Genomic DNA, 288,358 nt, shown 5'->3' on the forward strand with positions numbered 1-288,358 from the left:
ATCTGCAAAAATCTCAACTTCGCCAAAATACGAGATTTGCATATATTTTCACCTGTAGCTCGAAATGAAGTTTGCCGAGTTTACGGCTCATTCGCCGCGTCCAGCCACATATAAACATTTATACTTTTGTACAAAAGTATCGGTAAAATATGTTAGTTTATTGTCACGATAATATCAGTTTGTTGTAATAAGGGGAAGGGGGTGGGGGGAGAATGCCGCATTGCGCATTGAATTATTAAATCTTCGCAAGCTTTGATACATTGTAGTAAATGTGTCAAATGAAATACACCAAGCAATGAGCGGTTTAGTTAAAGCGTTTGTTATCGGAACATTGGGATAATCCGCTTTCAATGGAACGAACAATGACCTCGACCGGATGTTTTGGTTTTCCCGGAAGTGTTATTACTCCTGCCAATCATATTTGCTGTACGTCACTCTTCAAGAGAGACATCGAACTTTAGCGAATGGAAGGATACATATCGTTATGGACATGGCATAGTGCCGAATACGCAAAATTGCTGTTCTGAGTAAACGGCGTTTAAAAATGTTGGTACCATTCCAATTTAGAACATTCGTGAGCACTCATTTGAAATGTATATCATTGAGGTGAATGTACACGAATTATTGGCAATACTTGCATGTTCTGAAACAATCGATATATCCCTCAAAACGCTATTCGGCGTTATGCTGTATCCATAATGTCTCTACCACTGTGCAGAGAGAAGTCGAATACGCATTCAACTACGTGTAAACGATAGCACGCATTCTTGATTTGGGGCTTTTGTGTAGAAATTACTGGTTGTCCTAAAGTTATGTAGACTTAACTTGCAATATAAGTTATAAATAGTCATCCCTGTAATATTTAGCAAAAACTGGAGAATTTTAAAGCAAAAATAACAATATTGGCATATATTTTGTGTATGATTTTCCAATTTCACGGGCGCGCACTCACATTATTAAACCACAGCAATATCATGTGGGGAATGTTTGTACTTATTTTAGTATCACTGGATAGAAGATACCTACAGCTATACATTAGTATCAAATATATTAGTATAGGACATGTAATATAGAAATGTCGGGGTTTCCCGCTATACAATACTATAGATCAACATGCTTTGTACAGCTAAGTATACGATTCGTCTCTCTGCCGAATTCATTTATCGCACTTCTCGTCCAAATCAAAATTTCAATAACTACGTCGATGAGTAAGATTTACCATTAATTTTTGGTGGAAATAAAAGATAACCTGAAACATAATCATAAGCATACAAGAACTCAACTTGCTCAAAAATCTCGATTCGTCACTCTACCGAATTCATAACGAATATGTGAATGTATTTGTCATGCACAAATCGTGGTTTTCTCGCGGCAACCACTTTTACATTATGCATTCACCTATCAACTTAAGGCCGCATATGTTTTTAATGGGTGCAAATACGCACCTCCCGACTAGAACACGATAGTTATGTTTAAACACATTTAAATTCCTTTATTAAATGGCGAAAAAGGGCAATTATATATTTGTTTTTGCTAATCTTAGGTTGTCGGTTTACCGAGATCTTCTCATCCTCCGACACATCAAGAAAATCATCAGATATCCCATGGAGCGAGGACAGCACATGACAGCAGGTACGACCATTATATGGGGCCTGGATATGACTCCCGACGTGAAAGATCGCATGACCCCCGACGTGGAAGATCTGAGGATGCCCGACGTGGGGGATCTAATGATCCCTATGTGTACTATATAAACAAGCATGGTGGAGGTAGGTATACTAGTTATTCGCCGTAGAAGTAGTAATGTAACCAACGGGGTAAATAAGTGTCACGGAGGTATAAGTGTGTTAATGTTATAGACCTGACGGGGAAGTCCTCTTTTGGTCTATACGCTAGGGCGCTCGCCTCTTAATACCAGGGTTGTGGGTTCGAGTCCCGGCAGGACTAGAAGTGGATCGAGGAGGCGCAGGATATTTCCGTGAGGGATTTGTGACATAAATGGTGGCAGCGGTGGGATCTGGTGTTTCTTAACACCAGGAGGATCCACCCATCGGAAAGGGTTAGGCGTTCACAAAAATGGCTGGCTGAGTATATGCCTTGTATCAAGGACGACCGGTCTGGCCGAGTATGCCTTGTATCAAGGACGACCAGTTTAAACAGTGGAAGTAAGCTCGCGCCTTATGAGGAGAGGAGCATGTCACGGAGGTATAAGGATGTTAGTGTTATAGACGTGACGGGGAAGTCCTCTTTTGGTCTATACGCTCTTAATCCCAGGGTCGTTGGTTCGACTCCCGGCAGGACCGGAAGTGGCTCGAGGAAGCGCAGGATATTTCCGTGAGGGGTTTGTGACATAAGGATAGAGCGCCCTGCTCGCTGAACCGATGAGTCGTCTGCTCAAGGGTGCTTGTTGCCGTTTCATTATAAATCAAACCCTGAATTGCCCGCTATGAAATAACGAAATAACACACAGTATTTGATATGAAAATATAGTACGTATACTTACAAGTAAGGCTGTCCAATTCAGAAACCAACGTTTGAGCGGGGAGAAGGTATGGTGCACTCTCTAGATATACCGTGTATACCGTGAACGAACCAAGTTCGATGACTTACGTCCTATAAACGAAAGTCCATGAATTAGGAAACTGACCTCTTCCTTTCCCCCCTGACTCTTTGACCAATGCTTTGACTAGTTTTTGAAAACGTAATCGAACTTTTTGACCCCCTCCCTAGTAACTAAAGGGATAAACAGGGGTCAAAGTTATACAACAGGGGTCAAATCCTACATAAGTGAAGTTAGTATGCCTTGAAACTAATACCCTAATGTATGAAATATTGTGATAAAATTTGTTAATGATCACAAGACTGTACCCTTGTCTTTCATACCACACATATATAAATGGTAAGTGTGGGTATGCTGTGAAAGGGTAAGTGAGGGTATTCCGTGAAACTATTAGTAACGGTTGCCTTTCCAGAGGTCTATACTTTGAATTTGTTTCTAAGCTCACCTGTAATGGATTTAAGCACTTTTGATTCCAAAGATAGTCGCCTGAGATATAATACTTGTTATGGTTTTATCTGAAAAATTTAGACAACTAAAAAACGGTTATTTAAAATGACATCAATAAAGGAAAGTACGACGACTGATCAAGTTTACAAACTGGTATTTATAACTTAGTAGATTGATAGAATAATGACGAAAATCAAACAATAGACCTTTTTCCCTCTTTCCCATCATGCACTATGCCAGGGGGGTATGAGTATCGCAAACTACATCATCTCCCCGTGGAAGTACAGAGTTAAGTTCATTACATTCTGGAATACGGACATTTCGGCTGGTGCCTTCATCACAAAAAAAGGAATCCCCGATAATCATGATAATGGCGCCGCGATCACTATAATTAAAGACAGAGATAAAAAGAATTTATCGCGTCTGATGTCACTGTCAATTACGATCCTTGATTGGTTTACACATGTTAATCAGCGCGTAAAAGGAAGACCGATCTATCTGGTGCTGATCAGAGAAAAGGAATAGCAGCAAATGGCGAAAAATTACGTACTTTTACAAGGCAAAACATGATGCAGTCATGTCTACAGTAGAATTCACCACGACCTTTGCAGGACTTAAACCCCATTAAAAGCTATTAAACCAAGATAACACTCATTGAAAACAGCTCAACTGATTAAATCAGATCTTCTCTGGTTGTGCACATGTGTCTGTTTTGAATGTGCGGTTTTGCAATACGCTGGTATTATAGTTTCAGTTGGGTAACCGATTATAAAGGAAACGCAAGGAAACAATGGTATGTGGACCTTTGTTCACGAAATGAGACAATGGTCTGCTTTTTGTTAACCAGCATTCTTGAAAATGAGCAACATAATGATTGTTGACTTAACGCGGTTTGGAAATAATTTCTTCATATTTTTTTGGTGTTATCTGTCGTTTACATATCCTTCCTAAAACACAAAAGTGCGACTATTTCCAAACACCCAAATTAGCTAAAATTTAGGACATGTTACAAAACTATATTTTCTAGAATTTCATAGAATACTTTAAATGTAGCTTATACCGTTTTTTTGTGGCATCCTTCAGAACTGAGCGGTCCGTTACCAATATTTTCGGTCAAATCTCCATTCAATTAACACGTGGAGTTGGCTAGCTATGAGCTAGCTATGCCTTGCCCTCACTCATATTTTACGAAAGTGTGACTATTTCTGAACATCTAACCTAGCTGTAATTTTAGGTCATGTTAGAGAAATATATTTGCTAGAAGTTTGGAGAATACTTTAAATATTGGCCGGTTATTTTTCACACAGTGATGTTAACTAGGCAAATCCCCATACTTATAACGTACGCTATTTGTAGAGGTCATGCGTCAATGGTGAGAGCACTGTGTATTGTGTATAGGAAAACGGACAGTAACTGCAGTATGAACCCGGGGGGGGCACTCACATAAATGGTCTGTACGCATGCGTGACAAAAAAAACAAGTAAAAGGGGGTGTTTTTTAAGGCAAGGCAAGTTACGCGCGTGACGCATTTAGGGTATAAAAAACACTGATTTTCAAGAATAAGGGTAGTTTTCTGAATCTGAACAACTTGTTTAGGGTACCTTTTTAAATTTTTGGTAAATTACGAGTCCAAAAAGTGCATTTTTTACTAGCCAAAAACTCATTAGGGGGTAAATTCTATATTCAATTATCTTATTAAGGGGTTAAATTTGCTAGTAGGGTAAAACTCGTTTAGGGGTTGTTTGAACAAAATTTGGTCACGCATGCGTACACTGTCATATTTGAGTGATCCCCCCGGGAGTATGAAGCAGCTTTTCTAGGCATTGTGGACATGGTGCCTTCGGTTATGAAAGTTTCCTACTATAAAGACCTAACTTTTGAGATGGTTTGCATGTCGAAAGGTGCAAAATTAACAATAAGGCTTCTAGACTATGCCATAGTCGAATTTTATTAAAAATATGTTATTATTATCCCAGCAAACACAAAACGTTTTCGACGTCATTCGCAAAAGGTTATAAAAGGTTGTCAGAAAACGTTTAAATGTCGGGTTATATAAAGGGTATATTAAGAGTATAAAACGTTTTCATAACCTTAAAAAGGTTTTATGATAATCTACTGCTCAGCAAACAAAAATGTTTTACAGAAAACGTTTAAATGTCGGGTTATATAAATGGTATAAAAACGTTTTAATAACATTCCAAAAACATTCTTGAAAACTTGATAAAAACTTTCTAAACAGAATGTTATTTTGGGTTGAAAAAATATTTTGCGAAAAATGTTTGCCCAAAATATTTGCAATAACGTTTTAGAAACGTTTTCATGACCTTTATATAACCCGACATTTAAATATTATTAAAAGGTTTTGAAAAAAACATTTTAAGAACATTTCTGTGTTTGCTGGGTTCAAATATTTCAACATAATGTTATTTAAGTATTGACACAATATTTGGCAAAAATGTTTGCAAAAATAGTTTACAATAACATTTTTGAAAACATTTCAAAATATTGTTGTAGTGTGTTTTCATACAAAACGTTTTAAAACGTTATCATGATCTTTATATAACCCGACATTTTAATGTTATTAAAACGTTTTTACCTAAACCAAAAGCCAAAATATAATTTATTTAAAACGTTTTAAAAACGTTTTTGTGTTTGCTGGGTAGTCATGAAGAACCCATTTCGTTGAACTCAAAATTATACTGATGTTTATTCAAATTAAAGTATTCAATAGTAAAATGGTCATAAAGAGTTAAAAATATCAGACGATTAGTGACAATAAAAGTAATTGAATGCAACATTATCTTGCATAATTATAACGGCTCACTTTAATACTGAACAATTCTGATTTTGGAATCTACCAGTTTATTGATAGCGAACCCCGAAAACTCGACTATGAACTTTGAATTGTAAGCAGAAATTTACCCCCTGGACTTTGCTCTCTAAAACACACTGTCAAGCATACTTGTTTATCAGTCCATTAACCACAAGTACGCGCTAGATGTTTGATGAGAGATTAACTTTCGCGTCAACACAAAAGCGCCGCAAATACCACAGACAGTTGTTTACGGTGTAGTTAATGGTAATGGCGCGGGCCCAGACGATTTAAACCATGGCGAGGTATGGGCGACCAATCACAAGGCAGATCCATTTAAAGATGCATTACATCATGGCCAATTTTAGTTAGGCCAGAAATTGGCCTAACTCTCCATAGAGCCACGTGTTAAAAATTTTAACCGCAAGGCAAAGTCAGTAGTCTACTTGGGAAGCTAACAAACAGAGGGAGTAGGGTGACTGATCAGATGTGAAAATCTATCAATTGTGCACACATTAATTAAATCAGAGTTTTAAGCTTAAATACAATATCCAGAGTATGCACAATGGGCAAGTGGACTACGGGTAGTCTATAAGGCGCCCGGTTATAAATCCGCGTTCAGCAAGTCATCATCACGACACTTGTAAACAAACCGTGCTCGAGTTTGATTGACAGATGACGTCAGACGCGATAAATTCTCTTTATCTTTGTCTTTCATTATAATACCTTTCGGGGGCAAAAAACAACATTTTTATGCCTTATGGACATGGTGTCATCACCCAAAAAGTTTCCTGCTATTGAAACCTAGCTTTGTATACATTTTATAGACCTAATGGTGATAAACTAATGACCGCCGTGATATTTTGTCGGCGTCCGTTTCACTTTTTTTTCGGAGATGAAAATAAAATGTAAACACAATCTCTTACACAGATGTTCTGCGTTGCTCCGTAACTGCATCACTCGTGTATTCAATAATTGCATAATTAGTAACATCGATGGCCTTTACGATAATCCGCATGTATGGAATCAGTATGCCCATATTAAGACAAAATAATTGCAAAGTTATGGCAAAGACCATCGGATGCACACGATCTATGCGGTTGATGAACTACGTCATACCCCCTGGAATAGTGCATTGTGGGATAGAGGGAAAAAGGTCAATAATCTGTGCTCGCGTCGGGGAGTCGACAGATAATGCTGGCATGAAAATTATGAAATATATGAAAATAGTGCTTAATTATTGCAAGTATTCAGACAATGTAATAAGTTGTGCGAGTTTTGAGATATTTCCCCAAAATATCAAGAGCTATCTCAAGAAGTCCAAGGACAAAGACGTGATGTGATTGGCTGCTGACCTGGGCAGTACAACATTTTTGGTCTGGTTGACAGGACGTCATATGCAAACTAGTCTTTTTAATTCGGTCTTCAATTATATCGATATTCCCTACGACAGAAAATATAAATATATAACAGAAACGGCCTGTTTAGATCACTGATTTTATTTCTTTGCTTGTTTTCTTCCAGTTACATGAGTCGACATCTTTTAATTTGTTCAACTTCTTTTTTTCCCTTCAAATTACAGCTACTTATTATCCAGGTATGGTAATCCAGTCCATCTAGGGAAATGGGCATATATCTGGACAACACTGCAACGGAAAGATTTGTGGGTTCAAACATCTTTACAAACCCTCCTAAACAACATATCAAAAAAGGAGAAAAATGAAATTTGGGAAATTTACTAATTTGCATCAAACCGTAATGGCCGCTTACAAAGGAGGCTTAAAGGCATTCCTACAATGCACTATGATTGGGAAATTTGATAAATATAACCTAATTTTAAAGGCAAAGTCCCCATTGCTACACACACAAAATGGTTATTTTAAAACTGCAGCCAACGAGCGAGCTAATAGTTGAGACTTATATAACTTATATTTGACTTTCTTACAGGAAACATTTATATTGTCCCACTGCATTAATTTTATTCATAAGTCTCAATGTTTTGAATGTTTAATAAAAGGATGAAAACACCAGATATTTGCACACAATCCCAATACAAGGTATGGTCCACAGTCCACATGTGTACAAAAGCCAGACATACAAAGGTCAGAAACCCCATTGGGTTATGGGAATGCCTTTAAACATCCTCTGGACCGCTTATGGAGGCACAAATTAAAAAGTTGGTTACATTAAGTGTTTTATTACCTGAGTAACAAGGTACAAAAGGTCGAAGCCCATTGAACTATTGTCCTTGACCTATTCTGCCATGTAACCCATGTGTCAACACACTTGATATATGGCAAATCGAAACGACTCCTCGAGCAGGTTAGAAGAGATACCGATTTTGAAAATACCCAATTTCTGGATTTTCTGCGTTGCAGTTGTCTTGTATACTGAAATACATTAACTCTCAAAAAGATCTAGTCGATATGACTAGACTCCAAGTAAAAATTTGTATCGCCCATAGAATAATCAACAAACATAAACACTAACTGGGAAAACCCAACCTACCTTGGTCTGCCACCGGACTAATTTTTAAAAGGTGGGTTAGTTACACAGTGAATTGTGTAGAATTATGAATGGCCAAGTGGTCCAAAAACGTGGAAGACAAACGTGTAAGGTTACACGTGTAAGGTTGCATCTGATACGCGTAAGATTACATCTTACACGTGTATGCATCTTACACGTGTAAGAATGAAGTTGGATTACAAACATCGACTAATAATATGTAAAGACGTTTTTAGATTTGTAACACCCGAATTTAGTGATGGACGATACGCGATATTATTGGCGGCGTACCGATGATAAGTATAGCTCGTCACCAACATCGTAAACGAGGCATTTTCTAAATTTGTATGAGTGCTACAATGTCCTGTATTGTATGCCGAAACTCTGTCAGGAATTGTTCCGATTGTTGGACCGTCATTGTAACAGCCCGATTTATCGCACTTTCTGGTTACTTTTTCTCAGCTATCTGGAGTCAGTTTGTATTCAATATCAATTAATTTAAAGAGGTGAAAGTAAAATGATCACGTTTGCGAAATCTACCTTCATACATATCGATATCATCATCAAGGCTGATATTATTTGACGCTCGTCGTATGTACTAGTCAAATTAGAATACCGTCTATCCCTAATAGGCAATTCTTAGACGTGTAAGAAATGCTATGGTGAGGATGAATACGCGTAAGATGATTGGTTATTTGGGGTTTAAATATGGGTTCTTGACATATGATTCGTCAATTTAAGCAACGCGCTAGAATCTAAGACGTATAAGATGCGATATTATACGTATAAGATGCACGTGTAAGATGCCATCTTACACGTGTAAAGTTACACGTATAATCTTACACGTTTTTTGGTCCATTTGGCCATTCATATAGAATTAAACACAGAATAAAATAATTCGAACGTATCATTGGTGAAGGCCACCATATCAATCAATCAAATCAAATCAATCAATCTTTATTTCATTCAAAATACAACAATACAATAACAGTAAAACAACACATTTGAATGAGGAGATGCTCAGAAGGCCAAAAAGGCCTGAACAAGCACCCCCTTAACCTTAGCCTAAGTTTCTTAATTTGTCTAATAAAATACAATTACATACATACAAACACCCCCCAACCTCTTTCATACATTCATGTAGAACGAACTAAGCAGGAAAAAAATGATGAATAAAGAACATGCAGAATATAAATTAGGATTTCATAACATTTGCTCACGTACGTATATCGCACAAGAAAGCTGACATTTTGTGAATATAGTATAAATGCTAAGAGATCAGTTAATTTTAATCGATTTTTTGTTTTAAAAGGAGAAAAATAAAAATAAGTAAATCCAAACTAAGAGGTATTAAGTGTACATTTCTATAAGGTTTGTTTTAATTTGGGATCTAAAGAGTTTTACTGATGTAGCCGTTTTGGCGCATCTGTCAATCGAATGCCATTTTCTTGGCCCGGCGGTTCTTATTGTTTTGTTAGCAAACTCTGTTTTTGTAAGACAGATCTTGTAATCTTCAGCGTTTCTTGTGTGATACCTGAGGTGATTCCTCTGCTCAACAAAATAACTATTGAAGGCCTTTGGTAACTGATTGGTATTATACTTGTACATAAAAGTGCTTAGTTCGAGATCATAACTATCATAAACATTAAGCAAATTGTAATTCTTGAAAATAGGGTCTGAGTAACTTCATAAGTGACTATTCGATATCATTCTAAGGGCTTTTTTTTGAAGTTTGAAAATCTTTTCCAAATATTTTGACAAGTATTTCCCCATGCTAAGATACCATAGTTTATGTAAGGAAGTATTAAAGTACAATATAGTGAATACATTATTCGCTCGGGGACAAAATGTTTCAGTTGGTTTATTACACCAACACCTCTAGATATATTCTTTGAGATGTTGGTAATATGAAATTTCCAAGTTAAATTCTCATCAATTGTCACTCCAAGAAATTTGGTCTTATTCAACCTTTCCAGGATTACATTATCTAATATAATATTTTTAGTAACATTGTACAATACGTGTGATGTTTTGTGATTTGTACCAAGCACCATATAATTAGTCTTGCTTGCATTCACTGATAGCTTATTAGCCTTAAACCAATTATTTACTTCTTTTAATTCATTGTTGATAAGATCGTATTTGGACACAATGTCCTTATGTGAATAAGTTATAGTAGTATCATCGGCAAACAAGACAAATTTTAGAATGGTGGAAGTATTTATGATATCATTAACATACAAAATGAACAATAATGGGCCTAGGATGGAGCCTTGAGGTACTCCACATATTATATCTTTATGTTCAGATTTACAAGAATTGTAATACACATACTGTTTTCTATTATGTAAGTAATCTTTAAACCATTTTAAAACGTTTCCTCTAAAACCATAATGTTCCAGTTTATGTAATAAAATACTATGGTCGATAGTGTCAAAGGCTTTTGACAAATCTAAGAAAATCCCAACAGTTGTCTCATTGTTTTCGACAGCATTACTAATTTTGTCAATAAATTCCAAGATAGCCATATAGGTAGAATGTTTAGATCTAAAGCCAAATTGCTTATCATTTAGAATTTCATATTTATCAATGTAATGTATGCATCTGTTGAACACAAGCCTTTCAAGTATTTTTGAAAAGCATGGCAGAACAGAAACTGGACGATAGTTTGAGAAAACTTCTGGATATAGTTTGGAGACCGAAGTGAAAGAGGTATGCGAATTTGAGCTTGTATGACGTACCAGGCAGTGATTACCACACAATGAAATGCAAGAACAATTACCAATTTCAATGTTAAATTGTGTGCACTGTCTTTTTTGGTCGCTCGGTCAAGGCCGATGACCGGTCCTTACTGGTTAGGATTTAACAAAACGATTATGTAACGTTACGTCTTTTGTTTGTTTTTTGGTGGCGGTGTAGTTTTGATTCGGTGGTGGCGTGGTTTTGCTTCGGTGGCGGGTTGGTTTGTTGAAATTTGGTGTATGAAGAATCATATGTTGGTCAATAGCTTTAGCTCTAGGTAATACCAAATATGGAGGTACCCAAAAATATTACGTGAACATGTACAGTACATCGTCTCTTGTTTAGTAGACCTCTGTGGGTCAGTGCTTCTTGTGCTCAAGTTTGATATAAAATTGGATCGGTTGAGCCCATATTTATTGGTGGAGCTATGAGATACGACCCATATATGGGGCCTGGATATGACCCCCGACGTGAAAGATCTCATGAAGCCCGACGTGTAAGATCTGAGGATGCCCGACGTGGGGGATCTAATGACCCCTATGTGTACTATATAAACAAACATGGTGGAGGTAGGTATACTAGTTATTCGCCGTAGAAGTAGTGATGTAACCAACGAGTGTCACGGAGGTATAAACGTGTTAGTGTTATAGACCTGACGGGGAAGTCCTCTTTTGCTCTATACGCTAGGGCGCTCGCCTCTTAATCCCAGGGTTGTGGGTTCGAGTCCCGGCAGGACTAGAAGTGGATCGAGGAGGCGCAGGATATTTCCGTGAGGGATTTGTGACATAAATGTTGGCAGCGGTGGGATCTGGTGTTTCGTAACACAAGGGGGATCCATCCATCGGAAAGGGTTAGGCGTTCACAAAAATGGCTGGCTGATTGGTGGAGCTATGAGTTTTAAAATATTGGACGCGAAACTCACAGCGAGACCAATATTGGATGTAAATCATCATTATTAGGTTTTGGATCCAATATTATCACACACTTGGATTCATAAAAACACAATAATGGTCAAAATCGGTGCAAGCGTCTGGCGCTAGTAGCATTTTAAAAGTGAGTTTGAATTGCGAGAAAATTCATTTTTGGGTGCAAATCGGGCTTCGAATTTTGTACAAAGGATCTCATAATGGGCTATTTCCTTTGAAATCCATACACCCCCTATGAAACACATAATCTTATTTCAAATGGTGTCACCCATTCAGGTAACCCCATTTGAAATTTACACTCTGTGTGAAGATTAAGATCACGTTTTCCATAAACGCGAAAATGAAAATTTACGAAAAACTGACAGCTAGATAAAACAATTCTGGGTGTTCAGAATTAAATTTTGTTTTTCACGGACAAATGTTCATTTTGGGAAATTTATTCAGCATTATCAAGTATTTTAATGTTCGTTATAAAATAGTCAGTCGGGGTGTGACAGTCTCCAGTATCAGTTTGTTTTTAATAAGCTCGACACACGACCAGCTAATTTTAGTCCCGGATTTTAATTCGCTAATGTACATTGTAACAGTTGTATCAATCTGTTTTGATAATACAAGAAAGGAAATAAAGCTGATATATTAAACAACGCCATGGTTGTATATTATATATATATTCTTTTAAAGACATCCAACCAAAGATTCTTTGAAATACGCTATTTGGAGTAGAAAATTGGAAGCCGATATCCTTCAATGTATATTCAATAATGGTTGATTAACCCTCGTCTACTGAAGGGGGTTGATCCAAACCACCCCATGTCGGACCATCCTTTGGACGCATTTCACCTTACCCAGGATAAGAATAATTCTTGACCCGAGAGGGTAGAATAATTTGTGTTTAAAATAGTGCTTTTGAGTTTAAACTTGGTATTTAATTAGAATTCGCAATTTAAACGCGGTAAAGCCGTGTACCAGGGGCGTAGCCAGCTTTCTTGGTCGAGGGGGGGGGCAAAATAAATTTTTTGGGACACAGACGAAAAAAATTGCAGTTGCATCATACAATACATAGAGACTGTATGTCTTCCAGCTTCCAGAAAAGGGCCTTATTGGGATGATGTGCGCGCGTAGCTCGAAAAAATGGTATTTTAGACTATTTTCGCCCATTATCCGGCTTAAAAAGGGCTTTATTGTTACAATGTGCGCGCGTAGCGCGAAAAAATTGTATTTTACACTATTTTGGCCCTGAATTTTGCTAGAAAAGGGCTCCTTGCCCTTTTCTTTTCCTTTGCCCTCCTGATTTTCTCTTTCATTTTTTGTCAGAGGGCACTTTTTTCCCATTTTTTTTTGTCAGGGCACTCTGCCCCTGCCCCCCCCCGCTGGCTACGCTACTGACGTGTACTGAATAAACACAGTGCTATTCGACTATTGGATGTTGGGCTGATATCTTGATTGTCTCGGTCCCAGCCGGTTTGTGTTCCTCCGTCACTAAACAAACCGTCTGGCGACAACATCGAGATGACAATCGCCGATTGGTTAATGAATTTCCAAATAAAACTGTTTTCAATTGGCTATACATCCTGGCCGGACGTGACTTGTGTAAGTGACACTAAAAATCATAGGCCCTCCACTATTTGTAGATACCGCAAGCGAAAAATGTACACTAGCTTTAGCAGCCACTGAGGCGCCGATGGTCTGATATCGCCTTTCATGTACGCGACTTGCAGCGCGTACTCACGTACATTGTGTGGATTTATGTAACCGCATATTTGTCCATCAACTGCTGCATGCGCTAAAGCCCAACGTTGATTGACAGCAAAATTTAACGCCAGTATTTCGGGAGTTGATGTTCGGCTAATCAGAAAAGACGTACTATGAGGTTGTCGCCAGACGGTTTGTTTAGTGACGAAGGAGCACAAATCGGCTGGGACCGAGACTAATATCTATTGTGGCTTCAACCGTCTCTTATATCAATAATTTAACTGAGGCAAATTGAAGTTTTGAAAGTGTTTAACGCATTTTACAATATAATATACGATGTCACGCAATCACTACAGAACGTCCTTCGGCGTTTTCGCTATTGACCTATTTAAAGTTTTAATTTCAATTATTTAACGAACACAATATTTAAAATTGATCGTTCTGAATAGTTCCATATTTTGTATTGTCGTAGTTGAATATATATGAGATACACGTTTTCTTCATTTGTGACACAAACACAAATGATTGCAGGATTAACAAGGATTGCAGGATTAACAATGGTATTAAGAAAATATATCACACAAAGACAAATTATAGTTTATACCCACACGCGACATAACTGTATAAGCTAGAAAATCGTATATATTCCCTGCTATTTGGTGCTTGGAAAGATGGGTCGATTTCCTGAAACGTGAAAGCACTCAACGGCTTAATTACTTCCCAGAGGCGTGGAAGAATATACACATTTGGTAATAACTACAGGATATAATGTACCAACATGACCAATGGCTCTGTTAGCGTGTAGATTCTTCAATGTTTTGTCATCAACGGGAGAACATAGTCCGCTTTTTGTATATTTCTAATGTGATTAAAACAGTTCTTGAGTGTCTGATCATTGTCTACATTATCATAACGATGGCTAGCTATTTTACATTTACATAATTTGACTTGGTCAATCAGTCGTCATCGATTTTTCGACGGATATATTTGAGATGCTTCTTGCTTCTTGCTTTTGAAGACAAGAAGCATGATCTTAGCTCTTAGTCAAACAGCAACATCAATACTCTTCGCATGCAGATATGAATTTAAACCCCCGGACACTGCTGGTCATCTTACAGCATTTCTGATTGGTTGATAACTTAAAATGCTCATTTCAATTGCCAATTATGACTAAGCTTTAAACTACTTATGGTCAACTTGCATTTCTGATGATCATTTTTATACCCTCCTTGATTGGTTCAAAAATGGACGCTATATTCATTTTGGCCAATCCGCAGGCAGTTCTCATAGGGTTAATGCATGTGGAAAAAACTTCTTGGAAAATACCGACGCCATCATTATCGATTTCATAATATTGTTTTTGCTGACAACTTGTACATTATACAATAAAATCTTTGGCTGCGAGAAGATCCAACGACCAAGATCGACGCAACTTGACATTAACATTCAACAAATATGCAGTACATATTTTATGCTTTCGGGTGGGCTCTTGTTGCAGCTTGTTCAATACCCCTAAATATACTTTGCCTTATCGTTCTAAAACGCGCCAAAAATATTGAATCGGTTACCAAAATATTTTTATATTCTCTCACAACTTCTGATCTGATTTACTGTTTATTTCGCGTAGTGCCTGCTATCTTTCAAACTGCTACAGGGTATGTTGTACTCGGTGTTACCTTTTGTACCATAGAGAGCTTTCTACACCAAATCAGTGTATACGCGTTGTATCCAATTTTACTTGCAGTGAATGTAGAACGATACATATGCATTACATATCCTTTGAAATATCGTCTAATTGTTACAAAACAGAAGGCTTTGTTTGTTGTAATGTGTGTATGGAGTATCAGCATTATTGCAAGTATCTATGCAGGATTTATTGTGAATTGGAGAGCAACATTTATAAAAGAAATATCGACCTGTTCGCTTGTGTTTTTAGAAGATTTTACCTTCACTTCGATATTACATCAGATTTTTTCATACTTGCAGATGCTAATAATGGTCATAATCATGGCTTTGTTTATACGAATATATACAAAAGCTAGAAAATATGCAAGGAAACCGTTCGCTCTTCAAGATCATGTAGCACGCCATGTAAGGAAAAATACCAAAGCAGCAATAACATTTTTTCTGATGGCTTTTACTTTTTTGCTCGCGAATTTACCTTGGGTCATCCTATCAATTTTGGCCGTATTTGAGAAAAAAGCTCCACATTTTGTCAATTTTCTCAGTGAAATTGCGTTTGGATTAGCGGGAATTGGAGACGTCATTGTGTATTTTTTCAGAAATAGGTCATTTAAAAGGACAACTAAAGACCTTTTAAAAGGACTGTCACAGGCGTGTAAAAACTCCAGTCCTTTATAAGGAAATACACCCGGCCATTGAAAAATTACTTTCGCTTGGAGGGAAACGAAAACAAAATGGCATGCCGATCTAATATTATATAAGCCATTCACATCTTGTTTATTTGTGACACAAATAAAAATGCCGAGCTCAATATGTTGTAAATATCGAGGGTTGAAGAATACAATGCTATTGAGGAAACGAAATTTTCCAATTTTCACCAAAAGATTCGAAACTAACATGCGCGAGAAATATGTATATAGACACACTGCTCTTTAGTCCTTAAAAGTGGAGCCGATTTCCGGAAACGTGAAAGCACTTAACTGCATTTTCTAGCGGTATGGCAGAATATTAACGGATTTTCATAACTACGGGTTATGTACCAATGACTCTGCTCAGCACGTAGATCCTTCATCATTGTGGTATCAAAGAGAGATAGTTACAGTTTTATGTCGGTATGTTTTGTGTACATATACAGCTTCAGAAATTCGTAGAGTAAGCCTAATATTGAGTATACGAGATTTAAGATTTTATTCGACAGAATATCACAACGATGGCCTTTTCACATATGTTCATATTTATATATACCATTTGACACCGATTTTACGACGAATTTATCAGTGGTGCGTCTTGCTTCTCATGGAAGCATAATCACATCTCTTGGTCAATCAATAATGTCAATAATAATTCGCATGCGGCCATGATCAGTTCGGTAGATTTTGTTGGAAAGACAGAACATCACAACATTACTATATAGTACGTGTCACTAGCCGACCGTACAATCTTCTGTATATCATATAATCAAATCTTTGAAGATTTTCCATCGAGAGGGATTCAACAGCCAAGATCAACTCAATTTGACTTCAACAGTGTAACAATATGCAGGACATATTTTATGCTTTCGGATGGGCCCTGGTTGCCGCTTGTTCCATACCGTTGAATATCCTCTGCCTTGTCGTTCTCAAACGCGCCAAAAATATCGAATCGGTAACAAAAATATTCTTATATTGTCTCACGACATCCGATCTCCTTTTCTGCTTATTTCGTGTAGTACCTGCTATCTTTCAAATTGCTACTGGGCGCGTTTTGCTCGGTGGTATTTTTTGTGCTATACAAATCTTTATTCAACAAATTAGCGTATTGGCATTGTATCCAATTTTGCTTGCAGTGAATGTAGAACGCTACATATGCATCACATATCCGTTAAAATACCGTCTAATCGTTACAAAAAGGAAAACAATGTTTGTTGTAATCTTTGTCTGGAGTATAAGCATAGCTGTAAGTATCTATGACGGACTTACTGGGAAATGGAAAGCAATACTTGAAAAAGAAATGTCTATCTGTTTGATCATGCTGCAATCGCTAGTACTTGAGATTTATGTATATTTGCAGATGCTAATAATGGTCATAATCATATGTTTGTTTATAAGCATATATACAAAAGCTAGAAAATATGCAAGACAATCGTTTGCCCTTCAAGATCATGTAGCACGCCATGTGAGGAAAAATACCAAAGCAGCAATAACATTTTTTCTGATGGCTTTTACGTTCTTGCTGGCGAATTTGCCTTGGGTCGTAATTGGAATTTTATACAAATTTGACATAGCAGCTCCAGATTTCGTTAATTTTGTGAGTGAAATTGCATTTGGATTGGCGGGAATTGGGGATGTCATTGTTTATTATTTTAGAAATAGATCGTTTAAAAAGACAACAAAGGACGTTTTAAATGGATTGTCAAGGGCGTGTAACAACCCTAGACCTTCCTAGGAGCAAAAGCCCGGTCATTGACGATTTGATGCCAATTGGAGGAGAAACGGGAACCAAAAGAAGCTGATTCAACATTGAATTGCATTAATCCTGACCTCATTTGCTGAGGAAGACGCCCTCACTGAATTTTTAAAATTCCTTTTTTTACACGATTAAATTGTACTTTATTAAACCAATATACCCTGCAAAAATCAAGACTCTAAGTGCTGTAGTTTTGTCAAAATCCGTGATTTTGAATTAAAGGCTGATTCAGCGCTTTATTATTACGATGGAATTATTAGTCGAACGCATACACGATGTTCATAACACACAGTACGTCACGGCGTGCGGGACGGTGATATACACAACAAAGGGTCGTACCACAACATGACCGAAGGAGTGGTACGTATTGGCGACATGTGCGCTGGTAGTAAATTCCAATTTTCTTTGCTTTGCCGTAGTTGTTCGGCTCAAAAATAAAAGGGATATATCTGGCAGTAAAAGCTAACATTTTATGGCAAAAAAATGCTAATCTATTTTGTATGAAAATGTTATAATATTGCTTTAATCCTGACCTGGTTTCTAGGAGGCACCCTGCCTATTTACAAACATTTTGTGCAGAATGTCCCGTTTATAGACAAACAGAATTCACCAGATATTTGCAATGGCGAAAACAAAATGCACACCAGTTTGTGCCCACCAGATCTGCTGCCAAAGCCATTTGTAATCAGAAGAGCTACACGCTCCAGCTTGTCTATGCCTTGCCATGCTCTCACAGTACTAGCTCCTAGACCCATATCTACTGGCAGGACCTCACACGGCATTTCACGTTTGGAATAGCCTACCAGATGGAGTAGTCGGGGGATATATCTGACAACGGCGTTCATCACAGAGCTCCACTGGCTTACTATCAAGAACAGAATAACATTCAAAATCCTTGTCATTGTTTTCAAGTGCCTAAATATCTTTGCTCCATCATACCTTGCCTGCAACTTGTCTCTGTACTCACCTGCACGAACTGGCTTACGATCTTCAACTGACACTACCAGACTCACTGAACAAACTTACACACCTCGCACTCTTCAATCTGCTGCCGACAGATCATTCGCATATGTTGCTCCTCGGTTGTGGAACACCTTACCACCTGCTCTGCGCTCTGTTGCATCACTTCAAATGTTTAAGAAAGGACTTAAAACACACCTTTTAACACAATGATTTTCTTTTGTTCCATATTATTTGCTTGCTTTTATTTTTGTTTTGTTATTTATTATATAGTGTATCATCACACACGCTGTGATATCTATGAAACAGCGTGTCATAAATAATTTGTACAGGGTGTCCCAGAATGATCTGTACCGGGAAAGATGGAATTTTTTAGGTATGAAGAGCATGTTGAATGGTCATATTGTTTTACATTTTAAGTTCTACATATATTTATCTTTCTCAGATTTTTAAGATTTTAAAAATTGGACATTTCTAGTAGAAGTTATAGAAGATTGTGTAAAAATGGTGAATTCTACGTTTTGACAACGCAACCTATTTTGAAAATCTGTAACATTACTAACCGTTCAGCACAAAGTTATTTGGAAAAAGTTATGCAGGTATTTTAGTTGTGCCCTGTTCATATTTCCACTAAATAGCCGATATCTATCTATTATTTATGACGTTACGAAGCAATCATTATATGGAATTAAGGATTTGTGGCCTAATCCCATTCTCTCTTTGGCGGTTGTTTTAAATATAGTTATTGTGGTGTGAGGTCCATGTCATTTGAAATGCTTGCAGAGATCGAACTGGTTGTGGTACAGAAAAGACGGCTCCTCAATTTACTGTACTGCAGCGTGGATTTCTTTCAAAAACTTGCTGCAAACCGGCAGCTATGTTGAGACGCAAAGAAGATTCATTAGACGATAGTGTATAACATAAAGAAGTTTGACGAGCATGGAACTGTCAGGAATCGGCAGAATGAAGCTTCAGGTGCTCGTAAGACTGTAAGAACTAGCGCGAACCTTGCAGCTGTCCGGCAAGCTTTAAGGCGCAACCCCAACAGTAGTTGTCATCGAAATGCTGTGCCAAACAACCCACGTTCTTCATTTAATCGTATTGTGCCATTTTTCAAAGGTATGCGAGCCGTTTTTCTTCGATTTTACATTATTGCATGCCACGCCAAAACAAATAAAGGTAGCGTGCTGAAATTAGCAGAATATGTAGGAGACATGTCCAACATTATAATGCAGGTATCAAAAATAGATACACTGTCCGTCTTCTATTTTTAGTTATTTTTGCAAACACGGTACAAATCATTCTGGGACACCCTGTATGTATGTATGTATGTAATCCTTCAAGAGAAGAGTGCATATTAAAGCATCTTATGGCTGGTGCTTTACTGTACCCCCTCACTCTTATTGTTCCTATGCTGATGCGAACCACTGATTGGCCCACGTGGTTGTCTTTTATAGTGCCTTTGTGTCTATATAAGTTCTTGACTTGGTTATTGTTCACTCTAGCATTAAAAAAAACCCCACTGTGGCCACAAACTGGGTTTGTAATAATGGTTTAATATAAAGTGTATTCAAACTGCCAATATAACCATGACTATGACGTGGAAAATGGCAAAAGTTTTAAGAAACTGTAACGTAATATCAAATGAAAGAAAAATATACAGACCATTCACCAAAGTCCAGCACCAGTTGTTAATGGTGGCCAATCGTTCCATGCTTCAACGCTTGTTGCCACGTATTTTGTCAAAATACAAGCTTGACTTTGTTTGTTTGATGGCATGAAAAATGTCATTTAAAAAAGAGTGAACATTGATGGCGCTATTTATCTAAAATATTGTTTTCATATTTACAAGGGGAAGACACTGGTATTAAAACTTTAGACAGAGAGTAACAAATAACAAGCAATTTTCTAAAACCTCTTTATCATGAAATGTAAGGAACAACTATTATTTGGCTAAATTAAATTAAATTAAAAATAAGAATATATAAATAGCGCCCTCAATTTGCGCACAAATTTACAGTTTACATTTTATAGAATACAAATTACAACAAAAAAGCAGAAAAAGATGATTAAGTTGATAAAGATACGAAAATCTATGTTAAAGATGCTAAAAAATATAACATGAGTATGTTAGTGTGATAGCTGTTGGTATTGTCCAGGTCTAAAACTAAACAGCATACTAAGCATGGGGACTTTGCCTGTTGGTAGCTGGTCTGTATATGTTTCGTCCATGGAAAGAAATATTATCCTTACCGCTGCTTTTACTCCCTCAACCTCTTTTAGTGTTCCCAACGTATGATCTCACCTCCTCCAAAGGTAGCTCTTTCCTGAAATATCGCCTCACAGTGGTTACGGTTGTTGCCTTTAGTGCATGACGTCCAAGCCTTAATACCTGGTGGACGTGGTGGTAGTTTGCTGGGGTATAAAGCGCATTTATAGATACAGGGTGTCCCAGAATGATTTATACCAGAAAAGATGGAATTTTTTAGATATGAACGGCATTTCTATTGGTCATATTGTTTTGCATTTTAAGTTTTACATATATTTAGCTTTCTCAGATTTTTTAGATTTTAAAAATTGGACGTTTCTAGTAGAAGTTAGAGAGGATTGCGTAAAAATTGTGAATTCAAAGCAACCTATTTTGAAACTCTGTAAAATTACTAACCGTTCAGCACAAAGTTATTTGGAAAATGGTATGCAGTATATTTGTTGTGTCATGTTCTTACTTCTACTAAATAGTGGATATCTATCGTTTATGTATGATGTTACGAAGCAATCCTTGTATGGAATAAAGGATTTGCTACGCTTGAGTCACTCTAAACTATTCTTTCTTTGGCGGCAGTTTTGAAGCCAATTATTGCGGTGTGTGAGTTTCTTCATTTGAAATGCCGGCAGAGATGGATTTTTCATAAAAGTATAGAGAAGGTTCGTCCTTAGTGTCACAGCATGCATTTATATCCACAGTATATTGGCAAACCTACAGCTATGTGACGAAGAAGATTAACATTTACTGCGGACGATGCTTGAGGAAGTTATATCCTCTGTAATAATGACATTTTTGGGTAAAAATTGGGGTAAAAATCACATAAAAAGTATGTTTTTTAACCTAAATATCGGATGTCATATTGAAATGTTTCACTTAATCCCATATGAAGAATTATTTTGCTTTGTAACCTCTACATCTGTGCCAAATTTAGTGTATTTCCTATAAAAGAATGTAAGATTTCTCCAATATATTGCACAGTGCGGCTGGACGATGGTGATAAAGGATCCATGTGTTATGATGCCTTTGCACTGTAAATTACACACATGCCGTTTTCGTCCATTTTCAGTAATAGCAATGTCACGCGAAAACGAATCAAGCTATTTCCATGAAAGTCACAGAATAAGTAGAAGACATGTGTGGCATTGTATTGCACTTATTAGATTAGATACACTGTTGACTATATATTTTTGATATTTTGTTCAAACACGGTATAAATCATTATGGGACACCTTGTATAACCGAAGTACACTGTACAAGCAGGTTGCACTCGTCCTGTGTATGTCTGCAATCATAGTATTGAATACAATACCGCTCTTTTCAAAGATACTAATCTTACAGGTGCGAGTGATTAGCATGATATGGTTCACTGCAGAGGTACCGCGTGAACGTAATAGTGCAGTGCGGTATAATCACAAATTGTTTTCACCTATTGCTATGGTAGTTAATCCGATTATTATGTCACTTCGCCGGCGAATTGGCTTGGAACAAAAATCTGGATTGAATTCGCGCATTAGTATTATATCCAGACTCCCGCTCTACCTATGGTAAAATTGGGGTATGAACATAGAACAATACCTGGAAACGGCACTAGAAATTAGCATGAGGCCGCATTCATATGTAAATAGCGTATTGTTATTTAAATTTGTGCCCAGACGTATTGAGGGCGACAGTCATGTTATCCAGACAGAGAATATCTTGATGCGCCAGGCATGTCAAATTGCTGAGTGAATGTGTATAAATCCGAGGATAAATCCCCTTTCTGTATAGGTAATAAGCTAGTATATTTCGTGTTCCAGTTTGTTATAACAAAAAAATAAGTATTATATTAAATATATTAAGTATATAAACTTTGAAATTGACGTGAATTTGCAGAGCTCCAAATCTAGCTAAATCGTGCAGTGTGAAATTATGCTGTGTGACCCCTCTGCGTGGTAGAATTATATTCATAAAACATTGAATTTAACATATAATATGGGCAGCCAACCACGATTTATCAGCATTTAAAAGATATATTAATTAACAAAGATAAATAATCAATAATACAAATGACAATTTAACTAGTAAACAAGTCTGAAATCTTAAAATGTTGCCACGTGATTTCCCGAACACATGATATGTCAACATGTGACCATTATTCAGATTTACCGGAAGTATTTGGAGTATGGTGCACGGCTTGCAGGCAACTGTGTATTTCTTTACCTCCGTATAAAATCAATAATTCATGCTGGGAGCCAAGTAACATTCTGTCTGCTTAGTGCAGATTGGTATTTTATTTTACTTGAGAGCATAATAGAAATACATAAAGACGAATAAGGCGCCATGATGGAAAGCTATGGAAGGTCAGGTCGGGTATCAAAGGTTATTGTAACTTCAAATACTACTTGTGTTTCACACCTTGCCTCTGTCACGTATTTCCTTCATATTATTGACCTCAAGTCCTAATTTTGACTTTGCTATTGCAAAATGTCATTTCATATCAAATTAGTAGACTTTCTTTGAAAAAAACATATCACTGGTGCCTGATGGGAATACCCGTCCGCCATTTCATTAAACTGGATCGTTTTCGCCTGGTTTGTGCCCAGATGTATTGGGGGCGCGCTATACTCTCATTGAACAGGCAAAGTTTGCAAAACTAACAACGTTGTTATTTGCCAATATCAATTAACATGATCCAAGGGGTCGAACATGAATTATTCATAACGGATCGATAACTGGCCTCACTTTCTAGCTAGTAAACCAGCGGAATTTTTCATACGTTTTGCGTTGCTAATAGAACAACCGTGAATTTAGTGTCACCCCCTTGGTATGAACCAAGAGAGTAGAGAGCCACACCGTATGTGTTTTCGCAACCCGGTATCGCAATCGGTTTCAGAAAGAGTAGGGCGTTAAACCCTGACCAATGCTCACCTGATATTCTAAGTATGAAGTACACTGTAATAGAATTGCCCGACCTCAACTTCTAGCCCACCAGTCAAATGGCGAGAACCACTTGGGTTTAGCAAAACTGCATTGCACCATGGGCTACACAAAAATGCATGATAGCAATTGAAATGGGCTTTTGGCAGGAAAATGTCAGCGAACTTTGTACCGGGTCAATTTTCAAACTTGCTTGTATTAAGGGATCTAGAATGAGCGTTTATGGCGTTTCGACAGTATTTTTGTGGGACATGAGAGCACCTCAGACGTATCGAATTGCATTCTGAATACGAAGCATGTCTTTCTGATATCAAATAATTTTCATTTTTGAAATTCACGATATAATACAAATTTTATGACAAATTATCAAAATTTGATATTTGTCAAATTTTTGATATATAACAGTCCTCGAAGTAAATTTTATAAATCTAATGATATATTCTTAAATATGTAGTTGGGAGGAAAAGCCGACGATCAATTGAAAATTTTGACCTTTTATATTGAAGATATGGATTTTTTCCCAAAAGACCTAATTTGTTTTGGTGTTTTGGGAAAAAATTCCATATCTTCAATACGAAAGGTCAAAATTTTCAATTGATCGTCGGCTTTTCATCCCACCTACATACATTTTAAATATAAATCATCAGATTTATAAATTTTACTTCGAGTACTGTTAAATATCAAAAATATCAATTTTAATGATTTGCCATAAAATGTGTATTACATTGCGAATTTCAAAAATCAAAATTATTTGATATCAGAAGGACATTCTTCGTATTCAGAATGCAATTCGATATGTCTGATGTGCTCTAATGTCCCACAATAAATACTGTCCAAACGTTCATACCCCACCCCTTAAAATCATACCATTGTATATATTTCTCTAGTCATAAGGATTCAAAAAATGTATAGTTTGACACATCTAGGAGGTACCATTCTTGAGTTGGTACCGAAAAGGTCGAGGGTCACAATTTTGGCTTCATGGTGGTCAAAACATCAAAATGCTCCGATTTTAACAAAAAGGTATCAAAATATCCGTTTTGATTCAAATCAAATAAAGATAAGATTGCTCAAACTAGGATGTTTCGTTACCAAGGTAATGCATCAAGATAGGTCAACAGGCCTCAATGGGACTTGAACTATTTTACTGGATGACCTGTTTCCACCAATAGCTACTCATGTTCAAATGTTCTCATGATATTTTGTGTACCCCATCTATCACCGGTAATAGTGCAGCGTTACCCCTCCCAATTAGCACCAACCCCCAACTGTGTGGCTAGGGCTCTTACACTATAGTGGTGTTTTTACAACTTTAGCATAGCCGTTGTTGACTATCGATTAAATTGGATAACAGATCAATGATCGGTATAGCATTGACAATGGTCCAGTGACCAGAAGAATGGATGATTGATTCACCAATTAAACAGTGCATAAGAATGGTGAAACCATTTTGCAATTGATCGGAAAATCACAGAAATTGGCACAATTATAGAAATTAGAGCCAAAATAAGTAATGTTATAAGAATTCGGACAGAGGATAGTTTGACCTATCTGTGACGTAAGGTTTTCGAGTTATAAGCAAAAAGGTCAAAGGTCATATTTTAGATCTTGAAAAACGGAGGACGTCCATCGGTAGTCGTCATTAAATCCCTGGGGTCACTCACACGTAAAGGTGGTACGGATATGTGCGTCGGCGTTCAAGGGTCCCCTTTTTGACCACACTTTAGTTCTTTAGCCTCACCTCGAGTAGAATGCCCACAATGGTAGCTTTTTAGCTCAAATTAGGAGTTTCTTAGCTTCGCGCTGCACACCCCTACGAAAATTAAATTGAGTGGCCCGAGCTTTAAATGGGTTCCAAGTGAGTTTATTGTTCGGTAGTTGATCACGTTATCCTGATAAACAATTCTTAATAAAGTTTTGAAATTTAAAAATATTCCAAATTATTTTTTCCGAGCAACTAACTTGACTACAAAAAAGATAACGCGATAATTTCAATTCAATTATAGCACACAGACAGTTTATTGGCATTCAAAAAATTGCAGCACAGTGGCTCATGCCATGCTTAAAGAACATACAATATATTTCTATTGTTCTACATATTATTAAAACCGCTCATAATTTATATTACTGTTTGTATAATTTGATTTAATGATTCTTAAGTTATTAATTGCACAAACACCCCTCAATATATTCATAGTTTACAATATGCTCATTAACAACATTTTTATACCCCTAATAGTGTTTTACTGTATCATTATATTTCCAGTTCTTTTAAAAAAGGATTATACTAACTGCGTTATAATTGTTTTGTTTTTCATTAATAACGACATCAAGTGTACGTTATGTTGCTGAAGCTTAAAATCTACGTATTTAAAACTACCGTGCAGCAAAAGAAAATGTAAGACATGAGCGACTACTTTACGTGTATAAAAGTGCGTATTATTATTCAAATTATTATTAAGTATTTTTAAAAACCCCGTTATATTCAAACCTTCTCTGAATTCTATTAGCATTGTAACATGGTTACAAATCACGTTTCCATCAATTAATCTAATGTTAAAATGCCATTTAATTGCCTTAAAACATGTTGAAATGGCGGGAACTGTTGTAGTAGGTTAAATTTTATCATATGCTTATGAAGATTTCCGTCTTTGCCTTTGGCGGTTGATCTTAAACGGACTTCACAATAAAATGTGTTCTTTTTTTAACACAGCATTATTTGCATAATGTGTTCATTGAAATATTTTACAACTCAAAGTGCGGTAAGCAACATAACAATAAGGGCAAATTTATAATAGTGATATTAAAGTTTCAAAATACAAAAAAACTGCAAAACTAATAGGCTCTCCTAACAACAAAGCACTATTCATAATAATATATAACTTCTTCAACAACCACATATCAAGTCAAATGTAATGTTAGCTTATTAGCATAAGAAGCTTTTTCATTTTTTTTTCTTCACGATTATTCTCTGTTAAGGCTGTGTACCAATTTAATAAAATGATACTAATATGCTTAAACGTTATTGCTTGTAATGTATATTGCCACATTTTCAATCAACTATAAATATAATTTACATTTTTTATAAATCAAAACACATAAATGTTATTAATATACAATATTTATGAAATATTACAAGCAAAATGGCTGCATGAATATATCAGGTGACCTATGATGTCACATGTTTACAGTCAGGACGCCCTCTGTTGTTCACATAAGGCAAAATAATACAGAATGTATATGGCACACCACATACTACTTTTTCAAACCCCAACTTGCAAAGTTGCAAAGGAAGTTCGATAACTTTTCTGATATTATTTGCTTTGAAACCAAAGTTAATGCAAAGTAATCAACTTCTTCCATGTAGACTACAGTGTGACCTTTGCCCTGCAGATTTAAAAAAAAATCTGAGACCAACAGAGGGCGTACAAAAATGTAAACCAATGCCAATGCATCTATAGTAATTATAAAACTAGCGGGAAAACCCACTGTCACATTATTTGGTTATTTGGCATGTTTGGACCATTTTTTTGGTTATGTTTCATATCCGCATCTCAAACTTACTCAAGGATAATATTGCTGTATTTATTTTCAAAAAAATCTGGGCCTGTTTCCATTTGTCCTTAAGTGAAGCTCAATAGGGATACGTCTTATCATTATCAATGATCTCTAATTTGATGTTCAAATGCGTCATGCATGAATGTGAAATAAGTTATAGATTGCAGATGACATAGCATAATATTGCGGGTTATAAGGTGTATTTACACGCTTGTATATAAATACGCCATTTCGCCAAATGTAAAAAAAGTTCAATTCGTCGATGAATGATATACATTTCATTCTTCTACTGAGACTTTGAGTGAGAAATTCGCTTGGCATTCTCCGTGACTGTTCTTTGCTTTGAAGGTATAATCCCCAGAGTCTGTTTCCAAAGCCATGGGAATCTCCATGTTGTATGTAGCACCATCTGCCGATATGTTGAATCGACCACCATCTTCTAATTGTCTGTCATCAAAGAGCCATTCAACTGAAGGGAACAAAGACACACGAAGGAATTAGCATGTGAATGGAACAGGAGTCCGATCATGGAGATTTACGATACATGCATCGCAAGTCTTAAATGCATCGTAAGTTACGCACCAATCTTCCATAGGATTAATATGCTAGTGTTATTATGGTTTTTTGACTTGAATTTACAGGATTTATGATGCGTTGCATGTGTAAGTGAAATAAGTACGTATAAAAGTACACGTATCATGTAATTATTGTTGATTGAAGTCTTCATCTCAATTCATTGTCATTTAATAGCGATTTTAACCTGTGAATCAAAAATTCGTTGATTTGGGCGCGAATTGTGAAATACTAAATTGGAGGCGTCAACTTTAAAATATACATATCGTTGTCATTCTTTAATTGTTCGGGTTAAAATCAACACGCGGTACCGGTAGCTGATACTAACACATAATTACATGTATGTTAATGAAATAGAAGTAGAAACGAAACATGCTTACCACTATCGGCAGGCTCAGCTAGACTACATGAGAAGGAAGCGGCTTGTCCTTCAGAAGTGTCCACTGATGATGGCTGTGTGCTTATCACGGGACCTTTGTAGGCTGATTCTGAATTAAAAAAAAAAACCCAACAGCATAGGCGATTAAATATTGGATACAAAATATTTAAAACTGTTCATTTGGACTTACTATTCACATCAATACTTAATATTCGTGTCTTTGCACATTCACAAACAGGAACAAATTTTATCGACAATAAGCCAAATCGGCATTAGAAGTTTGCAATGCATTGTGGGACAGTTTTTGCATTTTTAGGACACTTTGTCCTTTGACCTTTCATGAAAATTGTTTTTTGTACATACAAAATATAATCAAAAAAGTTTTACTTGAATAAAAACAAATCCAAAAAATATATTTATTATATAAATTAATTATCTAAATATTTTTAATTGTAACAATATTAGAATAATAAAAAAATAAATAATAATTAGAGTAATTTTCCCGAAATGTCAGAGGTCAAAGTGTCCTAAAAGTGCTCTCAAAAACCGGAAGTCACAATGGCGATTGGGCTTATTCAGGGCCATCCCATTCGGCCCGATGATGAGTCTCAGATGAGATGTCATAAATAGTAAGTTCAGATGAACAGTTTAAAAATTCTAATTTATCTATCTACCTGCATGATTCAGAATATTCACAAATAAAATCGGTTCTATTTGATCTATTTGTAGTAGAACAGCCGATTATTATATTTGAAGAGTAAAGATAAACATTGAAAAAAAAATCAAGGACAAGTCCAGCTATACAAAACTGGTAAATATTGTATTCTACTAAAAACAATCACAACAAAAGATGAGTTTAAGTTTCAAATTTTTGCTTTGACCACTCCTGGTATAAGACAAACCTCCAAGGGCAATTTGAGGCTTTAACATCTAAGGCCCTCTGCAAGTTGCAAGGACCCCAAATCCAATTCTAATTTGTTCATCTTACACGGGTCCGCACATTGTGACACTTTGTAAGATGGTATTCTCGCTATTCAACAGCAGGTTATGAAGATGGATTGATGTTGGTGACAACATTTCACAGGCTCGCAGGGTAGTGTATTCGGCGGGCCATCGGTGAACTTTTTCAAGCTTTTGGCCGAGGACCACCTTATGTCGAACACGGCCAAGAACCAAATCAGTCATGCGTGCCTTGTGATTGGACATCTTGCAACAGCCAATTTACAGTTCTCTTGCACTTGCCATCTATATCCTTATATTTATAATTAGCGAGGTATGATGACTGTTATAATGATAGACAGAGATAAAAAGAATTTACGCGTCTAATGTCACTGCCAATTACGATCCTTAATTGCTTTACACAGGTTAATAGCGCGTAAAAGGAAGGCCGATTTATCTGGTGCCGATCGGAGAAAAGGAATAGCAGCAAATGGCGAACAATTACGTACTTTTACAAGGCAAAAAGCAGCTTTTCTAGGCATTGTTAACATGGTGCCTTCGCGAAAGAAAGTTTGTTACTATAAAAACCTAACTTTTGAGATATTTGCATGTTTGGTGGTGCAAAATTAACAATAAGGCCCCCGGTTATACAGCCGCGTTCAGCAAGTCATCATCACGACACTTGTAAACAAACCGTGCACGAGTTTGATTGACAGATGACGTCAGACGCGATAAAATCCTTTTATCTCTGTCTTTCATTATAGGCTTATAAAGCCTTTACAGAAAATAAAGCAGCTATTATAAATACGCATTTATCTTCAGAACTATTCATCGTACTCGCAATAATTTAACATGGAAAGAACGATGGTTTATTTACGCGCATTTGATACCTCATTAAATTTGTCCTATTAAGTTTGTCCAATGTAGTTCATTATTATGTTTTGATGGATCCAAGTTGTGATAATATTGGATCCAAAATAATAATGATAAAATTGATGCTTTACGCTAATATTTATTGGTCTCGCTATGAGTTGTAAAATATTGACTCGACTACGTCTCGTCCAATATTTTAAAACTCATAGCTCGACCAATAAATATGGGCTCAACTGATCCAATTTTATATCAATATTAGCAAGACAGAAGTGGTATGAGAGAAAAATACCCAAATTTAGAAGTTGCATTTTACAACGATCCATGGTTATTATGCGTAAGCATTGTGGCATTTAAAACCCGCAAACTATCTTCGCGCTGAATTCAAATCAATAGAACTTACTGCAACATTTAAATTCAGGTATTTCTTCTTTAAAAACAGTACTGTATTGCTATTGAATGACATTGGGCGTATGAGGTATCACAATGCGCGTAAATAAATCATCGGTTTTTTATGTTAAATTATTCTGAAATGAGTAGTGTTGAAGCTACCGGCGTATTTAGAACGGCTGCGTTACTTTTTGTGAAGTCTTTACTATGAGACAGCCATTAAGCTAACTAAATAGACAATGCGGTAATATACATGCTTCGTGTAATGGTAACATACATGGTAAAAGTGATGAGGATGAAGGCAATTTCTATTTCTACAATGAAAGCTAGACTATATGGCATATTATACATGCATGTAAGAAAAATGGTAATTGACAATGGAGAATTGACGAAGTGGGTTGTATTGGGCGAAAACAATGAGAACGGAGACACGATGATGTCACAGCAAAATGATGATGAAAAATACTTTTTGGGAAAGCTGGGAAAGAGAAACTATAAACATGATTGACATGTATTGATTTCCGCAAACCCAAATTGCTATAAACCGTCCCTATAATTATATTGCTTTACTTGATTCGCCAAGCGCAAGTTAGCGATAATAGCAAAAACCGCCTTTTCACTGGAAATAAAATTCAATAATGTCGCACTCTTCAGTCAGTATAATATTAAAAGGACGGTTATATAAACAAATCAGGTTCGCCAGAACGAGGAAATCAAAGGGTTGTATACTTTGCTCGTCTTAAAATTGGAGAAAATAAATCGGTTTTTGTTGCTGCGCGCGTCAATAAAGTCCCCACCTACGTTCGCGTAATTTCATACAAGCGGGGAAGTCACCAAAGCGCAAATAGCGTAGGTGCTGCCCCCAACTGCGTGCAGTCCATTCTATAGATTATGTGCCAACCCACGATGTAATGAGCCAAGTATAAGCTGAACAAAGTATAGCATTGGAATGATGATATAGGTGAAACGGAAGGATTAAAATGAGAGAGGAGATAGATGAAGTCACAGCAAACATGGCGGTTCACATCATTGTCTTCAAACCTTCTTCAGGGATTTCGTTTTCTACTGGCTCCTCTGCTGGTGGCGCCTCTTCTTGTACTGCAAATTGAAATAATTTCTTTAGTTATTATTGTGACAAAGTAGACATGGAAATTAGTATTAGTTTAGTATTTCCAAAAGAATTATTTATTTTTAAGAAATTAATACAGTATTAATCATCTCTATTTTAAAGAACACATACGTTAAGTTCTTTAAGAAAGGCCATGCATGACAAAAAAGGTAGTGTCATACTGTAAAGAACACATGCGTTATATATTCCTTGCAACTAAAATAGATATCTCTTCTCAGCATACAACATGTTATAATACATGCAGTTTTATATTCAGGAGCACAATATATATTACTGTTAGGCATTATAAAATCTTTAACAGAAAATACATTCACACGTGCTCCTTGCGTACAAGAAAATACAACACATAGATAGACTAAATTGCTGAAGATGAAGTAAAATTAATAAACACCACGGGGGTAGACGAAATAAATTTCAGAATCAGACACCATATCAGATATGGACAGGACATACTTCTTCCGAATAAAAGCTTCTTATCAAAAGGGCCTCACACGAAGCATTTATGCAATATGACCGCAAATTCAAAAGAGTGCAGAAAAGGTAAGCTATTTATTCTCAAACTTGAGCGACCGTGAGGATATACTACCCAATCGCCATATCATTGAATTGCTTGCAGAAAAGTTATAATCTAAAGGAATATTTTGGTAAAAGCGAATAAATGAGACCCTACTCTAACAGTACGAACAAAAGATATCGAGATGAGGGAAATACCCTTGTACGATTATAAACTGGACCACATTCACAAAATTCTTTTGTTGGGTTCCAACTATTCGCCTGTACATGAACAAAAATTACACACAGGATTACTTCAATACTCTACTCTAAACCCATGTCAGTAACCAAGCAGTTGTCCAACTGACACAACGGCAAAATGCCCTGACATGGAACACCTTCCTGGACCACATTTACAGGCGAATAATTAAAACCCAGCAAAAGAAATCTGTTGGGCTGTGAATGTGGTCCAGGAAGGTGTTCCATGTCAGTGCATTTTGCTGTTGTGTCAGTTGGACAACTGCTTGGTTACTGACATGTGTTTAGAGTAGAGTATTGAAGTAATCCTGTGTTCCAAATATTTGCCTGTACATGAACAAAAATTACACACAGGATTACTTTAATACTCTACTCTAAGCACATGTCAGTAACCAAGCAGTTGTCCAACTGACACAACAGTAAAATGCACTGACACGGAACAGCTTCCGGGACCACATTCACAGGCGAATAATTAAAACCCAGCAAAAGAAATCTGTTGGGCTGTGAATGTGGTCCAGGAAGGTGTTCCATGTCAGTGCATTTTGCTGTTGTGTCAGTTGGACAACTGCTTGGTTACTGACATGTGTTTAGAGTAGATTATTGAAGTAATCCTGTGTGTAATTTTGGTTCATTTTTATAGACAGGATTTTAAGATATGACCTTGTGAAAAATTATAAGTTTCTTTTTGAGGCCAGTTTAGAATGAGAATAAACGAATGTAAATGGGCTCAAATTTTATCAAGATCAGTAGAAATGAGTACGAATTAAATGGAAAGCATCAATGTTGCAATGTTGACTGTTACGGGAACTCGTCAATAGGAGAATGCATATATGATGTGTGGTCTCAAGTAGGGAAAGTGTCCCGGAGTTACGCAGATGCTCATAGTGGTGGGGATGAAAGTTACTGCTCACCAGATGGTGGAATAAGAAACGGTCTCAAGCATAAAGGGAACGTGGCAGGTTGAAAAAGATAATACAAGTACACGTAGACACGGGAAGTTCACCCGGTCAAATCTGAACAGTTGGTTCAAGCTGCAAGCTGAAAGAATGCTATATATTTGTATGGCAAAAGATGGCAAAATGAAGAAAAGGAAGTAAATTCAACTGTCTTTGTAAAGCACTACATGAGTTGTTCAGATTGTTATCGTTGCATCAGTATAGAGGAGTTTAAAATGATCGTTAACAAACAACACGATAGGAACAAAGTAACTATCAAGATGAGAAGAAATGAGAAAAAAAAAGTAAAAGGGAAGAATCAATGTATGGAAGTCTGTTACGGGAACACGTTAATGGGGGAATGCATGTATGAGGCATGGTCAAGTAGTAAAAGTGTCATGGAGTTACAGCGATGCTCAAGGCCTCAGATAGATATGGATAAATAGGTGGGGATGAAAGTTACCACTCACTCAATGTATAGATGGCTGTTAGGGGAATACGTAAAGGATAATATGATGCATGGTCTCAACTAGTAAAAATATCACGGAGTTATGGAGATGCTCCATGTCTCAGACAGATATGGATAAATAGGTGTGGATGAAAGTTACCGCTTACCAGATAGTAGAATAAGAACCTGTCTGAAGCATAAAGGGAATGCGGCAGGTTGAAAAAGATTATACACGTACACGTAGACACGGGAAGTTCACCCGGTTAAAATCTGAACAGTTCGTGAACGTTAAGAAGGGTTAGAACGCATTATTATCATAGGGAAAAGGCAAGCTGAAAGAATGCTATATATTTGGGAAATCCAAGAAAGTTCAAACCTGGTTGTGCTTCAACATCGTCTGCTTCCGCAGGCTCTATTTCCTGAGGCTGTTGCTCTTCGTCAGGAATAATATCTTATGATGATGACAAAAGATATAGAAAAATGAAGAAAAGGAAGGAAACTCAATTTTCTTTGAAAGCACTGCATGAATGTTTCAGATTGTTATTGTTGCATCATAATAGAGGAGTTTAAGATGAGATCATCGTTAAAAACAACACGGCAGGAACAAAGTAATTCAAGATGAGAAGAAATGAGAAAAAAGTAAATGGAAAGTCTCAGTATATGGGCTGTTACGGGAATACGTCAAAAGGATTTATGTGGTTTCAAATAGTAAAACTATCAAGGAGTCACGGTGGTGTTCAAGGTCTCCGATGGATAACGAACAAGTGGGGAATATAGAAGAATATTACGTTACCACTTAGATTGTATAATTATATAGAAAACAATCTCAAGCATGAAGGTAGAAATATTTAAAGTATAGATAAGGGAAATGCAATCTGCAAGGATAATATATGGGGAAATCCACGATATTTCAAACCTGGTTCTGCTAGAGCTTCGTCTGCTTCCACATGCTCTTCATCCAGAGGATGTTGCTTTTCATCAGGAATAATATCTTATGTGACGGCATAAGACATTAGAGAAGAAGGGAAGAAAAAAGAAGGAAACCTAACTTTCTTTGAAAGATTCAGATTGTCATAATTCAGAAGGATGACATTAGTGGAGGAGTTTAAAATGAAATAATCTTTCTCAAACAACAAGGTTAATTAAGGCAAAATGAGAAAAAAGTAGAAGGAAAAGCCTCAAAGTCACGATAAATGATATCCGATCTCAGGTATTTAACGTATCACAGAGTTACCGACGTTTTCAAGATATCAGATGGGTATGGGTAGAGAAGATGTGGGGGATTATACATAAGCATCAATTATACAACTCATCAGGTTGTTGAATAAGAAAACTTCAAGCATGAAGGAAAGGTAAAGGTTGAAAGAAATAAAGATAATGGGTATAAATTGAGAACATTGAGAAAAGATGCACGGTCTCAAGTGTTAAAGCCTTAATGTACGATCTTTTTAAATTTTTAGATTTTTCTTCCAAAATGATAATATGCAATCATTATGAAAGTTCCCAATACATTCGGACATTCGAAAAACATTGGAAATTTGCAAAGAAACAACATCATAAACTTCACCTCTATCACTCGAAATATCTCGCACTATGTGGTTTAGGACGGCGAGTTCGACCTCAGAGTTAGTCTCCTTACGCAGCCAGTTTAGTAACGCTCCCTCCACATGTGGAGGAAGCGTAACCAAACTGGTTTCGTAGGAGACTACGATTTGCGAGTCATTCCGACATATTATCATAATCTAAAAATTATGATAATATGTCGGACCAACAGAAAATCATCCCGTTTTACTACAAATTGGGCGACTTTGGCAGTTTGCTCATAGATTTAAGCTGGAACATGTGTAAGTATTACAAATATGCCAAAAAAATCAGTTTTGAAAAAAATAAAGGTATATTCTGAAAAAAGATCGTACACGAAGGCTTTAATACGATCATGAAGTCACAGAGATGTTTAAGGTCTACACAGAAAAAGATAAACAAGTGGAGATGGAATGCTACCACTCACCAGATCGTAGAATACGGTATCAAGCATATAGGGAGAGTGGCATATTTGATAAGATACAAGTTATGGTTCAAAATATTCACGGGGGAAAGCTAATAACTGTAAACAGGCTCAAGAACACTGCATCATTACCATATGGGAAAATGCAAGCTGAAAAGAATGATATATGGGGGAAATCCACGATATTTCAAACCTGGTTCTGCTTCAGCATCATCTCCTTCCGCAGGTTCTTCGTGTTGCTGTTGCTCAGGAATAATATCTTATTTTGATGGTATAAGATAGTAGAGAAAAAGGAAGGAAATGTAACTTTTTTGGAAAAGGCTGCAGATTTAGATTGATATTAATCTGAAGGATGACATCAGTAGAGGAGTTTAAAATTGGAATCAAATTTGTCAAACTATAAGGCAGTAATTATGTAGTAAGAAGAAATGACAACAGGGTGAATGGAAAGCCTCAATATCATGATCGATGATATATGAACACGGCAACAAGAGAGATGCATAAAATGATGTCCGGTCTCAAAATCACGTAGCTACGGAGGTGTTCAAGAAGGATATTGATAGAGAGCAAGTGGGAATTATGAACATTAAGTTACCCTCACCAGATTCTTTAATGAGAAAACGGTCTCAAGCATGGGAGGATAAGGGATATTAATGGGTATAAATGCGGGCAATTAAATTATTATATGGTGTGTTGTAAAAAGTAGATGTATGGTCTAGAGTAGGTAAAAGTATCACGGAGTCACGGAGATGTTTTAGATTAACACAGGAAGAGATACACAAGTGGGGATGGAATGCTACCACTCTCCAGATTGTAGAATAATATAATGGTCTCAAGCATAAAGGAGAGTGATAGGTTGGAGAATATATATACAAGTTATGGCACAGAAGGTTCACCAGGTCGAAATCTGAAAAGTTGATAACGGTAGAAAGGCTCAAGGAAACTGCATCATTATAGGGAAAATGCAAGCTGAAAAGACCGATATATGGGGAATCCACGAGAGTTCAAACCTGGTTCTACTTCACCATTATCTGCTTCGACAGGTTCTTCTACAAGAGGCTGCTGCTCTTCGTCGGGAGTAACATCTTTTAATGGCAAACGATATAGAGAAAAGAAAGAAAAGTGAGAGAAGGAAGCTAAGTTTTCTTTCCAATCGTTGTATTTATCACGCAGTATAAGAATATTGAAAGCATCATTCTCAATCAAAATCGGGAAACATGGCAAGCCTTAATAAGGTCATGGAGTACTTCAACAGGAAAATGTACAAAAGATGTCCAGGTTCAGGGTAATAGAAGTGTCAAACGGGATTATCAAAGCCAGGTTCCAGATATATATTGATAACGAACAAGTGGTGATTATAGACGAACATTAATTTACCACTCACCAGATTCTTATGTATACAATGGTCTCAAACAAGGGGAAAGTGACATTTTGGAATAGATGTAATGCAGAATATTAATCGAGGGTATATTGTTAAGTAAAAAGGAGAGGTAACAGGTCAAAATATATCAAGGAAGCTCCAGGTTAAAAAAACCACACCAGTAGAATATGGGGTCAAAACCAAAAACCTTAGTTAGGCAGAAACCTTGTAAATGATTCTCAAGATGGTCACTGGATACATACAAGCTTATCATGGTTATGTCCCGTGACAATGCCAAATTCCACCTTACATACAAATGGGAGTATACGGTTCTCCATGTCAAAATCTGAACAGTTGATGGGGAAGACGGGCTTTAGAGGGGAGGAATATTATCATGGGACTCGAAATGCAATCCCAATAGATTGATATGAGGAAAATCACGAAACGTCAAACCTGGTTCTGCCTCGACAAGCAGGTGTTGCTCTTCATCGGGAATAATATCTTATTTTCAAAGAAAAATATATTACCCGTAGTTGTATTGCAAACAATATGCAGGCATACACGCGTATTTTATCATGCAATTTGAAGTTGATGCCTGGGATATTTATGCATCATTATCAAGTGATAAGACAAATCTTCAAGCAATACAACAAACTTTAGTCTTTCGTCTCTTATTAAACGAGGGTGCATGCTATAATAGGATAATATAAACACGAAGGTAGGCGGGTAAGAATGATGCATGTGCTTTTCCATTTAAGATCCACACTACCTCTGTGGAAGATTTTCGAAGGGGAGTATGAATTTCAAATGGAATGAACACATTAGGCAGCTCCATTTCAAACTCTCCCTCCCTCTGTGGAAGATTCAGATTGAATCTTTCTCAGAGGGTGTATGAAATTCAAGTGGAGCTGCCTGATGTGTTTATTGTGTTCCCTCTGTGGAAGATATTTCCAAAATCTTCCAGGGGTAGTGTGGATTTTAAATGGAATAGCCCATTATGGTGTCATATTAATCAAATTTACTATAATATGTATGAAAGAGAGTACTATATAATTATATATAATGTTGGGCGCAAACTTGAAAACGGGGAAATGAACTGGATGGATTATCAGTAAATTCCAAGATTCCGAGGTAAACTTCAAAATGCTATATATATATATGGACTCGACAAGGCCGCATACACAATGGGAGTACCATTCCCAAGCATTAACGAATCAAACACGATTCGAACCTTCAACCTCAGCGCTTTCATATACTTCTTCAGGTTCTGGTTCTGGTTCCGGTTCCGGCTCTGGTTCTGGTTCGGGTGATGGTTCGCGCACGGGCTCGGGTGATGGTGCGCGCTCTACTCTTTCTGTTACAAATAATACAACATCACAATGACAATGTACAATGTGGCCATTCAAACACAGCAAAACATATATTCATGTATGAATGCTTGTTGTTAAAGCGGAAGCAATTGAATTTAGAATCCTAAGCTTATGTTAGGTATCAGCCCTAGAAACCTTCTGATGTCACAGTGGCATATTAGTGTACTCTTTGAGAGGTCCCGCGGTTTATGTTAGGAATCAGCCCTAGAAACCTTCTGATGTCACAGTGGCATATTAGTGTACTCTTTGAGAGGTCCCGCGGTTTCTCATTCGGTACTTCGAGAACTAAAGAATTTGTCACATATCAGAATACAGTAGCATAATAGTAATGGGACGGGTTGTAGATATCGCGGGTTCGTCTGTATGAGCAAGCTACACCGAGCACTGCATATAAAATCACACCACTGCATGCATCCATAGTATATTTATTATAGCACTTCTTATTATTTATTATAACGCTACTATGGTACAAAACGGCAATATATATTATATTTTGATAAAAACAGCACGAGCAACAAAAACTAGCATTGCTAAAAGCCAAACTCCGCAGTTATTATCCATCATTATTATTATAAATATTTTATTTGATTACTTTCTGCCTTTCTATTATACAATATTAGATCTATATTTGTTTTTATGCTTAGTATTTCTATTATATTTCTATTTCTTCACAATACATGCTTCTAAATAGCTCAGAAGTTAGTTAACGAAACCAGAACGCGCAACAGAAGGGGTTTCTTGTGTCATGTCATTCAAATTTGGAAGTTTTAATTTGTCATTGTTTCTTAATGCTCTTTGAAGTGACAATAGGATTCAACATATAAAGTCCAGGTTTTGAAATATTTTCTCAAAATATCAAGAGCTATCTTAAGAACCACTGAACCAATACTACGCTTGTTTGTACCCATTTTAATCCATTTTGATTCCAAATATGGTTACGAACATTTAAAATTCTGAAATTTTTAATTAAAAAATGATGACTTTAACCATTCTAACATTAGTTTGAACTTTATCAGTGCAGGTTAAGTTGTTATGGTTAAAAATGTATGATACTGAATTTGATCAAAAATTAAAATTTTTGTTATTTCTTAATTGATATAAGTTGATGATTATAATAGATATTGGTAGATATTTATGAACAACACAGATTGTTGTGTGAATGAAATACAATGTTGCAAATCATGACAAAATTATTAGAAGCACGTATATGGTATATATAACATAGAAAGGCACCAAGACAACATTACAATAATATATGAGAGGGCATGGGTCAGGGGTCAGAGTTCAAAGCGAAACCCCTTATGATACACGTTCACGCACATATAAATTTATAGACTGTTTTCCAACTGTCACACAATGCACTATTCCAAAGAACTGTACTAAGTCAACCTCCGACATGGTTGCCTTAATTTCACTTTCTTTGATACGTTGGTTCCCTGCTTTTGTTTGGCTCATAATTTGAATTTCAAGTTAGTGTCATCTTCATGTTACAGGTGTAATGTGCACGGGAACAAGCGTATTTGTTGCACCCAGGTACGAAGTTGACGCGCTCTAGGAATAATGCACCATGGGATAGTTAGGAAATAGTCTAGACGAACACACCTTCCGCAGGGGGTGGTTCGGCGCTTTTCTCTTTGATCTCAGTCCTTGAATGCGCCTTGAATTTTCAAGGCAGCTTTCTCTGTTTCTGGGTCGTCAAGATCTATGTCTATTTCCTCTTCTTTTTGTTGCCTGGGTTCTAGTGATAAAGGGAGAAACAAGTTCCACGATGGATATTATTGAGTTTAAATATGGCGCCACGCGATCTAAACCAAAGATTGGTTAACTTCTAATATTCACAATAGATATTTCTATATTGCGATATAAGCTATTAAATGTGCATACTCCTTTTGATTATTTTGATTATTACACGTTTGTGTGTCTTAGAACCATAAGAGTTAAATGAAGTTTCAAAGTTGCACTTCTTGCACGTGTGACTTTATTGTCCAATCCCTCGCTGGTGATAAGCGATAGGCGTCTAATCAAATAAAATGGGCTGTTATTTCCTGCACGAACTACAATACGATCCGCTTGATTGGTCAAGAAAAATATCGCTCATCATAGGCCTACCAGCAATTAAACTATGACCAAATTTCACATGCACGCGTGACATTATGCAACGAAGGTCATTATGTCACTGAATACACCCCGCAGCTTGGTTGGATTATAGCTTTCATTTTGATATCTATTTACCAGCTGGCGCCGTGGCTTAGCGGTTAAAGCGCCTGTCTAGTAAACAGGAGATCCCTGGTTCGAATCCGGGCGGTGCCTTCATAATTTTTTGAAATTATTTTTATTTTAAATAAGCCACCGTGCGCGTAATAGGTAGAATTTGGTAAAAAAGTAACCAAAATACCAACTATGGTAAAATTAGGCTGAGATTAAGGACTGGAGGTCAATGTTGTCTCGTGGTTGAAGTAGGGCCTATGATTCTATTTAAATTATATAGACCTTTTGAAAGTTAAATTAAATTTTGTTAACAAATTATGGTGCTATGAACGTGTTTAAAGTGGGCGTCAACATATCAACAAATAGTCATTATTTAAATAATTTAAACAACACAATAAAATCTGTTAAAGAAATAGCGAGAAAGAGAGTATTAATTTCCAACATTACGAAGGAAAGGTTGCAACCCCATGTCATATAACTAACTTCATGAACTTATGGGATTTAAATAGTGCCATTATCACGCTTTACAAAAGGGTAACAATAAACAGATAATACAACTTGTCACCCAGTAATGCTCAAAATCTGAGTGTGATCAAAAAGCGCCGAAATCTGGACTTACAATTTTTTTTTTAGAATAATGAATTAAAATGTTGAGTAGGGTTGCAACCCCCTTATGAAATATGGGTGAAGCCTGATGTTATAAACAAAAGTGAAACACTGGACGAGTATAACGCTTCCCTAAAACTGAAACGGAGACAAAGATTATAATGAGATCAAGATATACATTGTAATCTGATACAAAATACAATGCAGCAGTAGTTATTATACTGTTGGAAAGAGACATTAATATGAGGAAGATGAATATGATTGTGTTATAGTTAGGAAAGAACATACGATTTCGTAGATGTATAGATATGATGATAAAAAGACATTTGCTGTTTTAAAGGAGGATTTCGTGATCCTAGCATCCTCTTTTTATGACATTTTTCAGTAGATATCCACGAAAAAAGCTTATTTCCAAAATTTCAGTTAATTCCGATTTTGCGTTTGCGAGTTATGCATGATTATGTGTATTACACTGCTCCATAGACAATGTGTTCTGGTGCACCAGAACGAAATTCAAATTTGGCGATATTTTTGCTAAACGAATTAATATGCAAGAAATATTTGGTACATAAACATTATGTAGCCAGAGGTATCCAGTGGTGTAAAAATCTCAACTTTTTGGGGAAAAGTGGGGGATGAGGCTGTGGATCACGAAATGCCCCTTTAAGTATAGCTCCCGGTAGATAGTTTACCGTGTTTTAAATCCAAATATTCTTTCGAACACCTACTGTAATAGAGGCCGTCAGCCTTTCGCCATCTTGTGGGTACAAGTGCTACGCGTGTTCATGCGTCGGACACTATGCGCAGGGCGCAGCTTGCCACGCAGCTGCTAGCTGTTATCACGCGTCATCACGCATGGAGATCGAACGACCATCGCAGCATGTACCCACAAGATGGCGGCATTATGACGTCACGCTGACGGCCTCTATTTGTCCAAAATGTATTAAAAGCAACTATCGCTATATGATTTAGCAAGTTGATCAATACCAGATGGGGTTTTTCATTTGAAATCAATACACCCAATACATCCCCTATGGAAATCTTAGCCTTGATCTTCCACACAGGGAGTGTGAATTTCAAATGTGATTACCAGAATGTTTGACCCCATTTGACATCTACACTCCCTGTGTGGGAGATAAAGGACATGTCTTCCAATGGGGATGTATGGATACCAATTGAATCAGGCCGTTACCACAATACGTCCATACGTGAATCACAAAGTACGAGGTACGATTTATGGCGATGTAGATTTACACCAAACACCGCCTCTACACTCCGTATATTGCCATATAATGGTTTATAGTTACCATGAGATAATAACAACGCTCAGTACAAATACAATAGTTGATTAAATGATAATTATAGAACTTTTGAACCTCATAACTGCTAAATTGTTGGCCTGAAGTTTGTAAAAGTATACATATTTAGAATGGCAAATATTTCACAAATCCAAATTTGGCCAGAAATGCTCAGATTTAAATAAAAATCCCCCACAAAACAGGTCTTTGACCAAAATGTTCTTATTTTTCTGAATTTTGATCAACTTCACCAAAATAGTTTAAATTTGGGCGAAAATGATGCTTTTTTTTATGACTTTTGAGCAAAATTAAGCAATTTTTTAAAACAATTTTTGGTAAAAATTTCTCAAAGCAGTTATGACGCCCAAAAGTTTCAATAATTCCAGGGTTAAGACCAACTTTTTATGGCCAAAACAACTGTTCGATTGTCCATTGATCCCCTCCAAGGGGCGAGGATGGTTGGTCGGATTCTTTATTTATTATTACAGTAATTAAAACATGTATGGACCGAATTAGCTTAATAAATTGCCCAAACAGGTATGAAGAAATTTAAGAAGAAAATTAGGGTTGGTAGCCTTTTGTACAGAAACACATTTTTCAGATGAGGACAATCAAACAATTTGTTTCACCTAACCAAGATTAGATCATTGTACATCAATGACAGATAAGCAACAGATAACCACGGTCATGTTTAATTATTATTTCATGTTACTTAGTTATTCCATTCTATTTAAAAGCCACATCAAATGAACGTTATTCTAATTTTTAATAAATCAGGATTTTCTAAAGTCGCTGCCATATATAAAATCGGAATGTTGTAACTGACGTCAGAATAGAACCCACTGTGATTGGTTGCTGACCCGCGCAGTACTATGTCAGACACAACATTCAGAGTTTAATTCTAGCTGCGATTATAAATAGTATTTTATGTGTATTTGTTATTATAGGCGAGATAATAAAGTCGGTTCATGTGTCAGTTTTACTACCCAAAATTGGTAAAAGTTGCGGTATATTTGCACACATTTTACTAACTTTGGAGACTAGAGTTCAATGACTGTGTTTTCTTACAATAAAGCAAATTTCAAAGTTTTTAAGCTATTTTCTTGAATTACCTGTAAATTGTATTTAATAATTTAGTAAATTGTAGCAGTAAGTGGGCGACCCGGGAAGCGGGGTTCACAAATCATGAGCGCGCAACACGCACACCTTCAAGCAATCGCAATGTAACGCGCTAGAAAGGCGCTCACTACGGGACCATTTCCCGGATGCGGATAGTTCTATATAATTTGGTTCACTTCAAGTTCGGTAGTGACGTCAATGCTTTTTCGCAGTTGCGCTGCAAGCGTGCCGACAATTCAATAGATACAATACAATTTAATTCAATAGATACAATGCCAAGTTCTGAAAGTCGAATTTATTTCCGTAAGTTTGATACGTATGGACACTTTGTGTATTCCAAAAAAAGAAACGAACTATTAAATAATTAAGATGGCCTGATATGTAAGAAAACACAAGACATTTTATCACTGCACGGTATCGTATTCCACACCCAGTAATGAAGCACCTTCAGATTCCTTTTGCTCTGCTTTTTGCTGTTGCTTCTTCGCCTTAAAATTTTTAAATCCGGCTTGAATTTTACGGGCAGCTATTTCCGTTTCCGGGTCATCAAGGTCAATATCTATATCGTCTGCTGTAGCATGCAATGAAAAAATGTCAACGATTATAAGAATAATTGTACCACCTGAATTTGTTTTAATAAATAAGTGATCCGAGTCTGTTTCGATCGTATTTGCATATTTATCCAGTACTAATAGACACTTGTTGTGCAGGTGATAGGATCACGTGATTTTTACAATGACATGTAGTCTTTACTTAAACATCTATTTCAGGATCCATTGTTTCCCTGGTAGTCATGGCGACAGGTGGACAAAATAACACCACTCTATTTATCATTAAATGCATCATTAAAAGTTGAATTGAACGCTGTAATTATTTTTAGGGAAAGTGATGATTGATTCTGAAATGATGACTTTTTATATGCCTACAGAAGCAAATGTTACCAATGTTATCAATTTTCAAAATACCTAACATTCACAGAAGCACCCCAAAAGGTGTGTACATATCTGTATACCATCAAACTCATCAAAATCCCAGAAAATGAAATTTGTGAAAACGTTCAGTCAATGATGTGTTTAAGGTAAAAGAAGAAACGAAACAGTAAAAGTATATTTACAAAGCGATATCAGATAAAATTAGGACTCGGCGACTTACTTCGTTCACTCCTTTCTTCCACCACATCTTCTTCTTCTGTTCTTCTTGACCGCCTACTGGTCCTACCACCTCCTGATGAGAAGACTTCATCACTATAACCTGATTTTTTTGTTGACGACCTTTGTGAGAGTTGAGCCCTTCTTTTAGCAGCGTCTTTAGCTAAAATATTAAAATATTAAACAAGGACAAGGAATAAAATTGAACGAATGAACTTTGTGCTGCAGTTTCATAACATGGAAAGGACAACCGGGGATGGATGGGCGGATGAAGGCCAGTTGTGGCGTACTGACCGAGAGGGCGGTGGGCGGGGAAAGTTGTTCCACTGGCTCATAATACCAGGACTGTGCTCTTAGTTTCAGTGTAACTGAGGTAATGAAAGATGGGGAGATTTTTTGTGGCTATTATAGGGTTGTGATAAATTCATAGGCAACTTCTAGTCTAACATCCTCACTGGGCGGGAAAAACCTATTATGTACTTTGGCCCTTGAACATGGATAAAGCCTTGTAGGTGTAGGCTTTATATTGAAGAAGTTGCTTGACTTGCTTCATCCATGTGCAAGGGCCAAAAGTACATGCAGGAAACACCTCATAATTTACTTTTGGCCCTTGAAAATGGATAGAGCCTTGTAGGTGTAGACTTTATATTGAATATTTTGCTTCATCCATGTTCAAGGGCAAAAAGTACATGGTTTTTCCCGCCCAGTGACGACATGCATCTTTTTAGAATATTCCTCCCACAGTGATCACAGCATGACTCGTGGTTATGTAACGATGATTGTGGCTCAGGGGTTGTGAAAAATTACAAGGAAATATTCAACTGAAGAGGTATCTTTCTCACGGTTGTTTGATGTGATCATTTATTACATTTTCTAGCAAAATATTACATAGGCCTAGACCTGGACAAAACCAACAACTATCACACGAATATGTATACATATTTCAAGCTCTTTTTAATATAAATTTTCTTTTCCAACTTATATACCCTTTTCTGCTTCTTTGCGGTATTGTTTATTCTAAAAACTGTTTTTTGTGTGCAAATTGAGGGCACTATTTACATATACTTTTAATTTAATTTAGCCAAATAATATAACTTATTCCTTTTTTTTTTAAATTTCGTTGCTATTTGTTACTCTTTTTCTGATGTTCTACTAACATTAAACCAGTGTCTACCCCTTGTAAAGATGAAAACAAGATTTAAGATAAAGATCGCCATCAGTGTTCACGTTTTCTTAAAAATTACGTAGTTTTACATGCTATCAAACAACCGTGTTCTTAGGACACTCCTTCCATACATGTAACAATGACCACACCGGCACCACAGAGATCGTCACTGATTGTGGTTGCAACTTACATTGGACTGTGATCCTAGCCTCAGTCTCCACAGTGCCTTCCTTATTCTCTGCTACGCATGTGTAGACACCAGCGTGCTCTAATTTGGCATTATCAATTTCTAAGACAGCTAGACGATAGTTGAATGTTTGCTTATAGTCAGCATGAACCTTTTCGATTTCTTTGCCGTTGTGTAACCATATGACCTTGATAAAAATTGAGAGTATTGAAATAATTTGACAAATGAAATTGTTATTAGGCATTGAAAGATTAACTGAACTTAGTCTGGAAGTTGTTAGATACAAACATTATCACTAACACTAAAATGCTTCAATTTAAATCGTTGCATATTATACACAATAATGATTAATTATGGCATAAACATATTTTTTCGTTCTACGTTTAAGCAAGATCAAATTTTGTCTATCAATACACATTATATACGACAAATATTGTATTAATAAATATGACAAAACACATTGATATTGTAGCATGAATTTAAAAAAATCATCCTAGCAATAATATTAAAATGCCTGCTTTTTCATACCTTCCATTGAAAGGGTTCAACTAGGCCTGTTTAGTATATTATAGTAACCAATAGTTTCTTTTTTCAGGCTTGACGTCAAACGGCAGTTCAGTAAGTCTCACAAAAATGCACCAAAATCTCTATGCATTATTGCATAGCGACTCCAAATAATTTTACCAGAGTACCAAAGCTGCTTTATTATTCTACTTACACACACAGCATTCAGATGTTGATCAAACTTTAAAGACGTTACATGTATTTGAAGACAACACATTGGTTATCATGACGATTCACTCAGCAGACGAGCAGACGACAGTTCAGACATTTAATCACCGTTCCCATCATGCACTATATCCATCGCCAATTCCAATGTCTACGCACATGGTTATTACGTATGTGATTGAATAAAAATGTACGCGGGCATTGAGAATAATGGCTAGTAAATAAAATCAGAATAGTGCATGACGGGAAGATGAAGAAATATCTAGAAATACCGCAGGATAGTCACGTGGTTAAAACTGCAAGCTACAGGTCTCTCAGTACAGTACCAGAGTTAGGTGAACCATGGTATAGTTTGAGAAGAGTTTGTTAGACACGCCAGACTGGGGTTTCACCGAATTAAGATCGGTATTTAGCCACACCACCTTTAGTTTGGTTCTGTAGCATTATCAGTGTCCGGAGGGGTACCGATGCATCTTTTTATCGTACCCTGAACACGTCCATAATGCTATATCGTAATTATTTTAGAAATTAACCGATAGCACTATCCAAGAATATGTTCGATACAATGTATCACATGAGCAGAGTTCGATAGAAAGAGTCATCGGTACATATCGGGAACCGATAGCGCCATAGGAACGAACTAAATGTAGTGCCGAAGTTGTTAATTGAAATCATTGAATGCTTTGACTTGTACGCATGCCTACAGATTGGGAACGTTGGTTTGTTGGCAAATCTCTTGTGTCAAATGCTTAATTGGTTAGTATTAATTTGTTGAAAGTTCAGTAACTTGAAATTAACATCTAATGGTAATACGGTATACAATGGGATACGTGATGATTTGAGTAATTTTCTTATCACGTTTAGAGGCATAAGAAGTTCAGAGGACATAGAGGCACACAGGGAAATGTGAATTTTAGAAAGGGATATTCATAAATTTTGCCAAAAAATATTGGAATTATCAATAAGCAATTTGTTTTACCAGTGGGAAGGGAGGAGGGGTTGGCTGGACACAGATGTCCCACCGTGGCCCGTCACTTATCATGTTAATGCTAACGTCAGGTTATAATTATACGGACGTTAACTGTTTCTGTGTCTTTAAAACTCGGATCTGCGCCAAAGCTTCGAAGATTGGTCAAGCCAACGTAGCTAGTAAAAAAATCATTGCAAGCTTATAAGAATGTGAAATAATCAATTTGATGGAAATGATTCGAGTAAAAAATAGTTTTCTAATCGATTCTATCACAGTCTAGACCAACAAGTACACAGTCAACTACAAGCCAAAGCATACAATTTAATGTATTATAATGGGAGTATCCGGGTATGTTTTTGACTCATATTGTTGTGTTTTTGCAAACTGCCGAATTTGAAAGCATCAATTGGTAATGCAAGTTACGTTCGCATGTGTTTACACATTTGGCACTCAGGAGGTGAATAACAACAGTGCATCTATTTATGCTGTCAGTGCCGTTTTATGTTAACCCATGAGAACTGTCTGCGGATTTGTCAAAAAGAAGTTTTCATTATCAATTGAACCAATCAGTAACATTGTTAGAATAATTTCACCACACAAAAAAATTGGGGTGAATTATTTGCAAAGCTCCATTCTGAATGGTGATTAAAGTGAAGATATCATGTAATTGACCAATCAGAGGCAATGTTAGATCGACAGGTAGTGCTTAGGAGGTACAATTCTGTTGTTGTTGCATTGATTCTTATTACATGTTTTTTTCCGCAGGATCGCGCTATGAAATTGAAATGCTGTTTTCAAGTTAAAGTCTAAGCTCTAAGCGATGAACAGAAATTAATCGCGTGACTATAATTTCATCGTGTAAAATATAACGCAGAGATATCCCAATAGATGATTACTTAATTCGGCATTGCAAAAAGAAACATACACTATCAAAACTGGGTAATTTGTTTATTACCAACACTGATCAACAACAAACGCCTGAAAATGTTGAGTTGTTAATAAACACTTTAAAAAAAAGTACGTTCCCCTTTGCATACACCTGGTGACGTGTGCCAAGACCCATTTTGTGGTCGAAATCAGGTCAAATGTAAAAGGGAACTTACTTTTTTTTGAAGTGTTTAGTTGAACCAATGTTGGATAAAGCATACCCAATGCTTCTACCGTGTTATAAACTAATGTTTTTGATAATTAGTTCACCAGTAAGGTACCTTTGGTTCTGGGTAACCGCTAGCTATACAGCTTAATCTAACATTGTCGTTCTCTTGCAGATCACGTGGACGAAGTCTAAAATCGAAGTTTGGTTTACACTCTGGCCTTGATACTGGCTCAAATTTCTTTTCTCTGATAAGGTAAGAAACATGTGACTTAGACTATTAATGTGGTTAGCTAATATTCGAATCTTGACCAGATGATAGATAATTATATCAAACAATCTGACACCAGGATTCCAAATATAAGGTGTGCAAAATCTACTATAAGGTGTTTGTTATAGCGCGTGGCACATTTGGTTATTAAAAGACATGTGTTTTTAATGATACTTGAATTTTCAAATATCTAAATTGAACTATGACTTTGAAATTTAACAACATTATGAATTTGAAATTTAACAACATTTTGTTGTGACAAAATTGGACACAACTTTGAGATTTATTTCTATTATTCCGATATTCAATGTCAAAAGTACTGCCTTAAAGTGATGGTTCGTAGAAGGTTCAAGTGTACAATATGTTGCTTACTTAATGAAAATTGAGAGAGAGAGAGAAGAATATTTTTGAAGTTCAGACTTACCTAACTTTTGGTTTGAGTGGTTGCTTAAGAGGATCGGCTGTCAGGGCAAAGTGGGAGAAAAGGAAAGAAGCAAACAAGTTATTTCAAAAATGACTTTTCATCTTAAAATGATACAAGAAATCACCTATAACATTAAAAAAAAATAAAAGCATTCCTGATCATACTGTAATACTATCAATCAAATGACGTCATCAGTGATGAATATGACGTCATCAGTGATTAATATCCCGATTGTAGACAAGATATCACAGCACACCATTTGCTGAAGACGCTAGTCAGACTAGTGAAAACGTTCCACGTGAGCGAAAAATAGTGTAATGTCGAAGTTAACTCTATTCATTCCTGATCAATTAATAACTAATTTTGAGCCATATGAGATAATTAGGGATATTCCACTGAAATGATTCTTAAAACAAACCTACCCAGTGTTTGCCCAGCAAAATAAGAACATTTTATAGAAAACATTTACAAACTGTATAAAACATTTAATTTACATCAAGAAAACATTTGTGAAAACTTTATGCAAAAGGTTCTAAAATTATTATTGTCATTGTTAACACTGCTAGTGCATGTAAGTGTTCACAAAACTTTTAACAAATACGTTTGCCGAAAATATTTTGTACAATTTTTTTAACATTTTTAAAATGCTGTTGTAGCATTATTTCATATCAAACGTTTAAAAATGTTTTCATGACGTTTATATAATTCGACATTTAAATATTTATCAAAATGTTCTGACCAAAATGTAAATGTGTTTATAGCACCTTTATTATGTGAAGAGCTTATTTCCAAACCGTGTTAAGTCCACAACCCCACGTGTCCTATTTACTTGTGAGATACAATCACAATTGCTTTGACAACTTTGGCATTAGCAACAATGAGTTGTACCATCAACAAGCTATTATTTACCATAACAATATGCAGACTATTGTTCTCATTTGGGAAACAAAGCCCTCACACATTATTGTTACTGTGCTTCCATCCACTGTTTGCTTTGTAATGGTGCATCCAACTGAAATTATAAAACCTAGCATCACAACACATTGCAATATCGCACAGGGAAATCAGAAACATGGGATAGTGGACTTAACACGGTTTGGAAATAAGCTCTTCATGTTTTAAAAACATGTTTGTGTTTGTTAGAGCGTCTTCAACAACAACTTGTCTCATGTTATCCAGCAATTGTGGTATTTATGCTGGCTCAACTTCCGTTTTTGTAAAAAATTACACTGCATTTTTACAACATCACTACTCACGTGTTACACTTAGATTTACAGTACATGAGATTTCGCCGAATGAGTTCTTAGCATGTACTACGTAGCTGCCTGCATCGTCCAGTGCTGTCTTTCCGATGCTTAATGTGTACGTTATATCGCTCTGTTTGGTCTTATGTTTTAGACTCGGCTTGATATCGTTCTGATTTCTTTGCCTATGCAAAAGATGATGATTATAATATATACAGAAAAAAAATAATGGGGAAAAATTAAAGAACAATTTGGATTAAAGAACAAACTGAAGTATAAAGGTTAACTTTAAAGGTTCTTTGCCTAAGCAAAAGATGATGATTATAATATATATTATACAGAAAAAAATTAATGGGGAAAAATTAAAGAACAGTTTGGATTAAAGAACAAACTGAAGTATAAAGGTTAACTTTTAAATGGGAAAAATGCTCAAAGAGGCAAATGTGTGCATAATGTCCGACGAAGCGGACATGATGCCCTAGTCATTATCGTAAAAATTATTTTTAAATCCCGCATTCCTTTTGACACATGGATAATGAATTGTTATCCATTCAGTAAATAATTATTATGGCCTGACATTAAAGGGGACATATTATGCTGTCAAAGGTAATATGAAAACAACTTTGACTAAGTTTGCTATAACCCGTTCCTATCTAAACACGTGAAAACATCGCCCTCTATTGATAAAATAATACTATACAATAAGTTGAATGCTATTTCGGTACTATGCTGAAATCGCAATCAATGTAGTCATTTGAAATCATTTTCTGCCACCAACCATGAAAAGCTTACCATGTTACTACTGGTTCAGTTACTGCAGCTACTTGACACTCGAACTTGGCATCCCTGTCTTCCATTACGAAGCCTTCCTTGGGTTTCTTGACAAACCTGGGCTTGCAATCACGACGGTCTGAAAGAGAAATACGTGATGTTGGTTGGATATCATACAAATCATATTTTAGGCATTTTCATTAGATTTAATTAATCCGAGACATAATTTAATCGGAACTCATTGTTATCAATCATGAATCTACTTTGAAATATACTTCATTAAAATTATGTCGTAACTGACGATGGATTTTTAACGTCGAAAAAACCCCACGCGTCTTGTTGGGAAATCCTAGTCAGATTTTGCTGCCAATGACAGGCGCATTACTCTGCTCAGTAGGAAGAGAGTAAAACCAGCATAAGAATAGTCCTTCTTACTTCTTAGCAGGTAATCAATTCTCTCTTAGTGTGAGCAAATTACTTTGAAAATATGATCTACCGTATATGACATACCACAATGATTTTGTCATAAAACTTAATTTTTAAGTTTAGAGTGAGCATGTAAGATCACCAAGAAATTGAATTTGTGTAAACATTTTAAAAGTCAAAGTCTCTGAATATCCCTGTAAAATACTGTAAGAAACACGTTATTCTTGATTTCTCTCGTAAACGACGACAAGTTTGTTTTTGAACAATGAGGAAGCGCGATTTTACTGTTTAGAAAGCCGGTTAGTCAAACATTAATAACTCGTCGCTCTGCGAGCAAGTATACATTCAGCTTAAAGGTCAAAGGTTACATAATTACCCATTCCCACATCTCTGTGGAAGTCTTTTTCTTGTGGCCTGTTCCTTCTATGTGCAGATGTGTCGCCAAGACGACCAATACCAAGTATATGATCTCCACACTGCGGAAATTAAAGACAAGGGCCACACATAAAAAAATGAGACAAGATGACAAACATTACAATCCTCATTGTAACTTCCGGTTTTTAAGAGCAGTTTTAGGACACTTTGACCTCTCACATGTCGGGAAATTTGCTGCAATTGTTATTCATTCATTTTATTAGTATAATAATGATATAATTTTACAATATTTTAAATAATTAATTTATGAAATAATGTTTTTTTTAACAATTTTTAATTGTTAATTAATATTATGTACGCACAAAACAATTTTTTTGATAGGTCAGAGGGCAAAGTGTCCCCAAACTGCAAAAAATGTCCCACAAAGCATTTCAAGTTTCAATGCCGATTTGGCTTTACAAACTTACCACACAATGCACGGTTTTAATGTTTTGTAATTCAAGTCACTAAATAACAGGTAGGAAAAGGAATCAAAGCAACATGTAACCCATTATAATATTGCCATTAGTTAGTCGGCAAGTTACCAAATGTTCAACAATACAGTTTTTAACTATTTTTATTATATTACAATTATCTTTATGTTTCCGTAAAAAAAAAACCCATCATTTTTGCTACAATAAAGATTTTACGTTGCTGCTACAAGCTAGCCAGGTGCAAGAAACAACTGTCTATGTTGGTTTGTTAGAATGCGATCGCGTTACAATTTGATCACAGGTGTCATAATTGCTTCTTGTGTCCTTCTGTCTATTACTGTAACACTACATTTTCCGAATTCCTTACCAGCCAGCCAGGTGCAAGGAACAACTTTCTGTGTAGGTCTGTTGGAATGCGGTTGCGTGAATATTTGCTGGGATCCTGAAAAATAAGAAAGAAATTAAAATCAAGAGCCGTTAGTGATTAATTAATTAATTTTGAAGCACGAAAACTACTTTAAAAAGGTTTATTTGGTCAAATTAATCATAAACCTGTAACGTCGTAATAGACTACTCGATCGTATTAAATGCTATGTTTGGATACTAAACTATGCATAAAATTGAATTGAATTTCAATGATATTGAAAGTGATTTAAGAGTAAATGTACTCGGTAACAATAGAAATGCCTTAATATCGATTGACATAGAAAAATTATGATTAGAAGAAAAGTTATTATAAATATTATCTTTTGTTTACCTGAAGCCATGGGTGATCCAATGCCTCATAGGCTGTCATTCTTGAACTGTAAAATAGAAATGTGCAAATGTTAAGCATTAAATTATTAAATGTGATGCGATCAAGCAAAATCAGTCGGAACTCGGACATATTGATTTTGAGATATAGCCAAACAAAGGAAATATTTCCTTTTGTTTCCTGTTGTTTTGGAAACTCTTTAATTGCTCATATCTTTGGAACTGGTTGTTTAATTTCAATGCGAATTTCTGCAAAATGCAGCTTTGTTAATGTGTTTTATTATCCGACTGATTTTGCTTGATCGCATCACAAATATTTACATAATGAAGGTATTGCTTATATCTTATGTCTTGCGGTATTGTTTATATTTTGTCTTGCAGCTATCATTTCATATAACACAAGCAATCTCAAAAGGTTGATGAATTCGACAACTTTGCAGTTTGAATTAGTCTCACACACATATGAAAGCAACAACAATTTACCAAACGATTTTTAGCTGTCTTTACTGTAGTTTAATCTAAACTGGCATTTAAAGGCTGTCAGAAGTTTTGGCGTTTTAGCACGGAAATGTACATTGTCATGACCATATTTGGAATCAGCATGAAATATGCATTAAAATGAGTTCCAACAAGCCTAGTTCAGAGGTTCTTGAGTTAACTCTTGATATTTTGAGAAAATATCTCAAAACGTTTTATGTTAAAACATATGGCTAGCAGGAAGAGCATTAAAACAATGCACTGAAATGAAACCGCACAGCATAAAATTAAGTCTTTTCATTTGCATTGTATGAACTTGAGCTCAATGATGGATCCTGTTATTCTGTACCTTATATGGTGGTCATTGTTCATAATAGTGTCAGTTATACATATTGGTAGATCCCAATATCTCAAACCTACAGTCAAAGTAATTGTCTCAATTTAAATTAATTCTAATCTTACGGATTAGACTGATGGAAATGGAGGATCATTAGTTTCTAATAGCTTCTAATAGGTTCTAATAAAGGACGAGGTCGATTTCATTACTCATTATTATGTGGAGCTTCATATTGCCCTTTCCAAGGGCGCTGTGTTTGCTTAAAAGGGCATTTCATGATCCACAGCCTCATCCCCCCACTTTTCTCAAAAAAAAGTTGAGATTTTTATATCACTGGAAACCTATGGCTACATAATGTTTATATACAAAAAATGTCTTGCAGATTATTTCGTTTAGCAAAGATATCGTGAAATTTGAATTTCGTTCTGATGCACCAGAACGAAATTACAACGCATTGTCTATGGAGCAGTGTAATACACATAATCATGCATAACTCGCAAACGCAAAATCGGAAACAACTGATATTTTGGGAATAAGCTTTTTTCGTGGATATCTACTGAAAAATGTCATAAAAAGAGGATGCTAGGATCACGAAATACTCCTTTAAAATATGCTTTCATTATAAGCAGTTAAAAATCACGTAGGTTTGTTGATACAAGTATACACATATAAATTATTAGACTTCTGTAAAACATAATTATGCTCCACGCGAATCCAGAATATGACGAGAAATAATAAATATTTAATTATTAAACCAATATCTTTGGTATAGATATACTCCAAATCTTGTTCAAGAAAAAGTGTATGTTATTCAAAATAATTAAAATGTTGGTAAGAATCAAAATGTAATGAAGGTGTTATTGGAAACTCACAAATTAATTTCCGTTAACCTCACGTCATTGTACGTGCTGGTTATTAATTAACTCTCTTCACGCGGGTGTCGACTGCAGACGACAAGTTTCAATTTTTTTAATTCAAAATTTCAGAAATGTAAATTTTATGACCATATTTGGAATCAGCATGAAAAATGCATTAAAATGAGTACAAACAAGCCTAGTATTGAATCAGTAGTTCTTAAGATAGCTCTTGATATTTTGAGAAAATATATCAAAACTTGAACTTTTTCCATTGAAGCGCATAGCTAGCACGCAGAGCATTATAACTACAAAACAATGATTGGAAATACATGAATTCTTTGGTGTGGAAGATGTGGCACAGATATTAAAAAAGCACACATGTATACTTTCAATCCTTTTCTATATTCAGATTTGAACGTACTCTTTGTCTTTAAGAAGCAGCCTTGAGATGAAGTCCTTGCCCTCATCTGAGATAGGTCTAAAGGCGTTCTTATCAAACTCCCAGGCAGCTCTTCTGATGTTATCTTCATCGTGATCAAACGGATGAATACCACTCAATCTGCAAGAAGTAAACAAACAATAATGTCATGAAGTGAAGGCGGTAATTAAGAAATTAATATTAACCCATTGTTATATGAGATGTTGATGTTATTCATATGCTACTATTTCACAGTATAAAGGTGATACGAGTCATATTAGAGCTATTTCGATAAAGATATGTTTATTTTTAAAATTCAGGCTTTGCCTATTTAACACAGAATTGAACTACTATATTCCAGAAGTAAACCATCAAGGGCATGCCGCTCTTAATGCGATATACAATGAAAAAGGTAAGGAACTGATTTTTGGCGGTAATAATATTTGATCACCACTTTGTTACTTAAAGCCATAATGTGTGATTTGCTTCACAGCGACGCCCTCAATTTTACTCGGATTTCTACTTTTTGCATAATTATAATGCCCAGTGGTATATTAAAATACCACGTAAAAGACTAAGCCTGAAGTGCTTTAATAACAGTAAAATTTTTTGTATTAAAACCGGGTCGACCCGGTTTTATTCAGAGTTCAACGATCGAGTACTAGCTAACATGTACCGTGTATGTTAGCTTGTATGTACACACGTCGAGCGCGATGCTCCGTGCAGTTACATATACAATACGATTGGCGAGCGTAGTACACGCATTGTAGGCGTTGGAATGAATCGCAATTTTCTTCATTATACCTCATTTGTTTGGCTCGAAATTAAAAGGGGATAATGTGATCAGTGAAAACAAACATTTAAATAAGAATCTATTCTTTATGCAAATTACACATTATTGCTTTAATAGACTTATTGCCCTATATCTCTGCTTTGGCGCATCAACAAAACATGACACTCACGCATACTGCAAGTAAATCAAAGTCGAGATTAAGAATACCTAGACAGACCTTTTCTACAATTTGCGCGACAATGTGGTGTTACCAAGTTCCCAAATCAATAATAAAAGTTACAACATGTGTTGATAACACAAAACATGTGTTGATAACACAACACTACTATTTATCCATGCTAAACCAGGAATTGGCAAAATAACTTTGCTATTGAAATTGAAATATGTCTGAACCACGTTTGCTGCCTACAAATGGGGCAGGGTTCATCAGTACAACGACTGTGACTACCCCTAACAGCTTCCCATTGCACCTGAGTGGGGTGAAGAAAGCGCCTTGCCCAAGGGCGCAACACGGTGGTGGGACGGGGACTCGAACCAACGCACGTCGAACAAGCTCTCAGATTATGAGCCCAAGGCCGAGCCACCGTGTCCATTTATTTGGTAAACCTACTCATTGTGAAAATTAAACTTCATGATTGTATTGTTACTTGAGACTTGTTTATTTGTCGATGAAATCTAAAGCAAATGTTGATTAATATAACAGAAACACTGAAAAATATCCAAACAAATATTATATTTACTGTTAAATACAATACACTTTGCACTGTGCATAATTTCCTTTCTAATACTACTTACAGCATATAGCATAGGACACCAACTGTCCACATATCTGTGTTGAAGCCTACATCACCACCACTAAGTACTTCCGGGGAAGAATAGTCTGTTGACCTATAGACGAGTTTTGTCCTCTCATCTGGGTCAAGTTTGGTGGCAAGACCCATATCAATGATCTTCAGTGTGTCACCTCTCTTTGTTTCGTAAAGTACTGATTGTGGCTGTGAAAGATAAATATCGAATTTGGTTAACCTCATTGGCAATGTAAAACGTTTTTAGTTATAGCAATTTCATAACAGAAGTAGCACACAAGTGATACACTATAAAAGAGGAAAATCTTTCACATTAAAACCAACAACAGGAACAAATTTCATGGCCGTCTATCACAACTGACTGTTAACATGTTATATCATGATGGGAACACACGAATGCCCCATCACTCTTATTTACTCAATTCTGAGTGTGTAGAGAAAATAGACATGTATTGTTGTATAACACGTTTTGCGGAATACCAAGGCATTTCTTTCTTAAAATAAGTACTTTTTTATGGGAATATCATCTTTAAAGTCCTATAACTCAAAAACATGTCTGGCGACTTGTTTCGGGATTTTTGGAGCTGGTCACATATTAGGTACTGCTGTCGTTTCTTTCTGCAAATTCTAATATCATAATAGACATTTATTTTAAGCTGCGTGTCGTTAAGTGTATTTACAGTACAGTAAATCAAAACAGTTTAGACAGCGAAAGTGCTAAGTAAATAACCACTTGATGGAGTACAAGTGCAATTTATTGAGGACGAGTGGGATGAAGTATAGTCGGAAACATTTGAATGACATTTGAATTGTTTATATAAAGTTCAATAACGTGGCTTCATAAAGGGTAGCTTTTAAGGACGGAATAGTTTCAGTTTACATTATACGTTCTATCGGATGCAGCCGGGACGCTCTGGGAGAGATACAAGTGCGATGTACAGAATGGTAAATATCTTAAGAACGAAAAACCCTAGCTTGGCTATGTTAACCAAATTTAAATTTTCCAGTAGGACCGTAAATGCCTACCGCGACCGATCAGGGCTCAAATTTGCCGTTGTCATACAGACACGGTGGGAAATGCACTTCTACCAATCGATGTTTAAATTTTGGTATGAATATTCTGAAATTGAAACTTTTAGCACGCTTCAAGCACAATTGGTCCATTTCAATCAGCCCAATATATGCTCCCCCTAGAATTTGTATGCTCTTCGGACACTGCTCTTCCTTTTAGTCCTTCTTGTGGTTTTGATCAGCTCATGTTACTTGTTTCGTATAGAATCTTTCTGAATCCAACCAACTCGATTATTAAAGAGCGAACTTGTGTATAATAGTTGTACCGTACTTTTGGTAACAGACTTATTATTTTGTACTGTGAGCACTACAGATACTCTTGATATATTATAGAATAATGTATGGTATGATTTACAGATTATTACTTAACAATAGGCCTATGCAGTTTGTTCGTTAATTTGATGCAATAATGCGGAATACTATTCCTTGAACGATTGATTGATACACAATGATCCCTTAAAGTCTTACGAGAATATACAGTGGATAGACACAAAAGATGTTAAGGCAGAAAAAAGGAAGCTGCGTTTCATTTTGAAGTAATTGTCAGACTTGTACCCGAGTCCAGCTTGTCCGAGTCCGAGCCGAGCCGAGTCCATTTGTATCCGAGTCCGAGCCAAGTCCGAGTCCTTTTGTGTCCGAGTCCGGACTCGAGTCCAAGTCCAGGGGTGCCGAGTCCGAGCCAAGTCCGAGTCCAACAAAAAATAAGACCCGAGTCCGGACTCGAGTCCGGACTCGGGGTGAGAGTCCATGCCCGGTGGTGGTGGTGGGGGGGGTTCATTCAACTTTAATGTGACAGGTATCTACCTATTGGCATTGCTTAGTTTGGATATAACAAAATGAAAAAGGGGTAATTGGGTATAAAATTTTGAAAGAAGGGGTCATTTGGTACAACATTTTGAAAAAATGGGTCATTATTTGCAAAAATGGAGCAAAATTTTATATTTTATTTCTTATTTGAAAAATGTACAATACAAATTTGCTGAAAAAGGTCAATTTTAAAGTTTACGCATAATTTTATGGCATTTTGATGATAAAATTGTAGAAATGTGATGAGAAGGTCACTCACTGCATCACACCACACACCACTCTACCAAACCCCACCCAACACTGTTGACTCAACCAACCAACCGTATACACTTTCGTCAAAAGCCATGTCCATGAACAGGTTACTCCTGAAGGTAAAAACTACATGTATCAGACCACCTAGTACCTGTATCAGACAGCAGGCATGTGGGGGTATTTTGTGTGTGTGTGCGTGTAGCACACTACATGTAAACTATTGTTATTTCACTCCGGAAAATTGATTTCAATTCGATTCAAATTCAATTCTTTCTACACCCGGAGTCTTGCTATTCAATTCCAATTCAATCCACCTTGCTTTAGAATTAATTCAATTCGATTCCAATTCAATTTTTCATTTTCAAAATCATTTCATTTCAATTCCAATCCAATGCAGTGAAATTAACAGCTAATCAATTTCAATTCAATTCTAAGCATTCATTTCAATTCCAATTCCAATACAGTTGCAGTTTGTGTTAATTGACCAAAGGCATACTGCAAAAAGTGTGTCTAGAGATTGAACACTTTTTTGTCCTCGATTTGTAAACACACGTAACATCTAAACGCAAATGTCAAACTTCAAAACATCAAGTGTTTAATCATAATATCTGAACACAAGGCATCAAATTACTAAAATGTTTAGCATTTAGACATGTTTAGAAATTGAGGCCAAGATGATGTCTAGAATGGTGTTTGATATCTAGACACTGTTTTTGTAGTGCATGTTTTAAATTTTACTACCAATTTTATAACACTTGAGTCAGCAACACAAAGTCAAAATCAAGTACACTACTTTTTTAGTACTTGTCACAAAAGCATTTCAACAGAAGATACTTTATTGTTATGTTTACTCACTTTTCACATTCAAACAATGCGAGTGATCCTTGACCTCTGGGTCCTATTTTATGAAACTTTGGAACTTCTTAGTTCTTTGGTGACTGACTTCCTAAATATCCTAATATTTGTCTTAACTTCTTGTCCACCATGCACATTATTTTCTAAACTTAAGATGTGCGGTCAAAGATGTCAAAAATCACGGTTTTGATACTAGATAGCCCCTACTTGTCTCCTGCTCCTCCTAAGATTTTACATCCAAAATCCATGTACTTTTGAAAAAGTGTGAAAAAAGCTGTCAAAGATATAAGCATTTTCTTTAATGGTTTTCTCACAATTTGTTCAAATGTACAATGACTTTTGAGCATAAAAATTGGGGCTTTATGATTGGTGCCAAAAGTTTGAGATCTTTGGCAATTGGGGGGTCTCATACTCACATTATTGATCATAATCAAGCAATTTAAAACATTGGAAATGTTAAGAATCAATTTGCATCATATTAGAAGATATTAGTGTCTTTATGAACATAGAACCTATAATTTTTCCACAAGACAAGAGAGACAGAAAGATTGAAAGAAGAACTCCAAAAAGTCTCAAAAAGTTTAACTATATCTGTGTATGAGAAATGATATCATATTTTTTTATATACTTCTAATTTTCTTCAATGTGTATTTTATGCTAGCATTTTTAAATGAAAGCTTTGCAGAATACTTAGTTGCAATATGTTTGGTAACACTTTATGTTTATGTTTTGTACCAGTTTATGGTGACCACTGTTTCTTTTATTTATTATGTTTAGGGAAAACAGTTTGTTTAAATGGAGCAGAACTTCACGTTCTATGTGATCTATTGATGCTAACTTTTTAATGTGTGTCTCTTGTGTGAATAGACCTGGAAGTGCATCAGAATTCAGAAAAGGGAATGGCACTTTTTACAGGTGGAATGATCTGGAATCACAGACATCTGCTTGTGAATTGAAATGCTGAATTGAAATCAAAGCTGAATTTCATTTCAATTCCACTTCATTCTTCATCACTCAACATGATTTCAATTCCAATCCAATTCAATTCATCATTGCTCACGATGATTTCAATTCCAATCCAATTCAATTCATGCCCAAGCCCACTCATTTCGATTCCAATTCAATTCCAATGCATTGAAATGAAAATTGCCCAAAATTCATTTCAATTCAATTCGATTTCAATGCATTGAATTAACATTAATGTAAACTCACAGTTAACTTAATTGCGGCTAGGGACAAGGCTGTAGGTATGCCAGGTGAATTCAAATTTGCCATCAAACTGCATCATTTTATATATCAAATTAAAGCCCTTGAGTAAAGAAAGTCAAAACTGAAAACCGTTTTGTCAAAGCACTTTCCGTAGCAAAGTTATCAAAGATTGACTTTCATCAAAAGATTCAGCTAACAAAACAGCATTTCGGTCATAGACATACCACCTAGACCTATGACTGCCCATCCCTTACCACAGCGGGAGATGAAGCCCAGTATCCAAGGTGATATTGACGGATTGACAGGGTAGGCGCGGAGATAATCGCGTACATTCTGCCGCTCTCGGTTGCGTGGTTACTGCGCCGTTATCGCCCGCGTCAAATGCAACATGTTCTGTAGACGCGAACATTATCTGCTTGCTTGCGTCCGGGTATGCGTCCTTGTTCAAGTCGTTGCTAAGCAGTGTCGGATTCACTACGCGAGTCAAAGTCACTGGTCTAGGTACTAGTTTGTCTGGGATTTCGGTGGTGTTTCTAGATCTTAGTGTCATGATGATAGCAGCTTTTCTATGTGGAACTGCTATCAAAATCCGGGTCAAAATCCCTCTAAAATTCCATGTGCGAGTGTCTCATCGCCATAAAAAAATGATATATTTGGGTCAAGTGAAGTATAGACAACATACTAGTATTTATGTAGGTTCCCTGCCTTGACCTACCTGTTCTTTTAAATTTCTATGTAAATATGTATTGTGTTCTAGGCGAATCATGACTAGCAGATAGGTTTGCCTGGCATACATATACGCTGTGTGCCCGGGGCTGTGTGCAGTATTACTGTTTTACATGTAAATGAATTGCAATATATTCAAATACAAATAGAAAATTAACATCATCATCATTATAATAATAATAATACTAACAGAAATTCACCTTTATAATTCTAAACATATTTTCAAATTGGCCCACACAAATGTCATGTGTACTCACTTACTGAGCACATGCAAACTATATAGCCCTACTGAGTGGGAGCTGAGATGTATGGTCCAGTGTGCATGTTTCTCTTTCAAGAGCTTAATGGATTGGAAAGTTCCATGAAAGAAGTCTTACATTGTAGGAATTTTTATATAGTCCAAATATTTAATAAAATTATGCATTTGATTAATTATCAATTATTTCATTTTAAATGATAACAAAAATATGATTCTGCTAAGTGACCGATAAATCTAAATAATTTGGTGGATATGTAGGAATAATAACAGGTCACAGATTTGACAGCCCCAATTAATTTGGAAAATGGCCAAATAAGTAAAGTCAACAAATTTGAGATCTATTTTAACATTTTTAGATAATCATTTCACAGTTTACATAGATTTGGACATTGGACTGGACTCGGACCGGACTCGCCTTCGAGTCCGAGTCCTTTTGTGTCCGAGTCCGAGCCGAGCCGAGTCTTTTTGTGTCCGAGTCCGAGCCAAGTCCGAGTCCAACAAAAAGTGGACTCGAGTCCGACTCGAGTCCGAGTCCGGACTCGAACGATACATCTCTGGTAATTGTACTGCATTTAGTTATTTTATTTGAAAAATCATGAACAATATTGCTAAAAACAGACAGAGGGATTACATTTTAGACGTTATCCTCCAGTGCCGCCTAAACTTACTATTTTCGTGATTGTGCCACTTTTATGAGCAAATGAAGAGATATTTTCATATAAATAAATCCTGAAAAAACACCACATTTCGCATTTTGGTTTCAGAATGTCTACAGAAAACAAACTTGTTTTTTAGCTTGATACTAGATGCTTGATACAAATGCTTCAAACTATAACGTGTCTCATCTCAAATTTGAAGTAACGCCATGTTATATTTCGCAGTGGTAGATTCGAATTGCGCACGATAACCTAAATCCGCGCGGCGTATAAACACGCGTAGAATGACGATTTGTCCTTACTACGCTAGCGACGCAACCACGTAAACACACTGATTCAAATATGCCACAATGAAATCTAACATGGTGTTACTCTCAGGTTCAGACGAGGCACACTATAGTCACAATGTTGTTTCTACCCGATATAATGTGGGGAAATTACATCTACCATCATTTGAAAATAACATTTAAATTTCTTTTCCTCTAATATTACCTGGAGTCTGAATTGAAAAAGGAAATTGAAGATATTGAATGATATGTTCGGATACAGATCAAAATATTCGGACAATATTAATGTAAAAATCACACTTAGAATTTTTCAAAAAGTTATCTAGCATATGGGTAGAGAACTCGCTTCTGGTGCATGAGATCACGGGTGCAATTCCATATGCAGAGAGTCTACACGTGTTTTGCAATCAGGTTTGAAAAGTGCAGGGTGATATACCACTGATTGTCCCAATCTTGGTGCTGTTTTGATATTCCCAATCTAAGTACAGACGATGTATGCACCATTGGCTTGGAGCCCTTATAGTCATGCCTGAGGCAGCAGATTGCTCAGGAAGTGAACTCAATCTGATATCCACCATACACAGCGGCGTTTTTGGTCTTGGTAAAAAGCGCTATATAAATAGATAACGTATAGAATTGCTTCGGGCAATGCCGCCAAGCAAAATATTGAAACGATTCACAAATTGAAAAAGACAGCCCCGAGAATAATCTCAAACCGAAGCATAGTCTATTATGCCAACCATCATTATTTCATGTTAATGAAAAATAGTAAATAAGGAAACCGGAAAAACGAAAAATGACATATTAAACTGTTGCGATTTGGTAGTTCACAGCATCTTGTGAATGGTAGTGAGCTTTGGCAAAAATAACATTGATTATTTCATAGCGAGTGTGTAGAAGAATTCAAATAATTATTCTTTTTGAGGTCCTGTGGTTCTTGAGTTATGTTGTAAACAGGGCTGAAACAACAAGACTTTTGTAAAACGTACATAACTCATTCACAACAATAAATCAAGCAAGTATTCAAAGTATATGATTTGTAGAATAAACTTCTGCTAAACATCAAGGTGTTATTTTTCAGTAATATATTGATTTAGATAATGAAAATCAATTTTCTGGCTGTTTCGACCAACAATACCTCGTCTACCCTTAAAAGGTGGTGCTGTTGAGTATGTTATTGTAAAGAATTGACGTAGCTTGCATACAGACAATTACAGTTGGTGTCGTTCCGTCATATTGAGTGCATCAGAGAAACTAAGAGGATTCACCAGACATGCTCCCGACTTTTGCCTAGGGACTTGTAATTCAACGCACAGAGTAGTATAGTTGAGAATTAAAAAGATACTATTGTATACATACATGTACAACGTTATACTTTTCGAGTACCGCATTACGAAAGGTCATGACTACAATTAATCAACATTGTAAACAAGAATCGTTAGCGTGGAGGGTGAAGATATTTGAACAGAACAAATCTAAAAGTGATACATTACGAGGAACAGGTTATTTTGATCTCATGGCAACAAATTGTACGAACTTGTACCACTGAGTTCATCTTTACTTATGATGTGTATGGTATGGATTGGATTCACCTGTCTCTTGGCATCTACGTTGTGAACCACTGCTGACGACAAGGAGACATTTGACTATAATATATAGCTCCGAGATAAGAGAACTGTGTTTTTGTGGGTATTGTAAATACTACATTTCGGATGAGATTGAATTCAGTATTTTCATATTCTACTAATGGAACACTGCACGACGGCACACATTTACTAAGGATTATGTATTGTGATTTCTATTTATTCGCTGATGTATGTTAGGCGTTTACTCATATACCAGGTGCCGTTTAAAGGGGCGATTATCTGTCTGGATTTGCAACTTAAATCTCTTCAACTGGCTTAAAAGAACGCTACCTGTGGTCATAACATACCTGGAAAGCTACCAAAACAATTTATTGTGAAAAAAAAAAGGATTTTCATAATTATGTTTGACATTGAAGTGATTCTCAAAACATCTATCTGGATATGTATAGCACTAGTGTCGCTACCATTGAATATAATTTGTTTAATTGTTCTACGCCGCACGAGACGGGTCGAAAATGTAACAAAAATTTTCCTGGTTTCTCTGACTGTTGCAGATATATTATTCTGTATTTTTCGAATTATCCCGGCAATCGGGATATCAGCTTTAAAATCGTGGCCATATGGAGATGCATTTTGTGTTATTCAAGGGGTTATTATACATCCATCTATGTTTGCAATGTTCTTATCACTATTAGCAGTCAACGTGGAGCGGTATATTGCCATTGCATATCCGCTTCGATATCCCGTAATTGTAAGCGAAAAAGGCGCTCGAATAACTGTCGTCTGCTTCTGGGCAGGAAGTGTTGCAATTTTGATGTTAACCTGGGTTGAATCACCTTGGCAACCATTTCCAGACAATGTTGCACAAGTATGTTTTCTTTGGAAATATTATTCCACTGTTTCTCTCCATTTACATATGTTTTACATATTTTATATACCGTTTGCAGTAACTATAGCCATATTTGTTTTATTTGCCATGATGCTTGTGATTGCACATAAACATTCCAAGAAAATTATAGCTATCCAAGCGCATGGAAATGGTCCAGGACACGGAAGACATCGTGATACACGTACAGCTACGACGTTTTTCTTGATGGCGATGTCTCAGGCTATTGCGAACCTCCCATGGCTGATTGTAATATGTATCGGTGATGTTCCTGAAGTTGTGATTTTTATTGCGGAGGTTTTGTTCGCTTCCTCAGGATGGTGGGACGTCGTTGTGTATTATGTAAGAAACAGAGCTTTCAGAGAGTCAGCTAAAAACTTTTCAAAAGGGTGTAAAACTTGTAACTTTTTGATATGTACATTTAAAGCGACATTCAGAGAATTGTCACTCCCATACGACACTGTTTCTCACACTTGTTTCAATTATCAATTTAATACACATGTGCATTATGTTTATTATGTAATAACGAGCCCCTACAATGTATCAGCTAGAAACTGTATTTTCACGTCAGGAGAGGCAAACATATTACCAACTTTAAAATAGAAACATCAGTCACGAAAAAAATACCGTAGAAATTGGTACTCGTCAACTGGTGGTGCAATAAATATAAATTAATTTTTTTAGAACCCGGATCTCAGATTTCTTCATATCCCAGCTTCATATTTCGTCGATATATCGAAAAAAAATGGTGTAAGTGTATTCTTCCGATTTATCAACCGTTTAAATCGATTTGTTTTGGTCATCAACGGATCGTTGTGGTATAATCACATTATGTTAAATTCTTTGTTATATTCATAGTGGTATTACGTGCGAAAAATGACTTTCTTTGCATTTTGGAATAAAAAAGGAATATTTTGTAACAAACGTCACGTCGACGCGCACATCGTTAGTGACCATCTTTATTTCACACGATGAACTAGCTCAGAGTAGTTTAGCTGAGGGCTAAAAAGCTATACGTTTATGTACAACGTGAAAATATTCGAGCACCTCATCACAAAAGGTCAAGACGGTGATTTGTCAATATTGTGAGCAAGAATCGTCAGCGTAAAGTTGTTTGAACAGAGCAAATCTAAGTGATACATTACAAGGAGAATGCTAGTTTGATCTCCTGGCAACCAATTGTATGAACTTGTACGACCGAGTTCCACTTTTCATATTGTATGTATGAATTTTACGTCATTGTTTGCATCTCCGTTGTGAACTACTGTTGACGACAAGAAGAAATTGAAATATAGGTAGGAGATAAGAGAATTATGTTTCAGTTTGCAAGGTAAATACTGCGCTTCAGATTTGACTTCAGCATTTGTAATATTTTACTATTAAAATGGAGTACAGTGTGACTGCTGCCGACAAGAAGACAAGACTTTGTTTACAATAATTTGGGGGAATTCCAAAATACAAGGGTGTTTCCCATCTCATGAAATACTTTCAGCTTGCAAACAAAGTTAAATAATTAAATTAAATCAAATTACTCAGGGCACATCACAATGGTCTTGACCAGTTAATGCCTGACATGCCATCAAAATCGAACTTCCGTTCCCAGAGATATGGATTATTGTAATGCCACAGCAACAATCAGACACAAAAGAAATATAAAACTTTCTACGTTTTGTTTGTGAATAGCAAACCATAATGCCTGTTTTATGTCACGCATATTTTTATACAAAAACGACATGCAGTGACGTGTATTGTCATAATTCGCCGATTTAAAAGTGAGATTGGACTTAATTGTATCGTTTTTGCTTTTGCTTTACTGCAAAGTTTTATTTGCAACTGTCTGCCATCATCATTTAATCATTCGCTTCAAGACTTGTAAGCTACAAGCGGAATCGATTATATTGTGGACTCTTTCTAACGCAAAAACTTTGAGCAGAAAATCTCGTTTATAGACAAAATGAATCGCACACAAAATTCATCAGATATTTGCAACGACGAAAACACCGTGGTTTTATTAGATCCTCAAGAAGCCGCTAACTGGGTCTGGAATGATGTGGACACGCTCATTATAACAGTGATTGTTCCTTTAGTATCGGCAGTTGGTATTATCGGAAATACCGCCTTCCTGCTCTCTATCTTTACAATAAAGCACATGCAAACAAGTCTAAACGCGTATCTGTGCAACTTGGCTGTTTCAGATGTGATGTTACTTCTAAGTGTAGTAGGATGGTCTTTATCGGTTTATACATCATCGCCCATTTCTCTTTCGACTTCGTTGCATTCTCACGGTGCTTGCATTGGGATGGTGTTATCAACTCATCCCTGGTACTTCGCGTCTCTTGGGTTTATTACGCTGATATCAATAGAACGGTTCTTTGCAGTTTGTTACCCGCTAAAGCATTTGACAATGAAAGGAGCTGCTCGCACTGCTAAGATTTCTACTACCGTATGGATCATGTCTGTTTTACTCTCGGCAACTTTTATCCCAAGGTACGTGCACCATGAAAAATGTCTTGTATGGCCGGAAGATGAAATGTTTAAACATTTGCCAACTCAGTTTCATATTTGCACTGCACTGAACGATCTCTCTACGTCAGTTAACTTGGTAGAAATAGGCAGTTTCGTAGTTTGCTTTATCGTCAATTTCGTGCTCTACACCTTAATAATTAAAGCTTTAAGTAGCCGGGCCGTTGCAAGACGGCCAGAACAAAAATTAGAAAATGACGTTGTTCGTAATCAAGTCGCAAGAACTTTAATAATCAATGGTGTTGTCTTCTTTCTTTGTCAAGTTCCTCTGCGGTTTACATCCATTGATTTCTTCTTAGATCATGTTTTCGGATTCAAAGACTTGTTAGACCGAAAACAATACGCAGTTACTCTAACCATTGGACGAGGATTTCTCCTTCTGAACTCTTGCATTAATCCGTTCTTATACATATTCATAAGTAGACACTACAGACGCGCGATCTATGACACTTTCAAGACCCTTTCAAGATCATTGTAAAATAGATGATAATATAGTGAATTGTGAAACGTGTTCAGTGTTTTATGGTTGCTCTTGCATCCCAAGTGGATTTTATCTTTGTCTCGCCAAAAATGACAGAATACAGATTAGAGGGGATGTATATCACTACAACCTATTGGTACATGGTTTAGTATATGGAGGAAACCTGAATGCAAAAGAGGCTGAAAGTAATATTTTGTTTTCGGCGAACCAAGCCTGAACACTCAACTTGCGTTTAAAAGTTGATAGTAATGACTCGTCTATATTTAAACAGTGTCTGTAGTAAACCAATGTAGTGAGGCTGTGAATATTTACATATTAAAATATCAGGCGAAGGTCATTTCCTAGTATAAACGTCATGATTGCACAATGATGACTTATAAGATAATGTACCGCATTTGGTTAGTTGGCAGATTGTTTATGTTATCATCTCAGTGATAGAAGGATAATCTCAAGGCAATTTAAAGTAAAAATGCACATCTTGTCCAAGGCAGAGGTAAAGTAAATCACTCCCAGGAAGTCATAATAAACATTAAAGCGGTGCGTCATCTCAAAGTGAGTAATATCCAATTGATTCAACTTAAACAATTCTTTGAATGAACTTTAGTGCCGCCATTAGATATGTTAGAAGACCACACCCAAGTGACAGGTGATGGACCGTACGCACACAAAAGAATAATCAATTTGTTTTGAGAATTTCCACACAACAAGGGAGTTTGAGGAACTTAATTCAATAAATATTGCAGCGACGGAAATAAAACTCCATCGAGGTAAACTTTTCTTCTACACTCACAAACTTAGAAGAAACTTGTTCAAAAAATGTTCACGCTTATTCTTTTCGTATTAGAAGTACAAGGAGATTACCCCAAGTGTTAAGACTACCTTTGCATACTTCCTGCCAGCACTGGTGGCAGCCACCTGTGCTGGAATCAATAAAATCAATGTTACTGATTGTTCCAAGTAGTGAATCCACCAATTCTTAGTGGTTGGGAGGGGGTGGAGCGGGGGGGGGGGGGAAATGTTTTCCCACTCACCTTAAGATCTAAGTGCATGTAGTTTCTGGTGTGAATGTGGTTGAGACCTTGCAAGACCTGTTTTGTGTATCTAGCAACCTCTTCCTCTGTAAGATGGTCTCGTTCACTTGCCCTCTGGAAGGCATCACCACCACTCATACTGAAAAAATATTTATGTAAATCATGACGTTCTTTCTCCATGTAACATTTGCACATAATTAGCTTTTTCAACAATTCATATGTGGATTATGTAGCTAGTCTACTTGTCTTACGCAACGCTATTAAAGATTTGCTAGTCATATGGGTCGCTAGTACCCTAACGCTAACACGTACCTTAATGCTAACTTTAAAACTAAAGAAAACATTTTTTTCGGACTAGCATATCTTATTTGTGGACTAGCGAACCTTAGTAAAGCGATCATTTCCCAAGTTTATAAATCCCTTGCTGGAATGATGACACGAAAGATTCACCAATCAAGTCATCTTGTAATCGTAAATATCTACGTGAACTTAACAATTTAATAAAAAAATGAGGCCCGAACATTTCCATACGTCTAGGGATAAGACCAATGGTCTCGTTCACTTTCCCTCATCCTCATCACCACCACTCATACTGATTTAAAAAACAAATGTAAATCGTGACATTTTTTTTTGTTCATGTAACATTTGTGCACAGAATTAGCCTTTTCAACAATTCATATATGAAGTATGTAGCTAGTCTACTAACTTGTCCTACGCAACACTATTACAAAGATTTGCTAGTCCTATGTGTTGCTAGTAGCCTAACGCTAACTAGTACCCTATAACGCTGACTTTCGGACGAAAGAAAACCTTTTTTCTGACTTATTTTCAGACTAGCGAGTCTTAGGAAAGCGATCATTCCCCAAGTTTATAATCCCTTACTGGAATGATGACACTAGCGTAATTTACACAAAAGATTCACCAATCAAGTCATCTTGAAATCGTAAATATCGACGTGAACTGTCCAACTTAATAAAAAATAACAGTCATGAGGCCCAAAAGTTTCCATAATTCCAGGGTTAAGACTAATCTTAATAATAAATATCGAAGCAGCATCGACGGTCGATACCTATATCGAACAAAATTGGCTGTGGAACTTTACTCGATTCGCCGAGCGTGATTAGCTACGTGGAATAAAGAGCTTTGTGCTACAACTTTGAAAACGTCTATTAAGTATAACAAAAGAAAGTGACGGTTTTTATTTTTCTGTGATTCGACAGTATAAAAGATCACATTGGATTCAGATGATTCACTATTTTCAATAAGAATGATAACTTACTAAGATCATTAAGCTTTTTTAACTCTTGCTTATAGTCAAGGGTCTCAAAAATAGAATAAAGGTACACTGATTTAAGTCATTAAAACAAATATCATAATGTACTCACAAGTCATATATAAGAACAAACTGATCCTTATCTGTTTCAGGGTGCTTAGTTTCGAAGGCATCGTACAATTGTGCTAGTCTTGGATGTTGTAGATGATTGTAGTTCTCGATTTCTCTCTTTACATGTTCCGCATCACCGGGTTCAATATCAATGAATTTAGCAGCAAAGTTTCTTCCTGTGGCACGCTCTTGTGCACGTACAATAACACCGTATGGCCCCCTGAAATGATACAATTATAGTTCAAATGTAATTATGATACATTCTGGTATTAATTTTAATAATACCTTCAAGATATCGTACACACAAAAATTATCGTGTTTATTGAAAAAAATCCTTTTATACAAATTAACCATGCACTAACAATTTTTCATTTTTTTTTGCAGTCAGAAAAAAACCCCCGTGATGTAGAATGTATCAATTTGACGCAATTCAATTTAATTTATGCAACAATATAAGTATTTGACAAGATTAATGACATATCGAGGTGATTATTAAAAAAAAATCGCAGCAAGGGTTCTTCCTGTGGCATGCTCAGTTTTTATTGATTACAATTATTTAATCTCTGGTAACTTATCTTTCTGTGTGTAACCTGTACAGAGGGTACAATATCTTTAGGCTTTGCCTTTATATATTTTCCTCCATCTATTTATACCATATTGTTTTGGTTTTTGTTAGCTATACGCTGGCGAATCGGATTAACTACCATAGCAATAGGTCAAAACAATTTTGAACATATCGCGCTGCACTACAAGCAGGTTAAACTAATCACCTGTGTATGTCTGCAATCATAGATTGAATACAATACTGTTCTTTTCAAAGATACTAATCTTACAGGTGCAAGTGATCAGCATGATATGGTTCAGTGCAGCGCGGTATATTCAAAAATTGTTTTGACCTATTGCTATGGTAGTTAACCCGATTATTACGTAACTTCGCCAGCGTATATTGATGGAAAATAAATAATATGATGCAACTTACCTGCCAAGCTCTTCTCCGAATATGTATCTGTCGTATGGTGATCTCTTGCTAAGTTTCACCTTTGTTGGGGTGAAGCCTTCTTCAACTGTAAAATAAAAACGTGAATAAATTTAATTTATGATCTAAACTTTGCATTGAATTCTCTCGCACACCTCCCCTACAATTGGTATGATATCTACACCGCAAAAAAGAACACATGGGATCTTAATCAGTAATCATAAGTACAGGGTGTCCCAAAAAAAAGAGGCCCCTGATTGCGCCCTCTTTTTCTCCTATTTTTGAAAAGTTGATTAAATATATTTTGGTATGTAAAGAAACCTTTAATCGTTAGCTTTTATAAACCAAAACAATTATTTCAATCGGCTCACAACTTTTGAAGATATGCCCTTTTGAATCAAAGTACCCGTTTTTCACTCTGTCCACGGATAGCAAACGGGGTGGTTGGGATGGCTCATGCTGTGGAATGGCCTGCACGATCACCAGACCTCACACCACTTGATTTTTTTCCTTTGTGGCAAAATCCAAGATCTTCGCAAACGTATTACTGAATGCAGTATCAAGCATCCAGCGCACAAGGATGGTACGCAACGCAATTGATGCAATGAGGACCAGGGCTGAAACCTGTATTCGCCAAGGAGGCAACCGGGTAGAGGGCAGAGCAGCACAGTAAACTCACTTCAGAAGAACCAAAGACAAACCAAACAGCCTTTTAGGGCTACCTTTTATCCTAAAAAGAGAAACGACTTATGTTGTAAATAAAAAAAGAAAGCAAGAAACAACAAAGTAAGAAAGTAAGAAACATAATAAAACAAAAAGACATAAATAACCAAGAAAAATAAGTAAATGTAAGTAAAGCAAAAGAAGTCCCATTCGGCATCCATTTTACCCATAAATTAATGACACTATTAACAAAATCCATTGCCCATAAACCTACAGGTAAAGCCCATTCAATAAATAAAGTTATTTTATAAAGTTCTCATTGAGGAATGTTTGATATTCATGCATGGTATGTGTACTAATCTTTGAAGTAGCCAAACCTTCTCCGTGGACAGAGTGAAAAACGGGTACATTTCTCTAAAAGAACATATCTTCAAAAGTGGTGAGCCAATTGATATAATTGTTTTGGTTTATTAAAGCTAACGACTCAAGGTTTCTTTACATACCAAAATATATTAGATCAACTCTTCAGAAATAGGAGAAAAAGAGGGCCCAATGTGGGGCCTCTTTTTATTGGGACACCCTGTACATATTTTGAAATGATTTTACAATATATGAGAAAATTGTTTGCAATTAATGATGCCACTTACCTATCTGGTCATAGTCATTAATCTTAGGCAGCTTGGGCCTCTTGGGACGCTCTACAAGAAAATAGAATAATCGTAATAGCAGTAAAAATAATAATAATAATAAGACTAATAATTAGAAAAATGAATAATTCAAATTAATAACATGTAAATGTATGCCAATTTGTTTTGCAAATCCGACTTCAGTAACATTTATTCTAACGAGATAATTCACTGAATATTATCTTTATGAAATATACATTAACAGTTTTCACCTTTTTTAGAACATAATTAAAAACATTCAATAGTGAAACAAGTTGGCATCAACCGATAATATAAGGGCAAATTGTTCCATGATATGCGACAGACAAAACTGCAAAGCTCTACCACGTATACGCGAAGGCACGGTAACGCTGGCGTGATTGTTAGACGGCAGAATCGAACAATCGGCCCTCCTGAATATGCGAGAATTCACATCATACAATGCACGGGGACTTTAACTGTTGATACATGGTCTGAGTTCTTACCATATTCCTCTTCGTCCTCTTCCCGGAACTTCTTTGGTTTCTTAGGTTCTGTATATATAAGAAATATAAAAACATTAGCTTACACAGACCCACGTTAGATTTGGTAGCTTTATGCAAATGCTTATAATTACGGTCAATATAATTGATTGCATTTTATAATAGAAAGAGCTATCCTTGCTTATCAGGGCACCGGTAGCCTATAGGATCCTTGTTTATTTTTGTATTAAAAACGACATCTCTTTACGATAGAAGTACCTTTCAGGGTATGAATGATTCTTCTACTGCATGTATTGGCCGCTTGTCGTCATTTCCTATTGTTCCGCCTAAATAATAATAAAATAAGGAGTATTCCGCATCTATGACAAAAAATCATACCTTGCATTTTGATTGTGTGTTTCACCTCCACCGGCTCGCTTGTCCCATATAAATTGTCTGCTTTTACTCTGAATGTATACTCTAGGTTGGGTGTCAGCATCATCACTGTAGCCTTATTGAGGCCAGTTGAGGATGCCCTAGTCCAGACGTCGCTGCCGTGTTCCTTCTTGTCTACAATGAAAGACGGGGAGCTGCCACCGTCATCGGTTGGCAGATTCCAGGTGAGTTCTACTGAATCGTAGGTGATGTCCTGAGCACGGAGATTGGTAACGGGCGCGGGTGCGTCTGGAAATACAAGTTAAAGACATCTTTAATTTCTTGCGGACGTTATAATTGAACCAATAATAATGGCAAATTGGCACATTCTGTTTGAGACCCCACTACATTCAGCCGTGAATAAAGTGATTGTTACAAATGTGACGTATTTGTAAAACAAAATAATTGACATGCAGCATGAAACGAACATGTCACAAATAATCTCAGATATAGATGCTTGGAAAAAGTTTCCAAACTTTGTTTGTTTAAAGTATGGATGATGACCGTTTATCTCATGTGTTGCTACTTTTCAGCTGTCTATTAACTTACCATTTACTGCTATTTTAATAACTGCAGCGTCAGACCCTAGCTCATTCTCCGCAGTGACTTTGTAAACCCCGGTATGATTTCTCTGTGCATTGTCAATAGTAAGCGTTGTATGCCTCTCTGTAGAATCCACGCCACTTGTGATCGGTGTACCCTCCCTAGCCCATGAGCATTCTGGTTTGGGAAAACCAGTGAAAGGCACTTTGATCTTGATTTGATCGTGTTTTGAATACTCAACCACGACATCCTTGAAGCGGGCAGGTAGTTTAATCTTAGGTGCACCTGTACGGATAATGGAATAAAGATAACATATTGATAAGTGATTGTTACCTATTACCTATATATGAGCCTTAGACTTAACAATCAATATGAATGATTTAAGGCCGCTGCATACTTTTGAGTGGATGTAGAATATTTAATGTAGTATATCGTCGGTATTTAATCTATTCCCATTATATTTTTACTTATCAGTCAGAATTAATAGGTAAATTTTCACGGGAAAATTTTCTGGACACGTGACACCCATGGGCGCAGACATATTAGCATTATGGAATGTGACCCCGAGCACAGCGGGTGTTCTTCCAATGTATTTGAATAGGAAGAATTCCTCATCTGATGCAAAATAAGTGACTTGTCGCAAGTTAATAATATTATGGTAAGAGTTTCCGTAGATAAATATTTTTTTCCGTAGATAGATATTTTTGAAATTACGCTTTGATGATATTGTGAAGAAATTAAGATCACATAATATTTAATAAATTTGCAATGCACTAATTTCTATCAAAATTGCGGTCAAAAATACTATTCCAATTCAAAATTACTAAGACTTGAATAGCGAGGTCACCACCGGGGGTCAGAGATCAGGCTCGAGGTTACACTCACATTGATACGCATTGGTCACGTGTCCAGAAAATTTTCCCGTGAAAATTTACCTATTAATCTTGACTGCTTATGTTTAGCTTCTAATGATTGTCTGATGGTGTAAAATCGATTATATTTCCACGATACATTGCATATAAAGTTAAACATTACAGTAAATAGAATGGAAATAGATTAAATGATGAAGACATGTTACATCGAATATCACATCTACGTCGAATACTCGGAGTCTTCATGGACCTTATCATTAATCATATTGTACACTCAGCCAAAAAAGAAACTTTTTTCATTTTTCAGATAATTTTTTTTACAAGGTCATATCTTAAAAATCCTGTCCATCAAAATTGATCAAAATTATACATAGGATTGCCTCAATACTTTACTCTAAACACATGTAAGTAACCAAGCAGTTGTCCAGTAAAATTCATTTATACGAAACAGCTTCCTGAACCACATTCACAGCCCAATAATTGGCGGGCACAAGAAATCTGTGAGAAACGTTGAACAGATGATAATTTACAAAACGGTGCTGCTTTCTGCTTTTCATGCACTTTTTAAAGAAACATATCTTGTTCCACACTAATCCACTTACTCTTTGGGAATTATCATCTGTGCAAGGACCTTGTTCACATTTTCACAGATTTCTTGTGCTGGGTGCCAATTATTGGATGGTCAATGTGGTCCAGGAAGCTGTTCCATGCATGTCAGTGCATATTTGCTGTTGTGTCAGTTAGACAACTGCTTGGTTACTGACATGTGTTTAGAATAGAGTATTGAAGTAATCCTGTGTGTAATGTTTGGTTCATTTTGATGGACAGGATTTTAAGATAGGACCTTGTGAACAATTATAAGTTTCTTTTATGTCTTAGTGTAGTTATCAGCACAAGCTCATTCACATTTTTTTTACAACACAAGCACGTGTTTTAAATATATACATGTATCCGTCGTGGTTTGTTCATAAGGAGCCCTTAAGATTGAAGTACTAAATTAGCTAAAATTTCAATTTAACCTACCGGTCCAATTATTAGCCTCTAACAACTATCTTGATTGGTTACAAAGAGGGCTATATCGATGGCTTTAGCCAATCAGAGATATGCTAAGAATAGTCAGTCTAGCTGAAGGGGGTTAAACTTATTACGAAGAGATCTAAAAGCTCAATCATTATTGGTTACTCAGATGATCATATCATGTTGTTAACCAATCAGGGACGATGTAGGAAAGTAAATAGTACCTATGGAGTTAAAAGTAAGCCTACAAGGAAACTTACATTTGATGGTAAGGTTGGCTCTTGTGACTTTCTTGCCTCCAGGGTTTTCGATTTCGCACGAATATTCATCTTGATCTGTGCCATAGAGGTTACTCATGGTAAGAGTAGTAAGCTCACCCTCCACCGTGATGAGGACTTTGTCACTATTGTATAGCTCTCTTGGACCCTTAAACCTGTCAAGAGACAGTGGTGTTAAAATGACATTGGTTATTGATTGATTATTATTGGTAATAATTCAAAGTCATTTGCTTAATTACAACATGAAAACTTCACGCCAAGCACTCGATTTTCATCATCTAAATCAATGTATTATTGAAAAATAACACTTTGATGTTCTGCAAAAAAAGTTCATTCTTCAAATCACATACTTTGAAAACTTGCTTGATTTATTGATGTGAATGAGTTATGTACGTTGTTGTTTCAGCCTTCTTGAAAACATAACTCAAGATCCACATGACCTACAAAAATACATCTGTGATATTTGAATTCTTCTACACACTCGCTATGAAGTGATCAATGCAATTTCTGCCAAAGCTCACTTCCATTCGCAAGATAATGTAAACTACCAAATCGCATGAAAAAGTGTAAAATAGTTGCTACCCTTAAACATCGTCCGATGAATACTACCGTCTATATCTAATAAAAATTAGCTGACACAATTGAATGTTAAGTTTCCTTTAATATCACATCACTGAATTTAAACCATGGAGACAATCGTTTTTTCGATTTCAGTTGTCTCATTTATAACATATTCCATGTCCCTTCAAAGACCCAAATATTGCTTTGAACCACAACCCCTGGTATTATCACAACTTCATTACTCTTTCAAACAATAAACAAAGTGTTCACATGATTTGTTTTCACCTTCTTTTCTTTTCTTTACTTTCAATTCTATTTTTCTTTTCAATCCATAAAATACCAGCATGGATCTAGGCGTCTAAGCCTAGCTTGAGCATTTTGATTGAATCTGGTCTCATCAGGACCCAAGCATGTTTCCACAGGGAGCAAAATACTTACCATCTAACATCTGGTTTTGGTTTACCACTAAATACACATTCAAATAAACATTTGCGGCCTTCTACAGCAACTTGGTCTTCCAGGGGTTGCTCGAATTTCGGTCGAATTACCTCTGCAATCAAAAGGAAATATTAGCAGCAATTAAATACAGTATGTTTAGCTTTTATTACCGATACGATTTAAAACCTTACGACACCTTTTGGTTTCAGGTTGAACAACACTCGCTTTTATATTCAAACATTAAAACCCAAACCAAAGATTTGAACATTGTTAAGGACAGAAAATCTCCGCTATCATTTTTGGCCAATGGTAAAGATTGTTCGATCCAATGCAACAATGCATTTTGTATTCCAGACGCAAGAGCGACAATATTTTGACCAATAACGAAATTCGTTCTTTCCAGTACAATAATAAACGACCCCGTTCATTGGTCAGTCACTTACCATTAGGATCTTTGACTGTGACAGAGTTGCTAGCCGATGATGGTGTACCTCGTCCTGCCTTGTTGACAGCGAATACTCTGAATTCATATTTCCTATCCTCAATCAAGCTAGGTACATTCCATCCCAATGTCATCACTGGATGCATGTTGCATTTGACCTAAAACAAACCATCAAATTTATAGTGATATATAGTACGCTACGCACAGGCACAAACCTGGATGTTGATCTCAAGCCACAGCACACTTTACAGGTTGTCGCTGGCCACTACGGCCCCACATCATTCCATAAACCATTAAACAACAAATCAGGGACTTTGCTGCTTCAAGAGCGCACACCCTAGACATTCCACAAATAACCATCGCAACCAGGATCAGCTCCCCGAGTTTCGTACGGGTAACAACGAGACAAATTAGCATACGGCCCCATAGCATTCCATAAATCTTTTAACAATGACTTAGTAATTTTTGCAGCTTGGGATACGCAAGCTTGACCTCGTTAAGCAATATCGACCACGTGCATCGTTTTGATTTGCAATTTTTGAAAATGCACCAACTTTCATATACTGGCAACAATCTTTGTCAATTTAGAGTATTTGGTAGGAAATTTGGTATCAAAGTGGAGCCAACAAGATTCTACACACGAAAATCAAATTGTCATAACAAGACCTGGTTTTGGTGGAGGAGAGGTTGGTTATATAACTGCGGACTTTCTTTATTTGAGGTGTTTATAATACAAATCCTTACAAATAAAACTCATACGTCATGAACACTGGAAGTTTTGTTCCAGAAAATAGAAAAGAGAGAGGGCATCGACCGAAATTGTCAATCAAGATGTCGATTGGTTTGGCATGTGTAAGAAACTAATCCTACATTAAACAGTGTCGGAGACAGCGAACTTTTCGGTTTATAAATTATATATGTACTTAAAAAAGCTATCAAAACGATAAGAAGGATATTGTCAGCGTCAGAAAGTATACTTAGTACGGTATAGGATAATCAGCCAATCAACGGCAGTGCATACAAATTGAAACGAGGCCTTACTAAATTTATTCGGATAAAAACGACACGATATCGACCACAGACCACTTGCAACAATATCTTTTATAATCCAGTCACAAGAGCGACAAGATTTTGACCTATGACGATGATTGTTCCTCCCAGTACAACAATAAACGATCCCGTTCATTGGTCAGTCACTTACCCATCTATCAGTGCCGGCTTCTGCTTTCTCAATATCATACCCAATGATTGGGCTTCCACCATCGTCTTCAGGACGGGTCCAAGCTAGACTTACGAAGCTCTTACCGACCTCTTCAACATCTGGTGTACCTGGTTTACCTGGTGGGTCTGCAGTAATACAATAATGTATATATATAATAGTAAATTCAATATTACGGTGTAAGCAATAGGATTTTCAAAATAGGGTATGACTATGTTATTATTGATTGTTAAATTTCGTTGGGGAATAGAGTTTTCTCGATTTCAATTGCCTCATTTATAACATGCCCCTAAAGAATTATGTTTTTAAATAAACCTCGTACACGTATATTTATGATATTCGGCCTGCAACAATTATATCTATAATATTCGGCCTGCATCAATTATAAATAAAGTTACTGCTACATTTTCCCGTGCATTTTACTATTTACTACCTCATCGTGTATACACATCATCAAATTTCTTACAATATAATATTAGGCCTGTTTATATCTTTAACTTAACAAAATGACAAAACAATTTACCATCATACTATTAAACAACAGATTAATTGAACAAATACGTTGTGAAGTCGTCAAGACTGCTCTTTTCAGAGCCATCGTTAATTCCTATTTAGTAACCATTCTTTGTAGACCACTTACCGTATGGGTTCTTAGCAATAACTGGTCCATCGCCTTCAAGCCAGTCACTCTGACCTACTTCATTTTCAGCTGCTACACGGAAGAGATAAGGACTTCCCTTCGTAAGACCCATTACGTTCATGGGTGAGCCTTTAACAAAGCTTCCAACTGTGGAATGAGTGAATTAAACGATTGGAAGTTTTAATATCACGCTGTACAATAAACATTTATGGAATTGACAAAATGTTCTCACACACTGCTATAGACGAAATGCATTCACATGGCTTGACCTTAATTTGTCACACATTTTAAATGGAGTCATCAATTCAGGTAAACCCATTTGAAATTCACACTCCCTGTGTAGAAGATTAAGATAATGTCTTCCATAGGGAGTGTAAAGATGTCAATTCCCAGCAAACACAAAACGTTTTCGACATCATTCGCAAAAGATTATAAAAGGTTGTCAGAAAACGTTTAAATGTCGGGTTATATAAAGGGTACATTAATGGTATAAAACATTTTCATAACATTAAAAAACATTTGTTGGTAATTTACTGCACAGCAAATACAAATGTTTTACAGAAAACATTTAAATGTCGGGTTATATAAATGGTATAAAAACGTTTTAATAACATTCCAAAAACATTTTTGAAATGTTATTTTGGGGTTGAAAAAATATTTTGCAAAAAATGTTTGCCCAAAATATTTACAATAACGTTTTTAAAATGTTTTCATGACCTTTATATAACCCGACATTTAAATGTTATTAAAACGTTTTGTAAAAAACATTTTAAGAACATTTCTGTGTTTGCTGAGTGCAAATATTTTAACATAATGTTATTTCAGTGTTGACAAAATATTTGGCCAAAAATGTTTGCAAAAATAGTTTACAATGACATTTCGAAAACATTTTAAAAATATTGTTGTACATGTAGTGTGTTTTTATACAAAACGTTTTCAAACGATTTCATGACCTTTATATAACCCGACATTTTAATGTTATTAAAATGTTTTTACCTAAACCAAAACCCAAAATATAACTTATTTAAAACGTTTTAAAACGTTTTTGTGTTTGCTGGGTTGGAATAGCTGAATGAAACAGTTTGCATGCTTTATATCACATTGAACAAATTAAAATGATTGTACTGAACAGAGCAATGTTTTACATATTCTTTACGATACATGTAACACAAATTTTGATATAAATTCAGTAACTCTAACTTCAATTTTATTCACTGGTGAATTGGTGACAGAGAAAATAACAATTTTATTTGTGTATCTTTTCATTGATTTACCTGTAGTCCAATCTTTGCCCTCTTCTTTCTTATGTACAACGTAGTTTTTGATGGGGCTGCCTCCATCGTGGGGTGGTGGTTTCCATGTTAGCGTCAGAGTATGATCTGTGATATCAGTGGCTTCCAGTGGACCCTTGCACGGAGCTGGTCGATCTAGAAACAACAATAGCGTAATACATTTTTTTGATAATTTTTGCTATACTAGCAAAAGACATCCCGCCGCAAAAGGACTAAGAAAATTCTGAAAAATATGTGAGGGTAGAATAGGCTGGAAATATTGACATTATTTGTTTCAATTATATTTCATGTTTTTATTGCAGCTCCATGTAAAGCGCATTCTTCAAAAATGAACTAAGTGAACATCAGAATCAGATCACTTACTTTAGCATCCTAATGACCCCGAACTAGAAAAAAGTAAATGTGTATTCAAATGCGTGTCCAACTAATACAGGGACGAGTCGGGTGGGGTAGTAAGATCATTATATCCTACCCATGTTGATATTGACTGTGTCAGCAATTAAACTTTTTTAATTATCACCATAACAAATAAAATTCTAGAAAAAAGCCCCAAAATATTTATAACCTATTTAAAAACCATTACTGAGAACTAGGTTTACATAAATGATACAGATATATTAGAGGATCTGTACAGCAACTTGGGATTTCCAAGGGCTGCTCGAATATCAGTCGTGACATTTTTTGGGCTTGCTGGTGTATAAATGACGAAATGCATCTTAAATAATAATTTGATTAGAATTTTGAAAATTAGGATTCATCTTTGATCAGGTCCATTTGGATTTGGGGTTGACAAGTACAGTATAAGGTTACTTATGAAGTCACTTTTCAGCTATAACTGTTGATGAAGCGTATTGAATGATTGCATTAACATGATACTATTTTGGGTTATAGTGACTTACCGAGAACAGTTACATTGAAGCTGGAGAAGTCGCCTCCTACATCGTTTTCAATGGCAATCTTAAAAGCACCGGCATCCTCGGGTTTAGTGTCCTTCACGTTCAATAAGACATAGTCGTCGAACACAGTTAATTTCACTCTGTCATTTTCTAAAGAAAAATGTTAAAATAGAAATTTGCATAATTAGCAATGACTAACATATAAAATGTAAGTATAAATATCAAGATGGTTCTTTTCATCGTAAGCTGAATATTTTACATTGTGCTCTCGTTTTTTTCAATCGAATCAATCACAATCAGTCACCGACTCGTCGTGAGTGGCGGTCGGGAAGTGACTACGGTACGAGCACGTGAAGGTACAATAGAGGCAAGACCTATTGCGCTAAGAAGGTTAAGGATAGTGACGAGGGCGGCGACAGCTAGACGTTTGAATGTGCATACCGCCGTGTCACTGCACATGAGCCTACCTGTTGTGTTGAAGCACCCAAGCTATCCCGAGCTTTCCAGCAGCATAAGGTCGAACCAAAGTTATACCGAATAGTAACATTATCCCATTATGGTTCGTTGTACTGGCTTGACCGGTTAACGGACTGGGGGGATAATTTACTATTCACAAGACTTGGCAGTTTGCTATAAGGGAACCGACGACTCGGACTAGTGCGAGCTAGTATAAAACCGATACGCGCCTTACATGGCTGCCACAGGGGCTACGTTGAAACACAAGTCTTCAAGAAGTCACTTCAGATTGACCAACCAGAGTGGGTCGGCTTATACAGCGACCAAAAGTTACCCAGTTCCTGTTCTTTTGAACAGATTTTTTGCAACCAGAGGGACAAGCTTTTAGCAATGACCCTGCTCCTACGAGAGCGAACCAAACGAACGAACAAAGCATTTTATCGTGTCATCTGACGATTGCCTTTTTAGCATGAAACTCAGTAACGACTATCTATTCTGGAAGGTCTGTTCTTTGAATTTTTATACGCTCTCCCTTCTTGGGATGAGCACTTTATTCAAAATATTATGCTCCTGTTTTTACAGTTGAGCACTTATTCTTTTAATTTGTAGATTTTAATTCACTATATATTCGTTTTGCAACCTAAGATGTGTTATGCTGTGATATGGAGAGAAATAAAGAATCATAATTACCATGGATTGGTTCTCCATTTTTGAGGCATTTTGCTGCAATATTTCCGGTTCCCTTGAATGGGATCTTGACTTTGAAAGGATTCGATGCTTCGACTGTGATGTCATTTGGAGAACGACTGATTTCAGGAGCCACTGTAGAAAATTTAGTACGGTATAGACAAATTGAGTAATTTAATATCGATCAAAAAATGACTCAGAAGTTGTTTAGATGACGATATAATGAATAAAAACACCGATTTAAGATGCATACTTTGTTTACGATAATTAAATATACAAGGAAAAAAGAAAAAAACTCCTTAATGAAAAACAAGTTACTTTAAGAACTCTAGAATATTAATTTTGGCTATGAAGGTCGATAGTTTAACAATGACTCATTAAGATGCAATGTCAACATGATCTTACATTCTACTTGTAGTTTCGCCCTGCATTTTTCTGTTCCGTGTTTATTGGACGCTTCGCATACATATTCCCCAGCGTCAGATTCACGAAGATCTTCAATGGTGAGAGACACGACGTCGTCATTTTTGCGCATGCGTTGCCTGTTGCTTGGGAAGATTTCTACTCCTGCTCTAAACCTATAAAAGGAAAATATGTGTTTATTTAACATTATATACAGATCAAAACACATGTACATTTCAAATTTTCAGCTTAAAGGGGCATTTCGTGATCCACAGCCTCATCCTCCCACTTTTCCCAAAAAAAGTTGAGATTTTTACACCACTGGATACCTCTGGTTACATAATGTTTATGTACCAAATATTTCTTGCAGATTAATTCGTTTAGCAAAAATATCGCCAAATTTGAATTTCGTTCTGGTGCACCAGAACGATGCACCAGAACGAAATTACAACACATTGTCTATGGAGCAGTGTAATACACATAATCATGCATAACTCGCAAACGCAAAATCGGAATCAACTGAAATTTTGGAAATAAGCTTTTTCGTGGATATCTACTGAAAAATGTCATAAAAAGAGGATGCTAGGATCACGAAATCCTCCTTTAAGTGGTAATCAACTTGATATCGCAAATTAAAGCCATGGCGTAAATACCGGGTGATGTGGGAGATAAATCCCCAATATTTTGATAAGGGGATAGTCCATACAATCATCTCCTAATGTTGACGTCTGTGTGGTGGGGTTCTGATCAAATTAACCTCATATTTGGCCATTTTAGCCAAAAAAGATCCCATTTTGCAACATATGGCAACATTTCTGTCACCAAGGTCGTTAAGTTAAGACAAATATCAATTAAATATAAAGCTTAAATACTTTTTTCTGTCACTGTTAATAATTTATTTTACCTTGTTTATTTCTGTTTTATTGCGCTTTTGGTGCCCCGATATAGATATACCGATTTCTCATAGAAAGAGAAATCTGTACTCGTCGGGGGCACCGTAGCGCAAAAAGACGAACATTTGGGTTAATATGTTCTTTTTACGATATTTTTATTAAGTTTTGCACTTCATAGATGTACTTTCTAAAAATTAAAAAGATTTTACACACATATTTTTGTGTAACGTTTTAAAAAAACAACGAAAAAAACCCAAAAAAACCCGACAACAAAAAAACAAAAACGGTGTTTGGGGTTTCAATTTTCACCCAAAATTGAGCATTTTGCCCAAATTTGACTTCACAGATGGATTCATCAAGTCTTTGCCATTCTAGATATGTATTATGTTTCCATAATTCCATGGTATTTTCACTTTTTAAATGAATATTTTGCTGTCGGTCCTTTTTTATGTTGTGATAACAAATGAATGAATATAGAAAGTTTCAAAAATTCTACCAACCTGTATCTCTATAATTATCTAAATAGACCATTTCAGACCATTTTACCGCGCATGGTGAACTGCGCAGTAGTAATGATGTCATCGGCGTGACGTATGCAGGGTTAACCCCCATGAGAACTACCTGCCCATTGGCCAAAATTAATATTGTGTCAAATTTTGAACCAATCAAGGAGGATTATTAATAAGATCAAGTTTGACCATAAATAGTTTAAAGCCTAGTCATAATTGGCAATTGAAATGAGCATTTCAAGTTATCAGCCAATCAAAAATGCTGTTAGATGACCAGTCGTGTCCAGGGGGTTAAATCGTAATACTTTGGGGGATTTTCGGAACTAGTCTATTTGTTTTATTCAGTTGTTTCCTTACCAACGGATTTCTGGTTCAGGGAATCCCGTCACTTCAGCTTCAAACTTGACCCCGTTACCTTGACCTTCTTTCTGGTTGCCGATTTTCCTCTCGAAGTAAGGTGCCTTTCCAACTGTCAAAAAGATAAAAGAGTAAAATGTTATTGGACAAAAAGAGCATTGTCAACATTCTAGAGGAATTAGAGTGTTGTAAGTCGGCATTACACCGTTGATGCCGGAGAATGGTTTCCTTTGCTTGTGCCTTTCTTTGTCAAAATATTCGCAGAGATCATTAAATAAAGGACTTTGTTGTAATATTTGTTTGATCTTCCATGCCAAAGGTGAAAACAAATAACATGACCTCGCTTCCTAGAAAGATTAAAGGTCAAACCACAATCACTTACTTTGTGCCGGCTTGGTAGAAATTGGTTGATCTGTGACACTTGGTTCACCCTCTCCGGCAGCGTTGACAGGAATGACCCGGAACTCGTAGTCCTTTCCGGGCTCAAGGTCAGGCACGGTGAAGTGTGTATCTTTTATTGGGTACGAGTTGGCCTTTTCCCAGTTTGGATTGCCCTTCTCTCGTTTCTCAACAGTGTATCCTATGAGAATGAATAAGTTTGGAACGATACATAATTATACGAGAACCAATTTGAAGCCATAATGTACGATTTCCGTCAAATTTTAATTTAGTTATTACCCAAAATGCTTACACTCTATAAACGGTTAATGTGGTTGTGAACAAATGATTGAACCGTTTGTTGCACTCTCTTGATGCTACGTACTTTGAATAAACCTGTGTACATACAGTGCTTATATGATATAATTACCATTTAGTGGCCATATGTGGCAAAATTAGGCTTTTGGTAAAGGGCTCATAATTGTTAGAAGATTTCTTTGCTCTTTATACAGATTACACCATGTATTTTCGGGACAACTATGTGTTAGTGCACTAACACATGGTTGTCCCGAAAGTATGCGTTTGTATTTTCGGGACAATTATGTGTTAGTGACAAAAAATAGCCAAGGAATTACTTTTACCAATTACGAGCCCTTTTTCAAAAGACATTTGACCCCTATGGTTGTTTTATTGAATTTATATTGTCATATAGGCACATGTTTATTCAAAGTACGTAGCATCAAGGCAGTGCAACAAACGGTTCAACCATTTGTTCACAACTACATTATCCGTTGCAAAATTGAGAGTGTAGATACTATTAGAAATAACTGCAGTGAAGGCGGTCTCTCCAATTTAAGCTTAAATAATACGGGAAAGCGAAAAAATACCATTGGTTATTTTGATTCTATGGCGGGCATAAAGTCATAATGATCAAAATTGATATGTTGGCTACAAACACAACAAATTTAGCTGATTCTATTTGAGAGTAAGTTGGGACATGTATACCAATAAATTAGGTTTAAAAAATTCATATTATAAGATCGTACATTATGGTTTTAATGGGCTTATACCCTTTGCCATGAAATAACAAAATACATTTGTATTTTTGGTATCAGTTGAACTTAAACCATTCACATCAGGAAGAAATGACCGAACTTAAACAGAGACACTGGACTAGTTTGGGACAACCAGATCATACCCAAGACTACCAAGAGGACGAGAAAAACACCTTTGACACCATATCTAAACGTGTGACGTCATCCAAAGTTGGCAAGCCATAAATCATTAGAGCCATAACATCCGGCTAAATACGCAGTTGGTAATGTGAAAGCGCTCTGTAAGCGATCAAATTTTAGTGGTGTTAAAGTTAAACAATCTTCTTATCCACATAAATATCAATTTTAAGTTTGTCGCCATCTTAGATAATTTAAATAAGTACTTAAAAGTACTTATTTAAATTATCTAAAATGGCGACAAAAATCATGTAGGCCCTATGTCTGTTTGGTCAGCATAGTTATTGATTATGTGCGTTTCGAAGTATTTTAGTATTCATAACAATAATTTTCACCCACCTTTAATCGGACTGCCACCATCATTCACGGGTTTCGTCCAGGCTAGGTCTACAGAAGTCTTTCCTACATCGGTTGCGTGTGGAGTGCCAGGCTTGTCCGAGGTGGCTGTATTAAAATAAACACCATTATGTTAGGTATTAGGTTAATACACCACTTTTGAAAATGGCGGAGAAAAAGATAGCTAAGCAGGTTAGTAGCATAAAGGGATCAATTGAAGAAAAACATCTATTGAAAGTAGAATAGAAAGAAAGAAAGAATACATCAAATTGAGAAAATAAAAAATGAGTTATAACATCAAAAGCTTTACGCGCGGCTATTTGTTTTAACATACGAATTCACAGGGTTTCGAGATATTCTAAAATATTGAGGGTTATCCGACCCAATACTAGGATTGAATGGACTTATTTTTATGTATTTTGCATTCCGAATATGGTAAAGGAGCATTTTTGACATATCCACATTACGTAGACAGTGCCTTCAAAATCAACGCAGAAAGACCAGTCAAAACCTCAAAATCACCGGTCATTATAGTCGTCATCTTCATCGTTCATCTGTTTTAACCAGTCAATAGCACAATAACATCAAGCCCGGCTCTCCACGATAAACATAGCAGAAACCGTCGGGTTATACAACATATAAGACAACATACACTATGTTAAGATATTTCTGCTTCGATTTTTAAGGCACTGCCAACGTAATGCGCGCGCAGAGGATTAAATAAGCAAGGTCATATTGGTTATTCGGACTTCATCACACTTTGTCACACTAATGAAGTTACATTTTTTACCTGTCTTGTCTGAAAACGAAGATAAAAAGAGAAAAGAAGAAAAAATAGAAATATAGCTTTTACTCTTTGGCCTTTTCTAATATTAAACTGTGTTATTCAAGTTTATATTGTTTAATATGTTTTGTACGAGTTTGGTTCTCTTCTGCATATTGGTAAGACGACTTGATTCTGGTTTCATTTTGGCAACATTGAGTGGGTGGAAAATATCATTGTATGTTCGATTAAAGATATCTCGTGAAAAGTTCTTATTTATAATATTTGGTATGTGCGTCCATATCTATAATATTTGGTATTTACGGCCACAATAAAAGGGCTGAAGCATACGTATTTATGAATTGTGGAATAATATTTATCAATAACCTATAATGTTGTGTCATGATGTTATAAGCAAATGACAATAATTAATTATTTTCTATTGGTTACTCACTAAATTGATCTTTAGGCTGTACTGATTCCGATGGTTTGCTTGGACGACTCCATCCTGCTGCATTCTTGGCGAGTACACGGAATTCATAGGTGTTCATTGGTTGCAGATTGCTTAAAGATAGCGTTGTGTCCTTTACCAAGAAATCATTGGCCTGAGGTATGAAAATAACAATATACATCTTAAGTCAAAATATCTTATGTACTATAGTGCTAATATCTAGCACTTGTCTCGAAGAGCAACGTTTAATGCAATAGATCTATATCAACATGCATTCTATTCCGTGACGGACTTTACTTTCTATAAAGACGGGCTGCCTGTAACGTAATAAATCTGAATATGTATTTTTAATATTCTGTTTAACTTTTACCAGGATAACTTCAACCCTGCCCTCTTTTGAAGGGGTACCTTTGAAGCGGCCGGTATCTCACAGCCATTAATACCATACATACATGATTCCTCATTGGCGATCTAGACTTAATGTATTAATAGTTTTTATATTAAATGGTGTCAAAAAAGCTAGCAAGATATTTGCAAACATTTTCAATTTAGGTAAAACATCAGATAACCTAAAGAATAACAGTAACATTAAAACCATATTATTATTGATCTGTAATATTTACATATTGGAGCAATTATTGGTGTCAATTGTAGTAAATTCTTACCGGGGCCCAATCAAAGTCCTCATCTCTCTTCTCAACATTGTATCCCAAGATTTTGCTTCCTCCGTCAAATTCTGGTGGTTCCCATGACAGACTGACATAACCCTTTTCAACATCCTTGACAACAGGTTTACCTGGTGCATCCGGGCGATCTGGAGGAAGAATGCAATTCGAATTAGACATTTAGTTATAATATCGCATCACTGATAACAAATGTGTTATTGACTTTAACACGTTACGAAATTGACCGCTTAAAATGCTAAATCGCATCAAGAAATGCAAATTTACATTTTACGTACTACCCAACAAACACGCAAAGTTTGACTGAAAATTTCAGGTTATATATAAAGGGTATAAAACGTTTAATACCAATTTAACAACATTTTAAAAACGTTAATGCATAAGTGTTGGCAAAATATTTTTTCAAAAATATGACCGTCTACCACGAAATGTATTAAGTCGGCATTGGTCATTTTTTCTCCCGTGTTTAGAAATTATGTATCATAAGCTTAACAATGATATATATCATTTGGCTTCAAACGATATTCAGAAGCGGAATTATGTTTTTGTTAAAATTTGCTTCTTCAGCAAAAGGGTACATTATTTCAGTGCTCAGTGCTACATTATTTCGCTACTCCACATTGCTGGTATTAAATATCAAATGGTCATTGGCGGTCCCTTCAATTTATCCCCGAGTCAACGAAGCTCAGGAATGTTCTATCATTGTTAATTGTTGGTTAGCCTATCACTTGAACAGGATTTAGCCAAAGCATATGCTATATATAAGATTATTATCCTCTTCGACAATATGACAATATGATTAATGATTGGTTTAAAATTTGTTTGACTGACACTAGCAAAATGAGAAACATGTAACACCAACTTAAGATACATATGAATACAACCTTGTAACTTAGAATACAACTTGCCGACTTTACGAGCGGTTTGTGGTGGACGTTCACAAACGTTTGCCCAAAATATTTTAGAATGACATAAAATAAAGTCTAATAAAATCAAGTGGCAATGGTTTTGAACGAAATGGCAATTGGACGGTATGGCTAGAATAAGTTAAACAATGTGGTTATTAGACACTACAGTGGTTAGTAGTAGTTAGTAGTAATGATCATTGGACCAAATAATATGAGACAAAGTGGATGTTAGACTAATTATACTGTTATTAGATTAAATGGTTATTACCCTTCCTGGAAATAGACCAAATGGTGTTAGACCATAATGATGATTAGACGATATGGTATTAGACAATTATTGGACCATATGACATTCGACAATTAGACCATATGGGAGTAAACAAAATATTATTCTGAATATTCAACTATTACACAATATTAACCACTTGCAGGGACAATGTTATACAAATTTAAGTTAAGAAATACCTACCATACGGGTTCTTTGCTTTAACAGGGAAAGACATGTCAAGTGGTTCACTAATGCCATATTCATTTTCCGCTCTGACACGGAAGTTATACATGGCCCCTTCATCCAAATCACCCACTTCATACTGCGGAGATCTGACAAAGCTGGAAACTTTGGACCAATTGGGTCGATGGTCTTCCTTCATTTCAACAATGTAATTGGTGACTTTGCTGCCCCCATCGTCCTTCGGTGGGTTCCATGACAACTTGCAGGAATCTGCCATGACGTCAGATGCCTCCAAAGGACCTTCGGGAGGTCCGGGCTTATCTGTTAAAATAGAAACGGTAAAATCAATCATCGGGGATGCTCAGCGAAATATGACTGTAAATGCCTCTATGCATGAACTCTCAGGTTTCAAACTTACCTGTAAAACCAAACCCTTAGATGTCTTCATGTGATGGTAGTTATTCTAAAGTTTAACGAATATCGTAAAAGTTATGATGCCTCTAAAAGAGCTGCGTACGGACACTTTTCACAGCCATTCGTGCAAGAATAGCTGTGTGGGTATTTATATATGTGACATGAGAACAAAAGAATTGTTTAACCCACCCAATGTTACAAGACGAAATTAACAAGAGCTGGCGGAAACTACTCACAGGACCTACGACCTTCCACGTGCTAGGCAGACGCCCTAAATACCATACTAAACCGTCGGGTATTCAGCACATGCGCAACACATAAGACAACAAACACTATATAACACAAGGTCAAATGATGACTACCTTTCAAAATATGTATGCTATTATAAAATCTTGACTCGCGGAAACACAAGTATGATGACCACTTACCAACGACCGTTACCCGGACGGTACACTTGTCTGAACCTTGAGGGTTGTTCAATGTGACGGTGTATCGACCAGTGTCTTCCCTCGCAGCATATGTATTCACCAATGTGAAGTAACCAGGTTGCTCCTGAAAGAACAAAGATAATATATTCAGTCCAAGATCAACGGTCAAGCGGAATTTTATTCTCCATATCTGAGCGACGAGCGGTTGGTATTTGACAATAAGCTAGCGCGCATTACGCAACAAAAAGCGCTCTACCTCATAGGCTAAAAACCAATCACTATCGCTCATTGACCCCGGTACATCTAATTCTAACTGTGCCACGTTTTTTCACTGGGAATCGAACTTGATACTTACTTCAACCTTTTGACGATCCCCTAATGGTACTGCTTGTCCACCTTGTTCATCTCGCGTGACAGCCACAGTGGGTACTGGACTGGCTTCGAACGGTATCTCTACTTTGTATTGTTCACCAGCAAGGACGGTAACCTCCTTATGACGAGAGTCCAGTGGAATCTTTGGTCTCACTGAAATAGTAAGCGTTTTCATCTGTTAATTTATATCAAATATATCACGAAATTTAGGGACCGTTCTAGCACATAATTTAGTCAAAACGTTGCAATAGTACCAAGTGTTTTAGTGGTAATACCACTTTTCACATATCACGGTTGTTTGATGGCATGTAAATGGAGTCATTTTTAAGAAAAGTTGAACAATGATGGCGCTATTTATCTTAAATCTTGTTTGCATTTTTACAAGTGGTAGACATTTGTGTATTGGTATTAGAAAATCATCAAAAGGAGTAACATATAGCATTGAAATTTTCAAACTACTTTTTATCACGAAATGAAAGGAATAACTCATATGATTGGGCTAAATAAGATTTAAAATATATGTAAATAGCACCCTCAATTTGAACACAAATATGCAGTTTATAGAATAACAATTACCACAAAAAGCTAGAAAAATGTGATTTAGAAACGAAAATCTATGTTGAAATATATGAAAATATAGGTGTCATATAGTTTATTAGTGTGATAGTTGTTGGTATTATTCAGGTCTAGAATTGAACATTATATAAATGTTTTGATAGAAAAATTAGTAAATGATCATATCAAACAACCATGATAAAGCTACATGGTAACTACCCTCAGTAAAAGATAACAGAAAAAACCCTCTTACTAGGTGGTGGTTGTGCCGTGATAGCCTCGGACGTTTCACTTGGTTTGCTTTCCCCTGCCGCATTGACGGCCTTAACTTGGAACTCATAGGCGTTGCCTTCAACCAACCTAGGCGCTACACATTGTGTTTCCCTGACAGGTGTGCGTGTAACCGGAATCCATTTTGATGTCCCCTCTTCACGTTTTTCTACGATGTAGCCTGTGATTGGACTACCGCCATCATCAGCTGGTGGACGCCAGCCAAGAGTGATGGCGTTACGGTCCGTTTCTTTAGCTTCGGGAGCTTCTGGTGCACTGGGAGCATCTATATGAGGACAGAGAGAATACACACAGAAAGTTAGCTATAAAGAAATAAGCATGGTAAGAATATAAAGTAAAAAAGAAATTGAACACCTGAATATAAAACACACCGAAGTCCAAATTGAGTTAAGCATGGAAAACTGTTGCTTATACATAGGCCTATCATATGTATAAAGGAACAACATAAATCCACCTTCTACATGCGTCTATTGAGCATGGGAAATCCAAAAACCACCAAGTCAAGGACTAGGGTGGTTTTTGCACACATATAGTGCCCTTGCAAACAGGGCTGATCTGCTAAATTAAGGTGATATCAATAGTGATGACAAAATAAATGGTAAAAAAACCGCGCAGAAATGAAGCTGAATGGGCATAGAACAAGAAAAAAGACTGAGAGCAAAGGGTAAAAAATGCACTAACCATGTGATTCAAAAAACCACACAAGCAAGGCATACAAAATGACCCCTCATGAATCTCCAAAATGCTAATCGTCATACCTAATACAGTTTAACCCACTCATTTACATGCAAAACTTGTCCTATTTACCAGGTAAATCTATCTGAAGGAATTAAAATGATACACAGTTTATTTAGTTTTCTCAAAATCACTTTCCATGGACTTGGGTGGGTTTTGTATTCATGTATTTAATTGTTAGTGTTTACAATGATATACGTATTTAATTGTTTGTACCTTTTCTATGAAATAACAAATTTAAAAAAAATTGCAGCACGAAAAAATGGAGAGGACGAAGTCGATATATTTTTGTTGGCATTGAATAAGCAATATACAACTTACCAAATGGATGTTTTGCAATGATTGGATCACTTGTGATTGGTTTACTGACACCATACGGATTTTGCGCCATGACCCTGAACTGATACTCCTCGCCTGGTCTGAGATTGCGCATTTTGAAATGTGTGTTGGGAACGAAGCTACTAACTGGCGTCCATCGTCCCGTCTCCCCATCCTTCTTTTCCACCACGTAGTTTTCAACTTCTTCTGGTGCATGTTTTGGTGGTTTCCAGGCTAGTGTACATGACTCTGGGGTGATATCTGATACCTTGAGAGGCCCTTGAGGTGTGTCTGGAGCATCTGTATGTTTGGGACAAAGGTAAATTACGTTGTAATATTATAACTTAGTAGACAAACGTGTACGCTGATTGTCGTAAAGAATGCGCTCACAACACAGTATTACTATAAACAACCTCTAAATTATATCACCATAAATAGTGCGATATCGATCGATCATTTCTTCAAGTGGGGAAATCTTCACCACTCAAGCATGGTAATTCTTTGACATTGCCTCATTTCAAATATATAGTTTTAGTTTTGGTTTTGGTTTTGGTCACGTGGTTTCCTATTGTCCTGCCCAACCACTTGAATCCTAAGCTATCGAGCTCATTGTTTCTACCTTTTGTTTAAAACCGAACATTTGTATCAGTCAGTTTCGGTTTTGGTTTCAGTTTCTTATAAGTGGTGTGGATCGTAAAATTATTTGATTTGAAGTTACCTACTCTAAGTATACAAAAGAAATGTTTAAATTTCGCAGTGCAATATTCACGAGGAGAGAAATCGAGCATGGTAATCTACATTGAAAGACGTGGTTTACAAAACCGAATAAGTCTAGGCTAATTCAAATGTGAAAAAATATAGACCATCGAAATATTTGCATTCGACATTACAAAAGGGGTCACTATTGTAATTGTATAGGTGCTGTAAACAAAATCGATTCATGTCCTTAATCCCATGTAGGCCTACCAGAATCGATGGAAGGCCATTATATGACCTCTAATAACCTAATGACTTTTACTGAAGCAATTTTTACTGCAAAAAGTAGAAGATAGAGGGAAAAGAGATTGTGTGGGGGTGTGTGTGTGTGTGTGTGTGGTGGGGGGGGGGTTGGAGGGCAAGGGGATATGGGCCGGGAGAGAGAAACAGATGAGAGAGAGCATTGGAAGTGAAAGAGAAGGGGAGGAGAGCTCGAGATGAAGATATCGAATGTAGGGGAGGAGGGGAAAGGGGTAATTTAGGGAAGAGGTGGTTATATAGGGAGGGAGCCCCTCTTAAAGAGGTATGGGTTGTGCTTCCTGGGATAATAAATTAATTCATAATCAAATCATCTCCATGCATCGTTTATGTTTCATACAAACAAACAAATCCCCCCATCCTTCAATATACGCGCATGTATATGATTTCTAGGCCTAGAACTCGTGAGTGTAATATGCCACCTACCTTCGACAGAGAGCATCAACTGTCGTCCGCGGGATAGATTTCCGATATCAATCATGATAATAATTATGTTAGCACAATAGGCTATTGTATACTTCTGGTTATATACCCTATATTGTGTCCTTCCAGCATAATAGTGTTATGATTGCAAACCAGATCAGCTCTACTTTTTAATCCCTTGATTTTTGGTTTCTGAACAATAGAGAAACCAAAACTATATATTTGAAATGAGGGAATGTGTATGGTAATAATAATATTTCTGAATGTGACTAACTCTTGGATACGGGTCTGATCCCTCGGTCTGACGCAATTGTGTTCATATTTACTTACCCAGTACTTTAACATTGCACTTGGCCTTGTCTTGACCCGATGGGTTCTTAAGAGTAACTGCATATTTGCCTCCATCTTGAATGGTTGCAGATGGCACTGTCAACGTGGTACATTCCGCAGTGTTTCGGATGTTCTCCTCCGGAACAGGCTCACCATTGAGTGTCCAGGTGATGTCAGGTTTCGGGAAGCCAGTGAAAGGAAGTTTGATTTCAATCTTTTCTCCTCCCTTGACCTTGATGTCTTTTAGATCGGAGATATTCAGAACGGGAGGCTCTGTAAAAAATAAAACCGAAACTTATAAACTAGTGTCGTATCTAAAGGGATATAGTGTCTGTATAATACGGTAAAGTTAGGGACTGGACCGCTGGAGTCATGGGCTTCGGATAATCTGCTGGTAAGACTCGGATGATATTCATTAAAGTTGGCGACCATACGATTCTGTTTAATAGGTTTGTTTCTGATTTAAAGCTGTACGATATCTATATACCAATATGCCCCACGAAATTATGATATTACCTCATAATTTTCTGGTTTTTATTTTACCCCATAATGGTAATGTAAACGAATATAGATGTAGCCCTTATGATATGACCAGAGATGTTTATTATAGCGACTAGGGTACAAACAAGTATACACGCCTTTATCACCACAAGTCCGAAGACTCCCGCTTCTATGTGATCGCGAAATATTTATTGACCGTTTCTAGTCGATCACTGGTAAATCTAGTATAGCTCAGAGGGGGGTAGGACATGCATGGTTTTGAAGATTACATCTTTATTGAGGACTTATAAAGGTTCAGAAGCTGAGCTACTATCACCCTCAGCAAAGTTGTCTTACCTGGCTTATCTTCGGCAGTGATGACTGGAGTTGGAGAGGTGAATTTTCCAGGTCCGGACTCGTTGACGGCAGCCACACGGAATTCATACTTTTCGCCAGGCTCAAGATCTGGTACCACTGCGTTGGTGTTCTTAGCGGGCACTTCTGCAGCCTGTGGGATAATTAATATTTCAAGCAAATCCATGCCATGGGTTTATTATCAAGCTATATGCAAGTAAAAATGTTTTCAGATACAATATAAAGTAAAACCCGATGTTTTATAGCAGGTTGCGAAGGTAATTTACTACCCCTTAGAATAATTTATTTTGATCTGAGCAGAGGAAGTGGTTAAAAAGTCTTGACGGTAACAAATGCCAAAGGGTGTTTTATAAATTATCAAAAATAATAATCCTGCCGTGTTTAAAAATTATAGAACATAATGAATGATATGGATATATAACGCATTTGTATGGATCTGTCAAAGGCTTTGGATACTATACAATTAATTTAAACCCCTGAATTAATGCCAATATCCCATAAGGTCTGTACCTATTGTTATATTTTCCATGAAAACCTTGTAGTTAGATGATGTATGCATCATATGTAGATATATCAAAGGCTTTTGACACTATAGATCGTAGTATACTGTTATTATGGTTTCCGTACGTCATCACATAAAAATGGTTTGCAAACTACCTACATGATAGGAAGCAATATGCATTGTATAATAATGCATTCTACGACAATGTAAAATGTAGTGTACCTCATGAATACATGTCTGATGTATGTTTTACATCAAATTTATTATCTTTTATTTGTTTGCTGACACACAACAGTGTTTTATTCTGACCGTAAATATGTTACACGACACAATGAATAATACACTACAAGTAATGTGTAACAAAGTGGGCACATGATTGATATATCAACGTTGAACCAACATTGAATCGAAGTCGCAATATTACCGGTTGAAATGATGTTGGGATTTAAACGTTTGCATTAACGTCAAATCAATGTGTGTCCGCGGCATTTCAACATGATATCGACCAAATGTCAACCTCATTTCGACCATTATTGATCAATTTCATGTTTTAAAAACGAGTCGGTTTGGGTTTGAAGATGGAGACTTTTTCAATACTTTCAAATAAGGTTTATACACCCTTACGTCAGTAGAATTTACATTAAATTGATATTAATTCATCAACCCGATTTCAACTATAGATTGAATGAGGTTGAATGAAAGTTGATATCGGCAAGTTCATAAGTCAAGGCGTTGTGCGAGTGCGCTTAATTACCTTCTCCCAGTCACCCTTATGTCCTGATGGTGACACTTTCCGTTTCTCTACAACGTAATCAGTGATTGGTGCACCTCCATCATCGATCGGCTTAGCCCAAGACAGTGCCACATTGTCTTTCTTCACTTTGTCGACTTTGCATCTTCCTGGAGCATCTGCTGGAACTGTGGGTATAGAAAGCAAGAACTATCATGACACTTTGCTTACTAGTAGTGCAAAGTTAATTAAACTTTGGTTCGCCTCAAATAGGTGCGATTTGAAAAGTTACAAACCCCATCTGAGATCATATGGCTACAGTTACTTAGTCTGAGTTGGAGTTGTTTTGCTCAGCTGCGTAGTTAACGTGTGTCAATGGGTAAGAGCCTGTACTGATTGGTATGGAAGAGAATTGTATTTGGTTTGATACCCATCAAATCGTTCCTTTCTACAGTAGTAGACGTTGGATATTTTCAAATCGCACCACTTTTCACAATATCGTAAAATTCTGGATAATTTGAAATGCTTTTTTACAGAAGGGAGTTATCAAACTACTGCTTACACTATTCTACACACATCTATATTAACTTCAAAGTTCTTATTTGTGTTAAGAATTATGACCGCTCAAGGAAGAATGGACTTCCTTTTCGTGCGGTGTATCGTAAAGAAAAAGACTGAGGTATTGGAATAGCCTCTGAACTGTATTGTGTGGTGGATGTTTGTTTTTGAACAAATATGACAAAATATTATTATATATATTTCTGTAATTTATGTAAAAATGGGAAGTTTATAGTTTGCTGTAACGTGTGTCCCAAATAAATCCTGCTTAATCTCAAATTTAGTCCATCCAAAATAGCCTAAATCGGTCAAACATGTCACATGTGACAAATTTGAAATGCACTACAGCATACGAACGCATATAATGTTATACCGTAGAACTTTACCTAATGGCCTGCGCTTGAATTGCGACAAGTATTCCCCTGTGAAAAACAAATTTCAGTTTCGTGATAACGACTTACGAATTGGATCTTTAGCGATAACAGCCTCTGATGCACGACTTGGTTTACCAGGGCCAGCCTCGTTCTCTGCCACGACACGGAACTGATACTCATTTCCTTCTTCGAGGTTCGGTACTTCATAACTGGTTCCTTTAACGGGATAGTTGTTGGCTTTGTTCCACTTTCCTGTAGCAGGATCCTTTACTTCCACAATGTAGCCGGTCACAGGACTTCCGCCATCATTTTCTGGTGGTTCCCAGGAGACCTTAGCGGAAGTCTTGTCTACTGCTTCAATTTTGGGGGTACCTGGCGAATCAGGCTCATCTGAAAAACGCAAAGATGCCTTAGTAAGCTTAAGGCTCTAGGAGTGTTTATTTGAAACTTGTAAGAATACATTAAAGGCGACGGATAAGCGCATGCAAGTATATTTTTCACGTGAAAAACTGAAAGAAGTTGTGGAACAAGTTTAAGTTACATTCACTTGCTCCAACAAAAATTGCAAAATGGACCCTTATTTGTATATTTTAGGTCACTTGCAGTGTATTATAAATTCTATGCCCAATACAAAAATGCATAAATCAGGCATTAATGATTATTTATTTATCCTTATAGCGCCACTAGTTAAAGACACTATCAGTGACTGGCATATCAAAAAGAATGAAAAATGAAAAATACTTACCGAAAGGCAATTTAGCAGTAACTTGCTTTCCTTCCAGCGGATCGCTAACGCCGTACTGATTCACCGCAGACACGCGGAATACATAATTATTACCCTCATGCAGATCCTGCACAGTGTAGCCACTAATAGGAGCCGCACTGGTGACCTTCGTCCAGTTATCACGGTTGGCATCACGCTTCTCTACGATGTACCCGGAGATGGTGCCGTTGCCGTCATCCTCTGGTGCTTTCCAGTTCAATTTGATGGATTCTCGGGTGGGCTCAGTGTATTCCAGTGGACCGACGGGTTGCGTTGGTCTGTCTGCAGAAACAATTGATTTGTGATTTATATTACTGCATTATCGTTGAAGATAAAAACATAGTATCAAGAGTCATAGTGTGATACGCACATCAATTCGCTGACCACCGTTGTCCGAGACACGCCATATAAAGCATGCATCATTCAGGGAGGCAACTCTATATAGGCGCATACCCCGGTCTGCCTTCTTCTATAATAACCGTCGTAGCCAGGATTAGGTTCCTCGAGCTGCCATACACGGATAACCAAGACAATACGCAGTTAGTTCCTTGCCCAGGGGAAATTTCAAGTTAACTTAATTTTTTTCATGAGAACAAACAGGGGCTCAACCTCGCATCGACACACACCAATTTCCTAGAATTAAACGCACGCACCGATTTCTTAGCATTTGGTATACTTATATTAACAATAACAGACTTAAATGTAAGCAGAAGCAGCGACGATACCGAAACACGTATGAGTAGCTATACCAGAAGAATTCAAGGTTATACAAGAACCAAAAATGGTTCCAAAACCATCGAAAAATTAATGTCCCCAAAAATGTGATACAGGACCATTTTAGAGATTCTTTAAGGGTTCTCCAAAATTAAAGAACCTTTTTAGAGGGTCAAGAGGGAGGGTTCTCCTGGGAGCTAGAACCTTTATTTCTTAGAGTGTAGTTGGCCGTATAGACAAACGAGTAAACAACAAACAAGCAACAAACAAACAAGTAAACAACTTACCTAGAACGATAACATTCAACGAGCAGTTGTCGGTTCCCTGGTTATTTTCCAACGTCACCTTATACGGTCCTGTATCACCCCTCTCTGCCTTCTTACAATCCAACACAGTCTTTTCTTCCTCAGTGGTGGGCTTCAGTCTTTCTGACGGACGGATTTCTTTGTTGTCCTTATACCAATAAGCCGTTGGTGGCGGGCTTCCTTTGAATGGTATAACGATATCAAATGGATCACCTGCGCGTACTTTGATGTCCTTAGGACCGAATCCGGCACCGAAATCGACCTTTGGTGGTTCTGTGTTAGAGGAAAGGAGCATTATTTCATGAACATGTAAGAATATTGAGATGAAAAATGGGGAAGTTTAAGAACAAGAACGTGTAGATGTTCATAATTTAAAAAACACGGCAACAAAAAAACAACATAAAACAAACAAACAAAACAAACAAAACAAAAAAAAAAAAACAAAAAAACATTGTTGTGCTCTACGTAGGCCTATTACTTATTAAATTAGACGACTTTTATTTTCCGATGTACGATAAGGTATACGAATTTGAATCAAATGCACAAAATCCAATTTAGCCTAAAACATGATTTTGCAAGTTTGACATGTCAAATCTCTAGAATTTCAAGCTGTTTAAGACATATCATATTAAATATCGCCCAACACTATTAAAAATGATGATTGAGCATATGTCACTCACCAAACATAGGTTTAGCGGTCATAAGATCAGATTCGTCACTAGGTTCACTAGGTCCGGCTCGGTTCTCAGCAATCACACGGAATTCGTACTGTTTGCCTTCATAAAGACCGGTCACTGTATGCTTGGTACCGATGATTGGTGACTTATTGCATTTCATCCACCTAAAATTTATTTTAAAAAAAATATCATAAATTTTAAAGATGTGAAATAAAGACCTTCCAAGCAACATTAACGAATTTATAATTATAAAATGAGACGAATAGCAGACACCCGCCACAAAAACATTACAATAGATTAGTCGCATAATAATACATGTTTGTACAGGCGCCTGTATTAGTAATATAGTTGCCCAAACTCGAAATACTGTTTTTGCGGAGGTTGTCTGCCATTCGCCTCTTTCGTAAAAAATACAAAACTATTTAGAGGCACATGTTTGTAGATAGTATTCCAACTGTGTTAGTAGCATTAATAATAGTGATCAGAGGATGATTTAAGCACTTCCCAGCAAGTCTTGCGGTTAGCACAGCTGTGTGAGTGAACATGACACCACTGCCCGCCCACTGCATACACACGTGCATGGTTAAATTTGAATTTGGACAGATATATTTACAATAAAAACACCTTCTAAAAGTTGGTCGATTTCACATTTTATGTTATCTACAGAAGGCGTGAATTATCCTTCATGCATACATCACTTTAGATCTGAAATCGACCAAGTAATAATGACACACGGTAATTCTAAAAGAACATCTTTTGCACAGAGTTCAATGGGATTTGAAAAGTAAAGTGGCAGTTGAAACACTAGTGATAACACTTTTACAGTGCATGATGGGGCTTCCTTAAATCATCCTCTGAATAGTGATATAAACGGATTGTAATTACTATGCACCATGTTCAAAAATGAACTTGACTGATGCAGTCGGCATTGTGCTTACAACTATCCCCCATTAGTCGGCTTGCATGCCGACGTTATGATAGTCTCCTCGGCAGCTGTTTGATTCCGTTCACTTTACCTAAACCGTAAAATTTAACGTGCAAGGCCGTTTCTGATTTAAAAAAAAATACGACAGGCAAAAGATGCATCCAGAACTTTGAGTTCGATACTAAAAATAGCACGAATAGATTTTATGGTACATAATCCCTCCACGTGACTATGGTCACGACTCATGAATATTAAGTAGCTATATAACGTATTGATATCATTGTTTCAAGTCGTGCTAGATGACAACCTTCAATTCAGCCAATTGGAGATGTTATCTTCGCAGTTTCTGTGGAGTGAACGGAATTAAAGCAGCGATAGAGGATACTTACATTATAACATCAATATCCTCAGATAATCTTTGTTATTTCCCCATACTGACGAGCAGAAGATAACTATATACGGTCTCTATGTAACACGTGAAATGTGGGCATTGACAGTGCCAGCGCTAAGTTGATAACGTCGCCCTCTAGGGACCGTTTATAGTAATCTGAAATTCGTCACTATGCAGTAATAACAACCATATGAAATCGTCCCAATTTAAGCATTTACCTATTCTGTCTTGGTTCTTTCTTTTCTATGGTGTAACCTGTAATCTTATCACCACCATCTGAAGCTGGTTCGGCCCATTCAAGCTCAGCACGATCGCGATCATAACTAACGATGTTAGGTTTGCCGGGTCTATCTGGCTCGTCTTTAAAAATAAAACAATCTTATTAGATAATGAACGAATTTTACGGAAAGGTGTGCGACCAAATTGTGGTCCGATTGTTACATACTGTGTTTTCTCTTTTAAAGGTGTATGACCAGATTGTGGTTCGATTGTTACATACTGCGTTTTCTCCTTTACATTTGTAATCCAAGTTTCACGAGCGATTACGGAGTTTAGAAGCAAAAATAATCAGTATCATGTGAATATACGTCTTAGATGGTATAACAACCAAACTATCAATGTTTTTGTTCAGACTATACCTAAACGAATGATGTAATGTGTTTCTTGTGATGATGATTGATTGCTTATTTGTTATTTTCTGTATTGTTGTCAATTTTGCCAAATAAATAATAAATAAATATGTTGTCAATCTGGTCACACACTTTTGAAGTTGACTTTCTTATTTTTACCTAGCCTTTGCTATCGGAAATTTTTACTTTCTTCACTTGCACATATCGATCCATCGGCCATAATACAGGGTGTACATAGATTCGGGGTCAATGGCTACTAAGGGGTCATTTCCGGAATATAACAAAATACCTTCAAAATGCTTCTTTTGCCAAAAATGTCATAGCACAATCATTTCTCTTGCACATATGCATCGACTACCCAGTGTATTTAGGGTGTTCATATAATTGGGCTCAAAGGTTATTAAGGGGTTATTTCCAGTTAAAATCTAAAATTTTTCAAAAATTCATAGGAGGTTCTGTAAAAGAACAATTAAAGGTTGATCAAAGGTCTTTGGAATCACTATTGGTTCTATAAGAAATCTTTTTGGGTTCTTAAACATATAAAGAACCCTTGGAGAACACTTTTTTCCTGAGGGTGCTCCCTGCTTTTTTAGAGTCTGGTGTTTAGATGTTCTACAAAAGAACTGTTACTAAATTACATGTCAAAGAGAGTTCGTTTTCTTTGATAATTCTGTTCCGAAGTAAAAGCCGACCACAAGTTTTTACTTGGAAAGTATTTCCTAACACTGTCTACTCTACCAAAGTAAAAAAGCATCATCTGCTGGTAGTTCACAGAGCAGACACGACGTTTTTACATAATGGAAGGGCAGAGGCACCTTACCGTGTGGGCACTTAGCTAAGGTAAGACCCGATTCCAATTCATCACCATAGCAATGACACAGAACACATACAATTGATCACAAAGGAACGAATCGTTATTCGGCAGTATGCAGACTTTATCACGACTTAACGATCGTCTCAATGTAAAACCTACCATATGGGTTCTTGGCCAAGACGAGACCTGATTCTAGTGGCTCACTACGATCACCATGGTTATTTTCAGCAATGACACGGAATATGTATTCCTTTCCTTTCTCTAGTTTCGTGACATTTGCGTGAGGAGCCGTGCAGAATCCTGTAACTTTCTGCCAATAATCGTCGTCTGCTTCTTTCTTCTCAACGATATAGTTGGTAATCTCGCTGCCACCGTTGTCAAGAGGTGGGTTCCATGACAACTTGCATCCTTCTTGAGTGACGTCTGATACGTCCATTGGCCCTTCCGGTGGACCTGGTTTGCCTGAGTAAGAATTGTTGTTTGATTAAAATATTTGTCTGGTAAATTTAGTGGCGTAACTCCTATGCGCTCTAGGGGGCCGCACCCCGGGCACCCGGGCTAAGGGGCACCCAGGTCTGGATATCCTTTCGACACGATAATACTTTCTTATAGGAAAGAGGTGGAAATCTTTACCCACTATGCCTAGAATTACTCTTAATTTGGGTGCCCCCTTCAGCACCAAATTTTCCTGCGCTTTGCGCGCATTTGACCATACATTGTCATATGAGACCGAAATTCAACTTGATTATACCAAATTAGAGGTATTTGTGCACATTTGTGCGAGCCCGCGCGCAATTATTTTAGGAAGAGGGGGTATTTTTGTATTCTTTCCCCCGGGCGCCACAAACAATAGCTACGTCACTGCAGTTACTGACGAATCTTCAAAGTTAAAGACATTGGAGAAGATGAATTTGATATGAAGTTCATTGAAACAAGAAATAAGTTTGATCTGAAACACTATTTGAAAGTTATTCGGTAGGTCATGGCTTTCAATTGATTTGCTCCATTCTGCACTATGTACACCCTTGGTCAGGGGCACCCGATCTATTTTCGCCCCGGGCACCCTGACCCAAAGTTACGCCACTCTGGCAAATCCGTTACAAAATGAATGCATTGTTAATTTTATATTAGGATTTTAATCAATAGATTCAATAATTGGGCAAATTCGTACATAAAGTGCCTTACCATGAGTATAACTTTAATTTGCTGTGAGCAATAACAACAATATTATATTCTTGTTTATTTAGACGTTTATTATTCGTTTTTTCCAACGATATTTTCATTTACAGTGGATTCCATACAGATCTTTAGTTGCCGTCACTAAAACATGTGTTTGCTTCATTTTGAATCGTACCCAAGTAGAATTAGATGTAACGGCAATTATTTGGAATGTGCTTCTGAAAAAATCATGGCTGAGTGTTTTTAAAAGTGACACCAAAATTCCTAAAAAAAGAGTGTGTCCGTGAAATCTGCCAGTAGTACATATCTTTGGAACCAAACAAATTTATTAGCTTTGTCATAATTATGATCTTCAGGTACATGTCTTCGCAATGTTTTATATATTCTTTCATCTCTAAGAATCTCAATAGTAGATATTTTGTGTCAAATGTTAATAAAATCATGACTTCATTTTAAAATTGTTGTTGCCCGAGATAATATACTCAGTGTCGTAAACAAAACAGCTTATTAAAAGGTTTCTCACTAATTATCTAAAAATAAAAATATTAACAAATAGAAATACACAAACCTTGAACATTGACGTTGCATTTCGCTTTGCAAACACCCGAATCGTTGGTTAACGTCAACTCATACTCTCCAGCATCACTTCTTTCAGCGATATTAATCTGTATTAAGGTGTTCTCGTCTTCATTAACCATGTGCACGTGATCTGATGCCTGCACTACCTCTCCGTTCTTCTTCCATTCTACAGCTGGTGCCGGGCTTCCATCGAAGAGAACATTAAGTACAATCTTATTGCCGGCCTTCACGGTGACGTCTCGAAGTTTTTCTCCCTTCAAGTATGGTTTAGCTGTATCAAGAAGTATTTATATTAGTTAATTTTCTTATTCAATCATACTTAATATTGTCTTTTATAATGTAATTAATATTATTATTGATGATATTGACTTTAAAAATTGTGATATGTAAGGGATTTATGGGACAGGATTGAAGTGAATTTGAACCAGAAATCTTCATGACGTGCTTCATGCCATTTCACAATTATTGATAAACCAAATTAAAGAAATTGTATCTTTTAGACTGGGCTATCAGAGAACACATATTAATCTCGAGTTTAAACACTTACATAATTTCATTTGTTTCATCTAGTAGGCTTATTTTGATTCAGCAAGAGTGTTAAACACTTTATTGATTCAGGTTCAAACTTACCAAATTTAGCCTTGACTAACTTTGGTTGCGACGCTTGACTTGGTTTTCCCTGACCACCCTTGTTAACCGCGCTAACTTTGAATTCATACTCTCGTCCCTCCACCAGTTTTGGTACCTGAAAAAAATATATAAGGCATCACGTTTAGTTTGTACCCGATACGCTATCGGTGCTCCGATAAGTATCGGTGGCTATTTCTATATCGTACCCCGAACAGTGCATAGTAATACCGTTTTTATTTAAATTAATAAAACACACGATAGTGTAGCACTATGCAAATGTTCATTATTATGCTCGATACAATTACATATCCATGGAACGATAAAAGGAGCCATCGATACTTATCCGGGCAGATAGCGATGTAAAAGAGTATCGTCTCGATATATATCAGACAGACATCAGACATGCAATGCATTGTCAAACTTTTACTATATTAAAACTACATAAAATCAGTTAAATTAAATTCCGACACATAAACGTTGGAAAATAATACAGTTATGATGCCTTCCGCTAGGAAAGCTTAAAATTTAAGCTGAACATAATAGATCGTTACATCGTACCCCTGTAACTCAATCGTGCTAGTTATACGAAGGTTGCCGGTTCGAATCCGACTAGGGTGTACTTTATTTCTTTCAACGTATATGAGCGCTGATGCCTCAGGGGAAAAATTGTTCATCCTATTAAACATAAGAACTAAGCATAATACTATCATGAGTTTCACCAGTCATTCACAAAGTAGATGTTTGGTGTGACTGTACCTCAGGATGGATAACGTGAAGGGTGACATTTCAAAACATTCCTGTCTGGCGGGTAGGCCTTATAACTTTTAGATAAGTGTATGTAATTTAATATCAGGTTGGTAATTTTATAGGGCTATTTGTAGTTCGGCTGGTAGGTTTATTTGTAGTCTGGCAGTACTTTTTTTAGAATTACTAGTCCAAATAAAACATCCAGTTTGGATATAAAAAAACCCTATACAAATCTAAGGTACAACATCTTTTTGGTCCTATAGCGCTATCGGGGCCCGAAGAGGTACCGATGGCACTTTTTATCGTACCCTGAACATTTGTACAGTTCATTCGTTTTTTATTTAATTGAAAAGAATAACACCATGCAAATGTTACGTATTACGCTTGATACAATGTATTACATCTCCAGGGAGCGATGTTAAGAGTCATCGGTACCTAACCGGGCACCGATAGTTCTCTAGGACCAAATTGAATGTGGTGCCTAATTATATGTGGTAGATAGGCCTATGTGTTTGACTAAATTTATTACTGCGATTCTTAATTATTACCTTGAAGCTGGTCCCCTTGACTGGCTTGTCGTTACATGTCACCCAGTTTCTGCTCTTCTTTTCTTTCTTTTCAATGATGTAACCATCGATTGGAGCACCGCCATCATCCTCTGGCTCTTCCCATTCAATGTCCACAAAATCGGTATCCCAGTCTGTAACTTCCGGGGTACCCGGTGCGCCTGGTTCACCTGGTGAACGGGAGAAAGGATTTTTAGAAATTATTTGTCGAATTATAAAACATTATAAAAGGTACACTAATATGAATGCTTTAATAAACATCACTATTACTAAGAGACCAGAACTAATGTCTGGTGACCAAATATTTGGAACAAAGGTTTGAAAGTGTTTTGACATGTCTGAAGAGTACTGAACAAATTTGGCTTGGGCTGTCCTCTTCAAAGTGTCGGAAATTTTGGTAGGGGGTCAATCAAGGTCAAACAGGGGTCAAAATTATTCCAGTTCATAAGGTAACAAAGGTCACAAGGAATGAGGATTGGGATACATACGAAAGCCACTATATCGATAATCCCTCTTTTTGAGTACCATTAAACGCTTGGTACGTGCTCGTCAACCAAGTTCCGTCCGACAGCATGTGGCCGTCTTTCATCGATGCTTCAACATGCAGGGCCTCTAGATACAACACATGTGCATAAATTGCGATTGATTCCGTGTGGGTCATATCGGATTATATCGGATCACAACACTGGAAGAGCTCAAACAAGAGGGTGAGAGTTCATAGGGGCAATGTCGGGACCCAGGACACATACTGGGACGATATGATATACTATATGTTCCACCACGACTATTTTGTTTATTCTAACATTTCTAGTAGACCCCTACATTTCGATTTAGACTTATTTTAATGTATAAAAAATTCAAAATATTAAGGTCACCAAGGTATGTGACCATGATTACATGACCACACAACAACTATAGACTTGACATTCAGTTTAAAATATATTTTTCACGAAGTGCCAAGATTAGTCTGAAAGGGGCCTGCATAAATTGGGGTGTGTCTGGAGATGGTGTCAAATAGTATTGTTATGTGCTAGAAAATGTGCTTCTCATGAGTTTACATGATGGTGTTTATAAAATAGTAAATTTGACTAAAATGGCAGATTGAAGGAGACTGAATTGGAGACGTGGGGGGGCAAAATCTGGTATTTGTTCAACATTGTTCAGTTATTATCTAATTTATTGGGATTTGAGGTGAAATACAAATCATGATGGAAGGTCTGGTGAGGTGTCAAATGTTTTCGTGACATTTTTTGTATTTCATATCTTATACCTGTCATACATTGCTTTTTCGTATTGTTGACAGCAAGTCCTAGTTTCGACAATAGTATTGCAACAAGTCATTTCCATTTCCGGATGGCGTGACCTTGCTAGATGGCGCTTTTACTCTCTTCATCCGGGACGATTCTATGTGCTGTGAACTCAATACCATGAATACAAAGGGCCGAGTACGAGTTTGATATGAATTACTAGTATTCAAAACCGATCGATACCTAGCATAACTCTGCAGATCGCGTTATTAATATAAAACATTTTAGTGTCATCCCCATGGTATTATACAACACGTAAATAATAGTATGGCGGATACAAAATGGCGTGTATGCCGGGAAGGACTGACCTATGTCAATTCAGGTCATATACAACTTTGAATCGTAGCGAGACTTTGATTCGCCCTTCCCGAATAGAGAATACAGTATGCGCTATATTTAACGGACAGTCTATGACTGTCTTTTATTGATATCATAATCGATTTATATATAACGGGCAGTCTATGGCTGTCTTTTGTTGATACCATAATCGATTCACTATAAACTAGTTGAATTATGGGGAACACGTTAAAAATGTCATGCTTTGTACGAGGTATTATAACACGTAAATATAGAGTTACCTAACCTTTCATCAGTGTAAACTAATACATTAGATTCAAACAATGTTGTTCAGATTTTGTGAATTATTGTCTTTTGTCACTGAATATATTCATCAGGTCTGAAGATATTAATTATTAAGATTCTTGCAAACACAAACAAAATTTACTCACATTTTAGCTCTGTATGTACAGCGACCATCTGCACAATACTGCATGATTTAGCATCTGAACTAGGATGGAGAAGTTTGCTTGCTAAAGCCTCGGAACTGGAAGGGAGGAGTTTGCTTGATGATGCTTTGGACCTAGTATAGAGAACATTGCTTGACGACGCGTCGGAACTAGAAGAGAGACTTTTGCTTGATGACGCGTCGGACCTAGTTGAGAAAAATTGGCTTGATGACGCTTCGGACCTAGTAGAGCGAACATTGCCTGATGATGCTTCGGACCTAGTAGAGAAAAATTGGCTTGATGACGCTTCGGACCTAGTAGAATGAACATTGCTTGATGACGATTCGGACCTAGCAGAGGTCACGATCGAAGAGGAAGAGATGTTGACATTCCGTGATGAAGTTGTATCTCTGTCTCCGAATACGCCAAATGAGGAATCCTCAGTCATAAAATCACGCTTTGAGAATGACAACATTTTGAAAGATTGGGCCTTACTCTCGGTGCATAATGTATTGGAGCTGCTACGGTTTGTACTCACAACAACATACTTCCAATTTCGTGACACAATTTACAGACGATTGGATGCTATGGGAAGCTCAGTATCCACGTTTGTAGTCCACCTCTACGTGGAATTTAAAGGCCATAGTATCCGCCCTACTAACGTGTAAGCCAAGACTGTGGAAGAGATACGTAGATGACATTCTGGAAATACTACAGGGATCAGACAGATCAAATCGACGACCTGACAGATTACTTCAATCAGAGTGACTCCACGGGGGAGTATTACATTTACTTTGGGACGCACCATTTAACTTCCAGGGAGAGGACTGTACGATCTTGACAAAACACCTCTCCCCCCTACACGAGCAAAAAATAAACACTTTCTCCACTATCAATAAAGAAACAATTCCCCCACCTAACTGTTTAGGCCATATACAATAATGCATGATAAATAAAACACCTCCGCCCACACACAAAACAGTTGGGCAATACCTAATGTAAAAAAACGCCCTCGGCGGTGCAAATTTTGTTGTCACCGTATCGCATCCCGCTGCGAAATTTAAACTGGCTCGACCGTAATTTCCAGCCCCCCTGAATGTCAAATGGTGCGTTCCGTGTAAAAAAAAGCATGATGGCACTTGCCCCGACAGCAACTTCCATCCCCACTGGAAGTCAAATGATGAATAAGAGCATGATGGCACAATACCATTTTTGGACACATTGATTTTACGCAAGCCAGATGGGTCAGTTCCTTGTGGTCTATACAGGTTGTCCCAAGCTCAACAATAACGAGTCATTTTAGTGGTAAAATGTTAGAGATATTTTAAAACTGCACTGGAAAGAATAATAATCAGGCTTTAATGAAAATTTAATTCCAATTTAATCGGTTGTCAAGAACAAAAGTTAAGCTTCATCCAACAAAAGGCTAAAAATAGAGCTGGGGAGATTTAACCAAAAACATTGTATTTTTGCCTTTCTGTTTTGGGTTGATAATTAGAAAAATCAGGCCAATATAAAAAAAATTGACTTTTTCGTTCTCCACCGTGTGTATGTATTTAGATTTCTTGACTAATTTCGTTAATTGTATAGATCGTGTATGAATAATTGACAATTTGCACCACTTTTAAGTAACGCATTTATTAGAGTGCAAAATAATAAGCAGGATGAATGCAGACGTCTCTCAAGTTGGTTTTTGACTCCCTTTGTTTACTGCATGCCGAAGCATAATCATATTTGTTTCAAAGCGATTGGAGTGAAATAAAGTTTATATTAAATCTTAATTTTATTATTTGAAATACCCCATATGTTTTACTAACATTATTCGCCACCCGGATGTTATGATCCTTGTGGGACAGCCTGTACAAGTGTCACTCACACTGACCAATACATGAACTGCAATTTCCACCATCCCAACCAGTACCACTAAAAGCCTGATTTGGATTGATTAGAATCCTGTGAATATACCGCCATAACTGACGATGAAGACAAGAAACATGAGGAGCATAAGATCAATGAGGCTCTCAGTCGTTTTGGACTTTTCAGCAAATACAGATATAAATGGACAAGAAACAGAAGCCTAATATGAATAATGGTGCAGACATCAAAATGGATGAAAAAGTGGTTATTCCATGTACGTAGAAAGTCTTGCAGGAAAATCCAATAGGATATCCAGAAAGCATGGTATAGCAATGGATATAAAGCCAAATACTTCCCTCTGTAAACACCTGGTCCACACAAAATAATAAGGTTGACTCCATTCACACAACGGATTAAGTATATGAGATCCTTCGCGCTAATTTCAACCAAAGAATATACAGGGTGTCCCAGAATGATCTATACCGGGAAAGATGGAATTTTTTAGGTATGAAGGGCATGTTGAATGGTCATATTGTTTTGCATTTTAAGTTCTACATATATATAGCTTTCTCAGATATTTTAGATTTTAAAAATTGGACGTTTCTAGTAAAAATGGTGAATTCGAAGTTTTGACAACGCAACCTATTTTGAAAATCTGTAACATTACAAACCGTTCAGCACAAAGTTATTTGGAAAAAGTTACGCAGGTATTTTAGTTGTGTCCTGTTCATATTTCCACTAAATAGCCGATATCTATCTATTATTTATGACGTTACGAAGCAATCATTATATGGAATTAAGGATTTGTGGCCTAATCCAATTCTCTCTTTGGCGGTAGTTTTAAATATAGTTATTGTGGTGTGAGGTCCATGTCATTCGAAATGCTTGCAGAGATCGAACTGGTTGTGGTACAGAAAAGACGGCTCCTCAATTTACTGTACAGCAGCGTGGATTTCTTTCAAAAACTTACTGGCAAACCGGCAGCTATGTTGAGACGCAAAGAAGATTCATTAGACGATAGTGTATAACGTAAAGAAGTTTGACGAGCACGGAACTGTCAGGAATCGGCAGAGTGAAGCTTCAGGTGCTCGTACGACTGTAAGAACTAGAGCGAACATTGCAGCTGTCCGGCAAGCTTTAAGGCGCAACCCCGACAGTAGTTGTCGTCGAAATGCTGTGCCAAACATCCCACGTTACATCCCACGTTTTTCATTTAATCGTATCGTGCCATTTTTCAAAGGTATGCGAGTCGTTTTTCATCGATTTTACATTATTGCATGCCACGCCAAAACAAATAAAGGTAGCGTGCTGAAATTAACAGAATAAGTAGGAGACATGTCCAACGTTATAATGCTGGCAGTCAAATAGATACATTGCCCGTCTTCTATTTTTAGTTATTTTTGCAAACACGGTACAAATCATTCTGGGACACCCTGTATGTCGGTGACACTGGAAGGAATTTGGAAACTCATCGTATGATACTATATACAAGGGTGCAAAAACAAAGTGAAATTACACACGTAAACACGTAAACCACGTAAACACTCGGAAACTAAACAATCAAAACCATAGCATAAAGAAGTACAACGAACCCAAGTAATATCTGTCAAACTACTTTGTATGCATATTTTCAGTTATAGGTTTAAAAGCTCTTCTATATTTTTTTTAGATTGCTAAAGATTGCTAAATCGGAGTACTGCTTGATGGAATCGTTAATCCGCTTCTTAGATAGAACCAGGCAAGCTTCAGGTTAGAACGTAGTTGCGATAACTACATCTACATCCTGAAACCAGTTATGGAAGGTGCAGTCTCAAAGCAGGTACCACTACTTTACCTTTTCACTACCTAAGTGTGGACTTAAAGAAAACTTTTGATTCTGTTGACCGTACAATAATGTTCACCTTTCTCCGTCATTATGGCATTCCATTAACTATCCTTGAAGCTATCAGAATTTTTGACGATGAGTCTCAAAGTGGTATCTCTGTGGATGGACAGATAACATAACGTAAAAGAGGTCGGAAACGCTTGCTGTATACAAATAACATAGCGAAGCTTATCTGCGAGGATGAGTCACTTTCACCTCGTTTGGCCATGTGCATGTCCAACCGCTGTCTTCCTCTCTAACCCTACCAGACTTTGTACTCTGTCAATCGTATTATGAATCGGGATTTTTAATCCTCATCCTGGAGATATCGTCGTATTTCACCAAAGATCTTCGCCGATATAAAATTTGCAGACGACATAGCTTTCTTGAGATATAAATCCAGGGAACTAGAATCCAACTTAGAGACCTTTATGGTGAAGCTGCCGAATCAATAATATTCATCCTGAAATACATAACTGGTGTCAACTTACCGTGTAATGAAGACATAATCCTGAATGGACTGACGGAGTTGTAATCAAACATGTTAAACTTTAGTGTGAACAATGAAAGTAATACGGTATAAGGAAGCGTATGCCACTGCCATGGGCAGCCTTCTAGAAACTGGAAGACACGCTGCGTTGCCAGTAAATTGAAGGTGCGAATCTGTATGAATTATACCATCGAATTATTGAGTATCTATTACATTAGTAGCTAGTAGCTTCCTTACAAAATGCATCCTTTTCATGAAACAATCAGATAGAGATCCTCAGGATGAACAACTTTATGTCCTTGAATTGGGTGAACGTAAAAGAGGTTGGAAATGCTTGCTGTATACAGAGAACATAGCGAATCTTATCTGCGAGGATGAGTTTCTTCCACCTCGTTTTGTCATGTTGTCCGTATCATGTCCAACCGCTGTCTTCCTCTCTAACCCTACCAGAACGACTTCACTGTTCACCTGGTTGTGGTTGTCCACCTATCAGATGGAAAGACTAAATGCAGCAAAACATGTGGATGCCGCTGCAGGATGCTGAAAATCAGGCCCAAAAAAGACTGAAAGGGGCTGTTGACTCAGAGGAGGTTGCTTTTTTAGACATTAGTTGTAGCAATGACTTTTCTGTTTCCTTTTCTGCAAGGTACTTTGAAATGCTGGTTTGTTGTTGTATTTGGTTGATGTAAATTTTGGTTTTGTTTGCAAGAATCATTTTTTATCACGATTTTTCATGAATCTTTCCCCGCCACAATCTTTAACATTTTAATCTAGGGAAGAAAAAAGGCACATTAATCGCGTTGACACTACAGGTAAAAATATTAGCTTCTAAGAACCATTGTGATTGGTTGGCCTATATCATATTGCACGGATTTGCACCTAGCAGAGATATGGTAAGAATGACCAGGGAATTCACCTTAAAAGTGCAAAGAGATATTAAAGCTCTATTTTGATTGGTTACTCAGATGATTATCATGTAAGTAACCAATCAGTAGACAGTGCACGATCTGAGGTTACTGTTCGAACCCAGGCTACTTTTTATACATTACAATGCTTAAACCCCGTAGTATGGCTCTCTATAACAATACGCGTACTGTACGGAATAAAGCGTAATATCAACACGTCCATCAATAGCCTCAGATCGAGCACGTTATGTAGACCAATCAGAGTAACTTACTGTATGGGTTCTTAGCAAGTGTTGGCTTCTCTGCTTCTAGGAATCGACTGACACCCATCTGGTTTTCGGCAGCCACTCGGAAAAGATATTCAACACCTTCAATAAGTTTCGGTACCTGATGAAAACAAAGAGAAGAACTTGCTGATATTATTTCCGGATTCAAATTTAAAGAGTTTTTTGTTGGTATTTTAAGGCATAAACCAAACATAACTAAATAACCGACGTGGTTGAGGTATATATCAGCTATCACATATTTTTTTAATTTTGACAATTAAAGAATAAGCCCAATCGCCATTGTGACTTCCGGTTTTTGAGAGCACTTTTAGGACACTTTGACCTCTGACATATCGGGGAAATTTTCCTAATTATTATTTATTTATCTATTATTGTAAAAATGTTATCATTAAAAATATTTAAATAATTAATTTATACAACAAATATATTTTTTGATTTGTTTTTATTCTAGTAAAACTTTTTAAAATTATTTTTGTATGCACAAAAACCAATATTTCTGATAGGTCAAAGGACAAAGTGTCCTAAAAATGCAAAAACTGTCCCACAATGCATTGCAAACTTCTAATGCCGATTTGGCTTATTGTACGAACAACCTCATTTTCAATCCCTTCCACGGAGTCAAATATCTATCAATGACAACATACGCTTAATGAGCTGATGTTACGCAGTGATTAGCAGTCTAGAGACCGATCATCGATTGATAAACTTCTGAACAAAAGTTTGGAAAGTTTTTTCACGAATCTATATCTCAGATTATTTGTGACATGTATTATCTTGTTGCATATCAATGGATAGCTACATTACCCCCCTTTACAATGACACCACATTCGAAACAATCACTTTTTCACATCTGAATACGCGCCTTGTGAATGTAGTGGGTTCTCAAACAGAATGTGGCAAATTGACCATTATTCTGTGCACCAAGCTGCAATTCCATATCTTCACAATCTGGGACCTTATGCAATCCTCCCAGATGACAAAGTCGCCCCAACAGAGCCAGGGTAGTCAACGAAATACAGAATATGGGAGTAGAGAGAATGGAATGGGCTACCATCAGCCCAGACCTCAACCCGATTGAACACTTGTGGGACCAGCTTGATCGTGTTGTGCGTTATTAATAAAAAGTATATGAGAGCTGATATTTCCTTCTACCACGCCAGTTACTTGGTTATGTTTATAAAAAGGCGAAGGGCACAGATGGCACCTGCTTACAGTAATAACCCGGTAATTGAACTAAAACTTCGCAATATTAGGTTAGGAATTCTTCTGCTGAGAACATTTTAATCGTAGAGATACTGACAACATATAGTTATCTAACATGTTATGGAAAGCTATGACTTATCGCTAGTGAAGCCGTATATTGGTTTCAAAAAAGAAATGCTATTCAATACCAAAATCTTACTTCTTGGTTTATACATGATATTCAAAATCATGAAAATCTATAAAGCGAAAAAAAAACCCTTTTACAATCATTTCTGTCTTTTTGTAATGTCTGGTGGCTCTGAAAAGAGCCGTTCATTCTTCAGTTCTTGGTCTCTTTTACTTTGAAAGCGCTGTTATAAATGTGGACATTTTGATTCTTTACTCCTCGTACAATGCATTTAGGGAAGGAATGGTATACATTTCCCAAAAGGTAAATTTTTTACGCTGAATTTGTGTACCGTACCTACCTTGATAGAACATTCCTTTGTTGTGTCATTCACGACACCCCAGTTTGTCCTGGAAGCATCCCTCTTCTCGATGACGTAGTTTCTCAAAGGACATCCACCATCGTCCTCTGGGGGCTCCCATATCAGCACACATTGGTTGGCAAAAACGTCAGTGACCTTCAGAGGACCCTTTGGTGGCTTGGGAATATCTGTAAGGATACACGGTTACACGTATTATTTTTTGTAGAAAATCTAAGCAAGACCCAATTTAGAGATATATATATCGCCTATGGTGATTTAGCTACAAATTATGCTTAACTCTCTCCACGCGGGTGTCAACTGCAGACGACAAGTTTCAAATTTTATTTGAATTTTGCAGAAATTTCAGAATTGTAAATTTTCATGACCATATTTGAAATCAGCATAAAAAATGCATTAAAATGAGTACAAACAAGCCTAGTATTGGTTCAGTGGTTCTTAAGATAGCTCTTTGATATTTTGAGAAAATTTCTCAAAACTTGGTCTTTTTATGTTGAAGCTTATGAGTAGCACGCAGAGAATTAATACTCACCTAGCACAGTGACGTTGCACTTGGCCGATTCCTTTCCAAATGCATTCTCGCATGTTACGCTGTACACGCCAGTGTCTTCTCGCTCGGCATCCAGCTGAGTCATTTCCGTCTCTTTTCCATTACCTCTGATCTTCACACGATCGTTTGGACTAAGCTCATCGTCTGCTTTGAACCATTTGGCACTAGGAGCCGGGAAACCATCGAATTTGACGGCAATTTTGAAGTTTTCGCCGGCTTTGCAGGTGATATCTTTTAGTCCACTTACGTCGATAGTTGGTGGAACTAAAAATGAAAAATAAGTGTGCAATTACATAAAATTTTGCCTATAATATCTATATATAACTTGTTTGAACCGTTGTCTCAAGCGGATATTTTATAATTCAAAGGCAAAACTGTATAATATTTATTTAAAGGCAACTAGGCATGAAAATTAAAATGCTCAATTTTAATATTTGTGCTTTTTTGTGAAAAGGGTGCTGACATCATGGTGAATTTTGGTAGAAAATGGGTTCATTGCCGTTTTTCTTTCCTTTGCCATCCCAATTTTCTCTTTTCCTTTTTGTCAGGGGCACTTCTGCTCTTTCATTCTTTGTCAGGGGACACTCTTCCCCCTGCCCCACACCACTGGCTACGCTATTGAGTATGGAATTCGACAGTATTAAGTGAACACGATTTATTATGTTTCTTACTTTCAGGGTCTTTCACAATCACAGGTGGAGTGGCTTCACTAGGCTCGCTCAAACCAGCCTCGTTTTCAGCTACCACACGGAAAGCGGTCTCTTCTCCTTCCGTCAGCTTATCTTCCGGCACCTTGTTAGAGGATTGTAATAAGTCAAGAAAGTTAGTCCCAATCTCATAGATCCTCCGATGTCCCAATTGACATAAAACAATATCGTTATAATTCATTGATTTTATTTGGTTCTTAACCCCCTGGACACTACTGAACATTTAACAGCATTTCTGATTGGTTGATAACACGAAATGCTTATTTCAGTTGCCAAGGCTTTAACTATTTATGGTTAAACTTGTATTTGCAAAAATTAAAACCCTCCTTGATTGGTTCAAAATTGGACACTATATTCATTTCGGCCAATCGGCAGGTAGTTCTCATAGGGTTAACATATATATAAAATGACACATATGCCTATGAAATAAATAATATTGATAGATAAAAGCCATTAATAGATAGAAATAGTATAAACTAAATGATAATAGCAAAAAACACTTGCTGCTTCAAGAGCGCACACTTTTGGTGATAAAAAAATAGATAATTCCAGAAGGTCATGTTTTCAAAGTTCTAATCGGTCCAAAGGTTGGCAAAAATGAGAATTTTGACAGCAAAAACGATACGATTGATACGGCCCATAAAATTACTTTTTTGTTGTTGCCAATCCCATCAAAAATATAAATCCCTCCCGCGTAACTTGCATTCCCAATATCGCGGTTGTTTTCTTAAATCATGAGCACATATTTTATTCACTACCGTGTATTTAGTATCCTTGATAGGCTTATCATTCACTCTCTCCCAATCGCCTGTGTCTGGGTTTTTCTTCTCTACATGATAGCCTTCAATAGGTGCACCGCCCTCAGTGGCTGGTTTTTCCCAGGATAGTTTAACGGCGTCCTTGGTGACATCTTCAACAACGGGTGTTCCAGGTGAGGATGCTGGGTCTAGTAGAAAATAAAGTGATAAAAGATCGGTTGGTTAAGGTTGTACCGTTATTTGTTATTATGTATCCCATTGTGTTCACAGAAAAAACATGGGTCGGTCACAAAAGCTTTTCACTTATGCAACAAAAGTTGGATTCGCAGTATTAAAAAGGCGCATGCTTTATTCTCTGGCCGTGAGGTGATAGGGTTATTTCTAGAGCCACCACCTAATCACATGGATATTTTATTGACTTCATGTATCATTCGTACTTTTATTCCTAAATTAAATCCGAGCCAATGACATCATAATTGGTTTACTATTGTTACAATCACTATTCTTACACCAGAAGTCGATATGTTATCTGAATAAGGTATATTGCTAATACGATCGGTAGGCAAACGTGGTGCATGATGGGAACAAAAGTGCTCAAAAGCTATCGAATTCACCTGCGACCGCGGATTGGAGCCCTTTTCGTTTCCAGCATACATCGCGTTCGGTATTAGCAATATACCCAACTCAACTTCGTTTTCCTCTAAGTTAGGCGACGACTATTGGCGGAGGAATGAATGTCTCTTCATCAACTTTCCATTTCGTTCTAGCTTGAGCTATGTTTTGTGCTGTTGACTTATCCCTCTTCTCTCCCTGTTCTTCTGGTTATGTGTTATGAGTTCAATCTGTTGTTTTGTGTGTTCATCTATTGTCATACCTCCTAGACATTTCTTTGATTTGTTGGTCAAGATAATATTTTGCACTCTTGGTTTCTGTCATAATTGAATGTATAATCTTGTCATGTCCGTCTTTGTTTCCATAGCCCGTACGCATTCTGTCAACCTGATTAGTTTCCCAAACGTTTGGCAGTTGTCCAGAGAGGACCTTGCCGAAAATGAAATAACAAATAATAGCAATAAGCTTACCAATTGGCTCACGAGCCTTTGCAACCTTTGATGGTGGACTTGGTTCGTTCGGTCCTGCCTTATTAACTGCTGAAACACGGAATTCATATGGCGCACCCTTTGGTAGTCCTGTAACGGTATGTTCGGTACCCTTGATAGGCTCCTTTGAAGCTTTGGTCCAGCGACCTCCAGGTTCTCTCTTCTCCAAGACGTATTCTTTGATAGGTTTGCCGCCATCGAACTCTGGTGGTTCCCATGCCACAGTGATCTCACCATCGTGGGTTTCGACGATCTCAGGTGCGTCCATCTGGTCAGCCGGCTCTGAGAATATAAGAAAACGACAGCATTAAGAAATATAATTATTGTGAAAAGTCCAAACGCAAACATCTAATAAACGCCATTTTGAAACTTTGCGAACTAAATAAAGGCGCCACCTTGGTCTGGGGCTGACATTTTATAAATGAATTTAGAGGAGCAGCAACGACACCACTTGCATTACATTCCAGATGTTAAATCTACATCATATGCAAAATTTGAGGAAAAATGAACAAGTCGGTTTTATTTTAGGGCCATTTGTCTATAACTGGTCTTTACATGTAGCCCTATGCAGAGAGTGCCCGTTGAGGGCGCTATAACCCCCATTTTAGGAACAAAATGTTATTTTAAAAAAACTGACCCGTGCGAGTTTTCTAAAAGTTTCAGAGTATGCAGTATGAACATGTAGAAATATAATCAAGTAGTTGCCCTACATCCCGCCCTACCTGCTCTTCTCCGAAAAAACAAAAAGTGCTATACCTCAATGATAATGAAACCTATTATAGATGAGGCCACAGATGATGATGATGATGATGCATTTGAATTGTGCCAAATTGATGATGGTTAAGGGTCAATTTCCAGTTTGCATAGGGGTCAAAAATTTAAGTTGCTCCGATTTTCATGAATGTTGTCGCAAATTGTTTGTCTACCAAAAGGAATTAAAAACATAATAGTTTTACATTAGCTCCAACGGTTGATGAGGTACGGAGACAAATATTACAAATAATCCACGGTTGTTTGATGTATATAGAATTGACTTCATTATTAACTAAATGTAAGCTATAGATGGCGCTATTTATCCTAAATCATATTTCTTTATTTGCAAGGGGTAGGTGATTAATACTGTCATTAAAACAGCTGGAATAGGTGAGACAAGCAACAAGGAAATTTTATAAACATATTTTATCAAACAATAAAAGGAAATATTTGTATTAAAAGCTTGAAAGAGTAATTTTCAGTAACTAAATAGCGCCATCAATTTTGTCATTAATAGATACATTTTATATCTGAAAAAGCTTTAAAAAATGCTATAAAAGTGAATAATTTTGTAAAATAGGGGAAATCAAAGTTGAAAAAGACTCAAAAGCATCTGTATACATTAGAATGATATTGCTTTTAGTTGTTTAAGCCTAAAATTTGATGTTTTGTTTGAAAAACTAATAAATGATCCCATCAAACAACCATGAATCTCAATAGGATCAAATGGCAAACCTATATGGTGTTTGACCTTTGTTATTGTCTATCTTTGTAGATAATGCAAACTGTTATGTTTCTGAATTCCTTTTGGTAGAACAATTTGCAATAACTTTTACGAAAATCGGAGTAACTTTAATTTTTTACCCCTAGCAAACTGGAAATTGACCCTTGACCTGTGGCGGCACATAACTTCTGAACCATAGGTCGTATTGAGAAATAAATACATATTTGTGATCCTGGGGCCTTGGCAAATAATTTGATATACTTTGACGTGAAATTTGAACACTGACCCCTGTATAACCTACAGGGTCATTTTTTTCCAAAATATCCAAGGGTGCACTGCCAGGGTGGCATCCGCCAGATTCTGAACCAGTAGGTCTCTGAGATATAGAAAATACCAAACAGCATTGTGCGGACGCTACTTTTTAGTCAAGCCAAAATATTCCTATTTCAACACCAGACTATTTCTGGTGTTTTGGGAGGGTATATGCATTATAAAAACAAATAAATAACGAATCCCCAATTGTCTTACCACAAGGCTCCTTAGCTTCCTGGCCAGCATCAGTTGCAACAAAAGGACTCTGTCCAACCTCATTCACCGCAGCCACTTGGAACCAATATTCTTTTCCAGTGGTGAGATCAGGAACTGTGTATTCAAGGTCGGGGATATTTTCAGAGGCAGTTTTCCAGTCTCCACGTTTGCCTTCTTTATATTGAAGGACATAGTGATCGATGTCGCAGTTCCCGGTGTCTGCTGGAGGAAACCATCCAACTTTAATCCATGTTTCGTCGTACTGCCTGACCTTGATGCTTTGAGGAGCTCCGGGCTTATCTGAAAGTGAAAACATTTAAGTCAAAAGTTATAGTATATTATATAAATATACACTATATAACGATATAATATATCAATTCAAAGAACAGATATGATATGTAAAACTATAGCAATATAGCAATATTGTAGGTCTGTTCTTTGAATTTTTATACGCTCTCCCTTTTGGGATTGAGCACTTTATTCAAAAGATAGTCTAACTTGAGTAAAATGTTGATATAATTTATCATATATATTATATCATATATCCATATATACAGGGTGCACAACTTTTAAGTTCCCCCTAATACTTTTTAAAATAAGTCAAAAAATATTTTACAAAATGTAAAAAGATATGTATAGCCCTTTTTGTTTTATCCATGTGGACCAATTTATAGCGTCACACATCATTGGTTAATTATGTAAAAAAAAGAGGTCGTTTAAAAAAATGCACCTGTGTCCATAGCAGTCAGGTTTTTCTTTAACAAACACATGAATAGGCCTGGCCTGCTGTATTGTTAGAGAGTTGACTCCTATGGACAAAGATGCAACTTTTAACACAGTTTAAAACGGTCTCTTATTTTACATAATGAGCCATTGTGAAAATGACAAGTGACGCTATAAATTGTTCCACAGGTGTAAAACAAATACGGCTACACATATCGTTTTACAAGTTTGCATTTCGATTTTACGATTTATTTAAAAAAAATATTTAGGGGGAACTTATAAGTTGTGGGGAGATGTCACCATTTGATGTGGAGGTACCTTCAGAAGTACTGGTAGTTGTACCTTCAATATTGCTATAGTTTTACATATCATATGATATGTAAAATTGTGACATCATAGTATTATTTATACTATTGTTTTAGCTATGAACTATTACCGGAAAGCGCGTTATTTTTTTTCAAACTCTACAAGGTTACTTTATTTCGGTGCTACATATGGGTTTTTTCTGGTAAAAATATCAATCAGTCATAATTGGCGGTCACTTCAAACTATCCCCAAAGCAACGAGGTTCAGGAATGTCCTATCATTGTTATTTGTTGGTTAATGCAATGCTTTTTAACCCACCACTTGAACATAATTTAGCCAAACAAAACTAGAGCTATCTAAAAATGCTATAGACATAGGCAGAAGCTTATCATCCTCTTCATTGATAGGATTAATGATTGGTTTGAAAATTGTTTGATTGGCACTAGCAAATTGAGATATTGAAATTGAAAATTGAAATTGAGATGTTACACCAACTTGAAGTACCTATGAATACAACCTTTATGCACATTTTGCAGTGTAACTCAAAATACAATTTGCCGACTTCACAAGCGGTTTGTGGCGGATGGTCACATATGGCATGGACTGATTGATGATTGATAATATAAGTTTGACTAAACCAAAGGAACCCCCCCCCAAATGACTCCTTCTTACGTGCCACAGTTCACATGTAACTTACCAATGATGACAACATTAACTTTCTCCTTTACAGTGCCATGTTTGTTCGTAACCTCAACTTCATACTCTCCTCCGTCAGCCAGCCCTGTGTTTGTCACCAGCAGTGTGGCGCTATCAGGCATAGTAAGCTCTTGGATTCGCTCATCCGGTACCACGGGTATTCCATCTTTCGTCCACTTGACCTCTGGAGGAGGCGATCCACTCAATGGAAGAGAGATTTCAGCAGGTTCTCCGCGCTTGACGACGATGTTTTTCATTTCTTCAGGTACATCTATCGTTGGTGGTGCTGTGGACAAAATAATTACGATATTACATCTAAAGTAATCGTCTCAACAATGCTCAAAAAAGAAGATAAACATTTTGTGAAATTATTGTTAAAGCTACTAACCTATATGTGTGCAAGCTTAATTTTGTTCTTTTTAAAATGTTGACATCATTAATTAGTACCATTAGGCCTCATATGGGTCATATGGGTCTTAATTGGTAATTAGCCTCATATCTGTTACTGATATTTTATTCTTCATGTAATAATGATATACATCATGTTGTTTTGTTTTGTGCACTTCGATAACATCAACGGTCTATTCTTAATTGCTCACCTTCGATTTGCAGGTCTGAGAAAGTCTTCCTTTCGTCATCCATGGCGCATGCGTAGCGACCTTTGTCCTCTGGCGCGCAATCGTGCACGATCAACTTCCTTGTGAGGCCATCTGATATGATCTCGTGTTTGTCGCTTGGTTCTAGTAGCTCACCATCCTTGAACCAGTAGCACTCTGCCGCGGGACTGGTCACCTCGGCTTCAAAGACGGCGTCCTCGTGAGCAAATGCTTCTTTTGTTGGTTCCAAATTCTTGCCGAATTTTGGTGGTTCTAAAAAAAAAAGAAAGCCAAAATACATGAAATATCGTGGTTTGTTTTATCTACATGAATATTATTCACGGTTGAGTTTTGGAAATTATACCTTAAAGCACATGATACCAAATCTAAATATTTGTAATATTGGTTTAGCATAGTGAATTGATTTATATTCAAACTTATATGCGTAACTGACAGAAAAACAATCACTGGCGTGCTGGCAGCTTCCCCTGTGAGAAATATTGATCTGCTCTTCCTTCTCCCCGATGTCGGCCGTCCTGATATTGAAGATTTAAAGGCCTTTTTTGCACTTAAAAAAAACCCCATTGAATACATTTCAGGTCCTTGGAACTATTAAAAACCCAGTAAAAAGGAGTAAAAAGGGCGACATGAGGACTATCAATTTTAATCGCAAAGAAATGATCAATGGAATTTCACCAAACCACATAAACGTTTCCTCTTAGCAGGCTTAAAGGCTACATAACCTGTAATTGTTATCTAAAGGGTTCTTGTATTTAGGACCCTTTAAAAACCTTTTCTAAGACTGTATGATACCTTTTACTCCTTACTATTCGCCAATCGCACGGTCATCTCAAAACGAGGTTGTACCCGCAAAAGTGCGTGCTCTGTATACATACGCCTGTCAAATGCATGCTTTAATTACCGCGTCCGCTTCACAAAAGCCTTCTGGAGAGTTGGTAGAAATGCGCCAGAAACAAAAATTCACATTTTGCGCATGAGTTTGCAGAGAGAACCTCGTTTTGGTTGCAATATGGCGGATCCGTGCAAAAGCCGAATACATAGAGTAAAATCAAGTATCTGTTCATCAATGACAAAATACTATGTGTTAGAAGACCTGATTATACATACCATCAACAGTAAGCTTAGCGGCTGATTGTATGGTCTCAAATTTGCACACGTATTCTCCAGCATCATTAAATTCTGTCGTCTCGAAGATGAGCCTTCTGGTATGGCCGTCCATCTCGTCACGGATTCGGTCTCCCATTTTAAGAGGTGTGGTTCCTTTCATCCATTTAACCTTTGAGGTCAAGTCAGAAACGTCACATTCCATGGCACATGGATCTTTCTCGACAACGGTGATTGGTTGAAGCTCTTTAAGGAACTTAGGTTTCGCTGAAGGGTAACGAAAGTTATCATAATATTATACGTATCGTCCCACCAACACAAATTCACCCGCTTCGGATAAAAGCGGCTCTTTTCAGAGCCACCATAAGAACGGCATTTCATTTTGGTAAGTAACTTCTTCACTTACACATATGTATTGGTTATGTATTTGCTTACGTATGTACGTAATTGAAGTTCTTAGACAAAAACCATTCATTGAAAAAAACATCAGATGAAAAAAAATCATGCGTTTGAAAATCGAATCCGTATTGATTTCATTAACACTAATAAATCTTCTCCAGCTCGTCAAACTACCCTTTCTGTCAAATCTTGCACTTACATATAGAAACAAATACAATGACCACTAATGCAGAACCGAACAATTGAAAAAAATTATCTATTTCTTTTTTTATTTTTTTATCGTAGGTAGTAAACTCATTGAAATTTAAATCTACTTATTTGATTATTATTGGCTTAAGTTAAATGTAATACTTATAATAATTGATGCCATAGTATACATTAAAAAGTGTAGCGATTCACAACACGTTTTGCCGCCAGCGGCTGCTCCAATATTTGACCTCCAGGGTCAACATCGCCGTTCTGGATGCCATTGTTCACGCGAGTGTGATAGGTATAATGTTGAAAATAATAAAAGTAATCAATAGATAGAAACTGGATTTACTATAATAGAAATTGCTGTTTTAGTGTGCATTCACGTAAAACACGCAATGACATAATGTCCATGTGTATTCATACTACGCGGGCGACATGTCGACATTTTCCGATAATGTACTGCCTATTTTGGCCGCTCCTCAGCAACCGCTGGAGGCGCATCGTGTTTTGAATCGACCCAAATATTCTATTGTCCAACAAACGCAACAAATTTGGCTGATAACAATTTAAGGGTAAGTTGGGACATTGTGTAACAATGACGCTGAGAAATCAGGTTTGACAAACATTAACCACATTCATTTAAAACGACCGTATACTTTATGGCTATAAAATAAGTGAAATTGGTACGTACTCTTAACGCCAAGATTTGCAGTGCTATCTCTGCCGTCAATACGAAGGGTAACCTCGCCAATATCTTCAGCCTGACAGTTCTTGATGATAAGGGTTACTTTACGTCCCAGGCGTTTGGTTTCATATTTCTTGTCTTTAGAAATCTAGTTGTTTAATAATGAAAGGCATAATAGATAATAAATTGTGTTTATGGAAAGGAAATTATAAATCCAGTCTTTCTACTAAAATGCTAACATTAAGTACTATACAGCAGTCTTAAAGTGTTAATCATGTTAATATTGATCACTTTAGTTCAGTGATATAACACTCTGTTGTATATACTTAGTGCCCTTACATTAAGGTTACGCAAGGTTTTGTCAAGTTAAAAATGCCAATTGCGTCAACTGCCAACTGTCCGTCATCCAGTTCCTAATGGTAGCACTATACAGCAGTAGTGTTAATATTGAGCTTTTTAGTGAAGTGATAGAGCCCGCAGTTGCATCTAGTGTCGTTACCTTAAGGCTACATAAAATTTTGTCAAGTTAAAGTACATTAAGGGAGCACACCACTAAATCAATGCGCCATTTGTGCAACCCTACTAAGTTCCGGTAAAATACGGACAGTATTATGGGCTGCTGTTTGGACTAATAATCAGACAGAGTAGCGAATTATAGCTTAAATGAAAGTGTAAAGCCTATGCATGAATTTGAGTCATCAAAAAAGTCGCATTTTTATAATTATCGAAAAAATAGGTCCGCGAATGAAAAAATGGCAGAAACAGGTTTGCACGCTTGAGAGCATGTCAAAAACAGTGAGGGCGCTGTTCAGTGACTCCTACCGGGAAAACGAGACGGAAGACTACCCATACATTGAAACATATGTTAAACTTTCATCGATTTGCAATCGACTGGTTATCATTAAATATCTCAGAAAGCGCCGAAAAGGCCTAAAAACGAGAAAAGAAAACCGGTGTTTTCACACGTATTTCAATGGGGCAATTATTTATAGGTGTGCGCCCTTAAAGGTACGCAAGGTTTTGAAAATGCAAATTCTCTTAGAGCCAGTCCGTCACCCAGTTCATTCTATTATCAAGCGACAATGACGAACGCGGAGGCTTTCATAATAATAACTAGTTTTAGATGCAGGTCAAATTTAGAAGAGCCCCGCAAGTCAACTTAGTCGACTGGTCAATAAATATGATTTTTATATCATTGGCCATTGAGCTATTTTCAGCATAATGCTCTCGGATTTTGAACACTGTCCAAGAGCACTGCTTCGGCATGTGTAGATTGGCAACAATGTTTCGTAAAATGGTAAATTTACACGGAAAACTGCTCACTTTTGGGCAATTTCTGATCTGACGTGTCCCAGATTAACATACGACAAAACGAGTGCATTGAATGATTTTACTTTTATTCCAAGCACAGTTTGATGCCTTTCGAACCCCAATATACTCTTACATTCGATGTAGTTCCACAGATTTCCTATGTATAATTTATGTTGATCAAGGAATTATTATGCAGTACTGTCTTACCACCAAGTCCTTGTGTAGCCACTCCATTCTGAGAGCATCTCCGCTTAGTTCACATGGGAATTTAGCATCAGCGCCCTCGTGAACCTCTATGCTCTTCAGTAGGGTCACGAAGTCTACTTTGGGTTTCACTCCTGAAAATTACCAGATAAGTTGTGTGAGTGTTTTAAAGAAATGGACACATTTAGAACAAAGTACATGCGTGCAAGTATAGATTACAAACAAGGAATCGTTCATTGTATTAAAACAAGGAATCGTTCATTGTATTAAAATTATATGGGTGGCTCAGCCCCGTACCATCCGAAAATTGAGTTTGGATTATTTTATTGCCACAACTAAACAGGACGAAATAATGTATATGCCATACCTCAAATACATTTTGCTGTACAAAGCTGTCAATTTTCAAAATTCAAAGAGTATATAAAGCTGTATTATTATTGCATAATACATCAATCTTGTTTAGTTCAGCAAGTAAAATAATATAAGATACAATATTTCTAGTAGTACAGTTCTTTTAGATATATCTTGTATTTGTTCCTCAGCCGATCTTTGATCCTTTTCCTTGCTTTAACACACAAACCATACTTCTAACAATGCTGATAATTTGAACCCGTACCACTAGATTCGAAGTTAATCAACTTATGTATACATAAATCAAATTGCAATACACTACCAATTTTGAGATGGTAAATACTTTGTGATATTTTACTAGAAAGCAGACCTTTATTATTTCACAAACCTTTGTCCGAGGAATAGGCCCGTCCATAAATAGCATAATGCGCCTGTGCGGATTTCGTGTTTCAAAATAAATAATATTCGTTGATCGCATCACATTTTCGAAACAAATCGCGATTAAAAATTTTGTTGTTGGATTTGGCTTCATACTTACTTATTTCTCAATATAATATCCTCCACATCATATAAAGAAGAGACTTCTTATTAAAATTGACACGTCTATCATTCAAGTAAAATTGTTTAACATGGTGTTAAACTTATAGCTCCTTATGTGAAACATGATCACTTCGCCGGTGGATAGAGTTTGTACAATCATTGTTCAACGAGTTTTTATAGCAGTTTCGTCGTTGAGGGCCAAAAACCTCAATATTTCTAATAGTATGTGTGGTCTGTAGACGAAGATATAATATCTGAGCGCTACCACGTGGCCACGAGCCTCGTTCATAGGCATGGAATAATCATTCAGCTGTCGTTGTCATGATATCAGGAATTAAATCTTACCGTCGTTTTATCTTTTCTATTTCGGTTTCGGATCTCATTGTTATTTTGAAGTGTTAGCATGGTACGTGTGAACAATCATTTTATTCTAGTCTTTTGTTGCATACAGAAAAGTATACAGAAGATAACGTCTGTTCCGGTTTCGGGAATTATGTTAATTTTTGACATGAAAAACTTGAGATGAGAGGGTTGATGCTAATCTAGACAAAAGAAGTGTCTAAATGTTACGGTCGTAAATTCGCGATAAATTGTACGGCTTCAATTGACTTGCGTTGGGTGTATAGGTACTTCAGCCTAGGCGGGAGTGGCTCGTGAAAATAGCCCAGCGTAGAAATATACATTAATATACATTAATCACTAGTAATCAGTGTTGCCAAGAATTACGTGTACTCGTTCGTGCAATCGCGCAAAAATCGGTCATATGATTATGTAGAGATGAAACGGGGGAATTATTTTCGTCCCAAATACACCTTAAATCTTGGTAATATGCAACACCAAAGAAGTGCGTTGAAGTGAAAGTAATTCGATTTCTTTCATTGAAATTGGTAATCCGATAATTGCTTCAGGCAAATTTGCCAGACTGAAATCTATTTTAAATGTATATTATTTGTCATTCATTGACCAGCGAAAGGGGCGCTAGACCACTAAAAACACCGGTCTTCCACACACTGCGGGTGTTCCATAATCTTGTCTTATACAACAGGCATCCATCTCTATTGAAATAAGCTGATTGGTACTTCAAACTTAACAATGAATTCAAGGAACAGATCAACTCACATAATCCCTTGCGTTTTCGTTTCTGAACAATAGAGCTCCCGAAACAGAAAAGATAAAACGACAGCATATCTTACCTTCTGTCTTGGTCAAATAAGGACATAAGAATCATGCACATGCATGCAACTTTACTGGTGCATTGTGTAATCAAGGACTTGTTGGCAATTATTATGTACAGTATTAATTATCATCATTATCAACAAAATACATAGTGATTAAGCTCAGACTCATAGAGTACTGTTTCGACAACTTTGTAGACAATTTAGGGGAAAATCGGTATATATTTTCTTAATATACACGTTCAGAAATAGTGCCACTATACACGAAAAGCTGTAATAGAAATATATATGGTGAATTAAAACATCATCGAAGTATCATTCGATTATGAGGTAAAACGGGAAGTGCGTGATTCAAGCATAGAGGAAAAACGGGTCAAAGGGCGAGTGCAGCGTGCAGTATTTTTAAAAATAGTTTTAGTGTTAATTCTGAACTTGAGACAGTGCATGTGAGCGTGGTAAATATGTACGTTTCAATCTCAAGTCAGAATCCCCTTGGCAAAAAACGTGACCACTCGGCAGTGCTTGTTTTTCATAGTTTTTATCTGATGTTTCATTAAATAAATATGGTTTCTTTGTTTTCTCTAGATGATCATTTAATCTCGGGTAATGTTCTTTCAGTCTTTATAATTCCAAAATAATACACACTTCGCAAATCACAAGAACATCAGATTGAAACCAAAATTGCCTATTATACAAATATCGTGCGAACAGGACGAATTTACCCGCTTCAAAAATAAAACGGCTCTTTTCAGAGCCACCATAAGAATGGTATATTGGAAACACATCCTTACTAATACAAATACATCGTCTAGTTATCGCTCCAGCAACACGAATCTATATACCCTATAATTTTTAGACAAAATCATTTATTGAGTAAAACATCAGATAAAAAAACATGCTTTGGAAAAAGATGCATTCCATTTTGGAAATATTTGAAGCATGACAGAGATGCCTACCACCCTTAGGTTCTTTCCCCTGCGCTACAAGCTTGGTGTACTCCTCAGTAGAGATGGTAGCAAGGTTGCGATGTGCTATTTAGTTTTAGGAGCAAAATATAACACATGAAATAGGAATGGTTGGCGATGAACAATGAAATCACAAGACAATAAGCGATATTAGCATTATAAACTCACAATGCATTATGGGACAGGTTTGTTACAGTTGAACTCTGACCTCTCGGGAAAGTTGCTTTAAGTATTACTTTTTTATTATTGTCATGGACGGAAAAGATAACAGACCGCGTACAAGCAGTCAAAGTCTCAGCATCACCCAATAATGAGGGCGATTGTTACATGAAATGCGACAGGCAAAACTGCTACGCACATACTGCGTATTTTTACGGTCTATCGCGTAGTCACGAACGAACGCAACGCTCTATCGCGTATACGCGAAGGCACGCAACGCTGGCGTGATTGTTAGACACGGCACAATCGAACAATCGGACCTCATGAATATGGGATAATTCACAGCATACAATTCACGGGGACTTTGACTGTTGATACATGGTCTGTTGTAGTCTATGATTATTGTATTAATGTTAATTGCACAGAGGAGTAAGATTACACAGAGCGCGTACCACCAGTCAAAGTCCCCGTGTATTGTATGCTACCAGTTCTCGCATATTCATGAGGGCCGATTGTTCGATCATGCCGTGTCAAACAATCACGCCAGCGCTGCGTGCCTTCGCGTATACGCGACAGAGCGTTGCGTGCTTTCGCGATTACGCAATAGACAATGAAACTACGCGGTAATTGCGTAGCAGTCTCGCCTGTCGCATTTCATGGAACAATCGGCCCTCATTATCAGATGAGGCGGAGACTTTGACTGGTGGTACGCGCTCTGTCTTATCTTACTCCTCTGTGGTTAATTGTTATCATTAAAAGGTCAGAGTTCAGCTACATCACAATTTATCATCACATAATGCATTAGGCTTTCGTAATACTAATATCGTTTATACTAAAGCTTTCTACTTTAATGATTTTTAGCTTGAAATTTATGAGCATCCTACCATATCTACGTATAATACAACATGATATAGATGATCCACAGAAAAAGATGACCTTGTTGACCCGTGATCAAAATGATTTATCACGATTTACAACTGATATGACAATTTTGGTTCTTCTAATATATTTAAGATAATCAAAATTTATTCATAATCCTAGAGTTTCACGCAATAATCATAACGAGAATGGGCCTAATATTATATATGCAACTGGATAGGGAATCATTATTTGACCCTGCATTTGCATTATGTAATATTTGGCTCGTTCTCGGTACGGTAAGGAGTATTGTACATGTACTTTAACGCTTCTACTGCAATATTACTAAATTTAAGTAAGTTGTGTTTTTATCTATAATATTTTTATATGTACATTAAAAATGTAATGCATTTTTTTTATCGATATCATTTTGATCATGGATCGAAAGGTTATTTTCAGTTGCGGATCACCTATAGCTAACAGAACACGGACATCTGCAAACATGTGAACACGTAACAGTAGGAAGAAACCGTGGGCACTGACCATCGGAACTAATAATTTTGGGGAATTTTGGAAGTTGATGAATTTAGAGAATATATTTGACAACTCACAATTAAAAGTTTATTTAGGTGCTAAAATTTAATTATGAAATTTCAATTAATGAAATAATATATCATCAGTGCATTTTGTATTTCCTGTTTTTGCAAGAACGTCGCAGCATTTTCGAGTGCAACACTTTATACGACGGGCTTCCGCTTACACGCAACATAAAACGAGTGTTTATAGCAAGACCGACGTAACACTTGCAATGTGCTTGCAATTAGAGCAAAATAGTGATATGCACTTGCGAAATATAGATTTAAATTAATAAAAGTATTATTGACTCTATTTATTTGATGTTGTATTAGATTATTCTTTTATTTATTATCATGTAATTTGCAACAATTATAATATGAAAACAAATGTTCCTGAATATTCCAATAAAAGCATACAATCTTTGTTATAATTGAAGACCGAATTAAAAAAAACTAGTTTGCGTAAAATAACAACTGATTCTTTTCGCCACAAAATGTTAGTTTCAACTATCGGATATGTGCCCTTTTAATTTTGAGCCGGGCAAATGAGGTAAAACAAATAAAATAGTTATTTATTTCATCGCCTATATCACCAATGGTTACGTCAGTCTGTTGATTGTTTATTGAGTATGATCAGATCAATGTGTCAATGAATCAGATCAATGAATCCCGCAGATTCACGACAGCAACGAGACGTTGCAGCCATACGGAAATTTGACTAATATTTTGATCGTAATTATATTTAAATTGGTCGCACTCAGAATTTGTTACAAATAAAGCACCTAAGACCTTCATATGTGCAGACAGTTCATTAAATTACATGAAAATTGTGCAAAAATCGTAATTTTGTTGATAAATTAGAGCAAATTTAAATTTAGTTGAATTTAACTTGCCGGAAGTTGATTAAAAAGTACCCAACATCCTTCCAGTATACTATTCACATGATTACAATAAGACTAATAACAATAAACTAACATTATACTAAACAACAGTTATTTAGCTTTCATTCTAAATATGGCTACTATTGTATATAGGAGATTATGGTAGTTGCTTATAATAAGCAGGTATACTATTATACTATCATTTCTAAAATGGGACGCCAATAACGCATGTGCGGCTTGGTCAATATTGCTATAGGAATCAACTAAAAGGGTAACTAACCGCTGAGATGAGTGTATTTGGCATCCTAGGGATGATGCGTATTGTTTTTGGTGGGTTAAGCATGATATAAATATGGCTACGTAAAAAGTTTATATCGATGTAAGTCATGAATTAAATTGACACTGTGATTATAGTTATTGAGGTAATTAACATGGATATGGATGATTGCAGTTCTTACCATTGGACCTGCCAAATATATTAAATAATAACAATAACATAAATCGCATATAAAATCATAAAGTAGCAGCAATAGTAACAATAATAGCCGGCACTACAAATCTTTTAATTAAAAAAGGCAACAGCTATGCATATTCAAATATTTGGCCATACTGCAGCATAAATTTAACAATAGCCCTTTTGTACCATAATGCACAATCCCCGCAGGTTTAATGCAAAATTTGCATACAAACGTAAAACAATAACTTATTTTAGCTGGCCAGGAATGCAAAATTTACATACACACGTAAAACAATACTTATTGTAGCTGGCCAGGGAAAACATCTCAAGCGCATTTAACCTTTGAATTAAAAAAACCCTGCTATCTAAAGAATGGGTCCATTTTCAAAACCTCCTTCGTGCAAACTTGGAATAACTGTTTGCAGCTAAAAACGTACTCATGGTGGACATTCTGATATGATATTTGGCTTCAGCAATGTCTCATGCCTTAGTTTATAGTGCGTGCTCGTATGAGGCGAAACTTTTGTTGTCGGGCCAGATTTGTGCATAGGAGATATTGAAGCAGTGGCTTACTTTTACATAGCAGGTTTTGATGTCAAAGGTCAGATGTACATAGGATGTAGGTTTCATGACCAACGACGTTATGTATATACTCACGTTCAACTATGATCTTGCAACTTGAATGGGCAAGATTCTCGAAGGAGCACTTGTACATAGCAGAGTCATCCTTGGCGGTGATATTCGATACAGTCAGAGTCGTTTCATTCTTTCCGATTTTGATCCTATTTTTCTTATCGGTAACAATTTCTTTTCCGTTTTTGTACCATTTTGGCTTACAGCCTTCCCACTTGGCTCCAACTTCCAGGGTCATACGACCCTCCCTTTCGCCGACAAACATTTGCTTTTTCATTGGTGCGGTAATCTCAGCCGACTATATTTAGAAAATGAAAAAGGTTTTTCTTAGTTTGGTAGCTGGTTTAGTTTTTAATACGGTAGGAAATTGTGTGAAATTCCGTGTTGCAAGTAACCATGGTAACCGTTTAAATAATGATAAAATAGATAAGATATGGCTTGCTATTGACAAATTGAAGACCGTAAGTCCACTTGGCCCCTCAACATGTATACATTAATGCTACGTATAGTTTCTTAGGGTTTTATAATGTTTAATACATGTTCCAGGGTGAAAACATCATGAAAAGTTGTGAAAGATTTGTTTTGGCCCCTGAACATGTATAATACATTACCAAACTATACGAAACTATAGGCAACTTTAGTGTATACATGTTGAGGGGCCAAGTGGACTTACGGTCTTCTTGCGCTCAGGTCTTCAACTGCAGACGGATAACACGATGCACACCGTCGTCATCCCTATATCTTCGTGTTAAAAATTGCCGTGATAGTACGATGAATCCTCACGTTTTTCAACAACTACGCATGGTGATTTTATTCGAGATAGGCCGTGCAACTCAGGCTAAGCATACAATTTGAGATTTTGAGCGCCTGCCACACTGTTTCTATTCTATGTTTTACGATTTTCGCATGATCAATATATGGCTGGCCGTAACCGCCACAACGTGAAGCTGCTACGCGTAGCTTACTTTTCGCTTCGCGGAGCTAAATTGACCAATCATGTTAGATCTTTTCATTACGCGGAGCCAGTGGATGCATCCTCGTTCCAGAGAGAAAAACTCTTGCCAAAATTAATGTTTACTATGGGGATTTTAAATGAATCGATTGTAAATAAACCACGACCAGTTGTACAGGATCAATACCATTGTTTGATTAGTGTATAGTCAATGTTACCTTGCATGCATGTGTAATGTGTGTGGCGTGTTTGTTTGTTTGTTTGTTTGTTTGTCTACTGTGTCAGGCCAGGATCACTGACACCCACGGTACTGATACTCTCATACTATCACGGTGATCATATTGTTGAATGTTGTTGACTTTAAAATAATCATGATGCAGTCATGTCTACAGTAGAACTCACCACGACCTTTGAAGGACTTAAACCCTATTAAAAGCTATTAAACCAAGATAACACTCAATGAAAACGGCTCAACTATGTTACATCAGATCTTCTCTGGTTAAATACACACTGCACTTGTGTCTGTTTTACCTGTGCAATGAGCAATGAGCTGGTATTATAGTTTCAGTTGGGTGAACGATTATAAAGCGAACGCAAGGTAACAATACTGTGGGCTTTTGTTTACGAAATGAGACAATAGTCTGCTTATTGTTAACCAGCGTTCTTGAAAATGAGAAGCTTAATGACTTAACACGGTTTAGAAATAATTTCTTCATATTTTTTGGTACAAAAGTACCAATATTTCCAAACACCTAAATTAGCTAAAAATTTTGGACATGTTACAAAACTATATTTTCTAGAATTTCAGAGAATACTTTAAATATTGGCCGGTTATTTTTTACACAGTAGTGACGTCAACTAGGCAATGGCCTATACTTCTAACATACACTATTTGTAGAGGTCACGCGTCAATGGTGAGCGCACTGAGTATTGTGTATAGGAAAACGGACAGTAACTACAGTATGTATGGCCTACTACTAGTATATAAAGTAAATCCGAACTGGTTTGCAGTTTGCTGAAGGTCGAATTCCGCAGGGACACCGCGCAAGTTATACAAATTAGCTCCCGGCGATACACTGCAGATCGCAGAACTGTGTGCATAGTTTACCACCACTCTGCCTAGCTATATAGTTATGTACAATACTGTATGAGTTTCTTATGAGTGCATGTCCATCTTAATAATAAGTCAGTTCGTACTTTTCATAAACTACTTTTTGAATCATAACTTTCGTGACCGAGGATATCTTGCAACTACGTGACGCTCGTCTGGCAAATTCTTAATGAATAAATTCGCTTCACGTAATGAGTAAGTCGTACTTAATTAGTCAGTTTTACCTCCGAGTAATGAAAAACTCTAACATGATCATGATTGGTCAATTTGGCTCCACGGAGCAAAAAGTCAGCTACGCGTAGCAGCTCCACGTTGTGGCGGTTGCGGCCTACCATATCAGTATCCCATATGATATTTCTATTGCAAGAAAATTTTATTTGTTGTCAGGTTTTATCTTAAATACACTAACTGGAAATTAAATACACTAATTAGTGAGGACCGGTATTTTGCTGTGGATATGTTTAACTGCAATTTGCGGGTAAAAATTTGAAATCCTGAGTAAAAATTTTGATCATATTCAATTCTTTGAGAAAAAATTTATATAAAAGAATGCATGTAAAATCCAGCTGCAATACAATGTACATTATTGACACACTATCACTCTCTTTATCTACGGCAATAATAGAATATCGATTTCAATCGAATTGAATACGATGCTCAGTTTTGAGTTTGTAGTTGACTACTAAGCGACCTAAGCGATCGATTGCTAGCCAATCAGATAGAACTCCTTTTCTTGCGTTCGGTGAAATACCAGTCGCCCGTCGCTCACCAACGGAGTATTACATTTATATTTATCGAATAGGAAGTCGACACTGTGCGATGTATTTATTGAATGCAAACTTTGATTTAAAAAAAATACCGCAAGAGTGTCTTGAACGAAATACAGATCTAATCTGCATATTATTGGAATTGCCGACCATGAGACGTAAATTTTGTGAAACATGATAATAAGAAAACAGTAAAATGGGCAAGTTCGTAAACAAATAGCACATGACATGTACTGACCCATTTCAAATGGGGCTAACCTAAAAATGTCGTGAAGAGACAACTTAACTCTCTTCACGCGGGTGTCGACTGCAGTCGACAAGTTTCAAAAAAACAATAATTAAAAATTTAATAATTTCAGAAATTTAAATTTTCATGACCATATTTGGAATCAGCTTGAAAAATGCATTAAAATGAGTACAAACAAGCCTAGCATTGGTTCAGTAGTTCTTAAGATAGCTCTTGATATTTTGAGAAAATATTTTTTAAACTTGAACTTTTTCCATTGAAGCGCATGGCTAGCACGCACAGCATTAACAATGAATGAAAGAAATCCTTACCACTACTTCTACTCCTTCAACCTCTTTCAGTTTTCCCCAGTCTGGTGCCGCCTGCTCCCTCGCTGGTTCCCTTTTGAAAGATCTGTAATAGGGTGGCACAATAGAAAGTGTAGGCGTACTCGCTTTTGATTCAAACGCCTTATCCATCTATATAAGCATGTTAAGGCTAAAAAATGTTATGTCTCAAAGCTCCCACCGCATTCGTTTTTCTTAGCGAGTTCATTTCAGCTGAAACGGCATTTGTTTTAGTTTTTTGCCGTAAAATCATGACAATTCTACCTTTAAACACTCGCAAGTGATATATTAATTCAAAATTACACATTCCGCATTCGTTTTTGACTGCAATGTCACACATAATATTTATTTTTTCAGCACAATTTTACCATAATCAAGTCGTACTAGTTAGTCGATAATTCATTTATTGCAGCGTCGGCGGTCGATCCAAAGATCGAACCAATTTGGATGCAGGCCCTTACCTTTTCTTTAACATAGCTCTAAAGTCCAACTCGTCGGATGCTGGTTTGTCTGTGAGTAAATCAAAACCAAGAATGTTTTATACCAATTCAAGGAGCACGAATATTGACCTTCAAAACACACCTTCCCTTACATTTTAACAAAATGTACAGCCAATATGCTATTCTAGTTGAAACTCACACACCACATGGGAAACGTTCAATCACACATGAAGACCTGAGCGCAAGAAGACCGTAAGTCCACTTGGCCCCTCAACATGTGAAGAGCTTGTTTCCAAAAGGCGCTAAATCCATATTAATGAAATAGGAGAAAATAAATGTTTTTTAAATTAAAAGCCTTATAGGTATGTATTCATTTATTTTTTGGTTTTAAATGTTAGTTCTCATGTCAGTAACTACAAAAACACCTGTTTTTGAGATCCTGATTATAATGTGTAATTGTAAGTATTCTTTTATTAAACCGCTTGAAGTGGATTTAGCGCCTTTTGGAAACAAAATATCCAATAACCGTGGATTTAGCACCTTTTGGAAACAAAATATTCAATGATATTCAAAATAATGTGCAATATTAAACAAAATACACACAAATATTTTGTTTATAAATCAAACTGCACTTTATTTCAACAATGTAATGATATTTATTCACCAAACGCTTGAAAATGTGAGAAAATTGTGCAATTTTTTTTCCAAAAATTTTACAACGACAATTCTGTCAAATCATTCCATTTTACGCGCAAATTGTCGTCTGTGCTTGCTAGGAGTGTAGGGGTGTGTGTACAAGTTGAAATTCTAAACTTTTGTGATTTAAATTTTGATCAATAGTTGCCTTGTCAACTGGAGAATAGTCCTATGCAATTTTAGTCTTTAACGGCCTACAGAGCACAGTGATTGGTCGGTTGGATTTAGCGCCTTTTGGAAAAAAACTGAAATGGATTTAGCGCCTTTTGGAAAAAAAGTCAAATTTATGGCCCACCCTGTAATGGGATTGAGCTCCTTTTGGAAAAAATAGTTTGATTCCATGAAACTAATGCTATAACACTATACATTGGTACCAATAACTCAATTTTTTCCAAAAGTGGATTTAGCGCCTTTTGGAACCAAGCTCTTCATGTATACACTAAAGTTGCGTATAGTTTGGTAATGTTTTACACATGTTCAGGGGCCAAAACAAATCTTTCACAACCTTTCATGATGTTTTCACCCTGGAACATGTATTAAACATTATAAAACCCTAATAAACTATACGTAACTTTAGTGTATACATGTTGAGGGGCCAAGTGGACTTACGGTCTTCTTACGCTCAGGTCTTCACATGGAGTGTGGATTTCAAATGGGGTTACCTGAAAGGTGACTCAATTTGAAATTTACACCCCCTGTGTGGGAGATTAAGGTCATGTCTCCCATAGGGGGTGTATGAATTTCAACTGGAAGAGCCCAATCTGAGTAGTAGCCATTGAATGAAAACCTCATGAGAATATTTACAGCACCCCTTGTTCTGGATCACGTGAGAGTAACTGTCCGAATTATGTGCAATCTGTCCGTTTCCCGTTGTCTTGTCTCAGTTCTGTTTTTGAATATCATGATACATGTATAATTGATTAAAACGCGAGTGCCCATTGGTTACTGCGGCATTACGTGACCTCTCGCGTCTACGTTCTAGTGCAGTTTATTAAAATACTTTAAGGGCTCGGATAGCGACGTTCAAGTTAACGTATTTTTTGTGGGACCTGAGAGCACATCAGACACACCAAATTGCATTTTGAGTACGAGGAATGTCCTTCTGATATCAAATATTTTGTGAAATTCGTGATAGATATTTGTAATAGCAAATTATTAAAATGTACATTGACCTCAAAGGTGGCTGACAGACCCCTTAAGAAAGGTTTATGTTTCTATATTGGGGGTCCATGGCTCCATCCTAGCACCATCTTTTATAATAATTACTCTCTTTTTATACATTGTTTGTATTTTGGTGAAATTAATTCGTGACAAACAATGTTATTGTCAGCACGGGATGGTGTACTCCATAAGACTGAACATAAAGCATCTCGTGTTTATTTCAATGTGCTACTACCAGCCATTGTGTGTAAATTATTGATATCATAGTATTACATAGTAATTACAACAGCGTTGTCATGATGTATGCGTACTAAGCACACAATAATTACGTCTTGAGTCTGTTACATTAAATTATTAGTAAGTTTGAATTTTTGGAAAAGAGAACAACCCAAATAAAAATGTGTTTTGAAGGTTTACTTAAACACAAGTTAAATTGTTTCAAAAACAAGAAAGATTCTCCCCGAGATTCTTACATCGGATACTTTACATTTTGTGTATGTGACTGTATGTTCAATATAATACAAAACCATCAGAAATATATTGAAACTGTTTGGAGTTCACACAATGCGTTTCTAAATCGTTTCAGCGGCACAGAGACGCATCACCATAGGCTGCAGTATGAATGTTTGAATTTAGATATCCCAGTTGTAAACTACCTAATATTTATTATTGTTAACTAAGCGACACAAAGCCAAAACAAATCACACGGCAGCTATTGAGCATGTTGTGCTACTTAGCCGTGTTCTATCTTTTATACAATCATTCATACGGCAGCTTTTGGGGGTATTTATGTCGCTGAGCACAAAAATTAATACAAGCTACATCTGGATATTACTGGATTTGTCTATCCTGATAAATACACTGTTAAAATTTCCAATTTTTTACAGACGGATGTAAAAAATGCTGTTTTTCAGTTTTTAAACAGATAAGAACAGAAACGTTCTGCAAAAAAAGTATAGACGAGTTGACATCTGACGTTAATGCCTGGCAATATGCGCACGCATCATCACAATTTCCATTGATGTTTGCCTGACAGTATGCGCGCTCATCATATTTTGTTCAGGGCTCGTGTTTTTAAAACTATCGCCACATCAAAATAAGACCATTGAACAGTGTAGTGGTTGAATGGGATTCACTCAAGCATATCGATATACCAGTCCCTTGCCTTTGTTGATAAACATTGAGGTCAACTCATCCATATAAATATGCTGTAAAACGACATTCAGTAAAAAAGTGGACAATTGCTGGCACCTGCTAGCAGTTTTCTAACAGTGTACTTAAAGTATAGGTAAGTACAGCTACATATATATGCTTCAGTTTAACTGCTACACTAATGTTTATGTTATGCCTTGCTACGTTGCGCCAGCACTTCAAAACTACATCCTAAGCCCTTTAACAAAACTACAACATAAGTCCCAGTCCCACACACAAATATTTGTACTAATTCTTATTTGCTTTAGTTAGCAGCACCGCAAACCTTCGTCTTCGTCGCTTGTAAATTCGTCTATATCCTCATCGAGATCCATTTCTTCCACAGAATCCACGTCACACTCGGCTATAAGGTCACACAGACAGTGCATTATTTCCAGCAAAACATAAGCGATAACCTAAGTGTGTGCGGCGTCGAGTGCTTTGTGTGACGTGTGCAGCCCAAATATTTAAAAACACGTGACCGAACTATTTTGTTACTGTCACTGAATATAACGGCATGCAAACTTATTTATCTAAGATTTCTGTTCATAGGTAGTCCAATAATTAATCTACCGTTTGGGTACGATCTTGATCTATTCAGCTCAGATTTGGGTCTATTGTAGTACACTTGTTGATTCTGCATTAAGGTACTAAATCTTAACTATAACACTCTAAATTTGTGGACTTTGGATCAAACTATAGAATTGTCGAATTTGGAAACCAATGTCGACATCTGAACACGAGCAGTTGACACTAGTGACAGCGCAATAAAAAAATATCCCCTATAATTCTGTCATTATGATAAACACTGAGGGGACTAATGCGGGATCAAGATTACTGCGAAAACTGTCATTTTATTTTGAATGTTCGCTGAAGCAGGCATGAGTTTTGATGACAAATATTTTTGAACAGAAAATCTTGGAATGTCGCTTTTGTAAACTCTCGCAGCACTCTTCTATACACTCGTATCATTACTTTTCTACTTGTCTACACTACGTATTGACACTTTTAAAGCTATATTTATACTCCATCGCTCAGCGGCGAGCTGACAAGTATCTGACCAATAAGGTAGGGCGCAACATAAAATGCTCTACCTTATTGGCTTAAAACCAATCGCTATCGCTCAGCGATGTAGTATTAATTCAGCAATACAGTATATTATCTCTTTCTATTTTTTCACTCTTTCTGATGATTACGGTACTCGACAAGCACAATAATACCAACACCAACAATAGCAATTGCATGACAAAACGAATCTATGGCTAAGCCTAATGTAAAATAAGTTATGTGAAGTGATAACCGAGTATTCGGTATATGTAATGTACATTGACGAGCATAATATGCCTCAATTGAGGTTCTAATCTATGGGTGAGAAGGCGCATAACAACAATGGGACGATTTCCGTTATTTAAATCAATATCACTTTGATGTTTTGCAAAAGTTCGTTCTACAAATCAAATACTTTGAAAACGTACTTGATTTATTTACTACATAACTCAAGAACCACAGTACCTACAAAAGTATATCTGTGACATTTGAAATCTTCTACACGCTCGCTGTGAAATGATCAATGCACATTTTGCAAAGGTCCCTACCGTTCGCAAGATGCTGTGAACTACAAAATCGCAACTGTTTAAAATAGTTGCTAACCTTAAAATTTGGCAAATGGTTAATATTTTTATTTGAATTGAAGTGTTTAAGAATGAGAAAAATGTTTTTTTAGCCGATGCCGATGTTTTACTAAAAACAATGATATCACCCGTGATCTATGAGACGATAGATAGGCAGCGGCTAAAACAATACATTTATTCTCTAACTATCCGTGAGCTTTGAAATAAACTTTTCATGCGCAAATGTGTGCCGTTTTTGCAATTGTGCAAATATTTCTTCATCCTAAAAATGTGCTACAATCATTGCAACTTTCTGTTCGAACTAATTAAGGCACCACGGACTGTTTGGTCCCATAGAGCTACCGGTGCCCCGATAGGTTGCGACCGCTCTTTCTGTTGTACCCTGGAAATGGGATCAACATTTGCATACTTCTATCGTTGGTTATTTACGAGAGCAGTACGGAAATGTTCAGGGTACGATAGAAATAGCCATCGATACTATCGGAGAATCGATTTTACTATAGAACCCAAGTAAACGTTGTGTATATTAAGCATGTCGTTCGTTTGCTCTAAAAGACTTTTAAACTGAAGGCGAATATCGACTCTTAACGTACTAAAGGTGTGTGTACAAATGCTTGTGCATGTTCATATTGTCATGGTGCATACATAATTCACATACGTACAAGAGAATAAAAATACAAGATGAAGAAATGGTAAGTAATTGATATGAAGCTTGTTTAAAATGGAATTTATGATATAGCGAAAGAGTAATAAAAGCGAAGAGAGAAAATAAATCTCTGCAGGTTTACTATTCTATGTACGATGAGCTGTTCAACTCACTCGTCAAGATAAGCATGGATAGACCCAATACTGAAAGGATGAGAATCATCATTCATAGTAAAACATGCAATTAAACCGCTCCACACACCCCACACACACTGGGACCTACCCCAATGCACAACGTATTAGGATCGCCTAATAAAAAAGTACAACATTATAGGCTCCTAGAGTCCAATTAATTTCATTCGCGAAATATCTTAGCCCTCAAGTATAAGTAATGAATGAAGATAATACATGGCACAATGATGATACACACCGTACAATAATGATACAACAGTTATCGCACAAAAACATTCATGATATCGATACAGTGGCGTAGCTTTAGAACTTTTTCAGGTGGGAAGCTTGCCCACCCGGTGCACGAAAATGAGGAAATATGAGGGACGGAGAAAGAAAAAAATGAATAGAAAAAGAGAAGAGTAGCAGAAAAAGAGGGCAAAGAGAACAAAGGAAGATAATGGGAAAGATAGGAGGAAGAACATGCACTCTAATTTCCCACTATTCATTTGTATTGACTAGAATCCCTGTACATTTATTTTTGATCCCGTAACTATTTTCGTTGCCGTTTTATTTTAACAATTAACTATTCAAATTGGCACGATCTATAAATCATTATTTGACCAGATTATCCATTTTCTTTTGACAATGAACTATTATATCCCATCGGAAAAGTTAAACTACTCAAAAGGTCATTATAAACAAGAGTCTATTCATTGTATATTACACTATCAGTCATCCATTTTGTTGCATTCAATCATTGAATAATTCAATTGAGTTTGGTGAATGACCTCGGGGAATGACCTCAACTTGTCATTTTGATGAGTTCTTTTGAATAGAAATCTGGTAAGTCTTCATCGGAATAGGCTCCCTTGTCAAGTTTGACAAGTTTCAACTTTACAAATGAATAGATCGTTTAAGAGTGTAGCAAGAGAAAAGATGGACAAGATCTGGCGAAATTCCTGAGATCTCGCCCAGTGAGAGGAATGAAACTAGCTACGCCCCTGCAACGATATGGTTTAAACCGATATACCCATGAAGTATGAAGTAGCAACACACTTCAATTTCTTATGAAAATGTTTTAAGCTTTCAAAACCACTTACACAAAATATTAACATTTAATTAAAACAAATATCAGGGAAAAGGGTAAAAAAAATCGTTGCTGATATTTTTAGCTTTGAAACTGCTTTGCAACAACAACATTTCTTATTTAAACATTATTAAGAACTGCATCTATAAGGCAAACAATTGAGTTTGTTCGTACCATATTATACAGCAAAATAGGATATCTTGACTTAATCTTAATGATTCATTTAATTTACTTTTTAAAGATTTATAATATATATGTAATTATAATCCTCGTTTTATCGAGATTATTATACTCCAATTTGAATCAATATCAGAGTACTGTTTAAAAAAAAAATTGCGACTATTTATCTAATGCTTAAATGCCTTGAATAATGCGTCATATGTCATCGGGTTTGACAACAAAATCGATGGTAATGACTAACTTAGCATACCCAGTGTAGGGAGACTGTCAACAACTAAATCCCTCAGGCGAAAGTAACTTCCTACACGACTGCACAAGGTAACTTAATGACCTATATGGGTCTTGTAATACATGCCTTAATACGCCTACCTGTTTATGTAACAGATAGAAAACTATCAAGTTGTGAAATGAACATGCAACTTTAATTAAGGCAGAGCTAGCGTAAACTATTTTTGTTTTGTTTTGAAGGCAAATATTTATATAGAAATTATTGCAACCAAAATGACACGTACAGCTAAACTAAAATAAATGGAATCTTTGTACTAAACAAAAATTTTCACATTATCAAAATAAATTGGTAAATGAAGGGGAAATTAATTATCCAAGATATTCTAAATTGCTGTAGAGGTTAGCGATGTAAATCAGCATGACATGTTCACGGCTGTTCAAACAAAGGCCAACCATTCAGGCACGCTGAACGGATGATGCAGGGTTTAAAAAATAAAAACTAGCATTTTGAAAGCAATAGTTTATTTTTAAGTATGCAACGCCTACATTTGCAGCAAAACCTTTTTGCAGCGATTTTAGCTTTAATAGGAAGCAGGGGAAAGGGTAGGTAAGGGTATTTAAGGTGATGTTTTTTTTTTTATTTATCAGCTAATTGCTTATAAAAACCCAAGTTAATTAGTCTTCAGCTTAAACAAAATCATTGCGTAGAATCTATTAATTGTAGAGGGAAGTAAAAACAAGGAATAGAGAGCAAGGAAATGCAAGGGTAGGAAAACAATTCACTTGATTGGTCAGCTTTGAAAGCTTATTTGTAAAACCTCTTTATCTATTCGAAAAAAAAAATCATGCAAAAATGATTTCACTTCACAAAATCGATACTAGGATTGATATTGATGGATATCATTCCGTATCGTCTTTACCTTCTCCTTTTTTGGGTTCTGTTATGAATAGAAGATGAAATTACAAGATTGTTTACAAGAACTAACATTCTGTTATATCTTTTGAAATTCTATTCTCTTCTATTCTATTCTATTCTATTCTATCCTATTCTATTCTACACTGTACTATTCTATCATATATAATGTCGTTTGATCCAACCTCAGTTACAAGTAATAAATCTTTCTGTTTTTCTACCTACCGGTCTATGTTTCGCACATTGATCATGGTGTTCCACAGGGAACCATTGCAAGGCCACCCTTTGTTCCGTACTAATTACATACGGATAGACACATATTAAAGTAGCAGATTGACTATTTTGTGCATTAGCCATTTGATCCATGATGTATGAAGTATGTTGATACAGGTGATAATGATGCTATGCTACTGTTAACTTAGACCCATATGTACAAAACAAGGTCTTGCTTTAAATAATGTCTGAACAATGAGGTACAACGACGAGTAATGACTTCACCATGCTTGCTTGTCACTTGCGGATATCAAATAGTATGGATTATTTTGCTATGCAACTGGTAAGTAACACATAGTTACACTATTGTGCGTTCCATGAGATAACATGGTGAAGTCGGTACTCTTTGATGTACCTTATTTTTTAGATCCGGTCTAACTTGTTTTTCGCATACGGGCTTAAGTGTTTAATATCCCCAGTGCTGTGATTTATCATAATATTCATAGTATAAATAAAATATATTTACGATGTTAACTCAACAAGGGGTAAGAAAATGGTATCACATGCAAAAGATTGGTTACTTTGAGTAGCATTTTTGAACACAATTGTCCCGTTTTCCCCCCTCAATGCTTCATCGCAGTAGAAGTAAAAAAACTGACAAAATTATTTGGATGACCACAGTTTATAAATGTGCCGTAACAATTGGACGCATGCCCAGATGTTCATACAGCTGTTCTGTAATACATATTGGGAACATGCATTGTGTAATCAAGTGCTTAAAAATATACAAGATACGTGTCCTTACAATACTCTGTTGACAAAATTCGATTACATTATCATGAAATTAAAAATAGGGAATTGACCGCCATTCTCTTAACAGTCAGTCACTTCAAGTGAATGCTGCATGCAATTTGTTAAGAATCAGAAGATTTAATTTAAAAAATGCAATCTAAGAAATTGAAAGTTGCACTCTCGGGGTAGCCTATTCATTTGTTTCACAGATAACCTCATCGGGATATTCCATATAGAATCCACGCTACACCTGTGGAGGTTGTTAAAATACCTCCCACAGAGGGAGTATGAATTTCATATGTAATGAGCACATTAGCTCCATTTGAATTTCATACACCCTCTAAGAAAGATTCAAGCTGAAACTTTCACAGAGGGAGAGCGAGTTTCAAATAGAGCTGGGTAATGTGCTAATTCCAATTGAAATTCACATTCCCCTGTGAAAGATATTTCCAAAATCTTCATCCATCAACAATACTTCAAAATAAAAATAAGCGAATACAATCAATGTTTTCCATTTCAATTTTATAATGTTTAGTCTAATTATGCAAACAGAGTCTTGAAAACAAAAGGTACCGTATTTTTGAGCACTGTATACCTGTATAAATGTGTACATTTAGGTAGGCATTACTTACCCTTGACTGTTAAGGCAAAGACTCGCTCATCTTTGCCAGATTCATTTTCAATTTTGCATGAAAACTTCCCTTTGTCGAGTTGTTCTACCTTCTTGATTTCAAGAGAATGCGTTTTGCTTTTTTCACTGTATTTGACCTACGGGAAAGTAAGTAAACCCAATTCGATTCAGTTCAGTTTAATTCAATTCTTTTATGCATTCAGCTGTGACAAATGCCAATTGCTGACAAAGTTTAGGAAATATCACCTCAAACCACAATAAATTTGATAATAACAGAACAATGTTTCATAAAGTCCAAAATTGTGTCCCCACGAAGCTCAAATTCAGCCTCCTTAAATCCGCCATTTTAGGCAAATGCACTTCATTATGAGCACCATAATGTAAACTCATAGAAAGCACATTTTTTCTATTAAAAATAATTTGACACCATCTCCCGACACACCCCAATAAATATTTAACCCGTGCGGTTTATGCAAACCCCTTTCAGATTAGTCTTGGCACTTCGTGAAGAAATATTCAATATTAAATGCCAAGTCTGTGTTAATACATAACCTCCTGAGTTTCTCAAGCATCTATGTCTCATATCGTGTTGCATATTAATGGATAGTCACTTTATTCCCCCTTTACAATGGCTTCGTGGGGACACCACATTTGAAACAGTCGCCTTTTGTACGGCTGAGTACACGTTTTGAGAATGTAGTGGGGTCTCAAACAGAATGTGCCAAATTGACCATTATTCTGTGCAGCAAGCTGCAATCCCACATCGTCACAAGCTGGGACCTAATGCAATCCTCCAAGATGACAACGCTCGCCTCGACATAGCCAGAGTAGTTGAAGACTACCTACAGAATATGAGAATGGAATGCCCTGCCATCAACCCTTCAACCCGATTGAACACTTGTGGGACAGGCGTGGTCGTGCTGTGCGTGAATGACCCCCGACGAATCCTGGTTGAAAAATGGAATGCCATCCCACAGTTTTTTTTTTTTTTGATTTGTTCGGGTTGTGACAACCCTGGATAACCCAAGAAAGCCTCTATTGAAGCTTATTTCCATTGGGGTCCATTTGAACGCCGGGACGGGTTGGGAACAGTCAGGGGTTAACACCCTACTCTTTTCGAAACTGACTGCGAGATACATGTACAGGTATGGCTCTCTGCACACGGGACCGACGGCTTAACGTCCCCTCCGAAGGACGGAGTACTTTTATGATTCATTTACCCAATTCTAAATGAACCATGGGGGAGAGCGGAAGTCTAAACTTAATCTACAGATGTTGCCAATTAATTTCAGACTTTTTTTTCCAAGTCAATATCCCAGCAAATCGCCACCGCCGGGAATCGAACCCGGGACCTCATGCACCAAAGGCAAGTACCCTAACCATTGCGCCACGCTCTCCCTCTAACTTGAGACTAGGTTGGTGAGCAGGATGATGAGGCGGTGCCTGGCTGTTGTGGCTGCGAGCCGATGCGTATGGTTTTCCACCCGCTATTGAGGTTGTTTGAGTGAGCACAGAATAATGATCAATTTGACACATTCTGTTTGAGACCCACTACATTCACAAGACGTGTACTCAGCCGTGAAGAAGGTGATTGTTTCAAAATGTTGTAATTGTAAAGGGGACTAAAGTAGCTATCCATTGATATGAAACACGATATGAACATGTCACAAATAATCTGAGATATAGATATAGGCAAACCCAAAATCTTCTGCCAGACTAGTGATTTCGCCACCGGATAAAATATTTTTTGTATAAGGCGATGTACGTTGACCCAGTCCGTCTGTGTGTGACAGAGGCATCCAGGGACAGGCGATTTGCGCGGAATTGCGCGGAACTTTTTTTTCAGTGCAAATCATGTATCCCTGCCCATAGGAAAAAAAAACCAACCAATTGCGCGGAATTGCGCGGAAAAAAAGTTCCGCGCAAATCACTTGTCCCTGGGCATAACATATCAAAATAATGTTCTTCCACATGAAGATATAATTATGTACATTGATGTAGAATGAACAAGACGTACCGAATATCTATCTTTGAAGCCATCTTTGATTGCTGTAGGTCCCTTATACCAGGTAAGCTTTGGTTGGGGATCTCCATCTACTACAGCTTCAAACAATACAATCTGACCTGTGATAAATAATACAATATCAATTATAGGTTAACCCCATGGACATCTAACAGCATTTCTGATTGGTTGATAACGTAAAATGCTCATTTCAATTGCCAATTATAATTAGGCTTTAAACTAATTATGGTCAATCTTGCATTTAATTTGCAGATGATCTTATTAATACGTTCCTTGACAGGTTCAAAATTGGGCACAATATTCATTTTGGCCAATCGGCAGGTAGTTTTCATGGGGTTAATAAACGCGAGTCACTAGTTGGGAGTGAAATTGTACAAAATAATGCACGAGTACTGAGATGTTGATGCGTCTAATACACGAGCCCCGAAGGAGAATGCATAAGACGCATCAATATCTCAGTACAAGTGCACTATTTTGTACAATTTCACTCACAACTAGTGACACGCATTTATTAATCTATAATTGAGGACTTACACGATTAGTAATGGTATAATTTCTACAGAAGATCGACATTATTTTTGATTGATTTAACTAACATTGGCGCTACTAATTCTTTTTTCTGATTGGTCGCATTTATTTTTGAAAAGGTTAGGGTGCTAACCCCTGACTGTGATCCAGAGCTGTCAGGTCTCACGCCGCATTAAGCATGAGACTCACGCATTCGGGCACTTTCTAACGCCAAGGTAGTTAAACCTCACACCAAGGTAGGAGATCTCACGCCAAGGTAGCATCGTCGAATTTGATTGTTTTCCCTATATCTATACCCATCCACCACTTTTTAGATTCGTGAGCAGCGTTTCTCAAATAATCATGGATAAAAATGAATACTTGTTCGACAATATCTCACGCCAAGCATTTCAGTTGACAGCCTTTCTGTCCTCTGTCCTGGCGCTGTTTGGATATTCATAATCTAAGAACAGACATAATATATGCGTTCATGTCTTTGGCTGAGCCAGCTAATTCTGATATCCACCATAAATAGTGTTGGTCTAAGACTTCGTAGGTAGGCCTAAAAGCTATAAAAATCGAAATAGTATGGATTAGTGTGGGTAAGGGGGTATATGTGGGACCCTTACCTTCATGTATTTCAACACCGCTTGGACTTTCAATGAAGTATGGCACACCTGTCGGACTTTCTTTAACCGGCTCGGTGGGAGCGTCCTTCTTCACCGGCTCTATCTTCCTGAATATTGAACCTTTTCTTTGGACACCTGACCCCGTTAAAAAGAGTGAACAAATATGTCAGAAACAAACTCGACAAAAATTGTATCTATATAAATAATATTTGAGATGAAAAAACATTTAAAGAAGAAAGATTTGATTTTAGTCATGTTTTCAGCGTCGATAATTACGAAACTAAATCTATACGATGAAATGAACATCAATTTTATCACTTACACCACAATAATATTATTGCGACTTTAGGGAGGAGTAATTAATGCGAGGAGGTATGTGAAAATGCCAATCGGTCAAAGGTCAAACTCTCACTGATGTTATTAATTTGGTGAATTGATTTCATCATCAAACATATTAAAGAGGTTTCAGCCATGTGTAGGAGACAGTTGTGGATTAATCGATATTAAGATTGATGTTGATGATAGCTCATTCACTACAATGATAAAATATGTTTACAGGAAGTGACGTAAACAGTCATATGACAAAGTCATGTGATTTACAACAATCATGTGACTGTATCAAAAATGTGACATATCAAAAGAGGATTTTGAAATTACATTACTATTACTTAAAGGAGCATTTCGTGATCTACAGCCTCATCCCCAACTTTTCTCAAAAACTTTATACCAATGGAAACATCTAGCTACATATTGTTTATGTACAAAAAAGTCTTGGAGATTATTTCGTTTAGCAAAAATATCGTCAAATTTGAATAACGTTTTTGTACACCAGAATGAAATTACAACACAGTGGCATATGGAGCAGTGTAATACACAAACGCACAAACGCAAAATCTGAATCAACTGAAATCTTGGGAATAAGTTTTTTTTCTTCTGAAAAATGTCATAAAAAGAGGATACTATGATCATGAAATACTCCTTTAATTCAACTTACCCGTGAAAAATGAATACTGATATTTATGTTGCATTTGACCAAATTTGGAATTGTTTTTCAAAAGTGAACAGATTTAATATTCTTAAATACATGATTTTTTTAACGAGAAGGCAAAACACTATACTTGTGCAACGAAGTTATTCCAAAAACCAATTGCTTCACATGGTTTTACATCAGGACTGTTTACGTCGTCAAAATGTTTAATTATTGGAATAAACCTATTTAGAAAGCGATCCAAGTGAATTTATAGTTCTGGATCAGCAATATATAACGAATCAAATGAGCTGCTTCGTAAGACTCAGTTCATTGATCAATAAAATTCGCTTTATAATGACGATAAAACTATAAATTCGGATTTTTCGTGTCTTTAGTGCTTTGATTAGCCTATTCATAGTGCACGTAACCGTCTCAGCGATGTGAAATTAAGGGCGATAGTGATAAAGAAAATAGCGGAAAGTGAGAGTAAATTTGCAGAGGCAATAATAGCGTGGACTATTATTATGACGTCATGTTTTCTTCCATAATGATGAATACCATGCTTACTATAAATCGACCCTTAAATCTGTGACGTGCCATAGGCGAAGCGACAACAGACGGTAGCGCAAAAACGGGTTCGCATGGGAAAAAATCGATAACTTCGCCCTGATCGGTTGGTTTAATACAAAAGGCCGGTTTAGAGAGGTATGGGATTCGTCATTATGCAAAATCACAACGATAATAATGATGAATTCGGCAAAAAGATGCATTAATTTTTGTAGATTTCTATTTTTTCTGAAAACTATACTTGACAACTTTATTATCTGGCAAAATTATACTTTGTATATGTTTCATATAGTTTCATATTGTTTCTTTAGCAAGGGCTACTGTTGTCGCCTTTTGTGAATGTTGGCAGCCAGTCTTCAATACAGTGCAATATTGCTTAAGCAATAACGGTGTTTTTAATTTTGTCACGCAGATTCTTCATTTAATGCTTTATGCTGGTCAAAGGCTTCAAAAACTATCCCAAGTAACTCTGAAACAATAGTGGGCTTGTTTGTACTCGTTTTAATTCATTTTTTATCATGCTGATTCCAAATATGGTCATAAAAATGTATAATTCTGACATTTTGAATTTTGTGGCGAGGTTAAGCATAATGTAAAATTGTCAAATATAGTTACATTAATTTACACCAAATTGTTATGCCTTCTTGCAAATTCTAATACATAACCACGAATGAAGACTTCCCATAGACGTTTGTTATTGTTGTTGTACCTGGTATGAATAAATTATGATAATTTAGTCATGAATGTTAATTATATCAATATATTGTTATGACTGCTATTTGTGTTTTCAAATCTGGATGATAAAAAACAGACGTCCATATAGAAATCACGTATTGGTTATATCAAGCAAGTGCACAAATTTAAGCATGCAATAATGGAGTGCTATGTTAAAATATAGGAACGAGGATGAAAAAATGTGCTTTACGTCACCAACCAAACCACATGAATATTCATCATCACCTGTTTCCGTATCCACTTCAGATTGATCAGCCTTTGATGGAGCAACTGCATTTATATCGGATATGGGTAAAGGGCGCATAACATGGGATCATTCGCCAACATATTCATGGAAATAATGAGCTGTATTCTTGCTTTTCACCAATGATTTAAATGATGCCACAAACAGCAATTTATTTATTTATTTATTTATATATTTATTTCTTATTTAACCTGGGGTGACCAATCAATGCACGGGCACTGTTCTCCCTTGGTTCCCAATTTTTAAACTGATCATGTAAATGTGGTGTGTTTGGAACACTGAGCTTTCTAGATGCTTAATTCTTAAATAACGTTGTAATGCCTTACTTGTTCACTGTATATCATAAACTTATGCCAGCAAATGCAGATTGAGGTGTAAGTACCGATCTGTTACAAATCGTATTTTGGATTAATTTAAGGGATCGGGCAGCAACGTTTGCACGTTATTTTAGTTGGACATGAGAGTAAACCAGGCACATCAAATTGCATTCCAAATACGATGAATGTTCTTCTGATATCAAATAATTTTGATTTTTTTTAAAATTCGCGATATAATACAAAATTTTGCCATAAAAAATTACCAGAAGAAAATTCCTCGTATTCAGAATGCAATTGGTATCTCTGATGTGTTCTCAGGTCCCACAAAAATAATGTGCAAACGTTGCTATCTGGTTCCGTATGTAACAACTGGTATTGTCAGCAAGCGAGAAATTAGCCTTCTCTGGAATTTGTTCATGTAATCTCAAGGGTCTGTTTTAAATGATCTACAAGTAGAAACTCGACAATACTTCCAGTCTCTAACACGTGTTAGGCCTTGTTTGTAACGACTCTGAAGTTGTCAGAACGTCCATTTTGTTATATATATATACGTGTATTTATTTAAAAGATGATTATAATGATTCTTGGTCTCAGTTGCTTGGTCACATTGTTGTCAAAACCTCATTTTCGCGGAACAACTGATTTTAAACTTTTGTCACATTTTTGTAACTGGCAAACCAGTATATTTATATAAACTGTTGATTATTTTAAAATACATTGTTCTTTACATAGTGAGAATTGGGGATTTGATAAAATACACTGTTTGTGGCAACATTATATATCGTACACGACATGAAAGACAGGCTATGGTAGACATAGGTATATTACAGTCACCAACCAAAGGGGTTGGGGAAATGCAGAGGTAATATGCATATAACGTACATACCATCATCATAATATGCTGAGCATGGTGCGAGATTACGATAGTAGAAAATCAGTCACAATGCATATACATAGTAAAAAAATGATAAACAAGTTGTTTAAAATTGGAAAGTGGACGTGCAAGATATAAGGCACCACGCATAGTTTGGTCCTATGGGTTATCGGTGCCCTGCGTGGTACCGATGGCTCTTTCTATCGTATCCTAGATGCAATCGGTTTGTTTTGTGGGTAATAATGATCATTTGTATAGTGTAGTCGTAGTTTACGTAAGAGTGCCTGGCCAGGAAGGAAACACTGCCCGAGCTGGCTGTATGTGCAATCTTCCAAATTCTGCAGACTAACCTTAAAATTATTAAATTTAATTATTGATCTGGGGGATTTAATTAAACAAACTTGAGTTATATCTGATTTGAAATTTGTTTACAAGGCAAAAAAGGAAGAAAAAAAAATCGCCGAGAGGTAATTATTCTAAATCACAAACCACATTCTGTTTTGAAAATTTAACTTAAAAATAAACAAATGCATTCATATTTAATTATAATTGGTTATAATTGGTGGAAGAATTCCACTGGTAGTATATTACCTGGTAGGAAATATACTGTAATAGAAAGAGCTATCGGTTCCTACCGGGGACCGATAGTACAATAGGACTAAACTAGACGTTGTGTCTAAGTGCATTATAAGGAATATTGACCTATTCATTAAAAATGGCATTTCATTTAACACTGTATATAATCCTTTATACCGGTACCGTAAATAACACCATAAATAACAACTGCGCAGAATCAGCGAACAGATCCATTGCCGATTTTGCGCAGTAGTTACATGTGATGTAATTTACAGTACCAATGTAAAGCGTACCGAAACGCCAAATCACAGACTATAGTTGTGAAAGGGTTTGTTATGTTCTCAAAAACAAGTGATATATATAGTTTAGAATCAGGCTTGTTATAACTTAAGAAGTGTCTATTCTCGTGTCTAAAGATGGTCTTTTTGTGATTGATGAAACAAGAAAAGTGAAAAGAGCTTCTATTTTAGGCGGAAAGTTTGCAAATTGTCCAATGACGAGATTAAATAGACTAGTACTACCTACAAAAGTATAACATATTTATAGGTAAAATATGGTGCCTGAAAAATAACATGATTATACAAACTGCTTCGACAGAGGGGCTGACACATAATAAAGAAATGGGCTATTCCATTTAAAATCCACACTACCCCTGTGGACGATTTTGGAAATATCTTCCACAGGGGCTGTATGGATTTAAAATGTAATGACCACATTAGGCAGCTCCATTTGAAACTCACCCTCCCTCTGTGGAAGATTCAGGTTGAATCTTTCATTGAGGGTGTATGGAATTTGAATGGAATGCCTAATGTGTTCATTCCATTTGAAATTCAGACTCCCCCTGTGGAAGATATTTCCAGAATCTTCCATGGGGTAGTGTGGATTTTAAATGGAATAGCCCAATGTTCTGATAAAGTATTAAAACATTTATAGCCAAATAGGAAAATTGAGGGCGCTATTTATCTGAATTTTCGTTTACATTTTACAAATGATAAATACCTGGGTGCGTTCACCTTAACAATGAAAGGCGGAAGGAAGAGTACATTCAAATTTCAAATAAAACATATATAAGTAGGTCTCTGAAATAAATGAACAGCTATAATAAAAATTACTTTTTTAAATAAAAATATAAAATTGTAGCATCTTGAATTTTGTCAAAGGCATAAAACCTCATGAGCAATAATTTTTTGTTATTATTGCTCAAGGCTAAATTTGAGTATAAAATGGTGTTTTGGTAAACAAATAAGTAAATGTATCAACGAAAGTAGGGAACGGGAAACGACTTTTTTTCGTAATAAAATCGATTGATATCATGTTGAGCTAGTTTATCAAATAACAATTGAAATAAATCATGCGTAGCATTGTTTCCTCATCATGCTATTTACATTAACAACACTGTAACCAAAATATATGTGTCTACATAATATCACTCGTTGCATAAAACCATACTGTCCAAGAACATAATTCGTGTCCAAGTCTTACACGTGCATAATAGTAAAAAAGGAAAGCTTCATGCTTTTTTCAAGAACCGTAAAGTCGTTAATTCGAAATAAATGAATAAATAAATAATAATAATAATAATAATAATAATAATAATAATAATAATAATAATAATAATAATAATAATAATAATAATAATAATAAAACAAGCTATTCCACACGAGAGTCGTTATAGGCGCAAAAAAAATAAATTGATAGGGTATTATTATTGAAAGGTTTCTAACGTGTGTGGTGTGATTTCCAAAAAGCTGTGCTATACATTTGCATATCAATAGATAAAACAAAACTATGGGGGAACTTTGGATTGACTCACTTCCTTGCTCTCCCTTTTTTTTTTCCATTGGTGAAAGGGAATCAGCAGCCTCGTCCGCCCCCTCATCTGGTGGTGCGGCTTCGGTGGTTGGTGCTGGGGACTGTTCCATCGGTTCCTCAACAACTGGAGGAGGCACTGATTCCTCCACTGGTGCTTTAGCAGCCTTCTTCTGTGGTGGTTCCTCTACTGGTGTTTTTTCAGCTGGAGCCTTCTCACTGTAAAACCAAACATGTCGATTTGTTAGCGCACTTTAGCAAAATCATAGTTCATTGAATTTACAACCGTATGACAAAACAGGCGAAAATAGTAACTTTTTGCACAATATTTGCAATTTAAAGATTTAAAAATTGGCCATTGCTCTTTGAAATGAAGCTAGTATATGGACAATATAATTTTGCTCTTTCATTTAATGACATAAAATTTGAAAAATATTGTAAGGAACACATGAGGTTTTGACTTTTAAAACCTATATTTCGGTCAAAAATTGTGCTTGGATAGGTTGTTTTCAACAGATTTACCACATTCGCCTTGCTATAAAAAATGAATTGTGTTATCTGTTGACGTAATGAAAAAAAGTGTTTTATGGGAAGATGTTAGCTTTCGTTCGATACAAAAATTCTGATTGGAGGAAGGGACCAAGTAAGGCGTTGACAAAAACCAATCACAGATGCCTATTTTCCACTAGATCTCACACAGCTCTTATGATGCTATGCACTCAACCATGTAGTATAAAGACAGACTGTGTAGAGGCTAGACTCGCTGTGTTTGGAAATATCTGGGTGACCGGGTGTATCGAGGTGGAAACAGTAGATGAATTTATAATAGAATCGTTTTTGTAGTCAAACCCCAAAAAAACCGCAATTTACCGCTTAAAATGTGTGTAAAAAAATTACAAAAATGCGATGATGAAATTGCATAAGTCTGGAAATACATGCGTCGCAATGAATTGTTTTGGCTTTCGGAATTTGACCTTTAAATTTTCGTTTTCATGACATTATCGTTCAAAATCAGCAAAAGATATTTCAACAATATATGGCCTTATTTTTTAAAATTTTATGTATGTGAAATATATAGCTCCAAGAATGCTTTGCTGGTTAATAGTACAAACACCTTTGACCTAAAAAGGGCGATAGGTGCCATATTTTATAATGCTAGAATGAATCCACTGGCCCTCTAACAGTAAAAATTGTTTTAGTTACTAAAACAATTTTGGTAATGCTTGATTTGCTATAATTACCCTGGTTTTCTTTTCTTTTCTTCTTCACGTTTCTTCAATGTTGCAGGACTTGGATCTGTTACAGAGATAATATAACATTATTACCACATTATATTAAAGGTGAATTGATTTCATTTTGTTAATACAATATATCAATGGTACTGAAAATGATATAACATTACATGATGATGATTATGATGATGTCAACAGCTAAAATTCAATATTACATAACGTCAACCTGCAACGATAATATTGCCTTATGCAGTATTCAAATTTTTTTTTAAATCATGTCTTAGCATGTGCACCTGCTGTAATAATGCCATTGACATTGACCAATCATAAAGGAGATTTTGAGGTGAGTTAGGCAATTTTGACAGGTGTCAAATGGTGAGTTGGGTATTTTTAACACCAGAATATATGCCTAGGTCAACTGTTTGTACTGAATATTTTGCTCTAATTTACGTCACAGGTTAAAGCCACTGAAAGTTACGTAATCATAATCATTTTGTTCTTCTCCAAAGATTAGTAAATAAATATGTTTATACGCATGCTTTAACCATATTTTTTACTGCAAAAACGGGTTAGGCAATTATCGTAGAAGAGTAACGCATGATGCAGTCATGTCTACAGTAGAATTCATCTCGACCTTTGCAGGACTTAAACCCCATTAAAAGCTATTAAACCAAGATAACACTCATTGAAGCAGCTCAACTGATTAAATCAGATCTTCTCTGGTTGTGTACAAGTGTCTGTTTTTAATGTGCGACATCGCAATAAAGCTGGTATTACAGCTTCAGTTGGGTAACCGATTATAAAGGAAACGAAAGGAAACACTGGTATGTGTACCATTGTTCACGAAATGAGACAAAGACCTGCTTTTTGTTGCCCAGCATTCTTCAAAATGAGCAACATAATGATTGTTGACTTAACACAGTTTGGAAATAATTTCTTCATATTTTTGGTGTTATCTGTCGTTTACATATCCTTCCTAAAACACAAAAGTGCGACCCTCTCCAAACATCTAAATTAGCTAAAAATTTAGGACATGTTACAAAACTTTATTTTCTAGAACCTATTTAGAATAATTTAAATGTAGCTTTTACCGTTTTTTTTGTGGCATCCTTCAGAAGTGAGCGGTCCGATACCAATATTTTCGGTCAAATCTCCATTCAATTAACACGGGGAGTTGGCTAGCTATGCCTTGCCCTCACTCATATTTTACAAAAGTGCGACCATTTCTGAACATCTAACCTAGCTGTAATTTTAGGTCATGTTAGAGAAATATATTTGCTAGAAGTTTTGGAGAATAAATAAAATATTGGCTGGTTATTTTTCACACAGTGATGTTAACTAGGCAAGTGTCCATTCTCCCAACATACATCATTTGTTGAGGTCACACGTCAATGGTGAGAGCACTGTGTATTATGTATAGGAAAACGGACAGTAACTGCAGTATGGATAAGGAGCAGACATAATACACGTGTTGTTATAGCAAAGGTTGATCCCAAATAGTACCGTTTATAACATATGCATAAATTATGATATTAATTTTGTAGTCTTAATCAACCTACCGACAACCTTTATCTCGCATTTCTGTGACTTCTTGCCCGCTGGGCCATCTGTGACAAGTTCATATTTGCCGACATGAGTTTTGAGTTTGACATTCAAAAATTCAGCTTCAAATACGTCGCCTCTCCTATGGAATTTGATGTCCTTGCCTTCTTTGAGCTGTGCGCCGTCCCTGAAAACCAGACAAATAAATGTATTATTCAGGTGGCTACCCAGCAAACACAACACGTTTTACAGAACACATTAAAGTGTCGGATTGTATAAAAGGTATAAAATGTTTGAAAAATTTTGAAAATCTGATGTAAAACATTTTAACGTAATGCTATTTTCAAAGCCGGCACTTGACTGGACAACCATCAAGGTAATTATTATACAATCTAGGTAAACCTTTTGTATGTGTTTCTTTTCAATGGAGCTACACAACATTGGATTTGTTCTTTATCAATATAAGTTACGTAACTAATACCCAACAGCGTTTGAAATAAGGCGCGTCCTTGCGTCATATACCCGTAAAAGTAGACCCGCAAATTTCCTACAGTACGGGTCCGCGTGACCCGTAAAAATTTGAACCAAGCCTAGTTTTGTTGTTCCAATGGAAAATCTGGTTCACATACATGACATAATACGCCCAGCTCCCTGAGTACACTTTCATTTTAGTTTCCCATCAAGTTTTCAACCCGGGTTTTCAAATTTTAAAGGCAAGGATCCGGGTCAGACCCTTGACAATTGATGAGGACCCTTGCAATTTCTAAGGTAAGGGTCCGGAGGACCCTTGGATTTTTTTTCTTATTTCAATATGGGTAAACCTTTTGTATGTGTTTCTTTTCAATGGAGCTAGATTTGTACACAACATTGGCTTTGTTCTTTATAAATATAAGTTACTATTACCCAACGTTATAAGAGAGTATGAAACTGATACATACTTATACCACTTGAAATCCTTGATATTCCCTGGCACTTTGACGGCCATTTTTGCTGGTTCACCGTCTTCAATTTTCTGTAATTAAAGTGAAATGTTGACTTGCGTAAACACTCTACATGTACTTCCCATTCCATAAAAATACAGCACTAATTTGTTTCGATTAAAACAATATAATCTTGTTTTGCCATATGAAACATAGCTAATTCTAAATCCTTTTTTTAAGTTCTGACTGTCAACTAAAAGTTAAATTTTAAGGGGGTATAATACCCTGATTTTCATCAGTACCTATCTTCTTTTTCTTGTTGCAAATTTATGAAGTATATAAATATGCTCATTACCTCATGTCCTGAACTTATAAAATATCTCTACATACAAAGTGCTTTTAAACCATTTTAGAAAATCATTTTAGCCCTATATATTTTTTGTTTACTGTATCCTAGTAACTCAGATGTGTGTTTCATAACAAACCATAATTTATTCTATTCAACATGTCCAAGTAGAATACATGAATAGAATACATTAAATCCTTTGTTATACTATCTATAGAAATGTACTCACTCATTATAACACTGAATAAATTAAATAGGCCTAATCTCTTCCACATAGACAATTTAATACTACACCATGTATGCATCTTCTATAATCATGATAATGTGTTGTTAGGAAAAGAGATTTAAAAAGGCCATAAGGTCATCAAAGGTCAGGTTATAGGTCAATTGGTTCATGTCAAATTCAGGCATCAATTTTGAATACATGTGATAGTCTCTGATATCATACATGTCATAATGAGGCATCAATTTTGATATTTTGTCTGTTACTGGATATATAATGGAAATGTGTGAGGTGGATATACTAAAATACCTTGGGATGTAAATGGTGAGTACAATTTAGATTGCCTAGTTGAGATGGATTGGGCAAATAAATATAAAACAGTTACCAAAATCACAAAAATGAAGCTTACGGAAAACTACCTAATATGGTGGTATAGGTGACAAAAAATACAAATTTTTTCAACATTGCTGTAGTGTGGTTGTGGTAACCTGTTACCTATGGCTTAATTAAGTTTCAGTGAAATAATGTCGCAAGTTCAAAATACACAATATAGCTCAACATTGAAAATAGAAGCATTTTAACCGGTTCGTTTTTTGATAGTTGTGGAGCACGAAGTTCATGAAGTCATAAAAGAAATCAGGGACCACTTATTCCCATTTTACATATCAACATTATTTCCCTAATGTGTTAGCAACACATATCCAAAATTTTAACGAAATCCGTTGATAGTAAGCTTTCCAAAATGAAGTGAATTAAAAACATCAGTGATTAACCACCTTTTGGCTTATACCATTAGAAGCATGTACGCCTCATTGATACCGATGCCACCAATTGAACGAGTAGATTTGCCCCTTCATTTTGCATACCACTTTGTCCAATTTCTGTTTCTCATTTCTTCACAAAAAATGCAAAAAAAAAAAAAAAAAATGCAATGGGTGTAGTACCCCCTTAATAGTTTTGTTGCAATTTCAGGGGAAATAGACCAAAACAATTGTGCATGATTTCTAACCATTTCAGTCACAAGATTCAAAGACTTGGCAAGGTCTAATCATTAAAAACATATAGTCTATTACGTTGCTCATACATTTAATATTTCATGTTAATTTTGATTTATACTTGGTTATAAAAGATACCAAAAAATGTGTTTTCCAAATAGTAGTTTGTCTATTAGTGCCCGTACCCTATCTGGCAACACAGTGGGTACTTCTCCGTTTACAAGACCATCTGGGGACACGTCTTCTGCTTTTGGTTTCTTTTCTTCTGGTTTCTTTTCTTCTGGTTTCTTTTTCTTTTCTGCCTCTCGTCTCTTCAATGTTTCAGGACTTGGATCTGGTAAAAACACAAAGCACAACATTAGTATGTCGGTGCGCATTTGTCTCGGTGAAATGATTTATTTTCTCACATTGCTCAATTTGTTAAATTTTAAAACAAGAATATATTAAGGGGTGGGGTATGAACGTTTGGACAGTATTTATTGTGGGATATTAGAGCACATCAGACAATATCGAATTCTGAATACGAAGAATGTCCTTCTGATATCAAATAATTTTGATTTTTGAAATTCGCAATGTAATACACATTTTATGGCAAATGATTAAAATTGATATTTTTGATATTTAACAGTACTCGAAGTAAACTTTATAAATCTGATGATTATACTTAAAGTGTATGTAGATGGGATGAAAAGCCGACGATCAATTGAAAATTTTGACCTTTCGTATTGAAGATATGAATTTTTTCCCCAAAACACCAAAATAATTAGGTCTTTTTGAGAAAAAAATCCATATCTTCAATATGAAAGGTCAAAATTTTCAATTGATCGTCGGCTTTTCCTCCCAGCTATATACACTTTAAAAATTTACTTCGAGGACTGTTATATATCAAAATGTGAAAATATCAAATTTTAATAATTTGTCATAAAATTTGTATTATATCGTGAATTTCAAAAATGATAATTATTTGATATCAGAAAGACATTCTTCGTATTCAGAATGCAATTCGATATGTCTGATGTGCTCTCATGTCCCACAAAAAAAATACTGTCGAAACGCTCAAAACGCTCATTCCAGATCCCTTAAAAGCAATTAAAAGCGATGGATTATTGGAATTGAAATCAATACATCCCCCTATGGAAGACATGACCTTAATCTAATCCCTATTAGTATGTAGACTTTAAATGGAGTCTCCAATTCAGATAAATCCACTTGAAATTCACAATGTGAGTTTTCGAACATCTTCTGAGTTGTTGTTCGCATCACCTACCGACAACTTTCATCTCGCACGTCTGTGTCTTCTTGCCTGCTGGGCCATCCGTGATAAGTTCATATTTGCCAAATAGTACCGTTTATAACATATGTATAAATAATATGATATTAATTTTGTAGTCTTAATCAACCTACCGACAACTTTTATCTCGCATTTCTGTGACTTCTTGCCTGCTGGGCCATCCGTGATAAGTTCATATTTGCCGACATGGGTTTTGAGTTTGACATTCATAAATTCACATTCAAAAACGTCACCTCTCCTGTGGAATTTGATGTCCTTGCCGTCTTTGAGCTGTGCGCCGTCCCTGAAAACCAGACAAATCGCATATTATTACTAGCAAACACAAAACGTTTTACAGAAAACATTTAAATGTGGGATTATATAAAGGGTATAAAATGTTTGAAAAACATTCAAAACACGTTTACAAAATGGTTTTCAACACCATCTGGTGATACGTCTTCTGGTTTTGGTTTCTTTTCTTCTGGTTTCTTTTCTGCTTATTTCTTTTTCTTTTCTGCCTCGCGTCTCTTCAATGTTTCAGGACTTAGATCTGGTACAAACATAAGGCATATAGTAAACATTAAAAAGTAACTAGCCCACCTTAAATAATGACCATTATTCAAAAACGCGTAAATGCGTTGGAAGCAGAATTTATTTCTGCACATTTTGACACCTCATTTGTAGCAATTAACTAAATATTGACGTCACAGCGTACATTTAAATCAATGTAGCCCAAGATTTGAAAGTTGGAGTAAATTCTATTGATTTTGCATTCAGTGTAATGGAAGGAAACCTGTGTAATGATATCTGAGTGTTTTTGTATTGTAAAAAAATTGTATGTAAGTGCAACTTTCAAATCTGGACCTCACTACATTAAATTGACCGATGTTTTATTGTTTTCTGGGCTATCGTATCAAATGAGGTGTCAAAATGCGCAGAAATAAATTATGCTTCCAATGCATTTTACAGATTTGTAATACAACAGTCCCCTTTTGAATGATGGGCATTATTTAAGGGGGGTTAGTTACTTTTTTGAGATGTTTATGTCTCGGGACTGATTTATTGATTTGCTATCGTCTTATCAGTTGTGCATTGTGATATTGTCAAGCTGCATGCACCCACTTACATATTCTGCTTATCCCAAAGCAAAACAAAACATACGCTTTGATGAAAAATAATTTTAAAATATCTTTTTCAGTCTGACGAAGGCATACTTAATGGTTGGCACGTGTAACTGACAATCGAATAGTTAAGAGTCCACTGCGACACATTTTGTATTACTTTTAGTCAATAGTAATGTTTACTAAAGAGAGCAACTTAGCACGCTTTTGCCAAAGAATTGCAGGACTAATACCGTAAATGACAAATATATCGCAGTCAGTTTCGATAACTGTAAAAAAAATTATACAATATAGGTAAACCTTTTGTATGTGTTTCTTCTCAATGGAGCTTATACACAACATTGGATTTGTTCTTTATCAATATAAGAGAGTATGAAACTGATACCTACTTATACCACTTGAAATCCTTGATATTCCCGGGCACTTTGACGGCCATTTTTGCTGGTTCACCGTCCTCGATTTTCTGTAATTAAAGTGAAATGTTGACTTTCGTAAACATTAACCACCCTATTCCCCATTCCAGCAAAATACAACACTAATTTATTTCGATTAAAACAATATTATCTTGTTTTGCCACATGACACATAGCTAAATATTAGTCCTTTATTAAGTCAACTAAAAGTCAAATTTTAATAGTTTTGCAATTTCAGGGGAAATAGACCAAAATATGCAAGTTTGCATGATTTCTGACAATTTCAGTTACAAGATTCAAAGATTTGGTACAAGTCTAAGCATTAAAAAGTTAAAGGCTATTACTTTGCTCATAAATTAAATATTTTATGCTAATGATAATTGGTTATGAAAGATTGAAAAAATGTGTTTTCCAGTAGAATGCATGAAGTATTATATCGCAAATTAAAAAAACAACTATTTGATATCAGAAGGACAATCCTCGTATTCAGAATTTCGATCTCTTAACCTTTTAAAAAAGTACAAAAAGACGTTAAGCGCAACACCAAACAAAAACTTAGATAAGCTTATAAGAACCACTGTTTAAAAAGATAAATTAAAAACCAAAGCTATATGTTAATAATTTATGCGAAAAGATTTTACTGCAATAACAACTGATTTCGCAGTACCTATGTATACGCTAATAAACGCCGAATAAAACACACTATAAACACGCTCTTAGCGACCTTACCCTATCTGGCAACACAGTGGGTACTTCTCCGTTGACAAGACCATCTGGGGACACGTCTTCTGGTTTTGGTTTCTTTTCTTCTGGTTTCTTTTTCTTTTCTGCCTCTCGTCTCTTCAATGTTTCAGGACTTGGATCTGTTAAAAAACACAAGGCACAAATTTAATATGTCAGTGCGCATTTGTCTCAGTGAAATGATTTTTCTCACATTGATCAATTTCTTTTTAAAACAAGAATATTGGTATAATGTGTTTTAAAAGCAATAAAATGCGATGGCTTATTGCAACTGAAATCAATACACCCCCAATGGAAGACATAACCCTAATTTCCAAATGGGTAGACTTCCACATTTGAAATTCACAATGTAAGCATAGGCGTAGATCCCGGAGGAAGTGGGGGGATACACCCCCAATATTTTTCTGGGTGGGGGTGGTCCATACAATCCCCCCATGTTGACACCTGAATATGGGTTTCTGACCAAATTAACCTCATATTTGCCCATTTTAGCCCCCCAAAAGTGCAACTTTTCTCGTGTTTCGCGCGCATTTATTCCACGTTTGCACCATAATTCATCAGTTTAGCTTCAAAATAGCACAAATTTTCCTTATTCTGGATTCACTATACCTCAAGGATTTTTTCCATCCCCATCCCCCAATGTCAAAAAGAAATCTACGCCACTGAATGTAAGCTTTCCAAAGTCTTAAACTTAATTTTCTTGAGTTGTTGTTCGCATCACCTACTAAAAGTACCGTTTATTTCGAGGGCCCCCGTTTATTTCGAGGGCCTCTGTGGAAAGCAGTGCTTGCACTGATCAGGGTTTACACTCGTTAAAGATGTCATTAAATTAAAATTAAAATATAACATATGCATAAATTATGATATTAATTTTGTAGTCTTAATGAACCTACCGACAACTTTAATCTCGCATTTCTGTGCCTTTTTGCCTGCTGGGCCATCCGTGATAAGTTCATATTTGCCGACATGAGTTTTGAGTTTGACATTCATAAATTCACATTCAAATACGTCGTCTCTCCTGTGGAATTTTATGTCCTTGCCGTCTTTAAGTTGTTTACCGTCCCTGAAGAAGAGATAAAGCGCATTCATATATATTACTTCGGTGACTACAATTATACACTATGGAAAACGTTCACTATATCGTGGCCTTATTTCGTTATTCTTAAGATGATAAAATAGAGATATCTGTGGTGCAATGCCCACAGTCTAACATCCCAACTCTACCCCTTCCCTACCACTAGGCACTAGCCGCGCATCACCAAATAAGTAGCATGCAACATTGACCGGAAAAGGGGGGGCTTATTTACATTGCACTATCAAAGGTGTCCCAATACTTTGGGCTTTCATTGTAGGTGTTGTCAGATGCATGGAGGGATGGATGGATGGATAACATAACATAACATAACAGAAAACTTTTGGTGCGCTGTTCCTTATGACAAGCTCGTAGCGCTTACAAAGTAAAAATGAAAACATCTTAAAGTACACAAACAAAAGCCTTAAGGCCGTACTACACCCATATATTGGTTTGATTGGTCTAAAAAAATATTTTTTCATTTATAGCTAGGCGATATATGCACGGATCATGTGAAATAAAAATAATTATGAAAAAACTTTGTAAAAGTGTGTCTTTTCACCCATTTGTCTTAAAGTTGACTGGTTGGTAAGGACGCTTATTTTTTAGCGATCCACTTTTTACGTCTGTGACAGGCGGCGTAGGAAGCGCAACACGTGACGTACGAGGCTGGCGAAGATACACTGACAGTTAGCCTGAGTCCCTCGGCCCCGATCTCGAAACAATTCAAAATGGCGGAATAAAATGGCCGTTTCTCGTTGCGTAAGCAGTTGAAGGACTGGTGGATCAAGTCTAACTGACAGTCCCATTCAAACTACACGGTTAGCAATTACAAATAGAAAATTATCATACTTGCAGTGGGGTACTTTGTCGTACCCCGACGGTTTTAAAGTAAGATAATTTTGCTTTGACACCACATAACAAATTTAGAATTCTTTGTGACGATTTCATGATTATGTGTTAAATCTAATGGCGACCTCAAAATTGGCGATATCGTTTCCATCACCGCCTGGTCTGTGATGTCAGCGGATGTCACTCTCCATAGGGATGGGCGATACCAGCTTTTGTCGATTGTCGATCTAGAGCAGTCAGGGGTGGCGGCCGAATTTTTAGAAAAATAAAATAAAATTTAAAAAATGGTTGCGGAGCTAACTTGCGCGACGCAGGAGGTTGTCTGAGGGAGGATGTTCCCCCCTCAGAAATAAGAAACTGGTGCAAAATGAAGATCTAATTGAAGCGATTTGGTGGACAATTTTGGCGCTATTACTCACGGCGTAAAATTTTAGTTTGGCGGCCGAATATTTGTGAAATGTGCGGTTCATGAAGTCTTTCTTGGACAAGTTTCCCTATTGTCGTAGGCCTATAAATTGTTTTAAACATAAATCGGCGAAAGAAGAAGCGAAAATGGCCACTTGTATATCGATTACGCAGGGGAGTGTAAAATGAAGAAAATTGAAGTGTTTTGGTGGACCATTTTGGTACTAGTGTGTAAAACTTTAGTTTGAAAAAGCCGCGAATTTGTTAAATGATGGTCCATGAAACCTTCCTTGGACAAGTTTTCCCTGTAAGCCTACACTCTTAGAAAAAAAAGGTTCCAGAGGGGGTTCTTGAAATGACAAATGGTTCTTGTTGGAACATCACATCTCTAAAGAACCTTTTAAGGTTCTTTATGTTCTTGAAAAGGGTTCTAAATAGCAAAATGTGGGTTCTATAGGCCTATGGCTATAGGGTTCTTCCAAGAACCATAATTTTAAGGACAACGGGTTCCAGAATGTCAACACACACCTATGTTGCAATAATATACCTACACATGATAAATGAGTTTTAAATTAAATGTTTTTGTACTTTATCCTTTTGAACAATACTGTCTATAAAAAGTGAGCTTACTGGTTAATTTATTTGATATACCTATTTCAATGATACACTGGTGAGAATTTCAATTAATTATTCCTGCTGCGTAACGATATGTAGTGTGCAGTAAAGCGGCCATCTAGCAAGTTCACATGTTGACACCATAGAATATATATTCTGCTTTTTAAACTTTTACCCCATAATTTCCCCCATTCTTCAAGCCATGCCTTTATCGGAGGCTAATTTATATATCCAATAAATGTACCCAAGATTGCTATCAAAATTACACAATCACAAAGAACACAATCTCATCGTTACTCTTCCCCCAGAAGAAAATCCATAAGTTAACTTGGAATTCTCCCAATGGAAGGACAGTCAACCAAATTGACCATAAGGTTCTTTCTAGAACCCATTAAAAAAGGTTCCATCAAGAACCTGTAGGGTGCTCCCAGTGGGACAAACTGCAAGAACCATTAATGGTTCTTGAAAGAACCATTAAGGTGCTTAATAGAACCTGAATGGGTTCTAGATAGAACCCTGTTTCATGGTTCTTTATAGAACCTCCACAAAAGGGTTCTTAAGTAGAACCTCACATGGTGCTCCCCACGGGACAAGCTTTAGCACCTTAGTATGGTTCTAAATGGAACCTTTTTTTCTAAGAGTGTATACCGCAAATTGTGTTAACATAGGGCTTAAATTTGCAAATGTTGGAAGAAGAGCGAAAATGATCATATGTTTATCCACTACGCAAGGGTTAGTCTCAGGGGGATGTTCCCCCCTGAGAAGTTTGAAAAATTTGCAAGATGAAGGTCGAATTGAAGCCATTCGGTGCATTGTTTTTACACTACTATTTGAATCAATTGCTTTAAACAGAAAAAAGGGCCCGAACTTAATTTGCAAAACTTGAGATTGGCAATTTACTAAAGCATGCATAAATCGATGAAGTCGGTATGGAGTCCGTCTTAATACTGACTTTGGTGGCAAAATGTGAGGGGCCCTGCATATCGGCGGACCCGCAGTAATTTTCACATGCTTTTAGGACGAGGACCCGCCTTCAAGCAATACCGAAAATAATCGCAGGCCTATAGGCATATACGACCTACTTCCAATCGTCCCGACTGTGCGATTATTTAGACATCGGCCTACTCAATTACGTGCAATTTAGTTTCTCTCCTCCTTTCCTCCATTTTCTCTTCTCTTTTCTCCTTTCTTCCCTTCTCTTCTCTTTTTGGGGTGGGCCCGTCAGCCCCGAATCCGCGCCTTAAATGAGTCAATGTGTATGTTGGGGTAGGGGAGGGGGGTACTAAGGCCTACCACATTTAATAACGAACTTGCTTACTCTTTGTGGGATTTCGAATCGCAACACAGGTAATAATAAAAATAGTAGCAAACTTCACTTTACTAACAAGATACAACAACCTTACAACTTTCTTTTTAATTAATGAAACAAAGCTTATTTTTGACTCAGAGTTTAATTTTAAGATGCTAGCCGAAGTCAATAACTTTGCACATTCTTCGGGTTCCTTTGTTTCCACTCTTGTTAAAAGAAGACATAAAACCTGATGATCAGCTGACTCTTTCTGTTGACAATTTAAGTTTAAAACATTATTAACACAATTTGTGTGTTGATTGTAAACAAAACCAATAGGCCTACAATTGGCTAGTTTCAAATCTTTCGTAACATATTTTAAACCGTGTTTTTTGTACTGAAAATATTTTGTAAAAGATTTGCAATTACTTTGATTGGGATCGAACATTGCCACTTTACAATGCTCAAGGTCACCAAAACTCAGATGTGTGAAAAATCCTTTTGTTAAAAATTGTATGAAATCATCCCTCAGCGTAAACTAGTTTCTATACCGGGGTACACTTCTAAATGTGAATGATACGGTAGGTAGCTGAAAAGTGTTTTGTGACGTTACATGTATACGTAGGCCTTCATTAGGAAAACAATTGTTATTTAAAGCACCGTAACATTTTTCAAAATCGGGATTTTTACCTAATTGTAATAAATATAACATAACAAACACACCCTGAAATGTTTTATCGTGTAGGCCTACATGCCCCGCCAATACCCGCCATGATGTGCTGCTGAGTGCATATCCCATAGACAATCCATTGGATTATTCAAAACACTGTTAAATGTAGGCCTAGGCCTAGCGGTGGGCCTGGGCTGCGAGATCTGGATCTGGATCATTTATACTCCAATAAAAGCAGTGAATTCTGCACCCGGGATTCTGCATCACACTAGCTCACACTAGAGTTGGAGATAGTCTAGACCTACCACACAATTTATTCGCTACCTGAAGTCGCTAATAGAGAATGAGAGATTAGAATATTTGTTTTCAATTTTCTAATATTTTTTTTAATACGTTCCATTAAATAATTCTTTAGGCCTATTCTGTCATGTCTGTAAAGTACGGTATCGTACGCGTACCGGTATCAGAGAATCCGCGGTATCGAGTATCGCGCAACCTTAGTCAAAGGTCAAAACCAATTATAAAAATATGGCGTCGATTTCGTCGGCTTATCTTCGAAGCGAGCAGTGATTTTATCAGTTCCAAATTTCACACGGATTTTTCATCTTTTTCTCAAAGTGGAAGGAATACACACCCGCTACAGGTAAGTGACGAAACCGTTACTACACATGAAGTTTTAGGGTGTGTCCAACAGTTTAATATTGAGGTTTTACCATTGTGAACATACCGATTCACATTATTATCGTGTTTTGTAAGCTTTGCTATTTTCTCAGAAAACTGAGCAAAAATTCACCTAATACTGAAAATTGACTGTTTCGACTGTTCTTTAATTTCAACCGTATCAAACCTGAAACAAATGTGCTGCCTTGTGAACACAAATTTTGCATATCATTGTCAACTGGAAGGGGGAAAATAAGTTTAATTTCATTGATAACATGAAATTGATGCATATTTGTGTTTTCAAAGCTGTGCATAATTAATGCATTTCCAAAATAAAAACTATTTTGGTACTATTAGGGTCTGCCATTGCTGATAAATAAGTGTGTAAAGTGGATTCACGTCAGCAGTTCTGAAATTGCAAATATGATCAAAATTGTGATGGGGTCATCATGTACCTCTCTTTGGCTTGTACAATTAAAAGCATGTAAGCTACATTATTATCAATACCACCAATAGAACGAGAAGATTTGCCCCTTCATTTTGCATACCACTTTGACCAATTTTTTTTTTATCATTTCTTAACAAAATGCAAAAAACCCGTAAAAAATGTGATGGGTGTAGTACCCCCTTAAATAAATAATGTTAATGGATGGATGGATGGATGGATGGATGGATGGATGGATGGAAGAAGAATGGCAGAACCATGACAAGATGAAGTGATGTCATCAGGAAAGAAAATGGAAGCTCCACACGGTTGTTTGATGTATATAGAATTGGCTTCAATATTAACTAAATGCAAACTACAAGGGGTAGGTGATCAATACTGCCTTTAAAACAGATGGAATAGGTGAAACAAGCAGCAAAGAAATTTTATACACATATTTCATCAACAAATAAAACAAATTGTTTGTATTAAAAGCTTGAAAGTAATTTTCAGTAACTAAATAGCGCCACCAATTTTGTCATAAATAGATACATTCTTTATCCAAAAATGCTGTAAAAGTGAATAATTTTGTACAAAAAGGGGAAATTTAAGGGTGAAAATGACTCAAAAGTATATGTATACATTAGCATGATATCGCTTAATAGCTATTTAAGCCTAAAATTGGTTTGTACATGATGTTTTGTTTGAAAAACTAATAAATGATCACATCAAACAGCCGTGTGCACGCATAATGTATCTTTTACATTTGCACTTATGCTTTAAACTTTACATGATTATTAAGGATTTCTATTATTATACAGGATATGTAAATGTGTTTTTTCTTTGTGTATTTCGTCATTACGCGAACCAAAAAACGCAGAAGTATTTTTTTAATTAAGTGATTTTACAAAACAGTTCACACTTTCTTAATTGAATCTTCTTTGCGTAACAATAAGCCAAATCGGCATTGGAAGTTTGCAATGCATTGTAGGACAGTTTTTGCAGTTTTGGGACACTTTGTCCTTTGACCTTTTGGGAAAATTCAGAAATATTGGGTTTTTGTACGTACAAAATATCATCTAAAATGTTTTACAATAATTGAAACAAACAAAAAAATTATTATTTTATAAATTAATTATTTAAGTATTTTTAATGATAATATTATGACAATAATAAGTAAATTAATCATAATTACGTAAATTTCCCGATATGTCAGAGGTCAAAGTGTCCCAAAACTGCTCTCAAAAACCGGAAGTTATAATGGCGATTGGGCTTATTACCCAACGCAATAAAAGTGTAAGAAACTGATACCTACTTATACCACTTGAAGTCCTTGATATTCCCAGGCACTTTGACTTGCATTTTAGCTGGTTCACCGTCTTCAATTTTCTGAAATTTAAAGGAATACAAGTTTAATTACCGTAGTTAGAGAGTAAAATAGTGTTTTAAAGGGGGCACGCATGGTCACTCTGAATCGCTGGCGGGGGTGGCAGGGGGCAAATTGCCCCCCCTGGCAAAAAATGCCTATTTGGGCCCCCGCCCCTAGCGCTATTTGGGCCCCCGCCCCCCTAGCGCAAGGAAAAAAGAGGAAAAAGGAGAGAGGGGAGGAAAAGGGAGAGGAGGGGAAAAAATGGTACTATATATATATCAAAATGTGTTGCTTTTAGGGCGCTAGCACCTATATTCCTTTTTTTTTTTTTTTTTTTTTTGCTCTTCACTTTTTCAAACCACCGGAAAAAAATTGGGTCAACCTTTTAGGCAAAATTTTTGTTTGGTGGATTTGGGCCCCGCCCCATACAGGCTTGCCCCCTTGGAAAAAATCCCAGCTACGCCACTGCTCTGAATGGACAATTTTAGACATTGTATTGTATTGTGTTGTATTGTATTGTATCTTTTAAAGTAATACTGATATTAAAGAACATACAATTTCCGAATCGATAAAAACTGCATTTAGTTTTTAAAGACACATAACTTCGTTTTAAAAAAAATGGATAAAAATGATCAAAAGTTGACATTTTTTTCAATAATGACCAACCTGTTGAATATTTTAAGGTATAAAAACAATAGAAGGTTCAAATTCCAAAAAAAAATAATAAAACAGTTTCTTGTTTTGTGTCTTTATTTTGTTAAGTTGTAACGTTGGACGAAAATCAAATTTGGCGATTTTTTCAAAAACTGCTCATTTTTGGAGAATCTGCCGTACTATAGTTGGATTCCTTGCATTATTTCCTTGCTGAAAATACATAGACGAACCAAGTGTACCTAATCTTATAATTGAAGACGGAATTAAAACGACTAGTTTGCGTCTGATGTCATGGCAAAGGCGCGATGTGATTGGTTACTGTCCTGCGCAGTACGGCATTTTTGGTCTGGTTGACAGGGCGTCATACGCAAACTATAGTCTTTTTTAATTTTGTCTTCAATTATACAACTTTCTTTTTCAAATTTTCACCGTTATGGCTATATAGCAAATTTACACACACGTACGCACCCCCCACAAAGTTTAAAACTAAAGCAATAAATTAAATTGAATAAAATCGAATAAAAATTGAAGTGCTCTTACCCTATCTGGCAACACAGTGGGTACTTTTCCGTTTACAAGACCATCTGGCGACACGTCTTCTGGTTTTGGTTTCTTTTCTTCTGGTTCTTTCTTTTTCTTTTCTGCCTCGCGTCTCTTCAATGTTTCAGGACTTGGATCTGGTACAAATACAAGGCAATTAAGTATGTCTCAGAGCTGCGGCGCCGAGATTTTGATTGATTTGCTATCGTTTTATCACTTGTGCAATATGTTATTAATCAGTCTATAATATCGAATTGATTAATTCGAATTAAACAATTCATTGATGTTAGCACTGGGTAGTAGCCATTACTGCCAGTAGACCGGATGTCTAGAAAGTTGACCTCAACGCTGTAGGTGGTCTTCCTGTACTTTTGAATGGGACAGCAGTAACCTTGGGCATGTTTTAGACCAAAATTTTGGATTTTTCAGATTTTTTCTAAGTTTGTGAGAGCATAACAAGACTATCCGTCGATGGATATTTATTTCCGTCGGTAGATATTTTTAAAATTAAAAAAGGCAGAGACCCCTGATGTATAATAAATTAGCTAGGTAAGTTTTGAGCAACCTTGACGAAAATTATCAAAAAAGTGCCTATTCAATTGTGTGGGTACGGTCCATCACCTGTCACTTGGTAGTCTTGTAACATGTCTAATGGCGCTGCCCATGGCCACTCGATGAATTGTTTAATTCGAATTAATCAATTCGAGATTATAGACTGTTAATTGTGAAATGATAAAGATTAGATTTGGCATAGTTTGTCGAGCTGCATGCACCCACTTACAGATTCTGCTTTTCCCAAAGCAGAGCAAAACATACGCTTTAATAAAAAATTATTTTCAATATAAATTATGTTGTAGTCTGACGAAGGCATACTGAATGGTCGGCACGTGTAACTGACAATCAAATAGTTGTGAGTCCAATACGACACATTTTGTATCATATTTGGTCAATAGCAATGTCTACTATAGCGAGCAGCTTAGCAGGTTGTTGCCAAAGAATTGCAGGACTAATACATCGCAGTCAGTTTCGATAACTGTAAAATCATTGCACGTCCTGCTCCGGGTTTGGAAATAACTGCATCAATATCTAATCACTTTATTAAATATTCCAATAAATAAATAAATAAATAAATAAATAAATAAATAAATAAATAAATAAATAAATAAATAAATAAATATAATAAATAAATAAATATATAAATATAAATAAAGAAAGAAAGAAAGCGCAAAGAAATAATGAAACAAAGAAACAGCCGAACCTACCGACAATAAATAAATAAATAAATAAATATAATAAAGAAAGAAAGAAAGAAAGCGCAAAGAAATAATGAAACAAAGAAAGAAAGAAAGAAAGAAAGAAAGCAAGCGCAAAGAAATAATGAAACAAAGAAACAGCCGAACCTACCGACAACCTTCATCTCGCATTTTTGTGTCTTCTTGCCCATTTCGCCATCAGTGACAAGTTCATATTTGCCGACATCTTTAAGTGAGACACTCATAAATTCGACTTCAAATGTGTCATCTACCCTATGGAATTTCATGTCTTTGCCTTCTTTAAGTTGTTTACCGTCCCTGAAAACGAAATGAAGCTCATTAAAAACAAGCACACCCAACACGAAAAGTGATTAGACCTTTAATTGAAGACCGAATTAAAAAATGCTGTGCTGCGCAGGTCAGCAACCAATCACATTTGCCCTGACGTCAGACGCAAACTGGTCTTTTTTAATTCGGTCTTCAATCATACTCAGTTTTCTATGCCGCCATTGTTCGTAAGTTCGCAAAAAAGAAATAAATATATAAAATAAAATGAAATAAAATAAAATAAAATAAAATAAAATAAAATAAAATAAAATAAAATAAAATAAAATAAAATAAAATTGAATTGAATTAAATTTAAAAAATCAAAAAAAAAAAAAAAAAAAAATCAAATTAAATAAAATTAAATAAAATTAAATAAAATTAAGAATCTGAAATATACAATTTGTTGTTCATTTTCACAAACGAGGTGTTAAATCAAAGGCGGCGTCTTCCTTAATAAAATGTATATTTCAAATTGTTTTTTATTGTACGATTTACGAACAAAGTCAAGTTTTAATATTTGGCCACTTTTTGGAAATGAGGGCCAAAAACATGCATTTTTAGGGTGTTTTTCGTATGCTGTGACAAACAAATCCAAAGACTTGCACCAAGACTAATTTTAGATTTTACATTCTAATGCATATAATAATATCTGTTATAATCGATTATCAAAACTGACATGAAAAACCAATTTTATGACCAAATTCATTGCCTATACTTCAAATTTTGAATGCTTAGACTTGTGTCAAGTCTTTGAATTTTGTGACTCTAATAATTGTTAGAAATCATGTAAAATTGCATGTTTTTGGCCAATTATGCTCAAATTGGAAAAATATTCAAATTTGACTTTTAGAACTAAAATTTATTGTTTCGTTTGGCAAAAGCAGGATAATATTTTTAAAATAAAAATAGCATTCTGGAATAGGTATTAGTGTATGAAATATGGAACAGATACATACTTGAACCACTTGAAATCTTTGATCTTCCCAGCCACTTTGCATTTCATGGCAGCTGGTTCACCTTCCTCGACTTTCTGAAATAAAACAAAATAAATAAACAAAAGTTTCATACAGGTTAAACAAATTATTATCTGCTGATAATCAAGTACGAGACACATGATAGCTATGATTCAAATCTATTTTAATCAAATTCCAAAAATTAATATATACATTTTAAAATTGAAATAAAAATTTAAAGTTTCCTTACCCTATCTGGCAAATCAAAGGGTACTTTGCCATCTACAAGACCATCTGATGACACGCGCTCAGTATCTATAAATTCGGCCTCCTGCATATGAAACCCTCCACCGACTTTGATAGGCCCTTCAGGACCAAACTCAAATTCCATGGGTGTCACAAAGTCCACCTGCATCGGCGCTACTTGATGACTCAGGGTAAAATTACGAGGCTTCTTGTAGTCTTTCACTGTTGTTAAAAGAAACATAACATTTTGAGGTTATTTTTTTTTGTACTTTAAATTTACTTAGACGCCACATTTAGTTTGGATCCGGTTCTCCGATAGGTAAGCTTGCATCTCGTAAACTTGACTTTCTTGATTACCAACTGCATTTTTGCTTTTCAGAAAAAAAAATTAAAGGGGTCATGGCCAGGCGTAAATGGGATATGCAGTAGAATCAGCAACCTCTTAACAGAAAAAACTTCACTTTGTTTCTTTTCTAGTTCAGGTTCAAACGATATGCTTGATTTTACTTAATCGCCCAAGTTGGACCACTTTTTGCTATGTTCGCACGTATAAGTTTGTACCGTGTAAAATGAACTTTCATGCTTATCGTCAAAGATTTCAGAACAAAATTAAAGCTTTTTTATGTTTTTCTTTCACTTTGAACATTAGTAAATAAATAATATTATATGTATTTCAAAATTATAAATTACAAATTTGTTTTAGGACTACTTTAAACAATTGGCCATATCATCGCTTGTAGACCATTAATTTTATTGAAACAAATCTTATGTAGTAGAAATTACCATGACGACAAAGTCAAACTCAATACAATCAATAATAAGTAACATATTTGCCTGATACTATTTTCCAAATTGTATAATATTTTTTGTTACAACATGTACTTAACTTTGTTACAACATGTACAACATGTACTTAACATGTACAACATGTGAACTGAATAACTCACAATACTCAGCATGGTTATATAACAGCTTGGTATAAACGTGGTCACCGCAGTGACTGATAATAAACCTCTAGGGAAACTCAAGGCTTGAAGTGAAAATGAAAACTTTGTTTAAGGACATTGCAACGTAATACACATACCTTCGAACTTAATAGCCATTGTTGATGACGCCTTGCCCTTGGTGTTTTCCGCCACCACTTTATAGTTGCCTTGATCTTTTTGGGTGATGTTGGCTACTTCCAGTACACAGATGTAAACTTTGGTTCCCTATATTAGAAATTATACACATTTTGCAAAGGAAAAAAATAATTATTCATTGAACACATAAATGTTTTGGCTATTCCATTTAAAATCCACACTACCTATGTGGAAAATTTTGTAAATATCTTCCACAGGGGGAGAATGAATTTCAAATGGAATGAACACATTAGGCAGCCCCATTTGAATTTCATACACCCTCTGAGAAAGATACAACCTGAATCTACTACAGAGGGAGGGTAAGTTTCAAATGGAGCTACTAGGTGTTCATTCCATTTGAAATGCATACTCCACCAGTGGAAGATATTTCCAAAATCTTCCACAGGGGTAACAGGGATTCTAAATGGAATAGCTCATTTGGCTTTTAACAACTGCAAGTAGCAGAAAATAATACAGGGTGAGTCGCTTTACAATCTCATTCTATGGGTAGAAAATATTTGAACTATTCAAAACCGGCCATTCCGGTTGAAATACATACACCCCCTGTAGAACACATGACCTTAATCTCCCACACAGGGCGTGCTGATTCATTCAGTAATCCAATGTGATATTCGCACGGCATGTGCGGAAGGAATAGGTCGTATCTTCTCTATTGGGTGTAAGGATTTCAACTTAAATAGGCTGATAACGGGAGGGATACAACGGCATAATCATTCAACATCACTGAGTTACAAAAATACAGTTATCACAAGACTTACAAACATGACCCGACATCCGAGAGCAATAAAATGAGAAATAAATACGTATAAATATATTTTGGGTCTATATGGTGAGGAATCTGGGTCACTAAGGGTCACACAACGTCGCCATTACTTACGTACATGTCATTTGTTTTGTTTTACTTTATTTTCAATGATGTTTTTCAAGACTTCATAGACGTCTTTAGATGGATGGATGTTCCATATTGGTGACAGATGCAGTAGATGACTCCGAAACCTGAGTACGTGCATCTCAAGAACGGCTTTTCACGATATTAGTAAAATTTGTGTGCAATCATGTCAGATGACTTTACCATCAAAATACCGTAAAAACTCGATAGTTAGCATAGTCCGGCGCTTTACCAACTGAGCAAATGGGGTTGCATTTGCAGGTTTACTATTCGTATATAACTATGTGTATCGATGATTTGCTCAAACCCCTTTACACTTTTTTTAGATGGGGCACTTCATGTTTGGATATGTTAAAAGCGCTCAATAGTAAGCACATATGCTAACTATCGAGTTTTTACGGTATGTGCAGTAAATAAGCAACATACAAATTAGTATCGTAAAATGATTTGACGCATATTGATGTCTCATTTGAACAATGTGACTTAATTGTTTCATAATTATATCTCTTTAAATGATAAAAAGAAAAACAATTGAAAATGATCCAATGTCCACCAACTTCATCCTATTTCTACAACTAAAAAAAGGAATAAAAAAAGGCCTTTTAAACAATTGCAATGTAGAGATAAAGAGGCGAAATCGAGAAGTGGGCATTATTTACCAATCTTATACTTTTATCAATTCCTGAGCTATGAACCATCCGGTGGCTTTCCACACCAAGTTGTTAAACTTTATTTATTTTAAATTGAGTTTTAATGACTATCTGTAAATTATTTCCCGTATAAAAGTAAACTCCTCAAAAAAGTGTGGAAAGGGTTCTCAAGCACCTATATCTCAGATTATTTGTGACATGTCCATATCGTGTTATATATCAATGGACAGCTAATTTATTCTCCTTTACAATGACACCACATTTGAAACAATCACCTGTGTCACTGCTGCGTACACGTCTTGTCAATGTAGTGGGGTCTCAAACAGAATGTGCCAAATTGACCATTATTCTGTGTAGCAAGCTCCAATCCCATATTTTCGCAATCTGGGACCTAATGCAATCCTCCATGATAACAATGAACAGCCCACAGAGTCAGGGTAATCAACGACTACCTACAGAATATGGGAGTAGGAAAAATGAAAGTGCCTCCAATCAGCCCGGATCTCAACCCGATTGAACACTTGTGGCCCGACTTGTGGGACCAGCTTGGTCGAGCATGTGCGTGCCAGAGTAGCCAATGCAACCACAATGAATGATCTGCGACGAATGATTAAAGAATGGAATACCATCCCACAGCAACGTGTGACTAGGCTTGTGAGCATATGAGGAGGTGCCAGGCTGTTGTGGTTGCGTATTGTTTTTCCACCCGCTATTGAGGTTAGTGACTAGTGTTGTTTGAGCACAGAATAATGTTGTTGTTTTTTGTCCCCCTCTGCATACCGTCTAGTCTGTTTTTTGTTTCCCCACATCAAGTTGGTATACCTTGCCCTCTTTCTTTTCAGTTGTTCGTATATTCAAGGTATCCTCTTGTATCATTTATTGATCCTTGATGTGTTTTGTGTCCTCGTCCGTTGGATTCACCATTACCCACTTTTCACAGAATAATGGTTAATTTGGCACATTCTGTTTGAGACCCCACTACATTCACAAGAAGTGTACTCAGCCGTGAAAAATGTGATTGCTTCAAATTTGGTGTCATTGTAAAGGGGAATAAAGTAGCTGTCCATTGATATGAAAAACGATATGAACATGTTATAAATAATTTGAAAGATGCTTGAAAAAAACTTTCCAAACTTTTGTTGAGGAGTTTATGAGTAATCATATACCAACATAATTAATTTTGACTTATCAATCTTAACCTTGTTTAAAACGGAATATTACTCCATTACCCACAATACATAGCTCATGAATCCAATACTAGCCCCAATACGGTTACGTAATTTGTTTCTCATAAGCAAATGTGTATCCTGGAGCAATGCTTCATGGGATACGTGTTATTCCTTACCTGCTTACTCTGACGTATCTTATAGGGTATTTTGTTGCGCAATTCCAAGTTGTTAAAATGCCATGTGATCTCGGGCTCAGGATCTGCTAGAACTTTGACCTCCATAACAAGTCGATGACCATCGTCCTCCTGCTTGATGTTGGGCTGCTCTATGAAGGTGGGTGCACCTTCAGTACTAGCTTGCCGAACTGTAATGGGATAGATAACATTATGATTGATTTACGTTACAAAGCCTTACAAAATGGTATATTTCACAAATTTTTCAAAGGGTCCTCCGGGTTGATATTAATTCGCCGTAGAAGTAGTCATGTAACAGGATTATATCATAACCATGGATCTACACTATTTTTGAATGTACTGAGTAGACTTTATGCTGTTCATTTGTATTGCAACATTAATTATCAGAGAACAGTGTAGTTCTTGATATAGCTGTCACCTCATGCAGTGACAGCTACAAACTCTAAGGTGGAATTAAAGTTGTGATGTGAAAACGCACACTTTGTTGAAGGCGGAGCTATCGCAATGTTACAAATAACATTATTTTCAAACAAAAACAATGAAATGCGTGTTTTCATAATGCTATTATGTATAAGTAGAAAGGAAAATTTACCATCAAAGTTCAGATTGATAATCGCCTTGTCATCGCCCGCCTTGTTCTTTGCATAACAGATGTACGTCCCGCTATCATCTGGCGTAACACGATCCATAATCAACGTCTGAGTAAACACTTTCTCTTTCTTGCTTTGCTTGATTCGCCAACGACCCTTATCCTTGATGATGTCAGTGTTGCGGTACCACGTCACTTCCGGATCCGGTTCAGCTGTAAGTTGACATTCGAAGGTGACACGGTGACCGTCATCGGCTTGCCGCATTGATGGTTTGTCGAGGAATTTGGGTGCACCTGGACCTTTCTTTGCTCTGGAATAAAAAGAAATTATAATAATTTTGATTTAAACTTTTGATCCAAACACAAGGAAATAATTCCTACCTCGGAATTTTCAGATGGTACTTCATCTTTCATCAGCGAGTGAGTGACTGTATCAGGTCGTGATTTTCTTGACCTTTGACCTGACAACAGACTCGTAGACTCCTGAAAGCTTGAACCGGCCCCCGTCTTTGTTGAGAGATGGTTGGTTGGCTTTGATGTGAACTGCTTCTTTGACTCCACGTTGGAACCACCTGCTGTCTCTGTCAAGTATGCGGACTTTATCCAAGTCCACAAAATGTCCCGGAGACTCGATGTGAATGTGGTTTGAGACCTCTGATGCTGTACTACTGGGTCTCCTGTGTTCATTGAAACGTGTTTTCAGAGAGCGTTCAGTTTCGCCAATATAGGCTTCTTTGCACTGTCCGGTACCGGTAACAGTTTTGCCCTGGCAAGGGATGTAATATACCGGACTTATAATGTCCTTCTTATCTGTCTTGTCCTTGGGTGACACGAGGATTTGTCTAAGTGTGCGGGTCGGTATGAAGAAAACGCTAACACCGTAGTTGCTAAAAGTCCTTCTAATGGCTTCAGAAGTGCCTGTGATATAGGGGAGAACTACGTGACCTTTATTTGGGCGTTTATCGCCCACGTAAAATCACGACCTGATACAGTCACTCACTCGCTGATGAAAGATGGAGTACCATCTGAAATTCCGAGGTAGGAATTATTTCCTTGTGTTTGTATCAAAAGTTTAAATCAAAATCATGATTTATACCAACACAGATGAACTTTCAAAAAAGAAATTATAATATTGATGATTGAAAGAAGATAATGAAAAACATTGCGACCAGAAGAACATGGCATTATAGTGATTTCACGTGGCTATTCCAGTTAAAATCCATACACCCCTTATGGAATTACTCATTTGGGTAACCCCATTTGAAATTAAAACTCCCCGTGAGGAAGATTAAGGTAATTTTTTAAAATCTTCCATAGGGGGTGTATGAATTTCAAATAAAATAGTTCATTTTACCCATTTCGTGTACATATCCTTAAAACTTTTAAATACATGCTTTTTTCAGCTTTGACAGCTAGTTGCCATGCCAATTGCCATGGGCATGAACGTTAGTCTTAAAAACACACTGGTCAACCTGTCATCATAGCCAGCTGGACTTGGGTCACCATATGCCCTCCGGCAATTCCAGCCCTGAGACTACTTTCAACCACTGTTTTTTATCAATGGCATTAGGTCATGCCACTGCCCCGCCCAGCTGACCTCCAGAGCACCGGGAATATGTTGACATACGAAAGGTCAAACACCAGCAGGTGTTGAGGTATATGAGATCAAATTATGAAATCCAATATCGGGAAATGAAACCAGTGGAACAAAATTTATTACCCTCGCTTTTCTCTAATCGAGGGTAACTTTGCTAAAATTCTTTAAGGATCCGTCGACGAAATGCGTTATTGAAGGGATTGACTTCTCCCATTCAAAGCTTCATGTGGGATTTATATTGCCACTGCATCAGGATTTATGAATATTTTTAATCCTATAAATATCTTAACATGTGCAGGAATAGGCCTAGCTTTAAACCACGATGTACGATCTTTGGACCTCATTTTGTTGGCATATTGGTTGTAACTGTTACACATGTCCTATTGGCTTTAATTGGAATCAGCCATATTTGTTTTGTTATATATCGCCTTAAAATCAGTGCCCTTGACAAAGAATAAGAATACAAAATTTGACCGAAATCGTATTTTAATTTTTATGGTTTAACATGCAAAATAACTCACGCTGGTGCTGGAGTTGGGGCTGGCTCTGACGTATCCATTGGTTCCTCGTCACCACCTGAGAATTGTAAAGTAAACACATCATCAGAGTTGATAAAGGAAATACATCATCATCATCATCATCATCATCATCATCATCATCATCATCATCATCATCATCATCATCATCATCATCATTAACGACATCATCATTATTAACATCATCATCATGATTATCGACATCATCATTATCATCATCATACATCATCATCGTCGGCATCATCATCATCATCATCATCATCATCATCATGATTAGCGACATCATCATCATCATCATCATAATCATGATTATCGACATCATCATCATTATCATCATCATCAGAATCGGTAATGAAAATACATTATCATCATCTTCAATAGAATCGGTAAAGAAATCACATTTCACACTTCACCAATATAATCATCATCGTTATCATCATCATCTTCATATCATCATCCAACATCATCATCATAATCATCATAATCATCATCATCATCATCATCATCATCATCATCATCATCATCATCATCATCATTTATATCTATAACTAAATGTATCTACAACATCTTTATCTCATTAAACGTTTATTATGGTATTATCAAATTTAATAACGTATATGAGTTATTAATAATAATTGCGTTTGAATATTAATGTTATTATCATTTTGGAACTATATACAAATTGAAATACTTACCCTCAAAGTTGAGTTCTATTGTAGACTTTGCCTCTCCGTGTTCGTTCTTAGCAACCACCTTATAATTGCCGCCATCTGTGGTGCTGACGTCAGTGATGTTAAGATCAACAGTATAGAAACCTTTACCCTCTGAAGCCTTGGTGATCATTTTATGCCTTGGTCCCGGTGACAGTTGTTTTTCACCTTTGAACCAGGTTAGCTCTGGCTTTGGGTCAGCTGCGAAATGAACATAACATTGATTACTGTCTGTCTAATTAACTTAGAGACCAGGTTTTATTTATTATTGTTCAGTACAGTCAACTCCATATTTTGAGGGGGTCCTTACATTAAAAAGTCAAAATTTGCCAAATAACATCCTATTACATCCCTATTACTATTATAGTTTTATTCCAGCATTTTGAGTATAGAATAACAAATTCAATATTTTGAAGGAAATCCTACATTAGATTTAACAAGTTTACTTCGATGACTGTTAAATATCAAAAATTATTTGATGTCAGAAGGACATTAATGCAATTTGATATGTCTGATGTGCTCTCATGTCCCACGTCAAAACGTTCATACCAGAGCCCTTAATGAATCAAATATATCTGTTATAATTATGGGAAGTTTTTTTTACAACGTATAACTGCGTATATCAATTTTTATGTATTCTTTGTTAAAACACTTTAAAAGATTTTTTTTTTACATTTTAATTAATTATTTAGAAAAAAATTTTATTTCAAAAATAGTTAGATAGATAATTGGTAATTTGGTTCGCTTTTTATTTAAAACAATTCAAAATACTTTGTATATATTATGGTCATCAATTCCATATTTTATGAGCAAAGTCAAACATAATATCCAAATGGAGTACGTTACCTGTGAGTTCACAGTGGAAAGTAAGCTTCCTGCCATCGTCAGATTGTTCAATACGAGGCTTCATTGTAAACGAAGGAGCCCCTCCACCACCTGAGATGTAATAATAATAATAATAATAATAATAATAATAATAATAATAATAATAATAATAATAATAATAATAATGATAACCATGGTACGACGTACGAAACCATATTCAAATAACAATATCTTCATGTTCTTTTTTATCAGTGGTGATCCAGGATTTTGAAAAACAACATTACTATCAGTATTGTATACGCGGTAACAGTAACATCATTTCATCTTGACTTGAGAAACTTTTAAACACATTACATATATAAATTCTTTTATATCCAATCTTATTTTCACCGTTTTCATATTAAAAACGGGTGACTAAACTAAAAAGCTCATCAGGTTCGTGTTCTCGCGAAACAATATTGACAGTAATGCTATTTTTCCAAAACCCGGATGTCTTTCGTTTAAAATACATGTATGTACATTGACATTCTAAAATTCACAATTTATACAAGGCTCAATTTCAAGACATAATGGGTACGTATCTATAACATGAATTCAGGCTGATAATAATACATGCTCTTGACACTATACGGGCGTAACAAGCTTCAGCAGTGACGTTTAAATAGGGACCATTGTTTTAACAGAGTTGTTTAATGCTCTGCGTGCTGGCCATATTGCCTTCCGCATAAAAAGTCCCAAGTTTTGAGATATTTTCGCAAAATATCAAGAGCTATCTCAAGAACCGCTTAACCAATACTAGGCTTGCTTGTATACTCATTTCAATGCATTTTTCAAAATTTACAGTTCTGAAATTTTTTTAATTTGTTTTTAAATGTGTCGTCTGAAGTCGACTCGACACCCGCGTGGAGATGGTTAATCAGACACTGACGGCATTTTATTTATGTATTTATTTATTTTGTTTATTTATTTATTTATTTATTTATTTATTTATTTATTTATTTATTTATTTATTTATTTATTTTATTTATTTTCAGTTAGTTATTATTAATTTATTATTAATGAAGGTATTTATTAATTTATGTATTCTTTGTTCATTTATTCTTTACAAGGCATTGTTTTAACAGAGTTTTTTAATCAGACACTGACGGCATTTTACATATGTATTTACTTATTTTATTTATTTTATTTATTTTCAGTTAGTTATTATTAATTTATTATTAATGAAGGTATTTATTAATTTATGTATTCTTTGTTCATTTATTCTTTACAAGGCATTGTTTTAACAGAGTTTTTTAATCAGACACTGACGGCATTTTACATATGTATTTACTTATTTTATTTATTTATTTATTTATTTATTTATTTATTTATTTATTTATTTATTTATTTATTTTATTTATTTTCAGTTAGTTATTATTAATTTATTATTAATGAAGGTATTTATTAATTTATGTATTCTTTGTTCATTTATTCTTTACAAGGCATTTTTTAATAAATGCACTGTGATATTAATTAAGTTTGGCATTACATCATTGATTATTATTTTTCGTCAATTAAATTAAATTAGTTACCTTAAGGTTAACACGTATTCTTCTAATGATGACTGTAAATATAGGCCTATGTGCATTTAATGTTACCTGACTGGTTATTATAATAAATTTATTTGAATATATGCTATTATGTTGAATATATGTTATGGTTATGGTGGGTAAAAAAACCGATTTGCGCATGCGCGCTTGCTCGCTAGTCTGAATAAATATTAAGCACAAAATAATAAAAATATCACCATGATATGTCAGCCCGTTGAATAACACAAATACCTTTACCAAATGCATTTTTCCGAATCATCAACATATGTTATGAAACCCTATATCTGGTAATGTCAACCATGTGCATATGTCGATAATGCCATCACACTCGTGCGCTCACTATCTACATCCGACATTTATTATGCGCCAACCCCGCGGCTAATTTAATCATCGATTTGCTGCTGCAAATTCAAAATGGCTTCCTACTGCAATGGAGCTGTCGTACGATTTGGAGCCATTTTTATCCTAATTTTTCACATCTTTATAATCGTTTGTGTTGCGGAAAAAAGGCTGAACAAAGGACAAAATAAAGCACCTAGTAATGGCGTGGATGTGGTGGTCGTTCCAGAAGAACAGCCGATTATACGCCCAGAAGATAAACCGTTTTGCACCTTCTTTAACAACAGAGCCCCGGATTACCAACCAAATCTGAAAAACTGTACATGGTTTCAAGGTAATTGCTGCTGTAGACAGATTGAAATAGCAGCTACATTTGGTGCAATGCAACCTCTTATAGGCGCTTCGGAGCAATGCCAGAGATACACCAATTATTTAATGTGTTATATTTGTGATCCAGCACAATCTACGTTTTATATCTGGCAAAAACTAACCGTATGCAGAGAGTTTTGTGATAAATTCTTAGAGGCTTGCAAAGACGCTACATTAAAGGGTTCTAAAATTGGAAAATATCCAAACGGAACTGAATTTTGTCTGAGCAGACGATATCAGGTCAAAGATAGGAATAGTAGCGAATGTTTTTATTTCGATGAACAAATGGATCCGAATCAGAATAACGGAAGAACACTACGCATGAACATTGGGACGATATTAATTACATTGATCACTGCATATGCTGGAAAATCAATAGTGCTAACGCTTTTGGATAATGGGATTTTAAATTAAACTCCACTTCAATGCTGAATTTATTTTATAAACAACTGAATTTGTTAACTGCAATAATGATGATGATATGAGGAAGAAGCAGAATGTGTTTCAGTATGCAAGAGAGAGAATACATTTGTATATCTGTAATTTGATATGACGGCGGGTACCCTACTACACACACGCAAACACGTACCGGTACATTAAGCGCTGTCTTTTATTATGAAGCCATTTGCGGATGCTATTTCTGTGCATATTTCTCTGATATCTAATAATGTCAGTTATTGCATTGCCTGTTCAATGCTACGGTACTTTTTAATATACTGAGGCATTATTTATTGTAAATTTTTAAAATTGGTTTACTCTAAATTTTCGCCTGTAAAATTTTAAAATTGCTTAACTCTAAATTCGCCTGTAATTTTTTTTTACATTGGTTTACTCTAAATTGTCGGCGATATAGTTAAATATTGTAGTTGCCGTACGTCGATATGTTAATTTGCTTGTAGCATGGCCTTGTTATGCACGATAATTAATTTGAACCATACACAGTTATTCCTTTAATTCACAAGCCAATGTGATAATTTTATATTCATTCATGTGGTACCAATGTAGTGCTAATAATTAATTTGAACCCTGCACACCTATTCCTTTAATTCACAAGCTACTGTGATAATTTTATATATAAGGCACGTGGTACCAGTGCAATGCTAATATTGCATTAATAATTTGTTCATTGGACATGCTCTGCGTAATGACCCTGTATTTTACAATATCCGTAATATTAACATATAATTATTTTATATTTCCACTGACACCAACTCAAGGGGAACAAATGTATATTGACTGGAAAAATACAAATGTGTGTCTAAACACATATCCTATGTGCCAAAGAATGTTAAAAAAGCAATGTTTTAAATGATTGTAATAGAATTATTATAAACAGTCAATGCATTATGTGGGCCAATGCATTTGTGAGCAAATATATTTGGTGACAGTTTTACCAAAAAAGTGTGTTGGGTAACAAATCGTCCTATACTTAAGAAAGACTTATATGCCTATATCAATATTGAATGTAGTGAAAGTTGTATTTTTTGCTTCATTAAACTGATGTATAAATTCCTTACGAACATTATTTTTGAAGACCATAGAAAATATTATCCGTCTACAATATGGTATATTATATGAGTATATCCGTCTGACGTATGACATATCCATTTATCTTACAAATTATCCGTCTTAAGCATAAAATAATCGCCACATATCAAATAGTACCGTCCGTTTAAGACATATAGAGAGCACGTATACTTTATTGTCATTTAGTACTGAAACTAGCCTGGAGTCGATACAAAATTCTTCAAAGTATGCATAATAATTTCAAACATAATTCGACAAAGAATAATGCAACAAAGTACATAATTTTGAATAACTGCTTTAAATTGAATATTTCTATTCAGTTTTGGCCACATAGAATTAAAAATCCGTTTCACGTCCCCATGTATTTGGAAAAGTGAGGAGGGAGGGATTTTTTTTTGCAATTATGATGACACAGTAGTGTTCACGTAAAATTGACATTGTTAGCAGTCTTCAGCATCTCCGATCATGCCGATGAAAACAATGAGGCCCTGTTAAAGAGTGCCACAAAAACACTAAGTAATTCATGCTGAATAGACTTCGTCTATCATCATTAACATTTTAATAAAGTATTTAAATAAACAACTTAAATTTAAACTGGAAATTGAAAAAAAAAAAATATGAATTGATCCCAGAAAGTGAGGAGGGAGGCGGATGTGAAACGAATTAATTTTTCATATGACCTCATATCATGATAAACATAAACGAAACTAATTTCTCCATGCATTGTATGAATAAAAATCAAACAAAAACAAATGAAAAATAGAAATAAGTATTTGAAAATAAAAACTTCAATCAAAATGTAAGTACCAAAAAGTACCTACAATTACTGACTTCGTTGTATTATCCGTAAAATCATTTTGACGAACAAAAGATAAATGAACAAATTAAAATAAAGGCCATAAGTGTTTACTAAAAGAAGTGTATAAAGTACACTTAAAGAACTAGCACATTTGTATATATGGACCCGTGCTTCGCCGTTTAAAATAAATATATGCCCCTAATGTGTGTGTTTGCACTAAAATTGTAAATATTGTGTTAATGTATATAATAATGTAAATATTGAATGTATATAGCTGATATCTCTAAAATAGTGCAATGTATTAATTAATAGTGCAGCTTATGAATTAATTATCTCTAGTGGACAAAGATAAAATGATCAAATCGTTTTGTTGTTATGCCAAAGAATTTAATTATACTGTAATAATGTTTTATTAAGTTAAGTTATACGTTTTTCGTCGTATACTATAAATATGGTTATGTCTGTTAAACACCCCCAACAAACCATTATACAGTCATGATATAATCAATTAATGATACATAATTTGAATGAAATAAATGTCTGAAATGAATGGTTTCACTTTAGAATTTTTCACTCGTATATATTTGCATAATTATCCATATTAGCGCATAATATGAGTGCCAAAAATCGCGCAGCTATGTATATTATTAGAAACCCTATGTTGAAAGAATACAAAGCAAAAATGTGCTTAGCAATTACAACTTATTTATAAAAGCATTTTGCTATCACTTTGTATTAAACAAAATACTAAAAATGTTTATAATATAAGCACAATCGGCATTGTAACTTCCGGTTTTAGAGCAGTTTTGGGACACTTTGACCTCTGACATATCGGGGAAATTGCTGTAATTATTATTCATTAATTTACTATTTTAATAATGTTATCATTAATAATATTTTACATAATTAATTTACAAAATAATCGTGCTTTTTAAACAATTTTTATTCTAGTAAAACATTTTAAATATATTTTGTACGCACAAAAATACAATTTCCCGATAGGTCAGAGGGCAAAGTGTCCCAAAACTGCAAAAACTGTTCACAATGCATTGCACATTTCAATGCCGATTTGGCTTATTGATTGTTTAGCAATTGAACTTTGATGTTTAAGGCGTAATTATGTCAAGATGTTGTATGATTAAATTATAACATGAAAGTTGTCATATTGATGGTCGTCATTTTGGAACACCCTAAAATAAGTTTTTGGTTTGTATTTTGATTAAATTGTGTTTTCTATTGGGCTATTCCATTAAATATCCACACTTTCCATGTGGAAGATTTAGGAAATATCTTCTACAGGGGGAGTATGTTTTTCAAATGTAATTGGTCAGGCTTAATCATTTTGAAACCCATACTCCCCTGGGTTTACCTATATCTGTTTTTATTAATTTGATTGGCTTTATGATAATTTAGTCAATAAAAGTTGATACTTACGTGCAAAATTTAGCTTGATTGTATTGGTAGCCGAGCCGAGCTTATTCTTAGCAATGATCTTGTACTCGCCACCATCATCTTCACTGACGTCAGTAATCTCAAGTGCCAGAAAGAAGAACTCTCCATCTCTTCGTTGCTTGATTTTAAGCCGGCCGCCATCTTTCAGTACCTTATCTCCAATGTACCACTTGATTTCCGGTTCCGGGTCAGCGCAGAGTTCGGTTTCGATGTTGAGCTTACCGCCGTCATCTGATTGCTTCATTTTGGGTTTCATGGTAAAATTCGGTGCAATTCCATCCACACCACTGATGTTGATATAGAAGAAAATACAAGATATAGAAATGCTATAGATGAAACTTGCAAAATCGGCGAGCAACTCGTCAGTGTATGTGCAATATTTTGAATAACCTAATAGAATAATCACGTATTCGATTTGAAAACCACACAACCCTTAAAATGAAAAAAAAAAAGACGTGGAAGATTTTGAAACTGAAAGCAAAATGTTCTAAAAGGGGGGGGGGGGGCAAATTGTGTGAAATCCAATTTTCTATAGTTTGCTGATAGGTTTAATATGAATTGTGCACACATGTCCACCTTGGGTGGCCATATCAACTCACCCAATGTATAAATGCCTGTAAATAAGTTTAATAGCCAAGTCGAAGGTTAGATTCTCAAAACTGTTAAATGCCAATAAATTGTATATTTCTAGAACGTAGTTTAATACAATTTAAAGGAATATACAATTTAAAGTTTCAACGTATTTCTGCAGATAATATAAAACACCCTGATTTGTATATAATGTTTGCCACTTCATTTGTGCTTATTGGTTATGACTTCATAAAATCACTGATAACACTTAAACACGTGTTTATTTCTGTACTTTATACGTTAAAGTATATGAGGTGTTGCTTAAGATTAACACTACAACGTGTTTAAGGGTATTTTATTGACACTCAAATTAGTTTATATCAACAATATAAACATGTTGGTATGTTGATGTGTGAGTTACCCGTAAAATGGGGTAACTTTGGGCACTTTTCAGAGTTTTTAAACCACTGCTTCCAAACAAAACCAATTATATTTCTAATTAATTCTTTTTTTTATGACATTAGGGTTCCCTTCTACACCTTAAAGTTGAAAAAGATTTTAAAATAATTTTATATTGTGCCCTAGGGGTTAAAAATAGCCTGACCAAAGTTACCCCGCATTTGGGCCAACTTTGGTCAGTGTATTACATAATCCATGAAGAAAAAAAAAAGATCTTCGCTGTATATGGGCAATTTATTGTTTTTTTGTGACATTTGACCCTTGTAAAATTAATCAAGCACACATCCTTGCTCACAAATATCTATTTTTATTTTTACTGAAAAAAATGTTTAAAAAATGCTCATTTTTGGTCAAAAATCCTGAGTTTTTCGTAAATTTCGAGGAAATTGAACATGAGCGACTATAATTTCTTCCAAATATTTCTTAACAAATTGATACCAAATATGACTAAAACAATATTGCTGTACGAAAATATGACCACTTAAAAAATATTTTTTGACCGACCAAAGTTACCCCATTTTACGGTACGTCTTATGCCGATAATCTTATACAGTGATGGCCCATGAATATTCAATGATTTCATCAATACGGCATATTATTATAGTTATTAACATGTATCTTACCCAGTTTTGGTTTCCTCTTCCTCATCTGCATCTAATAAAACAAAAGAAAACAATTAAAAAAATGTTAAAGAGTCGATGCCATAAGAGCAGAAAACAAAGCAAAGCTAATACTTGAATATGAGGGTATACTAGGACCCATGTTTTTAAAACGTTATAAACAGGTTTTTGATTTTGGTCTAAACGTTTTAATAACATTTAATTGAAAAAATTGCGAACACATTTTTAAAGTGTTTTATATGAAAAAAAAATTAAAAATATTGTCAAAATGTTAATGTAAGATATTTTTTGGCAAACATTTTTTGGCAAAATATTTTTGGTAACATTTTGGTAAATTGTTTTGCAGCAAGTTTTCTATATATTTTTAAATGTTATTAAAACGTTTATACCCTTTATATAAATAACTCGACATTTAAACGTTTATGTAAAACGTTTTGTGTTTGATGGGTTACCTATTTAACTGAAAACGAATAAGTCTGACCAAAACGAAATCATAAATATATAATAATTATCAATTGAAGATTATGCAGTATTTCCTAATTAACTAATCTATGTCCTCTTTCACGCATCGTGTCTTTGCAATACTGTATTTCTGTTTGAGACAAGTCTTAACAGCGTAATAAAACAGAATACATAAAGCAATAGAAAAGCAACAAGAATGCATGTTACGTTTGTCTTGGCTATAAAAGCAATCTGACATGTCTGAGGCGTCCTGTCTTGAGCTAATGACAGAACTATAGCATGCTGGAGAACCTGTAATCTTCTTTTGAACATTATAGTATAACTATGCATGTTTGTGTTTGAATGTTTAGACAAAGTGCGTAACTATTACTTTTCATTGTTTTTTATATTGTTAAGATAATTGCAAGACAACGGACTATATTCTAGTTTAAATGCATGCACCCACAAGTCACAACCTTAATACTCTGCATGCTAGCCATAGGTTTCAACATAAAAAGTCCAAGTTTTGAGATATTTTCTCAAAATATCACAAGCTGTCTTAAGAACAATTGAACCAATACTAGGCTTGTTTGTACTCATTTTAATGCATTTTTCATGCTGATTCCAAATATTGTCATGAAAATTTACATTTCTGAAATTTTTGAATTTTTAAATTTTTTTTGAAACTTGTCGTCTGCAGTCGACACCCGCGTGAAGAGAGTTAATCTCCAAAACATCGAAAATGATTTAGATTTCAATTGGAGCCACTCATTCAGGTACCTCCATTTGAAATTTATATACACCTTGTGTGGGAGATTAAGGTCTGTCTTTCACAGGGGGTGTTTGGATTTCAACTGGAAGAGCCCCATTGTTTAATATAACTGTCACCAAATAATGAACCAAAATGACACTAGTACCCAACGATATAACTACTAGTATGCAAACCATGCAAACACTTCGTCAGCAAATGCATGACCTACATGCAATAATCATCACCGTCGCGTGCGAATATCGTAACTAATGCTCAGTGAATTATCCATATCGTATTATAAGGCCTATTATTATGGATTCTTAAGGAAAAAGTAGGCTATAATTATGTTGATTTGTAATGTTTTCTTTTAATGTTTATATAATATCTAATCTCAAGACATAATTGCCGATCCCATGCTGCAAAAAGTGTTTTTAAACACTGTAACACTTTTATAATCGATGTGTGTAATCTTTGTTAAGCCTTTTAGTGATGAAGCATGTTTAGGAATTTGATGTCATTTTGTTTGGGAACTAAACACACAATGTCACCCGAGTTTGACATTCGGATTTCGGTTTCAAACACGTTTACAAATCTATTAAAAATGTGTTTCATATCTAAACACAGTTTTTTCAGTTATTATGATAAAGATATCCGTGTCACCAATAGATGAACCAAAATGACAACAACACCTAACGATTAACGTTGGCTCGACACCAAAGACATCGTCAGCGATTTGAAGTATTATTGTACTATATTTAATGTTCTGCAAGGTTATCCTGCCATGCCATATTGTAAAAGTGTAAATATTCTATCAAGTTTGTAGCTTCATCAGCTGTAATGTGTGTATTTAACAGAAATAAAGATGTAGCTTTTCTATTGAAACTTGTGTGCGGAATTTCAATTTATTTCTTCTTATATGGGAAAAAAACTATTGTTTTTCTTTAGGGGGTGCTGAAATATTTTCCTTTGAGTATGCTATAATGCAATAACTATGAAAAGATTTTGGGTTACTATCTCCCTACTTTCAGAAGGTATAGTGACGTGTTTTTTTTGTTATACATACATTTAGTTCGATAGTAATTTATATAAAATACACAAGCCTGGTTAGCCATATCGTAAAAAAAGCTGCTGGTCATAACGTTAAAAGGAAGAACAAATAGAAAGAAATTGAAAGAAGCAAAGAAGGCCAACGTCCACTATAGCAATTTTGGTCTTAGCCTTTAAGATTTTAAGGAAAAAAAGAAACTGAAAACTCTTATCCCGTGCCCCCCCCCCCCAGCAAAACAAACAAACGTTTTCGACATTATTTGCAAAAACTTACTGCAAAATAATTTGAAAAAAAAGTTTACACAAATATTTTACAATAACGTTTTAAAAATGTTGTTACAGTGTGTTTTTTACAACCAAAACCAAAGACATTGCCCGTTAAAATCGTTTTAAAAACGTTGTGTCCTTGCTGGCGCGATGTGTTTCCTATGTTTCACTTCTGCGATTTTTCACGCACCACTCATCTGCTCATGCAAGATAATTCTAACTTCTTCTGGATGTGCGTTGTTTCATGGTTGTTTATTATGAACTAATACTGACGTCATATTGTGGATCATTCCACTAACTGAGGAGACTGTTAGCATATTAGTAACTACTAAAAGATGTGCATATAGACCTATATACCCATTTGCATGTGACAGAAGTAGGGCCTATGACACATTATATTTATATTTTTCTAACATGCCTATTGGATCTGTCAAAGCACGTTGCATCTTGGCCAGGCATCTGGGACTCGTATTATTTCGCCATATTTTAAATGTCATTATCGATTCGATTCATTCACTCCGCTGACTGACGCGACCGTAACAACTGATATACTTGTATGAGAGCCAAAAAATTAAATGTTGACCAACATACCAAAGTCTAGTCATGAAAGTAGGCCGTACTTGACATACACACATGTTTTGTAAATTGACCGTTGCATGCATGACATAAGCTTTATTGAAATTGCCTAAGCCTAATACGCAATCCCGGTACGCAATGGAATAATTGCAAATGTGTTGCTATATCAAGAGATACAGTATATAATCCTCACTTTTCCTACACATTGTTACATGATGTTATTGCTTGTTACATGACACATTTTAACAGCTGTAGTACGATAAAGGAAGGTGTTTGTAGAGTTATAAAATGGTTTCATTAAGGGGGTACTACACCCCTGGCCAATTTTGTGCCTATTTTTGCATTTTTCTCAGAAATTATAGCGCATTGGTGACACGTAAGATATGTATATTATAGGGGCAAGGACTACAACTACTGCACTGAAAATTCAGCAACTCAAGGCTAGTAGTTATTGATTTATTGATCAAATAGTGGTTTCCCCTCATATTCCACAACTGTTGTCTGTGCTGAAATAAAATTTCCAGTGCAGTAGTTATAGTCCTTGCTCCTATAATATACATATTTTACTTGTCATCAATGCGATATAAATTTTGAGAAACATGCAAAAATGGGCACACAATTGGCCAGGGGTGTAGTACCCCCTTAACCCCACACTGCTAGAGGGTAGGCCTATTTACCATTTATATTTTGCTTGTTTTCTTTGGTTGTCCGTAGGGCCTATGTACACACGCTTGGGTCGATGGAAAATGCATGGTCCAGACTTATGCAAAATGCACAAGCCAGGTTAGCTAATGCCTATATTGGCCATATCGTCAAAAGGAAGAAAAAATACAAAGAAATTGAAAGAACCTCCCCCAAGCAAACACAATACATTTTCGACATTATTCGCACTGAAAAGGTTAGAAAAGGTTGCCAGAAAAAGTTGAAATGTCGGGTTATATAAAGGGTATAAAACTTTTCAAAAGATTCAAAAACAATTTTTGAAAACTTATTGCAAAATATTCTAACAAAATGTTATTGAAGTGTTGACAAAATAATTTTAGAAATGCTGCTACAGTGTGTTTTATACAAAACGAACAAAATACAAAATATAGTAATGTAACCCGTCATTTGATGTTATTAAAGCGTTGAGTTTACCAAAACCAAACCCCAAAATATAACCCGCGCTTGCTGGCGTGATGTGTTTAATTTAGTATCACATCTGCGATTTTTCACGCACCACTCCTGAAAGATAATTCTAACTTGCTCTTTAGGATGTCAAATGAACTAATATTGACGTCATAATTCGGATCATTCCACTATGGCGACTGTCAGTAACCACGAAAAAATGTGCATGTAGACCTATATACCCATTTGCATGTGACAGAAGTAGGGCCTATGACATATTATATTTATATATTCCTGTTGGACTCGTCAAAGCACGTTGAATCTTGGCCGTGCATCTGGGACTCATATTATGTCACCATGTTTTTAAAATGTCATTATCGATTCGGTTCATTCACTCCGCTGACTGACGCGACAGTAGAGAGCTTGCGAAATGACGTTACGTTAACTTTAACTTTAACTTCTAGAGGATTATAGAGGATTATGTATTCAAACCCATCTTGGTTTTGAATACATAATCCTCTATAATCCTCTAGAAGTTAAAGTTAAAGTTAACGTAACGTCATTTCGCAAGCTCTCTAATAACAACTGACATACTTCCACGGTATGAGATCCGAAAAGTTTAAATGTTGACCGAAGTACCTGACATACAAACATGTTTTGTAAATTACCCGTTGCATGACATAAGCTTTGAAATTGGTGAACTGCCAATAAGCCCATGACATCATGCAATGTGTTACAATCCAGCCATACAAATCGAATGAATATCTCTCTTCACGCAGGTGTCGACTGCAGACGACAAGTTTCAATTTTTTTTTTAAATTCAAAAAATTTCAAAAATGTAAATTTTCATGACCATATTTGGAATCAGCATGAAAAATGCATTAAAATGAGTACAAACAAGCCTAGTATTGATTCAGTAGTTCTTAAGATAGCGCTTGATATTTTGAGAATGTTTTTTCCATTGAAGCGCATGGATAGCACGTAGAGCATTATGTCGCATTTCCCACACATTAGGCTAATGTAGTTTACTAAATTGCTCGTTCCATCACACATCTAATATTTTAACAGCTGTGGTACGCTTAAGGAAGGTGTTTATAAACAGTTATAAATTGTTTCATTTAATAAGGCTACTTCTGTTTTCTACTATTAGGTTTTATCACATAGATATTAAATGTCACATTTAAACAGTTTAAATCTGGTAACGTATGTTGTAAGTCACTATAGTGAAGAGTGTTGCTTGATGAAAAATTAAATTCAGTAGGCCCACCACAGCAATAGTGAGAGGGTGTTTAGTTAGAAACTCGCATGTTGTTATTTTAGTTCATTGACATGTGTAAGCCAGGTTCTTCTATTTATTTACATTTCCACTGCAACTGTTTTTCAGCGTGACATTTGTTCTTCAGGACGGTACAATGTCACATGAATGTCATAATAATTTTGACGTCATCATAATTTAAGGTTTAGATGGATTCGGGTTATTCCATTGAGGAATAGGCATACTGCTACAGTAACGACTGAAAATGTGTAGGCTTACTCCGCTGACTGACGCGACCATAGCAACTGACATATTATATTACGTCCACGTATAAGATCACAAAAAAAAATGTACCTCAGTACTAGACATGCTTTGTAAATTACCCGTTGCATAAAATACCGGTAAGCTTCCTTGAAATTGGTAAACTGGCATAGGCTGAGCAGGCCTATGCCATGAAACAGAATACAAATTACAAATATTGAATGCTGGGGGGGGAGGCATGTTTAAAATATAGGCCAAAGGTGATACATTTTCCCCAAAAATGTTCTAATGATGGACGGCGTTTCCTCCCAGTTACATAATACATGTAGGCCTAAGTAGCCCCAACATATCATTAGATCTATAGGCTAAAGTTTACATCGAGGACTGTTAAATATCAAACACATAATCATTTGCCATAACATTTGTGTTACAACGCGAATTTCCTATATGCCCATAAGTTCTACTAGTGTGAAAGGGGTGTAGGCCTATAGTTAGAAACTCGCATGTTGTTATTTTATGTCATTGAAATGTGTAGGCCTATTTGTTATTTATTTCCTTTTTCATTGCAAATATAGTTTAAAATGGATTTGTTTCATTTCAATGTGCAGACGGCTCTATAGTATGACTGCAAAATGCTTACGTAGGCCTACGCCTATACCATGTATGCATAATCATTTGCATATGTATTGATAAAATAGGGCATAGACCTATAGGCCTATGTTATAGTATAATTGCTTCCATCAAATCACGCTTCATTCACGTAGGCCTATCACATATGTCGTCATGTTTTAAAAGGTCATTATCGATTCGGTTCATTCACTCCGCTGACTGACGCGGCAACAACCGGGGCAACAACTAACATACGTTCTGTATGAGATCCTTAAAGTTAAATGTTGACCCAGTAGGCCTACTTGCACGTTGCATGACATAAGCTTTATTGAAATTGGTAAACTGGCATAGGCCTAGAATGCAATGAAATAGTTGCAATGTGTTTCCTACTAGGCTACTAGGTAATCGCTATATATACATGTAATGTGCGTTGCTTGATCAGTTGATAGTTTCACCTTTTAATAACAAGCCAATAGCGAAGAGCGTTGCTCGATGAAAACTGTATCTTCAGCAGGCACACCAGTTTCCGGCCCCCGCACTCAGTGCATCCGCAGGTATTCATGCTTGTCGGTGCCCAGCAAACACAAAACGTTTTCGACATCATTCGCAAAAGGTTATAATAAAAATTCCTTTAAAAAAGGAATGGGGCGCCCAATGTGAGCTTGGACGTGATATGGTGAATTCCATGGCCCCGGGTCCATGGCATGGTGTTTAGATTTTATATTATAATGATTTTTTCTATAGGGAAGAGTAGAAGATGATCATATGCAAATGTGTTTGATTGGGGAAGGTGTATCACAGGACCGTTTTGGATGAAATAAATTGAATTGGAATGAAGCTGTCGTGTCAATTTGCGATTATGTGGGATGGGGAGTTCTGTTTTGGGGCATATTGTAGTGATGATATTGCTTTGGATATTGAATATTGTTGAATTTCGTTATGCATGGGGGTATATGATGGATAGTATAGAAGACACAAGTAAGTAAGCTCCCCTGGCAAAATATTGGGGGGGTTATCCCCACCCTGGATCTACGCCTATGTTGACCAAAAGAAGAGTTTTTATGAATGTATAACGTCTGTGATACATATACATCATCTACTTGCTAATACACTGAAAATCTAACAGAGATGAATTATAAAAAACAATTACAGAACATTCATTCTTCATAAAAGCGGGCATAAAAGTAGCTATGGGTATACAATGTTTACAAGATAAGAACGTTAATGTTTTGTACATGAACGTAACGTCTTTATAAAATACATAGTTGTTAACACACTGAAAATCTGACTAGAGATTTACAATTTGATGATATCCAATACGAATAATTAGCATTGAAGAATTTAAAAAAGTTACAGAACTTTCATTTTTTAACATACACGTAGCAACAAATTGAAAAAAAAACAAACGTAACGTTTTGTTCATAAACGTAACATCCTCGACACATCTAGGATCCGCATAATTTGTTGATTAATGTCATAAACAGTCACAAAAGATTTATGGTCTGATCATTTTATCATTTTAAGGGGGACCCGATATTGCATTTGGAAGAACCAGGCTTTTTCAATAACTATCAAAACTGCTAGGTACCAAACTTTTTGATACAGCTTGTACATGTTATATAGTAATTTCAATTACACCATGCAGATAGATAAGACCTTGGTAAGATAAGCATGTTTTAACATGCTTATCTTACCAATTAAAATTGTTATGTCACTATCACTATCTTGATCTTGATAAGATGCCTACTCATACACTGTACCCTGCCCGGGTACCCTGCTGCCTGCTTATTAAACAAGGACAGCTATACAACATACATGTGTACATTCTTTGAATGACTTTGAAACTTTGGGTACAAAAACTCATACTCTGCAAGTTAGGTCAACTTTTTCACTATGATTGTTTATTTGAGGTTATTGAACTATGCCATTGAGATTAGGCTATTGTGGTCCATATAGTGTTGGTCACCGTCTATCGGGTTATAAGAGGCGGTAAACTGGTTTAAGCCCGTACAAAGGTCACGGGTTATTTGGTGTTTTTATAAGTCCATTAATTTTGTATTTTAAACAAAGAATATACGCACAAGATTTTATCCCATGCATATCAGAAAACAATAATAAAATAAAATCCAAGCAAATTGTGGTTTCATTTCTGAGCTGGGCATGATTTTAGCAAAACAATTGCGAAGTAAATCTAGCAAGACTGAAATTAGAAGCGTTTTGCAAAGTCAAGCCTAATAATGGGGCCGCCGCCGTAGCGGGCGCCCCAAAAAGTTGTCAGAAAACGTTTAAAAAGTCGGGTTATATAAAGGGTATAGGCCTATTAAGAGTATAAAACGTTTTCATAACATTAAAAATCATTTTTGATAATCTACTGCTCTGCAAACAAAAAATGTTTTACAAACAAATTTAAATGTCGGGTTATATAAAGGGGATAAAAACGTTTTAATAACATTCCAAAAACATTTTTGAAAACTTGATACAAAACATTCTAAACAGAATGTTATGTTGGGGTTGAACATATATTTGCGAAAAATATTTGCAATAACGTTTTAAAAACGTTTTCATGACCTTTATATAACCCGACATTTAAATGTTATTAAAACGTTTTGAAAAAACATTTTAAGAACAGTTCTGTGTTTGCCGGGTGCAAATATTTTAACATAATGTTATTTTGGTGTTGACAAAATATTTGGCAAAATTTTTTTGTAAAAATAGTTTACAATAACATTTTTGAAAACATTTTAAAAATATGTGTGTTTTCATACAAAACGTTTTAAAACGTTTTCATGACCTTTATATAACCCGACATTTTAATGTTATTAAAACGTTTTTATGTAAAGCAAAAGCTAAAATATAAGTTTTTTAAAACTTTTTTAAAACGTTTTTGTGTTTGCTGGGTGAACTTTAAAAACACCCCCTTTTGCATCTCATTTCGCGAAGTTTTTAGGGGGAAACACCCATTTTTTTTAGCGATTTCGCGAATTATTTGCCCTTCGACAATACCCCTATTTCCCCTAAAACGCGAACGATATTTCTAATACCCTTTTCTGGCGGAAACGCCTAGGCTGCTCGATGAAAATAGCCTTTTTGTCAATTTTGCGAACACGTGGTTTGAAAAAACACTCCTTTTTTGTGTGTTTCGCGAATCGCGTTTCTTCATCTAAAAACACACCTTATTACGCGAAGTTTTCGACGAGCATGAATGCCCGCGGATGAACGGAGTGCGGGGACCGGGCACCAGTTCTACTATTGTCTGTCCAATTAACTTAGACACCCAGTTTTTGTTACTTATTTGAAAAAATATCCACTTTTAAAGAAAGTCATGAAAGAAAAGTGTTAACATTCGCTGAGACCTAACGGGATTTTTGTGTTTCCAAAGCATTGAGTGAGAGTTTACCAGAAATTCTATTGAAATTGGAAGGTTTTTATCAACACTTTAAAAATAATCCGGTAGAAGGTGGGTACCAATATTTTGGAAGGTCTCATTATACAGATTTGTAGGTATGGTGATTTTGGATAGTGAATGGATGAATAGTAAATTAATTATACTTCTCACCAAAAACATTTTATAAAAATGAAAAATACAATTCAGTTCATTAAACGCAGACAGTGTTTCTAATTGGCATATTTATTCTTAGTGTATTAACTATAAGTGATCCCAGCTGTCCCTCAACCAATTACAACAATTCGGCGCGGTATTTGAATCTTCTTCTGTGCATGCTTTTGGCTTGGCCCAATTCTAAGAAAATACCAATTGTATGCACTATAAATGTTCTGATGTTATTGGTGAGGAGTATAATTCACAATAAAAACTTGCTCTATCATTTGTTATAATGCACCAACTGTGACATCTTTTGAGTTATAGAGGTTGTGCATGGAATTATTGATTGGCTCCAAACAAAGGATTTGAACCGGTGTCCTTCACCGAAATCATGGCAAAGTGCAGTCCATTCAATCAAATATTGTCATCAACCTATTTGATCGTAGTGTATTTGTTATGTGTGTGAGACGACCTCTCGCGGTAGATTGCAAACATGCTTTTGTTGAATGCATTTGAGTAGACCGCCATTATTGTGAATTAGTAAAAGGATCAAAGAAAAAAGGGTGGAATCACTGATCAATATGCATGATTACAATGTTCAAACACCCCTTACTGTAAATAGATTATCCCATCAAACGTTTCAAGTCATTAGGAATATTCGGCTGGACCCAGATATCTTGCTGTAAATCGGTCAAAATTGAATAAAAGTAGACAAGGAAGAATATTTTTTCATCGCTTTACTAATAATTTCTGTTAGGTCTGACCGTGTTTAGCAACTTTTCTTTTATGACTTTTTTCCAAAGTGAAAACTTTTCGAAATATATCCTAAAAACCGGGTGTCTAAGTTATTTGGACAGACTTTTTAATAGAGCGAAAGGGGTGCTGAGGTAGAAACTCGCGTGTTATTTTATTTCATTGATATGTTTATTTTTTATTTATTTACTTTTTCACTACAACTATTGTACAATGCAACCACTTAATCAATGCGACGTGTTTTTTTTTCAGGAGGTATACATTGTCATGAACAGTGTCATTAAATGTCTGAGCAAATTAAAGGAGTATTTCGTGATCCTAGCATCCTCTTTTTATGCCATTTTTCAGTAGATATCAATGGAAAAAACTTTTGCGTTTGCGAGTTATGCACGATTATGTTATTACACTGCTCCATAGGTCACTGTTGTTTCGTTCTGGTATACCAGAACGAAATTCAAATTTGACAATATTTTTGCTAAACGAATTAATCTGCAAGAAATTGTTCGTAGATGAACATTAATTATGTAGTCAGAGGTTTCCAGTGGTATATTAATCTCAACTTTTTTTTGTGGGGGATGAGGCTGTGGATCACGAAGTGCCCTTTTAATGTGTAAGTAGGCCTTTTCTTGATCATTTGCACATGTACTGACAAAGTAGGGCTTACGAATAGGAAATTCTATATAATTGTGTATTGCTACCTTTAATGGTTGGGGTATGAACGTTTGGACAGTATTTATTGTGGGACATTAGAGTACATCAGACATATCGAATTGCATTCTGAATACGAAGAATGACCTTCTGATATCAAATAATTTTGATTTTTTGAAATTCGCAATGTAATACACATTTTATGGCAAATGATTAAAAATTGATATTTTTGATATTTCACAGTACTCGAAGTAAACTTTATAAATCTGATGATTTATACTTAAAGTGTAGGCCTATGTAGGTGTGATGAAAAGCCGACGATCAATTGGAAATTTTGACCTTTCGTATTGAAGATATGGATTTTTGTTCCCAAAACACCAAACAAATTAGGTCCTTTGGGAAAAAAAAGCCATATCTTCAATATGAAAGGTCAAAATTTTCAATTAATCGTCGGCTTTTCCTCCCAGCTACATACACTTGCAGAATATGTCATTGGATTTATAAAATTTACTTCGAGGACTGTTATATATCAAAATGTGAAAAATATCAAATTTTAATAATTTGTCATAAAATTTGTATTATATCGTGAATTTCAAAAATTAAAATTATTTGATATCAAAAAGGCATTCTTCATATTTAGAATGCAATTCGATATGTCTGATGTGCTCTAATGTCCCACAATAAATACTGTCCAAACGTTCATACCCCATCCCTTAATGTAGTAGGCCTTTTCTTGATCATTTGCACAGTCATGTAGTACTGACAAAGTAGGGCTTACGAATAGGACATTTTATATAATTATGTATTGCTACCTTTAAATCACACTACATCTGGGATTCACGTATTACATAAATGACGTGATAATTTAAAATGTCATTATCGATTCGGTTCATAGTTCACTCCGCTGACTGACGCGACGGTAACAACTGACATACTTTCATGTACGAGATCCTAAAGTTTAAATGTTGACCGTAGTACTCCTATACATGACACGTTTTGTAAATTGCCCGTTGCATGACATACTTTCTTGAAAACCATGAACTGGCATAGGCCTCGACTCTTAGAAAAAAAGTGCAACTTAGAACCTTTTTTTTGTCCCGTATACAGCAGCAATGTTCAAGTTTTATAGAGAACCTTAAAAAGTTCTAAAAAATTTAAATTAAAAAGATTTAAATAGACCTATAGGAACTTTCTTATTAATTAATTCAGGGACTCATAACAAAGTTAAGAAAAGTGAAAAGGAGTGTTAAGCGTTTTTGGTTCTAAAAATCATTTTCTTCACTAAAGGGTCATTTTTTTCTGTTCTACTTAAAACCCTTAAAGGTCCACGTCGTTGGCCTGGTCAACTGGTAGGTTTATGCAGGAACTAAATACCAACAATGACATGTACTAAATGTTTATACTAGGATTTGGGCAGGGAACCTTGTCCTTAGGCCCTACATCTCACAATGTTCTTTTAGATGGTCGGGACCTTGTTATTATGGATTATGTTATACCATAAAATGCTGAGTTTGTGTAACGCTTTATAAATAAATCCAGATGTGCTGTTAACTCTTTAAGTGTTCTTTCTGAATGGTTCCTTTATTTCCAAAAATACTTATGTGGGGTAAAAACATAAAATGTGCATTTCGGGACTTGAGGCTTAATAATGTTCTCTAAAGCGCGCTTCAGACTCCGAGTATTGTACGTACAATATTGTATGTACAATATGTACGTTATTTAATCGATTGCCATTCTATTTCCAGTAATGTTTAAGTTCTAACGAATGTTTGATGACGAAAAATCGATAATATGTTACATACAATATCTAGCAGAAATATATTATCGATTTTACGTCATCAAACATTCGTTAGAACTTAAACATTACTGGAAATAGAATGGCAATAGATTAAATAACGTACATATTGTACATACAATATTGTACGTACAATAAAAAGTCTGTATACTGCTTTATAATTCGAGTTGATATTGACGATTTGGTATTTGACTTCTACATAAGAAATTAGCCCTGTTAATTGTGCATCTGACCAGAAGATAAATGTTACGCCTAAAGTGTTACTTAACTCTCTTCTCGCGGGTGTCGACTGCAGACGACATGTTTCAAAAATTTCTTAAAAATTCAAAAAAATTCAGAAATGTAAATTTTCATGACCATAATTGGAATCAACCTGAAAATTGCATTAAAATAAGTACAAACAAGCCTAGCATTGGTTCAGTAGTTCTTAAGATAGCTCTTGATAGTTTGAGAAAATATTGCAAAACTTGAACTTTTTCCGTGAAGCACATGGATAGCACGCAGAGCATTAAGATTAAAGATGAAATGTTAAATTGAGTAGAAATAAAATATAACAGCGAAAAGCGTGATTCACTATCTATGCCACTGTATGTCATTCGTTCAGGCGAAATATGCCGTAAGTATATTGGATTGGAGTAATGCCACATGAAACCAGAACGGAATAGCGCACGAGATTAAGTAAGGAAACAGCTACCACATAATATATCTTTTAATTTTGTAAATTGACTACTCCGTTCTTGAATTATTAGAATTTAACTTGAAAGAGGGGCTGAGCCCCTAGACCAAATTTATTGAGGGGCTGAGTCCCCGCAATCCCCCTAGTTCCTAAGCTATTATAATTTTCCAGTGCTAGGTATTACTACACGTACAGGTCATTTACCCCTGTATTGAATCCATGCAAAGGATTCAAAATAAACAGTCATTGCAAACATCTTATATTTCAAGAAACGAAGCAATCAATGAATTAAAAAGGCTTGTTTGGATACGGGAATAAAAATACTAAAAAAAATATGACGGCATAGTTCTTTTTAAGAAAACCTGTATATTTTTCTAGAATGGTCCATATGTTACCCCGCATGTTTGGATCATTCTTTTTTTTGCGTTGCAACTGTTGTTATTTGTAACAAAAGACTTACCTCCGAATTTCAATGCAATGGTGGCGCTGGTGTTACCGAATTTATTGTCAGCCACGATCTTGTAGCTGCCTGCATCATCTGCGTTGACATCTTCAATGTCTAGTGTCACCTATAATAAAAACCAAAATTAAATTAACTAACACACATGAAAATATTAATACAATAATAAGCATGCAAGTTAGTGTAAGGAATTCTGTTGTTTAGATGTTCTTTATCTTAGTACCGTATATTCAATCTGAGACAAGGTAGATTAATAATTCAAGTTTAAAACTTTTGAACCAAACACAAAAATTATTCCTACCTCGGAATTTTCAGATGACTCGCCATCTTTTATCAACGAGAGTGAGATTGTAATAGGTATCACTAGGTCGTGACCTTTTTGAACTTAGACTTCACCACAGTCTTGTAAACTCTTGCAAGCTTGTTCCTGTCCTGTGTGACTGTGACCAACTTACTCCTGATGATGAGACAAGGAGAGCCGTCTGAAAATTCCCAGGTAGGAATAATTTCTCATGTTTGGTTCAAAAATTTTAAACTTTAATCATTCAATATACCATCGCAGATGAACTTCCATCAGCGAAGTGAAGTAAATTATTATGCCAATCATTTTGAAACCCATACTCCCTCTGCAGTATAGCTTTACCTATATATCTTCCACAACTGGAGTGAGTATTCCAAATGGAAGTTACCCAACTGTCTATTCTATTTGAAGCATATACTTCCTCTGTTGAAGCTAATTGAAGCCAATAGATCCGTGCAATGACACGAAATGACAAATATGAGTTCCATCCGAGGTGTCAGTATAAAACTGATCATGCCAATAATGCTGATTGGATTAATAAAGCCTTTCTAAACATTTCTTCGGAAATCTCCTGCACTTAATCTGGGGACTTTAGCCCACTTTAGAGGTGTATTACCACGTTGTTCTCCGTTGCCCATTCCTGCTATACAGGCTTTATACGTTTAAAATATCTGTGAATACATGTACATTATATTGTACGTACTATAAATTATGTATATCCAATCATTACTCGTCAATTTTTGAACATCTGTACATTTTGATTTATATTTTATATAGAAATCTATTGAAAGATGGTGGTTGCAATAGTGTTTGCTTAACAAATTTTGGTCAAAGTATGAAAGAAACACTCACATAAAAATTAACTGTTGCAAATTGACCATTTAAAACAATTGGTCAAAAAGAGAAATAACTACAACGGATTAGCTTTTCAAATTATACTTTACAATTAATAGTAGCATTTCAAACAATAATCTTAAGAAAATAATGTTTAGAAAAATATGGTTTTTGAGATAAAAATGATGTAGAAAACAAAATCTGTTCCTTTGAAATTTAGCTGTTTACTAAGAATTCATTGGACCATCAGAATTGAAAGACACTATTTGTAACAATATTTTTGTCCACATTTCGAAATGATGAAAATATTTATTTTACAAGTACTTTATTTTTCATAAATCATACCATAAATGTAAAATAATATTGAAGGAAATTATGTCTAAATAAATAAACAAAATCTATAAGCAAAAGCAAATAAATAAACTAATTCGTCATCAGAACTTCATTACATCAAAAAAGTCGATGAACAGATCATTAAAACCCCGGGGGGCACTTCAATATGAAATGGATATAGGTGTAGGGCTGGTACTTCCGCACCAAGGGGCATTCGGTGAGAGCAAAATGTAAAAAATATGGGGTCATTGGGTGAGAGCATGATTTTTGGCATTCGGTGAGAGCAAAATGTAATTATTGTCTAAGGATGACAATTATACAGTGTACACTCATACGTATAATCAAACAGATAGATTAGTTTGTTCTAGTTTTAGTTCGTTTTTATCTCAATGAGAAATAAACTGTCGGATTGCATTCTTTCATAAAGGTTAATATCGAGGGCTTAGAGCCAGAACAACCTATGTCCATTTGTTTTCTCAATTACATGTTACTCATTTCGGCAACAAATAGACGGTTAACTATGCCCTCTATAATAAATGCAAGTGACTTTGGGGTATATACATGGTCACTTGAACTTAGACGCAAGTAGTGACCATGCATATACCCGAAAGTCACTTACATTTTCTTATAGAGGGCAAAATTAATCGTTCATTTGTTACCGAAATGAGTAACACGTAACTGAGAAAACAAATGGACATGGGTGGTTCTGGCTCTCTAAGCCCTCGATATAATGTGCAATAAATTGTTTAATTTAAATATGTACATGGACATTTTGAAGTGTTAGAAATTGTTTGCTTTACACATGTACATGAACAAGTTCAAAAAGGCACTTGGCACTACCGTTACTGGATACCTAATTTTCTTACACTATTTCGGATTTCAATTACTTTTCCGTCAAAAGAGGCGTATTCAAAAGATAGATATTAAAAAAACAAAAAAACAAAAACAAACAACAACCAAAAAAAATCCAAAAAACAAAACAGAACAAAACAGAGCCACCAAAACTTAAAAATCAGCAGATAGGCGAGATCTGCTTGTTTCTGTAGACAAGGGGCAGTCTTCAGCAAACGGCTCTTTTCAGAGCCACCAAAACCTTTATATTAGCAGATAGGCGAGATCTGCTTGTTCTCTGTTGACAAGGGGCAGTCTTCAGTGAACGACTCTTTTCAGAGTCATGAGTAGACAAGGGGCGGTCTACATGTCTCAATCTTAGGTACTTTGTCCTGAAGAAGTCAGAGCTACTCCTGACGAAAGCTTGACAGTTCTAAACTTGTCCGACGGCGAACCCGCTAAAAACCCACTAATTGTTATGAATTCCCGTCGTAAAAGCCTATCCCACAATTTAAGCTTATACTTTGAGAATATAAAATATTTATTATTACCCAACATATGAGTGATATTTTACCCAACAGAGTTGTTCATATGACACCCAGCTTGGGTAAAATTAGGCCTATACCCAACCTTTGTAACAGTGTAAAATAATGCAGTTTCAAATCCTTTAAGAAAATTAGTCTCTGCATTTATAAACATGGATATAAACCGAACTGATTTGTAATCAGATTTGTTAAAAAGTTAAAAGCTTTTTGTCACCGGAAAATCCGTCTGAAGAGTGGAATTGAAATTTGCATTACACTGAGCCTCAAGATTAGGGTATAGTTTACGTTATACTAAAGTGGTTTGTCTACTACAGTTGATATTCATACACCTTCTATGAAAGGCATGACCTAAAAGCCATAATGTATGATTTGCTTCACAGCGACACCCTAAATTTTACTCGGATTTCTACTCTTTGCATAATTATAATGCTCAGTGGTGAACTAAAATACCACGTAAAAGACTAAGCTTGAAGTGCTTTAATAACAATAAAATATAACTTTTTATATTAAAACCGGGGATACCCGGTTTTATTCAGAGTTTACCGATCGAATGTCCCGTGGATGTCAGGTTACGTGTACACACGTCGAGCGCGATGCTCCGTGGAGTCTTACATTCAATACGATCGGCGATCGTATTACGCGCATTATAGGCGCTGGAATGAAACCGCAAATTTCTTCGTTATACCTCATATGTTTGGCCAGAAATTAAAAGGGGATAATGTGATCAGTGAAAAAACAAACATTTAAATAGGAATCTATTCTTTATGCAAATCACACATTTTTGCTTTAATCTTCACACAGGGAATGTGAATTTTAAATAGGATAATCTAAATAGATGACTCCATTTGAAATCTACACCCCCTGTGTAGGAGATTAAGGTCATATTTTTTTATGGATTTCAACTAGAACAATCCAATGATATGAGTCTCTTACCTGATACCCAGAAGCTGCTTTCTTTACATTGGAGCGATATCTTCCCCCACTCTTGATCTCTTTATCCCCTAATATCCATTTGAAGTTTGGCCGTGGTTCGCCGGCGATCTGACAGCTAAAGGTCAGTATTCGGCCATCATCAGATTGGTTGAGAGAGGGTTTCTTGATAAACGTCGGTCCGGCTTCTTTAACCATGGTGAGTTATTACTGCAATAAAAAGAGGAAAGACAGTGTTTAGATTGAAAGTTTAATAAGTGCAATATTTGTTCTACTTTTTTCCGTTTCGCTGGTACGATAGATCCGTACGGAAACACACTAGGGCGCTGATGGGACCAGGCTAAAAATAAGTATAAAGCAGATCTGGCTTATATTACAGAATCGGGAATAAAACAAGAACGTATTAAAATAAGCATAAAATAGTCCCGGAAATTATTCAATTTTTTGACAAAGAGAGATTTTTATTAATTTTTCATTGCCTTATTTAATACAGAGACTATTGCCCACTTCACAACCTGATATTGAATACACCCTTCCCCAAACAGAGCATCATTTAATGCTATGCGTGCTAGTCCTAAGCCTCAACATAAAAAGTCCAAGTTTCGAGATATTTAGTCAAAATATCAAGAGCTATCTTAAGAACCACTGAACCAATACTAGGCTTGTTTGTACTCATTTTAATGCATTTTTCATGTTGATTCCAAATATGGTCATGAAAATTTACAATTCTGAAATTTTTTAAATTTTGATTTTTTTTTTAACTTGTCGTCTGCAGTCGACACCAGCGTAGAGAGAGTTAATTTATCTAGCTACCATGTAATAGACATAATTACTTCATTTTATTCTGGGTATTATCATCATGATCATTGGCTTCCATTAATTACGTCAATGTAATGGCGTGACATGTGTTAAATGATCACTTATCTCTTCTATAATTTATGCCAGGTTGCATTTTTAAAAGGACATCGGTGATGTATATCATGTTCATGACGTCACTTTTGTTAATTGGAAGGTGACGACATCGTCATCATCATCATCATCATCATCATCATCATCATCATCATCATCATCATCATCATCATCATCATTATCATCATCATTATCCTCAGTATCATCGAAGATGTAATCCATAAAAACAAAGGTTAAATTGACGATAGACTTGTTGAACGTCTTCAATTAATTCAATCAAAGATACGTCACATTTACTGCCGAAAAACTTTCATTATAGGTATTTAGCATCGTGATTGATGGCAAAGTTCAATTATACATCTATTCAACAGTAAAATCTCAAAAGTTGTCTCTAAGTTGCGAAATGTGAGTTCGACGAATATCATTTTCGAGTGTACAAGTTAGGTCTGAAATAACTGCCAGGTTTTCATTTTTTAGATAGAAATTATTAAATGTGATGCGATCAAGCAAAATCAGTCGGAACTCGGAAATATCAAATTTTCTTATAGGATAGTAAAAAGCATTTACATAGCTGCATTTTGCAGAAAACCCCGTTGAAATTGAACAACCAGTTCCAAAGATATGAGCAATATGAAAGAGTCTCCAAAACAAGAGGAAACAAAAAGAAATATTTCCTTTCTTTGGCAATATCTCAAAATCAATATTCCCGAGAACCGACTGATTTTGCCTGATCGCATCACACATGTCTTTTGCAACAGACAGCTACATAGGGCAACGATATATCAAATGTCTATCGTAATAGGACAGCTAATGCAGCTTATTACAGTTATGGTCTTCCTGCACGCGCGTGTTAACGCCCAAATGACCTAAGTTAATTGTAGATCCATCCTTTGTGCTCATTTTAGTGATAACATTTTTACCCCAACAACTTACCCGGAGGGTATGACCGGCCATCAAAAACGACCAGAGGTTATAAAAACAACTTTTCGTCTTTTTTCCGAACGACCCAAAAATGATTTTTGTTTTTACTTTTTAATATTGGTATAAAATGTCCAAAATATTTTGTCTGTTTGTATGTAATTCGTATACCACAAATCTGATATATTAAAGGTAACAAGCCTGACAAACCTTATACATCATTGTTTAACATTTGTTTTTACATTGTTTTTATTCGTAACCGATCGACCGATCCTGACTTTGGAGATTTAAAGGCAATACAAACGTCTTTATTTTAGGCTTTATTAACATAATTAACAACAATAGATATATGTTAAAGATCATAATCTTGTAAACGTCACAAATCAATCCGAACACAGATGTCATGTGAAAACATCGAAGGCAGTTTTATAGACCGGTGACAAATCAATTCAGATCCTCTGGCAGTAAAAAATGTGTTGCTGCTCAGCACTGTGCTTCCCCAATGAAGATATTTTCAAGAAACCAAAAATAGCCCTGCCAATAAGTGGTCTAGATATCTTCTTCAGGATACCAGCAATAGCTATGTGAATAAATAGAATGTGAGTAAGCAAAATGAGTAACATGTCGGACAGCAACAACGTTGTTATCTTTTCATGTCGTATTTCTGTTTATGCTACAAAGTACAGAGTACAAAAGTGTAATCCAAACAATCGTAAAAATGCCTTAAATATGGACACTTTACGCTGCTGAAAATAGTAAAATACAAATGGTTTGAAAAATTGTCTGGCCGATTATGTCGGATTGGGTTTGCTGTACGTTGTCTCATTTGACTTTGCCTTATCAGATACGATCCAATTACATGGAAAAGGTCAGTATGGTTACTCCCCACTGTGGTACCATAACTCGAATATGTCATATTGGCTATGATGGAATATTGAAAGCCTAGAACGGTTTATTTACAAGATGCTCTAAGATAAATAAATATTTCTATCAATGAAATACTTGTGGACGGAGAGTTCAATTTACTTAATGGTTTATATTATATAGGTCATACTTAAACTGATTTAATAAGACTTAAGAAGTGCTTCCTTTCAAAACATGTTTCACAACAAAACTTCTTTTAGATCAAACATCTTATGGGTAATGGATATTTTTTTTTTTTGCGCATTGTTTCTGCAAATTAACGATTCGTTAATTAAAATCATTGAAATTGGTGCAATATGAACTTATCACATTTGGGAAATATTCCATAAAATTATAATAAAATCATTTGTTCTGGTATCAGTAATGTGAAACATTTAGAGAAATATTATAGCTTTGTTTACCGAGAAGAACCAAAATGGAATTATGGATTAATGCTTTAACCGAATGCCTAGTTTATGCAAACGAATTCAAATTTAACTTTATCCAGGCAACCAAGTAGCAAAGAACGAAGCACCATAAAACAAAAATTAAAAACAAAACAAAACAACCAAACAATAACAAAACAAAATGTAAGAAAGAAGGACGTTGATCTTTGATCAATACTTTTGGTTTATTCTAGCAATTGTACAAGTATTTTTGGTGGTAAATCATGACTTAAAATCGACCCGTAGATTAATTTCCGTTTTGAAATTTAGGGTTACAATCCTTTAATAAATTACTTAATTTTCAAATGATTGCAAGCTTTTCATATTCCTTCTTGCATGTACCAAATCTGATAACGACATTTCCCGTGAGGAAATAAGTTCACTGCTGATATAATTTATTGTAATGATTAGCAAAGCATTATGTTGTATACAAACTTTACAAGACAAATTTTATATAAACATTTATCATCAAGCACGTTTCATCATCGAGTGATACTAAACATAGATATGACGTATTATGTATAATTTGAGAGGCACGACTTGCTCGTTTCTTTGTGGCCAGCTTTATTTTCTTTGTAAGGTCAATGCAAAACCTAGCTACAAAAACAAACAAACACCCACCCACCCCAACAAACAAACACCCTCACGCACCCATCCCCCACACAGAGACACCCCCCCAACAATACCAATGAAGCAAACAATGCAACCAAATTGGGTGTAACGATGTCTTATTGTATATAATAATGATTATAGAATTTATTTTTGTTGGAGCCCCAGAATCGGGAAAGTCTACTATGCCGTCAACTTTGTTTGTTTTTTCGTTGTGTATATTTATCGTATGAAAAAAGAGATAATTTTGGTTCAAACATGTATTGATTGATTTTCCTTATTCGTAATTGAAAATGTTGTTCTATTGGAGAATTGTTTGAAACGTAGTATAAGTTACTCAAAACGTAGCAAAGAACTGATCAAATCAGTAAACAGCTGTAACTAATAGGCCTATATACGTGATCTAGCTAATGTAAAGGAGTGAGTCCATGCACTACCGGTATATAGTTTCAAATATGCCATGCACACGTGAAGTTGTACGTTTGTTTCTTGGACGACAACAACAACAACAAAAACAACAACAACCACAACAGAAAAACAAGAATCTGTCTTCATTTTCAAGAAAATTGGAAGACAAAACTATCAAAACTAAGTCTTTTGTATTGACTGTGCATGCAGTGCATCGCTTTAATGCATTGCTATGCTGACATCCCCATGTGCACTGAGACCTGCATACCAGTCGCATCCTCCACACATTACGTTATCTCCCTCGACCCTTGCTATCGCAACTTCTTGATTCATGAGTCAGCTCGAGTAAATGAGACGAAAGTCGGCAAATGTTAATTTACGGTAGGCTTGGATTGGTAGTGGCCAAACGCATGGGCAGGATTGGTGTCAACGATGTTTTTTGTTCATAAGCAAATTAACACCTTGCTTTCTTCCTATTCATATGCTATATTTTTGTTTTGATAATACATGACGATAAAGTATTTATGTATGTTGTTCCTAAATATTTAAGTTTCCATCAAAATATAAATATTTTTGTAAATAGTTTCAAACTAGGCCTAAAAGGAAGAAGTGAAGTAGGATCCTAATGAGTAACACCTCCATTACATAACATCATACTTATGAATACTTATGAGAAAAAATGGTGTTTCATATTGAGTTATGGCATGAATTTTTTTTAATGTGTGCAGTAATAATAAATAAATAATAAAAAAAATAGCAAGTTCAGATGAATAGATTAAAATTTTCTTAATTATATGCAGTAGCCTAATATATTACTGTTTCGTTTTTCACTACTTGCAAATGTCATTCATAAACGCGTACTATGACCCGCCTTGATTTACAAACCGCAGACCTTACAGATGTGATTAAGGTATCAGTTTACTCCACACACTATCAGCCAATCTCATCTCCGATTGAAAAGTTCAATGACCTCCATTCAACAAGCATATCTCAAAGTTGACCTTGAGTTGTGGAGTATGAGTTTGTGTACCCACCACACCCAAAGGTCATTCTATGCATGTAGACGCCTATTGGGGTTAAACAACTGTGTAGATGCGAATGTTTGATAATGAATTAATATTGCACAGTTTCAAAACTTTAATTTTTACTTTGCGACATCAGTCTTATTTTAATACACCGTTTGATCACTATGGTCACATATGCATACTAGTACAGCCTAGGAACGTACAGCTGTATCAACCGACTAGGCCCATACCACAGTTTATATGATGACTCCCCGGCTAACTCACATAATTATCATGATAAATGGCATGGCTTACATTCCTGTCTTGTTACGTGCTGTAGAGTTATCAGACAAGGTTCATCTCCGTGTTTTTATAGTCATCATGTACTTGGGATGAAGATTGGTATGAAGTTGATTTATCTCATAATTTATCATTTTAGAATGCGAGGAGTTTGTTTTAATGAGCATTGATGTTTGTGACCCATGTTGGACTTGTAGTATTTGTAATTGCTATTGATCTTAAAGGGGCATTTCGTGATCCACAGCCTCATCCCCCCCACTTTTCCCAAAAAAAGTTGAGATTTTTACACCACTGGGTACCTCTGGCTACATAATGTTTATGTACCAAATATTTCTTGCAGATTAATTCGTTGAGCAAAAATATCGTTAAATTTGAATTTCGTTCTGGTGCACCAGAACGAAATTACAACACATTGTCTATGGAGCAGTGTAATACACATAATCATGCATAACTCGCAAACGCAAAATCGGAATCAACTGAAATTTTGGAAATAAGCTTTTTTCGTGGATATCTACTGAAAATGTCATAAAAAGAGGATGCTAGGATCACGAAATCCTCCTTTAAAGGGATATCCATCCAAACAGTGTGGTCTTTGTAAAAATCATTTTAGGATGGGTGTAAGTATTTTATATGTTCAGTGGCGTATCAGGGTCAGTTGTCTGAATAATAAATCCCGGTTGGTACCATTTTAGTCCTCTGTTACTATGAAAATTGTGCGCGAAGCGCAAAATGTTTTTCAGGTGTATACTATTTTAGCCCAAAATTGAGGTGACATTTTGTATTTACTAGGTTTCAATTTTACACAACTTTTCCCTAATATAAAAGTAAAAGAACCTTGTCAATTTTAAGTTTTATACTATTTTGGCCCCTAAAATAAGGTAATTTTTGTGTTTACCGGACTGTACCCCTAAGGAGTTGGTTTGCTAACCCAACCCTCCGAAAAGCAAATGTCAACCTCCTTTAAACCACCCACATAAAAAAGAAAAGTTAAACTCCCTAATCCCTCCATAGTGTAAACTTGAAAACTGAATATCGAATGGAAATGAAGGCGGAAATAGGCATAAAACATGTTAAGAAACGTACAATAATATAGAATGAGTTGGTTGGAATTATTATAGTAGTATGCCTATTGCAAGACTTCTGAATAAAAATAAAACCCGTTTTAGTTTCACTGCTAAATTATGTATCTTTTAATTTTGAACCTAAATAAGGTAAAATGAAAGAAAATCTCCATTCAACAGCGTCTAGATCGAGAATGTGTATATCGGCGAATCAGATTGGCAGTATACTACACATCCATATTTTATCAGCACAGTATAAAGATTTATCATCAAAGTTACTAAGATTTATAAGCAATGAATCTTCGCCGCATCTATCGAGATAACGGAATGATTGGGATACTTGTCTTCATACGTGGGCTTTTATTTACTTCTACCTCAGTATTTTGGGCGTGTGCAGTGTGTGGTCTAAAGATTGTAGTCACCATTTTACCACAAAAAAAATCCCAGCTTCCTTTTTTTGAGAATATGTTGTAAAAAGCTTTAAACTTGACCACTGCAAGTTGTCACTCAACTGTTGAGTAATAAAAATTCCCTTTAAAAGGGAAAGCCAGCCTCAATGTAGAAGAGGGAACAGAGCAACAAAATGAGAGAATTGAACTGAATGTTGATTAAATTGTACTCATATTGATTAAACATTTAATCAATTTTGAGTTCCATTTGACTTATTTTGCAGCTCTGTTCCCATTTTACTCAACATTGAGTAACTTTTAACGGTCAATTTCATCCGACAGAAAACAACGCGTGTGTTTACTCCCAAACACCTCAAGCTAATCGTAGATCCATCCTTTGTTATCGCAGCACGTTACCCGGACCAGTAGAACGAGGGTTACACCGCAACTAGTTTAAGGTTAGCAACTATTTTAAACTGTTGCGATTTGGTAGTTCACAGCATCTTGCAAATGGTAGTGAGCTTTGGCAAAAATGCATTCATCATTTCATAGCGAGTGTGTAGAAGAATTCAAATATCACAGATATACTTTTGTAGCTCCTGTGGTTCTTGAGTTATGTTGTAAAGACCAAAAAGGGCTAAAACAACAACACTTTTGTTAAACGTACATAACTCATTAACAATAATAAATTAAGCACGTTTTCAAAGTATATAATTTGTAGAATGAACTTTTCCATAACATTAAAATGTTATTTTGAATAATAAATTGATTTAAATAATGAAAATTGAGTTAAAAGCTTATAATTTAAGGGATCAGATAGCAAGATTTGCACAGTATTTTTTGTGGGACATGTGATTCATGCTGTCCGATTCCTTAATGTTTAATAGTAGTGAAGTATTCCCCCGGGGAGTATTCCGTAATAGTTTAAGCGGTTCAACCCATGATGGTTTAAATACCTGCAGTGTACTGGGCCGTGGCATTGTGTGTTCATTCCTTTCACTTTTTAAAATCCATTGTTTTGCATCAATAAAAGGTCGTTTTGGACATCCGATGGGAATGCCAACTGACAAGGAATGATCACAAATGGTCCATAATCCTCTCGTGAAGACGAAGGTCAATATCCTGCATGTATTCAGTCCCATGTATGCATGTTGTTCAGGCACAAAATGCACAATGATACTCGTATTATAGTGAGACAGTGTAAAGCATGTACCGTATAAGTATAGCTTATAAATAAACAAAATAAATAAGAGAGTATCCTCCACGGTGGCGGTCCTTTCAAATTACACATGGTTATACTGTACACTCACTGTACGGGTATACATGGTATAGCATGATATGAGCTTGCCGTTTCAAAATGAGACGAAATGCTTTGCAAAAGCATGCTATACGGTAAATCCCGGTATGAATCACGAGTATATCCTGGCTGCATCTGGACATTTGAAGTAGATATTCCAACACTACGGTGATCATTGATAGAGTCAGCTATACACCGCCATTATTGGAGCTAAAGCAACTTCTGATTATTTTGCACATACGGTTGATCTCCTCTTCGCGGTTTCGACAAATATGGATTAAACTTTATACCAATCCGCTGTCTGCAAATTATTTTCTAAAAATATCATTTGCATATCGTTTTAAACTAGCGAAAAGTTAAAGTGATTTAAAACCACGCAGTTCACATGCCATTTTAGAGCATTAAACAATCCAAAAAAATAAGTTTTTCATTTCAGTAAACAGAAGAATCGGGTTAAAAATAGTGTTCATCTGTTTCACCTCCTATTTTTTACTATCTGTAAGCATATGAGAATGACACACGATCTGTTATAAAATCACGATGTTTAAACAAAAAGGGCCCAGTTTCTTCCATGCATACACTGTAAATAATTATAATAATTAATTAATAGTAATAAAAAGGAACAGAGCAACACAAATTAGTGAATTGAACTCAATGTTGATTAAATTGTACTCATATTAGGCTGTTCCCACAAATTTCAAATATTTTTACAATTTCCCAAATGTCACTGATAGTGCCTTTAAGCTGCACCTGTGTACTTCTTCTTCTGCATTTTTCAACCCAAAGCAATAAACAGAATTATGATTTTATTCTTCACACATGATATATAAATAAACATGATACAGTAAAACAATCGCCACAATAATATTCCATAATAACATATCGGCCATTCGGCCACCCAAACAAATTACTGTTTCATTTCATCAACTTCCATAAATATAAGGTGTATTGTATATCTCTTCCTCGTGTATACACGTTAATAACTAATGACTGGTTGATACTGTACGCATACCAAAGCGGGCAATAGGTTCGAAACATGTAAAGAATTTGCCGGAGCTGTGTCCTCACCAGTTATGACTCGTCAGCATATACGAGTACCTCTAAGGGAGATGGCAGTTTTTTTCTAGATATACTATAGAATGTAATGCTCTCAGCACCAGAAGGCTCTAAAAGATTGTGGAGCGCTAATTAACATGTATATAGACCTAATGAACCGACTGATAATGAACTTATCTAAAAATCGTATAAATAAACTTGTTGTATGCAATTATCATACTGTCCTGACAATTTGTAAATTTTCCAACTATATCTTCATGCTTTTGTCGTCTGCTCTAAATATACAAATATCCGCGCAAAGGGTTAAGTTCGCTATAGGCTTGAGTAATACCACTGATGGGTATCGGGTAATTACTCATTGGAATTGGGATGCGTATTTGGGATGCGGTTAATGTATCAAGTGTCCAAATAGCTGTTAAAAATAGCAGCGTAGTTTGTTAATAGTTTGTTAAGTTCATGTTACGCTGAAAGAAAAAAGGTAGATCAATTTGGTTGGGGTTTGTGCCAGGATGCATGAAGAAATCTGTCAAGAATAAGGTTATGGTTATTATTGCCTGGCTTTTATGGTCAGTTGGACTAAGTTATGTTGGCAAAAATGTTCTTTATAGTTCACTGCAAATAAATATCACTCAACTTTTGAATAATAGGAATCAAATGAGTGAATTGGACTCAATGTTGATTAAATTGTACTCATATTGATTAAATTGTACTCATATTGATTAAATTGTACTCATATTGATTAAATTGTACTCATATTGATTAAATTGTACTCATATTGATTAAATTGTACTCATATTGATTATAAATAAATCAATATTGAGTTCCATTTGACTCATTTTGGTGCTCTGTTCATTTTTGTACTATATATTGAGTAATTTTTACTATAGTTTTTATTTAGAGTATACATTTTGAATCAATTTCACCCACTAACATGACTAAGATAACTGTGATAAGATTTAAAAAGTATTACACGATAAAACGAGGTAAGCTTAGGTATGTTTCAAAATAAGATGTGTCAATGCCAGTAGTATGGAATCTGGCAAAGTTATCATTATTAGATTACGACTATCAATTTATAAACTGCGATTGTTTCCGGCGTAAAATATTCTGATATGGAAATTTGCCTTAGACTGTTGCACAAGCAATGGTAGTGATCATGGTACTGTGTGTTTTGTTTCATGTAGTATAGTACACTTCAAAAACTGTGTTTAGCCACTGAACACATTCCTAAACATATCAATACTGTAAAACCACTTAATTTCGCGAGGTATTTAATTTCGCGAATTTCGCGAGAGCTTTTGATTCGCGAAATTAAATACTCGCGAATTTTATCAGACAATTTGCACACTGGTTCCGAATTTGACAACCCAACTCGAGCAACTTCCATTACAGAATTCACCTCAAAGTTATTTTGTGACTATGTGACATAATTTTCATTAGTAGATCATTTATTTACCTTGAAACATCATCAAAATAGCCTCATATATCATTATAAGGATCATATAAATTCCACAAAGCATTGAACCTCCACATAAAACTCCCTTAAAAATCGCGAAATTGATGTCTGTTTTTGTTTATCCATTTGCTGCATAGAAAATAATGACCAATTATCAATCAATCAATCCAATCAATTATACATGTCCTCGTTCAATCAGAACATTTTATTTTTGTTTTGAACTTTGTTTTCTCACGTTATAACACTCTAAACAACGCTCCAAAATATTATTTTCATTTGTTTCTATTATTTAAAAAGATATTTTAAATTGTTTAGAAGTATTTTTTAATAAAATATTATGAGACAGAAATGAAAGTTTGTGAAACAAAATGGCCGCCCCCATGATGAGCCATAATGGCGTTGGTTGATTGGGCAAAAGTATTTCGTAATTTTATCATAGCTTGCATGTTATTTCCTACAAAAAATGACCATATTTCGTTTGAGAGATATCCCAACATTCAATTTAGGGAAGGTAAGGCGGAAATACCCAGCAAAGTAAGGCTAATTTTCACTTAAGCTTCTGGCCATGCAGAGATAAGAATTTGGAAACTTTGACTTGAAATACAAAATCCTGGATTCGCGAAATTAAGTACTCGCGAAAATGGCGAATATAAGCGATTCGCGAAATAAAGTACCCGCGAAATTAAAGTGTTTTACAGTATTCAGTGGCTAAATATTATACATCAATACCCTAAATATGTTTAGTAATTAAACAGGTTTATAAAATAAAGGCAGTAAGCAGCAATATGTTTAATAAATAGTTTAAATGTTTAACAATATTTGTGCAGTGAAGTCCCGGGGGGTCACTCCCATTGTGGCCTGTACACCATCCGCGATAATCAACTTTTGAAAAGCACCCTAAACAAGGATTTAACCCTTGGCTAAAACGATACCCTAAACACGGATTTACTTCCTTGCATCAAATTTCATACCCTAAATTTTATTTCCGCATATTAGCAATTGCAATTTTGCTACCTTTTTTTCCCAATATTTCATGTTTTTGACACCCTAAACACGAAAAACTACCCTTTTTACTCGTTTTCATTATCGCGGATGGTGTACAGGCCACAATGGGAGTGACCCCCCGGGAGTGTATATTTGCAGGAATATCTTTATACACAAAATCAATGCTCTGTTTCAACAATAGCAAATCATTCCCTTTTGACATTTTAAAACTGGTCTATTCCTTTCAAAAGCAAATAACCTGAGCAACAGAACAGTTTGTGTCAAGCAAAATACAAAACAAAGCAACAATAATTCCATCTATACAACAACAAAAAAAAAAAAACAATAACAAGAAGCAAACAGCAAACAAGAAACAAAACAAAAACAAAAAAACAAAAAAAAACAGCTCACTTGGCACATAGTCATATTAGCTATAAGTTGAGAAAATTGAAAAAACTTCAATTGTTGAACTTACATTAAAAAACTAATATGAAATTATTTATTTTATTTAAACCTAATTGGTTGGCCGCATATTTGTGATGTTGACACATGTGCCAACTTACACCTAACTTTGTAATTGTAAATTGTACATTATGACTTTAACTAATTTAGGTAGGAGAGTTTTTTCCTTTTCTGTTGCTTTGTCTTTTTTTTTTTATAAAGCAGAACGCCGATAAAAGTTTGTGTGTGTACGTGTGTCTACATGCTTCTGTCCTTCAACAGGCAACAACATGAACCGCTGTAGAAATAAAACATCTGAATTATAATTCATCATGTAAGATATAGAACATAATACCGTTTGACATACACGATGTGAAAATCACTTAAAATTGAATTTAATAAATCAAATGTCATCAACTCTGTGAACTTCTAAACGCCTCATCCATTGATCCCATAACGCAGACATTTTCAATCCAGTTATTTTATGTAACATTATTACTTTACCCTCTTGACTGCAGACGACGAGTTTCAATTTTTTTGTAAAAATTTAAATATTTTAAAAATGTTCATTTTCATGACCATATTTGTAATCAGCATGAAAAATGCATTAAAATGAGTACAAACAAGCCCAGTATTGGTTCAGTTGTTCTTGAGATAGCGCTTCATATTTTGAGAAAATATCTTAAAACTTTTTATGTTGAAGCCTATTTGCTAGCACGCAGAGCATTAAGCAGCTAGAATGATCTCATGTTTAATGTCAGAGTTCAATAACCTCCGTTGAACAACTATAGCTCAAAATTTGACATCAAGCTGCGGAGTATGAGTTTTTATACCCAACATATTCGAAGGTCATTCTGTGAATGTACGAATGTATTGGGGTTAAAGAACTGTGTGCTAAAGGATGAGGCTGTTTGAGCCATAGCATCTCTCGTATCTCCATCTCTCTCAACTCATCCTCGTCGCCAAATGTTTATCAATGCCTAAAGGGAAACCTGACCATCTGCCCCCTGCGAAGTATTACTCCACATTTCTCCATAACCCTGCACTTGCTATCATTGAATGCTCGATGCAGGGCCAAATTTCCAAATTTCATTTTTTTTTCAGAATTTTATATTTTTATTTAAAAATTCGCAATCTACGTGAAAAATGCATTAAAATGAGTACAAACATGCCCGGAATCAGATTTGAAGTTATTAATATAGTCTTCATAATTTTGAAATATAACATTTGAATCTATGGATTTTTCAATGGGATAACGAATCTAAAGTGCATGTACTGGGCCGTATGCCACACGTTGTACTATAATGACACATAGGTCAAGTTGAGTGCTACATGCCGAGACTAATACAACAACTATGAGCTGCATCCCTGGGACTATCATCTTGAGTGAAATGTCATCGAGGCTTGTATGAAGATGAAATCACTTACTATGGATGATGATGGTCTTTATATATGCCTAGTTGGACATGCTCACAGGTTCACTGCAGATGACTTCGTGATGTAAAAACTAGGGTACACGCTATATCGAGGGTTGAGAACCAGAAAGCCTTTACTCACAAAAGTTTCCTTTGTGAGTTAAGTCTTTCTGGTTCTCAGCCCCTGATAATCATGTTATAGGCCATGTTGAAATTCAAAGTGCATGTTCAAATTGTAACCTACACTTCAAAAAGTGTTTAGCATTTAAACGCTTTTACACACTTTTAAACACACCCCTGCCTCTTCACTTTGACGTGAATTGGTGGGTAAAAGCCATTGAATATTAATGATTAGGAATTTGATACGTAATGTGATAGGAAATGGATACACAGTTTTTGGAGTGTAGTTGTAACCCATATAGGGAAACATGAATACAGATACGTTTTTGCACACCACTTAAAAAAGAAAAACAAAGCATGGAAAGATGCAGTCACCATAAACTTTTGATAGGATAGTTATTTCATTAATGACACTAAGCGCGACCATTAGAAACAACATTCCCCCCTCTGACTCAGCCACCGCAAAATGCTTACAACATCTCTTCAAAAGAACATTGAAAACAAACAAACAAACAATAATATAATTTCAATGTTCATTCAATTCAATTCAATTCAACTGAATCCAATTCAATGCAATTCTATTCAGTTCAATTCAATTCAATTCAAAGTCATTATTAAAATTCTTTGTTGCACATCAAATTTACAAAGTCGCTATGAAATGATCAACATGATCAATGCAATTTTGCCAAAGCTCACTACCATTCGCACGATGAAAGGGTATGCGAATACAATGTTTGGCATGATGAGTGGTTTGCACATTATTATAAAAACAACACAATGTTACCATATTAAAAGTGTCATTAACTTCTGTCAATCTAGTAACTATTTTGTCTGACAAAGACATCTTTTTTACCACGATATGTCAGGTCCCACCTTTAGGTCTTGTTACCTAGTGCAATATAATATCCAAAAAAGTATTCCTCGTGTACCTGTTACCATGGTTACACGAGACGCTTAGATCACTGTCAAAATATCGGACTCTCTACCCCAAAACAAAACATTGTATTCAACATGCATGTTTAACAAAAATAAAGTACTTTTCATTTTGAAGGTGATGAAAGCGAAATCTTTCTGTTTATACATTAGTAAAGTTGAATGTTGAATGCCGCGGTATAAATTTAGTACAACTCTAAAACATATGAGCAGAGTCAATGGAGTGGAAATGACTTATTGAGTGAAGAAAAATGTCGAAAGGATTGCTGAAGAATTTTTATAAAGATCACCTGCATGAGGATGATATAAAGTTATAAAGGAATCATTTTGTGTGACTTTATCTGCATGGTGTAATACATAAAATCAGGGTGTGTGATACAAGGCTTCTACACTGTAGATAAAAATTTTGTTTTCTTTCTGAAACACTATTTTAATAGACAGATGTGTTTATTAACAACTGAAAATAGTTGATATCCAAGTTCTGTCATTCTAGTAAATATTTTTCTCTTCACTTATTTAACTATTTTTATTTCAGATAAAGAGGTTTTTTTTAATCACGACATGTCCCCAAAATCAATGCAGGACCCCACTTTTAGGTCAGGTCACCTTAACCCTAATGTTATAACACTACGAAGGGGACCCCCTAATTTCCAATTACAAACATCATAATATACACGTTATAATTGGTACAAATGTATAGCTTTAGAAATCATTTTACAAGAACGAAATGAAAATATTGGATTTTAGTTTAGAAACCAATGATGATTGATAGGTAAGGTGCTTGGGTAAAAAAAAAGATCACTAAAATGAACGAAAGGATGCATCACCGATTAGCTTAAGTCGTTTGGGTGTAAACATATGCCGAATGCGGTTGCTTTATGACGGATAAAAATATTTCCTTCGTAGTTCAAGGGTTAAGAACCCTTTATTGTTCAATATAACAAATTATTGTTATTAGTTATTACTCGTGTACCAGTTACACGGGACACTTTGATCACTGTCAAAATATCGGAGTGTTTTCCCAAGAACAAAATATTGTATTCAACATGGATAATTTTTTTCTGTTTATACATTAGTCAAGTTGAATGCCTCGGTATAAACTTAATACAACTCTAATCATAATGGAGTGGGAATGACTTATTGAGTAAAGACAAATGTCATAAGGATTGCTACTTAAAAGATAATCTGAAGTTTTAATGTTGGATAAGGAAGGATTTGACTTTAATCAGGGTTTGTGATACAATCTTTGACAGGGTTGCTTGATTTAAATCACTGATCGCGATTTAAATCACTTGTTTGTTTTTTTAATCACTGATTTAAATCAACTTTTTCATTTTTTACAATTTTTGATAAATGTAAGTTAAATTCTTAAATTGACTGTTTTACTTCATTCCTAATGTTTCTACAACTTTTGGATACAATTAAAATACCTCTATGATGTTACTTTATCCATTGCAGAATTCAACAGCTTTTTTCCCATGATTTACCAATTTTTTTCTTTGAAATTTTCACATGTGAAAACATGTTTTATTTTTTTTGTAAATACCTGGTAGGATTGTGTATATGACTAACATTCCACTGATACTCTTTTGACTAATCATGGGGTATAGCAGTTCTTGGAATAAAAAAATCAAAACAATCGATATAAATATAAAAAAAATCTGATTTAAATTAAAAAGAATCCTATTTTTTTTATTTCTTGATATTTGATCTCAGTGCTTCTACACTGCAGATAAAAATGTTTGAGTTTCTGAAACACTACTTTAACACTTAAATGTGTTTATTTACATCTGAAATTAGTTGGTATCCACATTGTTTAGAAATTACTGGTATTTTCAGAAATCTATACTTCTACATACTTCAAATCCAAATTAAAACCTAATGTTTTTATTCCCTTTGAATAATCGGACTCTAAAGTTTATACTCAAGCACACCAGAAGCATTATAAACTCTAACGATATATATTTTAAATAATATAAAAGGTATTCACATACTATGGGTTGGGATGATGAGTTTTTGGCACTTTATCATAAAATCCTCACATGAGGGAGCACGGTGGCCTAGCGGAACGGGCACTGACTCATAATCGGAAGGTTGCGGGTTCGAGCCCCGGCGACGCCATCGTGTTGTGCCCTTGAGTAAGGCACTTTATCTCGATTATTCCTCTCCACCCAGGTGTTTAAATGGGTACCGGCATTCTTAAATGCTGGGAAGGTAACAGACTCGCTGTAGAGGAGGTGTAGCGATCCCCCTATAGCAACATTACATGGAGGTGTCTGGCCAAATCGCCACTGAAAAAGAGATGGGCACTCCGATCATGCATGTTGTTCAAGTGTTGTCAAAATAGTTTACAAACATGATTGCCCAAAAATATTTATAATAAAATTTGATAACGTTCTTAAAATGTTGTTTAGAGCTTTTTTTTATGTATATCAAATGCTTTAAAAACGTTTTCATAACATTATATAACCCGATATTTAAATACTAATTATATTATAATTATATTAAAATGTTTTGACTAAAACCAAAACGCATTTATCATTGTTTATGACACGTTAACAATGTTTTAAGAATATTTTGCTGGGTATTGAACTTCAAGTCAATACTGAAAAAAACAACAACCAAAAACCAAAAAGCAATAATAATAAAAAAAAGCTCCAATTATAATTTTCTTAACATATTTTCAATTTGACAAGTTTTACAATACAAAAAAATGGGCGTTATCGAAAAAAAAAATCTTAATGGATGTTATTTTTGGAAATATCAACCAATTAACACACAGTACAGCCATAAAAACAGTCTTATTGCTGTTGTTGTTGTTGAGACATTCTGTTTTGTTCCTTTTTGGTGAGATTACACTCAGAAATTATACGAATACCATTCCTCCTCCAGATTGATTTGATATACTTTGACATTAATTAAAGCATGTTTTAAGCAAGGACATGGCATGGCAAGAAGGTGAACGATATTCCAAGTTTTATACATAACTATATATATACTAAGAGGTAGAAGTATCACAGACAGCTATAAAGTGCTCGATACCAATAAATGGTAGAGCTATTTTAAAATGTTAACTGTATAATTATGTATATTTTCTGTGTACATATTTCATTTTTTTTAATTGTGTGGAAATTCTGGAAGCGAGTCAATTTTTAAATTCCATGTTTTATGTCTTGTGGAGCATTTGCTCACGCCCATGGCATTCAAGCAATTTGATAATTATCTCATTAGGACACTGAAAACATGCATGATCCTATTACATCCCAGCAAACACAAAAACGATTTTAAAACGTTTTAAATAAGTTATATTTTGGGTTTTGGTTTAGGTAAAAACGTTTTAATAACATTAAAATGTCGGGTTATATAAAGGTCATGCAATCGTTTTAAAACGTTTTGTATGAAAACACACTACAGCAATATTTTAAAAAGTCATTGTAACTATTTTGCAAAAATTTTTGGCCAAATATTTTGTTAACACTTAAATAATATTATGTTAAAATATTTGCACCCAGCAAACACAGAAATGTTCTTAAAATGTTTTTAACAAAACGTTTTAATAACATTTAAATGTCGGGTTATATAAAGGTCGTGAAAACATTTTAAAAACGTTATTGTAAATATTTAGGGCAAACATTTGTTTGCAAAATATTTTTTAACCCCAAAATAACATTCTGTTTAGAATGATTTGTACCAAGTTTTCAAAAATGTTTTTGGAATGTTATTAAAACGTTTTTATACCCTTTATATAACCCGACATTTAAATGTTTTCTGTAAAACATTTGTGTTTGCTTGGCAGTAAATTACCAACAAATGTTATTTAATTTTATGAAAACGTTTTATACCATTAATGTACCCGACATTTAAACGTTATCTGACAACCTTTTATAACCTTTTGCGAATGATGTCGAAAACGTTTTGTGTTTGCTGGGATAATACACAACGGAGACAGCCCATTAGTCAGAATGATGATTAGTTCAAAAATGGTTAGGTTAGGATTAGGGATAAAGTTAAGGTCTGGGTTGGGTTAGCAATAGTATTAGCATGATTAGGATTAGTGTTAAGGACAGGGTTAGGCAAGGGTTATATACAGAGTTATGTTTAGGATTATAGGATTAGGTCAAGGGATGGGGTATGAACGTTTAGACAGTATTTATTGTGGGACATTAGAGCACATCAGAGATATCGAATTGCATTCTGAATACGAAGAATGTCCTTCTGATATCAAATAAGTTTGATTTTTTGAAATTCGCAACGTAATACACATTTTATGGCAAATGATTAAAAATTGATATTTTTGATTACTTAAAGTGCATGTAGGTGGGATGAAAAGCCGACGATCAATTGAAAATTTTGACCTTTCGTATTGAAGATATGGATTTTTCCCCAAAACACCAAAAACAATTAGGTCTTTTTGGGAAAAAAATTCATATCTTCAATATGAAAGGTCAACGTCAGCTTTTCCTCCCAGCTACATACACTTTAAGAATATATCATTAGATTTATAAAATTTACTTCGAGGACTGTTATATATCAAAAATGTGAAAATATCAAATTTTAATAATTTGTCATAACATTTGTATTATTTAAAAAAATGAAAAGTATTATCAGAAAGACATTATTCGTATTCAGAATGCAATTCGATATGTCTGATGTGCTCTCATGTCCCACAAAAAATACTGTCGAAACGCTCAAAACGCTCATTCCAGATCCCTTAAGTGTTTCAGGTTAGGGTGAAGATTAGGATTTAAAATACTATTCACTGGATTTTTGGACTAATGAACTTTCGGACTATTGACCAGTACAGTTCCATACACAAAGTTTACAACAACCGCTGTGAAGCACCTGGCTATAATTGTATGAAATATAATTGTTTGTTACCCATAAGCATGATAAGTTTGTTTGACCTGGACTGACCCCGCGTTAATTAAAGGTGTAATTTTATTCATTTCATTCTTGTAAATGTGTAAATGTCATATATTAGGAGGGTCCACGCGGGGGCACAGTGCCAGCTAGCTGTGAGTAAATGGCGGCTGTCCAAGAAAAGTAATTAGTAAAATGCCGCTACTTCTTAATTATATTACGACATGAAAAATGATGATACATTTTTTTTTTGTATTGGGAAAAGCCAATGAATATATTTAAAATAATAATAACTGTGCATGTTAAGATTACATTTTTAAGGAAAGTGTTTTTATTCTATGGATCTGGCCTTATGTTTTAGATATATTTATTAATTTTGATTTTGTTGCTACAAAAAGTCGGTTGGCATTACTTCTCAAATTAGGGCCAATATCAAAAGGTTAATATTTTTTTATAGTTTGTGAAAAAAACCCGATTAAAATATGCCAAATTGTTCTTTTACAAAAAAATTACTCCTCTATAGGGGGTATGCATTTATTTTCTGGGATAGCGCAATTCAAACCTCTATCGTGTATTAACCCGGTGTATTAATCATGTTGATTATTTCTCAATAACCTTTGTGCTTTAGTGATTTTAATTAAAAATATGAAGGTTTTCGTGGTTTATTTTTGAATAAATCTAATTTTTTTTAATTTTACAAATCACTTGTGTTGCAATTGACTGTTATTGACAGTCTACATATACTCATTAAAATATCAGAACTTACTCGTATTATTTAGATATTTAGGCTACGTACACGTTATAGATACCTCTGTACTTTTTACAGTTCAACTAATAGTGTAATAGCCTCTAATTGAAATCCCTCCCACCTACTTAGCTAACCAGTGCTATGTTACAAGATTAACATCACACATATTTCCATGTCCGTTCACAGTTTAAGACATTATGCTCTCAACATAAGCAAAATTTAGATTAGTCAAACGGCAATAAATTGCAAATTTTTGAGGATTCAACTTATATTGATTTCCTCTATACGAGGATCACGATTTTTGGTCAAATATCGGATTTTTTTTTGGCATTTTAATAATTTTGTGCGATCTACATGTTCTACGTTATAATTTACGCGCGTTCGTAGTTTGTTAATATCGTGATAGTCGTATGCAATGTTTATTGATGAAAATGTTGATATCAGCAGCGCGGCCTGATTGTCAATTTAGACAAATCGGTTTGTTTATTAGTTTTCAGATTCATGACATTTTACACAGGCATGTATGCATAACTCATAAGCTGTATGTCGTTAGTTATCCTATTTTATGAAATTCAAATATTTCAAAAGTTCCTGATCTTTCTGAACACAGTTTTAATGTCTTTAGAGTCCATGTTGAATCCTCAACCCTTATCGCTGTTTTTGTCTTAATGTTTTATTGCCATATGGATACCTGAAGAAATGAGAATATTATTATCCCTCCATGACATTCTGTTACTCATTTTATGACTCAAAAATTGCTCTTTAATAAGTCATCTTGTATATTGCATAAGTCAATAGATGAAGCAGTGTTCCATATAACATGCACGTTTAAGGTTATAATAATCATGGTTCTCAATTAGCCCAGCAGGTTAAGACATAGGCCCGAAAAAGTTGAGAAAAATTAAAGAATTATTAATAAAGATTTTTGTGGCTCACTGGGCTATATTTTGGGGCCACGTTATGAAATTGAAAGCCTGACGTATTTTAAGTGTTACCTGTTCAGGTTATCTGTTTTTTTGAAATGTGAATGATTCGTTCTTTAAGGCCTAATTCAAACATTAATATTTATTTAAAATGTTACTTTGTAAAATGTGTTTGTGCGTTATCTGCATTTCATACACTCTTAGAACCACATAGCCAATCAGAAAAGCCGTTAGAAAAATACGCTTAGTGCATTAATATTGTATAATTGCACGGGCTCGCACTCCGCGTACTACTCGCAGTGCTTTCGCGCGCGTTCGCATCGCGTAAGTTTGATTCATTTTTCTTGCGGGTTGATGCATTTATATTTGCTCGTATTTTTCAACATTTTTAGTGACGATTTTGTTATACAAATAGCAAAAATCACGGCATTTTTTTCTCGTGTATGATATAGGTTAATAAATGCGTATCGCTTATTGCTCGAGAAATTGTACAAAATAATGCACTTGTACTGAGATGTTGATGCGTTTAATGCACTCCCCTTCGGGGCTCGTGCATTAGACGCATCAACATCTCAGTACGCGTGCATTATTGTGTACAATTTCACTCTCAACAAGTGATACTCATGTATTAACCTATAAGTATTTTGTGTTCAAATTTGTGTAATTTATGGGCAGAATGACTGACACGTCGTTGGTAAGTCATGCATATATCCATGGTTGTTAGTTGGAAATATTTTAGTGTAATATCACTATGCAAAATGTTATTTGTCATCAGATGGATACCTATCTGTAGAGTCATGATGCCAACATGAATACAAGCTTGAATAGGCCTACGTGGGCCATGGGATTTATAGGCCTAATCATGTAAACAAGAATACCGACGTGTAAATTATGACCCACCCATCAAACACAAAAATGTTCTAAAAACGTTACAGACGTGTTATAAACGTGTTTTGGTTTTGGTATAAACATTTTAATAATATTTAAATGCTGCGTTATATAAAGGTAATGGAAACGCTTTTAAAAGGTTTCATATGACAAGCACTACAACAATATGTGCAAAATGTTGTCAAAATGTTATTGCAGATATTTTTTGGCAAGTATTTGTTGGAAAATATTTTTAACACTAAAATAAATAATATTATGTTAGAATGTTTTGTATCAAATTTTCATGAATGTTTTTCATAATGATATTTTGAAGGTGATGAAAGAGAGTTTTATACCCTAAATGCGCCCTTTATATTACTCGATATTTAAATATATAATTTGTTGGCGCATTTCCCCACTGTTTTGCATTAAATGACGGTGTTCCCATCCTTTTATTTGACGCAGACCAATTTCAAAGCCAAATAACTCACGACCATATCAAAATTGTGCCTATTTGATTCAATGTGGCAAGCTTCTTAATTAATAGTTATACAACTACAATTTTGTTGACATATTTAGGCCGAATGTAGGCCTAACATAAAATAGTTATTTATGTCATCACGGGGGTGGGGAGATGAGCAAATTCGCCTCACGACATCTATACATATACGGTATCTGAAACCAAATTGGTTTCATCGTTGAAGCTTTGCCTTATAAAGGTAAATTTAAAGGAGGATCGAGTCAACAATAACCCCATCTGCACTGTTTCTCCAAAAAATTAAATCAACGGAAACACAGAGTTCTCTCATTGCCCTTCAATATTGGGGCTGAAAGATGTTTTATTTGGATTTTTAAGGGTTAAATATGTAACCCACCTTTAATTCATAAATTAATCTTTCAAAATAGATTGAAAATTTGCATGGTCTGAAACACCATAGATATAGGGGTTGAAGTCAAGGTCACACTATCTAGGTGGAAATAGTATGTAATGACATCGGATCGTCCTCCTTTAAAAATATTTTATTATATTCAAAACAGTGACATTCTGCTTAACTTATGTGTTAAAATTTCATCGATTAATAATTACCATGAGGAGATAGAACATATAATATTAAAAGTATAATATTTAGTAATTATACTTGTATTATTATAATATATTAGGCTCTCTCTATAACATTATAATAAAATATATTTAATAATAATATGCACATATTTAATATAAATATCTTATTAAACATTTAAAAAAAAATCGCATTATTAAATTGAAATGCTAAACCTGCATTATATAAACTCGATATTATTAGTGTTAACAGTACGTTTCAATGATTTTATAACCACATGGGCAATTCTAAAATTAAAATGCCCAATATAGCTTCCTCGCAGTAATTAACAATGCATTATTACCAGTAAGAATATTGAGCAAAAATGCATTGCAGTTATATAGCCCTAACAATCCCTAAAATATCCATGATTGTCAAAAAATATTAGTATAGTATGCCGGGTCTATAATTGCCGCGAGCGAATTCTTAGCATGGAGCAACATGGATACCGCTGTGCATGTACGTTCAGCAAAGTAAGGGTTAACATTATAGCATTTCTTGTAAAATTATTTTCCAAAAGTTTGATTTTTTTGTTCATCTGCTTGCAAATTAAAAATTATAAAAAAATGTAAATTAAGAAGTATAAAAAATGGCAGCTTCGACTTACCTAAAAGGTCCACATGTCACTCAATTAAACAAGAAGAAAAGAAAACAGGCACAGAAAAGTCTGGAAATAGTGTTGCTTGAAGAGAGGTATACAGCAAACCTCGCTGTACAGGCTTGTAGAATTCCGTACGAATTCCACTCCATAGGAGCATCGCGCATGCGCGAGGAGGATGCTAATTTACCAAATAAGGCGACTGGCCCTTTGATACTTTTTAAAGTTCGTGCGCAGGTTTATGAGTCAGGACAATAGATGGCGCTATATTACACGGTGTTGATGGTTTATATTGTACAATGTTTGGGCTCTTTAATTTGTGTTGGTTTATTCAAGCAATGGAAAGTGAACAAAATTATGCAATATCGTAACACATGATAAATCAATAATTTTATTCACTATTTTTTATTTCATAGTAAAAGAAAGATAAGAAAGAAAATATATCTCAAGTTTGTCACCCGACAATATTTTGCCATTTCAAACTAGCATCTCAGCTTCATAGGCTATAACATAATTATAACGTGGTGTGCTGTAGGAACTACTATATAGAATATTTTACATTTGTGGTTACTTTTAACAAACTGAATACATCATTGAGTGAAATTTTTGATTATTTGTGATTAATTTATTTAGTATTGATACTATCATAATGCGGGATACATAGGTAAAGAAAATTAAATTTTCTGAACGCGTACAGCGCCTTAAATTATCCACACGCAATTATTTATGAAAAAAGCTAATGTTTATAGCCAGTTTCTTTTAATATTTACATGACAATTTCATTAAATCAAATACGTCAAAACTGGGGTCATTGCCATCAAAGGGTGAATCATCAATAAATTGGGCGTAACATCCCCCGATTTCTATTACCATAAACATGTAAAGTCCACTTTGAACTTTGACGATCTAAATTTGGCTCGTCTAGATACTTCGATGAGATACTACACTACAGATGCATCGGCCGTGTCGTGGTGTCAGACCGAGAAATCTATGGCCTTGCTTATATAATTATTCACTCGTTAAATATTTTTGTTGTTTCTCCGGTATCTTCTGATTGCGGATATCAAGCTCGAAACACGATATATCGTGTACGCTATACTGTGATTATTGCCGTCTATATATGAGTCAGTCACACCGTTTGTATGGCACAATAGACTCGAAACGTTACGCGTACATGTACCATCAGAAAGTGCAACGAGTTGTCATGCTCGCAGTGCTCATGGCGCTGGATGGATGGAACTGAGTAACATTTGATGCTGCAGCTTAAGCGCCGTGTTAAGTTACAGTCGTGGATCTTAATTTAGGCTGGTTACACTCTAAATGTGACTCAACTATGTTCAACTAAATTGCTGGGTAAAATAAATTGTGTTAAACAGTGCAGCGAAAATAATCGCAAACTGCGGGAATGTTAGGCTTTTATCACTACGCCTAAAAGCAGACTAGAACGACGTTGAGAGTGATACTTAGTATATTTGACCTGTTTGGTATTGATATTAATCCGCGCGATGATAAGGCCCTCCGAATACGAGCTGATCAAACTTATAACCGTTCCATTTATAGAAGAACACCAACAACTGTTTTTAATGTGTATTATAAAAGTCATACACTATACCATGTACAGGGTGATTTAAAGTGAACTGTACCCAACTTTACCCATTTTTTATATATATTCGCGGAGATTGTACATATCAAAAAACATAGAAAGCAGTGATAATTGTTCTGTAATAGAAATTTTGAATTTTGCTAATAAGTCGTTTTAGTCAGAAGATATCGCATTTTCAAATTATCATCCCATTTTTAGACCAACACATCGAACTAAGTTTATGCGTGTTCTCTACCGCAGTAACAAAATTGGTGTGTTTTATAAAAATGTTTTTTTCTTCAAAACCATTTGAGATAAAGACATGATTTTTCACCAATAATAGGAAACATACTATCCTACTACAGCTTACAAACACAAATTATTTAAATGTCGGTATTAAAAGTATTTTATTTGAATTTTTGAATTTGGGCACAGTTCATTTTAAATCACCCTGTATACGTTCATTAATATTTGAGTGGATGGCACAGGACTCGTTCGAAGATATGGGTGGAGATGGCGTGTTTACAAAATGGCATGCCCTTCATGTATTCTTCTAAACTATAAATAAAGTACATACCTTTAATAATCTTCAGTCTTCAGTGGGTGGCTTCCTATAACAGCTCGTTGAGCTAAACTGGAAGTGGGTTGTTTGGACCTCACAGTCGGCGCGGTGCTAAAAACATAAATTTGGTGTTGTACATCAGGAAGGTGCCAGTAAAAAGTGGGATGGCTCGTTTAGAGAGACTCTTCAGGCTGGCCGGTAGCGACATAGCACTGAAACTTGAACTAAGTGCTATTGGCTTGAAAGCACAGATGGAGGGCGCACACACAGCTGATTCGGGGAGGTTGTTCCACACACGAATTGTCCTGGAAAGAATGAATAGTTGTACACATCTATATAGTTGCACTGGGCTGGCGATAACACAGGGGATGGTTATGCCGGATGGAGGATGTGTTGCACTGGTAACATGGAGGCAGGCTGATGTTGGCTAGCTGATATTAGATTATAAAGAACGTGGCGGATTGGTAGTATAGACGTCTGACTTGAAGGCTGTCCCAACCAAGCTTCTGGATCATTTCTGAGACAGAGGAGGTCCTACGGAAATCGTGGAAGACGAAGCGCGCGGCCTGGGCTGAACATCTGATTTGTTGTATGGGTTCCAAGCTTCGCTTCCATATTCCTGTTGCGGTCTAACTAAAGAGTGATAGGCTCTGGCTTTGACTTCACTGCTATATGGCGAAAGTGTTCTTCTGAGCATACCAAGGGTGCGACTTGCTTTGGATGCAGTCTTTTGGCACTGGGCTGTCCAATTCAAACTGTCGGAAATGGTGATGCCGAGATAATCGTGCTATGAAGCTCTCTGCAGCTCTTCTCCATTGATGTAATATCGGAAGAGGCTGTTTTTTCAGGGTCACTGACATGATGGCACATTTTCGAACATTGAAGGACATAAGCCATGTATCCGCCCAGGTAGCCAGAGTTTCAAGATCTTGCTGGAGGATGTTATGATCAGATGGAGATGCGATTTCTTTAAACACAATGCTGTCATCAGCAAAAAGACGAATGTTGGACTAGAAATGTTGATTTATATCATTTATATAAAAGAGAAATAGCGCCGGTCCCAAAACTGAACCTTGTGGGACACCAGATGTAACATGTTCCCATGACGAGAGACTACCATTGACTGCCACCGCCTGCTGAATGTCACTGAGGAAGACTCTTATCCATCTAAGGGTTTGTACACGAATGCCATAAAAATCCAATTTCGCAGCAAGTCTTTGATGCGGCACCAGGTCAAAGGCCTTGCTAATATCTAGCTAGACCAAGTCGGCCTGACCCCGGCGATTTAGAGTTGATGCCCATTCATGAACTATATATTATAGGATAGGCCTATAAGATGTGTTTGCGTGGACAGTTTTTCTCGAAATCCATGCTGAGAGTCAAGGAGAATGGGCCATTCCAGATAAAAAGTGCACCCGGGGTATAGAGGACGCTTTGTTATGCATGACTGAACACATCCCACAATGCTCCCTGTCCACATAAACACTTTGACCTCATGAATATAACAGTCCACTATGACAAGGGAATATTGACCAGTTCTTGGTTTAAGTCTATAAAAATGATCCATGCAGCTTGATGGTGTGAAATGTAGACTGGTATGAAGACGTAGAGATTGTGTAAATTGTGTAAATCACCCCCTTCAAAAATAGAACAAAAACGTAATAAAATGTAATCATTGTCTAAACTTTAGGTCAATCATTCATGTAATTATTTTGTGTAAGCTAATCCTAGCCCTAAACCTAAACCTAATCCTAACCCTAAACCTAATTCTAACCCTAATCCTTACCCTAATCCTAACCCTTACCCTAATTTCGTGTAAAATTACATGAAGGAATATTGAACCAAGCCTGGTCAGTAGAAGAATTTCTATGCACCCCCCCCCCGTGCCAAGATGCATCCAATTAGTGCTGATGTGTTTTACATAGAGTGCCCGGCCCAGCTTACGAGGGGGTATCCAAAAGGTTTTGACATCACCCAGAAGCGAAGGAGCTACATCGATGAAATTTTGTCAGTGTAATTACTGGTCCGTATGTACATTATGGTCCAAAAATGGTCTCAAGAGCATGTTTACTTTCTTTACAGGTGGTGCTAGATGGGCAGTATGGTGATGGTGAAAATTGAGGCATGCAGCGTGATTAAGTTCCTGCTTTTGAAGGGTTAGGCCTACAATGCTCAGAAAATCTATGATGAAATGAAAGCTATCTATGGCGATGATTGCCCATCATATGGTACTGTTGCTTTTTGAAAAAGGAATTTCCAAACTGGCCACATGTCCCTCAAAGATGAGCCAAGAAGTGGACGTCTATTATGATGCGGCCACAGTGAAGAAATTCAAGAAAGTGGAGGATCTTATCATGAAAAGGTTATACGCCTACTGGCCATCCAGCGCCACCTGTAAAGAAAGTAAACATACTTATGAGACCATTTTTGGACCATAAAGTACATAAGGACCAGTAATTACACTGACAAAATTTCACCGATATAGCTCCTTCACTTCTTGGTGATGTCAAAAACTTTTGGATACCCCTTCGTACTTAATTAGCAGACGACGTGAGGGCCACACCACAGCACCACCATAAGCTTCCGAGGCCAAAAAGTGTGACACATAAAATAGTCCTCTTAGAAATTAAGCTTATTTGTTCCATTTGAGTTCGATATGCAATATCTCGATTGATTATTTCAAAGTGCTCTTGTATTTATTGCTGTAGACTGCAAAAAGTTGACTTGTGATCACAAATCTAAGCAGAAAAAAAATATGTACACAAAATATCAGGAAAGACTGTAGGCCGATGTAGAAAGACATGCAAAATATTTGTCAGCGATATGCAAACAAGACTAGTTTCCATCCTGCGCGAAATTAGATTTCTCAGTGTTCAATAGTTTGATCATGTATGATTCTTGCACAGCTTTAAACCACATTTGTCACGTGTGAGTATATAGTAAAACATGGGGAAACGACCAAAATATGTGTAAGCTTATCAAAAAAAAATTATAACTATTACTCAGTACTAGAGCCTACACTGACTGGCTGGCTACCACCATACATATGTACGGGCTGCATGCATGGTTGCAAAATTCAGCACTCCATGCCTGGCTGAGCTATTATCAGTCTTGCCATGGTACATGAGACAGCATAAGACTGCCTTTTTGAGGAGAGCGAGAGCAATCGCTCTCTACAGTTCTCCTTATATCTGATATAGGAGAGCAATTTTTAGCTCTCCTTAGTTGAAAATTTTCTCCTTACATTCTATTATTGTAAATGTTCTTATTAAAACAGCTCTCCTGAAAGGCTTAAGAAGAATTATTTAATGCTCTCCTGCCAATTCCAAAAGACAGTCCCTGATGTGAGCATGTGTGTGTCGGTCTCCATAGCAACACATAACACAGACTATCTTCAACATGTTCGGTGTATAATAAGGGGCTGTGCAATAATTATGAGCTGGGGGGGGGGGCAACATTGGCAAGAAATCCTAAAAAATTGGCATGTGCAATACAAGGGTGGGGGGGGGGAGATTTTTGACAGGCCAAGAAGGGAATTAGTAAGCGATTTTTGCTGGGCCGTTCAGAAGTTTTACCCCCCGGGGCTCATACCCAGCAAACACAAAAACGTTTTTAAAACGTTTTAAATAAGTTATATTTTGGGTTTAGATAAAAACATTTTAATAACATTAAAATGTCGGGTTATATAAAGGTCATGAAATCGTTTTAAACGTTTTGTATGAAAACACACCACAACAATATTTTCAAAATGTTTTCGAAATGTCATTGTAAACTATTTTTGCAAACATTTTTGGCCAAATATTTTGTCAACACTTAAATAACATTATGTTAAAATATTTGCACCCAGCAAATACATAAATGTTCTTAAAATGTTTTTTACAAAACGTTTTAATAACATTTAAATGTCGGGTTATATAAAGGTGGTGAAAACATTTTAAAAACATTATTGTAAAATATTTTGCGCAAACATTTTTTGCAAAATATTTTTTCCACCCCAAAATAACATTCTGTTTAGAATGATTTGTACAAAGTTTTCACAAATGTTTTTAAAATGTTATTAAAACGTTTTTATACCCTTTATATAACCCGACATTTAAACGTTTTCTGGCAACCTTTTATAACCTTTTGCGAATGATGTCGAAAACGTATTGTGTTTGCTGGGTAATTATATAGCACAGCAGTAGAATTCGGTAGAAATCTGAGTAAAAAAACCAGAATTGAATTGTCACTGCCAAAGCGTTCCCTTGAAAAGAGCTTGAAAAGGACCACCACTTTATAATGCTTCCTCCATATGTATACAGGGTGATGAACATTAAGTATTCAAAAAGTTTAATTAGTGCCAATTAGCTGATTAAATACTTTTAAATTATTGCTTTCAGTCATAAATAATTATTTCAAACCAGAAAGAACACAATATTCTTTTATTGGCACTTTTAGACTAATTACTTGCAATTCTGAAAATTGACTGTTTTACAAAGAAGCCTATGGGAAAAGGCATGGACGCGCCTCGTTAGCTCGTTAGTCTAACACATTAATGAGATGACATGAGTTATATTAATTATTTACTTGCTAAATCAAATTGTTACTACATAATCAGGGATTTTAGGTTTCAACTCAACATAAAAGGGTAAAACTGTTACGAACTTTGTCCATTTCCGTCCTCCACCCTGCACGTTTGTTAGCTTAATTGATCATGAAATTAATTAGCATCAATGGCAAATCCTAGTTTTGGTGTATAATTCAAAAGAAAAAATTGGGAAAGACCAATATGACGGGTCATCTTCATTTTGAAAATATCATTATTATTTAATTTTTCGAAGAAAAATGTCACGCCACCTTATGGCCAAATACGTTTGCTCTGTGGCGTTGTTCCACTTGGGACAAACGTCGGTTCAGCATTTAGACATAGTAAAATTACTATCCATAGTATTCCAGATAAAGGAGTATTTCTTGATCCTAGCATCCTCTTTTATGACATTTTTCAGTACATATCCACGAAAAAAGCATATTCCCAAAATTTCAGTTGATTCCGATTTTGCGTTTGCGAGTTATCCGAGTGATTATATTTCGACCATTACACGAATTTAAGACAGTTAATATTTGTTTTATATCACTCATGCATAAATTCTATTACTAAGATACTATTTAAGGTAGGAAATACATTTATTCATCAACATAACACCATGTTTTGCGGTGATATACTTCACATTTTGGGGTCCACCCCATAACTAAATCGGCGAGTCCAAGAGTCGGCGCACGGCTTAGCGCAGGCGCACTACGGCAAAGCACATGATGGTAAAGACTATCACACGGAGTGGGTGATGGTAAAAATGGCAAATGGTAGCAAATGGTAATCAACCAATGAACTGTCTAGAATTTATGTATGAGTGATATAATACCCAATTAGGCTACACTACTAATGAGACGCCAGACTCATCCCAAGAACACTCCGCCATACACGCACCCCATCCAAACACATCTACCACAGCTAATAATACAGGTGTGTTGAACTGATAGCCAAGCTGAAGCAGGGTTGAGTAATACCTCTCGCGATACTTTCTTGAATGGGGAGAAAAATAATGTTTGTGAGGGGGCACATAAAGAAGAGGAAGAGAGTGTATACGCAAAAACTTACTAGTATTTGTTAGTCACAAGTTCATGAAGTTAATGCAGTATCATTAAACTCATCAAACAGCCGATTATCAAAAAAAGCTGAATTGTTTCCCCGACAACGCATTATATGACATGATGCATACAGAATACGTATTGCTGTGCCAACCTGTTCATGTATAACCACAGAAATATAATTATTATGATTATTGATAACTATGCGTTTAACGTTAATAGCTTTTTTAAAATCAAATTTCGAGTCATATTCCTTTACTTGGTTTTCCGCCAAGAAGTTAATGTGTAACATATAAATATTCCAGATATGGGCGTTTTGCGGAGTTCTCGGAGTACCAAATTGTTAATGTGGATTAAAACCGCGAAATGTCGTACAAAATTTCTTATCTTTCTTGGGGGTGACCCATTTGGTGATATAAATCACAATACATTGATACTATTGTAGCACATATCTATTTAGATATTATAGTAGTATAAAGATGAAGTAAAACCAAAGTAAATGGGTATGCAAATGTGCATGCAAGCAAGCAAAGATGTAAAAGCTATACTAAGTAAATAAATAAATGTTTGCCGAAATAAGAAATTATAACTATAACTTTTATGTTGGTGATCAGTTTGGTATAATAAGCATGATAAGCTACATAAAAAAAAAGGTACCGACGTCATTATTTAGCGGTCGTCATGGCGGATGTCATGGTTTCATACCCGAGGTATGAAATAATCGTTGCTAACCTGTTTTCAAACTAAACGAATACGAACAATTGATCGACACAGATCGAGAGATAGATGTTAAATTAGAATTTTTTTTTTTTTTTTTATATAAAACGCATCAATTTGTTCAATCTATCGTATCTATCGTATCGAGCAGCTTTACAAGATACTTAATTATTGATATGTTTGTATCATGTAGGTTCTTATGGCTACGTCGCTTAATTTCTAGATATTTCCAAATCATATAATATTCCGAGTGTTACTATTCTGCCTACGACAGTAACCATGTTAACTGAATACAAATATCCTACCAACTCTAGAAGAAGCAGTAGATGAAGATTGAAGTAAAAAGAGAAAGATGTTGATGACAAAATAAGACGAAAAAGAAGAGAGAGAAAAAAAAACCCCAAGAAGCAGAAGCAGAAACTGAGAGAAGAAGAAGATGTTCACACATCACACGTAAAAAAGTTTAAATAAGGGGTATGCCAAACCTTTTTAGTTTTTATTACATACCCAACCCAATACCCCACACAACCTCACAAAAATATATTTATATTTATTTTCCAAGTTATGTACATTTCCTAAGCCTCCGTAATGCAGTGATTATTTTCAAGTATCCCAGATCTTGTATGTGTTTGGGGGGGTGTGGGATGGGGGGTGTTTGTTGTATGTTGATCTGGATTGGTAGGCGTGTGGTGTATTGAGTGGATGTGCAATAGGGGTGTGTGGGAGAGATGTGTGGTGTGGAGCAGGTGTGTAATGGGTTTGTGTGGAGGTGTGTGGGGTATTGGGTTGGCTATGTAATGATAACTAAATGCAGAAACTGGTGGTATCAAGACATGATATTATTATAATTTTGTATGAATTCTTTTTATTAAACTGTTTTCTGAATGTCTGTGTTCACTTATATTAATGATGAGCTGCGTTTATATCGTTCGTTTGTTATCCACGCATCATTTGAGATCTAGATAAGAATTAGTTTGAGATATATATTAGAGCATCTCCATAGCAACCAACTAACAAACCAAGCCCATCATCAGAACGACTCGAGCCGAGCTTGTGGTATTTCATATTTCGTTGTTTCCTGCGACAGTTGTTCTCAGGTTTTAAGGAATAAAGAAAATAATAAACAAAATTAATACAAATAACGACTATGGATAAACTAGTGGCTAGCAGATGGACCTGGTTCCTTTGCAAACTAATAACTCAAGGAATCGGAATTTTACTTTTTTTGTGTCTTTGCCTAGCTGCTGAAAAGGGTAAGATGAGTGATAAAAAACTCAAACTTTATGACTTAGAATACTTCTTTATTTGGCTATTATTACCAACGTTACTTTGATACTCTTATTGTATTGAGAGGCAATGTTATCAAGACATGAGTTATATAAATATGTAACGTTGATAATCTGTCATTTATGTGTTGATTTAGGAAAGTCTATGTAAAACATACTCACAACTGCCTTTATTAAAATATATTTAACTGAATTTTACCAGTGTATAACAGGAATGAGAGGCAATGTTATCAAGACATTAGTTTATATCTGAGGTTTATAATCTGTCATTTCTGTGTTGAATTAGGAAAGTCTATGTAAATCATAATCACAATTGCCTTTATTAAAATATATTTTACTGGATTTTACCAATGTATAACAGGAATTAAATTAGAAATTATAACAGTGATGGAAAGACATAACTGTCTGTGGGTTATTAATAATTTCTTATTTATTTATTTATTTAACAACATTTTACTCAAGTTAGACTATCTTTTGAATAAAGTGCTCAATCCCAAAGGGAGAGCGTATAAAATTCAAAGAACAGACCTTCAGAATAGGTAGTCGTTACTCTGAGTTTCATGCCTAAAAGGCAATCGTCAGACGACACGATAAGACGACACGACACGTGTCGTCTGACGATTGCCTTTTAGGCATGAAACTCAGAGTAACGACTACCTATTCTGGAAGGTCTGTTCTTTGAATTTTTATTAATTAATTAATTAATTAATTAATTAATTAATTTATTTATTTATTTATTTATTTATTTATTTATTTATTTATTTATTTATTTATTTATTTATTTATTTATTTATTTATTTATTTATTTATTTATTTATTTAAAGAATATACCTTCCAGAATAGGTTGACTACCATCTCTAAATTTTTGTACGCTTTCTCTTGTGGGATTGAGCACTTTATTCAAGAGATGTTGTAATATATTTCTATTTATTATTAAGAGCCAATCTCCCTTATTATGTACGGATTTGCGATACAAAAAAAATATAATTGTCTCTAAAAAATAATTTTGGTACATATTAGCACCAACAACTCACATGTAAAATATGAGCGTGCACAGCGCCCTCGTTCAACTTGAAAAAATTCTTGAAATTTCAGCCTCTCTGAGGCTTACTTGCAAATGGTAAACTTTGGAGGTGCATAACATCGTGCGCCATCATCATCCCAACCTGCATTTGCATTTTTTTAAGTACCAAATGGTTACATTACAAAAACCAAGAAAAAAATTGGGATCTTGATGGCGCACAAAATCAACAAATCAATGATTTGATGAAAAGCGCCCTCGTGCAAACTTCAAAGCATCATAACGGGCTGCGCCATCAAGATCCCAAGTCCGAACAAGTTTGAAATTAAAGACCTCCATGGCAAGTTTCATTTTTCAGCAAAAATTTGTTGGGATTTCGTTGGCGCACAGAGTTAACAGAGGTCAAAGGTCAAAATTTCCTATTTTTGCATGCCTGTATTATTGCGCGCCAACGTCACCTGACTCTCCGAATAGCATTTCATCAAAGAAGAGGTAATTCTCTGCAAGAACTGAAAAAAATAGCTTGGGATCTCTTGATCTTCATATTTTTCTGATTTTTTGAAAATCCCAATTAGCTGTTGCTTGTTTTTTGTCTACTGGTCGCCAAAGAAGCTAGACGATGAAAAATAAAATTGGGATCTTGTTGGCGCATCTTTTGTGATGCAGTAAAAAGCCCACATTGTGCAGCAAAAAAAAAAAAGAGGTCAAATTGACCTCCAAAATGAGGCTAAGTCCATTTTCAAAAATCAGAAAAATATGAAGATCAAGAGATCCCAAGCTAATTTTTTCTTTTTTTGCAGAGAATTACCTCTTCTTTGATGAAATGCTATTCGGAGAGTCAGGTGACGTTGGCGCGCAATAATACAGGCGTGCAAATATGTGCGAAAATAGGAAATTTTGACCTTGACCTCTGTTAACTCGGTGCGCCAACGAAATCCCAAAATATTTTTGCTGAAAAAATGAAACTTGCCATGGAGGTCTTTAATTTCAAACTTGTTCGACTTGGGATCTTGATGGCGCAGCCCGTTATGATGCTTTGAAGTTTGCACGAGGGCGCTTTTCATCAAATCATTGATTTGTTGATTTTGTGCGCCATCAAGATCCCAATTTTTTTTCTTGGTTTTTGTAATGTAACCATTTGGTACTTTAAAAAAATGCAAAATGCAGGTTGGGATGATTATGGCGCACAATGTTATGCACCTCCAAAGTTTACCATTTGCAAGTAAGGCTCAGAGAGGCTGAAATTTCAAGAATTTTTTTAAGTTGAACGAGGGCGCTGTGCACGCTCATATTTTACATGTGAGTTGTTGGTGCTAATATGTACCAAAATTATTTTTTAGAGACAATTCTATTTTTTTTTTATTTTAACCCCCCTTATTCATGTACATAATAAGGGAGACTGGCTCTTAACTAATATTAACTAACTAAATAATTTATTTATTTATTTATTTATTTAATTACTTATTTATTTATTTATTTAATTAATTATTGTGTTTGTTCAGTTTTTGTTGGATGTTGGGAAGGATCCTCTGGTGGTGTCTATTCAGCTGAATGGGAATCCACAAACTCAGATCAGTTTCACTTCACCAAAATCATTACGTTGGGCAATGATCCATATGGTATTACAGGTGATATTGATACCGGTGAGATATATATCACGGAGTGGAATACAAGGATTCTAAAAGCTAATGGAGACGGTACGGGGGTACAAACCGTCCATGATTTAACCGGTCAATGTGAGTAATCATTATGAGAAGATCACATTATTCATAGGTTTTGCAAGATAATGTAACTGCTTGACTGTGATCTTGAAGACAGACATCATGAAACCCACTATTGGTTTCACGGTATAGAATTTTACTTGTGAAAATATCCTATGGGGAATTTAATCTAAACCTTTTTTACTTTGGTAAAAATATGCATTTCATGTCTTACTTAGCCAAAATTCCGTTGGAAATTGAATGTAATGATGGATTTAAATGCATAGAGACATTACGTGGAAATGATTGTACTTAACTTAATTGCTTTTAATTGGTATAGGTGACCCATAGTTACATATTTGGGACACGATGTAACAGTATTGAACGACCCTCTTGATAATGTGAGCCAAACCGGCAGTATTAACTTAGCAATGTCAATACAGCTCGCGTCGCATAAACCTTTACCGTTAGTCATACAAAATAATAATAAAATCATATCAAAAATAGTTCATTTATCCTACTCCAACGGATTTAGAATGAGATTTATGTGTCAAAGATGTTTTTCGGGGTTTTGAAATAATGGAGGAGTCGCCATTTAGGACACATGTGTTTGCCTCAGTAGGATAGGTTTTAATAAAAAAAATGTTGTTTTTTGATTTATTCTTGAGATACAAGAATTTTACGAAAATACCTCATTTTCGATCCGTTTAACTGTATAACAATCAGGCTCATATAAGCAGGATTTTGAGGTTAGGGAGTTGGTGCGGAATTTGAGGTGGGGTTAGCGAGTTGGTGCGGATTTTGAAGAAAATTAATCTTTTTTTTCGCGGGCCAGGGTGAGTCTGTGAAAAGCGGAACTTTTTCCAAACTATTGGCAATTTCTGACCACAACCCTGATTTTTTTTTACTCTCGCTATGCTCGCGACCAAGTACTCATATCATTTTTGTTTCATATGGACATTTTTATAATTCAAAGCACAAATTATGTACTTGAAAGGACAATGTATACAGCATGATATACCACTTCGTTATTTTTTTTTCATGGGCGTCTTTGTAAAACAAATGTGTTGATATCAAGGGAAAGCGTTATCACCTTAGTTTTAGGCTAGTTGTAAACCCTGAGCAAATGGGCAAAACAGGGGTATGTCATTGATAAGAAATTATGACTTATACCTTAATGCTTATACCTTAGTGCTAATTTTGCTTGGTACTGTGAATACGAGTACACATCCTAGATATTTGAATCTGTGGAGCGGTTTTCTCGTAAAATTTATATCAGAAAAGAAGACCAGTATATGATCAAAACGTACAAAATATATGAAATCTGTTTAATTGTACTACCGGTTACGTTTTCAGGCCGCTCCTAAAAAGGATACGTAATTTCAAAATTATCCAAGGTCTTACAGGAGCCTACACACCCTCCACACCTTCGTAGTTATTGTTAGCAATTTGTCTTGGTAGGACAAGGGTCAAGGGCATTATGTGTAATGGGGGATACACGTAAATGCAAATTTCTAATAGTCACTTAATATTGTATAATTACAAAATATATTAACACTTTTTTGCTCTATGCGCATTTATAATGACTCTATTTCACCGTGAAACACTTTATGATGCAGTATAATCTGTAAAACCCAACAAAATAATTTTCTTGTTAGTTTTGCAGGGGTGTGCCTGGTTTTTCAATAATAAACACACGGGTTTCTTTTTTGTTTTGTTTTGCATTTTAGATCCAAGGGGAATATTTGCTACCGGTGACAATTTGTTTTGGACGGACTACGTAGCAGACAACATCTATCGTAGCTATCTAAATGGCACTGATAACACAGTGATAATCAGCAATGCTAACGATTGTTGGGGAATTTCAGTGGACACATACGAAGAGTAAGAACACATTTATCAATTTAGAACATACCTTATTTTATGAATAATTATAAATTAAAACTGTAACTTTGGTCTTTGAACGTGAATATAATAGGCCAGTTCACGATATTTGATGAAGTCAGGCTGTGTTAGAACGAATTAAGAGGTAATTTGGCCAGATCATTCCTCAAGATAGTCCTCGGAAGACATTTGGCTCCAATCAGTGTAAACAGCATTAAACCACTCTGATCAATTTGTTTATAGCCATATAATGTAATTTATCTAAATTACCCCATGACTCGTTACGCGTTGCGACATTTGAACTTATTCTGTTACCCGATACGCAGATTTAGGATACCTCTACCGGAAATAAACTTCTTCCCACAAGGCGATATGCATATTACATAACTATTAATTAGTTAAGGGAAAAAGTTCACTTTGGTGACCACTCTCTGGCTAGTAAGGTTTGACGATTGATTCGACTTCTATGGACCATTTAGAAAAAAATAGCCACCATGTCCCTCGCGAAAATCCCGGCATTTTTCGCTAGAGGGCCAAAATCCAAAATGGCCGCCACCACCATTTTGAAAATTTAAGTTTTGAACCAGAGCACCTATAATCATGCACAAAGACACTTTTTCGGATATGTCGAGTACAAGGATTCCGATTCTAACATTAGTTTGACATTACGGCATCATTTTCACCCAGAAATCCAAGATGGTGGCCGGCACCATCTTGAAAAATTTAGTTTTGATAAAGAGGACCTTAAATCGTGTACAAAGACACTTTTTGGATAAGTCGACCACAAGGATTTCAAATTTGACATTACTTTGACATTACGAACTCATATTTACCCAGAAATCCAAGATGGTGGCCGCCGGCGCCATCATGAAAAAAATAAGTTTTGAACCAGATTACCTAAAATCGTGTACAAAGACACTTTTTCCGGTAAGTCGACCCCAAGAAATCCGAATCTGACATTAATTTGACGTTACAAAATAATTTTTGCCCAGAAATCCAAGATGGCCCCCATTTGGTAGAGCGTAAATGTGATTTTTGAATGAGAGCAGAAGCATAAGTGTGTCATTTTTGCCTTATCTGGGGTTCATGTCTCTTATATGGGGTTTCAACTGCCTTATCTTGGGTTAACATCCCTTATCTAGGGATAAGGCGCCTTATCTGTGGTTTAGACGGCCTTATCCTGGGTTTACGTTCCTTACCTGTGACTAAGATGCCTTAACCTTAGCATATCGCAGTCTAAACCCAGATAAGGCATATAAACCCCAGATAATGCGCCTTAACCCCAGATAAGCGACGTAGACCCCAGATAAAGCAGTCTAAATCCCAAATAAGGCGCCTTAACCCTAAATAAGGAACATAAACCCCAGAAAAGGCATCTAAACCCCACATAAGGTGCCTTAACTCTAGATAGGGGTTGTTAACCCCAGATCAGGGTCGTAAACCTCAGATAAGGCATCTAAACCCAAGATAAGGCGCCTTAACCCCAGATAAGAGACGTAAACTCAGATGTGGCAGTCTAAACCCCAGATAAGGCGCCGTCTGGGGTTTACTTCTCTTATATTAGGTTTATGTTTTTCAGTTTCAGTTTCAGCCTCCCCAAAAGGAGAGTTTTATTACATTGTAAATATAGGCCACCGGCCCTTTTCACATCTATAAAATCAATGATTACAATATTTACCAATTATAGAAACACATACAAACAAAGTCAGTCATTTTTTTCAATACTTGTTCCTTATTTATGGTTAAGGCGACTTATTTGGGGTTGGGACTGGTTTATCTGAGGTGTACGTCCCTTATCTGGGGTTACGGCGCCTTATCGGGGGTTTAAACTGTCATATCTGAGTTTACGTTTCTTATCTGGGGTTAAGGCGCCTTATCTTGGGTTTAGATGTCTTATCTGAGGTATTTACGACTCTTATCTGGGGTTAACGACCCGTATCTAGAGTTTGGACACCTTATGTGGGGTTTAGATGCCTTACCTTAGGTTTATGTTCCTCATTTAGGGTTAAAACGCCTTATTTGGGGGTTGGACTGCTTTATCGGTGGTCTACGTCCCTTATCTGGGGTTACGGCGCATTATCTGGGGTTTAGATGCCTTATCTGGGTTTAGACTGCGATATGCTAAGGTTAAGGCATCTTAGCCACAGGTAAGGAACGTAAACCCAGGATAAGGCCGTCTAAACCACAGGTAAGGCGCCTTATCCCTAGATAAGGGATGTAAACCCAAGATAAGGCAGTTTAAACCCCATATAAGGGACATGAACTCCAGATAAGGCGGAAATGATACATTTATGCTTCTGCTTTCATTCAAAAATCACATTTACGCTCTACCAAATGGGGGCCATCTTGGATTTCTGGGCAAAAATTATTTTGTAACGTCAAATTAATGTCAGATTCGGATTTCTTGGGGTCGACTTACCGGAAAAAGTGTCTTTGTACACGAATTTAGGTAATCTGGTTCAAAACTTATTTTTTTCAAGATGGCGCCGGCGGCCACCATCTTGGATTTCTGGGTAAATATGAGTTCGTAATGTCAAAGTAATGTCAAATTTGAAATCCTTGAGGTCGACTTATCCAAAAAAGTGTCTTTGTACACGATTTAAGGTCCTCTTGTTCAAAACTAAATTTTTCAAGATGGTGCCGGCCACCATCTTGGATTTCTGGGTGAAAATGATGCCGTAATGTCAAACTAATGTCAGAATCGGAATCCTTGTACTCGACATATCCGAAAAAGTGTCTTTGTGCATGATTATAGGTGCTCTGGTTCAAAACTTAAATTTTCAAAATGGTGGTGGCGGCCATTTTGGATTTTGGCCTCTAGTGAAAAATGCCGGATTTTCGCGAGGGACATGGTGGCTATTTTTTTCTAAATGGTCCATAGAAGTCGAATCAATCGTCAAACCTTACTAGCCAGATTGTGGTCACCAAAGTGAACTTTTTCCCCTAACTAAATAGATACAGCTCTGAGAAGCAATTTAATAAGTTAATACACTTATTTATTATTTTATACAATGATGTACACTAAGCCAAAAAAAGAAACTTATAATTTTTCACAAGGTCGTATCTTAAAATCCTGTGCATGAAAATTAACCAAAATTACACACAGGATTGCCTCAATACTCTACTCTAAACACATGTCAGTAACCAAGCAATTGTCTAACTGACACAATAGCAAAATGCACTGATATGGAACAGCTTCCTGGACCACATTCACAGCCCTAATGGCACCCAGTAAACAAAATCTGTGAGAACGGCATCTTGAATCACAGGTCACAAACTTACCAACAGATCACAAACTTACCAGGATCATCATGTCACATGTCCAAACAAATAATGAAGTCCTTTAGTAACGGGTATGTCCACCGTGCGCTTGCACGCATGCTGTGCACCTGCTTCCTATGCTTCCAACCAAGTTCCTGATGATATCCTGGGGAAGATTGTCCCATGCTTCCCGTTACTAAAGGACTTCATTATTTGTTTGGACATATGACATGATGATCCTAGTAAGCTTGTTTTGACTCTCTTTAATGGTTTTAACTTAATGTTGTTAAAATTGTTGGCTGTGACCTGTGATTCAAGATGCCATTCTCACAGATTTCTTTTGCTGGGTGCCAATATGGCTGTGAATGTGGTTCAGGATGTTGTTCCATATCAGTGCATTTTGCGGTTGTGTCAGAGTAGAGTATTGAGCCAATCCTGTGTGTAATTTTAGTTAATTTTGATGGACAGGATTTTAAGATATGACCTTGTGAAAAATTATAAGTTTCTTTTTTGGCTTAGTGTATATTCATACGTAGCGGTAAAGGTAAATAGATAGCAACTCAACGCTACTCAAATTTCAATCACTACCGGAGCGCTTTCACCGGGTCAACCACCGTTTTCAGCGCATTTTATATTGATCTGAAGATTTGTTGTTGCTAGTGATGTTATTGATGACACCTACATTGGTGAATCTGGACGCAAGCTCGAAGAGAGACTAACATAACATAAATCCAAAGCGGCCAGTTCCAAGTCAGCGATCAAGGGATATATTGAGAGGAGCAAAGGGCACCAGATTGACTAGGAGAACTTAAAAGTGTTATAGAGGGAGTCTAAAGGACTTTCCTCGTAGGGTCATGGAAGGTATCCATATCAGAACTAATAGACACAGACTGAACCGTGACAAAGGGTTAGACATCGACCCCCTCCCGGAACCAAGGGGGCGCCACAACATCTTCCAGTTTGACGTCATCAGGTGTCTCAATAACATCACTAGCAACAACAAATCTTCAGAGCAATAACATCCGCTGAAGACGCCGGTTGACCCGGTGAAAGTGCCCCGGTGGGTAAAATGTGAGTAGCGTAGAAGTCAAAATTTGCTTTCTATTTGCTTATTGTAGTTTTTAAATGTCTAAAGAACATTCCTGCGTCATAGTTTTATTTGCAAGTTATGGCTGGAGCGTCCGTTACGGATACCAGAAACCCAATATCCAATGAATTGTAATCCACCACACAATAATAGGGCAGCGTGAAACAGTGTTTTTAAATCTGGTGCATGGGGTCCCGGGTTCGATCCCAGTGGGTGTCAAATTTATACCCGGAATTTACTAATAACCCCATTACACTGCATTTGCCCGGCCGACGCAGTGGATATAGATAGCAAAGACGGCATAAATAGTATTTCATGTCTGGCTTATCACCCTAGCCTGAGCAATACGGCAAATCACTGTCTGAAAGTCGAATAATTTACGCGGGGTTAAATTAGAGGTAACACATACCCATGCTATTCTATGGTTTGGTTTCATACCCCGATGCCTTTAAATCATATCGTTGCCAGAGTGCTACACTATCGTAAGTGACATTTTTGGCCAAAATGAGATTTTGACGAATTATGAAAGGCCATATAAAAACGCACATTTTAAACCAGGTTTTAAGTTCCAAAATTGCTTAATTATTTTTTAATTAATAAAATAAAATATCGTAAGTGCAATGCAATTTTAATTAATGCATGCAAGACTATCGTATGTGCCACTTACGATAGTCTTGCACGCTAATTTTGTTTTTCATTTGCTGCAAGACCATCGTATGTGCCACATACGCTACTTTATTGGGCCTAAACAGCAAAATCACGGAATGCTACACCATACGCTACTTTATTGGGCCTAAACAGCAAAATCACGGAATGCTACACCATCGTAAGTGCAAAACAGTCTCTAACACATCACTGGCTGTGACGCTGACTTCTGTATGCGTTGTCATCATGCTGGCTATGTTCATAGCTCCCATGACTGGTAATAGAGACGATAAATCCGGTGTTTTTAGTTTTAGATTCAGTAATAAATCTTGAGAGATAACATTACGGCAAAAGGTGTCTTGCTATTGTAAATAGTATGTGCCAAAAATAAATTAACACTTGTTAAGAAACATAAAATGACAAAATATTGGATATTTGAGCCGATATTACGCATATCCTAATTTAGCAATGAATGCTACACTATCGTATGTGGTACATACGGTAGTGTTGCACTCTACACTGTTTTCTATTTGAGTGCAACACCAGTGGCGTAACTTTGGGTCAGGGTGCCCGGGGGCGAAAGTAGTTCGGGTGCCCCTGACCAACATGGTGCAGAGCTAATCAATTTTAGTATTGAAAGCCATAGACCTACCGAATAACTTACGAAGTGTTTCAGATTAAATTTATTTCATGTTTCAATGCAGTTCATGTTAATAAAACAAAATGTTTTCATATTCTCTAATGTCTTTACTTTGGAGACTCGTCACTAGCTGCAGTGACGTAGCATATGGCGCCCAGGCGCAAGAATACAAAAATGTCAAAATACCCCTTCTTCCTAAAACAATTGCGTGCAGGCGCGCGAAAATGTGCATAAATACCACTAATTTGGTATTTAATCAAGTTGAATTTAGGTCTTTAAAATGACAATTTATATGTTGCAATGCGCGCGAAGAGCGCGAAAAATTTCGTGTTGAAGGGGCACCCACATGAAGAGTAATTCAATGCATGGTGGGTAAAGGTTTCCACTTCTTTCCTATAACAAAGTATTATCGTGTCAAAGGCTATCCAGGCTTGGGTGCCCCTTAGCCCGGGTGCCCGGGGGCACGCCCCCCCAGAGCCCATAGGAGTTACGCCACTGTGCAACACTATCGTATGTGGCACATACGATAGTGTTGCACTCTACACTCATTTCTATTTGAGTGTAACACTATGGTATGTGGTACTTACGACATCTAAATCAGTAAATAATTCATCGATTTATTAATTTCAACACCATTTATATAGTTTATAATTATTATTAAAATCAAATTGCTTTACATTCCCATGTCATTTTATGGCTACTTGGAAACAAACGGCTACGCAAAACACAAAACATGCTCCTCCTGTAAAACTGTCCAAACTGCACTTACGATAGTGTAGCACTCTGCCGACGAAATGTGACCCTTCTCAAGTATGTAACAATGTTCTTTGTATCAAGCTTGATCAATTGGGCAGAATATAGCAACGGTAGGGTTCAAAAGGCTGACCTGAATGGAGCTGACGTTACAAGTGTCATATCACAATTGGACTGGGCGTCTGGTTTAGCAATTGACGACCAAGGTAACGTAACAACTGTTTTACATCATTTGCCTACCCGGGTGTGTCTACTTACGTAATTGAACAACAAGTGCAATAACAATAGCACTATGGAAACGATAACAACAACAAACTATTTACTATTGTGTATAAGAAAGTAGGTAATATCTATATCTAAAAAAGTTGGTGTCTTAATCAATGACTAGAAATCCTAGTCATAGCTGCAGCTAGTCTTCGACTCTACTTGAATTTTGTAAGCACGACATAGATATTAGCAATAGCTACTTTGTTATACAACTGTGGAGGAGCCTATTCTCTAACAATGGTTAAAATATTGTATTTTAATACTCTGCCCACATGAATAAACAGGTAGTGTCAGTTTCTTTGTTTTATCTTTGCCCAAAGTTGTAACAAAACATGACGTAACCTAACATAACAATATTCAAGGGCAAAATCAAATTAAAATTTGTGAAGCTTTTAATGCGTGCAAATGGGTTATGTTTTTGGTAACATTTTGTATAGGCCTAGGTGAACATCGCTTACACGCACGCGGTTCAATATTAATATTGTGTGACCATCACATCAAAACACGCTGTTGTTTTCGAAAATGTATATTAGATTTCTTAACCAAGTTCACGAATTGCTTCTTTTAATCATCTACAAAACAGACATGTTTGTCGGATGAAAACATAATGTATTTTTTTCTATTGTTTTTCAAATAGCACAGATTCATTATTATTTTGTTAATTTTTCTCGCATATTTTCTTTATTATGTTATCCGTGTATGAATGCGATGATTTATAAACATTTTGAATCTCGTAGAAAAAATCATTTACGCTGCGAGCGGTGCTTCTTCTGGTGGCCGCATTGTGCGGTATCATTTATCCAATAACATCCCAGCAGACGTATACAGCGCAGGTGAATACATATATGACGTCACTATCCTGCAAGACATGTTGTTATTTGTGGAACAGTATAACGGTCTGAAGGCAATCGATAAAACCGGAAGTTCACCTTTACCATTCACGATAACGGGCTTAGAGGCATGTAGATCCTTTTATAGCACCCATGTGATGAGAGGTAAGTGTTTGAAGAATGTTATAAATCTCATCTTATTACCAACATTGGGTGGTGACGGAGGGAGGGGAGACCGGGAGGGAGAGGGGAGTTGTAATTACCCTCCGTTTTACATAATACTAACTGTTCTTCCTATTGAATAGCATTATGTTAAACACAATTGACTCCTGATATGCGTTAATCCTGTGAATTGACGATTGAATTGTGTGACAATTGGAGCAGAAATGAAAAGATTGCGATAGTATCAGATGCAAGCAATTATTGCTTAATAGGCCTATTATAAATATGTGACCCCTCGGCACCACTGAGCCCGGATGTCGCCAGTGCCACTATTGAGATGCTCCATCGAACTTAACAATAAACAACAGGAAACAAAGGATTTATTGACTGTTTTATTGATTTTTCACTACTTAAATGTCAAGTAATATAGACATGATATACATCATTTTAAAGCTAATTTCAAGCAGAATATTTTGGTTGAATATCTCAAAAATGATGATTGGCGACTTCAGGGCTCAGTTGTGCCGAGGGGTCACATATGTAATATATCCCAGTATTTACATAGTAAATGAATCGCTTCGTAATTACATGTTAGGTGATGATTGTAAGCGACTTATTACGCGTTGCACTTGAATTGCAAAAAAAACAACAAAAAAAAAACAACAAAAAACAAAACAGTTATTTTACTAGGATGTTTATTAGAAAATAGAAATGTTGCTTTTACTATCCTTTACCGTGTGATAGATGAAATCACAGCACGCGGGCATTATTAGAGAGATTGCGATGTTTCATATGTCCTGTCAATTGTTTTTGCGCACATCTCGCTAGTCTCGGTTCCAAACTGGATCGTGCTCCTTCAAGGCAGCTGCATGACCTGAGACCAACACCTGGTCTGGTCACAAGGGGGCGAAACACCTGAAAATAAGTGGTTTCCAGGTCTTACGTCCCATCCAATACAGCATACTTTTGATTATGACTATAAACCAGCATTGACATGCCGTCTTAAATTAATTGTATTTCACTGCTTCTCGGTAGTTTAAGAACGACTACTTGCAAATATCATGACTTTATTTTCAAACTAATACTTCTCGTGAGGAAAATTAGTCGCGTCGCTTGAACCGCGGGACGCCGTACAAAGCTGTCAATTTCAACGTCCGCCGTGCGTTTGTATCAAAGATGCAATTCGGCTGATCTCATACGCACTTCAATGGACAATCTCAGGTCGGGGGCACCCATAATTCACGGACGTCTCTGATAGCAAATACTCTTGAAGCGTCATGTCACATAACAGTATAATATTGCAGAGACGTCTCATAAATCACATACTCCCTTTCCCTAGTTTCAAAACCCAGTCGCAAACGATATTAGTAATTTTGGTGAACGTGCCAGCGCAGTGGGAACAATTTTGTGAGTAGGCTTTATCAGGGTTGCTAGCTAGGCTAAGTTGAGTGCCTGCTTGGGTACTCTTGGGCTTTTGTTTTACCTTAAAGCATTTAATTTTGGCATTGCAATCTAATTGTGTCCTGGGACCATTTGTCAGAATTAGCTCAGACAGATATAATTTTTGCACGGGTAGATATTTGCAAAACATAGGAAAGCGTATTATAATTCACTCAGCTTCGTTCCGATGTGCTGGATCGAGTGCCCAGCTGTCAACAAAGCTCGACGTATGTGATATCACAGACCCCCGTATGTGAAATCACTGACCCGTCTTTGAAATCAGAGACGTCCGTGAATTACGAGTGCCCCCCCCCAACTGATCTGTCGTATGAACCACACGTGTGAAAGAAGTGAATTCTGTACACCTCACTGTTGCTTTATTATTTCATTGCTTGTTTGTTTAACCAGTCGGTACGGGTGGACAAACACTTGGGTTCTAATTGGACCAGCCTTAAGCAAAATGCTCAAGGCATACAAGTTTAAAAGCTTATATAAGTATGCTATCATGTATGAAGAGAAAACTAGAAAAAATATAAAAGAACGAAAAGAGCAAGGAAAAGAAAGGCTGTTGGTAACAAATCAATAGAAAAAAAGAAGAAAAAAAAAAGAAAAAGCGCAGCGATTTATAGTGCGCTACGCACATGCACAACGCGTAGACGTTGATCCACAAGCATCAGCACACTTTACAGAGTGTCGCTGACCACTACGGCCCCATATCATTCCATAAATCATTTTGAAATGGTTTGTTAAAACAACTAATCAGGGATTTTGCTGCTACAAGAGCACACACCCTAGACATTCCACAAATAACCATCGCAACCAGGATCAGCTCCCCGGGTTTCGTACGGGTTACAACGAGACAATTAGCAGTGAGTTCCTTGTCCCAGGGCATTTCAAGCTAACTCAATTTTTCACGAGAGCATACTAGGCACCGCCAGGGTTCGAACCCGCAACCTCTCGCACCATAGTCGAACGCCTTATCGATTGAACTAACTTGACTGCTACAATTTTGGCCTTGGCCCCTGGGTCGGGAAATACGAAATCTGGAATTCGTAATCCGTGCCCCTGATACAAAGGCTAGGATTTCTTACAAAAAAACCGGATTATGGATTAGATTTCCCCTCGTATGTTCAATATGCTTGAATGTTGTAAACCTGCCATGTTTTTTCTACATTGTTCGCACGTTCATATCGTACGTGCAGAATCCTCAATACTGAATAAATACGCGACCTCGCTTCGTTACAGAGTGACTTTGAATAAATACACTGGCGTACGATCACGGCGTTTGCAATTCGCATCCTGTTTATTTTGTTAAAGTTCTCTACCAACAAGTAATACGCATTATTTACCTATGTTAAAGCTATTGACTGATTTAATATATTATAGGCGCTTCGGAAGATGTAACTACGGAAGAAACTGATACTACCTCCGTAGACATGTCTACATTTATCATGCCTACCACTGGTGAAGAATTTACCACCAGCGAAATGTCGACTGAACAGAGCAATGTCGATACTACAAGTGAACCCATATCAGAGCAAGCCGCAGCTTCTGAACGTAGCACTACCGATACTACAAGTGAATCCACACCAGAGCAAACGCCAGCTTCTACATTTATTAGCGACACCACTTCAGATGAACCAACGTCTAGCTTGTTTGGAAAGACTGTAGATCCCACCTATACACGCAGCACGACTTCGAAAGATGCAACGCAACCGCAAGGCACTACCTCCGTTGGCATGTCAAAACGACCCCAACCAGCGACGTTCCAAAGCCACCTTCTACATTGCAAACCGAAATAACCAAAGAGGAAAACTCGGTAATTGAATTAATGTTTTGGGCTTCTGTCTGCAATAAATTCGTGTATCCGAATTTTGAAAGTTAAAACAACTGTCCGCATTCTCTGTTGGCTCGTTGATCTTAAGATCTGCACCCAGTAAATATCAAATTACAATTCTTGGAAATCAAATGCTAAGATTACACCAATATATACCCACCACCTTGTACAATGATATCATCTGAGATTGATGTATAAATATTTAGCTACCCCTTTACCTTGCAGGCCATTACGTCTGACAGCAGAACATAATGAAAACGAAGTATTTTTAATGCAAGATAATGCTATCTGACTAAATGCATAGCATTACATAGCAGATCTAATTATTACGTACGTCAAATTAATGAATGCACCAAAGCGTATGTATAACAAAATCAAAATATTTCAAACTTCCGAATTGTGTTGACCTTGTAGACACCTCTACAGGACGTGAATGTGGAAGAGTTATTTAACGAATGGGAAGCGTCGAACTCAGAATATCCCCACCTTCCCGGGAATATGACACGATTGGAAAGCAGATACGTAGGTAAGAATCGATAGAATTTTGCCTATGGTGTGTAAACAGCCCTGGAAGTAAGAATTGCGTCATAAGGTGTAAAAATGTTTCAAGTAGGGGTGTAACACCTTCACATGAGCAGGAGGTGCAATTTTAAAGACAGGGTTAGAGGTGCTTGAGGTAGCTTATATAACAAATACTGCAGGGCTCGAACCTTGAAATAACTATTTGATTACGGAGGTAATTTACTTGACATTCTAAGCTTTGATTTTTGCAGGGTATGTTAGTTTAATAAAGTACATTACAAACATGCAAAAATCACATTTTTAACCAAACTTAAGGGCGTCCTCATCGGCAAAAGTCTAGGTATGTGCGTAAACATTGTTTTTGGTGTTCAGAAAGTCATCTTAACGCAAAATCAATATAACCGTGATATAAACATGTATTATTTGCAGACACAGAAATATTTGCAGCCGATGAACTGAGATCCAATTCCTGGAGTATTCATCTTACGGATAATAACAAAGCGTATTACATTGTTATAATGTTCCCCGAGGATAGTTGGGAGCAATACGCAGGTATGTGCCATCATAGGCCCTATAACTGGCTGACTGGACCTCAGAGGATTTTTCTCCGCATATTGACCCCAAACAATATGGCAATTTGCCGAATAGTTCCACCACGCATAATTTGATTGATCTTGTCGACACATTCCTTAGAGGAGTTGATAAGCCAGGCCATTATGCGTCGTTATGTGCAATCGACTTCACTAAGGCCTTCGACAGGATCAACCATAATGTAGCAATCACGAAATTGATTGATATTGGTGTTCGTAGATCTATAATACCGGTCATATGCAATTTTCTAACCAATCGTAAAAAGACTGTTAGGATACAAGGCAAGTCGTCTACATCTCTCCACGTATGGGGTGGTATAACGCAAGGGACCAGCTTTGGCCCCATAATTTCCCCTGCTGTGGCAAATGACTCTGCAAATTGATGCCCCACTGCGGTGGAAATATGTGGACGATTTAACCCTTGGGGAAATTGTTTGTGTGAAGCCCAAAGGCAGCTCCCAGTTGCAAAATGATCTTAACCAACTTGGGACTTGGTGCAATGAAAATGATATGGTTTCCAAGCCAGAGAAATGTCACATTATGCATGTTTGCTCTCTAAGAAATGAGCCCCAGTTTCCAGTTTTTACTATCAATGGCAAGAAGGTCGATACCACTAACAGTATGAAACTTCTGGGAGTCACAATTCAAAACAATCTCCAGTGGGATATCAAAGTTGGTCAAATGATTACAAAGGCTTCAAAGATAATGTACATGCTCTATGTTCTTAAGCGATTCAGAGCTTCTGCTAGTGATCTGACCTCGGTCTACCAAATGTACGTGCGTCCGGTATTAGAATATGCCAGTCCTCTGTGGCACAGTAGTATCACTAAACACCTAGCTGACCAGATGGAACTTATCCAAAAGCGCGCCTGCCATATAATACTCGGTAACCAGTACAGCTCGTATTCAGAGGCTCTGAAGACGCTTGAGCTCTGTTCTCTTGTTGAATGGCGGGAACATCTCCTTAGAGGTTTTGGCGAGAGCATTTTGAAATCAGAGCGTCACAACAGGATGCTCCCTGCTCCCAAAAGTAAAAGACACTGTAAAAACCTCAGTAATGCTCAGCAACTTGACCCGCCTAGATGCAAGAGAACTCGCTACCAAAAATCAACAATTCCTGCAGTTGTGAATCTTTTAAATTCTTGATTTGTTGTTTGTCAAAATATGTTTTTTTTTATATATTTCTGTGTTTTTTGATGTATGCATTGTTAACCAGATGTCTCAGTTTTCTGACTGTATTTCTGGATATTTATACCGTAATAAATAAAAATAAATAAAAATAAAGAAGGTCTATGGTGCCATGATTCATGGTGGTTTGCTTGGTATTTGAACCTATGTTTAAACCTTCAGACGAATTATTATCAACGTTATATGGAACTTTACACCACAGTCTTGGAGATTTGGGGAAAGGTTAAAGGGCGTTGGACCTTATTATTGCCAAAAATATTAGAATTATCAATTTTATTTAAGCTTAATTCGTAGAGATAAATGGGAAATTAAATGAAATTTATAGATCAACTGTTTTGTATTGACGCAACCTTGAAGTTATATAAAGCTAAAATGTGTATGCATTGAATTCACTCTTTTATATTTCTTACTCTTTCTCTGCCAGGATATCAGTTGGTGACATCAGTGCTAAAGTTGGAGTTCCTACCCCTGACCAATGTTATCGGTGTTGTTGGCAAGTTTGCAATAGGAAGTAGACTTCTCTCAATTGCGATGTTCAATAGCAGCAAACACGTGGTCCCATACACGCCGGGAAAAGTTTTCAATATAACATTTAATGTTCTACCGGTATGTCATAAATATTTTAATAATAACTATAATAGCACATCCTTACATAGCACATTAAACAAATAGTATATAAACAAATATAATTATGACAAAGGATTCAGATCAAAAACACAATCCTAATTCATACATCAGCGTATATAAAATACCAAAGCAACAAGTTGAACCAACTAATGCATATTTACCTTGTGACATAGCTAAATTCTGCATATTCAGCTTATTTGTGAAAAAATAACCTAACAGAGTCAGAGAGTCTAATACTTAACAAAGGGGAAAATGTCTAGCATTGTTTGCCTCTCAGAAAGAGAACCTTATTAACAACCTCTAACTTTTCCTCATGAATATTATGAATAGGATAATTCTGATACAAGAGGAAATGTGCTTCGGCACAATAAGTTTGGCAAAATAACCAATTTAATAGAAATGCACATCTATTGTAATCTCAGGGTTGTGGAAAAAGCAGGACATTAGATGTGATATGTAATGGTAACATTTTATAATGTTTCCATGCTAAAATTATTATATTTTATTTATCATATGAACTTGGTGCTTTATGATTATGATATAATTATACTAATCTCTTATTGGTATCAATTGGGTTGGTGGTGATTAACTACAACAGATATTATAAAGATATGTCAATTTTACATATATAAAATTGAGATTCCTATCAGGTTATTTTATATCAATGAATAGCTATTAATTAAGAGAATTTGGATGAATAAGGGAGAGGTCAAGTTTATGCTCCTAATTAAGACAGTGAGCAATTTATTGCCCAAATTAATGAACATAGAGGGAGTATAACAATTTTATAGAGAGTTAAATTCTGGGTGGAATCTGGATTTCCCAGGGCCTTAAATAATTAGGTAAAATTGGGAATCTTATATCATAGACCTCCCAAGATTTCATTAATAATATGGGCGGACAAAAGAAATGAAATTGCTCTCTTTTGTACCGATCTTCTTACCTGCATATTTTGGAACTTATGTGAAAGAAATTTACATAGATAAAATGTGATTGGTCAAACTTTTATCAGTCCATGATTTTAGGGATGTAATTGGATAAAATATAAAGTGGGAGGAACTTAAGACAAAGAATATTCTATCCCATCTTTAAGATATGGGAGAACAACGCCCAAACTTATTCAGTTCTAAATCTACCTTTGAAGCTAGCAGGAGTCCACACTCAGTAGCTGGAGTCTGAAAATATAGACTCACTAAGACTTGAAGAACATGTCTTCGAAATGATGGTGTTAAAATAAATCATAATGAAATTAACTGTAATGTGACTGGTGCCAAATGCGTCTTGTTATTTATGTATGATGGAACAATACCCATCTAACCTTAAGAAAACCAGTAAATATTAACCGCTCGGCCAGCAAGACATCGTAACATGGTAGCAGCGACGTCTCAAACCAAACCCAAAATGTTCTTCAAGTGACAAGTGGCAATGCTGACATCTGTACATTTATAAATTTGATCATCTTATGTGGAGGAAGACTAACGGGATCCCAGTAGATATGGGTGAGTTATCCATGTTTGTTAATGTAGTGAAATTGGCATTATGGTGTAAATTTGAATCCGACATTCAAATTGGTGTTAGTCACACTAGGCCTCGCATTAGAATATAGTTTAGAAATTTAATTTTCAGTCAAGCATTATGGCAGATGCAAATTTAAATTTTGGCTTTGATGATTCACTTTTTTATGCAATGATGACCTGTCTTAACCAACAGGTAATAAAATAAAATTTTAAAAGAAAATGGCAAAGTGGGCCGGATAAACTAAACAAGTCAGTTTACTTTAAATTTTTAATTGTAACTACTTACAAGAGATTTTAAATTACGAAAGTTCAACATTTTAATATGATATTGTATCTATTTGATTCAAACTATAAAGATGGCCATTTGTTACCCCAATTTGGGTACACTATTTTTTATCAGGGAAGTGCCACTTCCTGAATTTCATCACTAAGGACTAGTCAGACGGACTTATGGGTGAAGTGATGAGTTTATTTTGTTTTCACTTTAGTCAGGAAGACTATTGTGATGTTTTGCCGCACCGGGCACCTTTTGGTACCACTCAATTAGGTACACAGTTTTATCACTAGGTACTAGGGTCGCACGAGACCTAATGGTGACGTGATGGGTTTTACTTTATCACTTAAGACTATTGTGATGTTTTGCCGCACAGGCACTTTTTGGGTACCTCCAATTGGGTATGCCATTTTATCAGGGAAGTGCCACTTTCCTGATTTTATCACTAGGGACTATGGTCGCACAAGACCTAATGGTGACGTGATGGGTTTAACTTTACTCAGGGAAAATCTTTGTGATGTTCGCCGCATAGGTATTTTTGGCTAATTTTTATTTTGGCTCTAGAAGAGCAAATAATGTTGAATTGTTGACGTTAATTTGAAATCAGAAATAAGTTTGAATTGAAGTTAGGATCTTCTGTTCGGAGAAAATAAAACAAAATAGCAATTTTAAGTTTAAGTTTAAAAACTTAATAGGATTTATATTTCATTTAAATATGATTTTTGAAGTGATACTGGATTGAATCAGTACAGGATCATGCAATACAGATCTACTTGTTGCATATTCATTGAAGGTATGTTATTTTAGGTTTGGCATTTTGGTATCGCATGGGTATACTTCATGATAGAACGGGATAATCAGTTAAGGTGGTCGGTCTTCTTTTTGTTACCCAGGACTGTTGGGTGCAATTTATCGCTAGGGACTAGGGTTTCGGCAAACCTAATGGTGACGTGATGTTGTTGTTGCCAAAGGGCAATGTTTTGGCCACGCTGAGGTGTTCTTGAATAATTGCGAGAAATGCTAATTTAATCTTTACATAATGAGACTTGTTATACAATCACTTTGAAAAGAACTGACATGCTAAACTTTTAACAAGTAACAAGTAACCAGTAACCAAACTGCTAATTAAAATGGAAATTTTTGACTGCCAACAACAAAGGCAAAACTTACTGTTTGATCATTGAAATTTTAAACAATTTTGGGGATAATGATCAATTAAATTAAAGCAGTGAAGAACCAAGAAAGTAACAATTAAGCAAGCAAGAAAGCAAATAAGTACAATTCCACAAAGCATTACTAAATTTATGTGACTAACGCACCCTGTACTTGAATGTCGGGTGATATTTAACCACCATATGCCATTTTCAGTGCATAACACATGTGGGTGGCTATGCCTAAGAGTTATCTGGGTGACCAACGGTCTTCCAAAACCATGCCGTCTTACGTAAGGCATGAGATGAAAGAGCCTACTGGTATTGTATACCATGAACTGCTACATAATGTATTGAACTTGGCTACGTTTACATAACTTTGAACTAACCTCATCTTATAACTACTGCTGCTAACTACTATACTAGATACTCCAGATATTTGTGTGATCTGTCATCAGAACTTTCCAAGCAAGATATGGGAGTATATTATTCCATGTATATATTCCAAGGATCTTCACTTCACTATTTTGCTCCCCTACATGCTTGAATGCATGTGCGACCATGGTGACTGTAAACCACAGTGTATGCAGACTGATTTGTACATGTTATAATGCTAATATATTCATGTACTCGACCAGTGGAATCCACCACTCCATGTAATCATGAGCCAAGGACTCAGATGACAATGGACAATTTCCGTAACAACGCAGATGCATCTTTTCTACTTTCTGGAACTGCACATTTGCATACCAGTGTCAACAAAGATGACCTATTTTACCTGCACGGCCAGGGATCTTCTTCAAATATGTCAACAAACTTTTCCTGCTATACATGTATATGAACTAACGTTTGAACTAACCTTTTCTATGGACACAGAGGAGGACCAGTTGCATCCAGCGAACACAACTTCCTACTTTGTATGCATGCTTCCACAACGACATTTGGATCACCGACACTTTTTACCTGTTTGACTATTTCTGTATGTACACAAGTTGAACTTGAAGGTTTTTATTGATCACACACAGGACTTTGGAGAGTGTGTTTTCTACTTTCAATGACTTTCAATTTTTTTTATCAATGATGCTGAACTTTATGGGCCAAACATTGACTTTTGTTAACTTTAACCTGCCCAAAACAATGGAAACACAGTTCCATCCTTAGAGGAGGGGGCATGTGACATAGCTAAATTCTGCATATTCAGCTTATTTGTGAAAAAATAACCTAACAGAGTCAGAGAGTCTAATACTTAACAAAGGGGAAAATGTCTAGCATTGTTTGCCTCTCAGAAAGAGAACCTTATTAACAACCTCTAACTTTTCCTCATGAATATTATGAATAGGATAATTCTGATACAAGAGGAAATGTGCTTCGGCACAATAAGTTTGGCAAAATAACCAATTTAATAGAAATGCACATCTATTGTAATCTCAGGGTTGTGGAAAAAGCAGGACATTAGATGTGATATGTAATGGTAACATTTTATAATGTTTCCATGCTAAAATTATTATATTTTATTTATCATATGAACTTGGTGCTTTATGATTATGATATAATTATACTAATCTCTTATTGGTATCAATTGGGTTGGTGGTGATTAACTACAACAGATATTATAACGATATGTCAATTTTACATATATAAAATTGAGATTCCTATCAGGTTATTTTATATCAATGAATAGCTATTAATTAAGAGAATTTGGATGAATAAGGGAGAGGTCAAGTTTATGCTCCTAATTAAGACAGTGAGCAATTTATTGCCCAAATTGATGAACATAGGGGGAGTATAACAATTTTATAGAGAGTTAAATTCTGGGTGGAATCTGGATTTCCCCAGGGCCTTAAATAATTAGGTAAAATTGGGAATCTTATATCATAGACCTCCCAAGATTTCACAATAATATGGCGGACAAAAGAAATGAAATTGCTCTCTTTGTACCGATCTTCTTACCTGCATATTTTGGAACTTATGTGAAAGAAATTTACATAGATAAAATGTGATTGGTCAAACTTTTATCAGTCCATGATTTTAGGGATGTAATTGGATAAAATATAAAGTGGGAGGAACTTAAGACAAAGAATATTCTATCCCATCTTTAAGATATGGGAGAACAACGCCCAAACTTATTCAGTTCTAAATCTACCTTTGAAGCTAGCAGGAGTCCACACTCAGTAGCTGGAGTCTGAAAATATAGACTCACTAAGACTTGAAGAACATGTCTTCGAAATGATGGTGTTAAAATAAATCATAATGAAATTAACTGTAATGTGACTGGTGCCAAATGCGTCTTGTTATTTATGTATGATGGAACAATACCCATCTAACCTTAAGAAAACCAGTAAATATTAACCGCTCGGCCAGCAAGACATCGTAACATTTTAAGATATGGGAGGACAACACCCAAACTTATGGAGTTCTAATCTACCTTTGAAGCTAGTTGGAGTCTACACTCAGTAGTTGGAGTCTGAAAAATATAGGCTCACTAAATTGGAGAACATGTTTCGAAATGATGTTAATGAAACTAACTGTAATGGTGACTAAAGGTCTCATTTATGTATGATGGAATTACACCCATCTAACCATAAAGAAAAACAGTAAATATTAACCGCTCGGCCAGCAAGACATCGTAACCGAGCGGTTAATATTTACTGGTTTTCTTAAGGTTAGATGGGTATTGTTCCATCATACATAAATAACAAGACGCATTTGGCACCAGTCACATTACAGTTAATTTCATTATGATTTATTTTAACACCATCATTTCGAAGACATGTTCTTCAAGTCTTAGTGAGTCTATATTTTCAGACTCCAGCTACTGAGTGTGGACTCCTGCTAGCTTCAAAGGTAGATTTAGAACTGAATAAGTTTGGGCGTTGTTCTCCATATCTTAAAGATGGGATAGAATATTCTTTGTCTTAAGTTCCTCCCACTTTATATTTTATCCAATTACATCCCTAAAATCATGGACTGATAAAAGTTTGACCAATCACATTTTATCTATGTAAATTTCTTTCACATAAGTTCCAAAATATGCAGGTAAGAAGATCGGTACAAAAGAGAGCAATTTCATTTCTTTTGTCCGCCCATATTATTGTGAAATCTTGGGAGGTCTATGATATAAGATTCCCAATTTTACCTAATTATTTAAGGCCCCTGGGGAAATCCAGATTCCACCCAGAATTTAACTCTCTATAAAATTGTTATACTCCCTCTATGTTCATTAATTTGGGCAATAAATTGCTCACTGTCTTAATTAGGAGCATAAACTTGACCTCTCCCTTATTCATCCAAATTCTCTTAATTAATAGCTATTCATTGATATAAAATAACCTGATAGGAATCTCAATTTTATATATGTAAAATTGACATATCTTTATAATATCTGTTGTAGTTAATCACCACCAACCCAATTGATACCAATAAGAGATTAGTATAATTATATCATAATCATAAAGCACCAAGTTCATATGATAAATAAAATATAATAATTTTAGCATGGAAACATTATAAAATGTTACCATTACATATCACATCTAATGTCCTGCTTTTTCCACAACCCTGAGATTACAATAGATGTGCATTTCTATTAAATTGGTTATTTTGCCAAACTTATTGTGCCGAAGCACATTTCCTCTTGTATCAGAATTATCCTATTCATAATATTCATGAGGAAAAGTTAGAGGTTGTTAATAAGGTTCTCTTTCTGAGAGGCAAACAATGCTAGACATTTTCCCCTTTGTTAAGTATTAGACTCTCTGACTCTGTTAGGTTATTTTTTCACAAATAAGCTGAATATGCAGAATTTAGCTATGTCACATACCTGCTTAAGATAGATAATAATAAAATAGATTTAATGGCAACAAAATGAACTAGTGCTGCGTCATATAAACATGATATACGCACTAGATTAAATGGTATAGGCCAATTTTTTGAACTGATCAACAGAGTTTTTGATGTTGATCAAGAGGGAATTCTTTTTTTTACAGCGAGTGGCTCCTTCCGTAGCTGGTTATTTTGCTGGGGAGGTTTGCGAAGTAAACTCTGTAAAGCAGAGCTCAGAAACCGATATGGAGTGTAAAGCTCTCAGTTTGCAGAATAATAGTGTGCCCTGAGTGATTTCATTTGATTAATATCTTTGTTTACCAAATTAAGAGTTATTTCTTGAGTGATGACGTTTTTGGGAATTCCTTCTCATTCATCAAGTTGATCAAAAACAAATTGAATCATTATTGATGAGATTCATCAGGATCGTTCAAAGTCAAATTAATTAAATGAGTTCTGGTACAGATCCAATAAAATGAAAGTACTCACTAGATATATTTCAGTTCCTATCAGGAACCTTGTTCACTCTGCAATGACTGTAGTGTTTCTAGATGTCGGCAGTCCTTGGTGACTGTGATGGTGTTGCCACATTTGTAGGTTGCTGTTTTGAGATGATCTGGTCATAGATTCTGTCCAATTTGTATGCCCCCTCGTCCTTGTTCATAGTGTTTTGCCCCTGCTCCTGATCCATATGGTTTCTTTTAGCCAACGCGCAGGGGCAAAAACACTATGAACAAGGACTAGGGGGCATACAAATTGGACAGAATCTATGACCAGATCATCTCAAAACGGCAACCTACAAATGTGGCAACACCATCACAGCCACCAAGGACTGCCGACATAGTATGACAAAGCTGTACTGTAATTACATATTTTAGACCTTTTCATTGCAGATAATGAAGACCAAGAAACCAAGAACCCCTGGTTGTTATTTCTTTTCGACCGAAAAGAACGGGTAATATTGAATAAAAACACATCGATTTGGTCATCGCCTTGCTAAACCAATACATACACAAGTGCGAGGGTGTTTTCGGGTAGGGTGGGATGGTTATATGTTTTGTTGTTTGTATACGTTTACCTATGCAGTCTTTTGAATTTTCATTGGGTAAAATTACTCTATTTTCTATGAGCCCGGGAGAGTGTCAAAAACTATTTTGTGGAGGTGAGTAAAAGATCAAGATAGCATTTACATTTTCTTTTGCTGGAGACAACCGAATACAGAAAGACACAAATCAATACGAATGCTCCATCATGACAAACTTCATGACACCAACAATAATATTATTACGTACTTTAAAGTTTCCTCTTTTGAACTGGACAATGGACAGTATTACTAGCTGGTAGTGAGCACTTAATGTAATATTTATGCTACCAAGCAGTGTTGCCGTTAATATCATAATATAAATTAATATAAGTTAATTTATTTTATCACAGTTGGGACACTGATGGGTGTGAGGTTGCTGATTTCAATGATTCACACGTGACCTGCAAATGTGATCATATGACGACATTTAGCGTATTGATGAGATATGAGGTGAATATACTGTTAATGTGTTGACGAAACGATGATTAATCTCTATAAAGTGACACTATGATTACCTCTATGAAGTGACACTATTATTAACCTCTGTGAAGTGACACTATGATTAACGTCTGTTGAGTTGATCGATTTGTGGTTGTTTAACTACGTTAAATTATGTTTAATAAGAATGACCTACCGATGAAATTTCTATTTAATTACACGAGTATAGAAGCATAAGTGTATCATTTTGAGCAAAATCCAAGAATCGGTCGCTATACCCAGATTTCGCCTGCCCATTCGTTGGGTTTGCCACAGCTCAGCAAAACTCAAATCGGGTCGCGGTTCTAGAGCTTTGAAGCCCATTTCTAGGATAAGCCCACAAACCAGGGTATAGTCTCCGAATCTTAGGTTTAGCCCGGCAAAACTAATATCGGGGAACATTTCTAGAGTTTGAAAGCCCATTTTAAGGAATAGCCCGCAAACTAGAGTATAGCCCTGAATCTTAGGTTTAGCATGGTGAAACTCAAATAATCCCTACCAATGTATACCACCTGACAGGAAATGATAGAAGTCCATTGGACGTTCCTATGTAGACAATGGTCTTTTCCTATGACTTGTTCTCTTGATTAGTAATCCAACTTGGTCTTAGAAGAATTTCAACGTGGTTGCCAAAATTGAAAGTTTGGGCAACTCTGGTAATTTGCATCAATCCAAAATGGCCGCGCGGATTCCATTTTAAAAATTGAACTTTTGAAGCACTTGCCCTAGAACGATGTATAATACCACTTATAAGGGGTTCTGGGGTGTATAGAATCCATTTCTGATGTTATTTTTTCAATTCAACGTCAATGTCAGGTGCTGAAATTCACAAATCCAAGATGACCACAGGACGCCATCTTGAAAATTAAACATTTGGATCACTCGCCCTAGAAGTATGTACAATACCACTCTTAAGGGGTTCTGGGGTATGTAGGATACATTTCTGATATTATCTCTTCAATTATGCAAGGTACCAGAACAATTCTATGGCTCCATGGGATTACAAATCAACAAAAATCATCCCCAAACGGTTGTTTACCATTAAAAATACTTTACTCCACGTCGGTGACCACTCATAGTGTCAGCGTTAAGGGGGTGGATGGTAAGAAAACATATTCATGAACATACATAATGCAAAGGCCTAACAATTTATTTTGAAGCATAGACTTCCCATAATTTTCACTGATAATCAGGAATTGGCATTTTGATTTTGATGAACATAAATTTGATTTCACTTTAAGAAAGGAATGATGTTGGAATGCGTACGGATTGGACAAACCCATGTGGTGAAGGATTACTTACTATGTTGCACAAAATAACGAAGCGTCGAGACGCTTACTGAACTATAGCCTGACTATATCTTCAACGTGAAGATGCAAATTAAGTGTGTTTAGTTGACGATAGGTTTATCTGTCATGCGTTAAAGTGCCCCCAAAGTGTCATATCGTGTAAAATCTGCGCTAGCATGAATTGCCCATGAACCAGAACCTAATGCATATTGTTCCAGTCTACCTCCCGTACAGAATTAAGGGAGTTGATCCTGGTTAAGATTAGGATATTCTAGCCTGTTAGAGATCGGGGCTTGCATAGAGCAGCGTCCCTGAATTGCAGTATGCTTATGCTAAATGATTTATATGTATCGCGAACCAAAGTGTTCTACCGGTTGCTGTAATGCGTAATAATCTTAAGTATTAAGCTGAATTTATACTCGATCGCAGAGCGATTGCGATTAAACGCTGTTGAAAAGCGATAGGCAATCGCCGAATTTTGCGATGCATCGCCCGTCGTTTTTGCATTTATACTTATCACGGCGATAGCGGTTGCAGACGACAATTAAAATATTCTAAATGCCACAAAATACATTTTTAAAACATCGGTTGCTGTCAATAATATTGCTTTGAATTAATTCGTCACCAAAAGTTAATAATCGAGAAAGATAAATTAATTAGCAAAATAATAGATCCAGTTGGTTGCATATGATTGGTTGATGCATTCACGTGTCAAGCGATATCGCAAGTTGAGATTTCTTCAACTTGCAAAAGCGACGTCGTTTTTGCCTCCGCAATTTGAATCGATTGATCGACTTGACGCTCTGGAAATGTAAGTAAATTCTGAGCATGCGTGAGAATCGCTTTTCTGCAAAAGCGATCGAGTATAAATTCAGCTTTACGCTTTATAATCCGTGCAATTTGTTTTTTTTCTCGTCATTTATCATTTGCATAATTGATGTATGAATTATTTAACAGGACCAATTTACCGAGTGTTACTCAAAAGCAGTGACAGTTTTGAACTACTTTGGTTATGTTCTGTCAATGGCAGCTCTTTCTTTTGCACTACTTACGATGTTTTTCTTCAGGTAATTATTAATATAAATCCAATGATAGATAGAATTACAATGCTCATAACTAATTTCTCACATGAACTATTTCTAATGCATTAATTGATCAATACATTTTATATGGACGTAAGTAAAATTACATATATAGCATATAATGAAATAAATTGCCTAATAGTTGTATTAGTAGGCAATTCATTCAATCATTTTGCCCTATGAAGTGCAAAGTTATGAACAAGTCTATCTTAGCCGTTGAGAAGGCTTGGAACTGTTTCTTATGAAGTTATAAGATATGTTTCCACATGACATATATCTTATGTGTCTACAGTCATTATCCCCTATTTTACATAGTAATAACATTCAAACCGTTTTTAATTATTATTAGAAAGGAAACAGTGTTTCGATCAGAACGAATGATAATTCATATTCAGCTCATGATTGCTATGTTAATGGCAATAGTACTGCTGACTCTCAGTGACGCCGCTAAAAATAACGCCGTAAGTTTAAAACGCCTTTCAAAAACAAGTAAACATATTCGTCCTCTTTTATTTATAATAATTGCCCTCATGTGTTTTTTTTTTTTTTTTTTTCTCTCGGATGCACCTTTCCTTTGTTTGCCTTCCTCTTCCTAGTAAGTAGATAGGCATTCATGACGGGATTTCATAACAACTGATTTTATTCGGGTGCGCCGTCGGATATCGCATTACCGGTGCGGCCGGTCAATGTGTGAAAACTACAGTACTGGTGCAGCCTGTTATTGCAGCCAGTCACTGCGTGAAAATGTTAAGCTTTTGTCAGACGTGGCTCTGACAGTTTTTAGTCTTCCTATTTTTTTTTGTTAATGTTTTTTTTTGTTAAAATCCACATGTTCTTCAATGCCTGTTCTGTCTTTTCCTTTCATCCTACATAGTATTGCAATATTAAATGTAAAAATAACTTATTTAATGATTGAATGAACATGATAGAATATAACTCTGCTGAATTATTTGATTAAAACTTTGGTGCAGGAGGTCCCGGGTTCAAATCCAATACAAATCCCGCTCTCCCCTTGACTCAACTGGTAACGGTGACCCATGATAAAAGACCTTGTTACTGTCGGTTAAGATCTGGTTCATAACACATACACTTGCTTGTCATGTAAAAATCCCCTGACCAGCTGTCTATGACGACCCCTTCACCAGGTCGCTTGTGTCTGGCGGAATTTTTTGCCAGCGCTATATCCTACATTTCAGCTGTTAATATCAGCTGTAGATATGCCTGACACAAAATCTCTATTATGTGTTTTTTGTTTTGTTTTAAATCCCAGTCCATGTCTGTTATACATATATGTTTCTTTTTTCTATCAATATAATTTGGTAAACTTTAGTAAAAGTACCGACTGGTGTTAACTAGGTAGTGTTTGACTTAATATTTACCTGGCAATAATGAGTACAAGAGTTAGTTAAATTGAAGGAGTTGAAACGGGCGAAATGTTTCACATTGTAAGCTACCACCTTTTTGTTTTATTTTCAGAAAATATGCAAGACGGTAGCTGCTTTACTGCAATGTCTGTTTTTGTCAGTCTTTTGTTGGATGTTTGTGGAAGGAGTGCACCTCTTCCGCATGATTGCCCTCGTTTGGGGGATGGAGAGGAATATGAAGATTATTTATTTTGTCATCGGTTGGGGTAAGAAATAAAACGTGTTCATAATTAGTGTTCATAAATACTTTAGCGGCGGTGGTGGTGGTGGGGAAGGGGGTTGACGGAGAAGCTGCAAATTACCCGTCATTAATATTGAAGGAACCTTACGCAAGAATAAATAAGAGAAGCAGCAATATTGGACCCCGCCACTATATTAATGATTTGTAGCCTTATTGATAGGCTTGCTATTTGTCGAACATCAGTCGCGCACAGGGGGTAAGTGGTCAGTGGCAAAGATAAAAAAGCGCGAACACTTTACATTTTAGGCCAAAGGTAAGGTGACATTACATGGCCAATTTGAAATTGTTTCAATATTTCTATCCCACAAACGAATATGTTGGTACAGGACCAAGAAGATGAGTCAAAGGTTGTTTCTGATATATCGCTGCCCAGTACAGTAATTGTCCATCACGGTAACAAAGTTATTACCATGCGGGTAAAATTTCCAAGGGAAGTAAAATCGTTCTGATGACCGGCTTCCAACTGGGACAGATTCTGTAAAGCTGATAACTACAATTTTAGTTGCTGTCATATATGTGTGATGTACAGCGTACGTAAAAATTCGCCATGCTTACTCGCGTCCCTCCTTAAACCACCCTGACAAACACACCCACCAACCCACCTCCTACACACACCTTATACAAACACACCCACCAACCCACCTCCTACACACACCTTATACAAACACACCCACCAACCCACCTCCTACACACACCTTATATTGCTTTTAAGTGAGAGAACCGGAACTATTTCAAAAAATGTCCTCAGTGTGTCGATGTGTTGAGGTAGTAGGGCGTAAGGTCCTATTTTTCCTACGTTTTCCAAAGACTTACGTTGCGAGGATGCGTGTCTTGTTAAATGTGAGGTCCTCGGTGTGGTGGTGTGGTTTATGTTGGAATCCTCGCAATAGCAATGCTTCGCAACCAACCCAGCTGCCGGAATATTGTAAGAAATTGTAAGAAAATATATTATCATCACGTAACAAAAATATTAACTGTGCAATTATAGGAATTCCCGTCTTGACAACGACCGTGTCTGTTGCTGTTGGCCACAATTACTTTGGATATCGTCAACAGTGAGTAAACATTACAATATAATTCATCTTCAATATCATCATCATCATCATCATCATAATCATCATCATCATCATCATCACCATCATCACAGTCGTCGTTGTCAGTCTGCATCGTCGTCGTAATCATCGTCGTCATCGCTTAAAAATGAATACAACATTGTTATTTAAATTAAATGTGTATTCAAAGTAAGCCCATGTTATTAAAGTAATCGTGGCAAAATAACCAAACTAAATAATATTTGATTCTTCCGGATTATATAGATGCTGGTTGTCCACGGAGCGTGGATTTATTTGGGCATTTCTTGGTCCCGTCTTGTTCATAATAATGGTAAATATCCACTTAGAAACAATATGCAAGTAATACATTTTTTTAATCAGCAAATTCGTTCATAATAATAAGAAAGCAAATTATGTAACATCTTACGTAATATTTGATATACAAAGCAGGGATGCTATGATGTTGTCAAAGGTTATTGTTTGTAACATTAGTAACATTTCTAACATTTAAATAACATTACGTTGCAATGATTCTAGTTTAAACATTTGCTGGCTACCTTGGTCAAGGATTCGACAAGCAGTCCAGCAAACACAAAACGTTTTCAAAACGTTTTTAACAGGTTGTATTTTGGATAGTTGGTTTTGTTAAAAATGTTTTAATAACATTAAATGTCGCTTTATATAAAGGTCAAGAAAATGTTATTGTAAAATACTTTCTGCAAACATTATTTGCCAAATATGTTGTCAACACTTTTAAGTGTTATTTGAAAAATAACATTATGTTATTATATTTAAAAGTTTTTGAATGTTATGAAAACGCTATATACCATTTATATAACCCGACATTTAAACGTTTTCTGGCAATCTTTTCTAGCTTTTTGTGAATGTGAATGTTTTGTGATTGCTAGGAGTTTCACCAAAAACCGTCGTTGTGTTCAGCCTTTTTAAATAGCTATTCCTACAACCTTGATTTATTCAAGCATTATTTTTATAATTTAGCAGAGCATATATTTCAGGCACTCGTTCTGCCTGTCCCGGAGCAAACTACCCGTCATTAATTACAGAAAGACGGGTGGCTAGCTAAGACACCGGCGGATTATTATTTATAACACATTATTTGTCGATAATATTTAACATATCAATTAATATTTCTTCACCAATCTATTGTTTTATTTTAGACCAACCTCGTGGTTCTCGTTATTGTCATTGTAAAAACGATTAAAGCTGCCTCTACAACTCCTAACCATGAAAATCTTGCCTTAGTCAAGTAAGTAGAAATTATGCAAACCTGATTTTGAAGTAAACAAACCAACTGTTTTAACAGCTACTAACCAAATATTTGTAACGTTTATTTTAGTATTTGTTTATATGGGCGCTCATTAAACACAAATTATAATCTCCATTTTTTATTCGCTTTTGAATAATTGATTATTAACTATGAAGGGCACGCGAACTGTATGAGGTTCTAGTTTGGGTTTTTATTTCTTTATATTCTTTTATATACTTTAACATCACTTATATTATTTAAGTGAACTACAGACACCAAAAGCCCATCTGTCACTTTGTATTATTGTTACTTGGGGATTAAAGTTGACCTTTGACATGTATTTTTCAGAGTTGGTCTACGAGGTGTCTTTATGCTGCTGCCAATGCTTGGGATTGGTTGGATTGTCGGCTTGGCTGGAAACTACAACATATATTTGACTTATATGTTTGACATTCTGAGCAGTTTGCAGGTATGCAACAAACAAAAACACATCTATACGTGTAGCGGTTAGCGTATTGTACGGACCTATGTGGTTTTATTTAGAGTATTATGCCTAAAACTACGAAAGAGGAGGGTAGCCTCTACGAATATTTTTATCCGTCACAAAAAACGCGTGCGTTTACGCCCAATCGACCTAAGCTAATCGTAGATCCATTCTTTGCGCTCGTTTTAGTTATATTATTTTAATTTTTACCCCAGCGCCTTACCTGGGGGTAGGACCGATCGTCAAAGATGGGGGTGAGGCCACCATTGGTTTCTACAGTAACATTAATGTGTTTCATTTCGCTCTTGTGAAATTATCCCAAGAAAACTTTTTACTTGTCAGTTGAAATAGCCATTTTCTTTCATATTTAGGAGAAAATTTGGTGAAAATCGCATTTTTGTAGAATGTTTTGCGAAAATCAATTTTGCCTACACTTTTGTCAGATTATCCAAAATTTGCATGTGTGCCCTCAAATTATGACATCATAGCGGCATTATGAGGAGAATATGTTGTACTTTTTTGGTATCACTGGATAGAGGAGACACATAGCTATACCTTGGTACCAAATGTAAAGGTATATGACGTTTATGAAGTACCAGATGCCAGGGCATCGAGTTATATAAATGTAAGGGCTCTAGTAACAACTGTTGTACAGTATTTTTTGTGGGACATGAAAGCACATCAGACATATCAAATTGTATTCTGAATACGTGATATAGGTGATATAATACATATTTTATGGCAAATTATTAAAAATTAAAACTTTTATATATTTCATATTTTTAGGAAAAGCCGACGAAAATTTTGACATTTCGTAATGAAGATTTTTTTCTCAAAAGTCCTCAATTTTTAGGTGTTTTTTTTTGAGAAAAAAATCTAGATCTTCAATACGAATTATCAACATTTTAAAATGATCGTCGGCTTTTCATTCCAGCTACATACACTTTAAGTAAATATCATTTGTTTTATCAATTTTACTTTTTATTTCCTTATATCGCGAATTTCCAAAAATTAAAATAACTTGTTATCAAGAGGATATTCTTCTTATTCAGAATGTAATTCAATATATCTGATGTGCTCTCATGTCCCACAAAAATACTGTGCAAATATTGTTACCATAGCCCTTAAGTTCATAATTTGGTTGCTCATTACTGTTGAAGATGGTGCGTAGAATAAGAATAAAGTGAGGTCATTTATTTTCATTTAACCATAAAACTATGAAGGGGGTGGGTAAGACGGTGGTGGTATCCCCTCTAAGGTCTTTCATCCATCATATAAACGCTTGTGTTTACCCCCCTCCCCACGACTAATCTAATCCTAAACTAATCCTAGGCCATCACGGGCAATCATTTTAATTATAGAATTTGTGCTCCAGAACCATACCCAGGGGTAGTACCGACCATCATTTATGACCATAGAGGGGCTATTGATACCCATAGCAGGTTTCTACAACAACAACGTTCATGATGTTCATTTTACTCCTGTGAAAGTATTTCAAGACATACCGACCTTTAGTTGTTATTTACTTTCATATTTTGTTGAAAATCGTAGTACGTTCATGGAATTTTTAGCCAGAATCATTTTTTGCTTAAACCTTTGTACATGCCAAAATATATCAATTTTACAAGGGCTTATCAGGTTATGATGTGAACGTGACATTATGCGGGAAAATGTGTACTTATTTTGGTGTTACTGCATAACTAAACTCCTCAACGAAAATATGGAAAGTTTTTTCAAGCATCTGTATCTCCAATTATTTGTGACATATTCATATCGTGTTGCATATCACTGGATAGCTACAATACTCCCCTTTACAATGACATCCCATTTGAAACAACAACATTTTTTACGGCTGAGTACACGCCTTGTGAATGTAGTGGGGTCTCAAAATGAATTTGCCAAATTGACCATTATTCTGTGCTAAAACAAAGCTAGCCACTCAATAGCGGGTGGAAAAACCACAAGCAGCCACAATAGTCAGGCATCTTCTACTCATGCTGCTCACCGACCTGGTTACACGTTACTGTGGGATGGAATTCCATTCTTCCACAAGGATTCGTCGTAGGTCATTCAATGTGATTGCCTATGGGCTTCTTTGGCACGCACAGCACGATCAAGCTGGTCCCACAAGTGTTCAATCGGGTTGAGGTCTGGTCCCCGGGTCTGGCCTGATGGCAGGTCATTTTGACTCTACTCCCATATTCTGTAGGTAGTCGTTGACTACCATGGCTATGTGTGGCGAGCGGTGTCATCTTGGAGGATTGCATTAGGTCCCAGATTGTGAAGTTATGGGATTGAAGCTTGCTGCACAGAATAATGGTCAATTTGGCAAATTCATTTTGAGACCCCACTACAATCATAAGGCATGTACTCAGCCGTGAAAAATGTTATTGTTTCAAATGAGGTATCATTGTAAAGGGGAGTATTGTAGCTATCCAGCGATATGCAACACGATATGAATATGTCACAAATAATAATGATGCTTGAAAAAACTTTTGTTGAGGAGTTTATAATTGGTACCGTATATAACAGTATAATAGCGTTTAATACAGAAAAGATAATACTTCTGTGTCACATCGTCAATAAAATTAATATTATTATACTTTCTCTGAATTATTTTCAGGGTGTCTACCTTGTAATGGTGATATGTGTGGTGAATTCGGAGGTAATCTAATTTTATGATTCAGATCTTTTTTTAATATTAAGAAATAAGTGAGGTTTGTTGGTTGATTGAATGTAACGGTGCTTCTTATAATCTTTCCAACATTTGATCCACATATAGAAATAGGCAATCCGTAAATAACTGAGTTAATATGCAGATTCGATAACAAAAAGTCGAAATAAAAAGGTCTTTTCAAAATACGTTAATACGGGCAACCCTTACACAAATCGTCAAACAATTATGGACCCACATTAGGTGAATGCGTTCCTTGTTTATATTGATGTCCCTTTTTCCCTTGTTGTAAAAAAGATCAAAGCAAGCGCCAACAAAATCGGTAGTCATTTAGTACACCACCTTGTCACACCTTATAAAAATATCTTTGAATATTCTCAATCATCCAGGTAGTTGAATAAAGTTAGATTAGGTTATTAATCTTTTCAACTGGACTTACTGTTTTTGTTGACAAAAGTCTCACGTCATATCTCTGACACTTCATCAGGCCTATTGGTGTGAATTGGTTCTGAGTTGTTGACCTGTGACGTAATAATAATAATAATAATAATAATAATAATAATAATAATAATAATAATAATAATAATAATAATAATAATAATAATAATAATAATAATAATAATAATTATTATTATTTCTAAAGCAGTGGCGGCGCCTGCTAACGAACGAAGTAACAGATGTACCACGGGTAGGTATTGGACCCAGAACAGGTCATTTTCCATCTTAATTGGTAAAATAGGGCTTAGGTTCCCCTTGTTTGACCTCTCGTAGAAGAAGTTAGAAATGTTTAAAGTGTAACTGTTATTGAAAGATGGATTTGAAGATTTCCTTTTTGATAATCAATTTTTGTTGAAATGTTGCGACCGATCTATTTTTATTAATTAGTTGTATGACGTAAAATGCACAATAATTGCCTGCGAATTAATTACACAACTGAATTAATGTTGAATTGAATGTTTATCTGAGGTTATATTCAAATATTTCAAATATTTGGCAAAATAGGGTGATTAAAAGAAGAATCAAAGAAGATGATAAGACTTTTCAGTTTATGAGTGTGTGTGGGTGTGGGGGTGTGGGGGGTGTGGGGGGGTGTGTGTGTGTGGGGGGGGGTGTATGTGTGGGTGTGGATGGGATAGCTATTTAATTACATTTCTCATTTCTATATATTCTGCAGACAATGGCCAGTGCAATGTCGCGAGCAAACAGCAACGAAGGGGCAAGAACGGGTAATGATGACCCCGATCAAGGATCGACCAGTTTTTCTGGTGCCGCTAACAATAGACTCGTCAACGTTACAGATGGCACTAATGACAGTGCTCATGACGCAGGTACTGCGACTAATAACGACAAAAATCCTACTGATGTCACCAATAACGATGCCCATGGAGCCACTGAGGCGACTAATAGTAGCACTAAAGATAACACCAATATCGATACGGAAGACGCCAATCGCAAGACTAATAATGACAATAATGCTACTAATGTCACCAACAACGATGCCGATGCTGATGATACCAAAAATGCGAGTAATGTTAACGCCAACGGTAACACCAATACCGATACTGAAGACGCCAATCGCACGACTAATAATGACAATAGTGCTAATAATGTCACCAACAACGATGCCGATGCTGATGATACCAAAAAGGCGAGTAATATTATCGCTAACGATAACACTAATATCGATACTGAAGACGCCAATCGCACGACTAATGACAATAAAGCTACTAATGTTATCAATAAATAACGATGCCGATGGCGCCACTGAGGCGACTAATACTAACACTAACGATAACACTAATACCGATACTGAAGACGCCAATTGCACGACTAATAATGACAATAATGCTATTTATATCACCAATAACGATGCCGATGGCGCCACTGAGGCGACTAATATGAACACTAAAGATAACACTAATATCGATACTGAAAACGACAATCACACGACTGATACTGACAATAATGATATTGATGTCACCAATAACAATGCCGATGGTGCCACTGAGGTGACTACTATTAAGACTAAAGATGACACTAATAACGACTCTGAAGGTCCCACTCGCACGACTAACTGTGACAATATTGCTGCTATTGACATCAACAATGATGCCGATCATGAATAGGTTGACTAATATTAACAATAATGATAACGCCAAAATATTATCCTGATGACGCCATTATCTCGACTAATAATGACAATGACGCTACTTATAATAATGAAACTGATGACAGAATAAAAGCAATACTAACAAACAAACATATTTTAATTTTAAGTTATAGCGCTATGGACCAAGATTCAGAGCTCCGCTATTTGTAGTGGTTATTAGAATAAGTTCAATTCCTCAAAGAATCGGCAGCTATAGACATGGCCAAAGGGCATCCTCATGTTTGCATTTGTATATCCAAACAGCACCATGATAGCATTGGACAGTCATAGTGACCAATGTACTCTTTTTAAAACCGACAGCAATACACGTTCATAGGTATGGCTCTTTGTACACGGGACTGACGGCTTAATATCCCCTCCGAATATTTTAATCTACACGATGTTACCAAATACATCAAGACGTTTTCCTCTAATTCAATACCCAATCACATCTCCGTCGCCTATTGAACCCATTGGGTCACGCTCCTTCCACCGGTGATGCCAATTACGTAATTGACAACACAATCATAACACCATAATGACATTTTCGCTGCCAATAGTGCAACTAATAACGACAATCACGCTGCTGACATGACAGCACAAGAAACGCTACTGATAACACCAATAACTAATAACACTGCGGATGATAACACGTACCAACAACGATGCTAATGACACAAATAACGCTACTATTTATCAGAAGAACACTGCTGATGATGCTGGTGACACACAGAACGCTGCTAAGAATGGCGGTGCCATTGCGCTTCAATGTCAAATGCAAAAACTCATGCTTAAAGTGGGCCTCAATATTAGAACCTCATAAACGCAAAAGATTTTGACATTGGGATTCACTTTGTACACTATGAGGTTTTATCTTTGGGGCTCACTTTGTACATTATGAGATTTTATATTTGGGGCTCACTTTGTACATTATAAGGTTTTGTTTATTGGGGCTCACTTTGCACATTATGAGGTTTTGTAATTGGGGCTCACTTTGTACACTATGAGGTTTTGTCATTGGGACCCACTTTGTACATTACGAGGTTTTGTCATGGGGCTCATTTTGTATATTATGAGGTTTTGTATTTAACTTTGTAATTACCTATGAGGTTTTTACCGCCCACTGTCAAGCGACAATATGATGAATGTAAATAGTGAGCTGAAGTTTTATTTATTGTATGACCTTTGCATTTTTACTTGTCATGGCAATAGCAATTATTGCAGACGACAATCAAAAAGTTCAAAATGCACCAAAAATATTTTAGAACACTAATTGTTGTCAAATAATCACTGCTCTGAATTGATTTAACTAATCAGTAAAATAATAGATCCAGTTGGTAGGAAATAATGAAATGATCCATTCACGTTTCAAGTGACATCGATCGGAAGTTGAGATTTCTTTAACTCGCAAAGGTGATGTCGTTTCTGCCTCAGCGATTGACGCTCTGAAATACTAAGCATGCGTGAGAATCGCTCTTCTGCAAAAGCGATGGAGTATAAATTCAGCTTTGCCTTGTTTATACAAAATATAGATATTATTATACATTATGGAGTTATGAAGTTTTGTCATTGGGGCTCACTTTGTACATTATGAGGTTTTGGCATGGCGCTCATGATAGTCCATTGTGACCAAATATTATTATCGTATAAACATTTGTAAAGGTAGCAATAATGTATAAGGTGTGGGGTACTTGATCAACATGTTTTTTTTATTATTCCAAATGATTAAAATATGACATAAAATGCCTTTGGATTAAAATGTTATATAATGTCTAGGAATTTCGGAATGGTTATCAAAAGATGATCAAAACTATTATAAAAAGAAGCTTTATTGGCATCGCTATATAATATGATTTGATAACGTATTTTGATACTGTTGTAGTCTTTATTAATGTATTAATTCCTTGAATACCGTATGTACATTTGTGATGTGATCTGTGAAAACATTCACATGGTGACATTTTTAATTTACGAATTTTGTAGACAAAAACATGGACATTTAGAGCTCTTTTAGAACTTTTTTTCAAGTTGTACCTGTGACTATAACATCAAACGGTATGTGCAAAAAAGTATTGAAAAAAGTAGTTACAAAAACTGCAACATAATGTGACACATATCACATCACAGTTTATAAAGCAAATATTAATAATCCAAATAGTCCATTTTAAATTGTATTGCTACACACATATCACATCACATTTTATAAGGCAATCGTTAATAATCCAATTTCAATTGTATTGATATACTATAGTAATGATCGTTTAGTGGCACTCTATTTACTTAATTATATTCATCTTACATCCATTTGAAGTGCAATAGTCTGTTGTGACAACTTGAACGCACAATGCTGTACATATTAGGCCAGATGTAAATGGGGTCCAAGTCTAACTAACTGTAAGTGACATACCTCATAATCATTTGCATTAATTATGGGGGGGGGTCTCAGAATTAACTGTCCATTTGTTGCTGAAATGAGTAACATGTAATTTTGGACATAGGTGGTTCTGGCTGTAAGCCCTTCACTTATTTTGTGTTAATTATAAGTATTTGTGAAGAAGGAAAAAAAATGGAAGAAGCAAATATGAGTCGTCAGAATTACCCAGAAAACACAAAATGGTTCCGACATCATTCGCAAAAGGTTAGAAAAGGTTGTAAATAATGAGCTGAAGTTTTATGTATGACCTTTGCAATTTATACTTATCACTGCAATAGCGATTGCAGAAAACATTCAAATTATTCATTGATGATATGATACTCAACGTCCTTTGATATTGTTGTAGTTGCTGTACATATTAGGCCAGATGGGCTTCAAGCCTGAACCACCTATGTCCAAAATTACATGCTACCCATTTCGGCAACATATGGACTGTTAATTCTGCCCCCCCCCCATAATTAATGTATATGACTTTGGGGTCTAAGTCTAACTAACTGTAGATGACCATGTATATACCCCAATGACACTTGCATTTATTAGGAGGAGGACATAATTAACTGTCCATTTGTTGCTGAAATGAGTAACATGTAATTTTGGACATAGGTGGTTCTGGCTGTAAGGTTAAAGAATTACAATATAAACATAAACTTTTAATATTTATTAGTTTGTAGTTTATATGAGAAATGTATAGTGAGCTTAACTTTGATCTATATGACTTTTTATGACAGTGTGTAAAATTCAGCCAAAAAGTAACAAGTCTGCAGGGCAGGTCACTCCTTAATAACTTGTCCGGTCTTAAGGTAACACGTCTATGTACTTTACGTGGAACCCGTCTATGTACTTTACGTGGAACTTTCCTTTTGATGTATCCACGATCTGACAGTGTCTTGGTGTGTAGTCATCTGTGGACAAAAATTCCAAAGGGGGCAAAATTGCAAAATCGAACAGCTGACCCGTTATTAAAATGATGGTTTGCAAAATACAGAGTGAAATAGCACGTTTGAAGACGAAGTAGCCAGTCTCGTACGTGAGGGCGGGCTATATTTTACACACTGCTTTGGATATATTTGATCTATTTGATGTTTGTTTATATCTGGCTGTTTGTTTTTTAACAATTATAATGTACATTGCATTTTAAGACGCAGTGCTCCTGCAATAGCAGGTTTTAACTACATGGTATAACATTGTATAAACATTCTTCTAATGAATAAAAGAAAGTGTAAGTAAATTAATAAATAAAGGATAGTCCATAGCGAACATAACGTTACATTGCTGTAAGACATGCATAATGTAAGATCTATCATATATAGACACCGTGCTCCTGTAATAGCAGGTTTTATCTCCATGGTAGAACGCTGTATAAGTATGTTTTTAATAAATAAAGAATAAATGATAAAGATGAATAAATAAATAAACAAATAAATGGACGATCCATTGGGACCATTGTAACATGCATGTAAAATAATGAAGGGAAAAGAAAGGCATGAAAGAATACGACAAAAGAAAGAAAGAAAGGAAGAAAGAAAGAAAGAAATACAGAAAGAAAGAAAGAATTAAAGAAAGAAAGAAAGAAACAAAGAAAGAAAGAAAGAAAGAAAGAAACAAAGAAAGAAAGAAAGAAAGAAAGAAAGAAAGAAAGAAAGAAGAAGATACACGTATTAAGAAATAAAGGCAAAGTGAATTTCACCAAATGAAATAATGTAACAAAGGTATACAAGTATATATTATAAGCAGAGGTGTGATCATTATTATTGTAACGTGGACACAGATGTATTATAACTGTCACAGTGAAATGGT

At 35.9% G+C, this 288,358-nt stretch overlaps 3 protein-coding genes and 1 non-coding gene across 14 annotated transcripts; 3 read left to right on the forward strand and 1 right to left on the reverse strand.

The window, feature by feature from the left end:
* Positions 1 to 25,949: 25,949 nt before the first annotated feature.
* On the reverse strand, positions 25,950 to 236,059 carry LOC140143917 (twitchin-like). 11 transcript variants are annotated; one of them, XM_072165745.1, is made up of 100 exons: positions 235,924 to 236,059; positions 212,173 to 212,379; positions 208,396 to 208,504; positions 194,212 to 194,242; positions 192,542 to 192,846; positions 186,506 to 186,595; positions 185,645 to 185,860; positions 184,935 to 184,989; positions 182,820 to 183,127; positions 182,210 to 182,397; positions 179,268 to 179,394; positions 178,188 to 178,405; positions 177,941 to 178,014; positions 176,809 to 176,975; positions 175,405 to 175,541; positions 174,157 to 174,230; positions 167,749 to 167,918; positions 166,844 to 166,977; positions 166,092 to 166,165; positions 164,716 to 164,885; positions 163,497 to 163,645; positions 161,766 to 161,839; positions 160,845 to 161,014; positions 159,295 to 159,349; positions 158,058 to 158,272; positions 154,459 to 154,503; positions 151,962 to 152,096; positions 150,820 to 150,926; positions 148,804 to 148,939; positions 147,174 to 147,191; positions 139,282 to 139,330; positions 138,806 to 138,887; positions 135,442 to 135,715; positions 131,846 to 131,920; positions 128,827 to 128,957; positions 127,315 to 127,456; positions 126,036 to 126,299; positions 124,911 to 125,180; positions 124,313 to 124,597; positions 122,587 to 122,886; positions 120,564 to 120,863; positions 119,482 to 119,669; positions 118,688 to 118,808; positions 117,999 to 118,280; positions 117,449 to 117,636; positions 115,764 to 115,878; positions 108,326 to 108,513; positions 107,031 to 107,145; positions 106,390 to 106,671; positions 104,802 to 105,104; positions 103,418 to 103,559; positions 101,887 to 102,047; positions 101,189 to 101,479; positions 100,170 to 100,469; positions 99,512 to 99,814; positions 98,517 to 98,680; positions 97,243 to 97,393; positions 96,406 to 96,678; positions 94,642 to 94,938; positions 93,548 to 93,850; positions 92,723 to 92,892; positions 92,368 to 92,491; positions 91,544 to 91,846; positions 90,149 to 90,297; positions 89,487 to 89,637; positions 88,273 to 88,377; positions 86,706 to 86,903; positions 86,324 to 86,435; positions 84,568 to 84,740; positions 84,166 to 84,297; positions 83,023 to 83,169; positions 82,106 to 82,258; positions 80,832 to 80,978; positions 80,174 to 80,319; positions 78,974 to 79,130; positions 78,531 to 78,642; positions 77,514 to 77,686; positions 75,371 to 75,649; positions 74,786 to 75,070; positions 74,411 to 74,458; positions 73,908 to 73,958; positions 72,601 to 72,685; positions 71,623 to 71,841; positions 70,238 to 70,376; positions 57,598 to 57,797; positions 56,013 to 56,150; positions 53,925 to 53,970; positions 53,535 to 53,609; positions 52,696 to 52,795; positions 51,915 to 52,032; positions 51,135 to 51,307; positions 49,879 to 49,915; positions 49,299 to 49,431; positions 46,395 to 46,578; positions 45,044 to 45,202; positions 38,522 to 38,644; positions 34,302 to 34,376; positions 31,705 to 31,761; positions 28,466 to 28,573; positions 25,950 to 27,981 (listed from the first exon to the last, which is right to left on the reverse strand). In XM_072165745.1, exons 2-100 carry the CDS (start codon positions 212,365 to 212,367, stop codon positions 27,791 to 27,793), a joined length of 15,960 nt encoding a protein of 5,319 aa, XP_072021846.1. In that variant the 5' UTR covers positions 212,368 to 212,379; positions 235,924 to 236,059; the 3' UTR covers positions 25,950 to 27,790. The 11 variants fall into 11 exon arrangements, with proteins under 11 accessions (XP_072021846.1, XP_072021848.1, XP_072021847.1 ...); XM_072165747.1 differs by lacking the exon at positions 154,459 to 154,503; XM_072165746.1 differs by lacking the exon at positions 147,174 to 147,191.
* Trnat-agu (transfer RNA threonine (anticodon AGU)) lies at positions 40,898 to 40,970 on the forward strand. The gene has a single exon. It is a non-coding gene; the product is annotated as a tRNA-Thr (tRNA).
* On the forward strand, positions 65,984 to 66,909 carry LOC140143910 (uncharacterized). Its single transcript, XM_072165739.1, has one exon. It carries the CDS (start codon positions 65,984 to 65,986, stop codon positions 66,803 to 66,805), a length of 822 nt encoding a protein of 273 aa, XP_072021840.1. The 3' UTR covers positions 66,806 to 66,909.
* On the forward strand, positions 68,157 to 69,203 carry LOC140143924 (kappa-type opioid receptor-like). Its single transcript, XM_072165766.1, has one exon. The coding sequence runs from the start codon at positions 68,157 to 68,159 to the stop codon at positions 69,201 to 69,203; it is 1,047 nt and encodes a 348-aa protein (XP_072021867.1).
* Positions 236,060 to 288,358: the final 52,299 nt, after the last annotated feature.

The sequence above is a fragment of the Amphiura filiformis genome, unplaced genomic scaffold (assembly GCF_039555335.1).
Source record: "Amphiura filiformis unplaced genomic scaffold, Afil_fr2py scaffold_32, whole genome shotgun sequence".
NCBI lineage: Eukaryota > Metazoa > Echinodermata > Ophiuroidea > Amphilepidida > Amphiuridae > Amphiura > Amphiura filiformis.

What these genes read in the sequence shown, in the direction of transcription:
- LOC140143910 (XM_072165739.1), top strand. Translation starts at nt 65,984, where the DNA reads ATGTTTGCAATGTTCTTATCACTATTAGCAGTCAACGTGGAGCGGTAT.
- LOC140143924 (XM_072165766.1), top strand. Translation starts at nt 68,157, where the DNA reads ATGAATCGCACACAAAATTCATCAGATATTTGCAACGACGAAAACACC.
- LOC140143917 (XM_072165745.1), bottom strand. Translation starts at nt 212,367, where the DNA reads ATGGTTAAAGAAGCCGGACCGACGTTTATCAAGAAACCCTCTCTCAAC. An exon ending in AATCAAGCTAAATTTTGCAC is followed by an intron (nt 186,596 to 192,541) that starts GTAAGTATCAAC and finishes ATTACATCTCAG; the next exon opens with GTGGTGGAGGGGCTCCTTCG. An exon ending in AAAAAAGGGAGAGCAAGGAA is followed by an intron (nt 154,504 to 158,057) that starts GTGAGTCAATCC and finishes ATATAAATGCAG; the next exon opens with TTGCTCCATCAAAGGCTGAT.